Here is a 259,971-nt window from a genome sequence, read left to right on the forward strand (position 1 = left end):
AAAAAAAAGATTTGTATCCTGGCTCTCCCTTTTGGCAGGGTGTATATATGTTTTGTAGTGGCTCTGTCCTCAGTTTCTGCCTCTGTTAAATGAGCACGGTGATAGCACTTACTTTGTAGGGTCAGAACGAGGGTTAAAGAAGATAATCCAAGTCAAGTATTTAGTGTACCGCCTAACACGGTAACTGCTCAGTGCCTGTCAGCTGCTACTATTACCACTAATGCTTTAAAAAAAAGATTTTATTTATTTCACGAGAGACACACAGAGAGAAGCAGAAACATAGGCAGGGGGAGAAGCAGGCTCCTCCCAGGGAGCCTGATGTGGGTGGACTCCATCTCAGATCCTGGGATCAGGCCTTGAGCCAAAGGCAGATGCTCAACCACTGAGCCACCCAGGCGTCCCACTATTAATGCTTTTATTGCCATCCCCTTGTAGCCCTAACCAGCCCATGAATTCTTAGCAGAGAGCATAACCTAATGTCAGGGCTATACTGCCCCCAGGGTTGGGTATCCCGCTATTTCCATATTAGATGAGCAGTAGGAACTACAGAATAAGGGAGCTGATGAGAAATGTTCTGTTGCTGCAGAAAGAAGAAGTGAGGAGGAAGCACATTCGCCTGCACATGGAAAGCGCGCTGACCGCCAGGGACAGGGTCGGGGTGCAGGATTTTGTGCTGTTGGACGCCTACACCAGCGAATCTGCTTTTCTGGACAATCTTCGCAAGCGTTTCAGCGAAAACCTCATCTATGTAACGTAACCCGTTTCTCAACTGTTTTCCTAGACTGGAGGTACCCCCACCCAACCCTGCCTGTTTTCACAGCCTTGATGATAGCAAATACTACCCCCTAGAGGTTAGCCCTTAAAGGGAGATGTGAAGGGACCACTGCCAGATGTGCCCTGATCCTTGTGTTGAGGCCTTTATGGCTGCCAGTGACAGAGACCCAGTTTAAACAGGCCTAACCCCCAAGACGCAATCTATTGACCTATGTCACTTTAGGGATCAGAAATAGATTTAGGGTCTAGGGTGATGAGTCTTGAAGCCTTGAGGATTCTTCTCCATCTGGAGGACCCTTTCCCACTTCTCTGCTCTCTTTGCAATGGTCGTTTTCTAGGGCAGACTCTCTACAAGTTGGCGCCAGCAGGACAAAACTGATGTCAAGATAGACTATTGCAAGTCCTCCCGGACACACACACACACACACACACACACACACACACACACACACCACACTGGTTGGCTCTGATTGGCCCATCTTGGGTCATGTGCCTACCTCTGAACCAATCCCCATAGCTAGAATGAGGACTATTCTAACTCGTCAGGCTATTTACCTAGGCCAAGCCCTGCAGGTGAGGGGTGAGGCCAGTGTGTGCCTTACCTTTAGGATAAGCCTGGAGAAGGTACCTCAAAGGAATCTGCTGGAAGAAAGAGGTCTAGATATCAGAGAGGCAAACATAAGAGTTGTCCACTGCATCCCATGAGTCTTCAAGGGTCAAGGCTGCAGCACTTTACCAGAGCTGTTCTTAGCTTGACCTGGTTGCTTCTAGCGGTGGTCAGTCCCCACCTTGATCTGATTGGTCAGTTTCCAGGTAAATTTCTTTAGGGTAAACTGCACAGTGTCTCAGTGTGTGTGGTGGGGTTTTATTACATTTGATTAACTTTACTGAGATCTTATTAGCTTTTGTTAAGAGTAAATTTAGACAAAAGGAATCTAAAAATATTTGTCTTGCAGCTATATTGTGTTTAATGGTGACTATGAGTTGGTCTGCATGTTGGGACCAAGGTTACTAGGAAAAAGAAGCAAAGGGCTTCTCATGGTATATATTTTTAGTTGTGGAAAGGGATGTTATGCGTAAGCAAAGGAGAAAGAACATGGTTTGGAGAAGTATAAGTGGGATGATAAGATCATCATAATAAATCATTTCCAGTTTGAACAGATAGACTTCAGAAACTATATTCTATTCTGGAAGATTTCTACTGATTGAAGGACTGCAGAATTTTAGTCAAAATAGAATGCTCTTATCTGTTCTAGTTCTCTGCGTGACTTTGTCCTGGAGATTCGAAACATTCATGAGAATGATTTTAGGCGTAATTTAGCATACCCTTGGGAACCTCAATCGAGATGCTGAAATGAAAACCAATTACAAACAGAATCTGAAACCTCCAGATGTATTTTTAAAGGAGCCCAAATATTTATTTTTTTATTTAAGAGGTTAGAGCTTTGTTTATTCATAACTGTATTCCAAGGAGCTTTTACATTAGTGGTTCTACTTCAACCAGAAGCACTTGGAAAACTTGACTCATCATAGAATCCAACATTGAAATCCAGGAAAATAGATACCAACAGTGGGAATGCTTGCCCAGCTGGAGACAGCTGGGATGCATACCCCTTTCACCCAGTGGCCAGAGAGACCTCTGTGAAACATAAATATAAATCAGATTGTAGTGCTCCCTTCTTAAAGCTATCCATTTGACATAACAATTTAAGCCAAGTATTTCATATCAGCAGGGAAAGTGTCTCCACTATGCATTGCAGTTGGAATACATCCCCCATTCTTCATGCCCTGTGTGATCTGAACTTGCTCCATCTCGGACATCGTTTCTTACTATTTCTGTTCTCCCCTCCCCCACTGCCCTCCAGGGCAGTCAGCTTGCCACATTCGTCCCTTCAGCCCTCCCGAGGGCAGTTGGCCCTCTTCTGCTTCCTTTTTTCATGACTGGCTCATCCTCAGTCTCAGCTCAGTCATCTCCTTAAAGAAGATTTCCCCAAGCCCAACAGCTAAGGTGGACTTCCTTGGTCGTTCCCTCTCCCAATGCCCTAGGTACACCTTTCTTACCATTCTAATGGAAGCTGTCTTGATCCCTTGGTCAGTGGTCCCCTGTCCCATGCACCCACATGGAAACTCCATGACAGAAGAGACACCGCTTTATTTATTGTTTTATATCTTGAGCATGGAACGAACACCTGGGGATCATATCATATGATGGTCTTTTGCTGTAGCCATTTGTACCCCAGGGTTCCTCACTGGTGTTTGGTCTGTTCCCCTAGACCTATATTGGGACCCTCCTTGTGTCTGTGAATCCATACCAGGAGCTTGGAATCTACACTGTGAGCCAGATGGAACTTTATCAAGGGGTCAATTTCTTTGAACTGCCACCACATGTGTAAGTAGCATGTATGGAGTTCATCCATACTATTTTCCTATCTCTTTCCTTCTTCTTTATCTATTTTCTCTCCTTCCTTCCTATTCACCTATCCATCCATCCACCTATTCACCCACCCATCTACCCATCCATCTAAATCTTTGATGCATGCTCATTGGATTCAGGACGTCATTAAGCAGCTGTCTTCTTGTGAAACGTCTTTCAGTGCAAAAGAAAACATCAGATCATTGTTGAGTCTCAGCTTAAATATCATGAGAGGTGGAATCTTTTGTAACTGCTGAGAGATCCAAGAGTGTGACACCTGTCTCGGTGTCTTTTCTGTAAAGAGGTTTGCTGTAGTGCCATCTACTGGTGTCTGAGTATCATGGCGGCTAAGGAGCATCCCTGTTGGTAGCAGGACTTCAGATCCTTAGGACAAGCAATTTCGTGTCTGATCTATATGTGATTCAGGCTTTGCTGAATTTCTCAGTTCTCCCTGGTTGACTTCTGGACTAATATTTAGGGCTCTTCCTCCATTTGTCTTGGTGACTCATCTATTTACCTCCTAAGGCATTTATAAACCTTTCTGCACCACTATCACCAACAATTTTCAAAATAGCCAGCTTTCAAACTCAGCCATATGGGAAGATTAGTGTCCTGAGAGATTTTTATGCTTTGGTTTCTGATCTTGAAGATTAAAGCCTTTATAATAGTTTTATCTCTTGTCCTATAGATATCACAGAGCTTTTAAGAAATTTTCGGTTTTCTGTCTCTGTACTCTTAATACACTAGGTTTTGAGGAAACATGAGATCTTGGCGTATCTACTGAGTGTTTAAAATATTTAGACGAGATGTTATTTCCACCTACAGTTAATAGAACATCTCCTGGGGATATAATTTAGTATCTGGCCTATTCTAAGAAATGTTAGATTTTTCAAAATAAATTCGTTACATCAAAAATGTCCATTATTGCTCAAGTTCTCTATTTTAACTCAATCGTTGGAGTTTTGATTTCCGGAACACTTTGTATGTGATCAGTCAATGGATTGCGGTGGGAGTTTGATATCTGAGCTCAGTTTTCTTGTACCACTTGTCTGGATGTGGCTTCCTGGAGACAGGGTACTTTGTCCTTCCACTCTGGTGGTGTCACAGCTGAGGGAAGTAGCATTATAGCCACTTCCCACCCCTTCCATTTCTGCCCCACTCCTTCTCCAGCTATGCCATAGCTGACAACGCTTACCGCATGATGTGTTCTGAGCTAAATAACCACTTCATCCTCATTTCTGGAGAGAGTGGTGCAGGGAAAACAGAGGCCTCCAAGAAGATTCTCCAGTATTTTGCTGTGACCTGCCCAATGACTGAGTCACTACAAATAGCCCGTGACAGACTATTGCTCTCCAACCCAGTGCTGGAGGTAAGTAATCTTTGAGAACCTGTGGGAGGGGAGTACTAGGGAGGTCACTAAGAAGAATTCTCTGCCCCGGCAAGTTGATCAGAATGGGCAGGTCACCATCTGGCCATTAAGCAGCAGGGTCTCAAGGGCAGTATTGTGGTTAAGGGTGTAACTTTGAAGTTCAGCAGGCATGGATGCTAATCCCAGGGCAGCCACACGCCAGCAAGCTTCAGCAAATCACTCCAGATCCCGGATCCTGTTTCCCTATCTGTGGAATGGGTCTATTCATAGTTTCTACCACGTAGGAGATTTTTGAGGATAAAACAAGATGAATGCAATTAAAAAGCACAGGGTAGAATTAATTAGTAAGCTCTAAAGTCATGCTCTATTATTCATATTTTTTTCTTATTTAATTGGAATCATTTGGTAATTCTCCTATTGCCATTGGCTGACTTGCTGGGTGATTTCGAACAAGTTATTTTTTTTCCTGTATTTTTGTTGCCCTTCACGTTAAATATGTTTGTGGTTGAAAGAATCTTCCCACTAGACCTATGAGTTGAATGATTTACCTCTTTGATATGAAAAGGGGTCTGGTAATGGGAGCCATTAACTGTGCCTTCTAGAACAGCAAGGGCCTTGGGTCTTCTATACCTCTCCTTAGTCCTCCCTAGACTGGATGCTAGAGAGAAGCTACTTTTCCATTTTCTGCAACTCCATCCCTAGTATTTGGCATTACATCCTCTGTACGTGGTGGTTCCTTCTTAGAAGATAAAGTATGGCTTTCATCCCTGGCTCCCCTCTCTCCTCCATTCTCATAGTTGTGGTATTTGGGGTTGGGAAGTTGACAAGCACAAAGAGCTTAAATGACCATACATGACAGTTTGGCTCAGCCTGTCCCTGTCTCCCTCACTTTGTATTCCAAGGCTTTTGGAAATGCCAAAACACTCCGGAATGACAACTCCAGCAGATTTGGAAAATACATGGACATACAGTTTGACTATAAGGTATCCTGAAGTTCCTATTACTGGTTCATGGGGATCCCTTAACTGGCCAATGACAGCAACCTGACCCAAGGTACCCTGAGGGAGGAAGGGCTTTATTGGCTCAAATAATTGAAAAATCCAGGGTCAGTACTATTTTGGGAAATGCAAATAAAGACCACAATGAGCTACCATTTCATACTTTCTAGGGGGCCAAAAATTAAGAAGTTTGATGATACCAGCCATTAGTGAATATGTAGCTAACTAGGGACTCTAATACATTGCCAGGGGGAGGTGTACATTGGTGCAATCCATTTGGAAAACAGTATATTATCCTGTGGAAGTTGAAACCACATAATCAATCTAAGGTAGAGTCATTCTGCTCATGGAGATACTCCTATAGATTCACAAGCACACTGGAAACAACCAACACATCTGGAAGATTGAGGGTCCAGTGACAGAATGGCTAAATGGTGGGATGTCCACCCATTGAAGTGTCACATAGCAGTGAGAACAAATGAATGGCAGCTACACATAACACGGTCAAGTCTTAGGAATGTCCTGGGTGTCAGTGTAATGCCATTTCTTACAATGCCGCAGAACAATCCCACGTTAAACAATGTATTGTTTAGGCATACATAATTATACGGCATATGTTGGCAAATGTTTTCAGATAGGGCCAGATAGTCAATATTTTAGACTTTGTAGACCATATGGTTTTGGTCACAATTATTCGGCTCTGCTTCTGTGGCATGGAAGCAACCAGAGACCATACATAATGAAAGAGTATGGTTGTATGTTGCACAAAATTTAAATGGGGCTGATGCAGGTGGGAAGCATTGAGAGAGTTCTCAAGGACACAGAATCCCAGTTGACAAAGTATCACTTAGACTGGAGAACAGTCACTGGCTGAGCATTAAGTGTAGTGATGACAGACTGGCTCAGGGTTTTCTGGAAGCTGGTATATGGACTTCTGGAGAAGCGTGCCTAGACTTTGAAAAAAAAATGAGTAGTTATGTCTGTCTTAAAACTTCTTATTGGGACGCCTGGGTGGCTCAGTGGGTAAGCTTCAGCCTTCGGCTCAGGGCATGATCCTGGGGTCCTGTGATTGAGTCCCACACTGGGATCCCCATGGGGAGCCTGCTTCTCCCTCTGCCTATATCTCTGCCTCTCTGTCTCTCATGAATATATAAATGAAATCTTTAAAGAAATTTTAAAATAAAACTTATTGATATTCAACATACATACTGAAAAGGACACAAGTCATGGGTATGGCTTGATGGATTTTACATCCATGTATCTGCCTGTGATAACCAGCACTCAGATCAAGACATAAACATTTCTAGTGCCTAGAAGATTCTCCTGCCCTTCTCTGATAGTACCTGCCTTCCCAAAGGTTACCAACTCTTCTGACCTCTATAATCAGATTAATTTTGCTGTTCCTTGAGCCTCATGTAAATGGAATTATACAGTATGTTCTATTTTGTGTCTGGCTCCTTTCAGTCAACATTCTATCAGGTTCATTTGTGTCACTTCCTGTAGCAGTTAGCCATTTTTGGCTTATGTGACCTCCTTATGCTTAATCTGTTCTCCTGTTGATGGACATTTGGGTTTTCCAATTTGGGGCTATTGTAAATAGTGCTATGAATGTGCTTGCACATGTCTTTGAGTAGATATTAGCACTCACTTATGTTGGCCGTACACCCAGAAGTGGTGTTGCTGGGTTCTTTCCAACAATGTTAGGACAGTTAATGACAGTCCCAGTTGCCAGCAGGGTTCTCTCCTTGTCAACATTTGGTATCAGTCCTTTTGGTTTGAGACATTCTGGTGGAGTATAGTGGTTTCCCACTGTGATTTGTTTGTATTTCCCTGATTACAAATGAAGTCTTGATAACTGGCCAATTAAAAATTTTGTGTTAAAGCATTTTGCCCTCTTTTAAATAGGTGGTTTTTCTCATTGATTTGCAGGAATTCTATATATGTTCTGGAATGCAAATCCTTTATTGGAATATTCTTAAAAATAAGATGGTATGGGATCTTTAAAAAAAAAAAAAAAAAAAGGGGATCCCTGGGTGGCTCAGCGGTTTGGCGCCTGCCTTTGGCCCCAGGCACGGTCCTGGAGTCCTGGGATCGAGTCCCGCGTCGGGCTCCCTGCATGGAGCCTGCTTCTCCCTCTGCCTGTGTCTCTGCCTCTCTCTCTCTCTCTCTCTCTATCATGAATAAATAAATCTTTAAAAAAAAAAAAAAAAAAGATGGTATGGGGGGCATGGGGGGCTTGGTCAGTGAAGCATCTGCCTTTGGTTTAGGTCATGATCCCACGGTCTTGGGATGGAGCCCTGAGATGTCAGGCTCCTTTCTTAGCAGGGAGTCTGTTTCTCCCTCTTCCTCTGCCACTCCCCTGCCTGTGCTCTCTCTCTCTCTCTCAAATACATAAATAAAATCTTAAAAATAAAACATTGTAATATTGGCACAAGGATATATAGTGGTGCAAGGCCAGTGGACCAGAATGGAGTCTACAAAGGCATCCATGTTTGATATGGTCACCTGGCTTATGACAAAAGCACCACTGTGATTGAATAGATAGGATTGCCTATCTAATAAATGGTGCTATCAAGTGGAAATCCATGTGAATAAAAAGACCTTTGACCCTCTACCTCACTCCATAACAAAATTTTAATTGTGGTCCTAAATGTGAATGGTAAAATAATTACACTTCTAGATAGAAGTATAGGAAATATCTCTCATGACCTCAGGATAGGCAAAAAATAGTTTTGAAAAGAGCCCAGAAAACACTAGGCTTAGAAGAATCATCATTTGAATTCGGAATTTTCGTTCCTCGGAAGACACTAATAAGAGAGTGGCTTACTTATTGTTGTCATAGTGCATTTTTTGTTCTGTTCTGAAGGGCATTCCAGTAGGCGGGCATATCATCAGTTACCTGATAGAAAAGTCTCGAGTCGTCTATCAAAACCAGGGGGAGAGGAACTTCCACATCTTCTACCAGCTGCTGGAGGGTGGCGAAGAGGAGCTCCTTGCTTATCTGGGACTGGAGCGGGACCCCCAGCTGTATAAATACCTCTCACAGGTTGGAAGGACCAGCACCTGGCTTGGGTGACCCTTTGATGGCAGGGAGCAAGGGTTAGTGGGGGCTTCTGTAGGATGGTCAAGAACTCTCTCATTACCATTTTGGTAATCCTATGGACTGGTTTCTTGACACTTATCATAACCTCTCTGTTTATGCCTGGCAGGTAGATCATCTAGATGAGTGGATCTCAGCATTGGCTGAAATTCAAATCACTTGAAGAGGTTTTTCAACACACACACACACACACACACACACACACATGCACACACACCCAACCCTCCAGAGATTCAGATCTAATTGGTCTGGGGTGGGGACTTAGACATCAGGGCTGTGTTAAATACTCCCTTGTGGTTCAGTATAATTAAATGAATCCCTGGTGATTCTAAAGCACAGCAGAAGTGAGAAATGTTGGTCTAGGTGTGAGGGTACCTCATTGTCCATTCATGTCAACAACCTGTGCTGCCTCCTTCTGCTTTCAATACTAGTTAGGAAAAGACTCTCCACCTTCTTGCCTCCCATTCTGAGAATTGTTGGCAAGATGAACATACTTCCTTATGTTCAGGAGTAAGGAAAGAGTTCAGGCCATTCCCACAAACAGTCCTAGGATCCAGTGCTGTAAAATGGACTTTTAGAGTGTAACTCCCCACCATTAGTCTTTCTGCAGCCAGCACTAGGGTTCTGGAAGAGCCAGACTGTATTGCACCTATCAGTATTTGATGTCACTGGCATCTTTTTGCTCCAAGATTTTTTGGACTTTTTTCCTTTTTCCTGGGTCTGGCTTCAAATGGAGGTCACCTGGCAAAGTGCAAGTGAGGACATCATTTGAGAAAGAGAACAAGTTTTTATGAAGTGAATCTTATAAAATAAGGACCAACATATATAGTAAGTCATGGAGGAAAAGTGGGAATGACTGAAATTTATCTTGAAAAATAAAGCTACGTAATAAAAGAATCTCATAACCCCCTTTACAAGCTTTGTACTAATTGTTAGAATGAAGAGTAATTCAAATCTGATTTTTTTTGAAGGACTATTTTTTTTTAACAAATCAAAGTATATGATAGCATCACATACTTTTGTAACATGATCAGAGAGGGTCAATTTATAAAAGTATCTGAGGGGTTCATTCCTTTTCCCAAGGGCTTCAACTAACCCCTTTGATATTCAAATCATTCCCTTTTGGAATGTATCTTGTCTTTATACTTGCAGATTTTTTTCTAGCCTGATTAATTTGGCCAGATCTTCATGCCACAGAGGCTTTGTAAATGTTTCAAGCAATTTGCCAGAATTATTTTGTTCAATTTTGTGTTCTCCCATAACTTTTACAAACCTTGTGGCTTTACTTTGCAGTATATCCACAATGCTTCCAAACCTTTAGGTATCCTCCAAGGACTGACCTAAGCTGGCCCCACCCTGTTGGTGGTGGGAGCAGATGCTGCTGGTTGAAAGGGGAGGGGTATTTGGGAGGTTGAAGATTTAACAACGTCCAGTTGACTGGTGAATATATTCATAGTATGGCACCTCTGGTTTCCCCTTGCAACAAGGAAATCTCTAAGATGACAAATCTTCAAATAGCCAGGAATCCAAGAAAACCCTGTACTACAAAAGCAAAATTTAAAAAACCCTTATCTAGAACATCTTCCCTTTAAATTGTGACATTTGGTGGTGTGTGTCTTATCTAAAGGACAACTTCTAGGGACTCTTGTGTCTGCCTTCAGCTCAGGTCATGATCCCAGGGCCCTGGGATCAAGCCCCACATTGGGCTCCCTGCTCAGTGGGGAGTCTGCTTCTCCCTCTGCCTCTCTCTTTGGCTTGTGTTCTTCTCTCTCTTGCTCACTCTCTCTCTATAAATAAATCTTTTAAAAAAGAATAAAAAACAGACAACTTCTAAAGTAGTGGGAAGTGTCATCACATCTCCACTGTTGATCATGTCTATATAGCCTGCATTTCTCTAAATGCCAAACTTTTATTTTCTTGAGTAAGGGTCTCCTTCCACCTGGTCCTGCACTGCCGTTTCTGTTGGAGGTTGTAAAGCATCAAGATTCCTTTCTGGGGTGCCTGGGTGACTCAGGCGGTTAAGCATCTACCTTCGGCTCAGGTCATGATCTTGGGGTCCAGGGACTGAGTCCCACATTGTGCTCCTTGCTCCATGAGGAGTCTGCTTCTCTCTCTGCCTGTCTCTCCTTGTCTCTTATGAATAAATAAATAAAATCTTTTTAAAAGAAAGATTGCTTTCTCAATTTCAGTGCTGTCCTCTCCCTGCATATTTTAGCAGATGTTTATTGAGACAGACATCTTCAATTTATCTGGCAAATATGACAAGGAAAACTATTTTTAAAAAATACACATTCAAAGAGATAAACCAAAAAAAATAAAAATAAAAAACAAAGAGATAAAACACTAATGTGTACCTTTGAAAGTTTTCCCAGAACAGAGATAAAATTCTAAATGTACTTGCAAAAAGCAGCAGTTTTGAATCATCCTGTGCTAGACAGTCAGTTAAACCTACCTGTTTACAATTCAGAACATTGTAGAACTAGCTCTTACATGCTTATAAAGAAAACCATTTTGATTCAAAACTAGGTATGGGCATGTCTAACGTGTCCTTATAAAAATGACTTAAAGCAACTCAGTTCTCTGTCCACAGGGTCATTGTGCCAAAGAGTCCTCTATCAATGACAAGAACGACTGGAAAACCGTTTCCAGTGCTTTTTCTGTCATCGATTTTACTGAAGGTGACCTCGAGGTATGATCCCTGAGGATGGAACTGCCTGTATGGTCTGGGATTGATGAAACAATCCTGATGTCTTGGTGACCGCTTAGTAGGGTCGCCAGATTCAGCCAATAAAAATATAGGATGCCTAGTTACATTTTAATGGGCATCATTATTTGGGGGCACCATTTAGGACCAAAATTATTCATGGCTTAGCTGAAATTCAGATGCTAACTGTGCATTCTCCCTTTCATCTGGCAACCCTAAGATTTCCCAGTGCTGTGTGCAAGGAGGAGATCATGTTTCTTCTTCCTCTCAAATCCAATCTCAAATATTTAGATGCCCTGGAACTATAGGATTACCATTTATTTACTCTTCTATTTTTGAACGGGAGCAAATTGTAGGATTTATAAACATTGTGTTTTTACGTCCTTTTTTTCATGATTAAAACTATTGCTCTTTCAAAGACGAGAATTAATTTAAAATAGATTTATATATGTGTGTGGGTAGATATCTATATCTATATATCATGTGATCATGATATATAGATCATGGCATTTGCTTATAAAATGGTTTATTGGTGGGAAGGGGGTGGAGAAGATATAAAAAACAAGAGTGTCCAGTGCTGGAGATTAGGGGAGGCATCCTCAGTACCCTGGGCTGAGGTTCTTTATCCTACTTCCCTTAATGTCTGAAGAGGGTAAGAGGCTGATTTCTGGGGAAGGAGGAAATCAAGCTAAAGCTCAGGGCTGGAATGGGGAAGGGGGCAGTTTTCCTTGGGGGATCTTCTGTGATGACATTCGTCAGTTAGGCAGCCCCTCTTCTCTCCTTGTTATTCTTGCCTCTTCCCACATTCCTAGAATCTCTTTGGAATTATTGCCAGTGTCTTACACCTGGGGAACATTTGTTTTGAAGAGAATGACCAAGGCTGTGCCACCATACCAGATATCCACGAGATCAAATGGATCGCCAAGGTGATGTTCCACTTTTGAAGAGCATAGGGAAGACCCGGCCCTTTTCAGAGGTGGAGGGGCAGGAGAGGGGAGGTTGAGGCAGCTGGATGCCCAGGTCCCCAAGTGGGTAACACAGTGTCCTTCTGGTTGATACTGGTTAGGATATTTAAAGAGTGTGGGAGCAGATGAGGGAGTGGGTAAAGGCCAGCTGGTCAGAACAGTGAATGTGATCTGTTTTGGCAAAAATCTAGTCTAATCACTGAATGGCGTTTTGGTTTCCATTTTCTCAGCTTCTGGGGGTCCAACCATCAATCCTTCTGGAAGCTCTCACCCATAGAAAGATTGAAGCCAAAACTGAGGAGGTAAAAATGTCTCTAGGTGGAAATGTACCTGTTCTCCCTGCTACTGCTGCTGCCTGCCTCATGTAAGAGCAGGACGTGGTCCTAGAGGAGGCTGGACCCCAGCCTTCCAGCCCCTTCAGGGATCTCCTGCCTCAACCTCTCCATCCCCAACCATTACACCAAGCTTGCCATGCTTCCCTTTTGCCATGCCTTTCCTCCATGAGGTCTTTGCCCATGCTGTTCCCTCTGTTGGAACACTGTTCCCTGTGCTTCTCTAATTAACACCTTCTCATCCTTCAGTTCCTGGGGTCACATCCTCAAAGAGCCTTCCTGATCATCCCACCCCTGTCCTAAAGCATCATACATATCTCCTCACGTTGTTCTCATCTTGCAACATGACTGCGTGTGATGTGTCAATGTCCTGTCCTCCAACTGTGAGCCTGCAGAGGCTGGAACTGTTTATCTTGGTCATGGCTGTATCTCAGCAGCTCCATGCCTGGCATGTAGTGGGCACTCAAGAAATGGCTACTCCCTGAGCATGTGCAGGTGGGGGTGGCATCTTCTCCCAGCACACATCCTTCAGTGGCCATCATTAAAGTCTAATGTGAAAACTCAGGAGGGGGGTGGGCTTTTTTTTCCTCTTAACCTCTCTAATGATACATCTGTTGTTGTTCTCAGGTAATATGCCCATTGACACTGGAACTCTCTGTCTATGCTAGAGATGCAATGGCAAAGGCCGTTTATGGACGAACATTTACTTGGCTGGTCAACAAAATCAATTCCTCCTTAGTGAACAAGGTTAGTCCACACATTTTTGGATGATGCACTAACGTGGTGATGCTTTATCACTGACACAGTCACTCTAAAGAATTTGTGAGCATCGACTCCTGGCTCCTAAAGAGCAGGGACAGTGTCCTTCCAAGTCTACATTTCTGGCACACAGTAGGCTCACAAAAATGCCCACTGAATGATTTTTGCAGTGTGTCCCAAAGTGTGGGATGCACAGTCTTTGCAGCACACCAGTTGGCTTCTAGTGTAGACATAAACTTTTAACTTCAGTGGTAGTATACTTTAACATGTGTAAGAAAAAAATATGAAACCTTCAAACTCACCCTCAGTGGAATTACTTAAGTAATAAGAGGAGTTTATTCAAAGCTAGAAATTTAGGAAAGGATAAAACTCAAGGTGGGAGTATGTAAAGGACAGATTTGGAAGGCATCGGCTTAGGAGGCCATAGATGTAAATTGTGGCCCTTTCAAAAAAAAAAAGGTCATAATTTCTTTAAATAGCCATACTGTCTGATGCGCTTGGTCCTCTGTTTAAAATGATATTCAAACCACCTGCCCTCTCTCCTGGATAAATATCTTTTCTACTCTCTATAGAGAGTTTTGATGTGGTCTCAGGAGACCAAGAGGGGCTGAATCAAGGGGGTGAATCAGAAGGGGAAGGTCTCACTTCTTGGGTGGTAGACGTGGAAGCTGCCGTGGGATCCTGGCAGGCTTCAGGCCAAACGAGCAGGCTGGGAGATTTGTTTCCACCCTATAAGACTTCTGTGAGCCAGTGTTGGAAAGAGAGAAGGTGTGAGCTTTAGAACCAAGTCCCAGCTTTGGGGCAGCTACCGGGTTATAAGAGTCATTAAGTAAAAGACCTCACTAAGCAATGTGTGTTCTTTGACTAGGATTTCACCGGGAAAACTGTGATCGGATTGCTGGATATCTATGGGTTTGAGGTCTTCGACAAGAATGGGTGAGTTTGTCATTACTTATTGGTCCTCTGTTCTTCTTTAGGATCTGAGTCTGGTTTAAGCCATCTCTAGAGTTATTGGAAGTGGTTTTCCCATCCTCAGAAATTCTCTGGATTTCCATAGCCGGCAAATTCATAGACTGGTCCAGAATCGGAATAACCATAAAAAATCATCTTTTAGCTTGACTCTTCTGATGATGATGAATAAGGACTTTACTTTCTCTGTATTAAAAAAGATCTTTAAAAAATAAGTAAATACAATTTTCAATTGGCCTACTCGTGTAGCTTTAGTTATTTAAATTTTTGCATCTCTAGTTTTGAGCAGTTCTGCATCAATTACTGCAATGAGAAACTCCAGCAACTGTTAATAGAGAGAACTCTAAAAGCGGAACAAGCAGAATATGAAATGGAAGGCATAGAGGTAAAACATTTTAATTTCTTAATTTAGTGAAAGAGACTCACTCGAGCAATAGTATTTCACTGGAGATTTTATCCTCATTAGTACTCAGAATTATTTTTCACTCTTTCATGTTCATCTAAATCCTCCTCGGAGAATTCTTTTCTTTGTCATTCTAGTGGGAACCAATTCAGTATTTCAACAACAAGATCATCTGTGATTTGGTGGAAGAGAGACACAAAGGAATCATTTCCATTCTGGTGAGAAAATTAATGTTGGCTTAGAGTCTTCGAATGGTGTTGCCAACACGCAGAAGACTTTTTCTCCCAGGCTTCAAGAGGGTTGGTTGCTTAGCATGAGCAGAAAGCCAGAAAACATAAAGGAAGGCTTTACAAAGAATGTCAGGTGATCCTGAGTTGAGACTCCTCAGGATGCACCTGTGACTTTATCTTGAACAGTTGCACCTTCTGAGAACATCCATGGCTGCCAATCCACAGTTGTTCCAATTTAAACATCATTTTTTTAAGTCTAAAAGCCAATGAGAAATTATTTATTTGCCTTTTCATTCGCGATCATCTCCCTTCTAACAAAAATTACAAGTCCCTTTTCTCCTCTTGCCTCCTCCTCCATCTAACTGTTGTGTGAACAAGATTCTAAAGCCCAGCAGGACATTAATGGGTGGCGACTATAGTTGCCAGGAACATGGGTACCACCTGGATTCAGATCCCAGCCCCATTCCTTACTAGCTGTGTAAACTTAGGTGGGTGTTCTAATCTCTCTGAGCTCCAATCTCCTTGTCTTTAAATGAGTGCAATGATACTGGCACTTATCTTAAGAGGAAGTGTAAGGATAGGTTGAGATTGTATATGCACAGGGCTCAGAATTATGCTATTGTGTGGTAAGCATGCAGACTCAATTCATTCAACAAATACTTAGCAGTGCTTACTTGGTGCCATGATTGTGCCCTGTGCTTTGGGACACAACAGTGGACAAAATAGATCAAAACCACTACACTCACGAGGCTTTAAATCTTAGCACAGACACTGACAACAAACAGGTTAATGGGCAAAATAAGTAGGTTGTACAATGATGAAAAAAAACCCCAGAAAGGATTAGATGTGCTGGGGAGGATGATTCAATTTTAGGTGTGATGGTCTGGGAAGGATTGTATAGACTTCTGGGGAAGCATGTTCCAGGAAGCACAGACTGGCATAGGTTATTCTATGTGTACTCAATGCTCATATGAATGGCTGGACTAGCATTTTTAAATATTTTAGTAATAAATACTTGCTTCTATGTGGTTTTCCATTAATGGAATCAGGAAACAGAGATGCTACTTCAAGAGGGTTGTCTCACCAACCTGAACCTTGTTTTTTTTTTTTTTTTTTCTTGCTATTTTAATAAATGCTGTAGGGTTGATTCACTTGTTAAGATGGTCAGTTAAATGTTAACATCCTAACAGTGTTAAGGACTTGAGATAGGAAATAGACATAGTTGGAGAAATGTGAAAAATTAGATGCACATGTTTTATAGCTTTCTTTCCATGAGGATTTTGCTCCTAGTAAAAGGGAATATATGTTCTAGGCCATATATGGGCCTAGATGAGTAGAAGAGTTGACTTTTCAAAGAATTTCCAGCCCTTCTGAGACACTAAGCACCTGTAATGGATCATTGCACTCCCACCCCCACTGTTCACCTGAACTTGTGTTAGATGACACAAGTGGTGAAGGCATTTAAACTTAGAATTGATGCCATATGATGCTATGGATTGAGGCTTCTCTTTTTCTCTGGAAGGATGAAGAATGTATCCGTCCTGGTCCTGCTACAGACTTGAGTTTCCTGGAGAAATTGGAAGAGAAAGTAGGCAAACATGCACACTTCCAAACGTATGTATCTCGCTTGACAAGCTGTTGCATGGGGAAGGTCATCATATATCCACTTTCTTGGGTGGGCAGTGGACCTCAAGAGTACAGCCACTCCTTCATATGTTGAAACATGATGCACCATAATGATACACCAACTCATATACATGCATACCTTTTGTTAGTAGCAATACAATTCAAATGAATCTCAGGCAAAATGTTCTAAGACTATTTCATGCATCTATGCATGTATCTATGATTGTTACATTTTGGAAAGGATCACATGCATGAAATAGTCTTCTTTTAAAGTTAGGTTTAAAAATATAATATACATACAGTGATATGTGTATATCTGATGCGTACAGCCAGCAAATCTTCATATTTGTGTATACCCACATCACCACCACCAGGTCAAGATATAGAGCATTTATAGCATCCCAGAAAATCGACTAGAAATTTAACTTAGTCTTTGAGACAAGGAAGAGAATTGAATATCTCATGCTCTGGAGTCCTAAAGCCCTGGTTTTGAATCCTGGATCAGCCCCTTATAAGACATGTGGCTTATTACTATACCTAGTGGGTAGCGCTGTGAATGACTACATCAATCACCTAGTGCAATTTCTAGCCTTGGCAAAGACTCAGTAAATGGTAGTGGCCTTATCAGACTTTTGTTAAATATTGCAATGATAAGTAAATGAATCAATAATGGAAAAATAAATTGTGGTATATTCACAAATGGAATAACATACAGCCATGAGAATGCACAATCTATAACTACGTGCAGTCATGTAGGTAAATCACAGAACATGTTAACAAAAGAAATCAGACACAAAAGAGTATATACTATACAATTCCCTTTCCATAAAGCACAAAATCAGATAAAAACCAATCTGTTATGTTAGATGTCAGGTCATAACTGGAAAGCGCTCAAGGTGGTAGGGGGTTGGTTCTCAGGGAACTGGCAATGTTCTGTTTCTTGACCTGGGTTCTGGTTATGTGGATGTGTTTCTTGTGGCAAATTCACTGAACTGTACACTTAGGATATCTGCACTGTCAGTATATATGTATATACATTTCAGGAAAAGGTTGTTAAAAATTTGGAATTACCAGATCTGAAAAATGATGTTTCATGAGTATTTTAGTCAGTCAATATCACAAAAATGTAGGATAGTAAAATTATTTCTTAGTTATCACCTGAAAAAAATAGAATTTATTTCATTGTATAAGTAAGTGTTTCCGTGGTTCACATGTTTTTTCATTCCTCAGTGCTTAGGAGAAGGATCTAATTTTACTCTTAAGTTTTTATTTCAATTCCAGTTAGTTAACATACAGTATAATATTAGTTTCAGGTGTACAATATAGTGATTCCACACTTCTGTACATCACAAGTGCACTCCTTCATCCCCAACACCTATTTCCCCGATCCCCTTACTAACCTCCCCTCTGGTCACTATCTGTGTGTTCTCTATAGTTAAGAGTCTGTTTCTTGATTTGTCTTTCTGTCTCTTTTTCCCCTTTGTTCATTTATTTCTTAAATTCTACATATGAGTGAAATCATAAGGCATTGTATTTTTCTGACTTCACTTAGTATTATCCTCCTTAATTCCATCCAAATGGCAAATTGCAAATGGTTGTTGCTAATGGCAAATTTTTTATTTTTTATTGCCAAATAATATTCCATTACATATATCTATATCTACATATAGATATATATCTATATCTATATATACATCTACACATATATATATTCTAAAAAGAAGATGTGAGATTTATATAGATATGATAGATGGATATAAAATCTCACAACTTCTTTGTCCATTCATTAATTGATGGACAGTTGGGCTGCTTCCATATCTTGGCTATTGTAGATAATGCTGCTTTAAACATTAGGTTGCATATGTCCCTTTGAATCAGCGTTTTTGTATTCTTTGGGTAAATACCTAGTGGTATGATTGCAGGATCATAGGGTAGCTCTATTTTAACTTTTTGAGGCCCCCTCCATACTGGTTTTCCACAGTGGCTGCACCAGTTTGCATTCCCATCACCAGTGCACGAGGGTTCCCCTTTCTGCACAGGGAAGGATCTAACATGAGGGAGACCTTGGTCTGTAGCCAGATGAACTAGGGCTGCCATGTGTGTTTGGCTTCTAATGCTGGGCTTCCACCCATTGTCATGTTCTTAACCCGCTTGTCAGGACTTCTCTTTTGCTCTTTGCTTTATATATTGGTGCATTTTGTTGCCAGGAACTAGAAAGATTCAGTGCGTGTCTACTTCTGTCTTGCTGCAGCCGGAAGCTGGCAGGGCCCAAGGGCCGGAAGAGGATTGGCTGGATGGAGTTTCGGCTTTTCCACTACGCGGGAGAGGTCACCTACTGCACCAAAGGCGAGTGTCCAGGGTGTGCAGGTCAAGCCATGAGGTGCGCCTGTGTCCAGTGGAGAAATGGCTGCACGTCTATTCCAAACGTTTGCTAGCCCTGCTTGCAAGCATGCCATTTGAAGTTATTTCATTCATGATTTTATTATGCATATCGACTTTATTTCACCCACTTAAAGCACAAAGTACATTAGTTTTACTATATTCATGTGATAGTTATGCAACCATCAACACAGTGCATTTTAAAACACTTCACCCCAAAAAGAAACCCTGTATGCATTAGCAACCACTCTATCTTCCCCAGCCCCATCCCCCACAGCCCTAGGCTATAAACTGATCTATTTTCTGTTTCTGCATATTTGCCTGTTCTGAGTATTTCATGTAGATGGAATCACACAATATATGGTCTTTTGTGTCTGGCTTCTTCCACCTAGCATCATGTTTTCAAGGTTCACCCATGTTGTTATTTGTATCGCTAAATAATATGCCATTCTATGGATAGAATGCATTTTGTTTATTCATTCATCAGTTGATAGGCATTTGGGTTTGTTTACACTTTTGAGCTATTACTAATAATTCTATGTGCATTTTCTTTCAAAACATTTAAAAAATATTTTCGTTGGTTACTTCTGCTTTAGGTTCTAAATTATTTTCGCTTCTTTTTTTAAAAAATATTTTTACTGTTTTTTTCTTTTTAAATAGGCTCTGTGCTCAACTTGGGGCTTGAACTCACAACACTGAAATCAAGAGTCACATGCTCTACCATCTGAGATAGCCAGGCACCCCTGAATTATTTTCCCTTCTAAATAAGTTTATTTCTTTAAGAATCTTTAATACATTTTGTCTCTTAAATTCCCAGTGGTATAAAAATAGAAAACATTTTAAAATAGGATTACTCTCTGTGCAGGTAATCAATTGATTTTTGTTTAAAAAATAATAAACATGTAAGGCTATGCATATTACATGTATAGAAATTGTTGTCCATACAGAAAAGTCCAAAAAAGAAACTAAAAGCCTCCTTTACTCCTAGCTTCTCCCTGAGGTAACCACAAGAACCAATAGTTTCTTGTACCTTTTCAGGAAAATAGAAATATCTTATACAGGGACTCCTGGGTGGCTCAGTGGTTGAGTGCCTGCCTTTGGCTCAGGTCGTAATCCCAGGGTCCTAGGATTGGGCCCCACATGGGGCTCCCTGTGGGGAGCCTGCTTCTTCCTCTGCATATGTCTCTGCTTCTCTCTGTGTGTCTCTCATGAATAAATAGATAAAATCTTTAAAAAAAAACAAATTAGTTTGGACCTCTTTTGGGTGTATACCCAAAAGAATTGAAAGCAGGGACTTGCACAGATATTTGTACACCCACATTCATTACAGCATTATTCACAATAGCCAAAAGGTGGAAACAACCCAAATGTCTATCAATGGATGCATGGATTGACACAATATGCTATACCATAAACAGCAGAGCATTATTCAGTCCTAGAGATCCTCTGATCTCTCATACCACATGGATGAACCTTGAAAACCTTATGCTAAGTGAAAGAAGCCAGTCACACAAAACCTATATGATTCCAATTACAAGGTACCTAGAGTTGTCAAACTTATTGAGACAGAAAAAGTAGAATAGTGGTTATCAGGGGCTGAGGGAGGGGGAATGAGGAAGTAGTGTTTAATGGGGTCAGATTTTCAGTTTGAGAAAATGCATTCTGGAGATGGATGGTGGTGATAGTTGCACAAAAACGCAACCATGCTTAATGCCACTGAACACTTAAAAATAGTTAAAATGCTAAAATTTATGTTATGTATATTTTCCCACAATAAAAATGTTAGTTTTGGTAACTCCAAATAGTTTTCTAAAAAGATTGTATCTTAGATGTTTTTTATCTTAGACATGTTTTTTTTAGCTATTTTGATTTTTTTTTTTTTTAAGTAGGCTCCAAGCCTGACATGGAGCCCAACATGGAGCTTGAACTCACAACCCTGAGATCAAGACCTGAGCTGAAATCAAGAGTCAGACATTAAACCAACTGAGCCAGCCAGGCACCCCTGGTGCCAATTTTATAATGTCATTTAGTTACTAATCTAATTATTAGTAACTGATTAGGTTTTAAGTGGGTGCTTAAAAACTAAGTTAAAATCGGAAATGGCACATCCTCCTCTGTATGAAGATACGGTCGGATACTTCTAGTCCTGGTACTTTCCTCAGTGGTGGGAAAGATTTTCTCACCTGGCTTCACCTGGCCACTCCATTGTTTTTGTTGTTGTTGTTGTTGTTGTTTTAAGATTTTATTTATTTATTCATGAGAGACACAGGGAGAGAGGTAGAGACATAGGCAGAGGGAGAAACAGTATCCCTGCAGGAAGCCCAATCCCAGGACTCCCAGGACTCCCAGGAATCCCAGATCACACCCTGAGCCAAAGGCAGATGCTCAACTGCTGCTGCTCCATTGTTTCAATGTTATTCCTTTTTTTTCCCTCCACATGTTATTTATTTCTTTATTTTAGAAAGAGCGTGTGAGTGGGGAGAGGAGCAGAGAGAGCGGGACAAGCAGACTCTGAGCTGAGCACAGAGCACAACACAGGGCTTGATCCCATGACTCTGAGATCATGATGTGAGCCAAAACGAAGAGTTGGATGCTCAATGGACTTAGTGATCCAGGAGCACCTAGATGTCATTCCTTTTATGCATAACTCATTGCTACTGGACTAGGATATGTGTATAATGTTTAGCATAAAGGCTCTACATTAGTCTGATACTGGTGAGAGTTTAGAGTAGTGTGTGTGTGTGTGTGTGTGTGTGTGTGTGTGTGTGTGTGTGATAAATTCAATTCTGAGAACCTCATTCCCAAACAGCATTGGGATTACTCTTCCAGGAACATCTGGCAATGTCTAGAGACAAACTGGGGAAGGTGCTGCTGGCATCAAGTGGGTAGAAGGCAGGGATGCTGGTAACCATCTTACAATTCATAAGACAGTCTCCACGATAAAGAATTCTCCAGCCCCAATGTCAGTAGTGTCAAGGCCGAGAAACTCTGATCTGAACCTGTAAGATTATTTTCAGGATTTCCCTTTGCAGTCAATTGGGGTAGAACTGCATTTTTAGGCAAAGCCATTGATTCAAAAATTTTTCAATGTTTTATAGGATTCTTAGAAAAAAACAATGATCTCCTCTACAGACATCTGAAAGAAGTAAGTCTAGAACTTAACTACATATTTCTGATGATTATTAGGTATATCACCCATGACACTGGTTTTGGGGTAGATTTGGCCTTCTGGATTTTTCTCTTCAATGCATTATGTTAGAACTCCAGCATGTCATGGCCAGAATATATATTCAAGATCATCTGTATGATGATATGTCCTTGATTCAAGGATATATGTTGGCCCTGCTGTGTGCCAGGAACCATGCTAACTCTGGCCAGTCCTCGTTCTCATGGAGTTTGCCATGGGTCTGGAGAGTGGCCAAGAATAAACATATACAGTTGATCCTTGAGCAACATGACCCTGCTAATCTCCTATGCAGTCAAAAATCCACTTATAACTTTTGACTCTCCTAAAACTTAACTACGAATAGCTTACTGTTGCCAGAAGCCTTACTGATACATAAACAGTCAATTAACACATATTATATATATTATGTACTGTATTCTTACAATGGAAGTAAACTAGAGAAAAGAGAATAGTATTAAGAGTGTCCTAAGGAAGATATATTTACAGTCCTGTACTGTAAAAAAAAAAATCTGCATATAAGTGGATCCACACAGTTCAAGCCCATATTGTTCAAGGGTCAACTGCACATGAATAAGTTATTCATCCATAACAAGTGCTCTGAAGAAAATAAGGAAACATGGTTGAGAGGGACATTTTTTAAAATATTTTATTTATTTATTCATGACAGACACACAGAGGCAGAGACACAGCCAGAGGGAAAAGCAGGCTCCCTGTGGGGAGCCTGATGTGGGACTCAGTCCCAGGACCCCAAGATCACACCCTGAGTCAAAGGCAGATGCTCAACTACTGAGCCACCCAGGTACCCAAGAAGGACATTTTCAATTTAGTTTAAGAGATCAGAGAAAACAGCTCTGTGGAGGTGACTTTGGGCTGAAACCTGAGTGAGAATGCTGTTGGCTGTGGAAAGATCGGGGTTACTCCAGGCTGAGGGGCCAGCATGTACAAAGGCCCTAAGGCTCAGAAGAATTCACTGTGTGTTCAGGGAGTGGTATGATGTTAGGAAAGGGGACTGAGCCCTGCAGGGTGAGGTGTCCAGGCAGGAGCAGAGATTTTGTTGCAGTGGGAATATACCAGGGTAGTATGAATAGAAGACGAGAAAACTGAGACCCAGAGAAGTCTCGACTTGCTCAAGGTCACATCATGAGGTGGAACTGAGATTAGCCTCTGTGGCTGTTGGTACAAGTCCCAGTCTCCTTTCATATACCTCACTGATCAGAAAAACCTTGTGTTTTAAAGCCTTACTTTATATTGAAACAGTTAACTGTTTTATTAAAAACTGAATTTTATTTAATTAGCTTGGTTTACAAAAAAAGCATAAATGTAGGAAGACATTTTCAAGTAAACACACAGACTGTTCATTTCAGGAGTACCTTCTGGCCTTTCTGATCTTTTCTCTGTCACTTCTAGGACCACTTGTTCCAACCTCTGAGGTTCAAGAGAGAGAACTATGCCTAACTTTGGATCTCTGCTCCAGGCGGGTGCTCTCTGAGGTTCAGTGTTAGCCCCACCTCTTCCCAACTGGGGGTGTCTAGCAAATATCCCCATTGGTGGGATGGATCTGGTGGGGCCTCCATCCTTAAGTCGTTGTAAATGACATAGGAGTGAAAGGGACCCAGCTGACACAGGGAACATAGTACTCCTTTCCTGGCTATGCCTCTGCCCGCCATGCCCACACCCTTCTCAAACCCATCCACGGAGTGTGCTTCCCATGGAAAAATCTCAGAGTCCTTCACTTCACCAGCCAGGGCTGAAGGTTCCTGGACTTCCTTCTAACTTCAAGATGCATTCTTTTCTTTTTAAAGATTTTATGAGAGACACAGAGAGAGAGGCAGAGAGAGAAGTAGGCCCCATGGGGAGCCTGATGCTAGGCCTTGATCCCAGGACCCCAGGATCACACTGTGAGCCAAAGGCAGATGCTCAACCACTGAACCACCCAGGTGCCCCAAGATGGGTTATTTCTAATGTGTTCACTCCTATCTTCAAATTGCTTTTTCATGCCATTGTCAGTGCAGAATCAGAGTGGATTAAATAAAAAAAAATTAATTTAAGAATCATTGAATTGAAAAAAAAAGAATCATTGAATTGTGGCAAAATACACATAACATAAAATTTATCATCTCAACCATTTTTAAGGGTGCAGCTTAGTAGCATTAAGCACCATAATATCGTTGCACAGCCAATCTTCAGAATCCTTTCCATCTAGCAGAACTGAAACTCTGCCCTGTTAGAATACTAACTCCCCTGTTCTCCTCCCTCAGCCCCTGTAGCCAGCACTGTACTTCCTGTCTCTCTGAATGTGACTCCTCTAGGAACCTCATGGAAGTGGGAGTCATATAGTATCTGTCCTGTGTCTAATTTTTTCCCCCTTATCATAATGTCCTCAGTTTCATTCATGTTCTCACATGTGTCACAATTTCCTTCTGTTTTAAAGGCCAAATAATAATTCTAATTCATTGTGTGGATACAAGGAAAAGAATTTTAGTGTCAAATTAATTTTTTTTTAATTAAAGCTTTTTGGAGCACCTGTGTGGCTCAGTCGGATGAGCATCTGACTTTTGATTTCGGCTCAGGTTATGATCTCAGGGTTGTGAGATCAGCCCCACATCGGACTCCGTGCTGGGTGTGGAAACTGTTTAAGATTCTTTCTTTCCGGGATCCCTGGGTGGCGCAGCGGTTTGGTGCCTGCCTTTGGTCCAGGGCGCGATCCTGGAGACACGGGATCTAATCCCAAGTCGGGCTCCCAGTGCATGGAGCCTGCTTCTCCCTCTGCCTGTGTCTCTGCCTCTTTCTATCTCTGTGTGTGACTATCATAAATAAATAAAAACTAAAAAAAAAAAAAAAGAAAAGATTCTCTCCTTCTGCTCTCTCCCCCTCCATAATAAATCTTTAAAAAATATAAACAAAATTAGAGATTTTTAATAATACATATTATTTTGAAAATGTGTGCATAAGGGGAAAAATCACACTGTATAAAATCTGGTGTCCTTGACTCCATGTCATTAACTCTCTCTCCTGAGAGCCAACTGTTCTAGCCATTTGACTGTATATTCTTTTGGGATAGTACAACCAAGGGGTGTATGTATCTCCCTCTTTTTCCTTTCTCTTCACACAATAATCCCACACTGTACATGTGGTCCTCGTCTTGCTTTTTTCACTTGACACCATCTTGGAGATGATTCTTAAAGAGCTGGTTCATTCTCTGTAGCGGCTGGACTGGGAACAAGTGATTGCTTTACCATGTCAGAGGAAAAGCATTCAGATAGCCTTACCATGTAGCAAGTGCAGTAGATACAGTATTTAAACATTTCCCTCCATGTTTGTATTTTTTCCCATTTTCTTCAAGCACTCCTAAAGCAAATGGCTCTGGGCTGTCGTGCACACTTATGCAAGCTTTCCTGAAGACTCCTTAGTGACTTCTGAAGTAGTGAATGTGGAGCTCATTTCCTTTACTTGCAGGTGCTATGCAGGTCCAAAAACCGCATCCTAAAGGAATGCTTCCTAGTGGCTGAGTTAGAAAACCGGAGGAGGCCGCCAACGGTGAGTGGGGGAAAAAAATGTCTGTGCAGAATTAGAAGGTTGTAAAAATCAGCCAGAGAGTGCACTTATTCTCAGTTACCTGTACATTTTAAACTGTCCTCCTTTGGGGCTCCTGGGTGACTAAATCGGTTAAGCATCTGCCTTTGGCTCAGGTCATGATCCCAGAGTCCCTGAGTCAGACTCCCTGCTCAGGGGGGCATCTGCTTCTCCCTCTTTCTTTGCTCCTTCCCCTCTTGTATTCTCTCTTTTTCTTTGAAATAAATAAATAAATCTTAAAAAAAAAAACTGTCCTCCATTTTCCTGAAAGCATCACTCTCTAACATGTACTACTAAATATATACTTTCCAAGTGTAGTAGTAACCACTCACTGAGTGCCTACTGTGTGTCAGGCACTGTGTGTGGGGCACGAAATTTAGCAAGAAAAAAAACAAGGTCCCTGTCCTCATAGAGTTTATAATCTAGTGGGAAAGAATAGGAAAAATACCATCAAAAAAAGAAAGAATGTATAGTAGGGCAGGTGTCATAAAGGAAGCTTGATAACAAGGAAATGGGTGGTGTTGGGGATGACTGTCTCAACGGTGATACAGGTTCCTATGAAGCATTCACCACATAAGTGCTAAATGAAGAAAGTATCCAGCCTCTCTACTTAACCAGTCTGAGCTTGGACTTCTCAGGCCAGGACACCCAAAACCTTTCTTAGGGGGCAAGATGGTAACAGGTAGGGCAATCTATCAGGAGCTGGGATCTAAAGAGCTGGATTTTTGTGCCCTGGCTGATCTCTGTATTGACTGAGAGAAGCAATATCTACTTAGTTCATTCTCTCTCTTTCTTTCTCTCTGCAGGTGGGGACTCAGTTTAAAAACAGCCTGAGCAGCCTTCTGGAAATCCTCATCTCTAAGGAACCTTCGTACATCCGTTGCATCAAACCCAATGAGAGGAAAGAACCCAGTGAGTCGTGAATCGTTCTGAACACTGAGCTCAGGAAAATCAATCTGGGAGGAAAGCCAAGATGGCAGTGGGTTAAAATCCTAAAAATCCCTAGAGGCTTGTGCCTTGTCCTTTACACATGAATTCTTTTCATTTTTAAATGACCAGAAGGCAAATGAATAGGGAGGGAGAGGGTTTTTTTTTTTTTTTTTTTTTTTTTTTTTTTTTTTTTTTGCGATCCTGAGTGAGTATTGCTTAGATCCTGACCAGTTTCAGGAACAATACAGCTGAGCCAGACAGATGTCACAGGTGAGGGAAGCAGTGTTGCTTCTCTCTAGCCAGGGAACAGTCTTCCAAAATGGTTTATGACTTAGGTATCTTCCAAGCACCTGCCATGGTCAATAACACAGTTGTACAGAAGGCAGGCGGGAAGAACAAGTGAGTGAAGCAGACTGGTTGTAAAGCAGTAGGGAGTGGAGGGGTTTGTGGAACACTGCAAAGGGCACATGCTATCCAAAAGGGCAGTCCTATTCCCTTCCAACAAGTTATTGCCATGTGGGAGTTTACCCCCAAATGGCTGTATATCATAGTTGTTTTTTTTTTTAAGATTTTATTTATTTATTCATGAGACACACACAGAGAGAGGCAGAGACGCAGGCAGAGCGAGAAGCAGGCTCCATGCAGGGAGCCCGATGTGGGACTCAATCCTGGGACCCCGGGGTCACACCCTGAGCCCAAGGCAGGCGCTCAACTGCTGAGCCACTCAGGCATCCCAGCTGGATACCATAGTTTTTTAAAGAGAAGCCAGAAATCCAGATTTGCCTGTAAAATTCCCCCATTAAAACACACACACACACACACACACACACACACACACACACACACACACAAATTAGGACCTGATAAAATATGTCCGTGGCCAGATCTAGCCCATGGATTGTCAGCTTGCAGCCTGTGGTCTTAGTTGAAACAGAGCCATGGGGCCCTTTACTGTCACTCTCCCTTCTGTGTTTCCAAAGACAAGTTTGATGACTTGCTCGTAAGGCATCAGATCAAGTACCTGGGGCTGATGGAGCATCTGCGGGTGAGACGGGCCGGCTTTGCATACCGGCGGAAATACGAGCATTTCTTGCAAAGGTAAAGTTTGTTTTGTTAATCTGAAGCCAGTACAGTCAAAACCTACTGAATGGGGAGTCTCTGGGTGTGACGATGAATAAAAGGCCATCCCCCCAAGAACTCAGAACTACTTCTACTGTAGCCATAACTATGATTAACGCTAACATTTTGGAGAATAAAAGCTAAGTCAATTTACCTTCTTCCCTTCCTTTCCCTAAGCCTGTGACTTCTTGGGAGTCCAGGAAGCTCAAGGCTGATGCATAGACGTGCCACTAGGGGACAGACATGGGCAGGGTGCCACTTGAGTCTGTTTGTAGTTGGGGAAGCCCCTCCCCAAGGTGACTGTAGGTGCTCCCTTAGTGCCCTCAATCTAAGAGCAATCCTCTTGGCCTCGTGGGCTATCAGGAGAAGCAAGTGAAATGATGGGAACATGGGCATTGGAGTCACACAAAGCTGCGTGGGGATCCCTGTCCTGTCTCTTCTAGTCATGACCTCTTTCCTTATAGGTAACATAGAGATTAAATTGTCTGATCTCTGAGAGTTTATCAGGATTTAACGATAAATTCACCACCACCTAAATCATTTGCGCATCAATACTTCATTGGTGGTGGGCTGTGTGTGAATTTGTGCTACCAAAAAAAAAAAAAATCAACATATTCTCATACTCTCAAGGGAAGCATAATGGTTATTTTTGTAGGTCAACATGGTTGAAGATTGGTAATTTCAAATTGCAACCTGATACTAGGCTTCTTTTGAACTACAACTTTATTAAAGTGTACATGAGCTTATAATTTTTTCCTCTAATTTCTTGTATTTATTTTGCAACTTGTGTCAAGATTCTGCCTTTTGAAAATTGAGCATTTCCTAGCAGCTCTTATTTTTAACCCCTGACTTAATGATCGCAGATCTGTCTCTACCAGGGATCATGCTGCTTTTCCTCCCATGAATCTCATGTCTTGGTAAGTGCTATCTCCTTATATGCACTTACTAAGTAATAATCCATTTCCTCGCTGCTATTTTTATTTAAATTCTAGTTAGTTAACATACAGTGCAATATTGGTTTCCAGAGTAGAGTTCAGTGATTCATCATTCATACACTTACACCCAGTGCTCATCACAAATGCCCTCCTTTATGCCCATCACCCATCTAGCCCATCCCCCACTCACTTTCTTCCATCAACCCTTAGTTCTCTGTCATTAAGAATCTCTTATGGCTTTTTCCCTCCCTCCTTTTTTTCCTTCCCCCCTTCCCATATATTTACCTGTTTAGTTTTTTAAATTCCCCGTAAAAGTGAGATTATGCAGTATTTGTCTGACTTCTTTCACTCTCCATAATACCCTCTAGTTCCAGCCATGTTGTTGCAAATGGCAAGATTTCATGCTTTTTGATGGCCGAGTAATATTCCATTGTATATATACACTCCATCTTCTTTATCCACTCGTTGGTGAGTGGACATGTGGGCTCTTTTCATAGTTTGGCTATTGTTGATAATGGTGCTATACACGTCTTTGAATGTGTATTTCTGTCTCCTTTGGGCAAACACCTAGAAGTGTGATTGCTGGATCATTGGGTAGCTCTATTTTTAACTTTTTGAAGAATCTCCATACTGTTCTCCAGCCTCACTGTTATGTTAGTGATTTATATAGCTGCTGATATCCTTTAGCTATAATCTCCTTATCACCCCAGCCTAAGCAACCACTAACCTGCTTAATTAAGCTAATCTCCTTATTAGCCCCAGCCCTAAGCAACCACTAACCTGCTTCCTGTCTCTATAGATTTCCCTTCTGGACATTTCATACGCATAGAATTATGCAGTAGGTGGCCTTTCATGACTGATTTCTCTCACCTCACACAGTGTTTTCAAGGCTCATCCTTGTCATAGCATCAGTGCTTCATTTCTTTTTAGTGAGGAAACATACTCTATTGTATGGATAGACTGCACTTTACTTATCAGCTGATGGGCATTTGGGTTGTTTCTCGGGTTATTATGAATAATGCTGCAAGGAACATACACGTACAGGTTTTTATGTGGACATGTGTTTTTATTTGGGGGGGGGTGTATACCTACGAGTAGATTACTACGTCATGGTAATCAGTCACTACTGAGTTAATTGGTTGAGGAACTACCAGCCTATTCCCCCCACTTTTAAAAACATATCTCCTTTGTATGCTGTTCTTGCTCATCAGCAACTTGTTCATTCTTTAACTGATTCATCTTTTTCTGAATCTGACTTTGCTGGAGATGGCCAGAATCAGCAGCCACTGCCTGCCCCACCCCACCCCTAAACACACGTGCACTTGATGTTAACATTTTTCTGCAGTTTTTGCTCTTCATACATCTTTTTTCTATCTTGTTGTCATCTGAGGCTCAGTTACTCTGCATAAATACTAGTGAGCACCTGCTGTGCACTGGTGCTGTCCTAAGTGCTGTGTAACAACAGGGGACAGGACAGACCACATACCCCCCCCACCCCTGCATGGGGCTTACTTCCCATTGGGGGAGTCTGCTAGTGATAAAGAGGATATACAAGGTCAGGTGGGGATGTATCTTTGAAGGAAAATGAATCCAGGTAAGGGAAAAAGAGGGTGGAAAGATAGAAGGCCTTACCTCTTTAGGTAAGGTGGTCTGGGAGGGCCTTTGCAAGGGAGGGAGGGAACCATGAGGCTATTTGGGGATAACAATCCAGGCAGGAGAGCCTGGAAGAAATGGGAAGGTTGGAGGACCAGTTGGGAGAGCCAGATGGCTGCAGATCAGTGGCCCTGGGGAGGGGCCGAAGATGCTCAAATATATGTGTACCCTGCCTGGCAACACTTCCCTTGATCAGGAAGCAATTGCATCTCAGAGTTGAAAAAGACTGAAGTTCCTAAGTCCCTCCACTCTGCAGGTGTTTAAGACATCTCCCCATCCCCCACTTTGTCCCATGTTTGGACTGCTTTGATGGCATGTGCTAGTGATGGGCGTGGTTTGGGCAGGTGGGAGCAAGGCCTGAGGCTCAATGGCATTCCCTGGGGTAGTAATGCACCTGCGCCTTTGTGTGTGTGGCTAGATTTAGATAATTGGGGAAGAGCATGTGACACTTAATATTTGTCTTAGTTTGGGCTGCTATCACAAAGTACCATAGACTGGGTGGCTTATAAACAACAGAGAATTACTTCTCATGTTTTGGAGGCTGGAAATCTGAGATCAAGACACCAGCATGGTCATGTTCTGGGGAGAATTTTCTTGGGGTTGCATGCAGAGTGCCATTCTCTTGTGTCCTCTCATGGTAGAAAGAGGGTGAGGGAGCTCTCGGGTCTCCTCTTATAAAGGCACTGATCCCATTGATGATGACCTCATCACCTCCGTGAAGGCCCTCACCTCCTAACACCATCACATTGTGGGTTAGGATTTCAGCCCATGAATTCAAGATGAGGGGACGACATAGACATTCATTCCATGGCAATGCCCTTAATGGGCTTTTTCATAAAGTATAGTTCCAGGAAAATAAATATGTTTTTTTAACAGTTTAATCTGATTTTAAAATAGTACAAACCATATCTCACAATATTAAGAGTAAAGAAGCATAATAGGAACACCATAGCTAACAGTTTTTGAAGTCTTGGACTGTGCCCAATATCTTCCATGGATTATCTCACTTCGACCTTGTGATGCCCCCATGAGGAAGGTCTTGTTAATTGTTCACATTGCAGAGGTGAGGGGGCAAAGTGACTTGTCAGCTCCTGAGCTGGACCTGAACCCAGGCAGTGTGGTCCTGGTCTAGCAGCTCCAGGTCCTGGTCTAGCAGCTCTAAGCTTCTAGCCTTAGTCCATAGGCACTTTGAATTCTGCATTGGCTTATTTCATTATATTACAGACCACATGGTTCTTTTTATAGTGACCACATACTAGAAATGTATGCTGAAATCAGGATCTTAGTCATTACTGGGTCCAAGTCCCACATTACTTACCAGGCATGGTACCTTGTCCTCCTGTGCTGGCCCATGTTTATTCACTCATTCATCACCAGACAGACATTTGGGTGTTTTCTATCTTTTGTCTATGATGAATAATGACAGTATGACATGGTGAACGTTCATGTATGAGCCTGTGTGTGGACCCATATTTTCATGTCTCCATGTATATACTTAGAAGTAGAATGGAGTTTCTTGGGTGGATTATCTGATGATGTCATTGTTTCATGAAGACAGGTCAGACCCATCCTACTGAAAGCTTCTCTCTTTTATCTTTCTTGCCAAGTGTATGTAACGCTTGTTGAATTCAAGGAAGTTTGGTGTGATGAGTCCGCTAGGTTGTGCTGAGTGGCTGGCATGCCACAGCTGAGCAAAGCTGACCTCTGGTGGAGGGTTCGGTGGGTGAGTGTAAAGTCCAATGGCTTTCTGGAAGGGCTGTTCCTCTCCCCAGGTACAAGTCTCTGTGCCCAGACACCTGGCCATACTGGCATGGGCCTCCAGCAGAGGGCGTAGAACGGCTGATCAAGTACATTGGCTACACACCGGAAGAGTACAAGTTAGGGAGGTAAGCGGCCAAGAAATGCCCGTTAGAAAGTTTTCTGCATTGATCCATAAGCATCTAGAGCCTGGAGATGAATTTTTTAAGGAATTTATGTAGAGGTACAAGCAGATACTTCTATCCACTCTATTTCAATGCAGCTCTGTAAAGACAAAACTCCTGTGTGTGTCTGCTCTCAGTACTTGGCTCACACCCAGAACATTCCACAGTACTTCTGAAAGTCGCTGGGGTGTCCTACACTTCAACTCAATGCTGACACTGTCTACCCCGAGTAGTGTCAGATCCCCAAGATAAGGACTCAGTCCTGTAAGACTGTCCACCCCCCACTTCAGATGCCAATTGCAAGTCTCTATGTCACCTGTGCTTCTGACCACCGACTGGATATCTATTGGAGGTTCCTAGGACGCCCTCTTTAGGTTTGATTTGCTAGAGTGGCTCACAGAACTCAGAAAATATTTTACTTCCTGGGTTATTGGCTTACTACAAAAGGATAGAACTCAGGAACAGCCAGATGAAAGAGATGCATAGGGTGGGTTGGGGAAAAAGGATGGAGCTTCCATGCCCTCTCCAGGTGTACCCAGAACATCAAAACCATGTCCTTTTGGGGTTTTATGGAAGCTTCATTACACAGGCATGATTGATAAAATCATTGGCTGTTGGTCATCACTTCAATCCCTACCTAGCCCCTCTCCCCTACCTGGAGGTGGGCTGAGAGTTTTGAGCTTCTCATCTCAAGATTGGTTCCCCCAGCAATGAGCCATCATCTTGAGGTTATCCAGGGGGCTTTGTGAACATCATCTCCTTGGCATAAACTCAGGTGTGGTGTGGCCGGAAGGGATCTGTTATAAACAGCAAGACATCCATTTCACTTTTATCACTTTGAAACCATCTCAGGAACAAAATCCAAATATCATAACAAAAGATGTCCCTTTTGTTCTAATTATAAGGGTTTGGGGAACTATGACCAAATATGTATTTCCTATTACAAATCACAGTATCACAGGTTCCAGGTGGTTGGAAGGGCTCTATTACTGCCTGTTGAGGAGATTAAGTTGGAAACCCTGTGTTCTAAACCTGACTTAGAGCTCCGTGGCACCTCTTTGCCTGCACAATGAGTTTGCATGGACTTTTTATTGTTCAAATGCATGCATGATTTCTCAGAGGAGGCTATTAGGGCTTTCATAATGTGAAAGCTCCTGTGGCATTCCAGAAGGTGGTGTTCTAGAACTCTGAGCACATTGCTATCGTTCTAATTGTCTAGGATCAGTAGAACTTTCATACCCGTTGATAGTATTGAGGCAAACTCAGTGTGGTGAACCAGGAAGATTTTGATCTGTCCTTAGAGTCATTTTGGTCAGGGTTGGTGTGTGGTGGTAAGGAACAGAGCCCAAGGATGTAGATGGGCATTCCCAGGCTGCAGAGAATTTCTGCCTTCGTATCTATCCATGAACTTTGCCTGCCAACCCCCTAGCCCCCTGTGGTCACCCTGGTCCCTCTCCATCCTTATGCTTCTGTCCTGGGCCCTGCTTCAAGACTTCATTACATCTCCAAGCCAGATCCCTGAGGGGAATGGGGCTTAGCCCATCCTGAGTGAGGCAGACCATGGAGGTCACCAGTGGGATCTGTGTGGGATGGGGACCTGGGATCACAGGACATGAGGCACTGCTTCCCCCAGTGGCTGCCCTGGGAAGTTTCCCTCACAAGCTGGGTAGGGCAGGCAGGAAGCAATGATGGACATTGATGATTTATCTTTTTTGGTCAATGGGATCTTCTCTTAAACTTAGACTCCTATTCCTTGTCATCAGTTTTCAAAGCCCAAGAAGTAACTTCTGGTTGAATTGGTGTCGTAGTTTCCTGAGACTGGATAAATGAATGACCACAGACTGGCTGGCTTAAAACAATAGGAAAGTACTCTCTCGCCGTTCTCAAGGCTCAAAGTCCAAAATTAAGGTGTCAGCGGGCTTTGTGAGAGAGACTTCCTTGCTTCTCCCCGCTTCTGGTGGCCCCTGACATTCCTTGGCTCGTGGTCCCATCCCTCCAGTCTCTGTCCGTTTTCACATGGACTTCCCTATCCGTGTGTGTGTGTGTGTGTGTGTGTGTGTATGTGTGTGTCCTCTTCTGTCCCTTATAGGCACACACTCACTGGATTTAGGTCACCCATCATTCTGTATGATCTCCTCTCAATCCCTACTTTGATGATGTCTGCAAAGACCCTATTTCCAGATAAGATCACATTCTGAGGCTCTGGGGGAGACGCTACTATTCAAGCCAGTGCAGACGGTAACTGACCAACTAACCATTACAACCATCTCTCTTTTCACTTCTAGAACCAAAATATTTATTCGTTTTCCCAGAACTCTGTTTGCTACTGAAGATGCCTTTGAATTTAGTAAACATCAATTAGGTAATGTTTCTCTGTCCTGATTTCAGTAGAATGTGAAATGAACCAGCTTAGCTTGGGATACACCTTACACCTGCTGTTTGATATAAGCATCAGAAGCGTTGGCTCTGAAAATTGGGGGTTGTGATAAGACACACATGGATTTATGCCCTAATGTGTGTTCAGAGGGCAGTCATGGATATATATGGAAAGTTAAACACAGGACGCCTGGGTGGCTCTGTGATTGATCATCTGCCTTTGGTTTAGGTCATGATCCTGGGGTCCTGGGATTGAGTCCTGCATTGGGCTCCCTGTGGGAAGCTTGCTTCTCCCTTGGCCTGTGTCTCTGCCTCTCACTCTCTCTCTCTTTCTCTGGCTCTCTCTCTGTCTCTCATGAATAAATAGAATAACATCTTTAAAAAAAAAAAAGGAAAGTTGAACACTGGATTGCTGTCCCAGTTCTAGTTAAGACCCAACTCTTTTTTTTTAAGATTTTATTTATCTATTTGAGAGAGAGAGAGAGCTAGAGAGAGAGAACACAAGCAGTGGGGAGGGGAAGAGGTAGAGGAAGAAGTAGGCTCTCCGCTGAGCATCGGGCTCCGCTGAGCCTGATGTAGAACTCAACCCCAGGACCCCAGGATCATGACTCAAGGTGAAGGCAGATGTTCAACTGACTGAGCCACCCAGGCACCCAGGACCCAAATCTTGTGCTATGCCTAAATCTCAAATGAAGCTTTGAAAACTTCATTCATATCCGTATCTGATGTTGGAAGGTGTCGTTTCAAAGCCTGCGGTCAGGGTGGAGGGGGTTTGTGCATGGTGAATAAGGAAAGTTATGGGGTGGTGGGGGTGGGGGAGAGCAACCAAATTTAAAAACTACTGCAGTGGGATGGGACTTCTTCCTTGAAATCTCAACTGCTCTGTTGAGACGTGCCCTGTGGAGTAATCTGAATGCTTGCTGTGTGCTGGCTGCATATGATATCCTCTGTGCTCAGGACCTCATTGTGTTCTTAGAACAAACCTTTGTGGCCCTCTTATCTCCACTTTATATTCCGGGAACCTGAGCTCTAAGATGTTGGAACTTGCTGAAGGCTGCACAGCCAGTAAGCGACAGAGCTGGGGTTTGAACATGGGTCTCTCTGGCTTCAGGATCTGGGCTTGTAACCACTGTGCTTGCGGATCTCATGTTTTGACCCTGACAGCAGCAAGCACTGATCCCAGGACCTGGTTTCTGGGCAGGTGCTGGCTGCAGGTGGGGCAGGGGTAGGGGTGCTCAGACAGTGTTTCTAATCAGTCCCCAAGGGATGGGCTGCTGCTGGTCTGTGGGGGCATGGGGAGCCCGATGAGCTTGGCCTGTCATGGGAACTCAGTCACCAGGTGGAGAGACGTGGATAGAGAAGTTCCAGGGCGAGCATGCATGTGGTCCCACATGCCTGGGTTCACCCTCCACAGTAGCTGCACTGCTCATACTCAGGTTTCCACCGCCTGAGCCTGCACACCCATTTGTGGCTTGTGCTTGGCACCTGCTTCTAGGGGTGGTGTGAGGATGAAACAGTGCCTTGCTTGGAACCTCACTAGACAGGGTGGGGGTGGGGGGGCTCTTACCACTGAGTCTGTTCTTTACCCTCAGGGAAGGAGAGGGACAGGGGAGCCAGAAGCTTCTGGCAGCCAGGCTTCATGAACCCCACCCCCCTCCCCTCCTGCCCTGCTGCACTGGTCCCTCTGCTCTGTGCTGTACACCCTGAGGCCACTTCCGACCTGCCCTCCAACAGCTACAGGGTTGCACAACCAAAAGCCTTTTCACCAAAACTTTTGTTTTATTTTAAGTTGCGAGGATCCAAGCCACATACAAAGCCTGCCTAGAAAGGAGAGTGTATGTGAAAAAAAGACAAGCAGGTAAGAATTCAACAAAAACTTGCCCGTTTGCAATGAGCAAAAAATTCAACCAGTCAGCCTGTGTATTATTGGTTGTTTATTTTCATAGCTGCACAGGATTGTACTATGTCAGATGTTGGCAGACTTTTTCTTAAAGGCCAGATGGTACTTTAGATTTGTGGGTCATCTGGCCCCTGCCAATAGCTACTCAGCGTTGTAGCACAAAGGTACTGTAGGCGATAAATAAATGGGCATGGTTCTGTTGCAATAAAACTTTATTTACAAAAACAGGTGGCCGGCCCAAGGGCCATAGTTTGCAGACCCCTGTGCTATTCATATAGCACATAATCCATATACCATATACCATAATCTAGCTGTTCTGTTGATGGACGTGTGGCTTGTTGCAGTTATTTGTTTTGTAGCAAACAGTGCTGCTATGAGGAATGAAAGCATTTTTTAAGAGGATTTTATTCATCGATTTATTTGAGACTCAGAAAGAGAGAGAATCCCAAGCAGACTCTTCACTGAGTGCAGAGCCTGACGCAGGGCTTGATCCCACAACCCATGAGATCATGACCTGAGCTGAAACCAAGAGATGGATGCTTAACCAGACTGAGCCACCCAAGTGCCCCAGAAAACATTTTTTAAAAATCTGAATAACTGAACAAAATATGAAAAGCATTTAAAAATTGGGAAGCAAGCCAGGAATCTCTGTGTGTCCCAATTGATGCATCTCAATTCTTAAGTGTAGACAACTACACTTAAGCACGCACTGGATGAGACAAACCAAACGCAGCCCCACAATTAACGTGCCCCCCTCAGGAAGCCCTGGGGAAGCTTGGACCCCTTCCTGTAATTTTGGGACTCTCCTAAAAGCTTCCCACAGCACTGTTGGTGTTCCTGTCGCCCTGGTTCAGTGGTCTGAGCACCCCCAGAGAGGAACTTGCAACACATCAATTTTCCATCTCTGGGGCTGGCTGACAGCTGTGGTGGGCATCCGGATGTTTGGGGAAAGGGGGGGGTGAATGATTCTGAAGAAAGCCCTTTGTATTTAAATGTGATTGTGCTCACCTTCTAATGCCTGCAGTGAACTCTTTCAGCCATCAGACTTGAAGCCCACTGGCGTGGGGCCCTGGCTCGGAAGGTGGCCAAAAGGAGAAAGTGGGCTGTGCGGACCGTGAGAAAGTGAGTTCTCTACAGAAGGTGACCGTGGACTTGGTTGACTTATTTGGCTTTGTGCAGATAGCCAGTCTTTCCTTCAGGATGTCAGGCCTTAGGGATTCAGCTCCATTGCTGTCCTCTGAGCTCCCTGATTTGCCAATCATCATAATTCATGATGTTGATTAGATTCCCTTAGTTCAAAAGTCACAAGGTCAACTGCCTTCCTATGCCATTTGTTGTTAGCAACTAATTCAAACTACTCAACGCAACACAAAACAGAGCATGGTGTGGGTGAAATAGAATATATCTTTGGGGGCAGACTTGACCTACAGGCTACATGAGTGTCACCCTGCATGGCGACTGGAGAGGTTGCTACCATTTTGGCCTTTGAAATCAAACAAGTGGAGAGAGTCTCAGTAAAGAAATGGGCCAGAAAGCTAACGAAACATTTGCCCCTATAGGTTCATAAAGGGATTCATCAACCGCAACAAGCCCCTCTGCCCTGACAATGAGGAGTTTATCGTGTTCGTGCGTAAGAATTACATCTTGAATCTTCGCTACCATGTCCCAAAGAACGTCTTGGACAAGAGCTGGCTGAGGCCTCCTGGCATCTTGGAAAATGTGAGGACTGAACAGGGACACCTGTTGCAAGTGACTTGGGCATTGATGGGGCTCAGTTTCTCTATGTACTTGTACAGCCTCCCTTGGCTCAAAAGGGCTGCCTTAGCGAAGTGCTTCTTGGCAAGGTTGTTACACAAGAAATGGCACTCCTCTAAATTCGTACGCTAAAGCCAACAGAGGTCTGTTTGCACAGAGCATTTATGATTGATTTCTCTTTTTTTTAAGATTTTATTTATTCATGAGAGACACAGAGAGAGAGAGAGAGACAGAGACACAGGCAGAAGGAGAAGCAGGTTCCCCATGGGGAGCCCAATGTTGGCCTCAATCCCAGAACCCTGAGATCACGACCTGAGCCAAAGGCAGATGCTCAACCACTGAGCCACCCAGGTACCCCAAGATTTTTTTAAGATTTGTTTGAGATTGAGAAGGAGTAGAGAAAGGGGCAGAGAGAGAGGGAGAGAAGCAGACTCTGTGCTGAGCCAGGAGCCCAACATGGGGCTGGATCTCATGATAGTCAAGAGTTGGAGGCTCAGTCGACTGCGTCACCCAAGTACCCCCTTCCCAATGGCTTTTAATGACTGTCACCTAGATGTTTCTCAAAAGATGGTCCAAGGGCCCAAGGGCCCAAGGGTCTTAGAGAGCAGTGGGGGTCATGTAAGTAAGATCTTGGGTCCCAGCCTGGGTCTACTGAGCATCTCTAGGAGTCCTTTCTTTTTTCTTTTTTTTTCTTGCTAGTTCTCAGATGACTCAGACATATTCATGTTTAAGAACCAATAGGTTAGGGGTACTTGGGTGGTTGAACATCTGCCTTTGGCTCAGGTCATGATCCCGGGGTCCTGGGATCGAGTCCTGCATTGGGCTCCCTGCAGGGAGCCTACTTCTCCCTCTGCCTATGTCTCTGCCTCTCTCTGTGTCTCTGCCTCTTTCTGTGTGTCTCTCATGGATAAATAAATAAATAAATCTTTAAAAACAAACAAACAAAAAAAGAACCAGTGGTCTAGCAACAGTGAAAAGGTAGTGCAAGATTAGCAAATTTACTGCCTTCTTGGAGTTTAAAATACCAATGCTGTCATTTATATGAGACTGGATTCCACTGTACTTTCGAAGCTTCTGTCTTGTGGCCACCACCCAAGATTCGGTATGAGTGAGGTACATGGAACAGAAATGTCTTCTCCCCACAGGCATCGGACCTGCTCAGGAAAATGTGTATAAGGAACCTGGTCCGGAAGTACTGTCGCGGGATCACGGCCGAGAGGAAAGCACTGGTAGGGACAGGGAACATGGGCAGGTGGCAAGGTGGTGGAGAGGCCAGGACTCGTGGCACTTGCCCGCCGTCTCACCTGGGAGCCAAGGGTCATCCTGGGCCCCTGCCTCATACGTGCGTTGAGGATTAGACACACCCAGGCCACTTAGCACAGAATCCTCGTTCACGGGCAGCTGTTAAGGGGGGGTGCCGCTCACACTGTTGCCATGGGAACACAACCCAGGTGGTCCCTATACTGCACAGAATGCAGGACCCCTTTTCTGCCAGAGGTTTTTGTTCATGCTTATCTGCAGGTCAGCAGACTTTTTATGTAAAGCACTAAAGAGTAATATCTTGGGGTTTGCTGGCCACGTGATTTCTGTTATAATCACTCAGCTTTGCCAGTGGAGCACAAAAACTGCCAGAGACAACATATAAATGGATGGCAGAGCCATGCTGCCAAAACAAACAAAATAACCGCCCCCCCCCCCCAAAAAAAACTTCCAAAAAAGGGGCAGCAGGGTGGATTTGGCCCTCAGGTTGTAGTTTATAGATAGATCTCTGACCCAGAAGAAAAGAAGTGCTCTCTGAAAATTCTGAAAACTCCACTTCTGGGAAGAGCATGCAAGAGACCAGCATTAAGTGTCTGCTCTGGTCTCTGCCAGCATCATTTTTAGGGCACCTTGGCAAAAGCCTAGAACATGTTGTGATTTCTGTGCCAAATCAGGACAAGGCTTCTACAGCTTATCAAGGAAAGTAAACGATCCCATGGACCTAAGGGGCCTCTGTTCCAGGGATCCTCAGGCTACCACTGTTGTACTTCCAATTCTGTTTAACCAGATGCAGCAAAAGGTGGTTACAAGTGAACTCTTCAGGGGAAAGAAAGAAGGTTATGCAGAAGTCTTAAACCAGCCCTTTGCCAACAGTCGGATTGGTGAGTACATTTTTCCATCTGTGCTCTTGCTTCTCCTGTTTTAAAGAGTCAAAAGAAGATGCCTGACTTCGTAGCATTTCCTGACCATAGGTGAAGTCTCTGTCAGAGGGACATAAACCCAGCAGATACCAGTGGCTTTTGCACCAAGATGGTATTTAGTGCTGATTCACTGTGTTCTGGTTCCCTCCCCAGACGAAGGAGACATTAATCCCAAAGTGCTTCAACTCATTAGCAATGAGAAAATCCAGGTAAGGAAATGGGTGTCCTTGGGCCAAACCGGATTCCCTTAACAGGGTCTGTTTTCTGTATGAAGAGCGTCTGGAAGTGCTGTTGACATGCAGGGGGGTGGGAGGGTGGCCTGGGCTCTCGACTGTAATGTTCTGGGTATTAACGAAGACTGTGGGGCCCGTGTGACCACTAGGTACCTGTTGCTGTTATGGTCCTTATCAGTCACCCTAGGAACTAGGTTTGGTTCTCTCTTTTTCTTTTGATTTTATTTATTTATTTGAGAGAGAGCACACATAGGGTAGGGGAAGGGACAGAGGGAGAGGGAAAAGCAGACTCCTTGCTAAGCAGGGAGCCCGATGCGGGGCTCAATCTCTGGACCCTTGGGATCATGACCTGAGCTGAAGGCAGACACCCAACCTACAGAGCCACCCGGGTACCCCATGGGTTTGGTTTTCAATGAAATTGAGCAAAACACAGTCATGAACTTAATCGCTGAATATCCCCTATTCGAAGAAGTGTGGCAGGGTGCCAACGGCTTCGTAACTTAGCTGTACACAATCTGGGCAGGTTCCTCTTGCTACCTCCACCCTTCTGTGAGTGGGGAGGACAGGGGTATTGAGAGGCCCAAGGGGTCATGGGTGGGAAGCGCTGTGTGGCAGGACGTTTGAGCCTCTCTGAGTGCTTAAAGGAACTAGTCTTACCAGAGTCTGGTGTAATAAGGAGTTCTGTACTCCGCCCCCTCCTCCCACGGAGTCACTGTGTTCTCCTTGCAGTACGGCATCCCAGTCATTAAATATGACAGGAAAGGGTTCAAGGCCCGGCAGCGCCAACTCCTCCTTACTCAGAATGCAGCGTATGTGGTGGAGCTTGCCAAAATCAAGCAGAAAATGGAATACTCAACACTCAAAGGTAAGACATGGGCCATCTTCAGACCATTCACTGGGTTGACTTAGGTCCTGGGCAAACATCGGTAAGGAAGACACCCTCCACTGGAAGACAGAAGCGTAGGGTGCCTGTAAAGCCTGGGGCTGCCCGGGCCTGGCCTGTGCCTCTTTTTTTCTGGAGTAAATGTCAGAGGCCACCCCTTCATCCAGGTATCCTGGCCGGACAACAGCTTCTCCGATGACCTGTTTTATTCTGAGCACCGCCCTCCCAGCCTCAGGGCCTGCTGATTGCTGGGGTGTGCCCTTCATCCTCGGGGGCCCAGTGAGGAGGGACAAAGTGTGGGGTGGGGGTGCTCCTAGATACACCACCTCTTTTTTTCTGTATGAATGCCAAATTGTCCGGTTCCTGGTCTCTGACTCTGGATGTGTCTTTACTCCTCAGGTGTCTCTACTAGCAGCCTCAGCGATGGAATCTTAGTCATTCATGTTTCGCCGGAGGACCACAAACAAAAGGTAAGTGATGGCCCCCAGTGTCTGCCAGAGGAGGGAAACCCCGCCACGCTACTGAGCTGCCTGCCTTGCAGCCTCAGTATGGAGAGTGCTTTCCTCTGGAGCCACTGCTACTAGAACTGCTGTGTCCTCTCCTCGTCAGGGGGATGCCATCCTCCAGTGTCAACACATCTTCGAAGCAGTCACGAAGCTCGTCATGCTGGTGAAGAGGGGGAACATTGTAGATGTTGTCCAGGGAAGGTAGGGGTTTTTTCCACCATCACTTGTTCACCAAGGCAGCCAGAGTATTAGGGCCCGGTTCTCAAAGGGAGGGCCTTTCCATTCCTGGGGGTAGTCATCACCAGGTGAAAGGTGGACCTCTGGGCCAGCGCAGGAGCCAGCCACACCTGTCCTGTGGAGGCCTGTTGTCTGGGATGTTTGGCTGAGCACAGTGGCTGCAGCTTTGTAGGCTGCTTACAACTGATGAGAGGACATAGAAATACATGGCACAAGGTGGCTAAGCAGCCAGTCTGGTGTCAGCTGGCTGGTCAGGGACGGTAGGGGGTAGTTTGAGGTCACACTGGATTCTTGTTCTCAGGCTAAAATCAGGTGCTGTGCCCCCTAGCGCCTCCATGCAAGCAGGCTGCCCCCCCCTGCTGCTCCTAATGGGTCTCAAGCCAGTGCAGCCTGAGGAGCAAATTCATACGGGCAAGAGGGAGGGAGAGTGGGGAGTGTTCTGTGGGATCTCTGAGGGGAGACCTGGCCACCCCGTGAGAGTTTCAGCAGGATGCTATGTAGGTGGTTCTTCAGACAGCAGGCTGGCCCCTTGAAGAACTGAACGTGTTAAATTGATTTGGAAATAACCCCAGAAACACGTGGTAAGTTTCCTACTTGTGGCAAGGGTCGTCGTTTGATTACTCAAATACACAATACAACGGTAATAAAATGGGAATTTGCTCTCTAAACTAGTAAAGCTTCGTAAGTGAATTTCTTTTGCAGACAGAAGGTGAAAATTAAGAATGTCAGTAATTGATTACTCTGTGTGTTTTCCAGTTTACAGTTTTATATCAGTCCTGGAAAAGAAGGCACAATAGTTTTCGACACAGGACCAGAAGAACAAATCTATAAAAATAAAAACGGACAGTTAACCGTGGTGAGTGGCTGTGGCAGGAAGTGAGTTTTACATGAGAATATAAAGATTTGACCAATTTCAGCTTCCTATATATAGACTGTTCATTTTCCCCTTTATTCCTGATTCTACATCAAAAGGACAGGAAGGTATTGATGCCAGAGGCATAGATTCACACACTGAATGAAAGGGCTTGAAGAAAGCAAATGGGTTTACCTCCTATTTCTGGTTAGTGAACAGGAAGGTGATGTTAAATCCTCAGTTTTAAATGTCGAAGCCAACTTTCCACTGGATGGCAGAGGCCTTATGCCTTATCCTGTCTCTGACATTGGAAACTCCTGGAGATCTTCGGAAAATGCCCGTGCCTGAGTCTCAGCCCTGGGCGCTGTGATGTAACAGGCAGGGGTGCAGCCTGGGCTTTGGAATGGGCGCGAGCTCGGGGCTAAAGAGCAGAGCTGACTGCTGTCTGGCGGAGTCCAGGCTGGGTGCCCGGTGCTCTGTCCTCCCTGCTGGTCCCACCAGTGCTAGGTCGGGCATCCCAACAGTCCTCACTGGCAAGCAGCTCACAGGGCTTAATTTGATCCCATTTTGCTGGGAAATGACAGATTAAAACAGTGGGCTGAATCTTACAGCTGTATTTTGTAGGTGCACCCAGTATTATTCGATACAAATGAATGAGCAAACGGTTTGTCAATAAAGGTTTGTCAATAAAGTATCTCGTACATACATATTTACATTTGCATCCCCTTAACTAGGAAACTTTTTCTGAGTGTAAGTAGTACCCAACCCAAAAGGCTTTTCTAACATAATTGCCTCTAAACTCCTGGGGGTCAGTTAAAATCTTTTAAGTATCATTTTGAATGTAACACGTCATTTTTTTCAGCTTACAGGCTCTTAGGGGTATAACCTTTAAGAAGGAATTTGTCTTGGGAGTCACACAGCTCGTGGGCTGGACTGGCTCAGGCTGAAAATGCTAAGTGGCTGGTGGGTGGGGCTGGCTTCTAGAAGCTCGTCCACACGGCTGCTGGCTCATAAGGGGTCTCTAACCTAAGTGTGGGCACTCCCCCAAGGTGTCGGTCGGCATGAAGTCCTCCTGACCTCTCCCATGGCCGTCTCTGCTCCAGCTGAGGAAAGCCCCCAGGAAGCGAGAGGCTGTCCAGGTAGCTACACCTTCAAGGGAAGTTCCCAGCAGCTCTAGGAAAAGGAGCACACCTGAAGAAACTGAGTGGCATATGCCACTTCCTGGCTCTTGGCTGCCCTGGAGCACTATATGAGAAGGTCCTGTTCAGGCGCCCAACCTCACGTCACCTGCGGGGATGGGTCTGTGTCCCGACCAGGTCTTTCACTCAATGGGACTTGAATAAGTCATTATAGGCTGGGCAACAGATCCTCTACCTTTGTCAAGCTGGCACCGAAGAACGATTAAGGAGTATATATACAGTCTGAGAGGGAGCCCATACAATTTGATAAAGCTGCAAATTTTGAATTTTGTTTTAATTAAATGGAACTGAGACACTTTGGGTTCTAGAATGGGGAGCTGTAGTGGAAATGTTAAGGTCTTGGGTGTGTTTCCATCTCCCCAGTCCCTGCCTCCCTCCCTCATATTAAGGCGGTAGCAACTCCAGCTGATTCACTCGGCTTTCCAACTAAGATTTCCTTGCAGTGATTAAATCCAAACACTACAGAATAATGACCCCCACCTTCCCCAGCAACATCAAGGCAATGAAGCAGAACAAATGGAGGACAGAGGCCATCCTCTTTGCCATGAACCTCCATCGCACTGGCTGGATTGTGCTAGGTTTCTGAAAAGACCCAGAAAACATTTAAACAGAAGCATTATATGTAACTTTTATTTTACACGTCCACAAATGCTTGTACAACATACAGTGACTACTTCTAACGTTTATAGCATTTTTTTCCATAGCACAAAAAGAAAGGTTAGTGACACACAGGTGTGCTACAGTGATGCTGGGTGGAGCCCTCAGGAGCCCACTTTGCAGAGGGCTGAGTGTTGTTGACATTTGGGTCCTGAGCACCTGCTGGGAGGTGCAGGATCCCACCGAAGCAAAGGGTGGGGTCCCTGCATCTCAGCCAGGCAGCTCATCTGCAACCTATCATAGGGGGGAGGGGACGACGATAGAAGAGGCTACTCCAGGATTGTCTTGGGCACAGGCCCCCAGTCACCACAAACAAGGACCTCTTTGAAAAAACAGCTTGACAAGGGACCAAAAGCTGTTCTCCAACTGTAAGCTCTTACAATGTAATAAAACTTAACTCTTTACCAAATCTTAGGCCAGTGTTTTACTTACATGGCTCTTAAGTACAAATATTGACCTTTGTTTGCCCTTCATGCTATCATAAAATTCAGTTCCTTGTAGAATACATTTGCTAACAGAGCTTGGACCAGCCAACACTGCTGTCAGCTCAAGGCTATGCAGCTAACGGTGTATCATTCACCACGGAATGTTTCAGGAATCTGTTCAGATCCCAGGAAAGCAGAGACTCAAAACTACAAGTGCAAAGTTAAGGAAAAGTGTAAAGACTGCCAGAGACATTAGCTCATATGGTGTGGAAGCCCAAACGAATCCGATTGTTCCACAAACTTACTCTTCACAGAAATATGTTAAAAAACAATTCATATGATGGCTTTTCCATTCCTACAGAAAACATCAGAACTGACATTCACTTTAACTCTCTAAAAAAGTTCAACCCAAACGCCAGGGTTGGTGTTTAAAACTGAAACAGTATATAAAACATTTACGAAACAGTACTTAAGCCCCCCCCCTTTCCTTAGCACTTAATAAAACTCGAATGGCCTAATACGAAAGTTTCCCACACAACAGTTTAAAAGGCATCGACCCCGAAACATGATTTTTTTTTTAAGTTCAGTCAAGATTGTTTTAAAGTTTTATTCTAGGCTTTGCTGCTGGATACAAAATAAAGGCATGCAACTGTCCCAAGAAGGGCAGTGTGTACAAAGCCTAAGCTGTAAAAACCATTTCAAAATATAAACTCGTTTTTTGGAATACACTGTGTCAAAGGCTGCCCATATTAATACCTTTGGTATAAAACAGTAATGTTTCCCTTGAAAAGCAGACAAATCCCATCCATTACCTTACACACGTTCACATCTCCTTGTAACTACTCTACGTAGTCTAGTTGCAACCAGCCACGTCAGTCACCACTCACTTCTGTCCCTTCACAGGCGCAGAGGAGACTGGGAGGTAGGTAACCGAGAACGTCCGTCCTACACGAGCACCATGTGGACAGCCGGGCTCCAGTGCAGGCCCCCTGCGCCCCACAAGCACACATCCCCATCCATAGTCGCACACGTCCCTTAAACATGAACACGAACACTTTATTGGACCCCAAAGGGTCTGCACATCCTCTAACTCTGCTCGCTGTGGCTACTCCATACTGTGTAAAAATCAGAGGCAAAGACAAAAAGGGGATCTCCGGGTGATGGCTGCATCTACAGCAGGGGAGCTACCCTGAGACTGCTGGTGTGAATGGGTTTCCTGCCTGGATGCCAGGCTTGGTGGACAGAGGCCGGGCCACCTCCACTTTCTAAGCAAAAGGCAGGGCTTCTCCTGGAGATAGGAAGCCCAGCCTAACAGGGAAGAAGGCTGAGGAAGAAAGAATAGAGCCCAAGAAGTGACGGTATGCGAGCTCCACTTGTTAAACAGGCCACAAGGCCTTCTAGAAGGGGAGTTGGCCAACAAGAACAGATGCAGGGGGAGCCAGGAACAGAGCCATGCAGTCCCTGCCAGGGCCAGCTCTGCCTTAGCCACGTGAGGTCCTAATAGGCCTGTCCCTCAACAGAGCCGGGCACCCAGAGCTACACTAGAACAATCAGAGGCACGAAGCTCATCAGTCCTATCTTCCGTGCCACAAACTGTAATCATCTACCCACATGAGCTAGAGGTGCAAAGTCCTGGGGCAGAAGGACTTCCGGCAAAGCCCTGGAGCCGGCCCGACCTAGGGCACAGGAACTAGCAGCCAGCATGCTGGGCTGGAGGATTAGGAAATAGCTCAGAGAATCCTCTGGTGGCCACCAACCGCAGGATCCCTCCCGGAGCTGTCAGACTGAACCCCAGGGGCATGCCGCCCCAAAGCCCAAATCATAGTCAACACCCACAAAAATAAATACTGCAAATAAAATTTCTCACATCCACTTCATACCCATTCATACTTTTCTCCGAGAACCAAGAAAGCCTAGCTCCAAAGATTCTCAGATCCCCATGGAAGGGGGAGACCTTGGACATAGCTTGGTCAAGAACGGGGTGCATTCATCTGGGGGAAAGACAGTCACCTGGTCGAGAAATATCAAAATAATCATCTGGCTTGGTACAAAAGTATCTTCAGACTCCAGGGGAAGTGGAAGGTGCCCAAGAGCCTGCAGGAATTGGAGTGAATGACAGGGGAGGAGGGAGGAGGAGGGTGGCTCGCTTGCTTGCTTGCTCACTGGTGGAGGTGGGCCCGGTCATCTGGGCGCTTGATGTGGATCCGCCGCACACGCTCGATCCGCTCTCGCTCCTCGTCTTCATCCAGGTGGTGAGAGCGACCAGCTGCCCCACCCGTGGCTTCCAGGAGCGCGTTGTCAGGTCCTCGGCCGTCCTGGGCCTCGTACAACAAAATATTGAGGGTCTCCTCATAAATACGGGCCTCTGGGAACTCCACCTGCATTCCCACAAAACACAAGGCAGGTAAGTGAGCATCACAAACACATACCCCACTACCTCTACTGCCACCTGGTACTTCCAAGAAGGGCCGCTGGCTCATGCAGGCCCCTGGGATTCCTCTTAACACTGCCATTAGTTTTATAGTAATTTTTGTTTTCAAGAGGCAATACTTACACACAGTGCTTACACAAGAAACAAAAGGGAAACAGTACATCCAAATGTACATTTATACACATGAATATTCACGGACTTTAAAACACACAAAAGGTGGCCCATCACACACTCCTCTGTACCTTTTGTTTTCCCCTAACTTAGGAAATCCTTCCATAGCACAGAATTACAACAATGTAACAATAAAATTAACCAATTAGGTAGTTTCCAACAGGTTTCTATTAATTACAGATCTGCACTCTTGGAGCTGCTCCACACCTTCAGGCAGCCTTTAATGCAGCCCCATGTTTTGAACAGGGACTGGCTGAAAAGGACATGACGCCTCTTGCATGGCAAAGCTGCATGTCTGCTGCTTGCCCTTCGGGGTTTAGGTTCTGTGAATCAGACGGGGCTGTCCAAATGGGCCCTGGGCACTTGACTCACAGGGTGGACACACTCTGCTCTCAAGGCAGGGTTCTGAGGTTCAAAGAGAAACGGAGAGAACACGCTCTACTCTGTCTTTTCTACTGAGGCCACAAAACCAGGAGAAAGAGTGCAGTGGCTGAGGACTGAGACACAGAAATCACAGCAGACAGAGCGGGGGTCAGCGGAGAGGCCAGAGTTTGGAATAATGCCTGGCCAGCAGTGAGTTTACTGCCCAGAGGGAGGTTAACGCAGCCTGCAACGCCGCAATGGTCATCAGCATAGAAGTTCCAGGGGGGCCACCAGAGCCTCCCAACACCTAGAGAGTGTTCCCAGTTTTCCTTTCCTTTTTCTCCATTCTCTTGCACCCGTATCTGTTCCCCCTAAAATCTTGCGGCAGCAACAGCCAGAGCCTGGGGGAGTCCTAACTCTGAAGGGGAACCTTCCTTCCGGATTAGGAGAGCTGTGGTCTCATCAGGATGGAGCAAATTTCTGCTGTTTTTCTCTTGCTTCTTTATGCTGCTTGGCTCCAGGGCCAGATCAGGTCCCAGGCAGTGTGAGGCAGAGTGGGGAACTGCAACCCCACCTTTCCAGCCAGATGACTGAACAAGGGGAGCCCCAGGGAAGCAGGAAGCACTAAAAGATGGTGAAGGAGGGGTGCCTGGGAAAGCAGTGTCTTGAGGTTTTTGCATGAACTCCTGGGATTGAGCCCAGCTGTCCATCTGTCCCTCAACAGCACACCCAGAACTGAGCCATGGGGGAGATCATTGCCCAGGACACAGCCTAGCCCTCGGTGCAGCCCAGGCCTGAAGGCTTTGGAAACAGGGCTGTCACTGGCACTGCAAACCACAGCTGGTTGGAACCTGTGGGCCAAATGCCCACTAAAACAAACAAAATCAATGTGCTTGTTAGAATTTTAAAAAGACCTGGAGCCCTGTAACATTCAGAATACAATTATAAAGTTCCTGGCATAATGAAGAACCAGAAAAATCTCAACTCCTGAGGGAAAACATAATCAACAGATGCCAATGCCAAGTCCAAGCTGACACAAGATGCTGGAATTATCTGACAGAGAGTTGAAAGCAGATATTATAAAAATGTCCCGACAAGGAAGGTCAAACATTTTTTAAATTTAATTTTATTTTTTAAAGATTTTATTTATTTATTCATGAGAAACACAGAGAAAGAGGCAGAGGGAGAAGCAGGCTCCCTGGGGGAGCCTGATATGGGACTTGATCCCAGTACTCTGCGATCAGGCCCTGAGCCGAAGACAGATGCTCAACCACTGAGCCACCCAAGCATCCCAAGGGCAAACTTTCTTAAAGCAAATGCAGACATACGAAGTTTCAGCAAAGAGAACACAGAAGAAAGAAATAAAAATTGTACAATTAAAAAACACAGTAACCAAGATAAACACAAAAACAGAAACCAAAAAAAAAAGCCCCAATTCACCGGCAGTGTGGAGATGACGGAAGAGAGTCTGTGAACTTGAAGACAGAAGAACAAAAGAAGTGATACCATCTGAACAACAGAACAAAACAGACCAACAGAGGGTGGGTTCTGTGCTGTACTACCACTGAGTCCCCAATAAGTCAGAATCCAGAACCAAATGGGATGACGTGTATTACAGATCTACTTAAAGCATACTTTCAGCAAGCCACAGCCTTTCCAGGTGAACCAGAGAAGACATTTAAATAATTAAAAGAAGGGCACCTGGGTGGCTCAGCGGTTGAGCATCTGCCTTTGGCTCAAGGCGTGATCCTGGGATCAAGCCCCATATCAGGCTCCCTGCATGGAGCCTGCTTCTCCCTATGCCTACATCTCTGCCTCTCTCACTGTGTCTCTCAAGAATAAACAAGTAAAATCTTTAAGTAAGTAAGTAAGAAAGTAAGTAAGCAGAGCACCTGAAGGTTGTACCAGGAAAGAAATAGCAATTCAAAAAAACCCCAAAAGAAAAAAACAAAAACAAAAACAAAAAAACCCCAAAAGGAACATCTGCCCAATTACTTGAAACAAGAGAACGTGTATTGGCTCCAAAGTTCAGCTTTGGAGGTATGTGGCAGAAGGAGGCACCCCTATGGGGCAGCCATTCCCCAACATGAACCCCTTAGAAAGCCAGTCACAGGCTTCCCCCAGAGAAAGGAAGAAGCCCTTGGGGACAGGATGGCAGAGCAAAGGGAGCTGTGGCTAGGGGCCCTGGCCTGCCATCCTGGGCCCTGCCTCTAGCCAATTTCAAAAACACAAGCACAGGGCTGCTCTGGAACCTGTTGGCTCATCTACCAAAGGCTCGGATCAGATCGTGTGGTCTCTGAATTCTTTGCTCCCTGTCAAACCGGAAAATGTAAAATCAGTATTTTAAAGTTTAATCAATGCAATGACTATCCTGTTAATATCCAAGGACAAAAGCAGCCCGTGTATATAACAAAACTTAACTGGCAAGAAAGGGAAGTTAGTTACCAGTAGAATTCACAGCCCTATAAAAGTTCACAGGAGAAAAGAGGTGTGGGTGGCTAATGCGGTAAAGAGAAGCAAGCAATTCTGGTCTCCCTGGGATCTTTTGAAAGAAAAAGGAGCCTCGGGATGCCTGGGTGGCCCAGCAGTTGACCGTCTGCCTTCAGCTCAGCATGTCATCCCAGAGTCCCGGGATGGAGTCTACATGGAGCCTGCTTCTCCCTCTGCCTATGTCTCTCATGAATAAATAAAATCTTAAAAAAAAAAAAAAAAAAAAAAAAAAAAAGAGGGAGCCTCAGTGTTTTTCCCTTCCTGGCTCTCTTAAATCAATAAGTATCTTTTGGGATATATTCTAAATACTGATGATACGATGTTTTAAAAGTTTAAAAATGCTTAGAGCTTTGGTGTCTACTTCGTGGTCTCACTCTCTCATTCGTCTTTTCTCCTGAGGCCAGCTCTAGAATCAGAGAACTGTGTACCCCTGGAGCTGCAGTGATGATGGTAGCCTGACAGGGTGGTCTACAGATCTGTGCATGAAAACCTGCCCAGCAGACCCACCGCAAGTCCCTGATCAGGGTTCCCTTAGAAAGGTTCAGAAGAAGTGACAGAGTACACTATAGGATTTTTTTGAAAAAAGAGAAAGAATACCAAGTTGCACAGCCCAAGAAGGGTAAGCAAGCAGAAGACCTGAAGGAGATGAAGTTCAATTCACAGAGGATCAGATCTCCAACAGCACACTGTGGCATGATGTAGCTTTGTAGGATGGCACAGTGACAGAGATCAAGTCCGTCGGTTTGGGAGAGGATGGATGACACAGTGGATCCAGAGTCCAGATCTGTTAGGCAGTTGTGTGCTCAGATGGAAGCCAACAAGCCTGGGAGCTACAGAACGCCCAGCAGGCCTGTGAGGCTGGAGGGCCACTCTAGGTCAGGGGGTCAGAGGACAGACAGACGGCAGTAAGTCGTAGGTCATGACTAGAAGGCCAAGGCCAAGCTCTTAAAGATAGCACGGCTCCTCTGATGATTGAGATGGGAGGGGGCTATGCTGGCGGGAAATGGTGGTACGCGAAGGGTGAGAAACAGCACAGGCAGTGTCCCGTCACTGACAGGAGACCATGCTGGCCTGGTGACAGCGGTAAAAGGATACATCTGAATTGACTTTTTTTAAGGTTTTGTTTTTAAGTAATCCTTATACCCAAAGTAGGGCTCGAACTCACAACCCTGAGATCGAGAGTTGCTTACTCCACCAACTGAGCAGGCCAAGCACCACTCTGAATCCATGTTTATGGCAAAAAGACTGAGCTGCAGTAGGACTGTCCCTGTGTGCCAATTGTCAGAGGAAATACCATTCTGTTTCTCCAAGGCCTGCCTCTGTCCAGGGCCCCAAAAAGCTGAGTATTTTCACAATGAGCAATGATGCGTCAAGGAAAGCCTTTTTAAAATCTCTCCTTAAGTTTTTTTGTTCCGGGGAAAGGGAAACTGTACAAGTAGTATTTCAGACTAGTCACCCAGAGCCACCCCCCTCAGAGCACTTACCTTGGTCTGCTTCTTCTCAGTGGCATAGACAATGGAGGTGCAGCAGACCTCGGCAATCTTGCGGCCCTGCCCATAGAAGGACCAGCAGCAGATCTCATCCCCAATGACGTCCTTTATGAACAGGACCCTTCCATTAAAGCGTAGAGAAAGCTTATCAAAGAGCTCAATGTTTTTCAACATATTGTCGTCAGAATTGCTGCAAGAGAGCATTCGAGAAGGTGAGTGCAGGCTGCTACTAGGTGCAGTTGAGTGTCTCTACATCCCATTCTAAGGTCACCTCTCTGCCGGTACTCTGCTGTAGCCAGGAGGAAATGTGGACAACTTAGGGCCTGTGAGCACAGGCACCAGGTGCAGAGTGTGGAGGCAGCCCCAGGAGTGGCAGAATGCAACTGCTCGAGGAAGGCTCTTCATCTTGGGTCCATTTATGGGTCTTGAGTCACCTCACTAAGCCCTCTGCAGCTGAGACCACATGGTCCCAAGAGCCGTAAGGCATTCTAGAAACTCATGTATGTTGCTAGTGGAAACATAAAATGGTGCAGCTGCTTTGGAAAAACAGTTTGGCAGGTCCCCAAATGACTAACCCTAGAGTTACCGCAGGACCCAGAAATTCCACTCTCAGGTATGCTCAAGAGAAATAAAAACCTTCATGTACACGGAAACGTGTACATGAATGTTTGTAGCAATATTCACGATAGCCCCAAGGTGGAAACCACCCTGATTGTGCACTGATGAATGGATCCACAAAATGCAGTTAATATCCATATGATGGGATATTATTCCACCATAAAAAGGATGAGGTATTGATACACCTGCCACAACAAAGATGAACCTTCGACAATGTGATGCTAAGTGAAAGAAGCCAGCCAGTCACAAAAGGCAATGTACTGTAGGATTCCATTTATATGAAGTGTCCAGTAGACAAATCCACAGAACAGAGAGAAGTGTTTGCCAGGGGGTGGGGTGAAGAGTGACTAGTGGTCTCTTTTAGATGATGAAAATGTTCACAAAGTAGGCACATGGTAATGGCTGAACTCTGTAAATATACTAAAAACCACCAAACTACTATATACTTTAAAAGGGCAGCCTTTATGATATGTGTGAATTCAATCTAGTATCTGTCATCTGCCTCCCCTGGACATCCTTGAGGTACAGAGGGCCACCCTCCCTGGAAGATAACAGGAGGACCTGGGCCTGGCCTGTGTGAGCAGAAACTTTCCTAGCCAATGTGGATAGTTTTTCTCACTGACACCTTACCTGGTATATGAATATTTGTTGTTACTTCTGTTGTAGAGCAGCTTCACGGCTGGCTGAAGGCAGTTATAAAAAAGAAAGAAAAGAGTCACTTGGAGTGGAGGTACTGTGGACTATGGGCTTCCCACAGGGCTGGACCCTACCACCAAGTCAAGGAGGCAGCTAAGCACAGCTGGCAGACTGGGGGATGGTGTGGGAGGGCAGGGAGGGAGACTGTAGGACTCACAATTGGAAGGAGGGGGGAAGACGCGACACAAGATGAACTGCAGGTGCCCATTCTTCATCCCTCCTCAGCCTTGCTCAGGCACGTCTACAGGTTTCTATTTCAAACCTCATTCATGATTTCAATTGCTAAAAAAAAACGGCCACAAGGGTGCCTCCAACATACCTTATTTGAAGTTGCGATAAGTTTCTGCTCTTCCTTGGATGAGGTGATAACAGGAACTTTGCAAAAAGGCTCGTAAGTATCTTTGTTCTGCTGGAACAAAACATGCTTTCAGCCTAGGAGGCCTGCCCAACATCAGATTATTTAGCTGGCCTGCCAGGCAAAGACAGGCTCTGGCAAGGGAAGATGGGACTGCCAGCGCTGGGAAGAAAGGAGTTAGGGTGGGGTACGGCCAAGAGTCGAGTTCTCCAGTAGACGTCTGCTCTTTGGCCAGGGCGCTCAGTAAATCCTAATGATGGTGAGACACATTTACACAGCCCAGGGAGTCACTTAAAAATAAACTCTAAACACAACAGATGAAATATAATATCAGCCATTAAAGCACCCCACTGCAAAACTGTAGAAGAATTTCAACAGTCTAAGCTTATATGGAGAAAAAGATCGGGAGAAGGTAAGTCTGCAGACAAAAGATGTTGAAAATCTGAGGATGGGAAGCAGATGAGGAATACTGAGGGGAAAGAGAAAGCCAAAACGTAAGTTACCAGATGGGAAAGAACCTGAAGTTTTTCAAACAACAGTTCTGACTGCTGGTGGGCAGAGGGCAAGAGCAGGGAATAGCCAGCCCGTCAGCAGAAGCACCAGTGAGACCCCACCACCACCATTACCACCATTGTAGCTGTCGCCGCCGCCAACAGCAAAAGAAATATCTACTCTTCTGGAGTGGTTTGTGGAGATGAGGACAGGGTTGAGTTGCTCTTCTGAAAACAGGGGGGGATTAAGTGAATGGTCCACAAACTAAATGGTGGGCTCCAGCTCCTTCTCCTATTCAGATCTTAAAAGGCAGCCAGTCAGGCTTATACCCAGGCAAGAGAGTGGAACATTCCCCCATGGGGATCTGATCAGTTCAGGGAAAGGCTTACAGGTTCTGACACTGGGAGTCCCTGCTGAAAGAGCCTTATCACCCACCACTAAAGCCCACTGGACAAGAAAGCCCACACACACACATACAGCTTTTCAGAACCTTACTCTTAAATTTTAACAGACCAAAGATCATCAGATTATATGTGGAAAGTCTCTCAATTGTGAGACTGAAACCAAAATAAAGAGGAAGACGGAAGGAGTCATGATGAGGGCAGCAGAAAGAAAACTCCAAGACAGAGGAAAACAGATATGAATCCTATGAAACAAAGTGCAGTGTTCTATATTAAAAAAAGAACACTCAGAGAACATGAAAAGGCTCTTGGAAGTTAGAAATATGAGAACTTTAGAAATGTAAAGTTCAAAAGAAGGGCTGAAAAGATAAAGCTGAAGAAAACCTATGAGAAAGTAGAACAGGAAGATAAAAGCAACAGAAACTGAGAGGGGGTAGTCCTGGAGGTTCCACCTTAGACTAATAGAAAACACAGAAAGGGAACCCAGAGAGCTTGTCTCTAAGACAAAGGAGAACAGATTCACTGGTGTGTCTGAACACACCAATAGGAGACTGACCTTTCTGACCATTTAGGGATGAATCAGGAATATGTACTTAGAAAACCAAGCAGACAAAACAATGAGGCAATCACTAACCCTGGCAAACTGAAAGTTGCATAATAAAGACATTTTTCACTGTATACTCTGAGGCTTAACTGTTAACAATATTTAGAGATCACAAAGTAAACTCTGAATACTGACTTAACCAAAGCTGTGATAAACACTATATTGGGAAAAGAGAAGAAGGAATATGTGTACATAAAAGATTTGTAGTGACTGGGGGTGGTGGTAGTACATGAGCTAAATTTTAATTCTCTGTACACCAGTAGATAATGTTGAAAACTGAAATGAATAGTGTAAGAAATACAAAAGTAAACAGAACTTTTGAAAGAATTAACAGAGGAGGAGCGCCTGGATGGCTCAGTTGACTAAGCGTCCAACTCCTGATTTTGGCTCAGATCATGATCTCAGGGTTGTGAGAATGAGCCCTACATCGGGCTCTGCATTTGGCGTGGAGGCTGCTAGAGATTCTCCGATCCCTTACCTGCCCCCTCAAATAAATAATAAATAAAATCTTCAAAAAAAATTAATGGAGCAAAAAAGTATGATGTGTATACATTTCCTCAACAAACAAAAATGAATTAAAAATACTAACCTAAAGGCTGTAGACTCTCAGGGTAGAGGTGGTATGTGTAAACAATAGCTCCTCAAGGAGGTAGGCAGTATGGGTACTGCTCCAGTGGAGGGCCAGACATGTGGCCTGACATAAGAGCCTCAGGTATACAGATCCAATTCCTATGACAACCTGAAGGGACTCTTCTGATTCTCTGCCATGTTAGAACTTGGCTTGAAATAAATGGCTGCTGGCTATATCCAGAAGCATTTTGGTTTTATAGGGATTTTACTATCATGACTTGATCCCAATGGTCCTTCCCGAGGTCCACCTGAGGAGTGAGGGGTGTCTGAATCTACAGAGATTATATGAGGCTCCCAATGACAACTGGTTGGTTAAGAGCAAGTCCTGAGATGTGTCCAGAAAACTGATTAGGTTTTATACCCCATACTGAAGAGTTTCAATGTACACATGATGGCCCAACATGACAGCGAATGAAAGCCAGAGTGGCCTAAGCATTACAGGGAAGCCTCTAAGGAGTCACTGACCAGAGAAGAGAGAAGTTCCAGGGTTACTTGTGAACTCTTACATCTCAATAAAGTAGGAACTGCCCCCATTTTGTAGAGGACGAAAATGAGGAGAGCAATTGGGCCTGGTACCTCCCAACTCTTACAGGGTAAAAAGGGTGATACCTACTTGTAAGGCTGCCTGGCATTCTTCCACCAGGCCCTGGACCAGGTAGTACTTGGCTTCTGCCAGCAGCTCCTCAATCTCCCGGCGGCTCTCAGGCAAGGGGACCGCCCCGTCACGAAGGTAGTTGAGTATTGTACCAAAGTGTTTCCCACACCGGTCAATAAGGATCCAGCCTGTAGGGGGAGGAGAAAAGGGGGCCTAGTCATATAGGCACTCATCTCTTGGTGCTGAGGACAAATGGGGTGTCTCTTGGCCCCCTCCACCTCCCAGGGAAGAGCAGGATCACAGAGGGGGGAGCAGCACCACCTGCCCAGCCATCAGCAAAAGGCTGACTAAGCCCTGCCTGGGAAGCACTGCAATGGTCTCCAGGCCACAACCACAGACTCGGTTGGTCTCTCAGGCTCTTTTGGATGCCAGAACCTCTGAGGGCCTAAAAGTGTGTTTCTAAAATATCCTCAAAAATCCCTTAGACATCCCAAAAGTACACTACACTTGGATAAAATGGGTCCAAATGACCACACAACTCAATGGTAGGGGAAAAGCTTGAGGTAAAAATATCTACTCTCCCTCTTTCTACAGTGTTTTTTTTAGATTTCCAAATAACAGAGCCACTTCTAAGGAGGCAGAAGACTGCAACCTCTGGCTCCCAAGGGGGATCCCTGACACTCACCAATACCACCCCAGGATGTTCCATCTTTAACTCCCCCAAATAAGTACTTACTGGCTAGTGACAGCCACTGGAGAGAAGATGGTAAACCAGAAAGAACTTGTCCTAGGCAGTTCAGTTTAGCATGGGGAGATGGAATTTGTTTTCATTAACTATAGGAAAATGTGTCAACTGCTGAGCCCTTTAGCTTCTTGATGACCTCTCCATTTGGGGGGTCTGGGCTGCTATACCTCCACTAGGCATCTCCAAGTTTTCACAATTCCTCTTCAGAAATGCCAATATTATAGAGGGGGGTGTGTGTGTGTGTTACTTGTAGGAGGAAATAATACTAGAGCTTGAGAAATGGAGGGACATAAAAGGAGAGGTAGGGATGAGGCAAAGACCTGGTATGTCTTGAGATGACAGGAGGCTTCAGAAAGTAACCAGGTTGTAGAGAAGTACCCCCTCCCCCAGTCCAGTAGGGCAACCCCAGTGAGGGGCTTCCCCAGGTCTCCTGTCCCCTGGGGTCAGGTGAGAGGATACCAAAGCACAGGGCATTTAGGTTTAAACAGGAATCCATAATTTTATTCCCTCTTTCCTTGTCCATTGCTCAGTTTGGGAGAAGGGGCCCACACTTAACACTTTTAACACCATGGTGTTCTGCCCCAAGTCCTCCGCAGAATCCCAGACTCTGGCTCAGACACAAAACCCAAGAGCAGCAAAGACACCTCTTTCATATCCAGAGTCACAAGGCCACCCACTGCCCCCTTCCCCAATCCAGCCTTGACAAGATGTTCTCAGGGTTATAGGGCAATATATTTATTTGGTATTTACAACAATCACTAGGAGTTTTGTGAGGCCATTTCGATACTCCCATCCTACAAAGTCCTCAGCCCATGGCTCCTGGACCGTTGGTTAAAGGTCTGGGCTTGTCTCTCCAGAGGCTTTCGCTTGGTACTTCCACAGTGCTATGGCTTCCTGAGTACAGTGAGAAGAGTAATTCCCAGTGTGGCAAACACAATGCAAATGCGTGGCCTGAAGTCAAACTCTGGTTTCAAGGAAGGAAGAGGCCTTCACAACCATGGTAAATCACACCACCCTGACAGTGACTGCTGGACCTTATCCCACTGCTTTTTTCTACATTTGAGATAATCAAGTATGGATGGAGTATCAGTCATGTAGCTCAGATGCCCAAAGGGGGTCCTGAGCAAGCAACATAAATGAGTGTAGATGGGTCTGGGCCCAGAGGCTGACTAGAGAGAGCACGTGCCCTGCTCCTGGGGGATAGGAGATGGAGAGGCTCTTCTCAATTCAGCCAAGAACTGCTGGGCAGGAATGTGGGCCTAGGGCTGCATGAGATTTTGATATTCTAAAGAGAAGCCAGAAATGCAGATTTCTCCGGGAAACCTCCTGATTTTTAAACAGTGGTAAACCAAGAGGTCATCAATCCATTCTAGGCCAAGGAAAACCCATCTGCAGGCCACCCTGGGCATACAGACCAGCATTTTGCGACCTTTCTGCTACCCTGGATCAAGTACTTTTCTTCCAATGAGTGGACAAGGTGTGGAAGGACCATACTATCTTCCCAACCGTTCTTTTAGAAGGAGGCTCAGTCCCCTGCACCATCCACAGATAACAGAGCCTCAGAGAGGTTCAGGGACATTCCTAAGTTGGAAAGGCAGAACTGAAGCAAGTAAGAAGCAAGTAAGAAATTCACAGGAAAGCTCCTTCCACCCGAACTGAGAAGACAAGTAGAGCCTCAGTCTTCAGAGGAAGGAATGGCAACCTTAATTTAACTCAGCAACCCGGGGAAGAAAATGTCCACGTTCCACCTTTGACGCATGGATAACTTAGCTGCTCAGAAAGAGCAGGAGCCCCTGAAATCAATTATCCAAGTGACAGTCCAGAGTTTCCATAAACGAATAGGCAGACCGTGACATTGGGCTCCAGCTCAAGAATGCTGTCAGGAAATGCTTGCGGTGAAGGAATCATATTTTAGACAAATAAGGGCAAAGGAGCCGGCGGGCTCGCCAGGAGGTTTCAATTAGCATTCTGATTTTAAAATATTTCAGTTGCTTTCAAAGCCGGAATCGACCCCTTTGAAACAGCTCAAACGCCTACCATGTAGGAAAGCAAATGGAAGTTAAGCAGCTCCTTGCTTGTGGAGAGCCTGTCCCACTGCCACGGAGCATGCAGGCTTTTTCAGAAGTCTACACAAGTCAGGGCAGCCTCGTGTCTGGCGGCCCATCCAGCAAGGCTGAAGAGCATAAGAGGCAGGTGCAGCCCTGGAGGCTCTGGAATGGTCTGGGAGGTGCCACACAACCCAGTGGTTAAGAGCAAGGGCCTATATTAGAAATCCAGTTCTGCTGCTTTCTTGCTGGATGACATGGGTGCTGCACCAAATCTCTCTGTCCACCAGTTTCCTCTCCTAAAACTCGTACCCCTGAGGGCTGGCACAAAGGCATGATGAGAGAATGTATGGGACACACAGCATAACTCCTAAGGTTTATTGGCAGCACTCAAATGAGGTCTTTGACATGAGCCCTTCCCGCATCTCTTCATCATCAGTGGAGAACAGAGTGGCGGCAGTGTCCAGAAGGGGCACATTCCAGCCCTCAGGAGAGTCTGAGTGGCTTTCAGGGTACCCCAGAGAAGGCTTCTCTCAGGGACAGGGGATTGGGCCACAAGGCTTGCCCTCTCCCAGCCCCTTTCCCTGCCTCCACTTCCATGGACAGGGCAGCAGGGGCTTCATAGACCTCTCCCTAGCATCCCAAGATTTTTATACTCTATTTCTGTTCGTAAGTCACCAGAGGTGCTTGTTACAAATTCAATTCTAGGAAACTGCCTCATTCTGATTCCAGAGAATCAATCTCTGGGGCAGGGCTTCTCAGCCTCGGCACTACTGACATTTTGAACCAGATCATTCTTTGTTACGTAGGGCCTATCCAGTGCATTGTGTGGTATTTAGCAGCATCCCTGGCCACTACCCACTAGGGGCCTGCAGCATTCCCACCCCCAAACCGTGACAACCAGAAATGTCTCTGGACATTGCCAAACGTCTCCTGGAGGTCAAAATCATCCCTGGTTGAGCACCAATGAGGTAGATCAAAGACCTAAATGTAAAAAATAAACAATGTAAAAACTTTAAGGTATTAAAAAAATACCATTAAAAAAGCTTTAACAAGTCACACTGGGAGAAAATATTTACAACATAAAATCACAAAGAAATGGATCCAGAATATATACTTTTATAAAGCAAGAAGATGATAAAGGAAAACAGGAAAATGTGTAAATAAAATGCAATCACGCAGCTCTATGATGAAACACAAATGACAAGAAGATACTTAACACTAGAAATTAGGAAATGTTAAATAAAACCACAGAGTACTAGATCATAACCATCAGATTGGCAATAATTAGAAAGTTCGACAGTGCCCAGTGTTGGCACAAATTCAGACCATGTGGGGAGCATAAACAGGGACAACAGCTAATACTAACCAAGCCACGGATGTCATCCTGGAATCCTCTCCTGGGAATAAACTCCCGGACAGAGCTCCCAGTGGTAGATAAGAGCTCAATGCTACAGCAACTGAGGTGGCTGGGTCCAGAGCCTGTTCACTTACCAAAATAAAAATATGCCTTCCTGTGTGTGCCATATGTGGCAAAGGTGGGAAGCTCTGCCATAGAGAAGATAGAGAAGCTCATATATCCCGGAGAGTGTTCAAGAAAGGTAATATTCCAAACAGTGAACACTGGAAGCAATCTAAACAACCATCACCAGAATATAGATCCATAAACTACAGTATATTCCCAGAATGGAACACTTAGCAGGAATGTTTGACCTAGATGATTCCATCTCAGAAGCATAATGCTGTGAAAGCAAAGAGATGACAATGTTACATCATTTATACAATGTTGGAAAACACACCAAGGACACATTGTTTAGGGGCAGAAACAGTATAGCAAAAGTAATTCACTGACAGATTCAAATCAGTGGTTTTCATCACTGGTCACACATTAGAGTCTCCTGCAGAGCTCCTGAAAAGTCCTAACGCCCCTTAGAGCTAGCTTTCTGGGAGGTGAGAGTGTTGGGGAGAACCCAGGCATCAATCTTGAAATTCCAGCTGAGTCACTGCACCACAGACGTTGAAATTCACTTAGTGACCCCCAAGGTCAGGCAAGTGGTTAACTTCTGGAAGGGAGAGAGGCAAACAAAGAATGTAAAGAGAGGCGCCATCAGCCCAGGTAGCATTTTATTCCTTGTCTGAGTGGGGGTGATGTGGAGAACAAAGGCAAAAGAAATGCAGAAAAAAATGAAATCTCTTTACAACTTTCAACTCATTGACAAGCTGACCTAAGACAGGCAGTGAACTTCCTCCAGGAACTCAACTGCTTCTCTATTAATACTTTGCTAGGGGCAATAAGCAACTTGACATTAGCCTGACCTCCAGGATCATCTTTAACATATAAAAATCCCTTTGGAAAACTCCTTTATCTCTACCCCTCTCCTTCCTTCCCCCTCCCCCACTATATGTGGGCAGTCATCCTCTAAACATAAGGCCCACTGAAAGATACCTGAAGATCTCATGACTAAGGGTTAAGCACATAGTAGTAGTAAATGACCTTAACAGCAGCTAGCTCCTCAAGGTCCTGGAACTCTTGCTTCCAAATTCCTTAGAGACTTCTGCTACCCCTAACCCCTCCAAACTTGAAAGTAGATAACCAGCCACTCCTCACAACCCTGGAGCAGCTCTTTCTGCCCCTGGGGTCCTGTCCCTGTGGCTTTAATAAAAGTCACCTTTTTTACACCAAAGATGCCCCAAAAATTCCTTATTGACCATTCACTCCCAGCCCCAACATTTCACAACAGGGGCACAAGGGAGTTTGTTTTATTCATCACATTTTAAAAGCTCCCAACGTATTCAGAATTTTACAGAAGAGTGCATTCCGATTTAAGCAGGAAGTATGGAGATCTTGCGGAAACCACCAGGTACTACAGTTTCCCACATACTACACTGACTTCCCCACTGGATTTCAAGGGAATGTGTGCTGATAAGATCAGTGACTCTCTTCTTTAATCTGGTTCACTCATACTCCCTCATTCCAGAAACATTAGCAAGAGACCAGAAACAGAGAGTGGGGGGTGGGAAAGCACTGTACCAAAGAGTAGGGATGAAACAGGCAACTACAGGTGAGTACTGAGGCAAAACTCTTATTAGGGAAGGTACCTCCTCAATCCATGCGACAAGGAATTAGGCAAAAATTCCAGTATTACAGGGACTGCACCTTTCGGGGGGCGGGGGGAGTCCACGAAAGGACTCCCTAGAAAAGTCATCCTTCAGGAGTAAGGTACAAGTGTAGAGCACTCATCCCCAAGGCCAAATGGGCCACTTCTCCCCAAGACACTGCTAAGATCTGCTTGCTTCTCCAGCACCCCCATAGCGCCCCTCCCTCCACCTTGACACTCCACCAGACAGGCTGCAGCAGGAGTGAGCAGTCCCCACAGACTGAAGTCTCCCAAGTCTCCTAACTGCCAGGCACTCCCATTAAGAACAGTGATAAACTGAGCTGTTAGAAATCCCTGAAGGATGCCCGAGAAATCCACTGCTTCTGGGGTGAGGTCTGGGGCCCAGGGTGGGTGGCAGATTCTCTTCTGCTCCATGCCCTCCTGCCTGTTTGCCTTTTGTACTGTGTGTGTCCAATCTGTGAGCAGGGAAGTTGACAGTAAGTGGGTTTGGGGCCCCGGCTCTGGCCCAGGGTAATAGTTACAGCTAAGAGTATGTGGCATTTAATTTAGACTCATTTGTCACTTACTGGTAATGGGACAGGAGCCTTGGTTCTCCAAGAGCTCAGCCCCCACGCCAGGTTCTCCCATTGCTGTATCCGCTTGCCTCGTGGAGGTGCACTTGCTATTCTGGCCTGTTTGTGGCAAACATCACTGCAGAGCACAGTAAAGTCCATGGTGCAGCTGTGACAAGCAGGACATTTACGCTAATTTGTAGACCCGAGGGTGTATGTGAGGGAGCACTCAGGCCACCAGGTCAGGCTGTGCGGCATACTCACCAGGGGCCAATGGGATTGGGCTGCCTGGCACAGTATGGGCTGGAAGACCAGACACAAAGCTGGCGGTTGACCCATAAGGCTGATGCACTCAGGCAACCTGACCTGGGGGCTGAGCCCTTGGAGAACCAAGGCCTGCCCAGAGTAAGAGCCACTCAGCCCTGGGCTCAGTAGCTGCTTCCCCCCATCCCCCACCAGCTTTCAAAAAGGATCTTTCACTTACTGAAAGTTAGCAACAGTAGCACCCCTGGTAGGGTCAAAATGAAGGGTAAAAAACACTCATAAAATGCAGCATGGTGAGCTTTTCATGACAGGCTGGGGCTCTAGCGGAGCCCTGTGAAAACGGCCAAGGTCAGAGTGCCAAAGACAGCCTTTCTTCCCTGGCGGCACCAGGAGTCCAGGGATCCTGGCGGCACCACTGGGAATGGGACAACCTCCAGTAGCTGTTCAGAAGCCCAAGCAGGACCCCTGATACCATCCCTGCGTCCTTCCACTAGGGGATGGAAGAGATTGAGGACCAGCTCTTCCTCGGCATGGCATCAAGCCAGCAAGGGCTTCAAGGAGATGAGGCTCCAACTTTGCTTCCAAAGGGACTCCGCCGCTTTTCCTGAGCCCCACCAGAGACCGGGTAGGGCTGAAGAAAAGCTACAACAATCCTGGGTTCTCAGATAAGGTCTATTTCCTTCTGCAGCTGGAGCACTATTGTCTCCGTCTCTACAAATACTCCTCAGCGATGCTGGGTGTGGCTCTGCAACGGGGATCCTCCCACTCATAAAACACTCTGCTTTCTGGGGAGACACACAGAAGGAAGCGCTGGGGCACAAACCTCATTTATCTGATGTTTGGCCAGAAATCCAAGTTCTCAGGAAGCCCAGGGAAGCAGAACCTCAAGCCCCACAGCCAGGTCTTGTCCAGGACGCCGAGGGAAACACCCTAACTAGTGCACAGCTCACGCTTCAGGTCTGCAATCCCACCTGCTTGTGTCAAAACTCGCCCACCTTTCCAGGAACCAACGTCACATGGAAGGCAGAGGCATTAGCATGACAGTCAACCTCAGAAACAGGTAAGGCAGGGTGCAGCCAGGCTGTGATCTGGCCAGGTCTTAAGCAATCGCAGGCCAAAGAAGAAAGGATGGTGCCATCTTTAAACCTCACATGACCTGCCCTGTCAACCCAGCCAGGCAAGAATGTCCCCCTTGCCAAGTCCTTTCAGATTATTCCAGGTGGGTAGAAAGCAGTTACGGTAAGATCATTTAAAAAAATTCTTTGCCTTTCACAAACGTGACATCCCAGAAGAAAACGGAAAGAAACATGCACTAAATGTACGTGTATTGAATCCCACACCAACAGCCCCACGAGGTGGGTATCCTTGTACCAATCTCACCTCGTTAGGAGCACTGGCTACCACACAGGAAGCTGAGACTTAAGTCCAGCTCTGTGAGCTTTTGTCAGGCCACCATCCCGGGAGGACAAGGGTCCAGAGAAGACATTCATGTCTGTCTGTCTCTGTTTCTCTCTCTTATTTCACTCCAAAGTCACAGAACCATCACTGAGAACTGGCAGGGGACCAACCAGGGCAGCTAGTCCAGCCACCACTTCACAGAGCTGAGGCCCAGTGGAATGGGCAAGTGACTTCCTCAAAGTCCCAGGGCAAATTGACAACTAAATCAAGACTATGAGGGGATCCCTGGGTGGCTCAGCGGTTTAGCGCCTGCCTTTGGCCCAGGGCGTGGTCCTGGAGTCCCAGGATCGAGTCCCATGTCGGGCTCCTGGCATGGAGCCTGCTTCTCCCTCTGCCTGTGTCTCTGCCTCTCTATGTCGATCATAAATAAATAAACAAACAAACAAATAAATAAATAATAAGTCAAGACTATGAGTCCCCACCCAGGTAACTTCAACTCCTCTTCACGTCTCGGCCTTTATGTCACTCTATCAGGGAAACCCTCCTTTACGATATCCCCTCATTTGGATCTGGTATCCCAGTTCCTCACTCTCAAGGCTCCCTGAGAGCACATTTTCTCAGGAAATCTGTACCTATGTGGACAACTGCTCATGTAATGTTGGCCTTCTGGAACTAGAAGAAAGTCCTCAACCACAAACACATCCTCAGAGCCTGGAGGGTAACCTTACCTTCACTGTCAGTGAGTACTTCCATGCGCCCGCTGAACATGGCTTTCAGCATGGTGTCCTGCTTGGTCAGTGTCTGCATGGTGGTGTAGTAGAGGGCCCCGCCCACATTCAGCTTTACGTACTTAGAGCTGGGACTCGTGCCCTTGAAGGAAGTGGTGCGGGTAGCAGCCGCTGGCACCGCTGAGCTCACCACACTTTCTCCTGACATCTCTTCCTGCCAGTAGAGAAGACACAGGGTCACCAGGGTCACAGCACCAGGCCTGCTTTACCTTTTAGCCTGTGGGCTGAATCTGGCCTCCAGATGTGTTTTGCCTGGCACAAGTATATACCGCATTTAAAACTTCTGGATGGCTGCCAAGGTTGACAACACAAGAAGAGTTCACACACACACACACACACACAAAAACCCAAAAAACAAAACAAAAACAAAAACCTAGCTTTTCTGAACATCAGAGGTCAACTGGGCCACCAGGGTGCCCACAACTGGTGGGAACTGGGTATTGGCTGCCCCAAACCCACCCAGATAGCCTCATATGCTGACCTCACCTGCTGACCCTGCAAGAACAAGTTTACCACTAACTCTTGTGCTGTGAGGACTTCCGTTCTGCATGTTCCACACATAAGCGAACACCTGGATGCATCCTAAAGCAGCTTAAAGCACTGCCCGGGTCTCTCTCAGTTTCCTTGTCATGCACCACTCAACAGCTGAATTCCAGATGAAATAAACTTTTATATAAATTGAGTGGGATCCCAACTACCACTCCTAATCCTTCCTGTAGGGGCAGGGGGAGGTTTCTCAGGACTACATGACAGACATTAAAAACCCTTGGAAGCAATTTACTGCAAAATTAGAGACTTCCTGTACTAGTGCCACCCAAAACAGCAAGATCTGAGGACAGTCTCCTTAATGGCACTGCCAGTTATGTGTCCATCACAAAGCAATGGACATATTATCTGACTTAAGAGGCTTTCGAAAGGAGATTGGTAGCTGGTACCTATGTACTCAAAGAGAATGTTTCTTTTATAGGTAAAATTCTATGGCTGGAGATGTCCCAGAAGTGGGCTGATTCTTTACGACTCGGGCACAGCAGAGGTAGCAGCCCCCTGACAGCTAGGGACCTGGCCTGGCACTCTTATCGGGGCTTTATGTTTACCGCTGAACACAGACGATTCATATAGCACGTCACCATCTGCCAAGGCCACTCAGTGCCTGATGGATCAAGACATAAACAGGACTACTCCATAATTATGTCTGAGTACAGACTAAAACAAGAACATTACCCAAACATCACCATATCCTGACCAATCTGACTGACTCACTGTCGCTTCTTTAAGTTAGAGCTTTAGCCCCATTCCATTCTCCCCACTTTCAACATAGGAATTATGAGACCCAATCACGGAATTAACTCTTCTTCCTGACAGCATTCAGTACAGTGCAAAACCTCACTTCCCTGAATCCTCCCCAAAATCATACAAGGCAAGCCCCAATCCCTCTGAGATCCCCCAGGGTTCTCCCTCATTGTCACAAGGAAATAAACCCAACTTTGACTATCAGCATGCTCCTGCGGGTTTTGACAGCACACAACTTTAAAAAACTATACCCTGACCCTGAGAAAGGATTTCTTTTTAAAAGATTTTTTAAAAAATATTTTTAAAAATTTATCTGAGACAGCAAGAGAGCTCATGAGCAAGGGATAGAGCAGAGGGAGAGGGAAAAGCAGGCTCCCCACTGAGCAGGGAGTGCAACATGGGCTCTGGAGGAGCCTAAGGCAGACACCCAATCACCTGAGCCATACAGGCACCCCAAGGATTGTTTTTTAAATTCTCTACGCCTATCTTGTTTGGATCTCCCACAGTTAATATGAATTACATTTATAACGGGTAAACACAAAAGTTATTTTTCAACGGGCAAAGGGACTAATGCTGTCCATCGTTCGGTAATAGAGGCAAGAGCCAACCCTCCTCTTGATCTCCATCCACCCAAAAGAGCCGCCTGGAAATCATCCACTAGGGGACTCATGTCAGGGCCCTGCAGGATGGCACAGGAAGAATGGGCTCCTGGAAAGAAAAGTATTTTCTCAAAACAGTGTTCTTGCTTCATCAAGTGACTATATCCCAAGAAGGTACATTTTTCAAAAGCTTAAGCTTAACTCACCTGGGCTCTCTGTGACCGAATGCCAGAAATAGAAGGGGTAATAAGAAAGCAATGCCCCTCCCTTCCAGTGTTCCTTTGAAATCAGTCCCCAGAAACCCTGCACTAATGATTATCACCAACCATCCCCCCACCCCAGAAATACTCTGTTCATGGGATGATAGAAGTAGCTGGAGAGAAGAAAGAGTTTCTCAAAACTTTAAATACCTAGGGAAGGGGAGGAAGGTGAAGGCTTACAGGTGTGAGGCTTGGGGGTTTTTCAGTTAGGGAAAACTGCTCCAAAATGTAAATACTTTTTAAAGCACCCTTTCAGATCTAAATTTACACAAAAATACGTGTTTTGGGAAATGGTCTAGCATTTTGTAAGGCACCTATGAAACAAAAAAGGCATGAAGTATACTCCAATGTACTTTTACTTTCCAATACCTTTTTAAAGTTAACTTGCATGCAACAGAGTATATGCACAAAGTGCACAATTTGAGGAGTTTTGGACAGTATATGCATCTGTGTAACCACCACTCTAATCAAAATAGAGAACATTTTCATGGTTCCAGAAAGCCCCTGGATGCCCTCTTCACAGAAGGTACCATCATCTCTACCACCACATACAACATTTAAAATCCAAACAATGCTGGAACACCGCCATCGTTATTTCCAGCTTGTAGATTTGTGGGTTTTTTGTTGTTTTTTAAAAGATTTTTATTTACTCATGAGAGACACACACACAGAAAGAGAGAGAGACAGAGAGAGAGAGAGAGAGGCAGAGACACAGAGAGAAGCAGGCTCTATGCAGGAACCCAATGCAGGACTCGATCCCGGGTCTCCAGGATCACACCCTGGGCTGAAGGCAGGTGCCAAACCGCTAAGCTACCCAGGCGTCCCTGGCTTTTAGATTTGGATAGCACATCCCAGAGTTGTTCCCAAAGTGCACTGGCACTGGAGGTGGGTCAGTGACAGAGCAAGGACATGGGCAGGTCCTGTCTGGGCTTGAGCCCATCATTTTCCCAACATTCGTACTTGAGATATACAGAGCTGGAATACATAAATTGAGAAAGGAGTGCCCCATCCCTCCTTCTTCATCAAGTACAAAACAAGCTTTGAAAAGAGATGGGCAGCAATGTGTGGCTAAGAGTTTAGGTTTGCAAGTCAGATGTGAGTTTAAGTACCCAGTCCTGCCATTGACTGACCAGTTGTGGGAGCCTAGGCAAATCATCTGAGTCTAGCCCTGTCTAGCGGAACAACAGCAGTGTCTCCCTCTCAGGACTGTTCTGAGGGATGCCACAGAGTACTCAGCATGGTTTCTGGCTTACAGCAGCAAAGACTCACGTTATGATTATTCAAGAATGCTCTCAGAGTCTCCAATTATCTTTTCTCTGAAGACCATTTCCAACTCTACAGACACCCACCAGAATCGCTAAGAGATAAAGCAGAAACCATCTTGATCTAGCTTGAGACTCCAGAATAGGCAAAGAAAGCTCTGAACCTTTCTGGAGCCCACCCTTCTAAAGGTCAGTCACCTCAATACTGGGAATGGTCTTTGGTTGAAAGATAGTCTGACTGTTCATGTCTCTGAGCCCGTATTGCACTGAGCTAAGGACACAAAGCAGCAGACACTAAGCCTCCCCAGCACATCTCTCTACAGAAGACTCCTCAGCCACTGCTACCAGGATCCTGCTTTTTTTTTTTTCACTTGTTTCAAAGTTTTGATTTCATCATTAATGAGGTTGGGGAGGTGAGGCAGGAGAGAGCAAAACTGGTTACAAAAAACAAAGATAAAATTAATACTTGAGGTATTGGTTATGGATTCTATTCAATCTGAAAATTTTAATCCAGTTAGATCTTCCCCGAGTATCCTATTGCTGACTCTAAACAGTGGCTCTCCCCTTAAAAAAAAAAAAAAAAACACAAAAAAACCTGACATCAGAGTCCTATTCATGTAAATTCTGATGTTAGCTGATCTAGGGGTATGGCCTGAGCAACAGAAATTTTTTTGACTCCCCTAGGTGATTCCAACGTGCAGCCAAAATTGCAGCCCACCACTGTAAATAGTTCTGTACACCTATGCACTTCATCATCTTGAAGAAGCTCCCCCAAACTCCTGTTCTATTGGCCCAGTGAATTCCTGACCACACATAAAAATAAACCAGAGCATCATAAACAAAAGCCAGCCCCTATTTCACAGCCTCAGAGCCACAGACAGGAAGCAACTGTATACATGCTTAAAAAATAAAAATCAGCCCAAGGAAGAAAACTGTTGACTTGAAAAGAGGCAAGTACAATAGGAGAAAAAGGCACCACTCCCCTCACCCTTGGGTGTTTTCCATACAGCTCTCTGTGGAAACTGTCTCCATTGTGTGTTGGGGGAGACGTGCGTATGGAAGGTTGGATCAGAAGTCTGAGAAGCCTAGGCTAGTCTCAGTTCCACCACTTCCTGTGTGAGGTTCAAACAAGTGTTTTGAGTCTCTGTTTCCTACCTTGTGAAACGAAGGTAAAGCCATAATCTTCAAAAGAACCTTCAGGGAATCAATGTTTGAATACTTGGTACCTGGCCCTTAGTGGAGTTTCCCTTCTGTCCCTCAAACTTAAGACCAGAGGTCCCAGCCCTGGCTGTATTACAGTCACCTGGATGCATATAAAAGTACCTATGCCTGGGCTTCACCCCAGGCCAATTAATCAGAATCAGAGGGGGAGGGAGCAGCTCAGTTGTATTTAAGAAGTTCATGGGGCACGTGGGTGGCCCAGTGGCTGAGCATCTGCCTTTGGCTCAGGTTGTGATCCCGGGGTCCTGGGACTGAGTCCCATGTCAGGCTCCCTACATGGAGCCTGCTTCTCCCTCTGCGTGTCTCTCATGAATAGATAAAATCTTTAAAAAAAAAAAAAAAGCAGCAGCTCTTCAGGTGATCTAAGATGTGGTCCCAGCTAAGAGCCACAGAGCTAAGGTGCTCCTTTAACCAGCTTGATCTAAGAGTCACTGCCTTTTAGCTAATTATAAAACTTCCCCAAACTAAGGGCATTTCCACAACTCAGGAAAATCTGCTGTTCCACTTCAACCAAACTGCATTAAATCAGCCACATAACCGTGGCATTATTTTGCATCCAAAATTTGTTTATGGGGCACTACTGCTATTTCCAATTGTTCTGCTAAATTACTTTCCCTCCCTCTGTGTATCATGCAAACTACTGGCCTATTTCTCCCAGAGGATCCAGCGAGGATGACGTCACCAATCCCACTTTTTAGGGGAGAAAAATGAAGAATCAGAACTACAAGGTTTCTCTGACTCAGGCTCCTTTCATTACATAGCCCAAATCAAGAAATCATTAATCTCCCATTAACAGGGCGTGTTAAAACAGATTGAGGGGTCCAACCCCCAGATTGATTCAGTGGTCAGTGATAAGGCTTGAAAAATCTGGTCATTTCTAGGACACGTGGGTGGCTCAGTGGTTGAGCGTCTGCCTGGTTGTGTTGATCTGTGGCTCCCCTACAAGGAGCCAGCTTCTCCCTCTGCCTGTGTCTCTCATGAATAACTGGATGGATGGATGGATGGATGGATGGATGGATGGATGGATGGATGGAAGGAAAGGCAGGCAGGCAGGCAGGCAGGAGATTTGACGGTTTCTAACAAGTTGCCAGGTGATTCTGCAGCTGCTACTGCCAGTCTGGAGGTCAGTTTAAGAACTGCTGGTTCGTGCCTCCTTCCCTGCAGGTGGTCCTTATTTTGCATAAGATGTAGCAAAATCAGATACAGGTTGGCTAAGTCGTCTTCGGCAGTGTTCCAAGAGGCGCAGGAGTAAGAGAGCTAGGCTAGACTCCGGTCATTCCCAGCCGGGCCAAAGAGCCATTTCGGGAACAGACCCTTCAAGGATCACACGCATGCAGAAACCTTCCGACGGCCGGGTGACAGCCGGAGATCCGTTCCGAACTCCCTAGGTGTGGCCGCTTCGGGCTCGGACGGAAGTGACTGGATAGGGACCAAGGCGCGGGCTGAAGGCGCCGGCGTCCGAGGCCAAGGTCCCTGGTGCTCAGGCCCCCGCCATCCCTCCCCTCTCTTTCCTCCCTGCTCTCCCCCAAACACGCCCTCGTGTTCAGAAGCACCTGGAAGCTCCTTCTCCAGTTTCCCCGGAACCGAGAGGCTGCAGCCCAACTTCCAAAGACCCCCCCAAACGCTTCGCCCCAAGGAATCCCACGCCGCTCTCTAAACCTAACCGTTCTCTTGCGCAATGCCCTCCCACCCTCACTTTCCACCCCAGAGTCCATCTTCGACAACCCCTCTTTGTTCTCTCCACATTCACCGACCCAGTGGGTCCTCAAGACTCGAGAGACACCCCCAGCTCACCCACACGTATCTACTCCCCCAAGCCCAGATGCTCTATCCCGATCCCCAACAGCCAGGGGCACCCCCCCCCCCGTCACTCACCACAGCCCTTCCCCCACCCCGGACCCCCCCCCCCCGACCCATCGGCCTCTCCCTTTTCGCGACGGCCCCTCCTCGCGACCCACCCCTCCTTGGCTCCTTCCCTCTCCGCTCTGCTGCTGCCGGGCTCTCGGGGCCGCCCAGAGCCCCCCGCTAGTGGGCACCGCCCTCCCTACCATGAAAAGTCGGAGGACGCAGGAGTCTCCAAACTCGGACTGAGAGGCAGGAAACACCCAGCTCGCGCAGGCGGGGGGCAGAGGCGGGGCCGGGGCGGGAACTTCCGCTGCGCCAGCGCGCTTCCGCCCCGCAGAGCGCGCCTTCTTAAAGGGTCCGTCGTAAACCTACACGTCGGCCGCGTTCCCTCCAGCCTCTGCGGCTGGAGTGGGTGGCATCACCTCTGGGCTGGGTCAGGCATTAGCCTGATGAGAGGTCCATTTCCCCTCCCACCTTCCAGAGAAGAGGGCAAGATGCAAGGAGGTCGTCCTTCCCGAGGGCAGAAGCTCTGCGGAACTGTCGTTTCCCGGAACTGGATAATTGGTTCCCCGCGGAGCTTTGGAGTGGACACCCCGGGGCAAGATGGCGGTCGGGCCTCGGCCGCTGCCCCGGGTCTGGCAGAGCTCGAGGGTATTGGGCTGAGGCGGCGGGAGCTGCGGCCCCGACCCCGAGCGCGGGGGGCCTGGAGCGGGTAAAGGTCTACGGCCTGCGGGTAGCGAGTGGAAACAGGGTCTTGGGGTGTCCGGGTGGAGGTGACGGCGGGGCCCCCGAGGGAAGTGGCCCTTTGGCCGGGTCCCTGCCTCCCCAAGTCGAAGGGCAGGTGCTATAGGGGCTGGCTTTCGGGTCGGCGGGGGCGGGGGCGGGGCTGGGGGGCGGGGGGTGTCCTCTTCGTCGTCTTTCCACCCCTATTCATCTGTGGGGAGAATAGGCTCTTATAGACAGACCGGTGCTGCGTGAAGGTTTGTTATGGTGGTTGTCGACGCCGAGGGGAGATGCTGGGCTCAGGAGCCCCCAGACCGGAGATCGGGCCCCGCTGACTCGCGGTGTGACCTTGGGTGAGCTCCCTCACCTCTCGGAGCCTCGGTTTCTTGCTCTGTGAAATGGAGTGATCAGCTCGTTTCGCATAGGAGTTTGTGTAATGCAAGATTTAGTGCCTGCCACTCGGCGCTCTCAGTAGGCGGCTGGTGTTAATGGTTTCAATAAGAAAAACTTGGTCCTACTCGGACTCTGCTCAGCCCTACAGGCAGCCTTGCCTTCTCAGCTTTTCTTCGCTGCCCTGGCAGTGGCGGAGTCCCTTGGGTCTTACTTGTTTCACTTAACTGATTTGGAGTTAGACGCGGCTTCAAATTCGGGAGACGAGTGACCTCTCCTAAGTCGTGCTCCCTCTACATTTCATTTTCTCCGCGTGAAGGTGGGATCCATAACATGCTCCTAGATGGGCTGTAGCCTTCAGTAAGTGCTGCTGTTATTAATGGTCTAAGTCCTTTTGCCTGTTCTTTATTTTATTTTTTAAACGAATTTTTAAAAGATTTTATGTTTTCATGGCGGGGGGGGGGGGCAGAGACACAGGCAGAGGGAGAAGCAGGCCCCACGCAGGGAGCCCGACCGGGACTCGTGGGACTCGACCCTGGGTCTCCAGGATCAGGCCCTGGGCAGAAGGCGGCGCTAAACCGGGCTGCCCCACCCCCTTGCCTGTTCTTTAAAAATTGGGCCACTGAGGCCTTCAAGAGGAAAGACAGAATGTTAAATTCTGTTGGAAAGACAGAATTGGTTAAATATCTGTGCGGTGTCTGAAACATGATCTGCCCTTAACAGATTGGTGGTGGTACTAAACCTGGCTGCCCAGCTAGTCCATAGGGGGAAAATCCTCTTGGGCTCAGACAGCAGTTGATACTTACGATGCTTCACTGTGGGTGATGCCCTCTAGACTCTTTCATAATTCTGCATGAAGCTGACCTCATCCAGGGAAGACTGATTTTGAGCAGCTACCATGGGACTGTAGACTTAGAAAAGCATCTGAGGCCTGTCTCTTAGTATTAAAATCTTGGCTCTGCTCCTTACTAAATGGTCTAACGTGGACTATGGGATGTAATTAAATGATGTTACAGGGTTGCTGGTCTTACTATGTAGAAGGATGTGACACGTAGTGGATACATAATTTATTTTCCTTTATAAATAATCCTGGTTATCACTGCCCTCTTGTGTTTCTAATTTTTCCACATATATCATTGTTTCCTTAATTGGGTTAATTCCTTAATTTGGGTTTGGTTTTGTTTTTAAAGTCTAGGTACTATATAGCAGAGCTCAGTTACATGCTATCTGCTTTGAGATACTCCTTGTTAATGTTTTCCCACTTAATCGTAATCAAAGTGTCATGATGACTAAGTCAGAATAGAAGTGTAAATGTTTCGATTCTTTTGGCACCCCTAGGAGGTAGGTACTATTATCCTTAATTTATAGATAAAGAAGCTGAAGCCTAGAGAGGATAAGCAATTTGACCAAATGAGGTAGAACCAGAACTAAGAAGAACCAAGGGTACTTTGTCTGATGCAAGGCTTTTTCTACTACATACAGCCTTTTGTTTATGTCAAAGTTTGTGTAATCCTTCATTACAGTTACTTTGGAGACATACTTTAAGACTTCAAAATATGTTTTGTTTGGTAAACTAGTGGATTCTAGGCAGATAGGTGAATAAGAAGGAATTAGAAAAACTGCATAGTATAGGCTATTACACGGTGTAAACAGAAACCAACATACAGCCTCCTGAGGGGATGGTAATCTCAAGGAAGAGATCTTCTCCTGCAAGGCCCCCTGGGAGAAGTGAAAGTTTTGAGATAGTCTTACAGCTACTTTGTCGCGGTTTGCCTATGCAACCTCCTGTTTTTCCATTGAGAAGAGCTCCCTCTCCTCACCCCTCACACACTGCTCCTCCTCTTCCACCACAATGAGGGACTGTCTACATGTTAAGGAACTATCATACCATAGTGCTCACAGCTTGGGCCCTCTCTTTTGCAGCTCTCAGGAGCTTAAAGCTGTTACCCAATCTAAACAGGGTCATAGCCCAAGTGACAGGACTGGTGAATCTTAGCGCACCCAAGGATAGGACAAAATTTAATGGGTGAGGAATGTAACGGTTGCAGCATTATTTCCTACCCAAAGAACCTGAGTGTGCAGATGAGAGCCTCTACTGAAGAGTTTTTAAGAAAGTCTAAAAAATAATTCATTGATTACACTTATTAACTGCAGTCTATCAGCCACCTTGATAGGTATTTGACGTACACCATCTCACTTGGTCCTCCTCAGCCTCTGCCAACGAAGACGTGAACACAGAAAGCCTCTGAGGCATCTCTCTGCAGTACTTGGCAGAGCTGGGGACCTGCTCCAGCTCTGTGTGACTCCACAGCATGTGTGCCTCTTAGTACCATGCTGCCTCACCATGCATGTGCTTTCTGCAGAAAATTTATAAAACAGACCAGTTGAGGGATGCAGAACTTCCCATAATCCCTCCACCTCAAAACAGCTACCCTCAACACCCTTGTTTTTTTCTCCCTGGCTTTGTGTCTCTGTGCACATGCATTTTTCTTCTTAATTGGGATCATATTGGTTCACTGCCAACTCTTTCTTCATTTCTCCAGAATAAACATTTTTCATACATTAAAAAACATCAAACATAATTTTCAGTGGTTTTTTAACATTCCATCCCCTTTGTTGCTTACTATCCTAAAGTGTGTACAGCTTTATTATTATTATTATTTATTATTATTGCATGTACAGCTTTAATTCATCTTCTCTGGGATGGTTTTCAGTCTGTTCCCTTTAAACTGAAGGCCTGGGGAGGTCTGGTGTAACATTTAGATCAGATGTTAACTAAAAAGGACACTAGTGTTTTATTTTTTTTATTAAAATTTTTTTAATATATATTCGACAGAGCACAAGCAGGAGGAGCAGCAGGCAGGCAGAGGGAGGAGAAGGAGCAGGCTCTCCACTGAGTAGAGAGCTAGACATGGGGCTTTATCCTAGGACCCTGGGATCATGACCCTGAGCCAAAGGCAGACACCAGCTGAGACACCCAGGTGCCCCACTAGTGTTGTTTTAAACCAGAGGCACTTTTTGTTACTTTTATTCACTGAGGAAGGTAGAGGATGTCCTACCTATAAAACTTAACCCTGAATCTGATTTTTTTTTTTCCCTTCTGCTTCTGCCAAAGAAGACCAGCGCCTCTGAAGTGAGTAGCTGCCCTGAGCTGTGAGCCCTCTAGAACATCACTAATGATTACCTGGCATTTCTGTGTCACAGGCAGGTCCTCAGGTGAGCTCTATTCTGTTGGGCAGAGCAAGTGATTCAGGAGACTGCTATCTTTTCCCACCCTGTCTTCTTACCCTCCCTCCTGTGATCATGTGGGACTTTGTTCATTTGTTTTGACAATTAACAACAAGAGACCCATGTGTTGGGAAAGCCTTGTTGTTTAACAGATGTGAATCAGTGTTGAAAAGGGAGGGAACACAGACCTCAGTATGTTGACATAGGAGGAGCTCTGAATGAACTTTTTATTCTTTTATTTTTAAAGATTTTATTTATTCATGAGAGACACAGAGAGAGAGAGGCAGAGACATAGGCAGAGGGAGAAGCCTGCTCCCCAGAGAGAGCCAAATGCAGTACTTGAACCCAGGACCCCAGGATCATGCCCTGAGCCAAAGACAGACACTCAACCACTGAGCCACCCAGGTGCCTTTTTATTTTTTGATGGTGTTTTCACATGGGCACTGCTTTGAGGGAGGTAACACAGTAAAGAGATTGTTTTCCAGAAAACTGGATTTCTGAGTAATCAATTTCAGTAATTTTGTGAGCTGGGCTGATTATATATTTGGGACAGAATGACAGTTTTCAAGCATCCAAAGAAATCATCTCAGGGTGGGAGGCTCCATGGACCAGTGTTGTGTGCTCTAGGCTGATAGCCAAAGCCACCTCTTTGGGAAAAGACAGTTACTAGTGATTTAGGTAAAAATGTATGTAATGGATAATTTAGAACCTCTGTCCAAAATATGCCAGTCAGTGAGTGGTTGGCAGAATTCTGCTCCAAACTCCTCATTGGCCTTTGGCAGGATGGGATCAGTAAGGATGGCAGAGTAAGTTATACATAAAACCAGTCAATTTAACAGATTGTCTTGCATTCTGGAATCACACACGTTTGGATTTTTTAGTGTTAAAATGGCCCTTTTTCAAAAAAAAAAAATTAAGGGTTTCTTTTATGCTGAGCACGAAGTAGGTGCCAGTAAATATTTGTCAAGTGAATGGCTGAAATAATGATGACAATAAATAATTATGGTTGATTATTTTTCCCTTCAAGTCTTGACTTGGCAAAATAAATGTGACTGCTTATTGTTAGACTGTTCCAGAAAATTCAGATATCTAGGAACCTTTGACCTGGAGGATGCCTGGTTTGCATTAGAGCTTTAGGGATGGAATCAGTTCATGCTTTGTTCATCTGTTTAAGGATTAAAGAGCCCATATCCTATGGCAGATGCTGTGTTCTTTCTCTTAAGATGTAATTATCTAATACAGGAAGGAGCATTGCTGCTCTGGATGAGTTGCATAAAAGGAGCCAATTGGAAGTTGGGACTTGTGCCAGGAGAGCTATTAGTCCTTTTGGAAGGTACAGAAGGGCCCTGAGTAGCTCTCTGCTGCCCAAGTGCCTGCCCACCCTTGGCTCCTGAGCCCCTTCCTGTGTGTGTTTTTCCTGTAACAACCTACAGAGGCCACTTGCCACTTTCCCTACAGGGTTCGTGCAAGTTTGCAAACATGTTCACCGTTTCTCAGACCTCGAGAGCATGGTTCATCGATAGGGCCCGTCAAGCTCGAGAGGAAAGGCTTGTGCAGAAGGAGCGGGAGCGGGCAGCTGTCGAGATTCAGGCCCACGTTCGGAGTTTCCTGTGTCGGAGTCAGCTGCAAAGAGAAATCAGGTGGGCACCAGGGACTCAGCACATGTTCCTTTACTCCCAATTAATAGCAAGGAAATATGGTGTTTTCTTCTACAGTTCTTAAAAAGCCTTCCAGCTGCTGTGAGCTCCTAATTTAAAATATCTTTTTTTTTTTCCTTGCCCTGCCCTACCCAGGAGAGAGATCGATGAGTTTTTTAAAGCAGATGATGCTGAGGCCAGTAAAAGAAGTGCACTTTGTATTTTTAAGATTGCCAGGAAACTGCTGTTCCTGTTCAGAATTAAAGAGGATAATGAGGTAAAATATTGGTGAACACTCTGCTTCCCATTGGCCAGGTCTTTTTAAAGTATCTTATAAATACTAATTCACACAGTGAATTGTAGGCTCACAGTGAGCCTACAAGATAGACTCTGTAACTGCGACATCCTGCCCTTTTTTTTTCTTGGGATGTGTTTTGTAGGCATTATGCTTCTGAGATATCATCATGGTTCTTTTTACATAGACTATGATAAACACTTGGACTCAGATGCAAACAGGAGCCAGACAGATTAGGCAAATAAGTAAAAGAAGTCATTTATAGTGCAAAACATAAGAGAAATCATAATGAGCAGTAACGCGATGGGAGGTGGTTGTGATGGAGGATGATGAGGACATCAGAGGGAGTGATGGAGTCTGTGGCAGGCCCACTCAGGGTAGGCAGCCACTCTTGGGCTCTAGCCGGTGGTGGACTGCAACTCTGATGTTTAAAGGAAGTGCTGGAGATCCTGTGCGCATTTGTAAAAATTGGTAGCTAATTTGAAATTTATTTCAAATCCTGTAAACCAAAGAAGACATGCTGGTTGCACATTTGGGATTAGAACGATCAGCCTAGAAATAATTCCAGGGAAACAGTGAGTTGGCTGAAATAGTACCATTGAGGAGTGCCTCTGTGTCCCAGAGGTTAGGCATTCGATACTGCTAAGCATCCCATTGTGCCAAACCCTCCTCTAGGCACTGGGGCCTCAGAAGGAAACAAGATGGGCAAGGTCTCTAGCCCTGTGGAGCCTGTAGCCCAGAAAGGCAGAACTACACTGTTGGTGGACACACAGTCATGTAGATGAGGATAGGCAGGTACAGTGAGGTGATCCCTGTTGGAAACTATAGCTTAGAAAAATGAGTTGGCTGCCTGGGGCTATAGCACTTTTGAGGGTGGATCCAGAGTTGGTGTAGCCAGTGTGACTTGGTTTCTAGTTTCCACTTTCTTTCCTTTTTCATTTCAAGAGAAAAGTGATGATATGATAGTTTGTGAGGCAAAAGTCTGTGTTGGTGGTCCTTAGGGAATGGCCAACAGGAGAACACAATTCAGGGGACACCTGCTGTCCTGCAGGAGTGCAGGCCCAGATTGCCAGATTAATTTCATTTTTCCAAAGGAGCCCCTGTCCAAAACACACATGTAGAGCTCATCCAGCCCATGGGCCACCAGTTCAAGAGCCTTTCATTAGCCTCTCTGATTCTCAGTTTCTGTATCTATGAGAGAGAATTAAATACGATCACATATGTGAGTCATCTGGCATCATCTGAGTCCCTGCAGGTGCCAGGTGCCCAGAGGACACTTGCTTCTTTCCTGTTTCAACATTGGTTGTGGGAATTTATAACCACCACTCTGCCTCTTTGCAGAGATTTGAGAAGTTGTGTCGCTGTATCCTGAGCAGCATGGATGCTGAGAATGAACCCAAGGTAAGTGGGGTGGGGGCTGGGAAGTTTCCCACAAGCTCTCAGGTCAGTGTCTGGAACTCTGAAAGTCCCTGCTGAACATTATGATTTTGTTCAGTATGACTCTGCATATGTACACCCCCTCTTCCGTGTGTAAGTAATGGATCAAAACATTAACAAAGTACAACTGATTTTGTTAGTTTCTTCATTATCCAAGAGTTACAGTCTGCTCCTACCTCTTAGGAAGATAAATTCCCTTAGTAGGCTATTTTATCTCTGGGTTTAGCCTTAAAATAAATCCTACTCGCTGCTTATTCACTTCTTCATCTCCATGGCCTTCTCTGGCACTGGGCCTAGTGAATTGGTCCTGTTCCAGGAGCTATAACATATGTGATTTGGTCCCTGTACCTGCCCATTACGTTTCTCTTTTTCCTGCTTATAGGTGTGGTATGTGTCCCTGGCTCTTTCCAAGGATCTCACTCTCCTGTGGATTAAACAGATCAAACATGTTCTTTGGTATTGCTGTGAGTTTCTTGAGCAGCTCAAGGTAAAACAAGACACCCATAAATATATCCTTCTCATTGGAGGCATTTAGAGTATATTTTGAGAGTCTTCATGATTCCTTCATAGGTTATTCCTTTGGAAGTTTGCCACAGTCTAGCAAGAAATTATTAGAGCCCCATTCTAAGAGAGCAAGTTAGATACTGTTATCAGAATGAGCCCTTCTTTCACATATGATATTTTTAACGTTGGCCTATATTTATTATAGTCTCGATGCCTGTGAATCTGTTGATTTTCTTTCCATTTCTTTGATATAATTTATTATTTATATTATTATGCTAGTCAGGCCTCTTGTTAAAAGTACCGAAACCCAGCATGAGTGCAGCTAATAATACATACAAGTTAAGCAAGAAAGAGATTATCTTTCATAGAATAGTCTCTGTAACATGGCAGCCAGGGATTACCAGAGCCAGGAACTTCTAGGATTTTACTTCTTGTCCTTTTCTCTCATCCCTTCTCCCTTTTGGAATGACCTTGTTCTCTCCTGCGAAATCATAGTAGCCAGTAGTTCTGGCCTCACATCCTTACCCTATTTTGACCAAAGAGAAAAGAGAGGCCTCCCCAACTAGTTTAGAAATCTGGGAGGACTCATAAAGGCCCAGTGGGATCCTGGTCTCAACCTTGAGCTGCTCACAGTGGCAAGAGGACACTGCCACTGGCCTTTCCTAATCCTGTGTTCACTCTTGTGTTAAGAGAAGGTGGGCAGGGGTGTGAGTCATTTTCATTTTGCATGATGTGGGGAGAGGTTTCAGGAGCAGAGGCTTGGCAATGACTTGGGTAGTAGCTGAGTGATGGAGCAAATGTCCCCAGAGACCCCAATGATCTATTCCTAGTCCTCTCCCTTAAGGCACTTATGAATGACTCACTTGGACTTGACCTGGCAGCAATCATGAATTATGATTATGATATTAGCCAGTATTACATAGAGTTATCTACGTGCCACGCACTGTTCTTAGTGCTTTATATACATTAACCCATTCATTTCTAACAACAAGCCTATGAAGAAAGCAATGATCCTACCTCTAGTCAACAGCTGAGGAAATGGGCACAGAGGCTAAGCAATTTGCCCTAAATCACACAGCTAGGAAGTGGTAAAGCCAGGAGTCTAAGCTCAGAGTCCCTGTTATGTTCAATTGCATTTCTACTAAGATGCTTCAGTGAACATGCATGCATACCCCCCCGCCCACACACACACACAGAGCAAGATAGCTCCAGTCAGCTTGCTTTCCAAGAATTCTCAATTCTCAAGAGCGTTTCAGATTCCATGCTTGAGCACTAGTGTGCCAAAATTGCTGTTCTTTTACTCCCAAAGTGGTCATCCCCTAAGAGAAAAAGAATAAACCCCAACAGTCCTGACTCACCTACCAGAAGCCAGTTGCATCCAAGCATGTTGTAAATGGATGCTTCACTGTTGGAGACTGCAGGGCATATGTCTTACTCTTAGTCTCTTTATTGTTTCCAGCCTGAAATTTTACAGGATTCCAGACTTATCACGCTGTACCTCACGATGCTTGTCACCTTCACAGACACTTCAACGTGGAAAATTCTCCGTGGGAAAGGTCTGTGGGACTTGCTTCTAAACCTTTCCCAAGGGCAGCCCCGGTGGCGCAGCGGTTTAGTGCTGCTTGCAGGCTGGGGTGTGATCCTGGAGACCCAGGATCGAGTCCCACATCGGGCTCCTTGCATGGAGCCTGCTTCTCCCTCTGCCTGTGTCTCTGCCTCTGTGTGTGTGTGTGTCTCTCATGAATAAATAAATAAAATATTAAAAAAAAAAAACCTTTCCCAAGTTTGCATAGGGAGCTTGGAGACCTTTTCACCTTTTTAAGAAGCATATTTGCCACCATAAGCCTCAGGGAGGGACCTGAAGCCATACAAATGAAGATGCACTTACTTCCATCAGATAGCATATGTAGTATCTAGGATATGTTCAGTCTTGTGTGTTCTAATTTCTCTTTGCATTTATGTTTAAAGGCACAGTCCCTCTGATCTAATTTTTTTAAACTCCCATAGCACCTCAGCCTCCAAGCGATAATATTCCCTCAAGCCTTGTCATTCTTGTCAGAATCATTGAGCAGCAAATAATTCTATTTTGCTCATAAAATTTGTATTGTGAAGCTGCCTCCTTCCCCAGATAGTACACTGAGCATTATGTGTTTCATCTGTTCACTTTCTCCATCTGCTCAGCAAATAGCCTTCTCCATGCCAGATACTGTGCAGGGGCTGGAGATACAGAGGTCACTGCCCTGAAGGGGCTTTGGGTGCTGGACAACTGCTCTGTGCCCGCCCTTCCTTAGAGAACCGGGGAGTCCAGTGAGGGAGACAGCCACTAAAGGGAAGTCCTGTTTCTGTGGCTGTGTATGAATATATGCAAATTGTACACACAAACACATACATGTCATGACAGCAGTGTGGCAAATGTGTGCTCGGGAGGAGGCGTACAAGAGAAATGAGAGTGTTGAGTGGCTAAAAGAGGACCTGCATCACTGTGTTGGGGGCTCAGGCTGTCCTGCAGAAGCGATATCTGAGCTAAGGGCCTGAGGGACAGTTGGCATTTACAGAGCCAAGAAGAGGGACAACACTTTGAGAGCAGAGGCAACTATCTGTGCAAAGGCTTCCGGCCAGGGAGGAGAAGGTGATTTTAAGGCCTGGATGTTGGGGGGTAGTTTAAAACTTGGTGAATTCTGGCCTTGAGTTCCAGGGAGCTTGTATTCCAATGGGAAGAGGAGGCAGCCACAGAAAGCTGGAAGTACAAGGCCCTCACAGGGAATTAGGAAAGGTGCTGTGGGCGCTCAGAGGCTGAGACAATAACTTCTGGCTTGGGAAGTGATAGGACCCATCACCTAAAAGGTGACACTTGGGCTGGACCTTCTGGGAGAGAGAATTCTGGAGATCAGCCTCTCCCTGTGTCTGGTACCAAACCAAAGGGGAGTAGAAAGGCAAGCCAGAGAAAATCTACTTTTTTTTTTATGGATTTGAGCCTGGGGCTTGATGTGCTGTCCCACGTATAAATAGTTCACAGTCAGACCAGAGCCTTTTTTTCTTCATTTAGGGGAGAGTCTTCGACCAGCCATGAACCACATTTGTGCAAACATCATGGGACATCTCAACCAACATGGATTTTATTCTGTGCTGCAGGTTTGTGACCCCATCCCCTAATGTGGGACCTCATTCTTCCTTACCTGAACTTGGATTTTTACAGCTGAGTTTGGCACATCTGATGCACTCCCCACAGAAACCTTTTTGCAGGAGGAGTTTATCCTGTCCTTTTCCCTACCTGAGTCACTTGTGGTTTGCGTCAAGGGAGGACAGTGGCGCTGGGATCCCTTTATCTTTGGCTACAGGAAAAACCCTGTCACTTGACATTTAAAGTCAGGAAGGAGGCCTCAGGGCCTGGCTCCCTCGGGTTCCTTCTTGGATGGTATCTGGAATTACTTTTCTTGCTCTGTCCTCAAACACCTTCTGTCCACACAGCCCCTCATTGTGCCAGCTCACACATCCTGGGCACTGTCAAGAACCCTAATCGTTGTATAAAAGCACTTTGGAATTCTTGAGCTTAACAAGTAGCATTGATTTAGCCCTTCCTACTGCCTGGGACTGAGATGGGCCCCTTCCTGATCAGGTTTCCTTTTCTCCTCACACAAACCCTGTGAGGTGGCATGATGGCCAACAGTAGTGGAATCAGCTGTTCCTTTCAGTGAGGAAGCTTGTTGGATACCAGAATACAGGGAGAACACATACATCTGAAATTTTAAGTCTGGTATCCTTTTCACTGGCTGTAAACTTTTTAAGCTATTTCTTACTTTAAATTTAAATATGATATTGAGAGACAGAGTAGCATAATGAAGGAGATAACCCTTACTTTGCTCTCCTTTTTTCTGAAATCCATTCCAATATAGTTTTTTATCTGAAGCCTTCATTTTACTTCCATGCTGCTGCTTTACGTCCAAGTGAATATAAAGTCAGCACTATCTGCTGACCAGTTAAAATGTTCTTTTTCAGGGGCATCTAGGTGGCTCAGTGGTTGAGTGTCTACCATCGGCTCAGGTCATGATGCCGGGGTCCTGGGATCAAGTCCCATATCAGGGACTCCCCTGCAGGGAGCCTGCTTCTCCCTCTGCCTGTGTGTCTGCTTCTCTCTGTTTGTCATTCATGAATAAATAAGATATTTTTTAAAAATAAAAATAAAACATTGTTTTTCAGATATTGTTAACCCGTGGCCTGGCAAGACCCCGGCCTTGTTTGTCCAAAGGCACTTTAACTGCAACCTTTTCTCTAGCGTTGCGGTAAGTAGTAAACTCCAGATGAGGGGTTGTCGTGCTTCGAGAGGCTTCCTCTTCTCACTCTTCTTTCCTCCTGTTCCTTATGTTATGTTCTTATGTTCCTTATGTGTGGGCTTGCCCACTTAGTTGGAATTCACAGGAAGTGTTCTTCCAATCATCATGCATCTCTTGGCGTGGCAGCTCTTCTATCTGTGCCCCTGAATTTTTTGCATCATGATTTGAAGGGAGCTTTTCAAAGTGAATTGCTTTCATTGTACCAAGGGCCCAAGATACAAGCATCTTCCTTTTTGAGCTTTTAATCGATATAGAGAACCTGAGAGCTGGAGGAGGCCCAGTGGTGGCCATGGTAGAGCATTTAGGGAGTAGTGTTGTGAACACAGGTTTAAAATGTTCAAATCTGGAGGCTCAGAGAAGATATGCTATTTGCCTTCACTTAGGCAATACAAAATACATAAGAAGCTAAATATTTCTATATGGAAATTATGCCTACAATTCTGAGAATCACCAGATACACAAAGCTGTGTCTGTTAACTGATCCAGAATATTCTTAAACTGTTGACAGGAGCACTAACTTGGGAGAGATGTTAATAAGGTAACTGGATAATCTTAATCCCCAAGATAATAATAACTTGGGACAGAGAGAGTATTGTGGTCCAGTCAGATTGGTGGAGCTCCCTGCTCTGCCCCCTTTGCTAATCCACAGGGCACCTTACTTCAGGGAGCTCTTGACAAGTCCCGTGGTATAGGAACCTTTGGGCTTGTTTAATCTGATTGTTGGCTTGAACATATCTGAATGCGAAATACCCTTGCCTAATTTTCAGTGGTGGAGCATGTCTACTAATGCCCCATGGAGTCATTTTCTTTGGAATACTATTTTGGAACATGATGATCTAGAGTATTGGACAACTTTTTCTGTAAGGGGCCAGCTAATACATATTCTCAGTGCTGTGGGCCACACATTGTCTCTTACAACTACCCTGCTATCCTAGCACAAAGCAGCCATAAACAATACATACATAAGCAAGAAAGGCTGTGTTTCAATAAAACTGTATTTAGAAAAACAGGCCATGGGCAGAATTGGCCTGTGAGTCATATTTTGCTACTCCTGGTCTGGATGGTGCTTTCTACTAAAGACTTAGCCCCATGGGGCTGTTTAAATAGAAATACATCAAAATTAAGAATTCAGTCTCTCAGTTATGTTAGCCATGTTTCAGTTGCTTTGGGGCCATGTATGCCTGAGCAGTGATGACCTTACTAGACCACACAAATAGATATTTCTGTCATCACAGAAAACTGTATTGGACAAGGCTGGTCTAGAGCATCCCTGTCTAATAGAAATACAATGAGAACATTAAAAAAGCCCAAAGGAGGAGTGCCTGTGTGGCTCAATCAGTGAAGCATCTGTCTTCAGCTCAGGTCATGATCCTGGAGTCCCAAGATCGAGCTCCACATTGGGCTCCCTGCTCAGCAGGGAGTCTGCTTCTCCCTCTGCCCCTCACCCCACTCATGCTTTCTCTCTCTCTCTCAAATAAATGAAATCTTAAAAAAAAGTCCAAAGAAAGGGGAAGTTAAGTTTAATGATCTATTTTATTTAAACCAGTGTATCTAAAATATAATCATTTGTACATGAAGTCAGTATTTTTTTTTAATTTATTTATTTATGATAGTCACAGAGAGAGAGAGAGAGAGAGAGGCAGAGACACAGGCAGAGGGAGAAGCAGGCTCCATGCACCGGGAGCCCGATATGGGATTCGATCCCGGGTCTCCAGGATCACGCCCTGGGCCAAAGGCAGGCGCCAAACCGCTGCGCCACCCAGGGATCCCCGAAGTCAGTATTTTTAAATCACTTCTTGTAGTTAATAATTTTTTTCTTTTCATACTGAGTCTTAAAAACCTGGGGTGTATTTTATACTTAAAGCTGCCACTTAACTAACCATATTTTAAGTGCTTGGGAGCCACACATGGCCAGTGGCTATTGCGTTGGACAGCAAGTTTCTAGAAGCAAGATCCTTAAGACAAAGGGGCAGGAATCAACCAATGATGCTATAATTAGTTTCAGAAGTAGACCAGGTTATCTAGTAAACAACGATACCTTCCTTGCAGACCTTGAGAGGAGTTGTATTTAATGAATCATGAGATGTAGGTACAAACAGGTTTTCCAGCAGGAGGTTTCCGGCAACTTCTTTTCCTGATCACCTTCTGGGATGGCTCATTCCAGCATTGCCCACCCTCTCCTCTGGCAGGGGCAGCAAAGAGTTGGTACACAGATGCCTGAGCTCAGGGGCACAGCAACAGCTCTGCCTCCTTCTCTGCTGAGAATACAAATCTTTCCTTCTGTTCCAGTGTCCGTCCTCTGCCCTGGGACAGTTGTCAGAGTGTGATTCACCAAGAGGGTCACATCTGGCCATTCCAGCACATTCTTCTCCATTAAGAATATGGAAGCATCCATCATTTTAGACTTTTTCACTCTGTGTTCAAGTCCATTGGCTCACTTGTGAAGGCTGGGCTGCTCTAAAGTCTTTTTCTTAAATAGTGTACTTTCCCCCCCCTGAATATCTGTATGTAATTGAAAATGGCCAGGGCCTTTTAAAACAAGGTGTCTAGTGGTTTTGTCATACTGGGATATGGTACTGAAAGTCTGTAAAATTATAGATCATATGTTTAGACATGATCACCACATCTTATGCAAACAGCTAATGTTCATGGGCCATACAATTGTTTTAAGATTCCTACCCTCATGAATTGACTCCTTACCACACTCTTTAATCTTAGTTTTATAGAGGAAGAAGGTAAGGCCCAGAGAGGTTAAGCCATGTAACCCTGGTCTCAATTAAACCCAGGCTGTCTGACTTCAGAGCCCATACTCTTTACTCCTCATTCTGTACACTTGCCTCATGTATTGGACACAGTTTTATATTCCAGGAACAATATATATTGAACTTGTGGCATGTGGAAACATTCTCAAATTCTCCCTGTTCCATTTATGAACCAGGCCCCTGGTTTGCCCAGGATCAGTTTCTGTTTTTCCTATGTGCCCATCCACCTCCTTGGTTGCAGTGTGAACTCTCTGTTGACGGGGACTGTGCGGTGAACCTCTCTTTTTCCAGCTCAGCTCAGTGAGTTTAGCTTGGTTGGTCAGCCTTCTATAGACGGGTGGTTTATATAGACACTAATATTTTGATCATTTCAGCCTTATGCAGCTTTCTTTTCCCAAAAATGGTACCCTTGAAAGTGGTAAAGTTAATAATACAGGTTCTGATAGTCTAAATACTGGTAACACACTTGGTCATTGCCACTGGAGTATATTAGCTAGAAGATATCAATCTCCTCCTGTAAGTTCGACTTTTCTTTTTCCTGCATGACCTCTGGTGTTTATTTTTTTAAAAAAATAACTTTATTGTTGAACTATAATTCACATATCCTACCTTTGACTCATTTGAAGTAAACTCAGTTCACTGGTGGCTAGTACATTCACAGAGTCGTGTAACCATCACCACTGTCTGATTCTAGAATGTGTCAGTTACTCCAGAAATAAATCCCATACCCATCAGTAGTCACCATTACCACCCCCAATCACCCAACCAGTGCTTCCAGCAACAACTAGTCTGCATTCTCTCCCTTGGGATTTGCCTGTTCTGGATATTTCACATGAATGGAATCCTGCAGTGTATGGCTTCTGTGCTTGGCTTCTTTCACTTTGCGTAGTGAGTTCAACCAAGTTGTAGAATGTATCAGGTCTTGGTTCTTTTTCATGGCTGAGTAATATTCTGTGGTATGACTGTGCCACATTTGGGTTGTTTCTATAAGGGCCCATAAATGGTACTACCATTAACATTTGTAAGTTGTTAGTGTGGGCGTATTTTTCATTTCTCTTGCATATGTTCCTAGGAGTGGAATTGCTGGACCACGTGGTAACTCGGTGCTTAACTTTTTGAGGAACTGCCACACTTTTCCAAAGTAGCCTCAGCATCTTACATTTTCACTAGTAATGAATGAGTTACAGTTTCTCCATGTTCCTGCCAACCCTTGTTATCTTATTTATCATAGTTCTCTTCATGGATGTGAGGTGATCCCTCCCTGTTGTTTTGATATGCAGTTCCCTGACAGCCAGTGATCTTAACCATCTTCTCATGTGTTTACTAACCATATGTATCTCTTTCTTTGGAGAAATGTCGATTTTGATCCTTTGCCTGTTGATTAATTAGGTTATTTGTCCTTTGTTGTTGAGTTGTAGGAGTACTTTATATGTCCCAAATAAAAGTCCTCTTATCAGGAGATAATTTGCAAATTTTTCTTTCCTTTCCGTAAGTTGTCTGCTTTCTTGATGGTGTCCTTTGAAGCACAAAGTTTTAAATTTTGTGATTTTTTTGTCCTATCTAAGAAATCTTTGTCAAACCCAAGGCTACAAAGATTTACTCCTATGTTTTTTCTAAGAGTTTTATAATTTTGGTTATAAAACTAGCATTTAGGCATATAATCCATTTTGAGTTAATTTTTATATTCGGTGTAAGGTAGGTAGGGGTCATTATCTTATTTTAATAACAGTTATCTTTTTTTCTGATTATGGAAGATTGTGTGCTTATTGTAGAAAGCCTGGGTGAAACAAAAAAGCATAAGGAAGAAAAAATGTCCCTCATGATTCTACAACCCAGATATACATTGTTAACATTCTTTTTAAATCTGTCCTTCTTGGTTTTTTTCACTTATATATACTTACGAGCTTATCTATATGTAAACATATCAAAGTATTATTGTCATAATGCATACTTAGAATAAATTGCTTAATTGAAGTGTGAATTGTTGGTGAGTTATCACATAGTAAACATGGCTGCATAAGTACCACTCCCCTTGAGAAATAGAACAATGCCAGCATTCCAGAAGCTCTTTTCTTTCCTCTCAGCCACTACCTCCTCTCTCACCTCCCTTAGACATAGTTTCTTATTCTGTTTTCTTTAAAAGTTTATTACAACGTGAATATTCTCTCATGTCAGTAAAACTTCAAAATGGATTTCTCATAGTTGCATCCTGCAGCTGTACTTTCACTGACTCAGCCATTCACCTTGGGGTGTCCCCATTTTCAGCCTTTAGTTTTCCTAGAAGTCCTGTGAAGCATAATTCCAGGGGAGTTGGGGGCGTTGGCAGAGTGGCTCTTTGGCTCCGGGGTGACGCGCAAACCTGTGTGAATAAGGTGATCTGTCTGTGTCTAGCCCTGTGATTGCCGCACAATTTTCAGACAATCTGATTCGGCCATTCCTCATCCACATCATGTCTGTGCCTGCTCTTGTGACTCATCTCAGCACAGTGACCCCTGAGGTAAGTGGCTCTGTGATTCTCCCCTTAGTCCGTTTTTCCCTTTCTTCTTAGAAATTAGTAAGATATTTTCTCTGTTAATTTCCACTTCTTCTCCTGATAGTTCTTCTAAGCAAGGTAACCACCATAGGCACACTCATGTTAGCAGGCCAGAGAGCCAGGTTCTCATCTTTGCTCATTTTTTTCTGGCCATTGAGAGCACGTTTGGCATCCAAGTGTTGATCTGCAAGCCATCAAGTTCATGCTCTGGTGGGAAATTCTTCCTGTCAGCTCCCACCCTAACAGTCTGCAATTGTTTGCAGCGCCTCACTGTTTTAGAATCTCATGACATGCTTCGTAAATTCATCACATTTTTAAGAAATGAAGATCGATGCCGTGATGTATGTGAAAGCTTAGAAGGATGCCATACACTCTGTCTGATGGGTGAGTATCTATGTCTGGAATTTGTGTTCTGGGTGTCAGGAAAAAGCCCAAGTTTTTTTGTTTTTGTTTTTTTGTTTTGTTTTGTTTTTTGCTGTTCTGGAAATCATGAGTTGTTTTTGGTAACCCTTAGAAGTACTTAAAAGACATGTAATCAGATAGAAAATAAACATGCAAAATTGAAAACCAATGGAAAATCTATCAACCTGGCAACCTAGTTGAGTGAGTGTATATGAATGTTAAATTTCTGCCCTCAGCTTCCTGACAGCCAAGGGAAAAATGAAGATACAAGGAATTGCCTGGATAATTCTCATCTCCAGAGAGAAGGGCAGGTGTGGTTGGATGGTGTTTTTATGAGTGGGGTCTGCATCATCTGTTTTATGGTTTTTTGTACATGAATAAAAGACAGGAGCAAATAGAAGCATTTGAAATTAGCAGTGGTATGTAATTCTCATCACTTGGAAATTTATATAGAAAAAGGTTCTAGGGGCAAAATCTTAGGAGAGGTAATGGTGAGAGTCCTCACCAAGGCATATTAAATAACTTGGGTGAACATTGAACAACAATGATTTCGCAGAATGTTCAGATGTCCTTCCAAAGGTTGTTCTTATATTGACTCTTGATTTTCAAATATCAGTGTACTATTAAAGTGTTGTGCACTTCTCCCTTTGGCTTTAACCAGGGGGAGAGGCCAGCAGGCAGGCCGCCCTCACCCAGCCTGGCACGTGCAGAGACCCCAACCACTCTGTGTGGGCAGGGTGCTGTCAAGACCAGACCTCTGGGGGTGGGGGTGGTGGCAGCGGGGGTGGGGGGAACTCTTGGAAGGGAAGAAATATCACTTCTTTCTCAAGGGGAGTGTTTATACCTTGCTGTAACATTTGAACTTTCACAAGAGATGTAATAATTTTGATAATAAAATTCTTAACCATAATAATCAATCAATAAATAAAATACAGTGTTGTGCTCACTAAAGATCACACACCTCTGCCTGTCTGACATTATATGTTACTTCATTATAACCCTCACATCAAGAGTGGGGATCCTTATTGCCATCTTTATAACAAAATGGTGAGGTGAGTCGAGGGGCACACAGTTCCTCTGTGGCCAGGATTTGAAGCCAGGTATATAATAACATTGCAGCCCCGGGACTGCCAGGTGCCTCTCCACAAGGACTTTCTTCCTGCTTGTGGACATGGCTGTGGGAGGCCAAGGCGGCAGTGTTGTGACAGTGACACAGCAGGCCACCTGGGCCCATTGCACTCAGCTTCCTCTCTTTGTAGGCAACCTCCTACACTTGGGCTCCCTCAGCCCCAAAGTGTTAGAGGAGGAGACAGACGGGTTCGTGAGTTTACTCACCCAGATGCTGTGCTACTGTCAGAAGTACGTGTCCCAGAAGAAATCCAACCTGACACACTGGCACCCTGTCCTTGGCTGGTTCTCCCAATCTGTGGACTATGGGTAAGTCCTAGAGGCAAATGGCCATCTGTTTTGTCCCCTGCCTGTCTCTCATCCTTCCTTCTTTCTTCTTTCTTTCTTCCTTCCAGCCTGTGTTTCATTTGTTACAAGAGTAATGTATTTTCGCTGAATAAAATCTGGATAAGACCAAAAGAAAATAAAAACGCATTAAGCTACTACCCAGAGACAACCTGCATGAATATCTCTTCAGTTTCTTTTTTTTCCCCTGTAAATAGCAATTTTTTAAGTCCTTTTACTTTGAATTTCATTCCGTAGTATATTATGAACCTTATCTAGCACTATTATTTTTTTTCTTTCTCAATATCGCTTTTCCTGACTCCCTAAACTGCCATATTTTGAAGATCCTAAAATGAGACACGGGCAGCCCCAGTGGCTCAGCGGTTTAGTGCCACCTTTAGCCTGGGGTATGATCCTAGAGACCCAGGATCGAGTCCCATGTCAGGCTCCCTGCATGGAGCCTGCTTCTCCCTCTGCCTGTGTCCCTGCCTCTTTCTCTCTCTGTGTCTGTCATAAATAAATAAAATCTTTAAAAAAAATAAAATGAGAAAAATCTCATTTTCAAATAAGATTGAAAAGAGATAAAAGTAACCTCATCCTTTTCAAGAGATGGAATATTAATTTAAAATTTTTTAGTTACAAAACTCAAACATTAAAAATCCTGGACAAGGGGATCCCTGGGTGGCTCAGTGGTTTAGCGCCTGCCTTTGGCCCAGGGCGCAATCCTGGAGCCCTGGGATCGAGTCCCACGTCGGGCTCCTGGCATGGAGCCTGTCTCTCCCTCTGCCTGTGTCTCTGCCTCTCTCTCTATGTCTATCATAAATAAATAAAATCTTAAAAAAAAAAAATCCTAGGCAAGAAGAGAGAAATTAAGTAAGGCGGCATTGCATCACAAGTTTGAAAATGAAACCTATACTCTTGACTGAGATGTCTCAGGTCTCAGGAGCAAAGGCGGCTGTGGCTCCCAGCTGTTTTCCTATTAGATATTTGTGTCCCTGGCAGCTACCCTTGAGGCAAAGAATGTGGGCCAGGAAAAGAAATCCCCAGATTGTCTCCCTTTTCCTCATCATACTTGAGTGTCATCAGTTGAAAAGACAAATTGCCAGCTGACAGCAGGCCCCTGTGTGACACCCTAGCCTGAAAAGGATGGAGCATGTGTGATTGGGACTCAGGAGAGATGTTGTGGGAGGCAGGAGGGGCAGGGGGACATAGCATTGTGCAGCCTGATCTGCTCTGGGGGGCTCTGGACAAGCCATTTTACCCTGCTTTCCTGTCCTGAAACACAGGGACGATTTCCCCCATCCCTCAGATAGTGTTGTTTCAGAAGATCGAATGAGTTAAAGTATGTCAAGGGCCTGCCTCTAGGCCTGCCCCATGGTTGTGGGTGGTAGCTGTTTCTACTGTGATGCTGGGAGCTTTTACAGGATATAGAGCAAGGAGGTGATGAAGGCAGATTTTAAGAGTGAGTCTGATGCTTCGAGTGCCATGTGCAGTGGGGAATGGAGCACTTGAAGGCACGGAGACTATTAGAAGGTTAGGGGTCATGGAAACTTGCAGGCAGCCTAGTGTGAAGAAGAGGACAGTAAGCAGGTATCATTTAGCTTTTGTCGCCTGAGTGGTAAATGGGGTGGAGTCAGGATGAAGAACAGAGACAGGAGAGGACTGTGCACCCGGGAGGACTGTGACATGGAAGCCTGGGGCCCTGGGGTGGGTAGGAATGCTGTAGAGAAGACAATGAGGTCATTACTCTGTGCACCTAGGCCCTCAGTGGTATTTGTGGATCCCACTTTCTCTTTTTTGCCCTCTTATCTGCCATGTTGAGTGGCAGGCCCTTGCCACCTCTCCAAGTGGAAGGCCTAGTGGGGAGCTGAGTGGGCTCTCCATGGCCAGCGTCAGGTGGGACTGACCCACTGGGTCTCCTGCTCTCTCCTAGCCTTAACGAGTCAATGCCCTTGATCACTAAGCAGCTGCAGTTCCTGTGGGGGGTGCCTCTGATCCGGATCTTCTTCAGTGACATCCTGAGCAAGAAGCTGCTGGAGAACCAGGAGCCAGCCCATGTGCAGCCAGCATCTCCCCAGAATGTGCTTCCCGTAAAGAGTGAGTGGCTGGGGCAGGCTGAGCCTGGGGCTCTGCCTGGCTCAAGTGCAGTTCCTGCTGTCCCTGTGTGCCCGCTCCCCTCCATTTCTGGGACACTCGGACTTCTCCCACAAAGGTTTTAAGATTGCTTCAACCAAGTTCACATTTAGCAGATCAACAGAAAACCCTTAGGGGATAGAAAACAAGGACCAGGGAAACAAATAAGTGAATAAGACCAAGGTCAGGTGTAGAGAAAAGTGTCCACAGTTAGGGGATATTCCACAAGGAGTACGGTGGGGATCTCTGAACTTCCATTTGGCTCTGAATTTCTAGTAGTAGCTAGAATGAAAAGGGGTTTGTGGGTCTTCTCTTACTCATTAACAAGAAGAAGGAAGGCCCATTTCTTAGGGGAAGTAGAGCCTTTCTGAGCCCCTAATCATAAAGGTCCTTTGCATTTGGACCTGTGTGGGTCACTGACTGGGCCACCCCCATATTGTCTCTTTGGCTTAGTCATAGGTTCTATGGGAAGGTTTCTTGGTGCCCTCTCTGAGGAAAGTTCAGGAAATGCCACTAACACAGAATTCAGTGGAGTCACCTGCCCGTGGCAGATTTCCAGGTTCAGGGTGACTTTTCTTCTGCCATCCAGTGTGGCTCAGACAGTCTCCATCATGTGGCTGTCCGTGGGGAGGGGCTCAGTCTCCCTTCAGCAGGATGTAAATGTAAATGGGAAAGTTTAAAACTAAAGTCAAGTATCAATCAGTACCCAAACCGAGTATCAGTACTCAAGGTTGATTCTGCTTCCCTCTTAAAGCACAGAGAACCATGAGTCACCCAGGCCCTCCGCCTTCACCCATCTTTCCCTAATATAGTCTGCTGGATTTTTACCTGTAGGTTCCCATGGCCCAGTAAAAGAATCCCCTGTAGCAGTCGAATATGTCTGGCTTGGTCTGAGATATTTTCTGATGTTATGAAGAGGTCTCCGGGTGCCACCTAAAAGCCTATTGTGAATGCTTTTCTAATCTATCCCAAAGAGATGACTTGAGTCAAGGCAGCTGCCCCACTGTCCAGACCTGGTTGTAAACCGGGCACTTTACTGAGATGCTCTTTATGGAGTGAAAGCTGGCAGATGGCTGAACGTCTGCTCACATATTCCTTCCCTCCGTGCCAGATCTCCTGAAGCGTGCATTTCAGAAGTCTGCATCCGTTCGGAATATCCTCAGGCCTGTTGGGGGTAAGCGTGTGGACTCTGTGGAGGTCCAGAAGGTCTGCAACATCTGTGTCCTCTACCAGACCTCACTGACGACTCTGACCCAGATCCGACTGCAGATACTCACAGGTTTGGAGGTCCTGAGGTGCCTTCTTCCATCTCCAACATTTGGCAAAGGATTTTTCTTAGAAAAAGTTGAATTTCTTCTGGCTTCATTGGCTCAGGAGATAGGTTTTGAAGGAGGGTATTTTTGAGCTGTTCTTATAGATTGCTGCGCCTCAGTTAAATGGCTCACACTGACCTCAGTCCCAGTGCTGCCAGTTCATTTCTGAGACCTGGCTTTTTTTTTCATTATGGAGTGCAATTTGCTTTCAAAAGTTACTATTTTTTTTTTGACAAGAAAATTAGAAAAGAAAAAAGAAAAGCAAAGCCATATTTAATCCGATAGTCCAAGGATAACCACCTGTACCACAGATGTATATGATGTTTAAATTGAATTAACGTAGTTTTACCCTTCCCTTTGCATTCATCACTTTTTTTTTTCTTTGGTCTATGGCCATACCACCCTGAACATGCCCGATCTCGTATGATCTCAGAAACTATTTTTTAGGATTGTATTTATTTGATACGAGCAACAAACGGGAAACAGTGGACAGAGGGAGAGGGAGAAGCAGGCTTCCCACTGACCAGGTAGCCTGATGTGGGGCTGGACCCCAAGATCATGACCTCAGCTGAAGAGCAGACACTTAACCGACTGAGCCACCCAGACACCTCCATTCATCACTTTAGAAGCATTTTATCACTGTCAACAGTTCTTCCAAAATTTCATTTTTATTGGCTGCATAGTATCTCATCACGTGGATATGCCTGATGTTTTCCTTCTTAGCCAAGCAAAGAAGAAAATCGTGTCCATGTGCCCCCTTCCCCCATTCTCCCATGAACACAGTTTGGGCAGTGGGGGCTTTCTACTGCCATGCAGGACTTGTTCATATGAATTAGTATTATGAGGACCGAAAGTCTATAAGCCATGAAACTATTGACTACATAAGGGGTCAAGAACTTTTCTGTTTCATTTTACATTTTTTTAAAATTTTAATTCAATTTGCCAACATATACTGTGACACCGAGTGCCTGTCACATCACGTTTACATTTTTTTTAAATCCTGAATTACCATTGCTTCTCTCTTTCACACTTACTTTATTCATCTTCAGGCATTAGTAGAACATCTGTGTGCCGGGCACTGAGGGTGAAAAGGTGACTAAGATAGCCAAGGGTCCCTTTCCCAAGAGGATTCTAAGAGTGAGGAGACAAGCAGTAGGCAAGGGAGAAAAGTATTTACTGTCCTAATGGGTACTGTGACCGCAGAAGAAATGAGACAGTACGGGCTTGGACTGAAGCAGGCTTTCCCAGCCTCAGCACTGCTAACATCTCAGGCCCTATAGTTCCTTTTGTGGAAGCCGTCTTGTCTGTTGTAGGATGTTTAGCAGCCCCTGGCCCCTTCCCATAGATACCAGTAGTACTTCTTCCTCTCCAGACCCTTCATGTCTCCAGGCACTGCCCGATGCTGCCTAAGGGGCAGCATGGTCCCTGATTGAACAGCATGGGACTGGTGTGACAACAGGGTTGGAGGCAGGGGCCTTTGGATAGGTTTTAGAGGTCGTGTCTACAGGTCTAATAGGTACATTGGATTTGGAAGAGTGAAGGCCAAAGGCTTCAAAGGTGAGGCCAGATTGTTGGCCCAAGCAGCCTATGTGGATGGTGGTATCATTTGCTGAGTTGGGGACAACCAGCGAGGGATGGGGCTTGTGGGGAATGAAGAGTTCTATTTGGGGTGTGACAAGTGTGAGGTACCAAGCAGGCACATGAGTATACTGTGGGGAAACAAGGAGAGGAGTGTTCTGTAAAGCCTTAGGCCCAGGGTAGGCTCCATTAAGAAAGCTCAAAAGAGGATGAAGAGGGACCTGGATCAAGCCTGGCACCCCAGCACCCAGTGTGAGGGTTTGAGAAGCATTGTAAGTGACATGATTTTGAGGTCCTGGTCAGTGCTCAAGCTTTTTAAAGTGACCACAAATTCAGGCATCCCCTGTTGTCTCAGTGAGAGAACCCAGAAAGAAGTTTTCTTGGCTAACTTGAAAATAGTTCCTTTGAAGAATGAGATAAACTAGCCTGAAGTGTTTGTTGAATGTTCGGTCTGTTGAGCTACATGCAAAGTAGATAGTAGAAGATAATATGCTTCTTTGCTCATGCTCCTCACGTGCACTGGGTGGCCCAGAGCCCCATACTGCCCTCTGGCATAGCTCTCCAGAGCGCCGCATCTTCATTTCTCTCCAAGATGCTCCAGAGGCAGCCCCAGTTGAATCCGTGTCTGAGGCTGGAAATGGGTATTTTTGTCCACACCATGAGGACTATTCACATAACATGAGAGTAGTTGCTCTTCCTGATTGTCCTGTGGGAGTATATTTGTGGTCTAACAGTTTAACTACTCACTCTGTTTCTCTTGTTAAGCTATTTTTAAATTGTGAAAGTTACACATTCTTCTTTCCTTTTTTGGTTTCTGCATTCTCTAACCACATTCTGCTACCTTGAAAATGTGAGCTCAAACCTTTAGGGATAATAACTAAATGGGCCTCTGTTTCTTTCCTCTTCAACAGTCCCTTCAGGCCACTCTAGTCTAAGCATTTCTAGCAGTATTGATTGAGTCTGTCATTCTGCCCCTGCTCCAGGCAAATATATCTTCCGCAAGCAGTTCTTTGTTCAAAATTAAGTAATTTAAAGTGCCCTGTAAAATGAGAGGTATTATAAGGACTCAAATATAAAGTGAAATATGAAGAATAATTTGAGGCACACAACTTGCTGTATGTTCAGAGACACATGGAACTTCAGAGCCAGGTTCTCTGAATCAATAGCTGTATTAATAGACTTAAAATGTAGCAGTGATGTAGCTTATGTGTCTGAGGCCTTGTGGCCATCAGAAAATAGACCTAAAATGTCTTCTGCTTCATCCAAGTTTAAATGTTTGTGTGACACTTCACAGGATCTCTGCTACAATCATTCATTGCTTTCCCATTTTTAGCAGAGATAGAATAGTAGAAGTAGAGGAGAGGAAAGCTTTGCCAAATGTAGGTGAGCCTGAAAGGTGGTTGAAAGCAGGGATCATCGAACTACAACCTGTGAGCCAAATGCCGCCCACCATTTGGTTTTGTAAATAAAGTTTTTATTGGAATACAGTGCCATCCACTCATTTACATGTAGTCTATGGCTGCTTTTGTACTACAATAGTGTGACAGGGTCCTTCTGGGCCAGGCCCACACAGCCTGAAAATACTTAGGCTCTAGCTCTTTCCAGGAAAAGTTAGCTGATCCCTGATTTAAAATATACACAGTCAAACAGATGTGGGTTCTCTTCTTAGCTCTGATACTTATTGGCGGGTGATTTGAGGCTAATTACTTTGATTTTTTTTCCTCTTATAAAATGGAGGTAACATTAGGTTTCACAAGATGGGAAATAACGCATGCAGAGTACTTAGATCGACATCTGAAACAGAAAGCATTCGTGAAATGTTAGCAGTTACTGTGATCATTACTCTCGTGGTCATAATGATTTTCTTAGTGATTGCACCTTCTTTTCATACACATTAAATGTCCACAAAGAAGTATAAGCATTTTGTTCCCCCAGTGGGTAGGAGAAACCGTGGACCAGATGGAACCCCCACCTGAAGCTTGGGTTTCTCTATTCTTTTCCAGGTCTCACTTACCTTGATGACCTGCTCCCCAAACTGTGGGCGTTTATCTGTGAGCTCGGGCCCCACGGAGGGTTAAAGCTCTTCTTGGAATGCCTCAACAATGACACTGAAGAGTCCAAGCAGCTCTTGGCCATGCTGATGCTGTTCTGTGACTGCTCCCGGCACCTCATCACGTAGGTTGACCTCTGTGAGGCTCCATTCCTTTCCTAGAATATGGAGAAGCCAAGTCACAGTGTCCATAAGGAAGCCATTGCTGATGTGATTACCACCACTGTTCAGACCGGTGTGGCAGGGTCATTAGGAAAATCAGAAAACATTTACGGTACAAGGTGGGTGGCGTGTAGTCAGGGCTCGGCAATTCTTAGTTCCCATTCTTCTGGGAAGCTGGGTCAGTACCCTTGAGTGTGGGCTTTGGGGTCTCCCAGAGCTGGGTTCAAATCCCACCTCCACCATTTACTCACTGGGTTAGTTACCCGGAAGATTCCAGAGCTGAGGAGTGGGAGGCAAATCCTGGGTTGGCCACTTCCTGAGGCACCCTGGACAGGGAGGCCTTGCCTCTCTGAACCTCTCTCTTCTCATCTGTAGATGGGAATCACAGTAGCACACACCTCTTGGCCCTGTGGTAAGGATTGAAGGAGGTAATGCAGAAAAAAGGGAATGGGGAATTAGCAAATGTGAGTCCCATTCAGTTCTTTTGTTTTTTAAGCTTATGTGTCTAGTTGTAGTTTTGATATTTTTTTTAATTCCACATTTTTCCAAAGTTGGTAAAGAATTATAAGAGAGAGGGACAAACAGTTATGTTTGGGATAGATGACATTGGTAGGAGGGAGTAAGGAACACATAGGTGGTGACTGGGTAGGAATCATGGAGAGAGGGGTCTGAGGAGCAGTTAGAGGCAAGAGCCGGGGGTCTGTGGCCATTGGTGAAGACAGTGAATGGCTGGGTTTGGGGTGACCTGAGAGCGAGTTGCGCCCTAAAGCGAATGGAGCAATCTTAGGAAATTTTCATATAAAGCTGTATCTTCAATGGAATATTACTCAGCCATTAGAAACGACAAATACCCACCATTTGCTTCAACGTGGATGGAACTGGAGGGTATTATGCTGAGTGAAGTAAGTCAATCGGAGAAGGACAAACAGTGTATGTTCTCATTCATTTGGGGAATATGAATAATAGTGAAGGGGAATATAAGGGAAGGGAGAAGAAATGTGTGGGAGATATCAGAAAGGGACACAGAACATAAAGACTCCTAACTCTGGGAAACGAACTAGGGGTGGTAGAAGGGGAGGAGGGCGGGGGTGGGGGTGAATGGGTGACGGGCACGGAGGGGGACACTTGACGGGATGAGCACTGGGTGTTATTCTGTATGTTGGTAAATTGAACACCAATAAAAATTAATTTATAAAAAAAAAAAAATAAAGCTGTATCTTAAATGATTCATTTACTCGCACATTCTTTCAGGCATGTGTTCATTCCCACATAAATATTTCACAGGTACCTACCAAGCACCACTAGTGGCTGTCGTAGTGGCAGAGGAAGATTCCGTGGCTCTCCTCAGTGGACACAGACTCTCAGTCAAGATTCCTTGATAGTCAGGCATGAGTTCAGGCAGGAAGTAAGAGCATCACAGTCAGATCCTTATGAATAAGAAAAATACACAGGGCAGCTTCTTATTTTTTTCTTCTCTCAGTTGTAGTTTTATTTTTTTTATTTTTTATTTTTATTTTTTCAGTTGTAGTTTTAACCTTGTTACCATGGACAATTTCAAATAAATAGAAAGTGGGGAGAATAGTACAAGGAATCCCCACATGCCCGCCAGCAACTTCCGTAGTGGTCAGGATGCAGCCACCTCTGCTTTACTTCGACCCCCACAAGCTCTCCCTTCCAGGTTATCCTGAAGCAGATCCTGTACATCATATTGTGTTAGCTGTAAATTTTTATCTGAAAGATGAAGCTTGTTTCTTGAGCTTGTTTTGTCTCGTAAGAGGTATAGATCTCCCTATTTTTCCTGCTTTTCTCAGTGGGAAATTGTGACTGATTTTCTATCTGATTTAGGATCCTTGACGACATTGAAGTATATGAAGAACAAATTTCATTCAAACTGGAAGAACTGGTTACTATCTCCTCTTTCCTGAACTCCTTTGTGTTTAAGATGATCTGGGATGGAATCGTAGGTAAGGTGAAGATGCTAGCTGTCAATTAATTGATTAATTAATTAGATTTTATTTATTTATTTACTCATGAGAGACAGACACAGAGAGAGGCAGAGACATAGGCAGAGGGAGAAACCAGCTCCCTGTGGGGAGCCTGATGTGAGACTTGATCCCAGAACCCCAGGATCATGCCCTGAGCCAAAGGCAGAGGCTCAACCACTGAGACACCCAGGCGTCCTGCCAGCCGTCAATTTATTGATGCTACACAGGGAGGCCACGGTCTGTAACACCAGCTAATTCTTAGCTTTATTGCTCATCATGGCTAATTGGAAGGGCACATTTATTCACATAATTGGAAGTTGTACTTCTTCGCTATATACACAGCCTCTCAAGGTAGTAGTGTGGTTATGGAAGTCTTAGCCTTTCCTTCAGGATGTACACATACATGTGAACGATTATTAATGATGATGATTTTGCCCTGAAACTCCTTTCACTCCTTTGAGTTGATTTCCATGAAAAGAAAACATGTCAGGGCACACTTCAAATCCGAGCTCACCTCCTGAAGCAGTTGTACAAAACTCCTTAAATTAAAAAGGTCTTTTGGGTCACCTGCTTTGGGAGGCAGCTGGAGCGATTGTGTCTGAGACACCCAGGTCCTGCCAATGCTTAGAACATACCCAGGGAGTCTTTTAATTCTGTTGGTTCTGCATAAAATCCAGAGTGAGGGGGACTAAGGATGTTGGTGGGGCCTGGTGACAGGCAGAGACAAGGAGCTATCCTCCTGGCTCCCTGCCAGCTCTGACCATTTCTGTGTGTGCGGCTCTCCTATTTGTGTGCCCCACAGAGAACGCCAAGGGTGAGACGTTAGAGCTGTTCCAGTCTGTCCATGGGTGGCTGATGGTGCTGTATGAGCGGGACTGCCGGCGGCGCTTTGCCCCTGAAGACCACTGGCTGCGAAAGTGAGGAGTGGGGTGGGGAAAGGGGGTCTCCTCCATCATGCTCTGCACTCACACTCTGAAGCCAAGAGGTGTTCATCCCTCCTTTGTCCCCTGTCCTCCTGGGAGGACAGACCGCCAGGCAGTTGGCAATTTGTGAAGATGTGTGGACACAGAGAGTAATTAGAGCTCATTAATGGTGACAGAGCCAGGTCACATTTAGCAAATGGGAAGCAAGTTCTTCTAGCTGGACTGAGCAGCAGGTTATGATAGTTCAGTTGTGGTTTTTTCAGCAGAATGGGCAGGACAGAAACTACAGCTAGGTTTTTCAGGGGTGGGGTGGGGAAATCCTCTTGCAACAACTAAACATAAGAGGTCTGTGATTTTTTTTACCAGTGACATGTCAGCTCTTAGGTTGTGGCACTAGAGTGGGGTCTGACGGACACTTTCAGTAAAGGGCCAGACAGCAAATATTTTAGGCTTTGCAGACCAGACGATATCTTTTGCAAGTATCCCACTGTGCTGTGCTGTTGTAATGTGAAAGCAGCCTGAGACAGTATGTAGTGATTGTGTTCCATGGAAATTTATATACAGAAATGGCAGCAGGCTGCAGTTGGCCACCCCTGCAACTAGAGAACGGTTTTACTGTTCTAATAACCCAAACCCATGCTTTTCTTCTTCTGAAGGGATCTCAAACCTAGCGTGCTCTTCCAAGAACTGGACAAGGACAGGAAGCGGGCCCAGCTGATCCTGCAGTACATCCCTCATGTCATCCCTCACAAAAACGTGAGTTGCTCTCAGAACTGGGCTCCTGTGCATCTTTCTCTTCTACCACATGGTACCTGCCTTGCCCTTTTAGCTGTAGCAGTTGGAAAGAAAGAAATGAGCTCACTCTCTCAACAGATGCAAATGGTGATTGGATCTCACTCCGTGGCAGGTATTAAGCCAAGTAGAGAGATGGAAGACAGTGTGAACGGGCAGTTCTGGCAGGTGAGGTGCATGTTACAGGGATGGATGTTGTAGGATCCCAGACCAGGGGACCTGACCCAGCTGAGAACAGGGGGAATGGAGTCAGGAAAAGCTTCCATTGGCAGAAGGGAACAGTAGTTAAAGGAAGGGAAGAGTAGTTAAAGGCCTGGGGTGATTGAGAGCGTGGTGCTCCTAGATGGCTAGATGTTCACTTCTGGCTGTGGAGAATATAAAGGGGAGCCAGGAAGCTGAGAAGGTTTGTAGGAGTTGGAGCCAGAAGGGCCTTTTGTACCAGGGCCAGGAGTGTGAACTTCCTGGAGCCATTGGAGTGTTTGCAGCTTCAAGGGCCCCTGGTCAGAGCTGTGCTTTAGAGAGATCCTTCTGGCCATGGGTTAGAAGACTGGCTAGAGGCAGAGATGTTATGAGCGTAGAAAGAGGGTAATGAAATCATAAGAACAAAGATGTTCAGAAGAGAAGGAAAGATGGATTTCAGGTAGTGGGCATGTTTCTGGCTCAGATTCCTAGATGCTTGCAGGAGTCATTCCTAGGGTAGGAGCCAGAGGCAAGAGCAGCTCTGGGAAGTGCTGGTAAGATCAGCTTTGAGCAGGCAACAGGTGAAGTGTCCGTGACCCCTCGAGGCCATTGAACAGCAGGGCTGGAGAGAGACTGTACATGTGGACACCCCCCAAATCTGGCTGCACCCATTGCCATGGACAAGGAGTAAGACAACAAGGGACCTGTCCTTTAGAGGGCTGGTGCGAGGAGAGGGCTAATCAGAGCAAGGAAACCATCAACTGAGGGACGTGAGAGACTTGGGAAAGATCGGGTACTGTGGTGAGAGTGTCAGGAAGCGCAGGAAGGCACTACCACATCCCATTGCTTCACAGGAGGCAATGTCTGTGGTGGGCGCTCCAGGAATGTCTGCTGGGAGCCACAGCAACATCGGGCTCCTTCAGAAGAGGCTCTAACGGGTCTTTGTGTGCCTTTCTTTCCTTTCCTCCTTTTTTTGACAAAAGATATTTTTAGAAAAGAGCACAAGTCACATTTTTGTAAATTGAACCTTATTTTTCAGAGATAAGCACCCCTCATTGCTCTCTGATATTGCTGTGACCTTGACGTTAATACTCACGATTGCCATTCTTCACCTTCAAGTAGTGGATATGGCTGTTTAAATTCTTACTGCACTTGACAGCAGTGCCTCTCAGAAATGAAGGGACCTCAGGAGATGACTTACTGAAACATGCCCCTGCCCTGGAGGGAGCCCCTCCAACAATATCCCTTACCTTACCTCACATAGAGGACCTGCAACCTGGCAAAGCCAGCCATTCTATTGCTTTACTCTGCCCGATGATGGAACATTCTTCCTCACCCAAAGCTAAATTAATTCTCTGTAACTTCCACCCTTTGGTCCTTGAATAACCACTGAAAGTGGAATCTAAATCTTCTGAGATGTGCAGACAGTTCTTATCTGCCTTATGGGCCTTCTGTATTCCAAGGGGGGCATCTTTCCCTTCTGCAACCGCTCCGCGTGGAAGTGGCTTCCAGGCCTTCATCTCCAGGGCCTTGTCCAGGGTGGTGCAGTCTGACTGCAAACCAAGCACCGCACCCTGGACCCATGTGTTTGTGAAGTCAGCCCTGGACCATAGCATTCCCGTATCATGCAGCCTGGGATCTCCACTCCAGGTATCTGCAGTTCACACCTGGCATGCCTTGGTGGCTCTGGGTTGTCACAGGATATTTTAAGTTTTTCAGAGGAGCACAGTGAAATCTGTTGGACACTGTGAAGTACTAGCTCAAGCTTACAATGTCAGCATTCCTGTCGAGGATGTCCTATTTGCTAAGCTGGGTTTTAAAAATGAAACTGAATTATTTTTTATTTCAATGTACGTGCATTTTTAAAATACAGCCATTAAGCCTTTAGCATATAAATACTAAGTAGTTTAGGATACTAGCCATCTCATAAATGGTACTGTATTACTTTTGACCTAGGAGTGCTGTGAAAGTCACCAGTGAGGCGTTAGGGATGCTGCGAACAAGAAGTCTGGAAACCTCTGAGATTAGTTGGCATGACTTGGGGGCTGTGGTATAATCCCTGGTGTGTTTTTCTTTGGGGCATTTTGCTGAAGATTGTCATCAAGGCTTTTTGTGCATAGTTAATGAACTTGCTCTTTGCTGTGTCTTGAGGACCCTTCCTCGTCTCCTGACCCCTGCTCTGATCTTGTGATGGCCCTGGCAGTTCCAAGAGGGCATCTAAGCTCAGTGTATTGGGGTTATGAGGGCTGTGTCCCCTGCTGACACATCCTGCTGGAATGCACAGGGAGCTAATAGGGTCTCTGCAATCCTGTCTGCTCCCCTGTGTCTGTCACATATGGCATAAATGCCAGAACTCTCCCTGTTCTTGACTCACTCAAGTGAGTGACTCACAACACCATTCTTCCTTTACTAGGAAGAAGGCCTCAACTCTGCCTGGTTCACACACACACTCCTCCTCTGTGCTGTTTTACGTTGCTTTTATACATCTATCTGAGATACATCTCCTAACTGGGACTTGAGGACTTTCTCTCTCGTTTGGGTGTGGAAGGCCTAGTGCCCCATGGGGAGGGCAGGGGCTCTATGGTGTGGTGGTCTGTGCATGGGTCCTGGGTTTGAATGTGACCCCTCTGTCCACCAGCTGTGTGACCTTGGGTAAGTCACTTTCTTCATCTGCAAAGTAGAGACAAGGATCCTTTCCCAGATATTTGCTGTAGTTGCTGAGGTCTCTCAGCCTCGTGCAGGGTGCTTACAGTTGTCCCAAACCTTCCTCCTTGCCCCATGGAAATCAGGGCCTCATCCTGGGAATCTTGGGAGGCAGGTGTTCTCTCAGCCGCCTCTGTGCTTCTGCTTCTGTGTATGTGGTCTCTGCCCCATACAGGATTTACCCCCATGGAAGGCTCTTCTGCCTCATGTCCATGCTAAAGATTTGAGGGCAGAGGAAGCGGTTGTGCCCCACAGCCCACACAAGTTAAATTGGAAGTCTGTAGGTCCCCCCGCCCCACCTGTACAGACCTGTTAGGCGATGGTGCCCTTCACCCCACCCCCCCATCACCAACAGCCTCACTGTTGCTTGGTCTGTTCTTCCCTTCCATGTTCTCCTTAAACCCCCAGAGCTTCTGATACTACTCAGGGCACTTTAGTCCTTGTTTCTAGATTCGCAGACCAGCCACATCAAGCTGTTCTGCTGAGAAGAAACCCTTCTGCCAAATACATTCCTCCTCCTTGGGAGGCCGTAGGCAATCACTTTTCCCGCTACAGCATATTTACTTCATAGCCAATTAAACGATCAAATGTAAACACACTAGCCTCCCCTGTGTATACTTAACTCTTATTACCATTGTTGTTATCCTTCTGACCTTGTTTGTATGTGACAAAGCTTTTGACTTAGGAGGAGATTGCCACTTAAAAAACAAAACAAAACAAAAAAAAAAACCAGTGGTGTTTGGATTTATTTCTTCATCAGCTGACATTATCTGAGTGCTTTATAGCAGTGATTCTTAAACCCAGGATGGAGTGAAGGGTTGTGTTCTCGTAAAGAAGCTCCTCAGAATCTTGACCATGGCAGGAGAGAGGTTTCTTCTCTAACAGTAATTGGGAAATGTTACTTCGGATGGGTGGTTATGATGTACTTGAGGACACAGAAGAGGTAGATAAAAGGTCAGGGACCTTTATTCTGTGGGATCATTTTTTAAAAATTTCTGACAGTGAAAAAAATTATCTTTGAAATGTTTGTTTTTTAATTCATAACACTGATTTTCTTTAAAGCAGGCACTGCTATATAAAGCAACCTCTATAACCGGTCCTGCTGCCAGGTTTTTATAGTAGCCTACCGATTGAAGAAAAACGATTTTCTCCGAGACCATCCTTTTTTTTTTTTTTTTAATATTTATTTATTTATTCATGAGAGACACAGAGAGGCAGAGACACAGGCAGAGGGATAAACAAGCTCCCCACAGGCCCAGTGCAGGACTCGATCCCGGATCCCAGGATCATGGCCTGGGCCGAAGGCAGACGCTCAAACGCTGAGCCAGCCAGGCGTCCCTCTCCGGGACCATCCTTAACGGGACTCTGGCTACTCTTTCTGGAGGTCCCTCTCTTTCTGGAACCTTTCATCCTTGGCATGTACTCAGCTGTGTTTATAAGTCCTGAGGTTGTTTTGGGGAATGTTTACTATTCTCCCAAGACACTTAGAGGCTGTAGCATATATCAGAGTGTCCTGTTCTGCTCCCTGCTTGCCTCTCACGTGACTCACTTCATTAATCTTGTATGGTGTGTCTTCAGGAATCATTGGTTGTTGACCCAGTTTCTGGTCTCACCTTTGCTCATTTCAGAGAGTTCTCCTGTTCCGAAACATGGTCACCAAGGAGAAGGAGAAACTGGGGCTTGTGGAGACCAGCTCAGCCTCTCCCCACGTCACTCATATCACCATCCGACGGTCCCGGATGCTTGAGGTGAGAAGCCCATCACAAAGATGTGTACTCCATGAAGTGCTGGGCTTTTAGTGGGTGATACGTTGCCTCCAGACGTCTCTTGTCATTCCTTGATCTAATGGCACTGAAATCAAGGCTTGGGTGGGAATGGGGCCGTTCATCCTGTCGTGTGCTTCAGAGAACTGCTTGATTAAACATGACCTCAGCGCTGGGGACCCATAGTGCAATATTTCCCTATCTCTTCCCTACCAGAGCCTCAGGGCTGGAACATCAGACACTTTGTGTGCTTTGCAGTGAGGACAGAAGTGCCACATGCAGCCATTTTTATGTCTGTGCAAACTCCCTTTGCCTGGGTAGACATTTTGCTCAGACTCCCAAGTGTGAGTCTGGAGGCTGGAGTGTAGGTAGTAAGTTTACCTAGCCATATTGGGAAGTGTATTTATTACAGAGCTAGAGGTTCTTCCTAACAGGAACTTACAAGAAACCATGAAGTGGCCCACCTCAGCCAAACTCAGTGTCCAGGGTAACTGCTCTGTGGCAGCTTCATGTGAACTAGAAATAGGTACCTGTCCTCAGGACACTTTACCTCTGTGTGTCAGAAAATTATAATAACATTGATATTATTGGAAAAACACTACCATCTCCTGGAAGGTTGTTACAGGAAATGTACGTGCCTGTGAGTTCACTGTGTGTATGTGTCCCGTGCCCTCCCCCAAGGTTGTGCAGTGTGGAGCCTGACCAAATGTGCTGAGCCTACCAGTGGTCAAATTGGTGACTGAGCCCCCAAGTCCACATTCCCAGGCGAGGCTAGGCTGGATGTAGTTGCCCTGCTTGCTCTTTAGACCTTCTATCTGGCTCCAGCCACAGCCCCTCATTAGCACGTTCTGTGGCATATGGCCCATCATGGGATTCCAGGACAACACATGGCCACGTAGCCAGCCACCAGCAAATGGCACTGGCAGCAGCCCTTTCTCTCCACACACCACCCCCCACCCCACCCCCGCCCTACTTTTTCATTTTTCCCCTTGGGACATTTACTCTCCTTCCTGGAGAGCTGCTTTTAGTTCCCCTGAACACTGGCAATTGACATGGGGGTCTCCTGGGGAGAGGCAGCATGTGGTAACCAGATGATGTTTTTGACATTCTTAAAAGTAGAGATAAGAAACTTAAGTGCCTACAGGGACCCTGCTGGTCATGGGAATGGGTCAAGCTGGTTGAGTGCATCTGTGTAGGAGCATCTCGTTTGCACGCTAAACAATAGGAATATTCTTCACTTCCACTGCTCCCTCCTACTCTTCTTGAAACACAGCCCTCAGTTTAGATAACTACTGAAGAGAAAGAGTCTCACTTGTGAGTGGACAGATAACACCTGACGTCCAGCCTCAGGGCTGGCAAGCAGTAGAGAGGGGTGGGCAGGTAGGGAATATGTGCCTCCATCAAAGAGACCACCTTGCACGTCCCACCTGACTACTTCTGTGAGGAGATTCAGGCTCCGTTATGCTCTGGGGTTTTTTTAAGAGAAGGCCACAATGCAGAATTTTGCATCAGATCCCCAGAGCTTTTATGTTGTGAATGAATAGAATTTTGTAAAGCATCTGGAAGGTTAGATAATGCAGCGAATCTACCCGTGGGCCACCAGTCTGCAAGCTTTGCTTTGACTCAAAGAGGAAAAAGCCCAATTGTGTTTGGAAACTCCCTTCTCCTGTACCTTCCTCCTCAGACCTGGATGCTCCCCTGTTGCTTACTGTCCTCAGTCCCTCTCAAGACATGGCCAGTACCAATAGGAAGGCTGCAGTGGTAGAGACTGGTGTGTGTCCTGAGTGACTGAATCCCCGGCTCTTTCTAGTGTCATTGCTTATGGAAGATGTACCAGAGGGGCCTGTTTTCTCAAACACAGCTCTCAGGGGTGGCACGGGAGGGGTGTCTGTCTCAGGTTTTAGGCCAAGTCCACTTTCCTTTTTATGTTCCGTTGGAGTTTTCTCGTCATGATACATACTGTTGTTCATTTTGCGTTAGGGAAGAGAGGTCACTCTTCCCTTACCTTAGTTCTGATTATCTGCTGGTTTGGTTGTTAGAGTAGGAAAGCCCAGTAGTATTTGCTTGCTTTGGACACAAGGGGGCATCAAAAAGCTGGTATTAGCCACTCATGTGCTATCCTGGTCTTTTATTCAGTCTCCTTTTCTGTGGGTTTATTGAAAGTGGCGCTTCAGTATTTCACATGCATGTGTTAGTCTGAAGTCTTGTGGGAAGGCTTCCGCTAGCATCTCAGAGTCGGGAGGAACCATAAGACCTCTCTGCCGAGCCCTGTCTCCTCACTCTGAGGTGGAGCTAAGGCCAGAGAAGTTAAGATTCATAGTCACGTTCACTCAGGTCTCAGGGGGACAGCTGGGTGTGGGAGCCAGCTCTCATCCCCAGGTCAGGGTCCTCTGCATCTGCTCTTTGAGATGCAGGAGGGAAGAGGAATGGCATCCTCCCACTTACCTTCCACAAGAAAGGACACAGATCAAGTTCTTTTTTTTTTTTTATTATAAATTAATTTTTATTGGTGTTCAATTTACCAACATACAGAATAACACCCAGTGCTCATCCCGTCAAGTGTCCCCCTCCGTGCCCGTCACCCATTCACCCCCACCCCCCGCCCTCCTCCCCTTCCACCACCCCTAGTTCATTTCCCAGAGTTAGAAGTCTTTATGTTCTGTGTCCCTTTCTGATATCTCCCACACATTTCTTCTCAAGTTCTTATATAATGATGCCTGTGCCCAGAGGGCGCAACAGGCAATTAAGTCAGAGGAGGCAACTGGCAGATTCCTTTCTACAGCTCTTCAAAGAAAAGGCCGATGTGGGGCTGATAGAAAGTGAGATTCGACTCCAGCAAACATTCCTTAAGTACCTGCCATGTGTGTGGTTGCATGCTAAGTACCTGCACATAACACCATCTCATTTAATCTGTGTGATCCTTGCACCCCTACCAATGTGAAGTCGGCTTAGGGAGGTATCATTTCAAAGCAGAATGGAGGAAATCCTGCAGGCAAGCAAGAGGGTGCTAAGAATTCTCCACCCGTCCCTGACTCTGTGCCAAGATAATTACTGTAAATACAGGTAGAATGGTTTAACCATTCTGCTGCAGCTGCATGCTGACTTCCTGTGTTCCCCTTCTTCCATCTCCTCGGTGTTCTCAAACTTCCACCTGCTTAAAGAGCACTTCTCAGGCCCACACGCCCAAAATCATGGTCCTCTGCCTTCCAGAGATCATTACTAGCTCACTAACTTGGGAGCTTAACCCCAGAATGAAGTTAGGAGCCACTGGGGGACAGTCCTTGGCATCACTAGGGTAGTGTGATCAGCAAGAAGATGGTCAAGAGTTTCTCCAAAGCAGATTTTGCCATGCTGGCCCCGTGTGCTTTGTGAGAAAGCAGCCACCTGCCTGCCCTGGAGATGGTCTGTCTCGTGTTAGTGGAATGTCTGACGGTACCACTGTTGTGACTAGGAGGCAGACCTGCAGGCGGCCTTAGTAGGATATTGCAGTTGATTTGCAACTTACATGACAGCATCTAAGGAGCTAGGTTGCCCCTGCCATGATGGGGCCTTTCCTGTTGGACCAGAAGATCCCTCCCTGGCAGCTGTCTTGTTTAGCCCTGCTTCTTACAGTCACTCCTCAAAAACCTGGGATGCCTGAGTGGCTCAGCAGTTGGGCATCTGCCTTCGGCTCAGGGTGTGATCCTGGAGTCCCGGAATCAAGTCCCACATCGGGCTCCCTGCATGGAGCCTGCTTCTCCCTCTGCCTGTGTCTCTGCCTCTCTCTCTCTGTGTCTCTCATGAATAGATGAATAAAATCTTTAAAAACAAAAACCTGAGCAGCTTTCTTATCAGCATCCACATGCCAGGAACATGTTAGGTAACAGAGACAGGCGCCTGAAGACCTCAACAGATTAGAATCGAGAGGCAGACTAAACAAGATGATTGAGTATAAGAACTCTTAAAGTCACGTCCTCCAGTTCTGCATGGGGGGAGCGACGACTGGGGGAGGTGCTAGATGGTTGTGTACCTCGAAGTTTGGCTGCCGGCTGCTAGCTGGGGACAGGGGATGTGCTGGGCTTCTCCCCACTGCCCCTGCCTCGTGCAAGCCCATCATCACTCCTGCACCCTTGTCCCTGCCATCCATTTGCTCTGCTGCCAACAAAGATCTTTCTGAGAGCCAGTCAGGTCTCTCCCTATCTGGACTCTTCTGTGGTTCCCTACTGCCCTCAGGTTGGACCCTAAATTCCTTAGCCTGACTCACCCAGGCCTTTTGTGATCTGGGGAAAGATACCAGGAGTTGAGAGGTGAGGGGTACTTTTATTTTTCATCTCCCAGTGGTCTGATTTTTACCATGAGCTAAATAAGCTATTCTTTGCATTAAAGCAGAGAGGGTGGGGTCTTGTCCCAGTTACTTCCATCCTTTGTCTAATGACCAAGAGCTAGTCACAACACATCTTATCTGGTTTCCCTGTCTCAGTGCTCTGCATCGTCTCGAGGGCAGCCTCCCCTTGCAGCAGAGCAGTGGAGTCACATCCCCAAAATGAGTTCTCCTTTTAACAGGCTCATTTAAAAGCAAGTGAAAACTGCCCATCCCTGCGCCCCACATCCTGACTTGCGTGTTTAGTAATTATGCCAGGAAGGCTTCACAGGGGAGCTGGAGCCTTGGAGAGGCAGCTGTGAGTTTTGCAGAAGGCCTCCTGCTCCTAACGGGCTGCCATTCTGCCCTCGACAGGATGGCTATGAGCAACTTCGGCAGCTCTCCCAGCATGCCATGAAGGGCGTGATCCGAGTGAAGTTCGTCAACGACCTTGGGGTGGACGAGGCAGGCATTGACCAGGATGGTGTTTTCAAGGAGTTCTTGGAGGAAATCATCAAGAGGGTATTCGACCCAGCGCTCAATCTGTTCAAGGTATTTACGGGAAGCAGGAGTAGGGCTGACTGCAGCCAAGTTCTCAGTGACAAATGAGAAGCAAAGGGCTGGGCTTGCTCGTTATAAGACATTTAACTTCCCCACCTCTGTCCATTCTTCCTTGCAGACAACCAGCGGGGACGAGAGGCTCTACCCCTCGCCCACATCCTACATTCACGAGAACTACCTGCAGCTCTTCGAATTTGTGGGCAAGATGCTGGGAAAGGCCGTGTATGAGGTAGGCATGTTCAAGCGTCACCCTGGAAGGGAAAACAAGGTGTTAGAAATCCCAGTTACTTCGTGCATGTTGTCATGGCCAGGCCCAGCCATGTAGAAGACCTATTATTAGGATGGAGCCCAAGAGAGAGACCAGTACCCAAGATTACTGGACAGAAATACTGGGGGCTTCCCATGTGGTATGTCATCTCATCCTCTTGCCAGTCCTGTGGCCTGGCTGCAGTCCCATTTACCTATGTATAACAGAACTGAGGCTTCAAGTGAGGTCACTTGGCCAGAGCCTCAGTGCTAGTGAAGCAGTAGACCCCACCTTCAAACCTGGGCCATCGTGGTCCAGTTGTAGGAGGACAGCATTTTGTGGGGTGCAATAGTTGTTAGAAATGTTTTTAAATCTTTTGTTATTGGTATGAGTGCCTCAGAGCAAGCCACGGTGTCGGGGCGTTACCTACGAGCCAGAACAGGACAGCAGGACAGAGCCCCCAGCTCCTGGTCGAGACTGGTCTTTCTCGGCTAGCTGTGTGACTGTGCACTCAGGTTGCTTTTATTTCTGTAGGCCCTTGTTCTCCTCAGAGAAATTAGGGATCATAAAAGCTACATTATTACGTTGCTCTAGATAGTGAGTGAGCTAATACTGGTAAGACACCTCCTGTGGTGTGTCTTGTGGTCAGACCTCCTGACCTCAGTCTCACGCGGTCAGGGTGGCATGGACTTGTGTAGGCTCCGGGTAATGCCCACACAGCTCTTGGTCCATATCCACTACAAGCCGAGCTGATGGAACTCCCACCTGGTAGCACTTGGTCCCTGCTCTAAAGGTCCTGCTTCCCAGGCAAGAAGTAAAGCTGCAGCAGGAGCTTGGGACCTTCACAGCTCCAGAACTGCCTGAGCAGCACTCACCTCCCACCTATCACAAACTCTGGGGAAGGCAGGCAGAGGCAGGGGTTGGGGGGCAAATGGAGGGAGGGAAGGAGACAGGGAGAGAGGCCATGTGGGGCAAGCATACTCATTCTCTCTGAATAAACATCCTCTAACCATGGCCTCAGACCCTGGCCAGGGTGCAGTCAGGTCCCCCATCTGTATCCCTGCCCAGGCTCTCTCAGGCTGCCTCCTGCCCTGGACTGGTTGGGGGTCCTGGACTCCTTTGCTGTGCTTTTCTTTCCATCTGCAAAATGGAAACCATTTCTCAGTTGATTCCCACTTTAAAAAAAAAATTCCCATGAGTATCTACCTGGCCATATGCCATATTTCTCTTTTAAACATGTTGCTGTGATATACCCAGAAGAGTTGGGCCAGCAGGGAAGCCTGACTTCATGGCTTCTGTGAATGTGCTCCACATTTCCTGGACCTGGTGTCTGTCTCCTCCCTCTCCAGCAGTAACAGCACAGAGAGAAATTAGGACATGCTGGGCCCAGAGTGAAGAGGAGCATGCATTAATTCATGTAACCCTTGTGATCCTCTGAGACAGGCCGTCATCGAGCCTGAGCTCCTGTCCCTTCTAAATCTCTCTGACTTGCATACTTGTCCCCACCTAGAACAATCTGTCCATTCTCCCCAGTGTTACGCAGTGGTTTCTTGCTGTATTTCTGCTTCCTGTCTTTCTTCTCCAGTCCATTCTCCATGTCAAATACAAACCTGGCATTTCCCTGCCTAGAGCCCTCTTAGGGCTCTCCACTGCCCTCCGGATACAGTTCAGACTCTAGGAGGCTCAGGAGGCCCCTCCTGATCTGGCCCTACCTGACTCTTTGGCTTCATTCCTTGCACACTGTGCTGTGGCTAGAAAGCTCTGTGTTCCCTCCCTGGGGCATGCCCATGGACCTTGTACGAGAGAGCTTGTACTCCTTACGTCTAGCTTAGATCGGTCTTTCTCCTGGAGGCTTCCTCCTGCTCTGTCTTCATGTGAGATCCTATGCTTTGTGTTCCTCTCCATCCTGCTCATTAAATCCTTAAAACTGGATAGCCGTGCTGGTCCCCATTTGCAGAGGAGAGAGCCCACATCCTGCAGCCAGGCAGCAATGCTCTGGGATTTGATCTCTGAGCTGTGCAACTCCAAAGCCTGTGCCCTTAACTGCTGTGCTGTGGTGTGCTGTGGAGGTACTTGATGGTGTTTAAGTGGCGGGAGGTCCTGGTCTCCACATGGAAAGTTTAGGAAGCCCCTAGAGATGTGTCATTGGTGCCCTCGGATCCCCTCTGCAGCCTAAGCCACACCGACGAGGACACTGAGATGGGGTCCTGCGTGGCAGACAGCAAGCTTCTGTGTCTCCTCTCACAGGGAATTGTGGTAGACGTGCCCTTCGCATCCTTCTTCCTGAGCCAGCTGCTCGGGCACCACCACAGTATCTTCTACAGCTCTGTGGATGAGCTTCCTTCACTGGACTCCGAGTTCTATAAAAACCTCACGTCCATTAAGGTCAGTGTGGCATGGCAGAGGGCTTAGCTGCAGGTTGGCGTAAATTCAGTGAAGTGAAGGCCTCAGGGTTCTTACGTTCTAGAAGGTGATCTCCTGCTATGGCACAGGGGCTGCTCTGTAGCCACTGTAGGCCCCTATGTCCCCTTCTGGGCATTCCTACTTCTTCATGGTGACAAGTGGCCTTTCCCTTTGCTTCAGGCTGGGTGGCAGCCATAGCGGTCCTGCCCATGCAGCACTGTGTAGGACAGGAAGTGTTAAAGCTTTCAAGGATATGGCCTTCCTGGGTCCCAACACTTGCCTCTTCTCTGTTGCATTAGCGGTACGACGGGGACATCGCTGACCTGGGCCTGACTCTGTCATATGACGAGGACGTTATGGGTCAGGTAGGTTGGCATCTATGGCAGACCAATTTTTTGCTGCCCTCCACTGGCTTCCTGGTACCTGCCCCACTCTTGGTGTTTTCCCCAGAAGGTCTGCAAACCGAGGCTGGCGGTCCTTTTGTGTCTGACTCCCTCGTCCATCCCCCTACTCCTACCTCCCCAGCAAGGGGGGCGGGGGGCGTTCCCCCTTCTGTTCCCAGTTGACCTGGCCTTTGCCTGCTTGGCCCTTGGAGAGCTCCCCACAGAGACCCTGCTTTGCTTAGATCGCACTTTAGGTCATTCCTGATGGAAGCTCTAATTCCCCATTTGTAACATTGCTTTTCGTTGCCATGGTGAGGATTAGCTGTCACACACCAAGGCTTGTGACTTGGAGAGGGGAAGAAGCCACCCGACAAGTGCCTCGAACAGAAACCAGTCCTTGCTCTTGCTTATCATAAAGAGCGGGGCAGGAAGAAAAGATCCTGGACACTGTGGTAGCAGAGGAGTCTCCTCCCAGAGTTTTTGTCTTGGCTTTTCCCCAAAGTGCCCTCAGCACCCTCCAGTTATGTCCCAGCAAACACCTGCCTGAGCCTCCGTGCTTCTGTAGCCTGAAGACTGGGAGAAACCCAGCCTGGAGCTTCGTAGTGCAGAACTGGCTTCTTGGAGCCAAGCCTGCATCACTTCTGAGAGGTCACTCAGTCTCCCCGAGCCCCAATTCTCTTGTTTCACAAATGTACCTTGTGTGACTGGTACAAAAGTACCAGTGTGGCTCTATGAATGCCTGCAGGCCCCACTCTCCAGAGAGCCCCTAGCACACCGGTGTGTGAGCACTCTGAGGAGGAGCCTGTGAGGGAAGAATGTAGTGTAACTGTGCTGACCTCCACCTTCCCCCAGTACACTTCTCCAAGTAATAGGACATGGACAAGGCACTCCCGGGAGCCCTTTGCAGGAAACACCAAGTAGGGGGCTTGCCAAATGCCCTTCCAGCTTTAAAATCCTCCAGTTGCAAAAAAAAAAAAAAAAAAAAAAAAAAAATCCTCCAGTTGCCCCAAGGTGTTGCCAGCGGTGGGACTAGAGGCCATGATCACTCCTTTATTCATCATTAGAGACCCAGGATATTCTATTAATAGAATTTCTGTTAAAATAAGCTTTAAAATTTTGCATTCTTTGATTTTTAGGTGACCCCCAGAAAGTCCTGAAGTTGAGGGAAAATGCTTGATTCTATGGTTTTCAAATCTTTAATCAGGTTTTGAGCCTTCCTCCTGATAATTTTCTCTTTTGACAATAAAAATGTAAACTGCTAAATAACCACAGATTCAGTTATAAGATGAGCACAGAGATGAAGAAACCCATTTCAGTGGCAGTGCCCGGAGAGCACCACTGTTAATGTGTGGTTTGTTTTTCTTCACACTTTTCTCCCTGGGCTTGTATATAATTTTTTTTTCCAGAAATCATATCATACCATTAATGTTATTATATAATCTTTTTTTCCTCACCTTCTCAGGAAATACACATTTTCATCATATTTTTGTAAAAGCTGTACAACATTCCAGGGTACGATTGTACCATTTATTTAACCGTCATACTGTGCTCATAAATGCTAATATGGTCCCTTCCACAGCATCTTGAAGCCTCAGTACAAATGTCTCAATGAGGATCAAATGAGAAAAAAACCTTCCATATTGATTGTGCTAGGTCTGCTTGTTGATATTTAAGCCCTGGCTTCTTGTGAAAATGATTATTCCCAAGCATGTTCCGTCTTCATTCTGTAGTTATTATGGACGTTGGCATCAGGCCCTTTCATCTTCGGGAAGCCTTATTTCCCCATTAGAATTCTCTCGAGTAATTGGTCCCCGTCTTCTCCCCCAGCTTGTTTGCCATGAACTGATTCCTGGAGGGAAGACCATTCCTGTTACGAATGAAAATAAGTGAGTATAGCAATTAGATTTTTAAGGTCAGCACTTGAAAAGACTTCATTCTGGTTCTCTGGTCTTACTTTGAGAATTTATTAAGATAGATTGAAGTAGAAAGAGGCCATAAATATCATAATAGAATTTACTGGTTACAGTTCATAGGCCAAAATTGTATTAAATTCGATTTGCAAAATAAAAATTGACAATTTATTTTTTTGCAGCAGCACATCTAAGGTCAGAGGCACCCAGGCCACGGTGTTCCTAGGGATTTAATGACGGTTCGAGATGCAGACAAATGGATTCTGAGCCGCTCAAGCACGTAGTCCTGAACCCAGAGGGCACAGAGGCGGAAAGATACCTTGGAGGGGCAGATCATTCTGGAATGATAGCATGTGGCAGTTGTATAAAACACTGTTCTTGAGAAGACACAGTGATGAATTCAAATGCCACAGACAGGTCCTTAGACGTGGGGAGACTCTGAGGCCTGGCAGCCATTGTCACAGATAACAGGCTTTTAGAAATCTATCATAAATGTCAACCTCTTTGGTCCCAAGAAGCAAAACTCCTCAATGCACTGTCTCCACCTGCACTATTCTCACCTAATTAAAACAGTAGAACCTGGCATGAGGAGTAGATCTTGGCCCTTTTGTCAATCTATCAATCTTCTCCTGCCGCCAGGCTCAGCTGAGCATCTGAACTGTTAATCTGAGCATCACTCTCCCAGTGACAAGTGAGTGCTCAGTCCCACCTGGTGAGTCATTTGGATCAGATGCACGTTGCAGCCTGGTGTTCCTGAACATCCTGCCCCTCTCGGCTCAGGTGGTTGGGTCAGCCTGCATGCTTGTGGAGCTTTTATTTAGACTGTCACTGTGGTCCAAAGAATAGGCCAGATTCTCCTCTTGGATGAAAGACACCAGTTTTGACTCCTGACTACAGGGCATTAGTTGGACAACTGAGAAAAGAGCCGGGAGCTCAGGTTGGGAGGTGCTGCCTGGGGGTGTCAGAGGAGGGGTGTATCCTGTTGCTGCCTGCCGTGTGCCTAGAACCATCCCTTCGGAGAGCTTCTATAAGGTCTTGCATGTAAAATTCCTTTCAGGATGTCTGGCCCAAAGAAGGGGGTATTTTTTTTTTAATTTTTATTTATTTATGATAGTCACAGAGAGAGAGAGGGAGAGAGGCAGAGACATAGGCAGAGGGAGAAGCTGGCTCCATGCACCGGGAGCCCGACGTGGGATTCGATCCCGGGTCTCCAGGATCACGCCCTGGCCCAAAGGCAGGCGCTAAACCGCTGCGCCACCCAGGGATCCCAGAAGGGGGTATTAATAGATGAGAACAGTGAACGTCACCAATGTCAGATATGTGACATGTCACATAGAGCCTTCCACCCCCAGATCGGCTGTGTTTTTGCTAGTCATGATGGCCTGAGGGTGATAGTAGAAGTGGTAAAGATCACAGCCAGAGGCAGCAGGTCATTGCAGCCTGTGCTGGAGTGACTCCTGTCCTGCCTGGAGACCTGTCTGGAAAGCTGCTTCACAAACTCTTAAACATTCTCAACAAAAAGCTTAGCATAAGAACAAGGGGATTCAGTTGGACAAATGGACTTAAAAGGCCTTGAAATGTCAGTTCTGTCCTCTTTAGGGGTGATATATATATATTTTTAAAGATTTTATTTAGTTATTCATGAGAGAAACAGAGAGAATGAGAGAGAAAAGCAGAGACACAGGCAGAGGGAGAAGCAGGCTCCATGCAGGGAGCCCGACGTGGGACTCGATCCCGGGTCTCCAGGATCACGCCCTAGGCTGAAGGCAGCACTAACCTGCTGAGCCACCCAGGCTGCCCTAGGGGTGATATTTGATCTGCGCTTTCTGGGGGCCATTAAGTGGGGAAGGTTTTGATAAAATGGAACGGTATCAGCAACCTGCTTCAAAGCGTACATGACAGGAGTAGCAATAATGGAGAGAGAATCCTATTTAAGCATTTCAGTGTGCGAGTCTGCTGCTGAATCATTTTTTTAAATAGGCACATTTTCAAGGTCAGTAACTCAGATCTGAATATAGTGGGGTAAAATTTTTATTTGGACTCTGCTAATTTGAGATTTGGGGAATTATACCTGGGCTGGGCTCAGGTTCTTTGCTAAGAAATCAGCAATGCTAGCAACCCTGGCTTTAACGTGTTTGAAAGGTTTGCATTGTATTCTACAGTTGTAGATGAGGTTTTGGTGCTCAGGAAAGGAGGCCCAGTAGATCATCTGCTCAGAACCAGTGTTAGGACTCTTGACTTCCCCATTGAACCTAAATGTAAGCCAGCTGCATTTGGTCACAACTTCCAGCAGGCTTTTCATGTCTTGGTATCTTGGTCCATATTAGCAAGGCTTTGATTGAGGTTTCATCATGAAATCAGTTTTTCTCCACTTTAAAACTTATTGGAGGACTGAATTCTCTCTTAATCAGATGAAATTAAATAAAAGTCCAAAAAGCACCCTTTGTACTGAAGAAGTACCTTCTCTTTACCTGGAGAATATCTCACTTGGGTTCTTGGTACAGTAGAGTATTCCCTGATGTCTGACCCACCGGTTTTAGGGGAAGAGTGAATGAAGTAATGCCGTTGAATGCATGGTGCATACCACAGTGGCACCCAGCATGCCATTCAGAAAGGTTAGCTAGCATCACCATCATCATCAGCATCATAGCTCTGGTGAAACACCCTAGTACCACTTGTGTTTTTGTGAAGTGGTCCAGAAATGACTGGACTCCTCTTTCAGCCCGCTGGTAACAGCCCAGCCTGACCTGTTAATTCCCATTGTTTTCTCCTGTCGGCAACAGGATTAGCTACATCCATCTGATGGCACATTTTCGGATGCACACTCAAATAAAAAACCAGACAGCTGCCCTCATTAGTGGATTCCGCTCCATTATCAAGCCCGAGTGGACTCGGATGTTCTCAACCCCTGAGCTACAGCGTCTCATCTCCGGTGACAATGCTGAGATTGATCTGGAAGATTTAAAGTAAGAAGCCAGTGAGGTGGGAGGTGGGGAGGTGAAATCTTGAGTCTCCTGGAAATCAAGCTGCTCCCTTGCTCGGCTCCTTTTGTTTCAGGAGCCCACCCCCAAGTGTATTCCTCCCTGATCACCAGGTGAATTGCTCTGGAATAAAAACTCAACCACTTGTTTCCTGAGAGACATAGAAGTAGAGACTAAGCAGGTCTCAAGGACTGCTGGGCTCTCCAGAGTTCCGGGAAATGGCAGCGTAGGAGCTCCTGTTGGCTCCTACTTGGGAATAGCAGGGTCAGTTCTTGAGCTCCCCACTCACGTAGCTTCCAGGGACGTGGGTTATGAAGGCATGACCTTCTGCCTTTAAGAGAAGTCAGAAATCACCCTTGCCTGCCAGGGTTCGCTGTGCCACTTGTCTCAATTCCGTTGCTGCCTGGTTCTGTGAGCGCTCATTGGAATGTGTGACTGAGCCCCTTGTCTGCACTGTTTTCAGGAAGCACACGGTGTACTACGGTGGATTTCATGGAAGTCACAGAGTCATCATCTGGCTCTGGGATATTCTGGCCTCCGACTTCACACCTGATGAGAGAGCAATGTTTCTGAAGGTATTATATGTTACCTATATGTGTGTTCATAGATGTTCTCCTAAACCTAGAGGCCACTTGATGTAAGCATTTACATTGGGGGGAAAAACAAAATGATCAAGAGGACCTCATATCATCAGCATATACTTTCCCAGAGGCCACCCTACCTGGTAGGTCACGCAGCAACCAGACAGGCTCGAGGTGCAGCAGGAGGCTGCTCTGTAGCCCTCTGCAGAAACTAGCCTGCATGGGCCTGAGTCCATTGAGCTCAGCACTCTGCTTTCCCCTTCACTGATGCCAGCCTTGCTCATATCCCATTTTTTCCTTCCTGACAGAAGTAAATGGTGTTCATTACCTCGAAACACAGACAAGCAGAATTTTTTTAAGGGTTTTTTTTTTTGTTGTTTTGTTTTTTAAGTAATCTCTACACCTAACATGGGGCTCAAACTTATAACCCCAAGATCAGGAGTCACGTGCTCCACTGACTGAGCCAGCCAGGCGCCCCCAGACAAGCAAACTTTTGCACAGTCTCCATTCCTACCTTCCAGGGACTGCCTCTGTGTACCCCTTTCCTCAGTAGTGTGAAACATGAACACATACAATGTGCCAAGAAAACATGCATGATTGAATAGGCTGATAGCAATGTGTATTTTTGCAGAGTGCAGCCACTCTGTTAACCAGTTAACCAGTTCCTTCATACCAGTGTCTTTAAGGTTGTGAAAGTTCAAAACATTTCACCAATGCCACTGTGTTGGTGCCCATGCCTGACATTGACAAAGCATCTTACAGGACCCTGGATGACATATATACTTGTCTGTGTATGTGTTACATACCTGTGTATTTTTATAAAGATGGAATCATCACTTGGCCACCTGCTCTTCTATTTGGTATTTTATCATGAATGTGTCACCATATTCTGGGAGTAAATTTAAGTGCCTTGAAATATTTTCCTTTGGACATTTGAGTTTCTAGAATGATCTTCAGTGCCCTTGGTTGTTAAAACAACACAAACAATATCACCACCAGTTGAAATGGCAGTAGGTTTTGTTTCTCTTTGGATTTTCATTCTGAGGAGAGGTCATTCCCATCAAGGAGGCCCCCCACTCACAGATGCAGCAATTCCTGGGTCATCCCTACAGGTTTTAAAGGACTTGGGGTAGGCAGGTGGACGTAATTCCAGAAATTGATTCTTAAGAGAATCAATTCCATTTTTCCAGCAGTGCCTCTTGTATAGGCAAAACCCTCCCTGCAGCCTGTAAAACTGCACTCACCCTGCCCCTCCTAGAAAGAAGAGAGAGCCAATGTCTCCTGTGTACCGTCTTTCCCACACAGCAGGCATGTTTGTGTCTCTGGATAGCTGGTGGCCAGACCTGCGGTTCCTTCAGACAGGCCCCAGAGTCAGGTGGAAGACACAAGTTTTATACAGGAGTGGACCTGACTATGCATTCTTTAGATGTAACAATAGCAGATGGCAGCTTCCTATGCCCTCTGTTCTTCCTGTCCCAGGAGAGTGAAAGCTCTACTCCTTCCATTGACCAGCTGTGGCTTGTGGCATGCAGTAGGTCTGAGCAGCCTCAGTTGGGATAGGCACTGGCTCTGCTGGCTCTGTCATCCTTAAAATAGAGCGTACCGGGCAGCCCGGGTGGCTCAATGGTTTAGCGCTGTCTTCAGCCTGGAGCTCAGCTCCAGGTTGTGATCCTGGAGACCGGAGATCGAGTCCCACGTCAGGCTCCCTGCATGGAGCCTGCTTCTCCCTCTGCCTGTGTTTCTGCCTCTCTGTCTCTGTGTGTCTCTCATGAATAAATAAATAAAATCTTAAAAAAAAAAAAAAAAACTAATCACACGCTTCCCTGGAGTAATTAGATGAGGCCAGGTCCCAGAACACTCAGCACAGTGCTCAGCCCTGCCTTCTTAATAGGAGCTGCTGCTGTGCTTTGGCTGGTGGGAGATAAAACGTACTAGATAGTAACATCAATACTTTGTATAAAAGTGGTTTTTGAAACCTGTTAAAATGCGTTTTGAAACCTATTTGGATGCCCTCAGGATTCTCACTGCCATTTGGAACACAGTTTAAATGGTAGTATTTATGTTAAGACCCAAACACTCAGCTTGCCGTGGAATTTTGAAGCACAGCCTAGTGTGAGTAGTGGGTCCATGCATCCCCTGGAAAAGGGACAGCATTTTTCAGCTGATGTTCAGTTCTAAAAAGTAAATGGTTTATCACTTGGATTTCTAAATTGGTCCGATTCCTCCATGCAGACATGAGCTATCATGTGTGAGGAAATAACAGATGCTGCCATCTGAAAGGTGCAAGGCATCCCAAGAGTCTAGCAAGGGAGCATGGCTGGCTGCCCACAGGCCCTATTCCGGGTGCTGGGTGTGTTGGTGTGCCCCTCAGCCTTGCAGGCGCTGGAGACGGGGTTGTTGTCCGCATGCTGAGGACAGATTCATCTGTCAGAGGGGGCCCCAGAAGCCAGGCTCACAGAAACTGCTCTGTGAAGCTGGCAGACCAGGTCAGGGGAATGCACCTGCACACCCTCTCTCCTGTGCCAAGTCTCCCTCCCCCCAGTGCTTGCGTGCATGGCATCTCTCTAAGCAGGGACCTGCATGCCAGTCCCACAGGAGATCAGTTCCCTGGACCTCTTCAGCTGCACCTTCTCCATCAGCCCCTGGGCTGACACACACCAGTGACTGGTCACATCCACTGGTGGGGTTTTCATGGGTTTTAACCTTCAAGAGCCATGCCCTTAAGAGAGACGTGAGATGTGTACCAGTTGTCACCCTCCTGTCATACTGTGACTGGAGAAAGCAAAAGAAAATGTGGCTCGCCTGCAAGGAGCCTGTTGCTGAGGGAACGAGACCCCCACTCTGTCCCCCCACCTGCTTTGCATTGCAGTTTGTGACCAGCTGCTCCAGGCCCCCGCTCCTGGGATTTGCCTACCTCAAGCCTCCTTTCTCCATCCGCTGTGTCGAAGTGTCAGATGATCAGGTACTGCCGCTACTGGGGGACATCAGCCGCTCTCGGGGCTGGTTTGCTGTGCCCCCTCGCTGGAGCCTTCACCCAGTCTGTGTCCACAGGGCAGGGTGGGGCACCTTCTAGGCGAGAAGGTTCCACAGCCCTCCAGCCAGGGGAGCAGTTGGTCCCGTAGAGGATGACCCAGGCTGCTCGGGGGCCTCAGTCCTCTCAGAAGGCCCTTTCTCTTGACTCCCTCAGGAAAGGTACCTGGGGTGGTTTTAGTAGCTGATGGGCTGGCCTGGGCTCCAGGTCTGAGAGGCCGTGTGGGAGAGTGATACGGACACTGGCTCAGGAGTGGGGCAGGTGCAAAGCTTGAGTGCCAGCCCCCCACCTGCTGCTCCTTCATGTCTGGCCAGCCACTTCATTTCCTCACCTGTAAGGGAGAACAAATGGCTCGGGTTATCATACGTTGTGGAAGGGGTGCTCGAATAGTAGCCATTGTTAAAAATGTCTCAGCCCCTCTCCCCCTCCTGCAAAAACCCAGCAGCCTCTGAGCCTAGCTGCCTTTCAGGATGCTGCAGCCTGGGCTCCGGGTCCCTGATGTGACTCTAGATAACCCTCAGCCCCCTTACTTAAGGAAGGCTGCCCCATATTATAGTCTGCTGTGTGCTACAGCACTTGCAAGAGGCAATGGGAGGCTGCATATAGATGTGTTTTTGTACCTAAAGTATGTTTGCAGTAGTCTGGCTCTGAAAATTGGTTAACCAATAACTGGCAGTTATCCAGAAGGCCCCCTTTCTGAGCACTTAGCTAACACAGCAGTCCCCTATGCAGGCCTGGGCCGCTGGGGCTGCTTCTGTGCACTCACCACTCAAGACCAGTTGTCTTCCCTTTGTGGGCTGGCCTCAGGCAGCTAGGGGCACACTCACCGGCCCAGTGTTCTGCTCAGCCCCGAGGGCTAGCCAGGTCCTCCCCTGGGTCGCCCGCTTTGGCACCCACCCAGGCTCCCAAGCCAGGTGCCTCCCAACCAAGGCCATGGTGTATGCTTACAGGACACTGGGGACACCCTGGGCAGTGTCCTCCGGGGCTTCTTCACCATCCGCAAGCGGGAGCCAGGTGGCCGGCTGCCCACCTCCTCCACCTGCTTCAACCTGCTCAAGCTGCCCAACTACAGCAAGAAGAGCGTTCTCCGGGAGAAGTTGAGGTACGCCATCAGCATGAACACGGGCTTCGAGCTCTCCTAGCCCTCACTCCCATCACCTTCCCTGGCTGGCTCCTGGGAGCCCAGGAACCTTCAGCTCCAGGGGGACAGCGTCGCCCTGGGAGTGGGTGACCGACAAGCCAGGTGACCTCTTACTCTCTATAGCCATGAGACTCCCCTGTGGCCTCAACAACTTGGGACGCACGTGACGACTACATAGCATTCTCCAGGTGACACTGATGGGAAGGGTGTTGAGAATAAACCTCCAGGTTTCACCAGCGCTGGTCCTTTTCTCCTGCTTTCTGGGGCCTAAAGCCCAGGCCAGTGACCACAGAGAGCCTTCTCTTGATAGTTTGGTTTTCTGGTGAGTCTTTTCTTTCCTTAACTTTCTGAATGAGCTGTGCGTGAACAAGTCCCAGGAACTCCAAGGGTCCAGAGCAGTTTTCATGATTCGGTCCTAAATGCACAAAGCCCACTACGGGTGAGATGCTCTCCTTCCGTCTCTGAAAACTCTTTACTCAGGTAAGGGCTGGCCAAGCCCCTATGCACTCGACAAAGTCTCTGCCTCTGTCCTGTCTGCAGCGGCCTCTCTCCACACAGTCAGGCTCACCTGCTCCCCAGGGAAGCAGAGGTGCCTGCCAGGAAGCCTGTGGAGCCCAGGAAGTTTGGGGCACTGCCCCCACCGTGAAACCACGCATTCCACACTCAGCAGTGTCTCCTCCCGTCTCACCTCAGAAGCTCTGAGTCCTCAGCAGGCTGAGCTGCCAGGAGGCCTCCACTGGCTTGATCCCATCTCATCTGTTCACATTAGCACCCTGGCTTTGGGGGGAAAAAAAAAAAAGAAACCCACTGGCCCTTAAAAGCAGGTCCGTTTCCAGTGGGTGCTGGCTCTTCCCTAAAGCCTGCTGATTCCTAAGGGGGCAGCTGCCTTCCTCCCCTGCTTGTTTGCCCTGCTCATTGTCTAGTAAGGAACAAACACTAGCCGAGTCACCCAGCCCGGCCGGGCATTGGCTTTCCTCTGTTGATGGGAAAATCCTGAGAAACTTGGGTCTTGCCACTCATTTTTCCTCAGCATGGGGCACCAGGAGCCCTTCATACTTACAGAAGCTCAAAGGGCCGAGGAGATTCTGGGTTAGGTTTTTGGGGTTTTGGTTTTTTTAACTCATTTTCTCTTCCAACCCATTGTGCTCCTTTGCCCTCGTTTTTCCCCCTTATCATGAGAACATTATCCTAGATCCAGGGAATTGAGACAGAGGCCGTGTCTGTGGTCTGTGTTGACAGCCATCCCCCCCTCGCTGTCCCATCAAGTTCCTCCTGCATCCCCAAGATCAAAGCCAGGAGTGCCTGGTCCCTCCTCTGTTCTGTGGAGCCGGCTGGGGGTGTGTGCAGCTTTCTACCGAGCAGCAAAGCGCCCTCCGGCAAAAATCTTCATGTTGGTGGCAAAGTGGGTGAAACTGATCTCCATGGCTTCCCATCAGAGGGTTGCAGCTGGGTGCCATGTCCTGCCCAGGTCGCAGCCTGGCTCCAGTAGGGTCCCCAGGCTTCTGGAAAACAGAGTTTATGTTTTACTTTGATGGAAAGATGACATGGAATTTAAAGACACACAGGAATTTGTTATTATTTAAAATTTGTCAGCAACCTCTGATTCTATGAATTTGCCACTTTAAATACTCGACTCCTTTGAAGACCTCCTCTGAGCATGTGTGTGTGCTCATGCACGCACTGAGCAGGTTTGTACATTTGTGCTGGGGCCCAGATGACTGTCAGCCTGCACAAAGACATTTGCTTCTGTCTTGACTCTGATGACCTAAGGGATCCGCCAGTGTGGGGCTATGGAGAGAGTGGTTGCTAAGTTCTGACATCAACTTTATTTGTTCTTTCAACAAGGAGAGGTGTGGTTTGTAATTTCATTTAAATTTTTCTCTTCAGCTGGAAATATTGCACTAAAATACTGAATCTGTACTTTATGGTTGGTATTCATTGACAACTTGATGGCTCTAAAAAGTTGTGGGGTGGTTTTTGTTTTGTTTTTGTTCATAGATAACCTAGGGATTAAAACGTGATCAACGGCTTTATTAAATTTGTACTTCACATGATGGCTGTGTTTTGCTTTTTATCCGGAGAAGGAGCGCTTTACGACCATGTGCCTGGGTTGCTCATGAGGGGCCACCTGCTTGGAGCTCATGGGGCATGTAGGCTTCCAAGGTGGAAAGAAGATGCAAAGGATAACATAGCAGATACCGGAGTCTCGCCAGTGAAGCAGAGTTAGTAACTGTCGACAATGTTCTGTTTGCTTCCAATTCTGCTTTGAGAGGTAACACGTTTCAGATAAAGCTAAGGTCCTCTCCAGCACCACCCAGGCCCTTGTCCTTCTCACCTCCTTCCCAGCGGCAGCCATCACCCCAGATTTCGTGTTTTACAGTCATGGATACAGCCAATAGATGTGTGTTCATTGAAAACCATCCACGACTCAAGCAGACGAAGGCAGATTTTACAGCCACTTCGGAGTCTCCTGGGCTTTGCTTCATCACTGTGGATCATAGCCCTGTGTCATTCTCTGCAGCCCACACTTATGCTCAGTAGAAAACCCATCTCAAACTGGATTGTTTTTCCAGCTTTATCTCAGGTAGCTTTTCCCCTCATCCTCCTGTGAGTTCTCACCCCTGCCTCCTCTTCCTCTGGCTTGGAGTCCCCGGAGGGTTGGAGAAGGAGAAGGCTGGCCTACTGAAATCCTGGGACTCGGCAAAGAAGTCTTAAAAACCTGACAGCCCTTTTATAGGAGTCAAAATGCCTGGGCATCTGGGGAATTCGTGGGTGCTGGGTCTTCCCACATGGAGCGTTTATACCACCAAAGGGGAAGAATACTGTCAACCTCCCCCAAATATTTTGGTAGTGTCCGGTGAGACACTCCCACCTATAAAATCTAAAGCCTCTTTCTGTGACATTTTGGCCTTTACAAGTTATCACAGCAAAGAGAAAGTATTTATAACCAGGGAAAACAAATGGGTTTTTAAAAATTATTTAAATGAAGACAATTTTAGTACACTGACAGAACTAGCAAGTGCCTAGGAATATTGAGGTGGATCACAGTTGGAGGAAGACTGGTCTCCACCATGTCTCTGACTGCAGCCAAGTTACCAGCCCATCTGTAATGTCACGCTGCTAAAAGTGTGTGGCAGGGTTATGGGCAGATGGGTTATCTCTAAGGTTAGCTAACCTGCAGTAGAGCCAGGACTCCTTAGGCCTTAGATTTATTTCCTGGATCCATAAGAATAGTTAAAGACCTGAAAAGTGGTTTGTTTGTTTGGTGCACTTTTTCAAGAAGCCTAGTGAGAGCTCAGGACCACAGGGACACACCCAAACCCTCACTTTCTGGCTCAGTCCCGGGGTCGGCCTCTGCATGTGCCTCCTGAGAATCTCAGTGCCCACTTAAGGGGGTGCGGGGATTAAGTGGAACGATGTGTGACATGCACCCTACTCAGTTCCTGGCACCAAGTCAGTCCTTTTCCCACATCTGCTCACCCTGCACTAGAAGAAGACGGAGCTGACCGTGGCCCATCAATCAGGCCCTGACCTGGGGCAGCCCTGGTGGCACAGCGGTTTGGTGCCGCCTGCAGCCCGGGGTGTCATCCTGGAGACCCAGGATCGGGTCCCACATCGAGCTCCCTGCATGGAGCCTGCTTCTCCCTCTGCCTGTGTCTCGTCTCCTCTCTTCTCTCTCCCTCTCTCTCTCTCTCTCTCCCTCTGTGTCTCATGAATAAATAAAATCTTTTAAAAAATAAAAAATAAATTTTAAAGTTAAAAAAAAAAATCAGGCCCTGGCCTAACCTCCAGTAGCTTCTGCCACCCACAGTCCCAGCAGGGCGGTGAGAAATCCCATGGAGAAGTCTCTCCAAGATCTCCCTCTGGAACTTCTGCAGGATGGCGGAAAGGCACACTCCCTCCTCCACGCTGCCAGTGGGGAATTGGCCGGGACATTTCCAGGCTCACGTGCCCTCCAGCCACCTCACACACACACACTCACGAGCCCTAGATGGGATCCTTGGGCCTCTCTTATCTTCAGAGTCAGAGTGAAGTCGCTTGCTCGTTATGATCGTGAGAGCTAACATTTGTTGCAAGCTCATGCTCTCATGGCAACTGGTTCTGGAGCCTAAGCCCTCAGGGCTTTGAGGGCACGGAACAGTGCAGACATGGAGCCTCTGGAACTGGGTTCGTGCCCCAGCACTGCCGCTCACTTGCCATGAGGCCGGCAATAAGGCCCTTGGCATCTCTGAGCTGTCCTTTTCTCTTCTGTACATTAGGAGTAGCAGTTGCCACGATGCAGCGTGGCCTGGAGCACCCCAGCCTTTGCCGGGCCCTCTGTGGACAGTCAGTGATTCGTGGCTGGTGTAACTGTTGCCATATTTTATTCTGGAGACCTAGCCAATGTCCTCTCTGGAATTTTTTTTGTTTTTCAGAGTCCTTGCAAGGAGGCATCCATAGGTGTTAGCAGGACATCCTGAAGGCCGCCTGCTGGGCTTCACCCTCTGCCCTGGGTTGTTGGCTCCCTCGCCTGGGTCCTCGCCATGTCCTGAGCTCCCATCACACTTTGCCCAGTCTCTCCCTGCACCCGGGACCAGCACCCACATGCCTTTTGTGGTTTTCCCAGCACTTGGCAGTTAGGTGATCTCTGAGCCATAGGGAGACTCAAAGACTTGGGTGGACCGGGATGGGACCTGTGTTGTCTTACAGACCCTCCGCCAAGAGAGCACGACAGAAAACCCAGTGACAGCAGGAGGAATCCCACAAGATGCGCCCTGCTTTTCTGACCCTAAGGAGGCCTGCAGAGGAAATAAAAATCCAAGCTTCCCAAACATCCACATGCCCACGAGTCACCAGGAAGATCCTGATTCAGCAGGTCCAGGGGTGCCCAGGGCCCTGCATCTCTGACAGCTTTGCACTAAAACAGAGACCGCACTTAGGAGCAAAGGTTGGAGCACATCGTCTGCCAGGGCCTGGTGTTCAGCAGGTAGGGTAAGACCCTGAGCCTGGCATCAAAAACTGGTTCGAGTCAGCTGAGTGACTCTAGGCAAGTTTCCAACTCCTGGAGCCTTCTTTCCTCATCAGTGAAAATACTCCCAGTATTCATGACCCTCCTGATTACCTCACAGACAGCTTGGGGCTGTGCGGTCACACGGACCTGGGCACCAAGCCTAGCCCTGCCTCCCACTGGCCGAGGAGGCTTCAACCCTCCCAGCCTCGCTGTCATCTGAAAACTGGGCGTAAGTCACACCCTAAAAAGCCTCTCTGGTAATGGGACAAGCATTACTTTGGGGTCATAAGAGGGACCATCCATGTTTAGGGGGAGGGGGCCATAAGAATGTGTTCCTTTATTTTCACCTGGAAAAAGGGTTTGCACTTCCGAGATGGCAGGGAGGCATCTGGGACGGAAGAGGCAGCCAGGCGTAGGGTGAGGTGCTAAGCAGTGGGAGTCCCATCACATCGCCCACTAAGGACAGGAATGAGGCTGTCCCATTGGCGTAGCTGCTCACTGGCCACAAGCAGAGCACGGCGCTCAGCCTTCCACACCACTGAGCCTGAAGGTGATGGGGGTGGGGACTGGCACGTGACAGAGTGACACTTTGTCCTATTGATATGGTGCCCGCTCTGGGCACCTGTACCAGATATTGGGCTCCATGACCCTCTCCCCACAGAGGCTGGCCCCCAACCTTGTGTCCCCCCAGCAACTCTGCCAGGAAGGAAGCGTCACCCAGGGTGGGGCGGTTGTCACCGGCACACGTGACCCCCGATGGGCCTGGGAGTTGGTGGATGTTGCACCAGGAGCCAGCCCAGGTAGCCAGGTTGTCAGGGTGTTCAGGCCTGCCTCTGTCCACCCACAAGTAGACCCACAGGCTGTGCCGGGTGCTGGAGGCCTAGCCGGGAAGAATGCGGACCCCGCTGCCCTACAGAGCTCACGATCCGGCTGGGGGAAGAGGCATATCTAAACCAAGGAAGAGATACCTGAGCATGTACTGTGATGGCTCCACTCCCGCGGTGCAGCACTGTTAGGATGCCCACTTCACAGCTGGACAAACAGATTCGGCGACAACGAGACTTGTCCTAGGCCCTAGAGGCTGTAAGTGGCAGACCCAAGATTCAAACCCTGGTTTGCCGCACTCCAAAGCGCTTAAGCAAAGCGTAAGCAGACAGAAGAGGAGTGGGAGAGCCTTCTACACAACGGGCTCGAGATTGAGCAAAGCCCCCGGGGCCGTTCTGTCCCGCCTGCATCTGATGCTCATCCCTGTCCCATCTACCCTTGAGGGCACTGCTGAAAACAGAATTGCACCCCTTTGCAGATAAGGCCCTATAACATCTTTAAGGACTCGCTGAGGATCCCAGAGCTCTAGTCTCCCTGCGTCCTGGCAAAACTGGGACAGGTGAGTCTGCAGAACAGCACTGTCCCCAGCTACATAGGTAAAAAGCTGAGTTGGGTTGAGAATATACCTGGGCAAAAGGTGACCTGCTCTGGGGGCAGACTGTGGGAGTTTCAGGACCCCCACCACTTCCTTAGTTCATTGCTCCTCTCCCAACAAGCTGGGCCCCTGTCCTCACCAGTTGGGCCAGAGACCCGGGAGGATGTGGTCAGTGCCCTTCCATTTGGGACTGGGGTGTCTTCTCTATGAAGGCCTTGCCCCTCAGCCCTCAAACCAGCTTAATAAGGACAGTGAGCTTGCCACTGCTTCCGCAGCAATGGCCAGAGTTCCTTGGTCTTCCTTCTGGGTTGGCTGTAACCATGGCCCCTGCTGAACAAGCTCGGTGGCTTGTCCCACAGATTCACACCGTGACACTGGGGAGTTGGGAACTGCCCACCTCCAGCTGCCATCAGGAGCTTTCCTATCAGTGAGGGTTGTTGAGCTGCAGGCAACAGAAGCCAGGCTCTGCCTTATGTAGACTGAGAAGGGATTTACTGGCAGGTTTTGAGGATGGAAGAACCAGAGCTGAGCCAGAGCGGGAGCCAGGGCAGTTCTGAGTCAGAGAGAGCAGACCTCAGCTGAGCCTCTTCGGGACGCACGGCAGGAATGGCTCAGCCCCAGTCAGGAGCCCATCCTTGCTCCAATCATGCCAGCATTCTTCAGGGAAAGTGCAGGGAAAGACAAAAGATTGAGCAAGGCGCAGATGTCATTCTTTCATGTACTCATTCCGTAAATGTTGTCAGGCACCTGCTGTGTGCCAAGTACTAACTAAGCACTAGGATACGGTCGGCTTTGGGAGAGACAGGCACTAATAGGAAACCCATCAGATCATTTCCAGTGTGTTGAAAACAAGACAGCGACCCCCGTGGAGATTGTATCCCACTGGGAAAAGTAAACCCCAAAGGGAATTGAGGCACGGCTATGAAGAGAAGAGACCGGATGAGGGGTCCCCAAACATAGCGAATATCCACAAGATGGTTCCTGCCATTTTTAGGACTTCAAAAGCCTGCTCAGGTACCCAGGGCAGTGGCAAGGACTCAGGGTCTGGAAGTAGACTAGACTTCGTATCTGGTCCCAGCTACTTCCTTACCATGACCCCTATGGGGCAAGTCACCTAACTTTTGCAAGCTTGCAAAGCAATGATAATTCTTCCCATGTCGGGTTGCTGTGAGGTCAAATGAACTCAGGCATGTCCCACACCTGGCATATAATGAATACTCCATTCACTTCCCAGACCAAATACTCAGTCATGCCCTGGGTATGGAGTATGGGGATGTGAGTGTGCGAGGTGGGTGGCCAAGCCAGGTCCTTGAGGTTGGGGGCTATGCCTGCTGAGCCTCCGACATATCCAACACAGCTTTTTTTTTTTTTTAAGATTTGTTTATTTATTTGAGAGAGGAAGAGAGAGCATGTAAGCAGGGGGAGGGGCAGAGAGAGAGAGAGAGAGAGAGAATCTCAAGCAGACTTCCCACTGAGCAGGGAGCCCAGAAGGGGGCTCAATCACATGACCCTGAGATCAGGACCTGAGCCGAAATCAAGAGTCGGACTAAGCCACCCAGGCAACCCCAACTTTATTATTTTTAATTTTTTTTTTTAATTTACTTATGATAGTCACAGAGAGAGAGAGGCAGAGACACAGGCAGAGGGAGAAGCAGGCTCCATGCACCGGGAACCCGGTGTGGGATTCGATCCCCGGTCTCCAGGATCGCGCCCTGGGCCAAAGGCAGGCACCAAACCGCTGCGCCACCCAGGGATCCCCTATTATTTTTTAAGGTAGATTGTTGAGTTTAGATTTTTTTCTTTTCAGTAATTGCTACACCCAAGTGGATTTTGAACCTATAACCCTGAGATCAAATCACGAGTCACATGCTCTACCAACTAAGCCCAGCCATTACAGCTTTAACATGATTTATTCCTTCCTCCTTCTAGATAAGATTTATTAAGGTACCTAACTGCCTGAGAACTGCCCCTGCTTCCTTGAACCACCCCCCAAAGCACCCAATACAAGCTAAAGAAATCCTCCTCTAGGGGTATCTGGTTGAGCATCCGCCTTTGGCTCAGGGCGTGATCCCGGGGTCCTGAAATCGAGTCCTGCATCAGGCTCCCTACAGGGAGCCTGCTTCTCCCTCTGCCTGTGTCTCTGCCTCTCTCTCTGTGTCTCTCATGAATAAATAAATAAGATCTTTAAAAAAAGAAAAAGAAATCTCCTCTGAAACACCCCCACATTTCCCTGGGTGTGTGTGCTCTCTCCTTGCAACAACAGTCTGACATTGTTCAACTATGGGTGCGTTCTTAGCGGTCTTTGGTGGGAGGGCATCGTAAACCATAAACTCAAAATGTTGCCCTAAATGAAGTGTTTGCTTCCACCAAATGCAGCAGTGCAGGAGAACTGGACCTGGTACCTAGCACAGCAGGAAGGAAGCACCGCCAGAGAGGACTGAGAGAAGATGTGGCTTCTAGAATGACAGCCCCTGGCCGTAGGACAGCTGCCTGCTGGCAGGAGGAGGTGGGAGGACGATAGTGCCAGAGGCTGGGGTGGGCTGGAAATGAGAGGTGTCACACTATTTCTCTCCAGCTTTAATCTGAACTTTGCGTGCTTTAATGTGAAATGTAATTACAGGTTCTGAATTATGGTGGCGAGCTCATCAGGGCTGACTCATCAATTAGTCAGATTTATAAGTATTTGGTTCTCAAAGATCTATGACACTGATGCGTCACCTCAAAGCTCTGGGAAATCTGTCCTGCCAGTTGGCCCTCTTGGGGGGACCGTGGGGTTGAGAGAGCCACTTTTAGAGCCGGCTTGGAGGGACGGTCTGACCACGCTCAGATAGCTTGGAGACTAAATACCTGCCTCTAGAGTCCCTACTCTTTGAAATCTGTGAGGGCCTTGGCCCAGGAATCCCAAAATGTCCATTACACACCCTTTGTTCCACTACTTCCATTGGAAACCATGCTAGGTATCACTAATGGATTACCAACACCCTCTGCTGGATCTGGACCCAGCCTCCGGCTCCTCCCAGGCAGCCCCTTCCAATCACCCAGCATTGGTGCTTCTCTCCCTGGGATAAGCCCTCCCACTGTCCCTGCAGAACATAGTGGGGAAAGGAAGCTGGACTTCGAGACAGAAGGCCTGGGCTAAGTGCTGGTTTTGCCACCTGCTGACCGTGGCACGCTGGACTCCATCACTCTACCAGATAGGGTGCCAGTCTGTCCCAGTGAAGGTGGGGTGATAATCCGTGGTGAAGATCCATATAACAAAATAGATGTGAATGTCCTCTATTCTCAAACCCCATACAAGTTAAAGATGCAGCAACCAACAGAGGAGAAAGAAGGACACCGGCATCCCGAGCATCCTGTGAAAAGCTGGCATGACTATCTCCCCCCACCCCCCGGACCCAATCCTCAGTGGGGCCAGGGTCAGTTTTCTTCCCTCCTCTCTTGCCCTAGAACGGAAGCCAAGCATCCACGTTCAGGCTGCACAGGAGCTGCACTCCAGATAGCCATCTGGCTCAGACAACAACCAGGGGCATGTCCTGCAGGCTTATAGACTTTGGAGGGGCCCCATGGCTCTGGCTACTGGAGGGCAGCCTCCCCTGGCTCCAAACATCCCAAGAGAGGTAGATGATTTATGACAGGCCTGGCAAGCAATTGTCAGTTTCTCTTCTCTTTTGCACTCATGTTTATTACACAAGTAAGCCTCTGTCAAATCCAACCCAAATATGTTGTCAAAAAAAAAAAATTCCAAATGAAAGTGAAAGTTAAAGTCACCCATAATCCCATGATTTAGAGGGTTTTTTTTTTTTAAAGATTTTATTTATTTATTCATGAGAGGCACACAGAGAGAGGCAGAGACACAGGCAGAGGGAGAAGCAGACTGTCTGTGGGGAGCTTGATGTGGGACTTGAACCCGGGACCCCAGGATCACGCCCTGAGCCAAAGGCAGATGCTCAACCAGGTGCCCCTAGAGGTATTTTTAACACATGGAACAGATCCTTGCATATTTTTTCCCATGGTGTATATACACCACACATTTCTTTTTCAGGAATTAGGTCATTCTATACTATACCATTTTATAACTTTTTTTTCACTTAAAAGATGTTGAACAGTTTTCCATAGTCATAAATATACAGACACCATCAATTTCAGTAGTTTTGTGTTTCTTACAGCCCCTTGTTGTTAAACATTTTCCTTATTTGACAATTTACTCCCTATTGTTGGACACCTTTTCCAGTTTTTCATGGTAATGAGCAGCACTGGTGTGAAAAAATCCTGCTGGTTCCACTGATGTATCTGTTGCCTTTGGAAAAATTCTCGGACACGGACTGGCCGGGCCATGATGATGCACATTTCTAGGGCTTTGTAGGCGCTGCCCTATTGCTCTCCTGAAAGGTCGTACCTGTCTCTGATCCCCCAGCGGTGGAGAGACCGTGTCTCTCTCTCCCCGCTGAAGCCTGCAGGTGGAGAGAGTCACAGGCTGGGAAATCTCTCCAGCTGCCAGGCCCTGCAGCCGGACGGAGGGTCCTCAGGATCAAGCCCTTCCTCTCCCCCTAGGAACTCGGAGCACCGGAGACAGGCCGTGGCCAGGAGAGGGCAGGGTCCTGGTGCCACCTGGCGCAGCCATCGCAGACCCTGACCCCCTCCTTCCCACGTATGTGCCCGGATGCCTTTTCTGGAGGCGGGCTGCCCACACCTTGTGACGGGACAGCGAGCTTTTGAGCTATCATCCACCTTATTTCCCTCTACAGCTCCTACGGAGTTAACAGATGTACGCACGTCTGAGGCAGTCATGCGGCAAGAGACTTTGGGTCCAATCCTTCCCGTTCTGACAGTGTGTAATCGAGGTGAAGCCATAAATTTTATAAACAAGAATAAACGACCCTTAGCAACATATGTCTGCTCGACCCTTCCAAGGTGATCGTAAATAAAGGCCCCTGCTTGCGGGGGGAGGGACGTGGGTGCTGCAGATGGCCAGTGATGAGGGCTGAAGGATCTGTGCCTTGGGAGCATCTGGTGGGGGACAGGTCACCCCGTCACCCCTAGGTCCTGAGGCAGCTGGACGCCTTTCTGCCATTTATTCAATCATTTCTCTAGGCCACTTTTGCCCCTCTGCCCCCTGAACCGGTGCCTGCTTCTCACCCTTCCCCAGAGAGGTAGCTTGCAGCAGGGCCAGTAGGGTCCCCTCCCCTGAGGTTTAGGGTACCCTCTCTCATCTCCACCCCTACTTCACTGTCAATCACGCCCCCCCCCCTACAGGAACTCGGAGACTGGGGCTCTTGTCTCAGCTCTGCTGCTATCCACAGGCAGACCCCCAGGTAGCGTGAGTCACTGTGTAGAGGTAAGAACATGCTGGAGGCAGATCCAAGTTCAAATCTGAGTTTGCCCTCTTGTTTGCTTCAGGACACTGGCCAAAGGGCTCTCTCCCTGTGCCTCAGTTTCTGTGTCTGCACCTGAAACAAAGCTACTAGTATCTACCCAAGGGGCCCATTGAGGGGGAGGAGTAGTACGTGCTTAGTGCACACGGAAGTTTCTCTCCTATTGCTCAATAGAGTATTCCTCCCATCACATCGGCCCAGCAGATCCTGTGTCATTCTGAGCAAGTGACCCCACCTCTCTGAGCCTCACTGTCCTTACCTGAGAAACGGAGAATATGTGCACAGACTTCAGTGGGTTCTGAGAAGTCAGACGCGTTAACTATGGCATCGGGGTACACCTGAGCATGTGGCCGAGTGCTGAGTAAATGTTAGTCGTGGTGTTGAGGGTGTAGAGTCCTGATTCTAAGCCCAGCTCCACCTCCTAGAGCCGTGTGACCTTGAGAAAGCCATTTCTCTGCTCCGGGCTTTTCACCTGTAATTCAGAGACAACAGAGATGTTACTAGGACCACTTTAATGGGCTGTTAGAAGAATTAAATGGGGACGCCTGAGTGGCTCAGTGGTTGAGTGCCTGCCTTTGGCTCAGGGTGTGATCCCAGAGACCCGGGATGGAGTCCCACTTCGGGCTCCCTACATGGAGCCTGCTTCTCCCTCTGCCTGTGTCTCTGCCTCTCTCTCTCTCTCTCTCTCTCTCTCTGTGTGTGTCTCAAGAATAAATAAATGAAATCTTAAAAAAAAAAGAAGAATTAAATGAACTATTGCATGTAAGGTGCTTAGCAAGATGACTGGACACAATTACTACTCAATTTGTGGTCATTATTAATGTTTACTTACTAAATTCTCTCTTGGCCTTAATTTTCCCATCTGTAAAATGGAGCACTGATCTCTGAGATCCCTTCTGGTTCTCGTTGCTCTGTCACTGAGTATTGAGGTATGGTGTCCCTGGAGCCAGGGCCCCTGGTCTGACTGGGCTCCCACCCCCTCACCATGCCCCCCACCTGTCTCAGCCTCAGCAGTTCCAAACCTCTGCACCTCACCCAGGCCTGAGCTACTTGAAAGTTCCTTTGTAAAAGAGAAGACACAACTCAACAATATCTACTTTTTTTTTTTTTTTGAGTTGCTACCGGGTGCCAAACCGAGCTTATTCCCCAAACACCTGGAAGCTGAATCATCCCCAGTCATAAAAGATGAAGACAAAGGCTGAGTGAAGTCAAATAATTGACTGAGGTGGCTCAGCCAGCAAGCGGCAGAGCTGGAACTTGAATTCAAATTGTAACAGCTATAAAAACAGCTAACTTGCTGAGAGGATGTGCTAAGCCCCCCACCCCCTTATTTTAGGATTTATTTGAAAGAGAGAATGGAGGGAGGAGCAGAGGGAGGAGAGGATCTCCAGCAGAGCCTGAGCTCAGCATGGACCCCAATGAGGGGCTCGATCCCACAACCCTGAGATCACAATCTGAGCCAAGTTGAACACTTAACTGGCTGTGCCTCCTGGGGGCCCCAACTCCTTTTATTTTATTTTTTTTATTATTTATTTATGATAGTCATAGAGAGAGAGAGAGAGAGAGAGAGGCAGAGACACAGGCAGAGGGAGAAGCAGGCTCCATGCACCGGGAGCCCGATGTGGGATTCGATCCCGGGTCTCCAGGATCGCGCCCTGGGCCAAAGGCAGGCGCCAAACCGCTGCGCCACCCAGGGATCCCCCCAACTCCTTTTAAATACTGCTTTATTGAGCTTGGTGGCCTCTGTGGGGTAGGTATTCTTGTCACTCCCATTTCACAGATGAAGAAGCAAATCTGAGAAAGACGGAACAACCCGCCCAGAATCATGAAGCTGAGGTTTCAGAGCTGGTCTTAGACCGAGTCTGCCCAGGCTGATGTCCAGCTGTACATCTGACTGGTGTTCGCTGCCCTCCAGTCTCACAAGCATCGGAGGCCACTGGGCGGCCTCCCCGGCCAGCCCCAAGTGCAGCTGCTCGTACCGGACGCGGGAGCTCCGCAAACCCCAGAAAAGGCTGCAGGAGCAGGCAGCCTGAGAATCGGGTGGGCTCCTGCACAGCGGGCAGCACTGGTTATTTTAAAGCAAGGCTTCCGAGGAACTCCTCAAGTTGTATGCACACTGTGAACATGTGTGCACGTGTCTCGGGAGAGTGTGCACGTACCTTCCATCAGAAGTGTCTGATTCAGGGGCGGTTGAGCATCTGCCTTCGGTTCAGGTCGTGATCCCAGGGTCCCCACAGGGAGCTGGCTTCTCCCTCTGCCTGTGTCTCTGCTTCTCTCTCTCATGAATAAATAAAATCTTTAAAAAAAAGTGTGATTCTGTGGCATGCGAGGGAACACAAGGACTATCCCCAAGGCCTCAGATGTCTCCAACCTGGCTGTTCCCAGCCTCAGGCCCAAGCCTGGCCTTCCACAAGGGACTCTCAGAGAGGGGGACTACACGTCCAGTGGGCTGCAGAGGTGAGTCCTCTCAAATAAGCAAGACTGGGCCAGCTCAGGTCCAGCATCACCGGAGAGGCTCGTGAGCCCACGGGGAAGGAAGGGAGGGATGAGCCATGAATGGTTCTAGGTACTGATGTATGTAGCGTGCGTGCGGAATTTATTATACAATGAATTTTATTCAATTAAACTTGAAGTGCGTCTGGATTCTTAAAGGTTCAGTAGTGATGACTGGGACAGAGCGATCATAAAACTGGATGGGCTGTCGGAAGAAGGTGTCGGGGAGGAGGCAAGGGTGACATTGCAGCTGACGGGGGATTCAGATCCGGGACGTTTGTCACAGGGATGTGTTACAAGTTCGGGCTGAGAAAATTACTCGGTGAAAAATGCACATTAACAATAGCCAGGAGATATCAGTTAAGGGAAACTAGGTTGAGAAATGAGACAGCAGAATCTATTAACGTGTGACATTGTTCTCGGCGGCCCAGGTTGTGATTAAAACGGCTGTCAAGGGGCGGTGGAGGGGGAGTCGCGGGGCCCCCCATCCTGGACCCACACCTTGGTGCAGACTCCTTGAGACAAGAGGCTTCCCCTCCTCGAGCCGGTTTTATCCCCCGCAGGGTGTGCCTGTTCCGGGGCTGCTGTGAGGTCTGGAGGAGCATGAAGTCTGTGGTGCCCCCAGACTGTGGCCCAGCACAGGGCAGGCCGTCCCCACTGGTGGCCGGCATGATGATTACGTGCGGTTCTCTCTGACACACCGCCCAACCACCAGCTGCTCTCTGCAAGGGTACTAAACACGTCCCCGAGAACCCAGCCTGGGCTAGGGGTAGGCAGGCGAGGCACTTTACTGGGTGCCAGTGTCGGCGAGTGCCCAAACCCCCGGGGAATCAAGGTAAATACAATTTTCATGCAGTATTTTTTAAAAATCAAAATTATGCAAAAGACTTAGGATCAATGAGGAATCACCAATTTTTTTTTAAGTCATCTCTATGCCCAACATGGGGCTTGAACTTACAACCCCATGATCAAAAGTCACAGGCTCCTCCGACTGAGCCAGCCACGTGCCCTGAGGCATCACAATTTTACGTAAAAGCAGCTGTTTCTTTCCCAACCCTGCACTTGTGTGCAAGGGGGACTATCCCTTGTGAGCGTAGACAGATTGGGCAACACGGGCTTTGTACTTAGTTGTGTGTTTTTACTGTGGAGCTTGGTGTTAATGTTTCAGGCACGGGAGGGTATTCTGGTGAGCGCACACAGGGTGTGCATCTTCCTTTTGCTCCTGGCTCCACGGCGGCTTTGTACGGCACTGCAGAGCAGCGAACGTTTCACACCAGTCCGTCCCTGGGTGCCCAGAGTAGGCCGCTTCTGTGTTTCCCGGGCTGGCCACACAGGAGGCCCCTCCAGAGCTGCGACGCCTGCCCTGCACCTGGCCCGTTTCTGGGGGCAGGTCTGCCCGCCAAAGCGAGGAGGCTGAGGCAGGGCCTGGGAACTTGGAGTGAACTTCAGGCCCACCCCAGCCCGTCCCAGCAAGGGCTTGTGGAGCCAGGATTTGGCAACAGGCCAGCTGCTTTGTTTCGAACCCTCACTTGATGCTTCTCTGGTCCTTTGTAGGGTGTCTGACCGTGGCTAGGAAGGAGGGTGGAGTTGTCGTTTCAGCATATACGTCTTGCTCCTTCCAGGAAGATCTGGAGGAGGAGGGGCTGAACGGAATGGAGTGGGCGCCTGTAAGCTCCTGAGCAAGCTGCCCCCTGGCCCAGCCTGCATGTCGGCAGGGCAGCTCGTCACCTCAGTCTCTCCTGAAGTGTAGGTGCTTTCAACGCTTTGGCCCTGCTCACCAGCCCTGAGCACCTGCTGTGTACCTGAGCTGGCGCTGACCGCTGGGCGGGGCTGGGGAGGCCCCGGAGGGACCTCACCTTCGCCCACACTCGGCTTGGGAAACCCCGGGGACCCAGCAGGATCAGTCAGGGGCACCTGTTCCTGCAGCAAAACTAACAGACACGGTGGTAAGAATGAGAGCCACAGCAGGCCCACGCCTGATTGCTTTACCGTCCACGGACAGGCTGGCAAGGTGGCAGCCAGAGTGACACGGCTTCCCGGGCTGAGCAGGGGCTCGCTGAGGGAATGACCGCTGAACTGAGTTCACCAGGCGGCTCGGCCCCAGCACTTCGCAAGAGCCTGCCCTTTTGGAGTCATTTCCTGCAATTAGCAGCGTGCAGCCTTCACATTCTCTGGGCCGCCTCCTTGCCCTGCATAAATATCCCCTTCCCAAGGACACAGCTGGCACTGGCAGTGTCGTTTTTGTGGTTGGGGGGGGCGGGGAGTGGTGACAAGAGAAATAAAATACAGCAGAGGCACGGATCTGAGAGGCCTAAACCAGCAGACAGAAGTCCTCCTCTGAGCGATGCTGTCCCTCTCACCAGGGTCTCTGTCCCTCTTCCCTCAGCACCCCTAGGGAGGGAGGCTCCCCTCCAGGAGGGGGCTCTCTGGGCTGCACTCCCGCCACGCACCCCAGCTGTCCATCCCCTACAGAGGTGGGGCTGGTGGCTCCAAGTGGCCCAAACCTCCAAATCCTGTCTCCCTTCCCCTTTATAAATGTGACATTTAAATCCCCTTTGGCACAGCTAAATCACAATTACGTGTCCAAGGGCCTCTGGCACCGTTCCAAATCCTCATGGCACCTGAGCTGGTAGCAGCAGGGCTCTCTCAACACACGCACACGCATGCACGCACGTGTGCACACAGCTCAAGCTCTTCCCACTTTTATTTTTTTCTACGTGGCTCTTCCTTGCAGCAGTCACTTTACCTTCTTTTTCTGCAGTACTGAACTCATTCATTCCCACCCAGGAGAGCCTAGGGGAGTGGGCAGGAGTCTCGTCCAGCGCCCCTGGCGGAGATCTGCAGGGATCAGGACAAGAAGGACAAAGTCTTCACCTCCGAGGGGGCTGCACATCTCCCCTTCTGCACTACTTCCAAGTGCCGCAGGCTCAGGCCGACGGGTCATTTTTCTTGTATATTTTTTCCTGATTCCCCTCTTTCATGGCCACGTATCTGGCTAATGTGAAGAGATAGTCGCTGAGTCTGGAAGGGCAGAGAGAAGCAAACGGGAGGATTTGAAATGAGAGGTCAATGCTAACCAGGTCCTTCCCATATTAGCCTTCAAGGAGGAAATATAAATCACCAGCTCTAGGAGCATCAGGCAGGATGGCGGGTGCTCAGCCAACTTGGCCTTGATGGATGGCCCTCCAGGCCAGCTTCTGTGACTCTAGTGCCAGGGCTGGGGTGGTTCCTGCCAGTCAGGCCCCTCCCCAGGCTGGTTTCTGCACCTTCCAGGGACCAGGATGGAGACATCCAGCCTGTCCTTAGGGAGCCTGCAGTGAGTTCAGGAAGCTACCCACCTCTCAACTGTCCCCCACTTTTCCTTGTCACCACCCTCCTCCACCTCTCCTGGCCCCAATCCTATTCTGAGGCCAGTGCCATGCCCGGTCTGGCTGGAACCTTCCCTGACCCACACCCTCCCAGGGATCGAGCCCCCCCCCAGCAATGCCTGGCTGTCTCTCCCAGGGATCGAGCCCCCCAGCAATGCCTGGCAGGGGTTGGAGGGAGCAGTACAAGAGATTCTGCTCTTGGTGTCTCTCGCTCCTGGGGGTGGTGGTGGTGACATACTTGTTTCTCATCTGCTCAGTGAGGCCTTCCTTGCTGAGGAAATGAACTGGTTCAACCCACACAACACTCAGAGACCATAATGTTCCCCAAAGGTCACTGCTGTGATGATGATTGGAAGCTTCCTCGCTCCTCTGGGGCCCACCCACCTCCCAGGAAGAACGGAGCTGGTCAGGTCACATCCCAGTGGGAGGAGCAACCACAGTGAGGGGCCAGACCCTGACTGTGAAGTCTCTGGACACCCAGGACAGCTCTCAGGGGCCTGGGTTCTCAGCCTGCCCTTGGGCCCTGACCTGGCCTACACTGGAACTGCATGAGCCAAGGCTGGAACAGAATCCACTGAAGCCCTCCCTGGGCCAGTCCAGCTCAGAGGGCCCTGAACTGGCTTGGCCTGGCCATTTCTTCTCAGTTCACATAGCCCCGGGGCTTTGCAGGGAAGGGCTGAGAGATTCCTGCCTGAGCTCCCTGGTCCTGAAAGTGGGGCCCCTAGCTATACACTGTCCCTTTGTTCTGTTTTGTGTTGTTGGTTTTTATAGTAGGTCTCCCAGTGAGACCTTTACCTCCCCAGGGACAGAGATGGTACCTGCCTTGTTCTCAGCAGCATCTCTGTAGCCAGCAAAGCAGCTGGGACATCACAGGTCCTCAGAGGATATGAGGAATGAAGAAGTGTGTGGGGCCCCAGGCCTTTGGTTACTTCCCACAGGGGCCTCATTTTTCAAAGGTGTGAGACCCTCTGAACCCCAGCTAAGTACCTGTTTAAGAACTTGGCCACATTAGCGTCGGTCTCACCCATCTGGACAAGAGGCACCACACTGGAAGAAGAAACAATGTAGGTCTCTCGTACGTTATGGGATTGATGTCCCGGGGCCCCCCCGGGCTGCTTTCGCAGCAGCACCTCCAGAGCTCGCAGCAGCCTCCCCAGTGTCCTCGCCAATCTGGGTGCAGACATCCCACACGGTGGCCTACTTTCTGTTGAGCACCAGCGATGTGGTGGGTCCTTCCTAGGGCCCTCACACCTACCACGTGTGTCACCTCTGCCACAGAACTCTGGCGAGGAGGTACCCTCCCCCAAACCAGAGCTCTGGGCTCGTGGCCCCTGCCACAGGGTTTTTTTCATCCCACAGGCACACCTCCATCTCCCTGCTTGGGGTACTCAGGACCCTTCCTCCACTCGACTAACCCCCACTGCTGGGCCTTTGGGTTTTTTGCTATGATGAGCATTGCTGAGGCGGATGGTTTTGTACAAATGACTGTTTCTTCTTTTGAGGCTGGAGCTCTGTTACCCATGATCCATTTGGTGACCATAGGGGCCCAAGAGCGTTTCATGAGAGGTGAGACCTTCATGATGTGGGGCTGTGGACAGAGCTCAGGTTTGGACCAGATGGACCCGGGCTCAAATCTGGACTCTGCTCAGGACCAGCTGGGGGACCGCCCTGGCCATGATGTCACCTCTCTGCGCTCCAATATCCTGACTCCTGTGTCCTGTTACCAACTCTCTGCCAAGGTTATTGTGAGGACTCGATGAAATGATGCACAGAAGTGCCAGCATAGCCCTGCCTACTGTGTCAGGGTGGTGCTTTACTTCCATTTCTCTGTAAAGCTGGGTGCCAGCTGGCCTAGGAGTGGTACGAATGGACACTTTGCAGGGAGCTCTTTTAAAGTTTCTCTGAAAAGCCCGTCAGTAGCTTTTGGGGGCCTCTCCTCTCCCTGACTAAGTCAAGGGTGTGGGCACAACGCTGGGCTGCTCTGTTCACAGCTTACCCCCCTGGGCCCCCCAGAGCCATGTGGGCTCCTCTGGGCCCTTCTCTACTCTATGGCCTAAAACCCATCAATGGCTTCCTGTCGCTCTCAGGGGATGGCGCAGACCCCTCTGCACCTACGAGGCTCTGCTGGGCCTCTGGCCTCATCGTGCCCCACATCCCCTCTCACTCTGGATCCCGACATCCAGCCTCCTCTATGTCTATTCAGTGCGGATGTTGCCTCTGCCCCTGCTGTGCCCTCGCCCTGCACACCATCCCCCCCTACCCCCCCTCCTTCCACTCCTGGCTGACAGTGTGCCTGGGAGAGGCCCTCCCTGTGCCCACTGCACCACCCCTGGTGTGGGGTTCTCCCCTCACCTCAGCCCGGCTGCCACTGCCCCACTTACATTAACCCCCAGGAACAAGGAGTCTTACCCGGATTCTCTTGACTTTCATACCACACGAGTATAGAATTATAAATAACCAGCTAAACCCACCAAGGCCCCCTCCTCTCCTCCTACCCTGTTCACCTGTAACCTCTTGTTTCTCCGGAAGCTCAGATCTTGATGTGGTGACATCATCTGTCACCCATCTGCCCCTGGATCACTGACTCCCTTCCATTCTGCAGGACTCTGAGGACAGAGCCTGGTACAGTGACGGTGGCAGCTGAAGGTCCGTCAGTGGACAGCTGGATGGCACAGAGCTGACCCCCCAGGCCTGCCTGCTACTGACCCGGCCCCCCCACCCCGCCCTCACCCTCTCCCTCGGCCCCCTTACCGTCTCTCTGCTCGGCGGCACACAGCCCGACAGAAGTGCAGTGCACAGCTGCTCTTGCCCCCTGACTGTAGAAAGTGGGTATTGGCTGGAGTGGGGTGGGGGGAAGGAGGGAAGCGTGGGGGTGCAGGTGTGTCCAGGGCAGACAGGGAGCCCCTTGGACAGCTGGACCAACAGATACATAGGGCCCTGCCCCCCGCCCCCCAAATGGGCAGCTTTATGCTTTGAGGGAGCCCTGCACACCCGCTGTGTGACCCCCCCCGAAGCCAAAGCAAGCAGGGGTGGGGAAAGGCTGGTGAGGGTCTGGAGGGCACTTGGGAGGCTGGTGGACACCTCCTATCGCTGGCAAAAATTAAAAAGGGGACTTATTCAATGCCTGTGTGTTTCTGTGAATACACTTGGCCTATAGCCACCCCCTGGTTGAGACCACTTGGTACCTACCGGCAGAATAAAAGCCGTGAGTGGTGGGAGCTGGTTGGAATATTTGTCAATCCACTGCTCCAGCTCCAGGATGGGCCCTGCCTCAAATGTAGCATGTTCTGAGGAGTTGAGAAGCAGAAGGACACAGCCATGAGGTCCATCGTCCGCCAGACCAAGGAAACCACCCTATGTCTTTTGCCCAGATGCTCTGCAAACCACTCCCACTGGCTCAGGAAGTCCTTCCTTCTTGAGGTCTAAGGGCCAGGCTGCCAGGGGTCCCAGGTGACACCCAGGACAGAGCCCCACCCCCTCAGGCCGAGGCCCCTCCAGGGCCCTCTAACACACGCCATAGGTTCAGAGAGAAGATTACTTAAGTGAGCCTCCCTGGCCGAAGAGTGCGGTGTCGCCAGGGCAGAGCCGACGTCCTGCAGCGAGCACTGGATCTGGGGAAGCAAGAGAGGGTGAGAATGAAGATCCATTCCCAGCGGGCCAAGCAGAGATGACCTGACTGCATATGCAGAGGTGCCGCCTGACACCAGCAAGACTAGCAGGGGCTGACCTGATGGGGATTATCTGAACCTTCCATTAGCCAGCATTTGAAGGCTAACGAATTTTAAAAAGTCCTTCCGAACCTTCTGCATCCGAACCTTGGATGCTGGTTCTGAGCATCCGTAGGTCCCTTGGGAACACCTGGGGTACACAATGAGCAACAATGGGCCCACTGACGGCCCAGTGATGAGTATCTTCACTCTGTCCTCGTCTCCCTTCTGCCTGGACCCTGTGACCCCTTTTCTCCCAACTGATGGCTTTGGTTTGTCTGACCTGTAACAGCTGGGCCAAGTCACCAAATGTGACAGTGCTTTCTGAACTATAAAGGACAAGTATCTGAGAATGTGGTCAGCCCCCGTGTGACTAATGGCCCACAGGAACCTGTGCCAGGGACACCTTCAAACACTGCCCCTGACTTTGTGCCTTGCCAAAGTCCACTTGAGCTGTATGGGGGGCTGTGGGGTGGGCAGAGGTCCGTGACACCTGCTAAGACCGCCCCTATGACAGCAGGCCAGGAGCGGGACATAGGGGATGAGATCAGACACTGCCTGCCCGCAGTGGACTGGAACCCTCCTTGGGCTGCCACTTGGGTGAGTTTCTTGAGCACCTGGTGTCTCTGGGGCTTCCGGTGAGAGGCAGAACAACAATACTTACTACCCCACTGGTTGGCCAACTGCAGCGTTTACCCCCAGGACAGGAGGGAGCTGGCACCAGTTTGGGAATCGGATCGCAGTTTTGCTGATTCCCGGCCGGGGAGCCTGGGGCAAGTGGCCCTTTCAGAGTCTCTGTGTTGCCCACGCAATGTGGACGTTAACCTCCAGCTCACAGGCTTCTGCGGGGAGAGCAGTGTGTGGGCTGCCCGGCACTCTTCCATAGGCCCTGCAAGCAGGCCCTGGTGGGACTCCCAGGTGAAGAAGCCACAGTCTGCACCCTCAGGGGGCCCAGGTCAGTGGGGAGACAGATGGATCAGACATGTGACACCCTCTGTGGTGCCTGCTGTCAGATACGGAAGGGCAGGAGCTGTGGAGACCAGCAGGGGTGCCTAACCCAGCTAGAGGCCGGGTGGCCAGCCAAGGCCCCGGAGCAGGTGATGTTGAAGCTGTGACCCAGAGTACAGAGGCCTAAAGCACAGGTAGGTTTGTCACATCACTGCCAGCCTTTTCCCTCTGCAAACTCTGCTCAGAGCTGACCACGACGTCTAGAAACAACCACGGTGGATGTGAACAATTCTCCATCATGAGGCTGCAAACCAGCCTCCAGTGCACAGGTGCCTCATTCACAGAACGTTCCAGCAACTGAAGCCTCCTGTCCTTCTGCACCCCCCTCATGGCCCTCTGTCTGCTCCTGTGCATTCTAGGGCGGTGTGCCTGCCTCCACTGTTGAAGTGCTGTCCATGGCTTGGAGCCTCCATGCTTCCTAAGGAGCAGAACACGGAGACTAACAGCCATAAATTCCCCTGGCTGAGGGCTAGCTGACACTGGCCTTCCCAGCTTTCTCCACCTCCGGGCTGCCTATGTCTGGGACCAAGGCATTCTCTGCCGTAGGGGCACCCCTATGCCTGCCAGGAAGTTAGCTGCCCCCCTGGCCTCTACCAACTAGATGCCAGTGACACCCCACCTCCACTTAAACACCAGACACTGCCGAGCGTCCCCTGGGTGATAGAATCGCCCTGGATCAAATCCACTGCTTTACACGTCCCCCTCCAGGTGCTGTCCTCAGCACTCCCGGTGCTGTCCTCAGCACTGGGAGGAGGATGATCTGCATCCCGATTTCACAGGTGGAGAAACTGAGGCTCCCAGAGAAAGAGTGATGAGCCCCAGGTGGCAGACAGAGAAAGAGATGGTCAGATGGCAGACCCAGGCATGGCCACCTGGCCGCACAGATGAATATCCCAACGTGGGGCGACACATTGCTACTCACTTTCTGAAGCTCTTCAGCAAAGGGGTGGCCTTTTTCTGTGATGAATTCCAAAGCAAATCTATGAGGAAAAAGAAAAGAATGTGCCTCTACTATAACGTCCCTGGACCCTGCCTTACATAAGGCAGCAAGTTCTCAGGTGGTAGGTCCCTAGCTAACATAGCTCTAACACACACACTGTTATCTTTCCTGCTGACAGGAAGAACGTCATAAACTTTCATTTGGGTGGGGGATGTTTGTTGCTCAAATGCCTTTTTCTATACTCGTTACTCGTCCAATGAACACTTCCCTTTTCAGGGCCTACTCTGGCCTGATCTAGGCAACCCAGTGTGAGCGCATGTAACACAGGCTCTGTTTAGCAGGAGATGGAGATGTGCACCGGGTATCACAGGACTCAATGTGAAGTTGCAAACTATGCTTAGTGCTCCGGAGGGAAGGGCCGGAGTCCTAGTCCTGGGAACCTCGGCCTTGGCTGGGGTTCAGGGAGGGCTTTCTGGAGGAAGCAGTGTTGGAGGTGGGACTTTGAAGGCTGAGTAGGAGTTCCCTGGGAAGGCAGGTGGGACGAGAAACGCTAAGCATCCCAGGCACAGAAGGACCCCAGCTTCTGCCTCTCTCCAAACTCTGCTCCCTCTCTCTGTACCATTCAGGGCCTGGCAGGTGCATTCGCAGGGTTCCTTGAGGAAAGGCCGGGGAAGGGACTATGAACAGGGTGTGGGAAGTTATGGAAACTGACAACAGATGGCGAAGATAAGCAAAAACAGGGGTTTGAAGAGGCAAGGGAGGGTCAACGGCGCTACCGACCCAGGAGAGCTAGATTCTCAGCGGAGCCACCGCCAGGAGCCATGCAGCTGGCTGCGTGAGAGTCACTGGGGAATGGGGGACAGAATACTCCCACACCTGTCCCCATCACTGTCCCATCTCCTGCTGGTGCCTCCCACTGGCTGGACCCACCTGGAAGCCAGAGGGAGAGGGGACTGGTGTGGGTGGTGTGTGTGTGTGTCAAAGGGTGACCACGTGATGCAGGTCACCTCCTGGGCACACCAGCAAAGACAAGGGAGAATGGCCTCAAAGGGCCAATGAAGAACTCCCAGTGCACCTTCTTAGCCCATCCTACAGTCAGGACCAAAAAGACAAATGTGTCTGTCATCTAGTGTGGGTCTCCCCCTTCAGACGGCAGGGAACGAGTCTGCAGGCCAGACAGTTTGCCTTGAGCACAGCAGTATCCTCCTGCCTGGCACAAAGCAGGCGCTCAGGGGCAACCTCACTGAGGGCATCCACATGATGTGGGCCACGTGTGGGCCCCCACCACCTGTAGGAGCCCCTCTGGGGTCTGTCTGCCCCCCAACTGCAGCCCCCTTGGACTGTGCACTCTGCGAAGCCTGTGCACTCTGTGGGCTGAGGTGCTCTGCTTAGTGGTGCCAGGCACACGGAGATGTTCGCTCACTATCTGACAAAGAGTCCACAGCTTGGTGTCCCCGATCTCCTGCCCACAAAGATGGGGGGGGTAGCTTGCCGATGGGCTAATTCTAAACAGCTAATGCTAGAATGCACCTTCATTTCCCCCTGCCCACTTTACCTTGTTCTGCCCCCGACCCCCACCTTCACAAACACACCCACAAGTCGGCCTTCTCTACTCTTCTGCCAGGACCTCTGCACCTGTCATTCATTATCTGCCCTGAGTATCTCACCTAGTCAGATGTGGCATTGAGAAGCTGCGGCCATGCACGCACACCTGAAGGGTGGGGGAGCCAGGGATGGAGGGGTGAGGCAGCTTCGCGTGGCGTGGGACAGATGCCAGGCAGGAGCAGGCGGTGCTGGGAGGCAAAGGTGCCTGCAGCCCGGGAGCCTTGTGGCACTGACCCCATGTGCCTGTGCTGCCAGGCCGAGGCACGCTCATCGAGGGTTGGCAGCCCCCCGGGGACCAGCCAGCACTCTCAAGAGCTCCACGTGAATTACACTGATGCCAATTCAAACCCAACCTCGAGGCCAATGCTGTCTGCCTTACCCAATAGCTGAACTTAATTCATCTGTAGTTCCCACGGCTTCAAACACTTGGTCATCTTTAGGTCTCCTTTCTCCAGTGAAAGTGCTAGAAAACCCTGTGAAAAAATGTTTAGCCACCCAAATTAAGATTTTTTGGTGGTCCTGATATGCTCTTTTTAAAAAACTTTCCACCTGACATATAACAGGAAAGTGCTCAAACCATAAACATACAAGTTGGGGGCGCTTGGTGGCTCAGTCACTTAAGTGTCTGCCTTCGGCTCAGGTCATGATGTCCAGGGATTGAGCCCTGCGTGGGGCTCCCTGCTCAGCGGGGAGCCTGCTTCTCCCTCTCCCTCTCTCCCTACTCATGCTCTTTCTCTCTCTAATAAATAAATAAAATCTTAAAAAAAAATAAATGTACAAGTTGATGAATTGCTACTACCTGAACACACCTCTGTGACCAGCACCCAGATCAAGAAATAGAATATGCTCAGCACCCCTGAAGCCCCCACACAACCCCCTTCAGTTGCAATCCTAAGGGTAACCACTACCTCACGTCTCTCCCGGTATCTTTGGCATCTTTTAAATATCACACTCCAGGGGATCCCTGGGTGGCGCAGCGGTTTGGCGCCTGCCTTTGGCCCAGGGTGATCTGGACCGGATCAATCCCACATCGGGCTCCCAGTGCATGGAGCCTGCTTCTGTCTCTGCCTCTCTCTCTCTCTCTCCTCTCTCTCTCTCTCTCTCTGTGACTATCATAAATAAATAAAAAAAAATTAAAAAAAATAATAAATATCACACCCCATTTGATGATATTTAGTGAGATCCATTACATAATTTTTAATGATTGAAACGATTTCGCAGAACTTTAAAATAGCGTTAACCACCTTTTTTTTTTTGCATGTTTCACCTGCCCCCTACCTTTGTCTCCTGTTTTGGTGTATATCTTGGGGATCCTGGGTGTCTTTGAGGAAGACTGTGGCCTGATGAGAAACAGACATCAAGATGTGGTGAGTGGGGATGGCTTGCCCAGGGCGACACCTCCCTCAGTGGGTCACAGCTGGCTGCTTATGGCCTGAGGTGGCACTTACCCCTCCTCTGCTTGGATCTCTGTTGACATCATTCCCCTCCTTTCTTTCTAGCTAAGTCCTTTGTGGACAAGCTCTGTGTCTTGCCCGTATATGTATCTGCAGAGTAGCTCATGCTTAATAAACATGGAAAGAGTTTATTGATCCCTTTCCATAACCTCTGCACTGTTCTAACTGGATTGCTGGCATTCATCTCCTGGAATCATCTCTGGGATCTTCCCACAGCCCCAGAAGGTGGGAACTACCTACGACATTCATTTTTCTGTTGAGAAAACTGGAGCTCATGGGATGACTTGCCTCCCCAGGTCACCCAGGAAGGAAGCCATAAGGTTGGGATTCATGCCCAAGACTACCTTACTTCACCCAAACTCTCTTACTTCCACCCTGACTTGTACCCGCCCAAACTCTTAGCCTCTAGTCCGCCGCGCCAGGGCTTCTTGCAGAGAAGGCAATCTGGGCCACTTCCATCCTATGAAGCTCCAAGTAGGCCCGGGAATGAAGAACTGCCACAACAGGGTCGAGTTCCGGCCTTTCCAAGTAGCACGGGAACACCTTGAATACAGGCTCCAACACTAAAACGTGGCATCACAAGCTCATCGGAAACGTTCTATCACTGGATCTATGACATACACTGACCCAGGTATTCATTCATGGTGCTCTGCAGGTCCTGAGGCCCAGGAATGGGGGTGCAAGCTTCAAGGTCTAGGATACCGGCCGTCTCCGGATCGTGTTGGCGCACCTCTGCGTCTTGAGGTATAAGGTGCCTTGGAGGCAGGTCAAACTCTGAATTGAGACCCCACCTGAGCGTGAGGCCGGGCAAGGAGGCCTAACTGGCCCCCGTGGATATGCCTGCCCTGCCTGATGATGAGGGCCGAGGTTCCTTCTCATTATTTGTACAAAGAAACCTCGGGGTCGGGATCCCTGGGTGGCGCAGCGGTTTGGCGCCTGCCTTTGGCCCAGGGCGCGATCCTGGAGACCCGGGATCGAGTCCCACGTCGGGCTCCCGTGCATGGAGCCTGCTTCTCCCTCTGCCTGTGTCTCTGCCTCTCTCTCTCTCTCTCTCTCTCACTGTGTGACTATCATAAATAAATAAAAATTAAAAAAAAATCTTTAAAAAAAAAAAAGAAACCTCGGGGTCTGGCCTCCACGGTGCCCACGTGCCGCGGTGACGTCACGACCAAGAGCGGCTCTCACAGCGGTGTGACGTCACCACGGCGACGACACCGCAATCCACGGCAGGTGTCCAGGTACCCTCCCAGCCAGGCACTCACCCGTCCCCGTCTTCCACGCCCTGGGAGCGGCGCCTCTGGAAACGGGGACACAGTAGCCCACGGGCGCCGACGCCCCCGCGCAGGCCCAGGCGGCCTCCCAGGCCCCACACAGCCATGCGCGCGGCTGCTCGTCGGGGGCTGACCCAGCCAGGCTCCCGTCCAGGCACCGCGGGCGACTCCACCTACCTCTGGCCGCGCCACCGTTCAGCCGCCGTTTTCTATTGGCTTGCGGCTCTCGACCCGGGGCGGGACACTCCCAGGGGCTTGCTTCCCATTGGCTTGCGGAAGGGGCGGGGAACCCGTGACAGCTTGGTTGACCATCTATTGGCCAATGGTCAAGCCAATCGCTTAACGGCTCGAGCGCTCTGATTGGCGGAGAGATAGGACGATTTCCCCGGACAGGGGCGGTGCTCGGGGACTAAATCCAGAGCCGTTCGGGCTTGGGGTCCCAGGACCACCTGAGGCCAGGTGAGGACGTGGGCTCGCGCGGCCGGCGGCGCGAGGTTGGAGGCTGAGCCCCAGCGCGACCTCGGGCCGCGCTTTTGGCTCCTCTGGCTCAGTTTCCCCGACTCTGGGAGTCCGCCCCGAGCGCCGGGCGAGCTCGAATCCGAAGTGATCCGGAGCTTCGGGCAAGCAAGTGGATGGATTTCCTGGCGCCTTGCCTCAGTTTCCCCCGCTAAGAAACGGGGGAATCACGGTAGTACTCGGCTCACAGTGCGGCTCGGGCCTTACCGTATTAAGGTAGTGCACGTGAGGCCTTAAACGGATGGTGATTCTGCCTGATGTGTAAAAATCTACAACACTTGTGGACCGAGCGAGTCACTTTCTAGGACTCTGTGATGCCCAGATGCTGGCGTGGGCGCGCAGGAGGGGGCTCGACAGCTGTTTGTGCAGCCCATGGTAAAGCATCGTGAGGCATGGGAAACAGCCTAAAAGTCCAGGGAGGCGTTCCTTCGGGCCCCTGATTGCACTTAACTCTCCACCTTCAGCAGTAGCGATAATAAAAGCTGGAACCAAGAACAGAGCCAGCAATAAATAGCTATCCGTAGTGGAATGATCATATGCCAGACGCTGCCAGGTGTTCCGCTTGCTTTGTTTAATGTAACCTTTCCAAACCCCATCGAGGTAAGTACAGTTCTCGTTCTCCTGTAACCTGAGGAAACCAAGTTGCCTAGCCGTTTGAGTGAGTTGGTGAAGAAGACCTCACTGGGGAGGGGAAGAGCTGGGGTTTGAACCTGAGTCTTCCTGATGTGTTTAATGTGCTGCTGCACTGCACAGTCTTTGGGGCGCATGGCATGTGCTGAATGGTAGCTGCCTTTTTTGTTAGATGATAAGTTTGAACGGGCATCTCTAATATCTCTAAGATCTGGGTCCTTTCATCCCCCTCTGGCTCTGTCTTTCAGGGTTCTCGGGAGCCATGCTGTCAGAAGTCCTGCTGGTGTCCGCCCCAGGGAAAGTCATCCTTCATGGAGAGCATGCCGTGGTCCATGGCAAGGTAAAGCCCCCCCCCCCCCCCCGAGCCTCTGAGAACTGGGCACCCTTTCTCTCTGACCCTAAGCTAAAAGGAAGCCTGAAGGCATCGCCTGGGAATACATGAGAGAGAAGACCAGTTTCTCTGCAACACAGCAGGGAAGAGACGGGTCTTACACCCACCAAAGTGCTTCTCTGGTCTCACCCAGTAAGAGCACAAAGCTGAAATGTAAAGCTGTGTCAGGGATCCCTGGGTGGCTCAGCGGTTTAGCGTCTGCCTTTGGCCCAGGGCGTGATCCTGGAGTCCCGGGATCGAGTCCCACGTCGGGCTCCCGGCATGGGCCTGCTTCTCCCTCTGCCTGTGTCTCTGCCTCTCTCTCTCTCTCTCTCTCTCTCTCTATGTCTATCATATATAAATAAATCTTTAAAAATAAATAAATAAAATCTTTAAAAAAATGATTTATGAATTTAAAAAAAAAAAAGCTGTGTCAGTGGGATGAGTCAACCTGGAAGGTGGGCTTCAATGGGAGCACTGAGCTCTAGGGCACCCCAACATTCAGAAATGGAGAAGATGGGTAAGATCCAGCAAAGGAATCTGAGATATGCATTATCTCATTTAACTCTTAAGAGGGCCCCCGAAGTTAAACTTTGATTATCCCATTTTGCACATGTGGAAGCAGAGGCTTAGGAGAGGATTGGTAGCTTGACCAGGGTCCTCTGCACCTTGGCAGAACTGGGAATGAACCTGAGTCTGAACACATTGCTCATGCTTTTTCCGCTCCTCTGCTCTGTCATGCTTTATGTTCTTAACTTATATTTATCCTTGCTAACATGGTGATTGTGGGGAAGCCATTCCTTGGTTTTGAGGACCTCTGAGGTTTTGCATGGGTCGGGCAAGTATAAGATGTTAACTATCCTAACTGATAGGTAGCATCTGTGCCACATAGGAGGAGGGCATGCCAAGGTTGATCAGAGGCATCTGCCAAGGGCATAGGTGGGCATGCCCTGTATACCAGTATGTGGTCTCTCTCCTCAGCACATTGACATTAACCCCTGTTTTTAAGACTGGAGCCAAAGTCTTTGCAACCCCACCCCTACCCCATGCTCATTGCTTTTGCCATTTATTCTACAGATAGCCCTGGCTGTGGCCTTGAACTTGAGAACATTCCTCCGGCTTCAGCCCCACAGCAATGGGAAAATGTGCCTCAACTTGCCGAACATTGGCGTCAAGCGGGCCTGGGATGTGGCCATGCTTCAGCTGCAGGACACAAGCTTTCTGGGTAAGTGCAGTGAGAAGGAACCAGGTGTTCAAGAGCCTGGGCTCTGACCAGACGGGGAAGGGGACAGCTGGGTAGTTATCCTCAGCCATCCCTGAGGGGGCTGGAGACCAGCCACTCCAGGAGTGTTTTCTCTCTTGATCCTGTAAAGTTACCTTTACTTACCTTTTTTTTAAAATGAGTGTCACATGATGCACTAGGTCTCTGTGGGCTGTGGTGGACTGATCCTCAAGGCCCATTGTTGGGTGAAAAGCCACAAGATGCAAATAGTGTGTATCTGAGGAAAGGCCCAGCTTTAGTATCAGTACATATGTACACACGGTGGTGATTAGTTACCTCTGAGAGGGTCCTAAGCTCTGAGTGGACAAAGGGAGCCTTCCTTATGGAAGATGGTTTTGACGAGAAGAAGATATTGATTGGTGTTGGGTATCATTCAAAATCATTAAAAATAAAAGTAACATACTTGTTAATTGTTAATCTCTAAAAAACAAACAAACAAACAAACAAAAAAAAACCAGCCCGGATGGCTCAGCAGTTTAGCACTGCTTTCAGCCCAGGGCGTGATCCTGGAGACCCAGGATTGAGTCCCACTCCAGGCTCCCTGCATGGAGCCTGCTTCTCCCTCTGCCTGTGTTTGTGCCTCTCTTTCTGTGTCTCTTATGAATAAATAAATAAAATCTTAAAAAAAATAATAAAATTAAGTTAAAAATATAAATAAATAAACAAACAAACAAATAAATAAATAAAAGAATGGGGATTGTGGTGAAAGCGGACCAGATAGGTGTATTTTTTTTTTTAAGATTATTTGTTCATGAGAGACAGAGACAGAGAGAGGCAGAGACACAGGTAGAGGGAGAAGCAGGCTCCCCGTGGAACTGATGTGGAACTCGATCCCAGGACCCTGAGATCACACCCTGAGCCGAAGGCTCAACCACTGAGCCAACCACTGAGCCACCCAGGCACCCCCAGGCAGGTGTATTTTGAAAGAAGTTCCCTGGGTGATTCCAGGAATATCCTCCATGAAGAGCCCGTAGTGCTTTGGAGCAGGCCTCAGAAAATGGCCATCCAGAGCAATCCAGACCTTGCTTTCCCTGGTGCACAGGGCCTCCCCTCGAGGCTGGCTGCTGCTTTCGTGTGTCAGTAGCACTGGTGGGAGCAGGCAGGTGGCGTGGGCACATGTCCCAGACCCCTCCGCCTGCATGTGTGAGCTTGGACGGATCACTAACCCCCCTGAGCCTCCTTGAGCAGAGTCCTGTTGCCTGGGAGGGTTGCTGTGAGGACCCCGCCGGATGCAAGGTGGGCCGGCCTGGCAGAGTGCGGGACATGAGTGAGGGCTTGGGAGTGATTTCCCCAAGGGGAAAAGGAGTATGGAACATGAGCCTTTCAGAGACATGTTTTCTACTAGATTGCCAGGCTCTTCCATCTTTTTCTTTCAGTGTTGTTTGGTTGCCTCCTAATAGTTACAACCACCATGAATGTCTCATTGGGCATCTTTATGTGTGCCAGACACTGGACTAGTGTCTCATGTACATTGGCATTCTCAGAATTCTCCAGCCCGCCTTGGACATAGATGGTGGTAGCTATCCCTGTTGTTGCTTTTTTAAAAAAAAAAAAAAAAGATTATTTATTTACTTATTTGACAGAAAGCACAAGCAAGTGGAGGGACAGAGGGAAAGGGAGAAGCAGACTCTCCACTGTGCAGGGAGCCTGATGCGGAGCTCTATCCCAGGACCCTGGGATCATGACCTGAGCCAAAGGCAGGCGCTTAACTGACTGAGCCACCCAGGCACCCCCCATCCCCATTTTATGGATGAGAAAATCGAGGTTCAGGGGTGAAGCGGCTCAGGTCACACAGCATTGTCAGTGATGCAGAAAGGATTCAGAACCAGGTCTTTCTAAACTCTCCAGAGTCTCAATGAGTCATTCTATTTCCCCTGTAGGGCCCTGAAATGTCTGCTAACTGGCTTGGCCACTTTTAGTGTGTCCTAATTTCAGGGAACACCTAGCGTTTCATGTGTCCCCACCCTAGTGTTTCCCAGCATGAGTACAGCAAGCCCAGTGTTCTGTCCCCTTAACAGCTGGACCCAGGACTCAGGGAGCTATTTGTAAAGATGAGCTGGTCAGGCTTGCTTGGCCTCGTCAGGCTCTTGGGAGACAGTGGCCCAGCTTCCTCTGTGCACTGGAAGAGAAACTGCTCCCGGGCTTCTCCCCGAGGTCCAAGCAAATCTCAGCACTTCCTGTTCTCTGGTTGTGAGTGTCCCATCCTCACGAATAGTTTTGAAAAGAGGGACACATTTGGGGAATAATTTTATATTTTTAAAGATTGTATTTATTCATTGATGAGAGACACAGGCAGAAAGGCAGAGACACAGGCAGAGGGAGAAACAGGCTCCCTGTGAGGAGCACAGTGTGGGACTTGATCCCAGGACCCCAGGATCACCACCTGAGCCACAGGCAGATGCTCAACCACTGAGCCACCCAGGTGCCCAGGGAATAATTTAATGCTTCCTTTCATTTTGGTTTTGTACTGTAGGTGTCAAATGCAGACCTTTGGGTAGTCGAGCTAGCATTCGCTTTGTGTGCATCTGTGTTTCAAGACTACCGTTAATTGAGCATGTATTACACACTAGGAGGTACACCGAGGGTCTTGCATCCTTTATTTCAGTTTATCTTAGAGGAGGTATTCCTGCTTACCAATGAGGGAAACTGGGTTCAGAGAGGGTAAGGCATGTGCTCAAGGCCAGAGCACCCATAGATGGGACAGTTGGGACCCACACCCAAGTCTGTGTGCCTGCAAAGCCGGAAGACCAACAGCAGATGCGGTCCTGGTGCTCAGGCCATGAATCCATGTCCATCAGATTCTGATTCTCACTACTGCTCGGTTTTCTGTGAAAGCGCCTGAACCCCTCTCACCCAGCCTCACATGTTGTTTGTGACAGAGCCAGGGAACACCACGGGGGACGCCGCAGCGCCCACCTCAGAGCAAGTGGAGAAGCTGAAGGAGGTGGCAGGCTTCCCCAAGGATGGCACCGACCCCGAGTGTCTGGCTGTGCTGGCTTTCCTTTACCTGTACCTGTCCATCTGCCGGAAGCAGAGGTGTGTGTGTGGCCTAGACCCAAAGCCAGATTCCTGAATCTACCACACGGCTTTTCCCATGCCGTGTCCACAGAGGCAGCCCTGTTCCATGGCCTGTGGGCTCCAGGGAAACCCTGTAATTCGCCAAGTGAAGCATGCGTCCACTCCACCCCTTAAGATAGGATCTGGGCTGTCTGCCCTCAGGGAGGCCAGCTCCCAGAGGATGGCAGTGCCGTTGAGGCAGCGTCACATGGTGATGGAGAGTTGGGTCAGGTTGGGTCAGACTCCACAACGGCTGCCTACCACCTTCCTTGAGGGTTTTACCCTTCCTGGGCCTCAGTCTCCTCATCTGTAAAATGGGGATGGTAGGCTCTTAGGCTTCTTGTGAGGGTTAGTGAGTTAATTTATCTAAAGTGCTGTGTCTGGCACACTGCCTGAGAAATACGAGATATTGTTAGGTTATTTTCATCAGAAAACTATTGGAGGATTAGAAATATTATATATAAAATGGGCCTAGCTCTATAACTAGCCCATAGGGATTTTTCACTGTGATTTTTTTTTTTTTTTTGGTCCCAGACCCAAAGGGAAAACCTCAGGAGGCACCCCTTTACTCAGACAGCAGTTGCATTGAGCAGGCCCTGGGCCAGGCACAGCGCAGAGGACACATAAATGTCTCAACTGTTGCTGTCCACCAGGAGATTTTCTTTCTTTCTTTTTTTTTTTTAAGATTTTATTTATTAATTTATGGGAGACACAGAGAGAGACAGAGAGAGGCAGAGACACAGACAGAGGGAGAAGCAGGCACCATGCAGGGAGCCCTATGTGGGACTCCATCCCAGGACTCCAGGATCACGCCCTGGGCCGAAGGCAGCGCTAAACCACTGAGCCACCCGGGCTGCCCCACCAGAGGATTTCAACTTGAGTGGGGCATGTCGCCTTCTGGGAAGGAATGCACCTTTCAGAACCTCCTGATCTGAGTGGGGCGGGTGGTTGCAGTTTGAAAAGCAGATTAGGCATTATCATTTTACATTTTGGAAGACAGCAGCATTGCTTAATAGAAAATACAGAACACGAAGTTTGACAGTCCTTGCTTGGGAGAAATACATGCAAGATGCCGTGATTCTGAACTTTCTAGTGATAGAAAGGAGGCCTGATAGAACGCATCGCCTAGATACGGCAGCAATAGAGAAAGGGGGTCGTCAAGGGTTGCTAGGCATGGCTCCTGTAGGTGGCCAGGGGAAGCTTCACAGTGGAAGGAGCATTTGAGAAGCGTTTTGCAGGATGGGAAGGAATTTGCCTGGGGGAAAAAGCGGTACAGAGCTTTCCCAGGCGGGGATACAGACAGAGCAGGGCCACAGAAGAGCCTCACTCTTGCAGGGAACAGGATGGGGTTTAGAGAAATGATTGGTGGTTCACAAGGGAACATCATGCTTTAGATGATTCTGGTATCAAAAATTTAAAAAATAATAATAATAAGTGATTCTGGTACCTGTTTCCAAGCTGATTCACCATGACTTCCTGCTATCCCATAGGGCCACTTTTGGGGTCGACAAGTGTCCCCAAGTTCAGATACCTAGGGCAAAGGCTTGGGGTCAGACCCTGCCAATGTCCAGTCCTGGACCATGGCTGCCAGTTTGACGCTGGCACCTCGCCACCCTTCAAGGGAGCCATGCTCTGTGCCCCACTGTGTTTCAGGACCCTGCCCAGCCTGGATATCACGGTGTGGTCAGAGCTGCCCACGGGGGCTGGCCTGGGCTCCAGCGCCGCCTACTCTGTGTGTCTGGCAGCTGCTCTCCTGACCGCGTGTGAGGCGATTCCAAACCCGCAGAACAATGGCGAGTCCGCTACCAGGTAATCACTGCCTTTGTCTTGGTCATAGTCCTCCCTGGGTGCCACGACCCAAGCATGTGTTCCCTCGCTGAGGACTCCCTGCCACCCTGTGAGGTGAGAGGTGTCACGTGGCCATTGTACAGATGAGGAAGCCAAGGCAGAGTGTGGGCCCGGGCTATGTAGCTAGTGATGGCAGGACAAGACTTGCCACCCAGGTGGCCTGGACCCAGAGCCCGACCCCTTTGCCCCTTTGCTAAGCCACTTCTCCCTGACTCCTCACCCTACCTTGCCTCTTTTGGGTTCAGGTATCTGTGGTGTGGCAGAAAGAACCTGAGCCCAGACGTAGGAAGCCATGGGGCCTACTTCTCCCATCAACTCCCTGTGGGACCTTGGCCATGCCGCTGTACCTCCTGGGACCCCAGTGTCCTTCTCTGTAACAGGTCCTACCAGACAGTTATGCAAAAAAGAAGAAGGAGAAAAAGTAAAGTGTGCCAAGAAATCACCACAGGGTATTTATTAGATTAAGGGATCTCCCTTCGTAGGAGTTCTCAGCCTCACTCCGGGAGGGGGTATCGCCTCTGCCATCCCCACCAGGAGTCAGTGAGGCTCACTGGGACAGTGTTGTCGGCACCCATTTCTGTGGCTTGGGGAACGCACCTCGAGAAGCCACCCCAGGATTGGAGGTTATGCAGTTTGTCCCGGGCCCCGCCCCGAGTCCAAAATCCAGCCTGGCAGCTTCTCGGTGAGGCCTGTTCCTGGGCCCTGCTAGGGCTAAGGGGAGCCCTCCCACTGGGGAGCTGTCAGTAGCCACTGCATGCTGCATCAGGAGGGGGGCGCTGCTGGCCTCGTCCACCTCCCTGTGTAGCCAGCAAAGGAGAAAGCCACTCAGGCAGTGCTGGGTGCCAGGTTGGATGTGGCTGAGTGTTTCCTCCCAGAGCCCTCCACGCCCGAGACGGGCACCCACTGAGACAAGATCCAAAGGACATGTTGCACAAGCTGTAGCTCGTGACCTCATTCCTCTTTCCAAACTTGCTTTTGAATTGAGGTTTCCCTCCTCTGCCCTGAAAGTGCTGTGGTTTTCAGATAGCCCAGGCCCTTCTGGGCACCCTGTCAGGACCAATGATTTCTCTTCTGAGACACGGAGGTTAAAATACAGTTGAATTCAGACTAAGCCTGAAGGTCCCTTTAATCCTTGTGGCCACAGCGGATCTGGGGGCTCTCAGTGTGATGCGTCTGTCAGCATTCCTCAGGCTCGCTTTGGATAGTTTCTGTGCACGAGGGAAGCAGCAGGGGTGAGGGTAGAGGCGGCTTCTGTCAGGGCAAGAATCCAGAAGGTAATGAGTGACGCACCTGCAGCTAGTGCAAGGTGACAGTTTTCAGGAATTTCAGTGGGGTTTGTCTGTTAACTCGCTGTAAGCCACTGGGCCACCCCTTTGTCTCTCTGGGCTCTGTTTCCTCATCTGGAAACGAGGGACTGCACCTGATGGTCCTTTGGGGGGCCCTCCAACCTTGACATTTAGTGATCCCGAGAGACAACGATGCTTGTTAATGTGTGCGGATCACTGATTGTAACCTACATCGGTGAAGGCCTGCATGCCTGGGGTCCCCCAAATAGACTTGTGTATATGGGCCAGCAGACTGTGCCATTCAGAAGATGCAAGTGACTTGTGCACGTGTGTGTGCACTTTCCCCCCGCTGCTTCCTTATAACCAGTTCCTCGCCTCCCCTGAAGGCCCAGTCATTCCTTCCCCTGACCTTTGATGGGAGCAGGCCCCAGCCCCTGCCCTGGCCCCAGCATTTCCAAATCATACAGAATTGGAATCTGGTCTCCCGTGAAGACAGGGTTAGAAATCTGAGCCTCCGAAGGATGAACAGTATACAGAAGGGGAGGGAGACTCTCCTTGGAGAAGGCCAGGTCCCCAGCTGCCCCTTTGCCCTGCTGCTCATTCACTTTTCAGTTCCCAGTGAAGGTCAGCTCCTGTCCAGTTCCAGATGCTATACCGCCTCAGTCTAGAGTGCTCCCTCACATGTCTTGCCTTGCTGACCACCCCCTTTTGTCCCTCAGGCTGTCCGCAATCCAGATGGGGTGCACTCCATCCACCCTGCATTGCACCCATCTCCTGGAGGTTGGTCGTTAAGTGCTGATTGCTTCTAGGCATCCACTCTCTATAAGACACCAAGCCTCAAGCTATTGGGGGCCATATCTGGTTCCTTCCCTGCTGTGAGCTTAGTCACAGGCATGTAGTAGATGCTCAGTAAATAGTGGACAATTGAGGGAGTCTCATTGGTACCATAAAGCTCAGTGGTTGAGAGCTTGGGCTCCGGCCTACAGATGTGGTCCTAATGTAGCAGTCAATAGCACTAGGATCTGCTTTACTCACCTGAGCCTCAGTTTCCTCTTCTGTAGGAGAGGGAGAGTAACCGTACCTTCCCTGTAGGGTTTTTTGCAGATTACGGAGACAGGCCATTTGAGAAAAGCACAGTGCTTGGCACCTGGTGATGGTGTTTAGCCTCTCAGCCACCACGTGAGTGGCGAGGCCATCAAATTCTCTTTTGCCCAGTGAGGAAAGAGGCTCAGAGGGGGTGATGTGTGCCCTTGTGTGCCCAAGACCTCACAGCAAATGAGCATTGGACTGGGCTTGGGATGAATCCTGGAGCTGCAATTCCAGGTGGCCTTCTTCTAGAGCCCATACTGTTTCCCCGGCGTTTTACAAAACACTTGGTGTGTTACTATCTCAGACATCCTCAATGAGGGAGACATGATTACCCATGTTTTACAGATCAGAAAATGGGGTCGGATGTGACGCCGTTGCTCAGAAATGCCCAGAGAGTCAGGGGCAGGCTGGGTCCCTGCTTGCTGCATAGCTCTGCCCTGGGGCCTGGCATTCTTGGGACCACAGCACCCTGTTTCCTGGGGGCAAGCGGTCCTCAGAAAGGAAATGAAAGCTGAGAGACAGGGACAGGGGAGGGGCTGACCATGTATCCTTGTTCGATACTCATGGGCTTGGGGTCTGCTCACTCAAGCTGTCCTCTCCCGAGGAAGGCAGCATGGCCATGTGCTCAGGAAAGATCCAGAGGTGGTCAGTGCACACTTGACCCATCAACAGTGTCTGGGGCACCTGGAATTCACGTTCCTAACAGTCGGGCTTTGGGAAAAGTCACGCTTCTGCTCACTCTTCCTCATAGGAGGCTACGTTCCAGAACAGGAGCTTATGTAGGGGTCTGTTACAGTAGTAACACTGCCCACTGCTTGCGGACCACCTCGCTGGCCCTGGATACACTTGGAACTAGGCTTCGACAGGTGTGACCATTCTACAGATGAGGACAATGGGGCTTAGTTTAGGTAATGGGCCCAGAGTCCCTCAGCTGCTAGGACTGTGAGCATCCAAAGCCTGGTCTCTTTCCACTGTGCCGGGTGGGAGGGTTTCAGAGGGAAGGGAAGGTCTAGCACATTCGGTAGTGGAGAGATTCTGGTGTTTTTCTGTTTCTGAGTTCAAGGGCCCAAGCCCCTTTGACTTTTTTGATCTCCACCTGTGGATCCTTCCCCCTGCTACCACCAGCGGCCCTGGCCCCTTACTCTCCACCAAGGTCCGGATGAACTTCTGTGTCTTCTTTAGGTGGACCATGGAGGATTTGGAATTAATTAACAAGTGGGCCTTCCAAGGGGAGAGAATGATTCATGGGAACCCCTCTGGAGTGGACAACACCATCAGCACTTGGGGTAGGGGCTGCCTCAGGCTTGTTTTCTTTATTTTTATTATTTTAGAAATTCTTAGGATCATTGTAGATGCTCAGGCTGTTGGTTTGGGTGAATGAAATCAGCAAATTCTGAAGAACATAATATTTTCCTTTTTGGGGTGGATGAGGGGTGGGAGAAATTACAGGGCCCTGCCTCACCCCTCCTGACCCCGAATTTCTGGGGGGTTGGGGTGGGGTCTGGGAAGCCACAGTTTCAGGGACCTTACAAGGATCCCTGGGATAAAGTTGCAGAGCCACTCATTGCTGGAGTGTTTGGTAGCCACACAAGCCGGGCCGCCCTCCAGTAAGGACACTGGCTTAGGGGACCTGGCCACAGTTCCGGGCTCACCCTCCCCACATGGCCTGTGGATGAGGCTGGACAGCCTGGGGGGAGGGCAGGCTCCCTGGCAGAGCATGGAGTTCCTTTGTACCTTCCTGGATCTTGTTGTAACTGAAACTGGGATGACTGGTGGTGGGGTTCAGTCTGTTCACTGGATGGGCCAACACCTTCACCCCACCTCCAGCCTGGTTTCTCCATCAGGAGGCAAAGTTACATAGCTTTTTCTACAGCCCCAACCCACTGCCTTTTCTCTTTAGGAGGAGCACTCCGATACCAACAAGGAAAGATCTCATTCATAAAGAGGTAATTATGGGGTGGCGCAGCACCTCCTGGCTCCTGGCTGCATCAACACGTCCATTGGGCGGGGGGCTGTACCTCTTGGGGAGGGAATGTGTGGGCCTGGTGTCCCCAGGCTTTCCATCCTCTCCCCCATGAGGCCCTCACAGACCATGGGCCAGGAGGGCACCCTGTTCTTAACTTCTGTGTATGGCCCTTAAATTGCCAAGAGCTTAGAGGGAGAGGTCATGCGTGGCCATGCCGTTCACCTTCTAGAGCATGACTATCCCCACCAGACCCCTGGTTTCTCATTCATTTAATTCATTTGATCATGTAGTCATTTAGCAAACAAGAACTGATGTCTTCCTGTGTTCCTAACAACACTGTCTTAGGGTCTACAGCTATAAAAATGAGTCTCAGCCACAGTTTCGGCAGGGTGGGACGTGGAAGTAGGGGTGGAGTAGGGGAAGGCCAACAGACACTCCCACAGAGCCCCTGTGGGGAAACATGAGAGTTGCCACAGTGAGACCCTCAGGGCAGAGCCTGGGCTCCAGAGCTTGTGAGAAGCCTCAAGCGGGGGCGACCTGTGATGACTTCTCAGCCCGTTTCACATGTTCCTTGACCCCCTCCCTCCAGAGGAATCGCACTTACAAACGTGCATGTTAAAATAGAACATTTCTCTTTGAACTCGGAGTGCAAATGCCGGCTGTGGGGAATGAAGCATGTTCATGTGCTTCTGCAAGCAGGAGCAGGTGTTTTTTTAAGATTTTATTTATTCATGAAAGACGCACAGAGAGAGGCAGAGACACAGGCAGAGGGAGAAGCAGGCTCCCTACGGGGAGCCTGGTGTGGGACTCAATTCCAGGACCCCGGGATCACGACCTGAGCCAAAGGCAGATGCTCAACCGCTGAGCCACCCAGGGATCCTAGGAGTGGGTGTTTTTTGGTAGTTCCTTGAGCCCTCGATCAAGTTGAGTGGTGGTGTTTGTCCCAGGGCACTTTGCCCCACCCTGGTGGCCTTTCCATGGTGATGAGAGTCCTCTTCACTGTGGATGGGCTTCTAGCCTGCTGCCCTCACCAACTGGGCTGCTCTGTCAGTGGCTCTATGAGCTGGCGTGACATAGTGGTGCTGTACTCTTGCTTCCACCTGCACCTCTGAGATCTTCCTGCCTTAGCTCTGTTGGCATCCATGAGCCAAGCCTGCCTTTCTGAGCCTCTGCATTAGGGTTTTTTTTTTTTCTTAACCTTGGTACCATTGACATCGTGAACTGGATAGTTCCTTGTGATGGGCAGCTGCCTTATGCAGCTTGTCTAGGATATTTAGAAGCATCCCTGAGCTCTACCCACAAGATGCCAGTAGCACCTCCCCCATCTCCCAGTTGTGGCAACCAGAATTGTCTCCAGACATTGCCACATGTCTCCTAAAGGGCCAAGATCTCCCCTGGATGACAACCTCCACTCTGCACAGAGGAGGAAGCAGAGCTGTCGGGGAGAGTAGAACCAGCTTGCTCTGGCTGCTGTGCATGCAGGGCAGTGGAGCCCGGGGGCCCAGGGGGCCACCTCTGCCGAGTAGACTGATGCCCCATGCAGTGACATTAGGAGTCAAGGTCAGGACTTAGATGTCAGACCTGGGCTTGCCCACGGGGCTCACAGTCCATCCAAGAAGGCAGTCACTCATCCTCAGAGCAAAGCCATCCAGGGAGTACTGAAGCTGCTGTGGATGGCAGTGAGAGGTGTCAGAAGTTCAGCAACAGATGTGGGGGTCCTTCATGGGGGCAGTGGCATCTCGTTTAGTGTTTCCTGAGAGGTAGTTGTATCCTGAGCACTGCACTAGGCCCCAGGGATAGAAGACCAGCTAAAACATGGTGTGGGCACATAGGTACATTCTACTGGAGGGGAATTGAGAGAGATGAGTGATACAGGCTTTTCCAGATGGTGGGAGGCAGGAGGAGAGGCCCCAAGGCCAGCTGGTGGTGGTGTGGTAGACGGAGGCTCTGGGGTCTGTTGGCCTTGTTTTGAGCCCAGCTCTGCCACTCATGAGCTAGGTGTTCTTGAATAAGTTACTTTTCCTGAGGCAGATGTCTCCTGGTTTATATTATGAGAATCCTGAGCATGAAATCAGAAACAGTATCTGTAGGGTGCTCTGCCCTTTGCTGACCATATTTAATTCCACAAATACCGCATCCTTGGTGCTGGGGCCTGAGCAGGGAAGAGTAAGTCCTGCCTTCATGAAACTCATATTTTGTGGGAGGAGGCAGCCAACAAATGGCTCTGTAAGAGCCTGTCAGGCAGTCAAATGGATGACCAGGGGACCCTCTGATGAAATGACATCTGAGCAGGGACCTGGATGAAACCCTAGAGTGAGTCCTGGAGCTGTTGAGGATGGTGCTGGGTCCCTGGCAGAGGAAATGCAAGTGCAAAGGCCCTGAGGCAGGGGCGTCCCTGGCATGTTGAACAGCAAATAGGAGGCCAGGATGGCCAGAGTGAACACCGGGGAGGGCAGAAATGACCTAAAATGGGAGAGTTAGCCAGGCCTAGCAGGCACAAGCACTTAACAGGGCATAGCCTGGGTGGTGATCTCTAGATGCCCTAGGAGCCATGGGGGTTTGTGGGACCGGTGGGGCTGGCAGCAAGCCTGCTTGCAGAGGACTTATCTAAGGAAGATGAAGACCCAATACTCCAACTCCTCCCGCCCGGATGAATGGGAACACAGAGCAGACCGACCTTCAGTGCTGGCTGCAGGGCGCCACGGCGAGCAGATGGCGGATTCTCTGAGAAGCCGGGAGGCCAGACTCCACATTAATCCCACCAATGGCTTCAAGAGGAACCCTTCCCCCCCCCGCCCCCCCCCCAACGACGACGTATGGTGCTTCTCCATTAAAAAAAATGCATTGTTTGCGAAGTGGATCAAGATGCGGCCTCCCAGAACGCTGCCCTTTTGAAGAACGGCTTGTCTTTAAGGGGAAAAGAAAAGCCAAATAGAATGTTCATCTTTTGTAAAGTTAAAAAAAAAAAAAAGAAAGCCAGCCTCCAAGGCTGAGAATCGATATTAATTTCATGGGCTTATGGGCGGTGAGATCAAGCAGGTTTCTGGCAGCCTTTCTCAGCCCTATTGGATTTTACAGTCTTGGGTTGTGAAAAGAAAAACGGATAAAGGTATCAGGGGGTCTGCTGTCTCCAGCTGTCTCAGGCCAGAGCTCGTCCAGATGCTCCAGCCTCCATCCCCGGCCCACAGCGCTCTGACAGGCAGCTTGGGGATGACCAGAAATGGTGCCCCGAGCCTCCAAAGGCCGCTAGCCATGGGACAATTGGGATTGTGACCTTAGGAGGTATCCGAAAGCTCAGAGGGCTGGTGAGGGCAGCGGGGTCGTGCCGCAGAGCCAGCTTACCTGGGGCAGCTGAGCAGGGACGACCGACTCTCTCTGACCACATCTGGCTGTGCCAGGGCAGCTGGTCTGGGCAGGGCATGATGGGCTCCATGTGCTGGGATCCCGACGCCTGCACGAGCCCGCCCTCCCCGGTACCCGCTAACGCGGTACCCTCCCTCCCTGCACACACCCCCTCTGCCAGATTCTGCCCCACATCCCACTCACTTTTCTTCCTAAATCCCTGGAACCTTCCACTCCAGCATGCCAAGGTGGTCCATGTGATGGAGCCTCCACCCCTTCTTATACTCTTGGCTGTCGTGCCTTTGAACTCCTTTGACGCCAACTCCAACCCCGTGAACCTGGCGTCTTCTGGCAGCTCCAGGCTAAGCCAGGCCCCCCTTGCGTGTCCCCGGCGCATAGTAGGTGCCCAACTGCAATCAGGTGGGTGGGTGGCGAGCCAGAAAACAGTGTCCATCTGCCTGAGGGCTGGAGCGGAGATGCAGCTACAATTGGCAGCAGGAGCCCCCTGCTCCCCTCGCTATCCCTCTGGCCCCCGATGTCCTTTCCCTGGGCCTCCGCTCTCTCCTCGGTGTCGGGGGGGGGGTGGTGACACTTGGGATCGAGCCTCCGCCCTGAGCGCACCGTGGCCCCGCTTTGCCCTGTAGGCTGCCGGCTCTGAAGATCCTGCTGACCAACACCAAAGTCCCTCGCAGCACCAAGGCTCTCGTGGCCAGCGTCAGGAGCAGGCTACTTAAGGTACATCCCGTGCCACCACTGGCGGGGTTCTCACCGGGCCAGGCCAGCCAGGTCTGGGGGCTCAAGCTCTCCCTCTGCCCCAGGGCTTCATGGGGGGGGGCGAGATAGGTGATGGGGACCGGGGGAGGGGAGGTGGTTTTGGCAGGCAGGGAGGTGCTGTGTGCCCCCCACCCCTTGGCTTGGCGATGAGAATCCCCCACTTATGTCAGGGGGCCAGGCGAGGCAGATACCCAGAGGGTAGGGGAGGCGGTTTCCTCAGAGTGGGGGCCTGGGGGGACACCTCTCTCCTCCTGGTGCCCGGCAGCTGTCTGGTGTCTGCCCAAGCCCAGGCCTCACTGGCCATTGCTTCCTCTCCCTCCAGTTCCCTGAGATCGTGGCCCCCCTGCTGACCTCTATAAATGCTATTTCCCTGGAATGCGAGCGGACACTGGAGGAGATGGCTTCGGCCCCAGCCCCAGAGCACTACCTCGTGCTGGAAGTAAGAGCCCTTCTGCAGGATGCAGGGTCTCGCCCACACCACTGTCTGGGACGGGGGCTCATCTGACCTTGGGATCCCCCGAGCTGAAGCACAGAGGCCGGGCCTAGGCCTGGGCTCCTGTACACACAAAGGCCAGCAGCCTGCCTCCTTCTTAGGCCTTTTCATAGATGTTTCAAAGCCATTGAGCCAGGACATGCAAAGCACCGAGGGCAGGGCCTGGTGCGTGCTAGGGGCCAGGTTTGGGTTCATGCTTGTAAGGAGCACCGGGCTAGTGCTGACACCATCTTCTGTTGGCCCAGGGGCAATTTCTTGCATGGCCACCTCTTTTCCTGCTGTCTTTGCTGACTGCATTTGTCCCTTTTTTTTTTTTTAATATTTTATGTATTTATCTTAGGAGTGGGGAAGGTGCAGAGGAAGGGGGACATGCACACTCTGCACTGAGCACAGAGCCTGACATGAGGTTTGATCCCATGACCCTGGGATCATGACCTGAGCCAAAATCACGAGTCGGGACATTTCACCAACGGAGCCACCCAGGCACCGCAGCTCAGATATACTCTAACACAATTCTTTCCTGATTGTTCCCTGAGCCACCACTCTTTGCATAATTCTCGTATAGAGGCTGAGACCTTGGGTTTAGATCAGGTCACGATCTGATCCCAGGCTCACTCCTGCTGGTCTCACTGGAGCGTCTTAACACAGCAAGGCCTGGGAGGTGACGTGCAGCCATCATTCCTGATGAACCACCAGCACAGTAAGCCAGAGGGCGCAGGCTTATCCCCACAGTCCTGGTGGCTGGCAAACACAGGTCGACGTTAAAGAGCAGCTCCTAGGCTAAGCCTTCTTACAAGTGATTTCTCTCTTAATCTCTATAATTCTCTCCCTGGGAAGTAGGTATGCTGTCCCCATTTTACAGATATAAAAACTGAGGCCTAAGGAGCAACTTTCTCCAAGGTTCACCAACTAGTAGGTTGACATGCCAGGCATCAAACTGAATGACTTGCTTGTCTCTTAGGCCAACAGATCTTTAATGAGCACCCACCCACCCGGGCCAGGGCAGTGACCCTCTCTCGTTTCTGTGCTTTACCTCCCCATTTCCATAGCTGTCTGCCTCCAGTCCCCCAGCATTTGCATGGCTGGCTTCAATTCCTTTCATGTACAAAGGAGGGAACACAGTACTCCTGAGTAGGAAATTAATAATGATAGAGTACTGCCTAAAATATACCCTGTTGAGCCCCTAGAGAATGCCACAGAACAGCACGTTGATTATACATTGTGTATATTTTTGGCTGTGGCAGCCGCTGAAATGTGCAGCTCGGCTCCTGGACAGCTTTGTGCTCAAACCAGCGAGCTGTTCTCCTATGTCACAACCTGTCATCTGATCCTTGACAGATTTTGGATCAGAATGTGACAGGTGTCTGAAACCTGCCTCGGCAACGTGACACCTGGCGCTCAGGCATAGAGAGCAGCCCCCAGAAGTTTTCCCTCCCATCCAGCCCTTGGGGCTGGGGAAAGGCACCCAGGGCTGCCACCAGGCCATCACGCCTGTCTGCTCATTTGTCAGAAGTGCTGGGGTGTGTGAGGCAGGCTGCAGGGGAGGGCTGACCCGAGCCTGCCCGACAGCCTGGGGCAGGAGAACCAGGTGGGCCTCAGCAGACAGCTCGGTGATTGGCAACCCTCGCGGCACGCAGGCACTCCTTGTTCCCTAGAGCAGAGCTGTGTGCTGTCAAGCCACACACCGTGAGAAGTAGGTGGCAGCCGGAATGCCAAGGGCGCTCCTGGAGGCAGGGTAAACATGAGCTTTGCATCGGGCAGACCCAGCTGCCAGTGCTGGCTCAGGACCTTACCAGCTCAGCGACCTTAGGCAAGTCACTTTCCTCCTTGAGCCTTAGCGTCCCCTAAAATGGGGATGATGGTGATGTGACCATAAGAGTACTGATAGCAGCAGACTTTCCAGGGGCCCTAATCTCAGGCCAGGCATCATGCGAAAACTCACCTTGTTTCATCCCCACAGTGATGAGACAGAGCGTCTTATAATGCCAGTTTTATAGGTGGGGAAACTGAGGCACAGCATGGAAGACCTCGCCCCAGGACCAAGAAGTCACAGAGCTGGGACTCAAACCCAGGCCCCCCCCAACTCCAGATCCCATATTCTTAACTTGCCTGGCAGGGACTATAGCTGGATGCTCTTCTTAGAGCCCCAGCATCTAGCACAGTGTTTGGCAAACACTGGTATAATAAATGTAGTCGGGGGCACCTGGGCTGTGTTAGCTGTCAGTTTTGGTATTTCATCAACCTGCATCTTGTTTGAGCCTCAGAAGAACAGGAATTTTATGCAGGATCAAAGAAACCTGAAAAACAGCTCTTTCTCCTACTTTGTGACCCTGTTAGAACCAAAAACCAGTTCTTATTCTGAAAATGGGCACCTGAGGCAGCTGTAGGATGGCATATTACTTCAGATTCCTGCAGATGATAGAAATCCATTAACATCAGGTGTTAGCAGAAAAGGAATTTATGGGCTCAAAACTATGAAGACTGGCAAGAACAACTTCAGGCATAGCTGGATCCAGGGACCAAACAACTCAGTCCGAAGTCTCCATCTTGCATATGATCTCTGACCATGTGCAGGGCAGATAAGTCTGGCAGCTTACCTCTGAAGTCAACCAATTTTAGCAGCTCCAGGGCAGAGGCAGAGAAAACCCTGGGAGGACTATGGTCACAGGCCCATCCCTGACCAATCACCATGGTCAGAGGCTTCTTTGGCCAGGCCTGGAACATGTATTTACCACCAGCTCCATCCCAGTCCCACAGGAGTCCTGCAGGAAGGAGAGGTTCTTTCATCAGTGGAGAGGGACACAGTGCTGGCTTGCGTAAGCCATTCGCTGTCCCGAACCAGCGGCTGTCACATGGATGGGGTGGGCACAAGACCTTGGTTTCAGGCATGTCAAGTGGGAACAGATTGAACCTTCTCCTCCAGGAGCTCATCGACATCAACCAGCACCATCTGAATGCCCTTGGTGTGGGCCATGCCTCGCTGGACCAGCTGTGCCAGGTGACCATGGCCCATGGACTGCACAGCAAGCTCACTGGTGCGGGCGGCGGTGGCTGTGGCATTACGCTCCTCAGGCCAGGTACTTGGGGGGCGGGGCACAGTCACCACCACAGGCTCATGCAGAGGTCCTACCTGGGCAGTTTCCTTGGGAGGAAGAAGAAGCTGGAGGACAGTCTCCCTTCTGCTGTGTGTCCTTGGTCAAGTTAATTAACCTCTCTGGGCCTCTGTTGCTGCAGTGGTAAAATGAGGATGCCGACCTCTCTTTAGGGGATTGCTGTCTGGATTCCAGGAGAAAAATACATTTAGAAAGCCTGGCACAGGGCTGGGCTGTGGTGGCTCATATTGTGGTGGCTGTCCCTACCACCTCCTTACCGGCCAAGTCTCCCACGAGCTTGAGAAATAACCAGGACTTTGTCATCTTTCGTGTCAGCCTCACCCCTTCTCCCCTGCTGTCACCTCTTGATGTGGTCAGGACAGGGACTGACCTTGCTACAAAACAAAGGGCTTTCTCTCCCCTTCTTTACCTTTGCCTCCTTCATCTTCCCATTCGCTGTGGCTTTGCAGTGAGCCCACTGTGGCCTCAGCCCCTTCCACGGCTCTCTGTGCACTCCCAGGTGTCAAGAGGTCGGCCACAGCCAGCGGCCGACCTTGACCGTGGGCTCCTAGTTCATGGCCACTGACGGTGATGAGAGAGAAGGCTCCTGGGGCGTGTCCGCTGTGCCAGGCGGCTTGCCTGCATTCTCCCGCGTGAGCCTCACAGGGACCTGTGAGGGGTACAGATTCTTAGCCTCATTCCCAGATGAGGAGACTGAGGCTCAGAGAAGGGAAGTCACTTGTCTGAGGCCCCAGGACTGATCCATGACAAGGCCAGGTCCATGTGACTCGTGATTTTAACGGTTGCTCTGTACCCAACACCCCAGTGCCCCCCACCACCAAGAGGGTGCAGAGCTCGACATTCCCACAGGAAGACCTGGTTGGTTGGTCCCAGGCCTCTTCCTGGCTGAACAGTCTCTAAGGGCACAGATGATTGTGGGGTGACCTGCTGCTTTCCACTTTCCCTCTGCCCAGATCTGGAGCAGCCAGAGGTAGAGGCCATGAAGCAGGCTCTGACCAGCTGCGGGTTTGACTGCTGGGAGACCAGCATCGGGGCCCCTGGTGTCTCCATCCACTCGGCTGCCTCCCTGGACGCCCAGGTGCAGCGAGCCCTGGATGGCCTCTGAGATGAGCCCGCCCGCTGCACAAGAAACCCCACCTGGAGTATTCCGGGTGCCAGAGTCCACCTCTGCTGGCCAGCGGGCCGCAGCCCTGCGTGACGGCCTTCCCAGCGGCCGCACCCCTCCAGGCCCAGCAGTGCAACATGGAACCTACAGTGGGCTGGGGTGCCCTGGAAGACCCCGTCTGTGATCTGCCTTCTCTTGAGCCACCGGGCAGTGGGACCATGTGGGGTCCTGTGAGATGTGAGGAGCTTCCTATCCTCCCCAAAGCTCTCACACACCCATCTGCTTTGGGCTTCTGTTGCCTTCTCACACCCTCTCCCCACTGGGCTGGCGGCTCCGATGCAGTTGTCTGGCCTCTGGAGCAGTGTGCCTTCTCCCTCCCACGCCTCTGCTCTTTACCTGTCTTGAGGGCCTGGCCCCTCCCACCTCCTCCAGGAAGCTTTCCCTGACCCCTGGCAGGGAGGTGACCTTAGTCCCACCTTCCTCCGGTACAGACCCTTCCTTCCTGTACAGGAGGAAGGTGGGACTAAGGTCACCTCCTGTCTGTTTGAACCGTTCAGCACTTTGTGTGGTCTGCTCTCCGGCAAGACTGTGGGCTCCCTAGGGGTGGTCTGGGTGGTGGTCTCTGCCTTCCGCCCTCCCGTTTGAGAGCTGGCCAAAGGCATGGTGGATGTACCCTGTTTCTTCCAGTCTGTACCCATGGGATTTGCAGAAAACACAGCAGAGAGGAAATAAAAAGCTCTTGAGTAAACCAGTGCTTTACTCAGTGTCTAGAAAGAAGGATGACCATCTGGTACCGTCTCCTTCACGTCCGTGCCTGCCTCCTCTGTCCTTGTCCCTTCTCTGGTCATTGTCTCCATGGAGCTCTTAAGGAGTTGAAGGAAAGAAGGGCTTTGGGTGGGGTGGCCCTGATGGCTTAGCAGTTTAGTGCTGCCTTCAGCCCAGGGCATGATCCTGGAGGTCCGTGATCAAGTCCCACGTCAGACTCCCTGCATGGAGCCTGTTTCTCCCTCTGCCTGTGTCTCTGCCTCTCTCTCTGTTTCTAATAAATAAAATATTAAAAAAAAAAAAGAAGAAGAAGGGCTTTGGGCCACTCTGTTGTGTGTCTTGGGGCCATCAGCCCTCTGGCACAATTCTGTCTGCTTTTCCAGGAAGGGGAGTTTTAAGTTTCCTGGCCCCTGGAGTCGTGAGCACTCACAAATTCACAGACTTGGGGATCCCTGGGTGGCTCAGCAGTTTAGCGCCTGCCTTCTGCTCAGGGCATGATCCTGGATGCCTGGATCAAATCCCGCATCAGGCTCCCTGCATGAAGCCTGGTCTCCCTCTGCCTGTCTCTGCCTCTCTCTGCTGCCTCTCATGAATAAATAAATAAAATCTTCAAAAAAAAAAAAAAACAAATTCACAGACTTGAAAACAAAAACCTGTAGGCTCTGGAATCTTTTTTTTTTTTTTTCCTGAAATTGCCTGGGTGGGAAAAAATATTCAAGTGCTTGTCGCCCAGTGCCTGGCACCTACCTGGCCCTATTTGAACTTGATATTACTACTCAAAGCTCCTTCTGAAACCGGAATCCATCAAAAAGCCCTCCCGTGGGGAGCTCCAGCCACCCTGCGCCTCCGTGAGGCACACAAGGAGGTGGGGGCTGGGCAGGGAGTTCAGGACGTGCTGAAAATGGCCCTGCGCTGCTGCCCTTGGCCACTAGGGGGCAGCGGGTGCCTTTCCCAGGGAGGGTGAATGGGAGCCGGCCTGCCGAGCCGGGTCTGAGCTCTAAGCCCCACCACCCCACCACCCCACCACCCTCCCCGCCATGCCAGGCCTCCTGGGCTGTGCCTGGGCTCCCTGCCAGGGACCATGAGGGCAATACGGAGGTTGCCTGTCCTGGCATCACTGATGGGGGTTGCCTGGTTCCCTTTGAAACACAAATAATGCATAAAACAATAATGTTAATACTGAACACTTAACCATGTGCAGGATGCTGTTCTAAGCACTGTAGATACATCATCTCTTTTCATCTACCTCAGGCTTGGAGCATAATTGCTAGTCTCAGCCCCATTTTACAGATCGGGGAAACGGAAGTTCAGAGACGTTGAGTAATTCAGCCAAGGCCACACAGCTAATCCACATCAGAGGTAGGATTCCCGCCCAGGTAGCTTGACTACAGCACCTGTCCTCAACCCCTGCGTGCTTCCGCCTGGACACAGGTTGGTGCGATTCTTGCTGCTTTCCACACTTGGGCTCCTTATTTCTTCTGGATTCTGTTGTACTTGGTCAGAGTGGGCCCAGGGTCTGGGTATTTTCATCAGAGATGCCCGTACCAGGTGTCCAGAGAGGCTGAGGCCCCCAGAATCTACTTCCTCCTTGAGACCCTCCCTCTTCCTCACTCCCTGGGGACCCTGTGTCTCTCCAGGAGCAGAGGCCAACCCATTACTCATGCCTGAGCAAAGCAGCACCTGCATGCCTTGGCCAGTACCGCCTCACCCCAGCCATCACCCCCAGCCTCAGTGGTGCCTACTCCTGGCCACTGATCTCTTCCATTGCATTTGTAGATAGTTTGCATTTGCAGGGAGCACCCCCTTTCTTGCCTGGGGTTCTCACTCCCAGCTGCACATCAAAACTACCCTGGAATGCCTGCCTCACCCCCAGTGTTCTGATATAACTAATCTCACCAAGATTCAGCCCTGGATAGTTTTCAGAAGCTCCCAGGTGATTCTTCTAATGCAGAGTCAAGGCTGAGGACACTGAGTTAGATGACCCCAGAGGTCAACTAAGCTCGGCCTGGGCTTCCATTCACCTCTACCACCCACTGGCTACATGACCTCAGGCAAGCCCATCCACTTCGGGGAGGCACAGACTCCTCTTCTGGAAGGTGGAAAAACTAGTAATACCCCCCTGAGAGAGGTTTTGTGAAGAGTGCGTGAGAAAGTGCACGCGAAGCCTATGGCACCGTGCCTGGCACACAGGAGGTGCTCACAGATGCTCATCACCGTAACTGTCCTGTGCTGAGAGACTGAGTGTCTCTCAGAGCTCAGGAATTTCAGAGCGGTGCAGAGTTGGCTAGAAGCACCCAGCCCTGGTTGTCCAAACCCCCTAGGTTGAGACCCCGGGGATCACTGCTGGAGAGAAACAGCCAAGGCCCGCTGCCTTTCCAACCTCCCTCCTGGCTCCCTCCCCGAAGAGGTGGTCACATAACCAGTGCCCACTTTGCCAACTGGAGAAGAACAATCTCTCAAGTCAGCATTTGGAGCCGCTCCCAGCCTCTGCAGCCTATGGTAGATTTAACACCCACCCTCACAGCCTCAAGCTCACAGTTCCTCCAGGCTGGCAGAGGTCTCACGTCGGGAGACAGGCAGCAAATATTGTGACTCACGGCAGACAGTAGCTGCTGTGATTTGCACCCGTGCTCTCTCTGTCGGGAACGGTTTGCTCCCCCCACGGACTGGCAGCTGGCAGCCTGTGGAGTTAGGGGAGCTGGCTGCAGGTCAGCACGCAAGGTCTGGCCCGCCCTGCCATCCCGGTATGCTTGGGCCAGTGCCTTTGCCCCACCGTGTGCCAGGCAGTAAGGCTGAGGGGTTAAGCAACATGCCTAGAATATGTTTGCCCCTTAATTCCCAGGCCACAGTTACATCTCTGCCTAGTTGTCCCCCCAAAACCCAGAATCCTGTCCAGGACCACACATCTGGCTGTTACAGCCCTAAGTTCTCTTTTAGTCCACACAGCAGCCCTACACGTGCTTGCACACCTTATTTCTCCATGACACAGCTTACCCAAGAGACCTGGCCAGTTAGCTTGCAGAACGTCCCATCAGCTGCATTCATCGTTCAGAGTCCAGCCCCTCCTGGTGGCTTTGTCAGCCCCCGAGTTGCTCACAGCCGACCCTCCTGAACACCTGTGCACACCCTGCATGCCGCCTACTGCTCTGTATGCCTCACCCTGTGAATCCACTCAGTTCAATGAGATAGGTGTCCTCCTTCTCCCCATTCTGTTGATGAGTAAACCGAGGCCAGGGAAGGGAAGTGACTTGCCCCTAGGTCACAAGGCAAGCAAGCGGCAGAGTGGAATTTGAACCCAGGTGTGTGTGACTTCACAGCCTTGTTCTTGGCCACTCTTCTGCACTGTTCTCCAGGAGATGACCAGGGACCTCCCAAAGCCCCCTCTCCAATCCCTGCCTAATCATCATGACCGAAATGTTGCTTCCACCCCAGAGGCACCAGCTCAGCTCACCTCTTCCGCCCCCTCGGCCATCCTTGCCACCCACACCCCCTGTAGTCCTGCCAACACAGTGACAGGCCAACTGCCCAAGCTGCTGAAGCACACAGTGGGTTCTCCTCTCTCAGCACCACCCCATTTAAACCCAGGTGGTGGGTTGAACAAGCGCCACACCCCGTGACTTGTCAAAACAGAGGCAGACAAGGGCCCCAGGTACACTGGCTCAAGCTAGTAAATCAGATCAGAGGGGATCCCTGGGTGGCTCAGTGGTTTAGTGCCTGCCTTCGGCCCAGGGCATGATCCTGGAGACCTGGGATCGAGTCCCACATCAGGCTCCCTGCATGGAGTCTGCTTTTCCCTCTGCCTGTGTCTCTGCCTCTCTCTCTCTGTGTCTCTCATGAATAAATAAATAAAATCTTTAAAAAAAAAAAAACAGATCAGAGTCAATCAATTTTACTTTTTTCCATGTAAAGTTTGTAATGTGACAAACCCGGCTGCAGGAAAACGGGCCAGCGTGGGGCTTGGCGGGGCGGGGGTCTGCTCCTTCCTATAAACCGAGGTGGGGCAGGAATTGGGGAGCCACAGCCCGAAGGAGAGAGAAAGGCCCTTCCTGTCCTCCTGGGCCATCCCCACCCCCTCCCAGCAGTGGGGAGAGTCAGGGGAGGCCCGAATGCCCCCGTGCTCACCACCCTCGTGGGCTAATAGAGCGGGGAGCAGCCTAATTACACAGGGGAAGAGACGGGAATTGGACTTTTTTTTTTTTTTTTTTTTTTTTTTTTTTTACAGGCTCTCCTGCCAAACCCCTCCCTGGCTCAGGAGATTAACTGAGTCTGTTCTCATACAATGTTTTAAATCTGATAACGAAAACATCCATTTCGAGGCATTTGCATAATGTACTGGCTGAGGCCGTGGTATCACCTGAATGCTGATGGGGGCACCTGGCTTGAACCTGGCCTCTCGGGCCCCCTGGGCATCCTCCCTGCCCTCCGCCCCACGGGTCGGAGCTCCTGGACGCTCTCAATCAGCAAATACTAAATGTGTACCTACTGTATGCCAGGAACTGGGCAGAGCTTTGGGGAAGCCAGGCTGCTGGTGGGGCAGCCTAGGGGACCCCTGGGTGCGCCGGCCTGGGGCTCTGGGTGCCTTCACACCCACACCCTCCACCTGTACCCACAGCATGCCTGTGAGGAAAGTGGGGGTTTTACAGGAACCTGAGGCTGGGGTTGGGAGAGGGCTCCTGCTCCAAGCCAGGAAGTCAGCAGGGTCAGAAGCTATGCCTGATGGGTCTCTGGGTTCCAAACACAGTGCTCTTCCTCTGACCCCCCGGCTGTGAGGAGAAAACCGAAAGGCGGCTTGCTGTGGGATCTTATGCCGGTATCTCGCCCTCTCTGGGCCTCGGTTTCCCTGTCCATTGAGATAATAGTGCCCTCCTGCGTCAGGAGCTTTGACCTCATGTCCCTGTTTCCTCTTGCCAGGGATCACTATTTGGTGGCTCTGGGGTCAGGCAGGTCTGGCCTTGTTCTGCGGCCGATCACCTGGAGCTGAGGGACTGGGGCTGGCCACATCCCCTCTCTGAGCCTCGGGTTCCTTGTCCGCAGAGCGGAAATGCCGGCAGCATTGCACATCACACACAGCCTGGAGCTGGTGTGTGGTGTGGGCTTCCAGCAAGTGGGAGATGCTCTTATCATCTGAGATTGGGGAAACTGAGCCTCAGAGTTGTGACATGACCGCCCGGAGGTGGCCAAGCGGGAACTGGAGCCCAGTAGCATCTGGCTGCGAAGCCCAGGCTCCCCGCACTGTCCTTGTTGGGCAAGGCTAGGTTTTCTGGACTCGTCCTGCTTCCGGAGGGAGAAGGTTGGCGGGACTCCAGGTGAGGAGGTGGGTTTGGTGGAGCTGCCCCACAGCTGGGGTCGCCAAGACCAGTGAGCATCGTGGGTCTGGGAGTTGGGTATGTGACTCTGAGGGAAGAGGCTCCCCTCAGACTGAGCACCTGCCTTCTGTTACCAAGATAGCAGCCCGTCTGCTCTGCACGCCCTTTGACTTTCATGGGGGGTGGGGGCTCCTCGCCACAGCCAGGCTGGGGGAGGGGAGCACATGTAATGACCCTCTCAGGCCCACACTGGCACCGTTGTGCATGTGGGTGGCCTTGTGGGTGGGCATCAACTGGAAGGGCTCTCACCCCCAGGTTCCCAGGTCCTACCACCTGCCCCAGAGAGGCAGATCCACCATTTGAGACGGGATGTCCTTCCAACAAGAGCATTCCCTGATAGAGCTGAAGGACCTATAAACCCTGTAGATGGGGAAACGGAGACACAGAAGAACCGTGACCCACCCATGGTCACGCAGTGTGTTTGTGGCAGAGCTGGGATCTGAACCCAGGCCGCATGACCATCTCAGGGCTCTAGGTTGAGATGGGGCATTCCAGTGGCCAGGGCTGCAATGTGTCCCTGCTTGCCCTGGGAGACACTGGCACCCCTGCTAGTGGAGCCTGCTCCCGGGAGGGCTGGCAGTGCATGCACAGATACGGGAGTCCTACCAGGCTTTGATGAGGAGCAAGGAGTGAGGCATGGTGGGCCAGGGTCAGGACCGCCTCTCCCCCATCTGCCTCATGTGGTTGAGGAACACACTGTCCATAAGTTGGGAGATTTTTTTTTCTAAGATTTTATTTATCTACTCATGAGAGACACAGAGAGAGGCAGAGACATGGGCAGAAGGACAAGCAGGCTCCCTGCGGGGAGCCCAATGTGAGACTCGATCCCAGGACCCCGGGATCACAACCCGAGCTGAGGGCAGATGCTCATCCACTGAGCCACCCAGGCATCCCTAAGTTGGGAGATGTCTGAAATGCTGTGTGATGACAAATGGCTTCCCCTGTCTGGGCCTTGGTTCCTATCATCCCTGAAGATATTTCCAGCCCCAAGAAAAGTGCCCTGAAGGTTTCCACCTCCCCCCCACCACCACTCTGAGGGACAACCCCCCACCCCCACCCGACTCTGCAAACCTCCAGGGGCTGGGCAGGTGACACAGTCGGTGGGATCAGGCTGGGGGAAGGATGTCGTGCCCCCACCCCAAGCTCCAGCCATGTGTTGTCTATGGGTGGTGGACCCACGGTCGTCCAACCTTCCTATCCAGTTTTCAAAGAGAATTCAGAATCTAGATTTGGGGATGAAATAACCCTGTTTTTAAAATACTGCCAACCAATTAAAAGAAAAGCTCAAATGGCCAAATCAGGCTCTTGCGCAGACGGAAAACCACCCGGGGTTGAGACCTCTTTCAGAGCCCATCTCCCCCTGGCTTTGGAGAGTGAGCGGGGAGTGCGGGCACCACCTGTGGGAGGGCACCCTGCCTCCGGTGGAATCTGATTACCCCTTGGCGCCCCGTGAAATGGCAGGCGGGCGGGGGGCGGGGGCGGGCGGGGGCGCCAGAGGTTGGGTGGAGAGCTCTTCCCCGGGAGGCACAGATGGTATTTTTTTTTTTTTATCAGAGTCAGCATTGGCTTCTTTCTGCTCTGATGAATAGATTCTAAAGAGGCAGTGACATTATTCGAGATAACAGAGGGAACAGAGAAAGGGTCAGAAATGCAGAGAAGATGGCAGAGCCAGCAGATAAAGGGGAGGCCGGAGGGGGCGGAGTGCCCTGGCTGGGGACCCCCCCCCCCCGCGCCCCCCTCCCTGCAGTGGGGGCTGGAGTCCCGCCGACAGAGCCCGGGAGGCCCGGCCAGCTGCGCTCCCGCTCGGCCGCATCCCATCCCGCCTCCTGGCCCCGCTGCCCATTCCGCCTTTTCAATTCGATTCAATTAGGCCTCCCCGCTCGGAAGCTTGTCTCCTCTGATATCCAGTTTAACTGACAGGGGATTAGAGCTGTTTGTATTACACACTCACTCTCGGGCCCTAAACCTCCGGCAGGGCCCAGGGACCTGGGTTATTTATGGAGCCCGCCGGACCATCCCTCTTAGACCTGCTTCCTTTCAAGGGGAGGTGGCTGGGGGCCCTGCTGTCTGCTGCACAGCCCGCCCCCCCCAGCCTTGCCCTTCCCCCCCCCCACCCCCACCACACACCCTAGGCCTGGGCAGTGGAGAGAAAGAGCCCAGAGAGAACTGGGTCTGAATCCACTCTGTCACTTGCTGGCTGCGTGGCCTTGGGCACACACCCTTCTCTGGGCTGCGGTGTCTTCACCAGACAACCAGCTCATCTGCTGATTTGTGGGGATTAAACCGGGTAGCAGGTGTAGGGCCCTTAGCACAGGGTGTGCCTGTTCACTCTGCATTCACTCAACAAACGGGATTGAGTGACAACCCTGTGCCGTGCGCCGGTCTGAGTCACCAGGGAAGCCGTACTGGGCCAAGCGGACCCCGTGCCTACCCTCAGGAAGCTTAGATTCCAGTGTAGGAGATGGGAAATAAGGAGATTCACGGGGCTACATGAGTTCACGGGGGAGTGCCGGGCAGATGACAGCAGAGGTGGCTACGACAACAACGATGATGATGGCAGATTTAAATGCCACCCCAGGGCCTTTGCCCCTGCTGTTTACTCTGTGTGGAATGCCCCTGTCCCCTCCCATCTCTGCCTTTGATTTATTTCCTAACTGTGCAGTTATTTGTTGGTACCTCACCTGGCACCCCGGTAAACAGCCAGCTCCCTGGCGGCAGATATCACGGCTTCTAGCTCACTGCCGTCTCACTGAGTCTAGCACAGTGCCTGGCACATGAGAGCTTGAGGTCTTATGAGTGAACGAATGAAGGAGGAGAAGGAAAGTAGACGGGAATGGGCCCTCTTGCCTGCAGGATGGGTGGATACCTTCCTCGGCTCAGGGGACCTGGCTGGCCTGGCTTCCAAAGGGGTTTGCTGGATTTGGGAGTGGGTGGGGGTTGGGATCTTGGTGGGAGAGGGTTAGGGCACTTCCTTTCTTATCTTTTCTTCCCTCAGAGGGCCAAAAGGGCCTCCACAGACCCTCCCTCTCCCGCTGGGGCACTGGTGAGACAAAAAGCATTTCTAAAGTCCTTTGAAGTGCTGGGCTGGATGGGCCCCAGGCGTAGGAGATGTCCTCATTGTTGGGGAAGGGCGTGATGCTGCCAGCACTATCTACACCCCCTTCCTCACTCTGTTTACCAGATTCTGGGGGCCCCTGGCCCTAGAGCAGCACAGGTATGACCTTTTATCAAATGTGGGGCAATAGGGGCACCTGGGTGACTTGGTGGTTGAGCATCTGCCTTTGACTCTGGGTGAGATCCCGGAGTCCCGGGATTGAGTCCTGCGTCTGCTTCTCCCTCTGCCTGTGTGTCTGCCTCTCTCTCTCTCTCTGTGTCTCTCATGAATAAATAAATTTTTTAAAATGCATGGCAATACAATAACAGCCACCGCTTCCTGCACATGGTCTCCATGTCAGGTTTGACATGCACAACTGCTTTTCATTCTCAACACGGTTCTCTGGGGTGGGCATTGTCCCCATTCTCCAGAGCAGAACACTGAGGTTCCGAGTTGTGTTGGGGTATGTCCCGCAACCCAGCTGGGAAGGATGGGAGCTGGGGTGGAGTCCAAGACCGAGGCCGGACACCTGCTCGTCCATCTAGCATCTGCAGTGTACCGGGCACCTTCGTGTACATTGACTCCTGATGTACTGAAGAGTGGGTATTCTATCCCCCATTCTGCAAAAGGGAGAACTAAGGCTCAGAGAGGTGAAAAGACTGGTCCTCGGCCGCACAGCCTGTTCCAGGCAGAACCAGGTGGAAACAGGTCCACCTGACCCCAAATCCAGTTTGTAGTCTCTGCCCTGCACTTTCCTCCTCAGATCAGGTGCTCAGATTGTTTCAGATTTGTATTAGGCCCTGAGTGGGCAATGAGGGTTTCAAATCAATGGAGCAGCAGTTGCTGAGTCATTCAAGAGCCTCTGAAGTATGGCACAGTCCATGCTGGTAAGGAAGATGCCATCCAGTTGGGAAGGCAACATATTCATATGTAAAGAATTAAAAAGAATTAAATGAAAAATAGAAACTTTGGATACTCTCATAATGGTGCATGTATGATTCACAATTCTGAGGAATTGGTCAGGAAAGCTCATCCTGAAGGGCAAATGGATTTTGGAAATGGAAGTCCACATGACATCTAAGAATGACAATGAATCAACCATCATTATAAGGACAATAACCATTAATAATCACAATTAGGCCCCAAGTTATAGGTCTTACTGTTCCCATTTCACAGATAAAGATGCTGAGGCTCGGGCAGCCCCGGTGGCGCAGCGGTTTGGTGCCGCCTGCAGCCTGGGGTGTGATCCTGGAGACCCGGGATCGAGTCCCACATCGGGCTCCCTGCATGGAGCCTGCTTCTCCCTCTGTCTGTGTCTCTGCCTCTCTCTCTGTGTGTCTATGAATAAATAAATAAAATCTTTAAAAAAAAAAAAAAAGATGCTGAGGCTCAGAGAGATGAAGCGATGTGTCCAGCCAGCCTGCCCAGATCCTCTGACCCCAAAGCCACTTTCTTTCCCTCAACCCTGGGCAATCTCACAGGATGTCACAGGCAGGAGGCCACCTGGCCCAGGTCTAAATGGCTGGGCCAGTGTTGCTTCCCAGAGTGAGCTTCTTGGTCAAGGAAGCCCGTGGACATCCTACTTAACCTCAAACTATGTGCTGGGCCCTGGGGTCCCAGGGGTGAATGAGACCCATCCCTGCCTTCCAGGGCACACAGGGCAGAACCAGATAAGCAAACTGGCAATGATAGTAAAGAAGAGCAGGTTCTGAGTTATCATGGGAGCCCAGGAAGGGGGGGTACACATCCCACCTGGTGTGTGGGAAGGGGATCAGGGAAAGCTTCCTAGAGGAGGAGATGCCTGGGCAGAATTTTGGCTGAGCTGGAAGGTGAGGGAGGGTGTTCCTGGCAGCAAAGACACTGAGTTGAGCGGTGCTGGAGCATGCAGAGAAGCCACAGGTGGTTTGGCATTCAGATGGCGCCAGGGCCAACATGAGGCAAGGTTTACCTTAGGACCCTGGGGAGCCAGGGTGGGAATTAGGCTTAGGAGGGCAGGTCACAGCTGTACTTTAGAAAGTCCTCTGGCTGTGGCATGATGTATGGAGAAGGGCAGTGGGGAGTGAGAGACAGCAGCAATGTCTAGAAGGGGCAGGTGGCATTAGGGACAAGTGGAGAGGAGGTGATTAATGGGAAGATAACCAAGGTGGAGCCTTGGTTTGGGGGTCCAATTTCTCTCCTCTGTTCAGGGAGGAGGTACACTCCTTTTTTGATGGTTTCCTGCCAGGGGTAGGGCCTCAGCTGATTCCCTAGTTGCAGGGGTGCCTTTTATCTTAGTGCCCTGGGGTTGTCACAACAAAGTGCCGCAGACTGGGAGGCTGGAAACAACACAAATGTATTCTTGCATGGTTCTGGAGGCCAGAAGTCTGAGAGCAAGGTGTCCGTAGGGCCAGGCTCCCTCCAAGACTCTGGGGGGAATCCTTCCTTGGCTCTTCCAGCTCTGGTGGTGGCCTCGTTCCTTGGCATCCCTCGGCTCTCTGCCTCTGTAGCCCCATGGTGGCTTCTCCATGTGGCTTCTTCTGTGTCTTTGTCTCATGTGGCCTTTCCCCTTCTATTTTATTTTATTTTATTTTATTTTATTTTATTTTATTTTATTTTATTTTATTTTATTTATTTATTCATGACAGACACAGAGAGAGAAAGGCAGAGACACAGGCAGAGGGAGAAGTAGGCTCCATGCAGGGAGCCTGACATGGGACTCGATCCCGGGTCTCCAGGGCTGAAGGCGGCACTAAACCGCTGGGCCACTGGGGCTGCCTGCCTTTCTCCTTCTTATCAGGACACCAGTAACTTGGGATTAGGGCCCACCCTATTGGCCTCGACTCGATGACATCTACTAAGATCCTATTTCCATGTAAGGTCACATCCACAGGTACTAGGGTTTAGGGCTTCACAGTGTCTTTTGGGGGGAAACACAACAGAATTCATAATACTCTTAAGGGCAGGAATTCTGCTTCTCTTCGTCTCTGGCCAGCCCCAGCACAGAGCCTGGTGCATGTCAGCGCTCTAAGGGGGGTCATGGGATAAACAATGAGCTGATGGAGTCAGGGCGTCCAGCCGCTCCTCCATGCTGACCCCCGCTCTCTGACAACTGCAGCAGCCCCGGCCCAGCCGGCGTCTGGGTGAGACAGGTCTCTGGGGCCGCCTTTCCCGTGGGTTGTTCTCCGAAAGAAGTGGTGTTGATGTCAGCAGATGCCTGTCACTTTCCTTCCCCAGCAAAATCTCAACTGTCAGAGTAAGTGAAATAGTCATTGCCTATCCCTGCGTTTGAGATTTTATTGACAGTTTCATTGTCACCCAAAAAAACCTCCTTTTCTCCGTTGGCATTTTCATCAGGTGATTCTGGGGGCAGGAGGAGGACATGGGGCTGACTCCTGAAAACAGGTTTTGGCAGGTGGTGGGCGCTGGTTCCCCTGGCCTGGGATCGGCAGGGGCAGAAGACCCCATGGTGGGCACCACCTTGCTTTGGCTCCAACCAAAGACTGCTTGTACCCCCTCTGGGGGGCAGGAAGGAGATGAGAGCCTGGGGGCCCCCAGAAGTAGCCACGGTGGCCAGATGGGACAGCCCAGACCTCATGGTGGGTCTTTTTTTGTTTTGTTTTATTTTTTTATTTGAGAAAGAGGAGAGAGAGAGAGCAAGTGTGAGCAGAGGAGGAGGGGCAGAGGTAGAAGCAGATTCCCCTTGGAGCAGGGAGCCCAATGTGGGGCTCCATCCCAGGACCCGGAGATCAGACCTGAGCTGAAGGCAGATGCTCAACTGACTGAGCCACCCAGGCACCCCCCATCTTTAGGCCCCTCTCCTACCCTGGTGGGTAATAGGGAGGCATCCGCATGCTGGGGTTAGAGCGTGCAGGATCAGACCACCTGGGTGCCGTTCTCAGCTCAACGATAGGTACTTTAGGGCCAGTACTTCACCCTACAGATCCTCAGTGGCCCTGCCTGTTAAACGGGGATAGTAACAGGTAGCTTCCATTGGCTGAGGCTTCATCTGCACCAAGTACCCAATATCTGGTTCGGGTCCTCACCAGAACCCAGAGAGCTGGGTGCCATCAGGATCCTCACTTTAATGATGCAGAGGCGAGACACCCTGCCCAATGGCCATCCCAGCTGGGAAGTGGCAAGAGCGGTTTGAACCCAGGCTTTGAGATGCCCAGCTCAGCTGTGATCCCACCTCGTAGGATTTGTGGGAGAATACAGACAGCAAAGTGACACGCCGCGAGCACACCCGAAAAAGCTGTCTGCCATTCCTACCGTTGTTGTTGGCGTTAGTATGGGTGGCATTGGCCCCTTGGCAGCCACTCTGTCCCTGGGACTCCAGACATCACTGGGTGGTGCTGGCCCAGGAGGGGGCATGGAGAGAGCTCAGGAGTTGCACTGGGGCTGAGGACCCATCCAGGAGTTGTACCCCACTGCATGCCAGGACCCCCTCTGCGTACCCCTTCCTCGGCCCTCAGCAGAGCTGCAGGTGGGACAGTCGGCTACCGAGGGGGCAGCTGGCTACGGCGTCAGACGCGGGCCTGGCAAAGCTGCTCCACCATATCTGAGCCACACAGATGGGCAGCGAGGCTCAGAGAGCCGCCCCTGCTCGGGGCCGCCAGACCAGGCAGGTGAATCCAGTAGTTAAAACAATGGATACTGGAGCCAACTGGAGCTGAGTTGTGGCATGGTCGCTGCTGTCCAGCCACGAGTCACTGAGCCTCAGCTCCATGCCCTGTGCGCTGAGATAACAGAAGCGCCCCTCGGAGGGGCAAGGCCTGGATGATGCACAGCACCCCTTAGTGCAAGGTCTGGCACACGGCAGAAAGGAGACCCAGTCTTAGCTCATGGAGACTCCTTCTGGATCTCAGGCTCCGAGCCGGTCCGGGGCACAGGAGGGCACTGAGCCACCCTGCAGAGCTGGGGCTTGCTTCTGGACCTCCAGACTCCTGTCCACCTCCCCCCCCAGCGCCCCCCGGCTTCTCAGCGGAGCCCCTCCCGGCCCTGGCCTGCCCTCCTCCCCAGGTCCCGGGCTCCTGCTGCTTCCAGAGCCCGAGCCGCGGGGCCCGCAGCCAGGAGTGCCAAAATCCCTCTCCCCGGCACACTGAAGGTTTTGAAAGTTAAAGTATTACTGTCGGCTTTGTTGTTGCCTAACTACGACAGACAAATTGAGAACCAGTTGTCAAAATGTCAGTGCACAACAAATCAACATGCAGAACGAGTCACAGCGCTCTGTGGTGTATAATTAAACAAAAAATCCCTTTTAGAAATTTCAGCGAGCGTTGGTTCCACTTTATATTTGTCTGTGTGATTAATAAAGGCAGCTAATTTTCAGACTTTAAAAACAGCTAGAAAATAGCTCCTAATTACATATTAGGCTCCTAGCGGCCCCCGCTGAGCTCTGCCGGCATTGGTGGGCCGGAGAATTTAGCAAAGCCTTAATTGCATTCTGAGCATCATCTAATTTTAGTTAAATGTAATGTAATCAGCAGCAGATGTCTGAAATAAAATATGAATTATGAATATGATGAAATTTCATTCTTGAATAAAAAAGTAATTTGCTATTTAGTTCATTAAAGTCTTAGAGGTTTATTAGGAACAGGTATATACAGCCCAGTGAGGTGAGGTAGTCAATGATATTTGGGAGAAAGAGAGAAACCCCAAAGGGATAGGGAACTTTATCCAGGGGTCCGCTTTAGACCAAGGACCATGGGGCAAGGGGGAGGGCCCTGTGTCTACCCCTGCCCACTGATGACTCCCTGGGGCCCTTCGAGGTGGGCTCAGGGTTTGGGGGCGTGGAGGCTTGGAATAGGAAACCGTGGGCGCCTCTGAGGCCTGTGCCACCCTTGGCATCCCACCCCATCTCCTTCCTACCCGGGGCTGGTATCCCCTGGCATTGGAGATGATGTGGAGGGCTTGTTCGTGGCGACACGTCTCCATGCCTGGCACTCTTCTGGGCTTAGTGACACCGAATAAGGCAGAGATTGGCATCCCAGGTACTGAGCAGGATCTCAGTCTTGGCCTCTCACTGTCTGAGCAACTTTAGGGCCTCAGTCTCCCTTTCTATAAAACGGGGATGATGACAGCACCTGTCAGACACTCTGAACACTGCTTGGAATGTGGCAAAGCCTTTGGTCAGCATTGGCTGTTGCTGGTCAGGGTTGCTATTGGTTGTAGAAGTCATAGTAGATCAGTATTAAAAGGCCTTCTTTTGTTTTGTCTTTAGAAGCAGCCGGGGATGCAGAAATGATACATTCTTTTTTGCTTTTCAGCGGAGGCTCAGAGACGTCAAAGAACTCGTCAAAGGTTGCACAGCCAGTCATTGTGGAGCTGGGATTCGAACCTAGGACCATCTCTGCTCCCAGAGTTTTCCCCTGCATCCCAGAGCAGTGCTGGGAGAGCTGGCCTAGGGGTCATGGGCTGAAGATTCTAGAAGGTGGCTGGGCGGGAGGCAGGAGGGAACAGGGCTCACTGCCCCAGATTCGAGGCAGGGAAAGGCTGAGTGGGGGTGGGAGACAGGGCAGAAGGTTCAGGCCAGTGTCCTGGGCTCTGCCAGAAGCCACTCTGGGCAGGTTGGGGGTACAGCGGCTGCCTCTCTACTCCCGCTTCACACGAACCAATAATTTTCTGCAATTATCTGGAAAAGATTAATTAGCAAAGTGTACCATATTGACGCGAGGCTGTCCTGGCGATCGATAAGCTCGGGAGAGTCTCCCAGGTGCCTGGAGAGAGGACCAGGGCTTGAAAGTGGGGAGGGAAGCCTGGCTTTGACAGGTCTGAGCCTTGTTTTCCAGCCCTGGGGAAGGCTGCTCAGCTTCCTGGGTCGGGGCCTGGCTCTGTGTTGACATCCTGTTGGTTTTGAGCAATTAAGTCCCTTTGCCTCTCTGAGCCTCAGTTTCTCCATGTGTAAAATGGGTGCTGGGTTGCCCTGAGCCAAGGATCTCCTTTTTTTCTTTTTCTTTTTTTTTTTTTTTTTTGGTTAAGATTCTATTTATTTATTCATGAGAGACACACAGAGAGAGAGGCAGAGACACAGGCAGAGGGAGAAGCAGATTCCATGCAGGGAGCCTGATGTGGGACTCGATCCTGGGACCCCAGGATCACACCCTGGGCCAAAGGCAGATGCTCAACCGCTGAGCCACCCAGGTGCCCCAAGGATCTTCCTTCTGTTCCCGTAGATTCTGGGAAGGGGGGGCCCTTCTTCTCTTGGGCTCCACTTCTCTTTGTTGACATGGCAGCCCACTGGGGGCCAAGGAAGCAGAAAGGATCCACCATGGCTGCCTTTCGAAGGGGACAGAGAACATCTGGTCTTTCTGAAGAACCATCAGGGTACAGTTCCATGGAGCTGTCTGCCGGTTCCAGTTTCTGGTTGGGGTGAAACTGAGCATGTGCTGCATTGGGGTTAGGAGAGCAGGATTGGAGTCAGGGGGACTCCTTTCAGATCCTGACTGCCCCCCTCCCCATTCAGGGCCCCTCACAGACTCCTGGCCTCTCTGGGCCTTGGAAGTTTCCTCGGAGATCCAGTGGTTGAGAGTTTCCAGTGAGCCAGTGGATGCCCAGCCCAGCCCAGTGCCCGGCCCAGAGCAGGTGTGGGATGAACGCAAGCTCCTGGGACACAGGACCAAATTTTCACGCCTCCCGCATCTGTGAGCATCCAGGCAGGACGTGACGAGTCACTCGGAGGACACAGGTGAAGAGACTGCAGTAAAGTGAGGTCTGTGTAGTAAAGGTGCAGACCCTCACGGCTTGGGAACAGCAGGGACCCCTAGACCTGAAGGGACAGAAATGGAGCTATGGGAGCCCAGTAGCTGAGGTGCCTCTGCAAGTAGGAGGCAGGAGCTCCAAGGGACACAGCCTCCGCCAACGAGTGCCACACTACCAAGCAGGGCCCCTAGCATCCTTTCCCGCTTCTCCCAGCCTCCCATGGGGTGATCCCTCCTGGAAGCTGGAGTCGGGGGGAAGCCCGTGGAGGTCAGCCTCCCAGGGCACGGAGAAGAAAGTGGCAGACAGGTGGAAGGTAGACAAGTGGGAAAGGAAAAACCTGCCACAGCCCTCATCCCAGGAATTTGGAAGAGTTTTGGAGGCTTCCATTTGGGAGTGGGGACAAGGGAGTCCTAAGCGGGCATGGTCTGATGGCCCCATGGTGCTGATACTGAGTCCCACATGCCCTTTCCCCAGGACCCTCCCTCCTCTCCACAGGGCCTCACCCTGCCCGTAAGAATCTCACTTCACATCTAGTGAAGTGCTCCCAAAACAGTGCTCCTAGAGAGTTGGAGAGGATGGCCAGACAGGCCCGGGTTCACCAGTTCCCAACTGACTCGTGTCCTGGCCTTAGCAGCTTCGCCTCTCTGAGGTTGAAGAGGCCCCGTCGGCAGAGTCCAAGCACAAAGCACAGTGCTCGACGCGTAGTGGGTGCTCCGTAGCCCATCTGCTTCGCCGCCCCCCCCGCCCCCCTCCTTCCAATAAGCCTCTGTGGCGTCACGGGTTCGTGTAACAGCGCCCGGGCTCCTGCCACGTGCCAGCCTCCGCCAGGCCCCGACCCGGGCTGCAGAGAACCTGAGAATCATTTGTCCTGCAATGAAAACTGACAGAGCATCTCCTACGCGCTCGGCTCTGGGGACGCAGCGGTGACAAGACAGCGCTGGACTCTGTTCCTGTGAGTTCCGCGAGGTCTCAGGGAGGCAGACCCCCACGCTGGAGTTTCTGGAGTCCGGGTGCTGTGTCGGGGCGGCCCAGAGGGCTGCGGGGTGGGGGCCCTGGCATGGGTCCGCAGTACACACCTAGGAAAGAGCCCCCACCCCGTGAGCTGGGGAGCTGTCCCTGGATGGTGGGCACAGTGAGCAAAGCCCCAGGGGGTGGCCGGGCATGGAGGCCCCCCCGCCCCCGCCGAAGGCTGCATGGCTCACTCAGGTGCCTGCCCCCCCCCCCCCCGCCCGCCCCCTCTGCCTCACCTCCTTCCGCCCCAAGGCCGCCTGCCCGCCGACCCGGCCACTCCCTGGTCCAGGTCAGCCGCCTGTCCCTGCTCTATTCATCAAGGGCATGACAGCTAAAATTCATTTGAAGATGAAGAAAGTGCCCGCTAATCCGTTCTGCAAGACATTGATAGACTAGCATCTCAGGGAGAATCGCACAGCAGTAATGAAATTAGGCTAAAACTGCTGGCGGATTGCAGATAATTGCCCTTGTCTGTCACTCGGAATAACATCTCCCAAATCCAGCACAGGGATTGTTCAACTTGCAGGAATTCCTTTTCTTTCTTTCTTTCTTTCCTTCTCTCTCTTTCTCTGTCTTTTTAAGAGAGGCAGGAGAGACGAAGCCAGTCCGGGGCTTTGTCTCACCGCCGCCCAGGGCAGGTAGAGCAGGTGTCCCGGACGACTGCCTCCCCGCCCCTGGAGGCCCCGAAGCCCTGGCCTCGGCCTCAGCGGAAGGACAAGGGGGCGGAGCCGCAGTCCCAGGGGACCTCTCACCTCCCCCTGGGGGTCCGGCCTTGAGCCTTGATCGCTGCTTGATGCCCTCCCACCCCTCCCAGCATGTTCCAGTTGGCAAAACCCTGGGTGGAGAGGGAGAAGCAGGGAAATCTTGCAGAACCGGGGCTACGGTTTTGACGGCTTTGGATTTTTTTGGGGTGGACCCAGGTCCTGTGTTAAAGTTGCATTTGCCTTATGCTGAGACCACCTCTGTCCTTCAGATAAGAGAGTGGTGGGGTTCTGGGGGACAGGGACAGGTAAAGTCTTCGGAAGCCACCGTCTGGTTCTGGCATGGGGATCTAGCTTCCTGGAGAGAAAAGTTCTGAGAAGGGACAGTTTATGGGGTCCAGGGCTGTCGGCATGACCGGTATACAGCTGGCACTCAATCCTGCTGTTGTAGAGCATAGGATGTTAGGGTAATGGGCCTTTTCACATGCTAGTGTTAGAGACCATTTGATGTCAATAGCATTGGATGATGTTACAGAACACCTAAATGTTAATATCATGCTATGTTTGAACGTCAGTGGCCCAGAAATCTTGAATGTTTCTCTCCTTCAAAGTTGAAGTATTGGGGCGCCTGGGTGGCTCAGCGGTCAAGCATCTGCCTTTGGCTCAGGTTGTGATACCAGGATCTGGGATCAAGTCCCACATCGGGCTCCCTGCAAGGAGCCTGCTTCTCCCTCTGCCTGTGTCTCTGCCTCTCTCTCTCTCTCTCTCTCTCTCTGTCTGTCTGTCTCTGTCTCTCATGAATAAATAAATAAATCTTTAAACAACAACAAAAACAAAGTTGAAGTATTGACATCATGGACTGTTAGTCCATGAATATCATTGACCTATAAAATTTGGGAGCTCTAAGGAGTCTTAGGAGCTCCTCATCTGATAGATGAGCAAAATGAGGTCCAGAGAGGTTAAGTGGTTTGCCAAAGGTCACACAGCAAGAAGCACCCTAAATGTAATTTTCGTTAAGGTCACAGTTTTGTCTAGGCTGGTCATCAGAGAACATATAACCCCTTCCTCTTCTCTAGGCCGTACCCGTCCTGGTTCCCCCAGGGTGTTGGTCGCTGGTGCTCAGCTCTTGGGGGTATGCCTGTGTTCGGGGGTTCATAGCAGGATCTCCCAGAATCCTCTGGCTTGCTAACCCCTGTTTGCCAGAGTCACTAATGGGCTGCGGCAGAGCCCTACCTTCCAGCTCATTCCTTTGGATTGACCTGGGTCTGTCAAGGACTGACTATGTCTGAGACAAAATTCAGGGAACAAAGTGAGGCTGGGGGGTAGATATTGAGTGGACATTCAGGGATGTTCAGAGGAGGAACACATGATCCTTGCCGAGGGCTTATATTCAGGAAGACGTTAGGAAGACCTTGACTTAGAGGAGGGTTTTGAAAGAGCAATGGGTTTTCTGTTTTCTTTTCTTTTTTTTTTTTAAGATTTTATTTATTTGAGAGAGAGAGAGAGAGAGAGCACAAGCAGGGTGACCAGCAGAGGGAGAGGGAGAAGAAGACTCCCCACTGGGCAGGGAGCCTGACATGGGGCTCAGTCCCAGGTCGCTGGGATCATGACCTGAGTCGAAGGCAGCTGCCCAACGGATTGAGCCACCCAGGCACCTCACCAATGGGTTTTCACTAGCAGCCTCGGAATTGGGACTAAGGGAGGAGGAGCTGGGCATGGGGTTGGGGGCACCTGCCTCAGAATGGGGAGGTGGCCCCAGAGGGTGCGCAGGAAGGGTGGTACCCGACGAGGTAGGGCATTTCATTAAGGTCTTTTCAGCCACATCTTCCAGCACCGTTGGCAGCCCTGGGGCTGACCACCCCGAATCAGTGCTCCTCAAAGTGTGCTCCACAGACCTCTGGGAGTCCCCAAGACCCTCTCAGAGTGAGAGGATCTTGATCGTGAGATCAAGACTATGTTTGTAATAATACTAAGACATTATTAGCCATTTTCACTGTGTTAGCATTTGCACTAATGCCATAAAAATAATGGGTGGATAAACTGCTGGCCTCAAAGCATGAATCATGGCCTTGGCACCAAATATAAAACTATAATAGAGATCGTTGCATGCTTTATCCCCAGTCTTTCAGTTAAAAACTGAAAAACCCGTTTCACTTAAGCATGCTCCTGAGGAAAAGTAAAAGTTATTATTATTATTATTTATTATTTATTTTTTTTTTTTACAAAATCTCAACCTTCGAGTATACATCTTTTAAATATCCAATGTGACAGAAAAGGAAGCACTCCCATCGAGGCCCTCCGCCATACTATTAGTTGCTCCAGAAAAGCACCATGAGATGAGTCTCATACTGCCCCGGCCACTTTTGTCACGGAACACCAATGTCACGTGAAACAATGACCGACTGACAAAGCGAGGGCCTTTCCGGCTTGGCTCTTTGGCAGTTATTTTCTCAAAAATGAACAAAGTTGCCTGTCAACTGATTTGTTGCCAAGGATAAAATTTGACTTTCAAGCAAAAATTAGACTTTTTGGAGAACTTGTATCTGCCGCTGCAAGTTTGACAGTTTCCTACTTAAAGTCTTTCCTGGAGAGAATGCGACTTTTCTTTTCTTTCTTTCTTTTTTTTATTGTATAATGAAATATGTCAACATTTGGAAAAGCTGCGTAAGTCAGGAAACCACGATTTTCCCAGTGGCCAACACGTGATGTTATGAGATGAGCAAAAGATCCGTTCAAAGCTCAAAAGAGACCAAGGGGTTCTAATTTTACAGAGGGTGAAGGTTCACGGAGGCGCTTTCAGGCACTGTGTCCCACCTAACCCTCAGCAGACTACCTCATGTGGAGTTGTGTTTTCGTACCAAAGAATATCCTTCATTATCTGAGATCGATTTTGAGCCTACATATCCGTGTGAGGCCTCATGTTCTGCATATACGTCAACCAGAACACCATGTTGCAACAGATTGAATGCAGAAGCAGATGTGAGAATCCAGCTGTTTTCTGTTAAAGCCAGACTTTAAAGACATTTGCAAATACATGAAGGAGAAAAAAAAAAAAAAAACTACACACAACGAATGGATCCCCATTTTACAGACGCAGAAACTGAGTTCAGAAGGCCTTGAACCGAATCCCTTCCCCTGTCTGGGCCTGGATCCCCCATTCTGGTGGGCAGCTGCGGAGAATCTGTTGGGCGTGGGTCTTCCTAGGGCTCCTGGCCCGGCATCGCCCCCGCTTCTCATCCTGCAGCCCAGGGTGGGCGGGAACCAGGCCTGGGCAGCTGGCAGCTGGCCCCACGTCCCTGGGGCCCGGGAGGAGGTGACCAGGGCCGTTTGCGGTAATGGATTGCGGGCGGGTGGCGGCGGGGTGAAGGAGTGCGCCGGCCACGGCCCTTAATGCCTCACTAGCCAGCGCTGGCACGGGTAATTTACTGCTGCCGACAATAACATATTTCACTTCCCGTCGCCCCGATGAAGATTAGTTGTGTTTGAAAGTGGCTGAGTACACAGTCAATTCCGCTTAAACGTTTACAGTCAACTGAGCACAGATAATGCCCCCTCCGAACATGTGTCTGGGCCTCCTGTGGCTTGGGAGGGGCTCCGAGTGGGGGCTGGGGGTCCCCCCACCCCAGGCAGGGGCTGCAGCTGTGCAGAGGGAGGGATTCAGGGGCTGGGGGCTGGGGGCCGGGGGCTGGGTGGAGATCTATGGCTTCCTTCTGTCCCACTTTTCAGATTGTCTTTCAAAATCATTCATTCAACACACACTTCCCCGGGACTGGCCAAGGACGTCTGTGCAGGCTTTGGGGACAGAGAGAAGTCAAAGTCATGATTACATTTGATCCCAACAATATCCCTGGGAGGCAGGTTGTATCTCCGGTTTACCGATAGATTGGAAACTCAGAGAGGTTCATTTTAGATTTCTGGATGCTGCACACCCAGTACCGAATGGAGTCAGGATTTGAACCCAGTCCTGCCAGAATTTCTGAGTCTTGAGGCACCTGGGTGGCTCAGTCGGTTAAGTGTCTGCCTTTGGCTAAGGTCATGATCCCAGGGTCCTGGGATGGAGCCCCTTGTAGGGCTCCCTGCTCAGCGGGAAGTCTGCTTTTCCTTTTCCCTCTGCCCTTCCCTGACTCCAGCTTGTGCACACACTCTCTCTCCCCCAAATAAATAAATAAAATACATAAATATATATTTTTTTAAAAAAAGAATTTGAGTCTCATATTGTTGTTCCTGGGGAGCCCAATCCTGTGAACTTGAGCCTCGGGCTGGGTGGCATCATCTACTCAATGCGGCAATGGCACAGGGCTCCTGGACACATCCTCTGTGTACCCATGTTTGGGTTGGCCAGCAGGCTCCAGGGCTCTGGCTCAGAATCCCTAGTCATTGGGGTGGGGGTGGGGGATCCCATGGCAGGACTGGGATGCCATGAGCCTAATGGGATTTGAGGTTGGATAGAGTTCCACGCCCAGATGTCACTTGTTGGGTGCAGGAGGTTGCACCCAACAAGCAAGCTGCTTGCTGTCTTTGAGAGACGGAGTGCTTGAGAGCTGCCATGTCCAGTCCTGGGGCCAGCTCCCCACCAGGCCTGCCTGTGACACTCACTGAGGTCTGGATAAGTGTGCAAGTGGGGCCCCAGCACCAGCTTCCCCGCCTTCTCTTCCCAATGTGGGCTGCATCCAGAGCTGGAAGGGCCGCACTCACACACATATAGACACCAGCAGGCTGTGTCCACGCTGACCGCCTAAAATGGCCATACCCAGGCCACGCTTTGGGCCTGAGGGTGCCCACATTGGTGGTAGGTTTGTCTTGGGAGTGTGGACCTCAGATGAGCAGTGAGAAGAGGCCCTCGGGGGGGTCCTAGCCTCCTGAGTGTGGTCAGCAGGGGCATAAGCTCCCGGTGGGGACGTCCCCTTGGCCCATAGATGCGTCACCCTGGGGGAGGAGGGGTGGTCGGCCCCTCTAAGAGCGTGATCCCATCCAAGGTGGTGCTGCCATCAGCCAGCCTTGCTCATGGTGGGGGAGGGGGTGGACTGGGGCCCTCTCTCTGTGCCCCTCCTCCTTCTGAGGCCAGTCCCTGAAATCCTGAGGGGCTCCCATCCCGCAGAGACGATGGAAGCACTGCACATCTGTGGCCTGCTGCAGAGAACCAGAGAACCATGGCTCGCACACCTCCTCTGAGGCTAGGCCTTCCACAGCCCTCATCACACGGGAAGTACAGACCTTTATTGAGCACCTGCTGTATGCCAGCCCTCTGCCAGACCCTGTGCACACTTTATTTTTTCCCTCAAGCTTCAGGGTAACTTGGTGGGTAGTGTTCTCTCTCCCTTTTCCAGAGGAGGAGATAGAGACCCAGACTGGGATGGAGGCACACCAAGGGAGGGACAGGGCCAGGATTAAACCCTGCATTCCTCCGCATTCCTCTGGGGAAGTCCTGGCCTCCCGGCTCTGGACACACGGTGTGACTATGTGCATGTGGTTGTGGCTGCACATGTTCTCGTGTGACGAATGGGGTATGACCCGCGCTGTGTATGCTACTGTGTCTGCGCATCACGCCAGTGGAGGTCATGGGCGCTGTGTCGACAGGGATGACATGGTTGCAGTTACACCGTTTATCCGTGCCTCTAGGACATGGCTGCGTGACACCCTCTATCTGTGTCTGGTGACATGGGGGTGAGCTTGTTGTGTCCAGGCAGGGCTGTCCCCCGGGAGGGGGGCTGTGACTATGCATTCTCAGACTTGAGAATGTGTGTTGGGCACTGGGTGCTGGCAGAGCTGGGGGACTGCTCGACCCACGTCTGTGGCCCCGGCCACCCTGCCCAGCTGCCCAGCTGCCCAGCTGTGCCCAGACCTGAGCCCCGGCGTGAGGCAAGATGCCACGGACGCCACGGTCCTTGCCCATGCAGAACAGAGCTGGGCTGACTCCAGGTCACTTTGTCATGCCTCCACACAGGGGGACGTGTCTCCCCAACACCTCCTCATCCTCAGGGGCAGCAGGGTCCTGCATCCTGGGCTGGACCCCAGCCCAACTATTTCTTTTCTTTTCTTTAAAGATTTTATTTCTTTATTCATGAGAGACACAGAGAGACAGAGACATAGGCAGAGGGAGACTGATGCAGGACTCAATCCCAGGACCCCAGAATCATGACCCGAGCCAAAGGCAGAGGCTCAACCCCTAAGCCACCCAGGCACCCTGTGCCTAGCTATTTCTAGTGCCTCTGTGGGGCTCCTGGGACCCTCCATCCATCCATCCCCTGTTCCAGGCCTCAGGGGACTCAACCAGATGAGGCCAGGGAGACACCTGTCAGGCCATCCTTGGCTGCAGAACCCTACAGCCCTGGCCCCCACCCCACAGCATGGCTCAGGCTTCCTGTACTGGGGGAGAAGGAACTCGGGACAGGACCTGTGAGCCAGACTGATGCTGGATGACCTCTCGCTGTGTGACGTTAAATATATCACTTAACTTCTCTGTGCTGAGACATGAGATAGCCTAAGAGAGGGCTTGACAGTTTGGAAGTGGGGCAGAAACAGCAGAATGCCCTGCGTGGCACAGAGCTCTGCAGGGACTGAGGGCTGCCGCTGCCACCACTGGTGACAACGGTGGGGATGGCAGCTTCTGCCTCAGCCCTGGCCAGCAGTTGCAGGCTGCGTCTCACAGGAGTGGGCACTCTTTGTTCACACTAAGGTCCTCTCGGTTCTCCCTTTGCTGACATGGAAATAGGCTCAGAGAGGGCAAATGGCTTGCCCAAGGCCACACAGCAAGAGCTTAACAGAGTTGGACCAAATCTGAGCGCAGACCAGCCCCTCCATCCCCTACCATTGTCTCCCATATGAATGAGGCGTGGCAGGAATGACTCTCTCTCTTACAGATGGGGGAAACTGAGTCTCAGAGAGGGGATGTCACATTCTGGGGTCTCTGGACTCCCAGGCTCTGTTCTCCCCTACCCCTCCCCAGTCTCTCTCTATCTCCCGGGTGCACATTGCCGTGGCTGGGGTGGGGGGGCGTTGGGCAGGCAAAGAGAGACATTGTGTCAGAGACAAAGGGCCGCTGTGGCTGCACAATGGTGACAATCAAAGCCAAATGATGGACGCTGGGCTTCAGGAGCAGCTTGGAACCCACCTGCAGCTTCCTCCAGACAATGGGGAGCCTGTGCTCCCGGGAGGGGTACAATGGGCACCCTGTGTTTGGGGCCCTGCACCACTCTGGGGATGAGAGACGGCCCTAGCAGCCAGCGCCCCACCCAGGAGCAAGGGGAGAGAGGCAGAGCGGCACCCACGCGGTGGTGCTGGGAGAGAGGAGCCGGGCAGCCCACCCACCTGCTGGGACTTGGCAGGCCTCTCTTTCCTGGACCAAACACCCCACTGTAAGTGGCTGGTCATCACGCTTAAAAGAAGATAACCAGCTCTCCATTCCCTTGCCTTCGGACAAGCAACATAAACATCTCAGAGCCTTGGTTTCTCCATTTCACCTGTAAAATGAAGATGATGGACTTTATTTGGCAGAGGCGCTGTGAGAATCAGATGAGGGAGACATATTGGGTGATACATAGTGGGAGCTTGAGAGGTGCCTGTTGCTTTTCATCGTGGATATATGGTGGGTGGAAGGAGGGAGGGGGAGTGGGTAGGTACACGGGTAAATAACTGGGTGGGTAGATAGATGGGTGGGTGGATGGAAGGAAGGATGGACAGATGGATGGATGGAAGGAAGGAACAATAGATAAGTGGAAAGATGGATGGGTGGATGAGTGGATAGGTGAGTAGATGAGTGTGAAAGGGTGGGGGCGTGGATGTCAGGGTTAATGGATGGATGGAGGAGAGAATAGATGATTGCAAGGATGGATGAGATGGGTGGGAGAATAGTTGAGTGGAAGGATGGATGGCAGTGGCAGGGAGGTGAATGAATGTGAGGTTCAGGTCTGAGTACCAGAGGAAGGAGGAATGGTACCTGAGGTAGTCAGGGAAGTCTTCCAGGAGGAGGCAAACTACATATAAGCAGAAGGGAGGGTGCTGCATGCCCCTCAAGGACAGGCAATGTTCATCTCTCAGCTCCGAATCCCAGCTCCTGGCCTTTATTGAATTAATGCATGATCCTTTATTGAATTAATGCGTGCTATGCCACCGGCAATCCAAGGTAGGGCCCTTCTCCCTGGAACCCAGATCTGTGCTGATCCAGGCCCTGGGGTGTTCCATCCCTCACCCAGCCCTCCCTGTCCTCCTCAGAGGAGGCATCAAAGCTAGGGGACTTGGAGCCAGGTGGCCCTGGGGCTGAGTTCCCGCCCCATCATGTCCTGGCTGTGTGACTTTAGGCCTGTTCCTTCTTCTCTCTGAGACTCAGTTTCCTCCACTCTCCAACAAGGCCTCTGCATTCTGACCTGCGCTGCAGTGTGGGGAGGGAGAGGGGCGATGGGGAGGGAAGCGCCCAGTGGCGTGGAGCCGCACAGGGAGAGTCCTAGTGCCTTGGGGGTGGGGGAGAAGCGGCTGGCGGTGAGGGGCTGAGGGGCTGGGGGTGGGGTGCCCAGAGCCTCCTGAATCCTGACACTCCCCTAACCCTGCTGCCCCAGCCCCTGAAACTGGAAGGAGCCTTCGGGACATTTTATAATTTAAAGAGAAGGAGCAGGGGAACTCTCCAACCACTGCTGCCTCTTAATGGAATTACTGAAAAGGGCTTTTTAATTAAAAACAAGAAGTTGGGGACAGGTTGGTATCCATAATTCAGGGCCCTGGTGCTGTGGCCGCCCAAGGTTCCTTCCTCTGGGTCTCTCTCTCAGCGTGATCTATATTGTTAAAATCCTGCATGAAAGATGGGCCTGGCTTTTCAGGTGGAGCCATAAATATTTACCTTGCCTAAAGTGGGTCCCCCACCCCCACCCCCGGCCCCCGTGGAGGGAAGCTTAGGGGCTTTTAAATGCAGCTTAAGACATCCCAGAGATGTCTTATTAAAATTTAGTTTCACTCTTCTGTCTGCTGTGATTAACACTCACAGGGCACTGGAGCAGCGGCTGGGAGGGGCCCCTGGAGGCGGTGCAGGCGGTCAGGGGGGCCCTGGCTAAGTGGGTCAGACACCCTCCCTTGGAGGGTCGCAGGTGCCCTGGCCCAAGTAGGGCCCAGAGGGCAGGGAGCTGGCTGTAGCCCTGGGAAGGGAATCTGTAGATCCTGGGGAGTCGGGCCTCTCATCTCAGCCAGGGGTCCTCCTGAGTCCCTCCCTCCATCCCTCCCTTTCTGAACATGCCACACTCTCTGGGAGCCTCTAGGCTTTCACACCTGCTGTTCCCTCTGCCTGGAATACTTCTCCACTCCTGAGTTCTCTTCGCTCCTTTGGGTCTCTGTCTATAAGTTGGTTCCTCGGGAGACTGTCCTGGGCCGGGGCTGAGTTAGGCGGGGGGCCTCTCTTCTCTGTTCTTGCCCCAAGTATGGCAATGTCACACTGGGCTGTCACTTCTGCCTCCTGGTCAGCACCCCCCCACCACCACTGCCCATCTGTGAGTCTATCCCCAGGCTTCTTGGAGGCAGGGCACGTCCCTCGCTCCCCACTGAGTCCCCAGCCTCAGTACAGGACCTGGAACATCGAGTGGGTTTTGGATAGTGGACCAGGTTCAGGACTGACCTCCGGCGGTAGATCCCCTGGCTGACTTCCTGGGCTGTGCTAGGTGGGCTCTCCCCTGAGCACAGTGCAGCCAGTGAATCTTAGAGACCAGCCAGGGATCCACTCGCTAATGCATACTGGTTTTTGGTTTTTGCAGCAACTTTAGTGAGATATAATTCACACACATTTGTTTTTTTTTTAATTTTATTTATTTATGATAGTCACACACAGAAAGAGAGAGAGAGAGGCAGAGACATAGGCAGAGGGAGAAGCAGGCTCCGTGCACCGGGAGCCTGACGCGGGACTCGATCCTGGGTCTCCAGGATCGCGCCCTGGGCCAAAGGCAGGCACCAAACCGCTGCGCCATCCAGGGATCCCCAATTCACACACATTTGAAATGTATCTGAGTTTTGTAACCAGCACCACAATTTTAGAACATTTCACTATTTCTCCTAAAAGGAAAACTTCTGGGATGCCTGGGTGGCTCAGCAGTTGAGCATCTGCCTTCGGCTCAGGTCGTGATCCTGGGGTCTGGGATCAAGTCCCACATCGGGCTCCCTGAGGGGAGCCTGCTCCTCCCTCTGCCTGTCTCTGCCTCTCTCTGTGTGTCTCTCATGAATAAATGGATAAAATCTTTTTTTATATATAAAATATTTTAAAGTAAATAAATAAATAAAAGGAAAACTCTCATTAGCATCCACACACACACAAACACACACACACACACACACACACACACACACACACACCCAGAGCTCCTGGCAACCACTAATCTTTCTGTTTCGTGGACTTGCCTATTCCAGGCATAGGAACGTAAATCATACACTAAGTAGCCTTTCGTGTCTGGTTTCTTTCACTTGGCATAATGTTTTCAGGCTTCATCCATGTTGTAGCACGTACTCAAGCTACATTCCTTTTGGGGGCTGCATAATATTCCACCGTACAGATGTGTTATCTGTTCCTCGGGCGGGATGTTTAGGTTGACTCTTCTGGGGCTGTTATGAATAATGCAGCTATGAATATTCATGTACAAGTTTTGGCAGGGACATATGCTTTCACTTCTCAGGGTAGATACAGAGGAGGGGACTTACTGGGTTTGCTGATGGCTTTTTGGCAGCTCTCCTGGGTGGTGGGAGAGAGGAGCCTGGGCTGAGAGTGGTGAGGACGGCTGGCGGGGTGGCGGTGGAGAGCTGAGCATGTGAGTATGTCAGTAGAGCATGTCAGTAAAGCATGTGACTCTTGATCATAGATTCTGGGCTATCTGCCATGGCCTCCGGGCAAGTCACTCCATCTCGGAGGCTTGGCCTCCCCATCTGCCAAACAGGACGATTGCGGCATCTCCCAGGGCTGGCGGAGGCCACGTGAAATGGCAAGGCTGGAGTGGGAAGCCTCGCTGGGAGCCATTCTCTTTTGCTGGGTGTAGGAAGGGTCCTGGAAATGCTGTGTCAGCTGTAAATGCTGGTGCTTCTGCCAGCAGGGGCTGGAGTGGGACAGGCCCTGACTATATTGCCCTGGGTGGGGGAGGTGTCATTATGGTGCCCATTTTGCAGATGGGGAACTGAGGCCTTGGGAAGCGAAATCACTTGCTGAAGTCACAGAGCCAGGCTGCAGTCTGCTAGATTAAGTCCCTTCCCTCAACCTGTTCTCAACCTGGTCCTGCCTCCTCCTGGTTGCATGTGAAAGGCAACCAGAAGCCGAGTCCCATTTGTGGGTATTATGAGTTCCCTGAGGGCTGGCGTTCCGCCTGTCTTGTCCCCTGATGGGGCCCCATGTCCAGGCACAAAGCAGGCACTGGGTAATTTTGTCAAAAGGATGCATGACTTAGTGACTTAGTTTCCTCCTCTGCGAAATGGGAATGACATCTGGCCACCCCTGGCTTGTGAGGCACAGGGCACATGGCCTGAGCTTTGCAGATGGAGTTCTTGCCTCTTCCTAAACCTCCACAGGGATGGTGTGGGGCGTGCATGGGACACCAGTCCCCACCTGAGGCTGGGACTTCTGGGAGAAGACAGAAGTATGGTCACCATCAAGGGTGGGTCCTGCCCTAGCAGAGCTTGTGAGGGCACCTGGCACATCTCCTTCTGCCCTGTCTCCTGTCCCAGCATGGGTGCTGTCAATCAGCTCCTGCATACCTACCTGGGGTCTTGGCCTCACAGGTCCGCCTGTCCTGGGGGTGCTGAATGAGTGTCTCTTCTGCACAGAAGTGTCCTTGCCAATTTTCCAGGAGATGGGGCCAGTTAGTGGTGTCAGCAGGTCCTCTCACCTGTGATTCCATTATGACGGTCAGATTTGTTTTTTTAAGTAATCTATGTGCTTGAAGAGATCAAGAGTCACATGCTCTACTGACTGAGCCAGCCAGGTGCCCCGACAGCTAGATTTTACAAGTCTGGATTATCAGGTGCCCAGAACCACCCCTCACTCACCCAGAAAGGGTAGCAGAGGGAGGGGTGTCCACAGGGTGGGCAAGGTCGGAGGCCTGCCTTAGAGGGGACCATGGCTTCTCTCTGCCCATCCCTGCTAGGGAATCAGCCCCCTGGCCTCTGTGGGCTGTGAGCTGGTGGGGACAGGAGGAGGCACCAGGTCTCCCGGGTCCAGACTTCCTGTCCCTGCAGCAGCTCACATAATCTTCATAAAGGCAGCATAGTCGACTGTGGAGCTGAAATCCCCTGGGGCTGAAGACTCTGAGCCCATGCTTTGTCAACCTCAATGACAGGTCGTTGCTGTTATTGTGTTATTATTATTGTCAACATCCTCCACAGATGCACTTTGCAAAATGCTGCCTGGCAGAGAGAAAGTCCTAGACTGGGAGTGAGGTCCTGGCCCCTATCTGCCAAGAGTAGCCCGAATGACCTTGACAAATCCCAGCACCACCACCACCACCACCACCATCACCACCACCCTGAGCCTTGAGTCACCATCTGTATGGTGGCCGTGTCCTGCAGCGGCCAAGGCTCAGGCTGGGAGCCCTTCACAGGCCAGTGACCTGGCGCAGTTGGCTTCGACACGAGAGCCTCCATTACCTCTGTAAAATGGGGGCATAGTCGTCCCCACCACCTGGGTCGTGGTGAAGATCTGTCAGGGTTCCAGGTGCAATGCCTAGCTTAGGGGAGGACTAGTAGGTCTCAGCAAATGATAGTGGTGGTAATGAGGGGTGGTCCTTGTGGTGGTGATGGTGGTGGTGGCAGTGGTGATAGTGTTCATGATGATGGTGGTGGGAGTCATGATGGTGATGATGATGGTGGTGGTGGAGGTGGCAAGTGACAGGTGGAGGACTGTTTGGGGGGAAGTGATGGGTGGAGGGATGTTTGGGGGGTTGCTCTACTGGACTGAAGCCGGGGTAGCAGAAATGAAAGTGCAGGCTAACCTCTGGCCAGGCCACGGATGGCAAGGCGGGTTGGTGGGGTGGGGGCGGGGGCATCGCTGGCACTCCTGGGCCTCAGGACCCCTGGCCTGCGGTGACTACACAGGTAGACATGTGAGAGGGGCGGTCTGTACGTGTCACACCGGGGCTGCCTGCACGTGTCACACCGGGGCTGCCACCATTTGTGTCATCTTCCAATCTGCCACCGGAATCAAAGGCTCTGACGGGCCTGTTAGCGCCCATTCTCCAGGGATCACTCCGGCGATTTCCGCAGAGCTCCGTGACAATGGGCCATAATTAAGGTGTCAGCATATCATTTAGCCCTTTCAATGTGAAGCCCAGAGACAGGCTGGGCAATCTGCAGCCTCTTTCAAGAGAGATGTGCTCCGGAAGCAGGAGGGTGGGAGGCAGAGAGGTATGTGTGTGCCAGATGGGGGGGCACGTCCCCCAGAAGCCTTCGCTGGCCCTAGGGGATGGCCATCCAGGAGGCAGGTGGGTGTCAGGGCGGCCTCAGGAGTTGGGGCCTGAGAGGTGAGTGGGAGACGGGACGGCCTGGGCAGAGAAGCGGGGCACAGGGTGCCCGGGACAGGCTGGCTCACCAAATGTGCCTACAGACTCCTGAGCCCCCAGAAAGCCCTGGTGAGGGTTTGCTCAGTGGCTCATGAGGCCTCACTCCCTATGGTGATGATGAACTCCTTGAAGACTGGGCCCAGGCCTGTCACCTCTGTCTCTGCAGCTCTCCGGCATAGAGCCTGGGAGAGAGCGAAGCTCAGTAAATGCTTGAGGGGAAGAAGGAATGAAATAAGGAAGAGAAGAGGGACATACAGACAGGAAAGAGATAACCAGAAAGGCAGATATTTGATAGCACATGGGGTGGGGTCTGAAGATGATAGAAGCCTGACAGGTGAAAAGAAGTGTGTGTGTGTGTGTGTGTGTGTGTGTGTGTGTGTGTTGGGTCAAAGTGTGTCTTCCAAAAAGATATGTGAAGCCCTAACCCCCAGTATCTGTGAATAGATCTTTGCCAATGTCATCAAGTTAAGGTGAGGATGTTAGGGTGACCCTCATCCAACGTGTCTTAAGAAGAGGAGAAAAGACACAGAGACACATGGGAAAAACACCATGTGGTGACAGAGGTAGAGTCAGGAGGGATGCTGTGGATTGATGGCCGCCCCCAGAAGCTAGCAAGAGGCAAGGAAGGATTCCACCCAGCATCTCAGAGGGAGCATGGTTCTGCTGACATCTTGATTTTTGTACTTCTGATCCCCAGAACTGCAAGAGAATACCTTCCATTGTTTTAGGCACCCAGTGCGGAGTACTCTGTTACGGCAGCCCTAGCAAGTGAATACAGCACGTGTGCACAAGTGTGTGTGAGAAAGAAAGACAAGAGAGAGGAGAGGTGGACGTGCAAAAACACAGTATAGAGCCCCAGGAAATCAGAAGCTTTGGCATAGCCTGGCCTAGCATACTTCCTGTGCTGAGAAATCTCTTAGCAGCAGCAGCGCTGTCCCCATCAACACTACCACCATCACTATCATAACCGTCATGACCACTATCACCACTGCCACCACCACCACCACCATCATCATCACCATCATGACCACCACCACCACCATAATGACCACCCCTCATTACCACCACTATCCTCGCCATCACAATCACCACCTTCACCACCATCACTACCACCACGTGTGAAAGGAAAAAGAAAAGAGGGAGTAGGACAGAGCCCTGAGGAATACCTGCATGCAGAGGAGGAGGCCACACCTACAGAAAACGGAGCAGACAGGAGGGAAGCAAGGGAGAGGCCACCCTGGATTCGAAGGAAAGGGAGAGTTGCAAGGAAGGGGTTAGAACAGCATCTGATGCCCCAGAGAGCCCTCTGAGGTGTTGCCTGGTGCATGTCTAGGATTGAGGGGAGCACTTGCAGGGGATGGGAGCCAGAGCAGATGGTTGGGGAGTGGGTGGAAGGTAGAAGCAGAGGGAAGACCCCGGGTTGTGAGTTGGAAAGATGCCCTGGGGGAAGAGCGGATGGAGGGGACGAGCCTGAGTCAGGGAGACTCGGGGTGCCCATGCAGTGCTCCAGGTGGGGGTTGGTGACCGCCCCACACAGGGCAGAGGCTTGGGAGCCCCCGAGGAGGAAGCCTTGGCCGGGCTGGCCGGTGACACAGCTCCCCTCATTCCCGCTGGGTTAGCTCGCTAGCGCTGTCGCAACAGAGCCTCACAAACCACATACCTTCTGACAACAGAAGGGCGATCGCTTGCGGATCTGGAGGCCAGAGTCTGAAATCAAGCTAACAGCAGAGTGGATTCCGTCTGGAGGCGCTGAGGCCAAAACCGTTCCCTACCTTCCTCCTAGCTTCTGGCGGTTGCGCTCGTCCTCCATGTCACTTGGCTTGTAGATGTGTCACCCCAGGCTCTGCCTCCGCCATCACTTGGCTTTCTCTACTCTGTGTCCAAAGCTCCCTCAGCTTACAAGGACACCAGTCATTGGGGTTAGGGGTTAGGGCCCACCCTCATCCAGCATGACCTCAAATTAACTTCTTGACATCTGCAAAGATCCTTCCTCCAAAAATGGTCCCAGTCACACATACTGGGGGCTCAGACCTCAACATATCTTTTGTGGAGGATCCAATTCTTCCCACTACAGCCACTGGCACACCGTCTGTCACCCCATTACTGGAGGCACTTGCTAAGGACCTCCTTGACCCCGAGTGGCCCGGGCACGCGGCTTCTGATCTCACGGAGCTCACAGCCCATGACCTAACCCGTGCAGAAGCTTCGGGGAGCAGGGCTGGGCTCCGTAGGGCAGGTGACAGCCCCTCCCCGGGGGTGGGGGCACTCGTTGGAATGCTGTCCTCTGAGCAGGACCAGGAAAGAGGAGGCATGCAGGGGAGGGGGCTGCAGCCTCGGCCCCCAGCCCTTCCCTCCTTCCCTGGCATTTGGATAAACCCACAGAGGAGCCCGTGACATCTGGAGCCTGTGTAAACGGAGCATAAATTAGCTCTAACAACCACATCTGCAGCCGCCACACTGCAGTCTGTTTCCTGCCGAACCCTGGGTGGGCCTGGGGCGGCGGGTGGGCAGGAGCTGGTCCCATCCACACCTGAAAGCCCCACTGAGCTTCACTCTGTTGAGAAGCTTCTGCTAGGGACGCCTGGGTGGCTCAGTGGTGGAGCGCCTGCCTTTGGCTCAGGTCGTGATCCCCGGACCCAGGATCGAGTCCTGCATCGGGCTCCCTGCGAGGAGCCTGCTTCTCCCTCTGCCTGTGTCTCTGCCTCTCTCTCTCTCAGTTTGTGTCTCTCGTGAATAAATAAATAAATCTTTTTAAAAAAAATAGAAGCTTCTGTAAAGTGCATTTGTGCTCGTGACGCATGGGACACAGGATTCTCTTCCTGTGTTGTGGAATCAAGGTAGGGACAGATGTGGGCTTAGAAGGGACAGGCCCTGTAAGGTGAAAGAGTAGGCAGGGGACACCTCCTGGGGATGAAGGACAGCATCAGCTGACCACGTGGCTAAGAGGACCACGTGGGGAGGGGCACAGGCAAGAGCCGGAGCCACAGTCACCATCACACCCTTCTCCACACTTCTTCTGTCCCCCACGGCAAGTTGGGAGCCCCGGAGCCAGCAGGGGAGTGAGGAGCAAGGAGCCACCATGGAGCGGGCCAGACTCTTACATAAATCAACCCCTGTCACTTTACCTAATCTTGACCATGTCCTTGTGAGGGGCATTTGTGCCATCCCCATTTCACAGATGAAAAAACTGAGACCTCCTGTTAAGAGGTATATGAGCCAGGACCCAAACCAAGAGCTTCGACTCTTCCTCTGCCTCGTTGTCTCACCTCGCACCTGACCAAGAAAGGGCGTCACCTGTGTATGTGCTTGTGCGTGTGTGAGCATATGTGTATATGGATAAGTGTATAAGGGCACACGCACGTGTGTGTGACATTGTGTGAGTGCTTGTGTGACTATGTGTGGGCTCGGCCTCTCTCCCTGACCCCAGGTCAGAGTTAGGAACCAGGACCTCCTCTTCCCCTCCTGACCCAAGCAGCAGGGCCACCATGGATGGGTGGCACCCCATATTAAGCACCTACTGTATATAGGACCAGCACCTCACCCTCGCAGTCACACACCCACTCAATTTCACAGGCCCTGCACCAGGCGCTGGGGACTCTGGACGAGTGGGACACAACCCCTGACACCGAGGTGTTCATCCTCTGGTGGGGGAGGCGGCCGTGGAGCAGCTGAACTCAGCGGCAGACTGCAGGTAGGCATCCTGAGATTAAGGGGGTAGGTTTCTGGGAGGTGACATTTGGGAATTTGCTCCCTGGGCACGGGGATCATGTCTGTCTGGTTCATGCTGAACCCCAGCCCCCAACACAGGGCCAAGCATACCACCGTTGTGCCATACACGTTTGTTGAATGACGACTGTTTTTTTTTTAAGATTTTATTTATTTATTCACAAGAGATACAGAGAGAGAGAGAGAGAGAGAGAGGCAGAGACACAGGCAGAGGGAGAAGCAGGCTCCATGCAGGGAGCCTGACGTGGGACTCGATCCCGGGTCTCCAGGATCACGCCCTGGGCCGAAGGCGGCGCCAAACCGCTGAGCCACCCAGGCTGCCCGAATGACGATTTTCTAATCAAAGTAGACACACCATACCACACTAGCTTCAGGTGCACACTAGAATGATTCGATGTTTGTATGTGTTAGGAAAGGCTCACCCCAAGTGTAGTCACCATCTGTCACTACACAAAGTTATTACGATATTATTGACTATATTCCCCATGCGGTACTTTTCATCTCTGTGACTTATCTTACAACTGAGGTTTGTACCTCTTCAGCCCCATCACCTATTTATTTTGCCCATTCCCCCCTACACCCTCCCCTCGGACAACCACCAGTTAGTTCCCTGTATTTCTGAGTCCTGTTTCTGATTTGTTTTGTTTGTTTGGTCTGGTTTTTAGATTCCACATATGAGTGAGATCTTATAGCATTTGTCTTTCTCTGTCTGACTTATTTCACTTAGCATAATACCCTCCAGGTCCATCCATGCTGTTGCAAATGGCAAGGTTTCCTTTCTTTTTAAGGCTGAATAATATTCCATTGATACAGGGGCACCTGGGTGGCTCAGTCAGTTGAGTGTCTGCTATTGGCTCAGGCCATAATTCCAGGGTCTTGAGATCAAGCCCCACATCAGACTCCTTGCTTCTCCCTCTCCCTCTGCCCCTCCCCCTGCTTGTGTGCAGTCTCTCTCTCTCTCTCTCTCTCTCTCTCAAATAAATAAACAAAATCTAAAAAAATATATATTCCATTGATATATACCAAATCTTCTTTATCTGTTCATCTATGGGCAGACACCTAGGTTGCTTACATATCTTCCATTGTAAATAACTCAGTGATGATCAGAGGAATGCATATATCTTTTTGAGTTAGTGCTTTCATTTCCTTTGGATGAATACCCAGAAGTGGAATGGCTGGATTGTATGATACTTCTGTTTTTAATTTTTCAGGAGCCTCCATACTGTTTTCCATAGTGACTGCACCAGTTTATATTCCCACCAATAGTACAGAAGAGTTCCTTGGCTCCACATCCTCACCAATACTTGTTATTTCTTGTCTTTTTCACACTAGCCATGTTGAATGACTATTGATTGAAATATGGGCAAGTTCTCAACATGCAGAGTTGGCTATGAGGATGATCATCCCAGCTGAGGACCCAGGGACACAGAGGTAGAGGAAGCCCTGAATATTTGGAGGAAGAGCTTTACGGGAAGGTTCGGCCAGGAGAAAAAGCATATCCCTGAGTATCAGACAGGCCTGGAGAATCCTGGGCTAGCACTTAAGTGCTCGCTGGGTAAATCTAGGTGGATCCCCTAACCTCTCTCATCCTCGGTGTTTCCTACTCTAAAGTAGAGGCTCGAGTAACCTGTAGGAATTTTTGTTTGTTTTGAGAAACCTTTCCTTTATATTATGGAAACTTTTTATTTATTGGAGAGAGCGCACACAGAACGAGGAGCAGAGGGAGAGGGAGAAAATTTCAAGCAGATTCCTTGTTGAGAGCAGAGCCTGACGTGGGGCTCGATCTCACAACCCTGAGATCATGACCTGAGCCAAAATTAAGAGTCAGACAGTAACCAACTGAGCTACCCAGGCGCCCTGGAAACTTGTTGTGGGTTTTTTTCAGATTTTATTTTCTTTCAGAAATCTCTACCCCCAACGTGGGGCTTGAACTCACAAACCCGACATCAAGAGTCACATGCTGTTCCATCTGAGTCAGCCAGGTGCCCCATGGAAACCTTCAAACACATGAAAAAGTGTAAATAGAATGATGAACTCTATTTCAGTTTACTTACCAACACTTACCAACATTTTGCTATTCTGGTTTGAAGATCCCTAAAATGGTGATCATATGATCGTGTACATGAGTGAAGATGACAGGAATAGTTCTGACCAAGTTAGGACCCACAGGTATGAACAGCTCCACTGTAAGTGCCACCTGCTGGCTCGTGGGGAGGAGGCAGGTGCCACCACCGCTGCTACGAGACGCATCCTGATGTCAGAGATTGTCACATGTGAAGAAATGCCTGTCCTGGAATTGATGAAATGTAGCAACGGTGAGGCCAGGCTGCATTTTACTTGGGAGACATGTGGTTGGTACCTAAAAGGGAGTCAGGATTTTCCATTCTCAGGGCTGTGGAAGTTTTTCTGTGTATATTTTTCCTTTTCAGCCTCTCCCCAAAACCAAAACATAACCAGAGCAGAACCCCTTCCCGGGTTATTAGGATCAAAGTGACAATGGGGTGTAGGGAGACAGCTGCTTCAGGTGCAGCAAGGGAAGGCTCTGGGAGGATGTGACCATGGGTTAAAATCTAATTGATGCTTCCAGAACATTCCAGGAAGAGGGATGGGCCAAAGCTGACCTGGGATCTGGATAAAGGTCAGTGGGGTGTTGCCTGCATGGCAATGGGGATGTGGGGAGAAGCAAGAAATGGGCCTGAGGCAGCAGGGAAAACCACTCTGGAGATCACATGAGAGGCTTCAGTGTCATCCTGAGAGCAACAGAAGTCCTTGGAGGGTTCTAAGCAGAAGAATGGCGTGGGGGGAACATGGCCCCCCAAAGATGTCCATGTTGCAATACCCCAAACTTGTGATGGTGTTATGTTACATGGCAAACGGGACTTTACAGGTGGGATTAAGTTCAGGGCCTTGGGCAGCCCTGGTGGCACAGCGGTTTAGCGCTGCCTACAGCCTGGGGTGTGATCCTGGAGACCTGGGATCGAGTCCCATGTCGGGTTCCTAGCGTGGAGCCTGCTTCTCCCTCTGCCTGTGTCTCTGCCTCTCTCTCTCTCTTTGTCTCTCATGAATAAATAAATAAAATCTTTTAAAAAAAAAAAAGTCCAGGGCCTTGAGATGGGGAGATTATCCTGGATTATCCGGTTGGACCCAATGTCATCACAAGGGTCCCTAAAAGAGACAGTGTCAGAGAAAGGTGTTAACAACAGATGCAGTGGTCAGAGTGACTGGGGGCCACAAGCCAAGGAAAGCAGGTGGCTTCTAGAAACTGGAACAGGCACAGAAGTAGATGGTTCCCTAGAGCAACCAAGAAGAACACAGTTCTGCACCTTGATTATTGCCCCATAAAACCCATTTTGGGCTTCCGGCCTCCAGAACTATAAGATAACAAACCTGTGTTGTTCCAAGTCACTAAGTTTGTGGTCACTCGTTACAGCAGCAACAGGAAACTCATACACATGGCACCTTCACATTTTCACTTATATTTATTTATTTATTTATTTATTTATTTATTTATTTATTTATTTATTTATTTTTGAGAGAGAGAGAGAGGGTACATGCATGTGGAGAGGAACAGGGCAGAGGGAGACAGAGAATCCTAAGCGGACTCTCTGCCCAGTGCAGAGTCAACGTGGGGCTTGATCTCATGACCCTGAGATCATGACCTGAGCTGAAACCAAGAGTTGGCTGCTCCACTGACTGAGCTACCCAGGTGCCTCTCAGATTTTCATTTTTAAAAGTGCCAGGGTTCCCCCTTTCTAGAGATACAGAGATGACATGTCACCTGCTATGTACAGAAGACCCTGGGCTGGGCTCTTGCTCTCTCCATCCCTCTCTCTGCCTTGATGGGTCCCTGGCATCTCATCCTGTTTCATGTTTTAACCACCATCTTTGTGCTTGGTGCCTGTCACCCCCAAGCTCCAGGACCATGTGTCCAGCTGCTCTCTCTGCCTCTCCTGTGGCATTGCAGACTTATTGCATTCCCAGCTGAGCTCTGGATGCCTTGAAGCCCTGCTCTGCTCCCTCCATGGTTTTCTGCCTGTCAGTGGCAGTTCCATCCTTCCCAGAAGCAGCCATCCTCTGAGGCCCAAACCTCAGTGTCAGCCTTGACTCCCCTCTTTATCTCACACTGCATAGCCAATCCACCTGTAAACCCTGCCCCTTTTTCACCTGGTCACTGGCCTTCCTGCTCCCACCTGCCCCCCTTACTCTACTGTCAGCACACTTGCCAGATGGAGCCTTGCCAGAGATGGGGGAGCATGCCATTCTTCTGCTCAAAACCCACCTTGGCTCCCATCTCCCTCAATAAAGCTGGAGTCCATCCAGTGGCCCTAAGAGCCTCCGGCCCTGGCCACATCCACCTCTGGCCTTGCTCACTGTCCCTTAGATTCTGGCTTCCCCCTTCCTAATCTGTGACTTTAAGCATTTTTTAAAATTGAGATATAATTGGGGCACCTGGGTGACTCAGGGGTTGAGCAGGCTTCCTTTGGCTCAGGTTGTGATCCTGGGGTCCTGGGATCGAGTCCCACATCAGGCTCCGCGCAGGGAGTCTGCTTCTCCTCTGCCTATGTCTCTGCTTCTCTCTGTGTCTCCCATGAATAAGTTAATAAAATCTTTAAAAATAAATAAATAAATTCTCTTCATCCTATACCACTTTTTGGACCATGTTAGGGTCCTGGCCCAGCTATATTAGATTCATGGGGGAACCAGTTTGAAAAGGAAGAATGCCAGGCGTCACCCTGGACATTCCATTTCAGTGTATCCAGGCCAGGACCCAGGACCCTGCCTTTTTAGCCAGCTCCCAGGGCAATTCTGACACCCTGAGTGAATCTGAGACCCACTGTCTATACCCTGCTGCCTGCAAGGATGTGAGACACGCAGCTGAGGATCCAAAAGTTTAAAAGCAAAAGTGACCAGGTCTCTGCCTCCCTGCAAGCTGCTGGTTCCCGCCTCCAGGTCCCCGGGAGCCCTGCTTGATGGGGACTCCGGCTTCTCTGCCTCTGCCCGCCTCCCTCCACGGGGGCTGCTGCCAGCGCCTACGGCTCTGCTGGTAAAGTCTTTATCGGGAATGTCGCCTAATGCATTCATATCAAACAATAGCGCCTCATACATCATCCCTGCCAGAGGCCACCTCCGCTAGGACAAGCACAGTCCATTACCCTGACGGGCGCAGGCCGTGCACAAAACAGATAACAGTCCCGACTGTGCGGGGGTGGGGGGAGGACACGGGGCAAGGAGTTGTCACTGGCCCAGTGAGCACCAAGGGGGCCCTGAGCAGCTGCCACCCCGGGGAAGTTGGGACACGGGGCGTCTGAGGTCCTAACCTTGCACGGCAGTAGATAGAGTGTTGGTTGAGAACCTCGCTCTGCATCGTCAGGAACGTGATAGCTTCTCTGAGCCTCATTTTCTCCATCTGTAAAAGGGGGCTAAGAGTAGAATCTGCACCATGTGGAGCTGACCGGTGGGTCCGGAGGCTGGTTAGAGTACTAGGCACCATGCCTGGGGAGGAGGAGACAGTGCTATGAATGGTGGCTCCGACTGTTGCTTTATGGCCCGGACCCCGTTTGCTCTGCCTGCCACTTTCCAAGGACTGTCCTCAACAGCTCTCACTATCTCCAAGCTCCTGGGGCCCGGGGGGTGGGATAAATCATCCACTCTGACTGCTGATTCCCCAGACCTCGAGACAAGGGTGTGACTGCAAGTCTGTTTTGGAGATGAAGCTTACCCAGGATTTCTTCCTGGGGAGGAGAGGCAGGGGAGCAGGCTGCCAGGAAAGGGTGCATGATGCCCCCCTGGGGACTCTGGAGCTCAGCATGGGCTCCCAAAGCTGTGAGTGTGTTCAAGGAGCTCAGACTCAGAGCGGGCGTATAGTTTACAGATATTTGTAAATCGACCCGCATCACCACCGGGGTGACCCTGAGAGCACGAATTCCCCAGCACTTCCAGCTTGGCTTACAGGTGACAACGTAGGCTTCAGAGAAAGCCTTTGGGTGGAGAATTGTAGGTGCTGCTAGCTAGAGGCTGGACCAATGGGCACCCCATTGACAAGGGTGAGAGGACATGAGTGGGCCACCAATAGGGGCTGAACTGTGTCCCACCCCACCTGCCCCCTGCCCAAATTCATATGTTCAAGCCCTAAGGCCCAGGACCTCAATATGTGACTCTATTTGGAGATACACCCTTCTCATGGGTAACTAAGGCAAAATGAGGTCATGTGGGCTGGACCTGCTCCAACATGACTGGTGTCCTTATAAGAAGTGACTAGGACACAGACACACACCGGGGAATCCACGTGAAGACACGGGGAGGAGAAGCAGGCCATCTCTACAGGCAAAGGAGAAAGGTTCCAAAAAACCAAACCTGCTGACACCTGGGGCTTCTAGTCTCCAGGATTGCAAGAGAATACATTTGTGTTGTGTAAGCCCCTCAGCATGTGGTTCTTTTGTTACAGCAGCTGAGCTGACTGCTATAGGCCCCGTGAATTAGGCCACACCAGCCACCCCCTCATCGAATGGCTGGCTGTTCACCCTCTTTTCTGGCCAAGAGTCCAGGGTCAGTCCAAAGGACAACAGGTAGGGACGCCTGGGTGGCTCAGTGGTTGGGCATTTGCCTTTGGCTCAGGGTGTGATTCCCTGGATCTTGGGATCAAGTTCTGCATCGGGCTCCCTGCAGGGAGCCTGCTTCTCCCTCTGCCTGTGTCTCTGCCTTTCTCTGTCTCTGTGTCTCTCATGAATAAATAAATAAAACCTTAAAACAAAACAAAAAACAAAAGGACAATGAGTGATGCGTGTCCCTTGCTCTTGATTCAGACCCTGAGCCCTCTCTTGATTCCCCAGGCATCTTTAGTTCCATCCCACCTCTAGATCATTGCCTTTGCTGTTCCCCCCACCTGCAATGCTGAGCCCCCAGATCTTCCCAGGGCTGGCTTCCCATCCTCATGTCTCAGCCCCTGGCCTGCTCTTGCAGCCACCCTCCCTGACCACTTGACCACTCTCTGTCCCGTCCCCTGTTTTATTTTCTTCCTGCACTGCACTGGCGCCTCTCTATTTGCTTGTGTGCTGTCTTCTCCCTCCACAGAAGGCATGAACCTTGTCTGTCTTGTTCTCTGCTATAGCTTCGGTGCCCACAATTGTGCCATATTCATATGGTGGGAACGGGGGGTTCTGCAAGTTTCCAGTGAGGCAGCAGGAGTCCAGGAATGGAACCTAGCCACCCAGTTCCCCATATGAAAGTTGTGTCCTCAACACATGGTGCTGTGGGCCAAATTGTGCCCCCCATGCATCATCCCCAAATTCCTATGCTGAAGCCCCACTTCCCAATTGGATGGTATTTGGAGGTGGCTTCCTTGGGAGGAAGGTTTAAGCTGAGGTCATCAGGGTAAGGCACTTGTGGTGGGATTAGTGCTCTTTTTGTTTGTTTGTTTGTTTGTTTGTTTTTAAAGATTTCATTTATTTATTCATGAGAGACAGAGAGACAGAGGCAGAGACACAGGCAGAGGGTGAAGCAGGCTCCTTGTGTGGAGCCCGATGCGGACCTTGATCCCTGGACCCCAGGATCACGCCCTGAGCCAAAGGCAGATGCTCAGCTACTGAGCCACCCAGGTGCCCCGGAATTAGTGCTCTTCTAAGAAGACACACCAGAACTTGTGTGTTCTCTTTCTCTCTCTTTCTCCGCCGTGTGAGGACACAGCAAGAAGGCAGCCGTCTCTCACCAGAAGCCGGCCATGCTGGCACTTTGATCTGGACTTCTAGCCTCCATAATCATGAGAAAATGAATATCTGTTGTCTAACCCACCCCCCAGTCTATGGCATTTGGTTATGGCAGCCTGCACTGATGAAGACTCATGGTCAGCTCGCTCCTGGGAGCCCCCGGACTGTTTGCATTCCCTCCTTCCCTGCCGCAATGTACAGGCACACAGTAGGTGCTCAATACACCATTTACAAAAAAGAACATCTAGGAGGGCATTTGTCTTTACCTACCCGCTTGCCCGGTATACTGGTGCCCAGAGCAGGAGAGTGGGCGGAGGGACCTCTGCACCTGCTAGTTCTCACTGGGTCTTTCCTCTAGCTCTGGAAGGCAGCCTGGGTTGGCAGCCAAAGCAGGGACTCTGGAGCCCCACCTCCGGGACTCAAATCCCGGTCCTGTAATCTACTGGCTGTGTGTCTTTGGGCAGGTTTGTGAAACTCTCTGGGCCTCCATCTACCTCATTTGTGAAATGGGGTAACGGCAACCATTTCAGGTGGTAGTTTTGGGGACCAAATGTAAAAGCTCATGGTATGAGTGTGAATAGCCTCGGATCTGTACCCCCAAGTCTTCCTTTTGGTGGGCTCTGGGCATTTGGTTAGCACCGCATGTGACTTTGCACTGTAGGCAATTGAATACTTTAGCCCCACATTTCAATATTATGGCAGCGGTTTTGCTGCATATAAAACATTTGCCCAGAACTCTGGAAGTGCTAGCTGTTATTATCACTAATCCCACTTGAAAGATGACAAACCTGCTGGCAGCTAGCAGAAGTCCAAGGGCAGGAGAGAGCATTTAGGTGCCCCCTGAAATATGAGGACCGGTGGCTTCAGATACCTCAGCCCTCCCCAGGGGCTGCTGGCAGGGCCCAAGGGGCAGCGGCTTCATTACATGCCCTGATCTCCCCACGTCAGCTGAGTTGACCGAAGGGATAGATGATCATAAACCAGAGTTTCATTAGCTGCCCTACTGGGGGCTGGGTCTCCTCCTGGGGCCAGAAGCTGAGAGTCCGACCAATAGCCACTACTCACACAGCCCCCTGAGCCCCAGAATAATCCAGGAGGGCATACCTAGAGCAGACAGGAACAGAGGCTGGCTTTGGGGTTGCACAGCCGCCCAAAGAGTAGGGGAGTGGGCCAGGCTCTTAACAGCGTGTGATTAAAGACCCCAGTAATTGCGTCTGACGGGAGACTCATCCCCAGGGCTGAACAGGAGGGGGACCCCGAAGCCCAGATGTGGCCCTGGGTCATAGGCTGACAGGGGTGGGGGAACACTCCCTCGGAGCCCCTGAGCAGTGAGTCCTGTGGTTCTAGAAGATGGTGCCATACATCACACGACACGCCTTTCCGTGGGACCGGCCTGGCTGACAGCAGCCATTTATCTGACTGTCATTGGCAGTAAACTGGTGCAGGGGAGGGCGGTGAGGAAGGAGAGGTACAAGGGGGGAGTAAGGGGCTCCTTGGGAATTTCCTAGAGGCCAGTCCATGGCCCCAGCCTGCCTAGGGGAGGGGGGATAGTTATAAGGCAGGGGTGTGGGGTGAGGGGTGTGACCCCCTCCTGAGGTACTGAACCCTGTCTGGCTCACTTCTCACTGGTGATACTGGGGGTGAGGGGGAGAGAGGCCAGCGAACTTAGCATTTCCTTGGATCCAGGGGCAGCTCCAAGGGTGAGACACTCTGGCAGGAGAGGGAAGTGAAAGTCATATACCCTTGTGGTTATGGGCATGGAATTCAGAGCCATAATCCTGGTGAGTTCATGCATTTAAAGCATATTTATTTGTCAAAAGCAGGTCCCCCAGGGCAGAGTCCCTGTAGACGTCAAATAGTCACACAGCATAAGGTAAAAATTTCAACACTGGCTGTGTGACCTTGAGCAAGTTACTTAACCTCTGTGCCTCCATGGCCTCATCTGTAAAATGAGGACAATATCACAGCCACTTCAGAGGGTGAGATAATGTGATCCAACTGCTTAGAACAGTGCCTGGCTTGTGGAAAGTGCTCAGTAAGTCTTAGCTTTACTGTCATTTTTTTTTAAGATTTTATTTATTTATTCACGAGAGACACAGAGAGAGGCAGAGACACAGGCAGAGGGAGAAGCAGGCTCCAGGCAGGGAGCCCGACGTTGTACTCACTCCCAGGACTCTGGGATCACGACCTGAGCTGAAGGCAGACACCCAACACTGAGCCACCCAGGCGTCCCTACTGTCATTCTTAATACTACAAAATATACAGGAAACCCTAAGAGATAATAAGGTGGAGCCAGACTTTGTTCAGAGAGACAGGAAGACCTGAAGGATGATAAATGCTTCGTGCAGGGTGGCGGGGGAGGGGGGGAAGGGCAGCATGAGCAAAGGCCCTGAAGTACAAGAGGGCAGGACACATCAAACAGCTAAAAGGAAGGCAGAGGTGCGGGGGCTGTGGAGGGTGGTGGAAGAGCCTCAGTTTCCTGATCTGTTAAACCTCTTGCAGAGCCATGAGGATGAAATGAGATGGTATTTCAAGGTTGCCAGCGCGGAGCACGACCACTGGCTCAGTGTGGGTGGCTAGATTCCTGGTTCCCACCCCAGGGAGCCCAAATTCCAATCACCATACCTCCCATTAAAGCTAGAAAGGAGGGGGATCCCTGGTGGCTCAGAAGTTTAGTGCCAGGGCGTAGTCCTGGAGTCCCGGAGTCCAGGAGTCCCGGAGTCCCGGGATCGAGTCCCACATTGGGCTCCCCACATGGAGCCTGCTTCTCCCTCTGCCTATGTCTCTGCCTCTCTCTCTGCATGTCTCTCATAAATAAATAAATAAATAAATAAATAAATAAATAAATAAATAAATAAAAAATAAATATCTTAAAAAAAAAAAGCTAGAAAGGATGTGCCAGGCCATTCATTTGACCCGAGGGCACCAAGGATTAGGGACCTGGGGTGCAAAGGGAGCTGCTGGGGCTGCCTGTACTCGCCTCGCTGGTTGGAGGAGAGTGGGGCGCCATGGAAGCAGGAGGGATTTGGGGGGCCGAGGGCTGGGGTCAAATCCTGCCCCCAGTGCTTACCTGTTGTGAGATCTGGTGTGTTGGGTATAACCTGGAGGCACTCTGTTTCTTCATCTATAAAATGAGAATAATAACACCCCCCTCCAGAAGGTATTCATGGTTATTAGAGGGGGTGAGCACTCAGGGTGCCCACGGGGGCCAGGCAGGTGATGTAAGGGAGACGAAAGAGCTGGGTGGGAACTGGCAGCGGGTGGGGGGAGGGTGGGACCAGGGAAAGCCAAACTATACCTAAACACCCAGCAATCTTGTGGGGGAAGGGCTCAGCAGTGCCCGATGGTCTGACTACCCTACAGAAACCTAAATCCTGATTTTATGTAGGATTTCCCTATTTGTAAGTGCCAGGAAAAAAAAAATGAATTCGAGCTTTTTAAAAGCACAGCGTGAGCTAGAGAAACCACATCTGTGGCCTGAATTTGATGGGTGGACCCTTAGTTTGCAGCCTCTGGTGGAAAGTAATGCACTTAGTAGGTGCTCCATTAATGCGGACCTTTCACCTGCAGGGGAGCTCCCCGCCTCCAGTCCCGAGCGCCTGTCAATCTAGGATGCTACTGCCTGCTGGGAGCCCAGACCTTCCAAGGCCAGGCTGGGGCTTGGAACCCTAGGCCCAGAGCCCTGGAATTGGCGAAGGGATGAACCCCACCCAGATCTCAGCCTCTCCCTGCTTCACCCCACCTCTGTCCCCATCCTGGGAGCTCCTGTCTTGTTAGGAAGGTGCTGCCTGCCAGGAGACCCAGGATCATGGAGTGCGCAGGTGGCTGGTGTGGGAGGCGCACGTCACAGCCCTGTCACCACCACGGCTGCTCCCTCCTCTTGGTGGCGTCAGGAAAGCCTGGGAACCAGGTGACACAATTCCCCAGGGTCTGCACCTGCCTCAGGGGGTGGCGACCATGGCTTAGATGCCAATGGATGCACTGGTAAAACAGGCACAGACAGTGACACGAGGTTAGAGCTGCGTGGAGCCTTGGAGGGTAGCCCAAAAATGTTCAGGGGAGAAACTGAGGCCCGGAGCCATAGTCACACAGCAAGGTGGTGGGGGTCCGCATCCACTGACTTGTGATCAAATGCTCTCTCTTGACACCTTCCTGCCAGACCAAGACCAGAGCAGGGACACTGGAGCTGGGACAGGACCACACTCCCTGGCCTTCGTCTCCCCCGGGGTCATGGGAGGAGGTGGTGCTGGGGGCTGCACACTCTGTTCCTGTCCTAGTTCTGCCACGTACCGTGTGTCCTTGGGCAAGTCTTATAGCCTCTCTGGGCCTCGGTTTCATCATCTGTGAAGTGGCAATAAACCCCTCGCCAAGGTTAAATGAGAACATGTGTAAAGTCCACACTTCACGATGGATGCTTAAAAGCCTTTCTTAAAAAGTGCTTATAGCTGGCCTCATTTCCAAAAGGCTCAGAAGTGGTTTGCAAACATACACCGCCATGCGCAAACAGGAGAGGCCTAGATGAGCGGACCAGGGTGGCGACAGGATGGGGTAAGTTCCTGTATGGTTGAGTGGCGAGCCTCAGTTTCCTGGCAGCCCAAGCAAAGAGAAAAATGGGACCACTATGTGACTCAGTGTCCATAAGCTGAGAAGCTACCGGGTGCTTAGGGGAAAACCTGGCTTTGGTGAGTAATGAGAAGCGAAACATTTCTCATGTGATTCTCCAGAAAAGGGCCCTGGCGGGGAAGCAGCATTCACTCTCTCTTCTTTCCACTCCCTCCAGCCCTTCGCTGCCTATTCCTTGGGGTCACCCCGCACCCGACCACCATAGCTGATAGCGTAATGGTTAAGAGGCCACGTCCTGAAGACAAAGCCAGTCTCTACCATTGTCCAGCCTTGGGCGAGAGACCTCCCCTCTCTGAGCCTCAGTGTCTTGTTATACAAACTGCCTCACTAGCTTGTCCTGAAGACAGAGGGATCTTCTGTACAGAACTAGTGGTGGGGGCGCCTGGGTGGCTCAGTCCTTTAAGCATCTGCCTTCAGCCCAGGTCAGGATCTCAGGGTCCTGGGATCAAGCCCCATGTATGTGGTTGTATGGTCAGGCTTTCTGCTGGGCAGGGAGCCTGCTTCTCCAGCTCCTTCTGCCTGGGGCTCCTACTGCTCTTGCTCTCTCTCTCTCTCTCACTCTCTCTCTTTCTCTGTCAAATAAATAAAAAATATATTTTAAAAAAGACCTAGTGTGCCTGGCACACAGTAAGTGCTCAATAAGTGGTGAAGTGGTGGCAGCTCTTCTTACAGCAGGAGCTCAATAAATGCTCCGTGGATGAAGATGCCAGGGCAGCAAAAGCATTTTGTCTCCCAAACCATTCCTCAAGTGCTTCTCGGCAGCAGGCTTTCTCCCCAAACCAAACTGAAACTGTGTGTGTGTGTGTGTGTGTGTTTTAATCAATGCCATGGTTTGTGGGAGCCAAAAAGCCCAGGTTAATGGAAGCCGGCTGAATCCCCCGTGAATTTCAAGCCCTCCTTGAAAGGCCTTTGCTTTTTCCTGCTCAGCCACTGGGAAGCCGCTGCCTCCACTCCGGGAGGAGAAATTGAATAATTGATGCAATTTGAATAACACTAGGATTTGTAATGATATTGAAATGTAAAGATAAAAAAGGGGCGTGAACGGGTGCTGATAGCGGAAGCGAGACGTTGTTAATAGGCACTTAGGGCCTCGTGTGGGGGAAGCTCCACTGGAGGAGCGCGCGCTGGAAAGGCATTTAAGAGAGGGGGTGCTGGGAGGGGGTGGCTGGGAAATCTCCACCCGATGAGGGGGAAAAACCATATTCATAAATAAGATGCGGAAATTTCTTCCGACTCAGCAGCACTAACAGTTAGAGAGTGGATAATTATTTAAATGCCAAATCATTCCGTTCATTAGAATCCCAAATCATATCTGAAGAACCTGATTGCCCAGGGCAGGCCTGGGAGGGGGCGGGGGAGGGGGAAGGTGGTGCTCCTGGTCCAGGAGAAGGGAAGGTGGGGCAGAAAGGGGGGGTGGGAGGGCTTGCTGGGGAGAATCAGACCCCGGGGCAAGTGCAGGATCTGATAACTCCCTGCCTGTGGGCCTTGGGCATGTGACTGACCTTACCTCTCTGAGCCTCAGTTTGCCCAGCTGAAAAATGGGGGTAATGCCAAGATGTACTTCACAGGCAGTGAGCATTAGCTGCTGTGGGAGCCTGGGAGGCAGGGTTGGGGAGGGAAGTGAGCCAGAGCTGGCAGAGATGGGAGAAGAGCCTCGAATGAGCCCCAGACTCGGGCACAGACACAGGAGCTGACTTGAGGGACAGAGACAGCCCCAGAGAGGGTAAGGGACTTGGCCAAGGTGGCACAGCAGGGACCCCACATACTCAAGTGTCCTATAATCCCCACAGGCCCCCTAACTCCTGGCCTGACGGATCCACCCTCCAGGGTGCCAGGAGGTCTCTGAGGGGGGAGCCGGTTCAGGCCCTGGGAGCGTTATCCTGGATGTGGGCCAGAGTCACCAGGGCATGTCGGTAACAATTCAATTATGCCGAGTGATTCTGGGCTGGCTGGCGCCCCCTCCCATGGCGGGTGACCATGCCGCCCTCAGACACAAGCGAATGGGAATCCTGGAGCAGGGAGAGCCACGTGGAGCATGGACTGGGCTCAGCTGGGACAGGAAAACCTGAACCAGGCATGCAACAGGGGCCTTTAGCTCCCAATATCACAGTGGGAACAGTAGTACGAAGACAACCACACACCTGTCAGCACCATAGTGTCTGTGCTAAGGACGGGCCCTATGCTAAGCATTTTATATCATGGAATAGTCATAAGGACCCTGTGAGTAGGGACGATGGGGAAACTGAGGCCTGGCCAAGCGAGGTGCCTCGTTCACAGAGCTGAGGTTTGAACCTGTTTGCCTGAAACCGCAGCCTCACAGAGTAACTCTGGGCTGCACTCAAGTCCTAGTGCACAGCCAGTACCTTGTTCTGTCCTCACCACGGCCTTGGGAGGCCCCTTAGATGCCTGGTTTCTAGGTGACACCCTGCCCAGCCCCACAGAGAGTTGGAGAGGGAGCTGGGATTCAGACACAGGTTGCTCTAATTTCAATCTCTCACAGCCTGGAGCACCTGGGTGGCTCAGTCAGTTAAGCGTCTGCCTTTGGCTTAGGTTATGATCTCGGGGTCCTGGGATCAAGCCCCTCATCTGGCTCCCTGCTTAGCGGGGAGTTTGCTTGTACCTCTCCCTCTGAGCCCTACGTACCTCCTCCTCCCCGCTCATTCTCTCTCTCTCTCTCAAATAAATAAGATCTTGGTGGGGGAAAGAATCTCTTGCAGCCTTCTGGAGCCTTTTGTCTTCCCCTCTCCAGAGCCTCAGAGCCATGTTCCAGCCCACCTTGCTGGCCACCCTCCTTCCCATCCCACCCCACCATACCCCGGCCTCCTGGTTAATGTAGAGAGCTATCCAGCTGTCACTTCCTCCATCGCATCAAACAGGACTTCATGCAACTACTTGTTGCCCAGTCCAAGAAGCCTGTGGAACCAGCCGCTTCTTGAACCACAAGAACCACTTCTTGTTCAAAGTCCCCCTGGTACTCACATTCAACTGAGGTTAGGGACCAGGCCTGCCAAGGTGCTCCAAGTAAGTGTCCCAAGTAGTAATTGGAACAGCCTTATTAATATTTCAGTGGCCCAGTTCTGGCAAGTGATTCCTCCAGCTGCAAGCCGGGTCCTCTCTCTTCCCAGGGGGCGAGCTGGAGACCGCTGGGAAGCCCTGAGGCCAGGAGCAGTCAGAGGATCTGGGTTGGAGCCTGCCTGCCTCACTGTGTGGCTTTGATCAAGTTCCTTTCCCTCTCTGGGCCCTGTCTGTCAAACGGAGGCATCCATCCTAACTGCCTAAGTGTTACTGGGATTAGCCTGGGGCCCGGCCTATAGCAGGTGCTCAGTAAGCATTTGACAGTATTTAAGAGACCAGTGTTTTCCAAGGTGAGATACTTAATCTACCCACTCCTGAATCACATGGGGCTCTTGTTACAAACACAGACTCCAGAGCCCTACTCCAGGGGGTACTGGGGCCCTGGAGTCTGCATTTGTGACAGGCACCCCAGTGACTCCTGTCTGGCACTGCCCAGCACCCCTGATTCCCATTGGGTAGGAGGAGTCGAGGTTCCAGGGCAGGCAGCTGGGCCTGGATTTCCTTGCATGGAAATTGGGTTCCTTGTGTGGAAATGGGAACAGAGACATTCACCTCTTGAGGCTTCTGGGAAGAACGAATGAGATACAGAGCCTGGCACATAATAGGTCTTCAATACAAGACATTCATCCTCCCAGCACCTGTAACCTTTTGGTAGAGGAGTGGGCATCAGCTCCCTAGAGAGACGAGGGGGTGTCCTGCCCCTCGGGAGCCTCGTCAGCAGGGCCTGTTCCAAATCGATCTCCCTACACACACACACACACACACACACACACACCCCACCCCGTTTTCGAACACGGTGTCAGCATCTCTTGGGGCGGGCGAAGAAAATGCCAACATCAGCACACCACGTGCCCCAGCCAGACACCGCTGCTCTTTATTAATTAACCGCCAGATGTTAGTTTTGCATCTTTTATCAGAGGGAGGTTTATCACTGGGACCCTATATGTCAGGCCATTAGGGAGAGGCAAGAAAACATCCCTGGGGGCGGGGGGGCTGGAGTTGGGAGGGCACCAGGCGTCCAGCCCCCTCCCCTCTGGGGCACGCAGCCCCAGCCCAGAGCACCCCTCTGCTCTCTGGTCACATCCACAGTCCTTGAAAGGGCGTCCGCGAAGCAGCTGCTCCGGTGATGCGCCAGATCAGGACCACCGTGGTGGGCAAAGCAGATACAAGCCCGCTCTCCAAGCAGATACAAGCCCGCTCTCCAAAGCTCACAGACTGCCAGAGATGCAGCCAGAATCCAGTAAACCCAAATAAATAGCATTAGGACAAATTGTGATCAGTGTCATGAAGAAAACTGACAAGATTCTGAGAGAGGACGAATAGCTGGCAGGGGACCTAATTTAGATGGAGCGGCTTCCCTGGGGAGGTGACATTTCAGAAGCATCGTGGAAAAGGAGCCAGGGGCAGAAGGTTCCAGGCAAAGGGCACAGCAAGGACAAAGGCCCTGGGGCAGGAACCACTTGGCATGTTTAAGGACCTGAATAAAGATCTGAGAAGCTGAAGCCTGGTGAAGGAGGCAGTCACCAGGCTGCTGAGGTCTGGGCCTGGGCTCCTCATGGGGCACGCGGGGGGCAGTGTGGATTTCTTTGTCTTGAGAGCACTGAGAAGCCATAGCAGGCTTTTGAGCAGGAGAGTATGTGATGGTGGGATTTTCACATTAGAAAGAGCCCTGTCGGGGTGCCTGGGTGGCTCGGTCAGTTAAGTGTCTGCCTTTGGCTCAGGTCATAACCCCAGGGTCCTGGGATCGAGGCCCAACTCGGGCTCCTAGCTCAGGGGGCACCTGCTTCTCCCTTTCCCTCTGCCCCTGACCCTACTTGTGCTCTCTTTCACTCTCTCTCTGAGATAAAAATCTTAAAAGAAAAGAAAGACCCCTCTGTGCTCCAGAGGGTGAGGAACGGTTGGAGAGGACAGAGAAAAGACAGTGAAGCCCACAAGATGGCCATCTGCAAGACATGATGAGACCTGAATAATAGCAGAACAAGGACAGCATTTGCCAGGCTCTTCCAGGGGCCAGGCAGTGCTCACATGCAGGAAGCAGTTAGGAAGCAGAAATGGGAAGTGAGGGCAGCCCCAGTGGCCCAGAGGTTTAGCGTCGCCTTCAGCCCAGGATGTGATCCTGGAGACCCGGGATCGAGTCCCATGTCGGGTGCTCTGCATGGATCCTGCTTCTCCCTCTGCCTGTGTCTCTGCCTCTCTCTCTCTCTGTGTCTGCCATCAATAAATAAATAAAATCTTTTAAAAAAGAAATGGGAAGTGAGTTAGAGAGAAAGATCTAGAGTGACCTCAAGTGCCTCACTCCAGACACGCCTGCACCTTCTCATGCTCCCAACACCCTACAAGACTGGAAGTATGATCATCATCATTTAACAGTTGAAGAAATGGAGACCAGAGAGTGCAGCAGCGTGCTCAAGGTCACATATCGAGGAGCAGCAGACAGACCTTGCATGTGAACCAGGTCAGCCTTTCCTGCAGGTCCAAGGTCTTTCCTGCAAACAGCTGTCCAAGCTCAGACATCAGGTCCTCACTCTGGTGCTTCCTGGATACAAACGCCACTGGGCGGACCTGACCAGGTAGGGGGACACTGGGTCTCAGGGCCAGCCCTTGACTTGTCCAGAGCACGGCAAATCCAGACCTAGGTCTGTGTAATCTTCTGACAAATAGATACAGCACCATTATCCCAGCTTATTTTCCACCCCATCCGCACGCCATCTGATAAACAGGTGATTACTTCTCCTCCCAGTTCAGTTTCTGATTTGCATACAATAAATATCATTCCCAGGAAGTGTGTATGTGTGTGTGCTCGTGTGTGTGTTGGGGGATGGAAAACAGGGCTCATGTCTTATTTATGAGAAATAAACAGGAGCGCAGGCTCGCATAATCAACACATATTTAATCTGGCCCCTACTCGCCCTTTTGACTCTAATCAGGCCAGGGATGTGAGTAGTTGTGGTGTATGTGGGTGGGGGGGGGCACGCTCATGGGCTGCAGAGGGATGCCCTGGCCAAGATCCTCATTCCATCCTGATCGGGGCTGGATGGTCGGCGCCGAGGCTGCCCCAGGCTGTACCAGCCCACTCTGTCTCTGTGCTTCTCAGGGAGTAGTTTGGGAATCCAGGCTCCAGGCAAGGAAGGCATCGTTTGCTCCCCACCAACAACTTCGCAGAAGGAAAAAAAAGTTTAATATTGCCGAAACATGTTCTAACCATCAAGAGTACCAGCAATATAAACTGTGCAGGGCGAGCCACAGTTCCGTTTGCAATGACATCTAACATCACGTATTGTTCATTAACATAGAAAAGCAAAACTGAAAAGAAAAAAAAAGCCAAGCATTGCATGGGGAACCAAGGTCATGTGCTCACAGATGCCACAGCCAAGGCTTAAACTTGGGACCTTGACTCCACAGCCCAAGTTATACTTGCTATGACATTGCCTTCCAGATACGGTGGCTAAGAGATTGGGGGAAACCAGCAGTGTGATCACACACTGCCATCTGACTCCTGCTCCAGTGATAGAGAAAGTGAGACCAGAAAAGTAAAGGGACTTTACTGATCATACACAAACCACGTGAGTGTGTGTGTGCTCACACGTGTGTGTGAACAACTTTTTGTGTATGTTGATCAAGGCAGGGCACAGTAGGACAGCTTATATCTGCTCACTGATGACTGGTCCTAATTTGGGGTCTTTGAATGACTAGAAATGTGTCTGGGGTCTCGGTTCTGGCTGTCCAATGAGTTCCTTTGTTCTCCAAGTTGCATATGCTGGGGCTGAGATGTCTGTCCAAGATGGTCTTTCAGTCCCATACCTGCTGCCTGGGCCTGATGGCTGGGCCACCGGAGCTAGCAGGGCATCTCCCTTTTCTCTGTGCAGCCTGTCCACCTAACTAGCTTGGGCTTCTTCGCAGCATGATGGTCTCTGAGAAGTCAGACTTCTTCCGTAGAGGTGCCTGGCTGGCACCAAGGTGAGCATTCTGAAATGTCGGCTTGTTATACTGATACGCTTGTTTGTTTTTACAAATACATTGTTTTTATATAAACATATGTGGTGTACAAATTCAAACAATATGGAAAAGTACAAAGACTGAGGAAGAAAATCACTCACATTTCCACTACCCAAAAATTAACATATGGTGAACCTTAATCAAGGGATCTTCCTACTACAGAAAAGAAACAGAAGGATGGATGGATGGATGGATGGATGGATGGATGGACAGATAGGTGAGTGGTGGGTGGATAAATGGATGGATGGATAGACAGATGGATGAGTGGATAGATGGATGGGTGGATGGATGAGTGATGGATGGACAGAGGGATGGGTAGATGGATAGATAAACAGATGGATAGATGGGTGAGTGATGAATGCATGGGCGAGAGATGGGTGGATAGATGGATGGATGGATGGATGGATGCATGAGTGATGGATGGATGGATGGTTGGTTGGTTGGATAAATGAGTGGATGGATGAACGGACGGAGAGATAGATGAGTGATGGGTAGGAGATGAGTAGATGGAGAAAACAAAAGATAGAAGAAAATAATTCAGGATCCCTGGGTGGCTCAGCAGTTTAGCACCTGCCTTTGTCCCAAGGTGTGATCCTGGAGTCCCAGGATCAAGTCCCACATCAGGCTCCTGGCATGGAGCGTGCTTCTCCCTCTGCCTGTGTCTCTGCCTCTCTCTCTCTGTGTGTGTCTATAATGAATAAATAAAATCTTTAAAAATATACTTAAAAAAAGAAGAAAATAATTCTGACTGTTGAGGGTTCTAAGAGAGAGAAAATTAAGGTTCCAGATGCTGGAAAAATGGCATTGACAAGGCCTGTGTCTCCAGACCCTTACTCCATCCATACAGCAGCCATGACTGAATCTGAGTAATTGCAAAGTGTAGTTGCTGATGGTGTGGTGGGATATTCTGGAAATGGACCACTTCACTCAAGTGAATTATCTAAGAGGAGATGGTCAGGAACAGGGACCCAGCACCTCACAGGGCTAGGACAGGCTAGCTCAGCCCTACCTCCACACTAGTCATCTTTCTGAGTCTTCTGGAACTTAAACTGTCATCCTTTCCCCCCTTTAGTGGCCTCCTCTGTCTACAAGGTGAGTCTGAACTACTACTGCTATTACTACCACCATTACTACTACTATTGCCACTATTGCTACTAGTACTATCACCACTGCTACTAGTACTACCACAGTTGCTACTAGTACTGCCACTATTGCTACTTTTGTTACCACTAATACTACTATTGCTGCCACCATTACTACTGTCACTAGCACTGTTCCCACTACAGCTGCTATTGCTATTACCACCATTACTAACGCTACGACTATCACCACCACTGCTAGCAATACTATTTCTGCTATTACTATTACCACCACCACTGTTTACTATTACTATTACTACCATCACTATTACTCCCACTATTACTACTTTTCCTTCCATTATTGCTACTATTACTATTACCACTGCCACTATTCCTTCCACGATTCCTGTTTCTGCCACCATTATTATTACCGGTGCTACCACTATCACTATCATTCTTCCTTTTTTTCCTTCTACAGAATTTTTATTGTTATTTAAAAATTCTTATTATAAAGGTAACACAGATTCACTATGGAGAAATTAAGAAATTTGAGGCAGTTTCGAGGGGAAATTAAAACTCACCCCCAAATACCGCCATCAGAGATGTCAGCCCTCACCTGGGTCTGCAGGACCCTCGGTGGCGGGCCACTGGTCACCTTCCCATCCCATCTGCTCTCTGTGCATGTGTGCTTCAGTCAGATCAAACCTCTAGTGCTCCCAGGTCCACCTGACCTCCCTCCTCTCGCCTCTGGGCCTTTGTATATGCTATTCCTTCTACTCAACAAGAATTTCCTCCTATACTCCGTCTGATTCACCCTCATGCTCTCTGAGCTCTGAGCACAGACACAGGCCCTGTAGGGAGCCTCCGCTGAGCACCCTACACCTTAGGCAGGGATAGGGGCCTCCTCTGGCCCCCACAGTCCTGAGTGTTCCCTACAGAAGCACATGTCACCCTGTCCCTGTGGTGGGTTCCTGTTTACCTGCCTGGCTTCATCATGCAGAAAGCAGGAAATATGTTGAGCCTCTGGGCTCAACACCTCTGTGTGCCCAGCACAGGACTGCCACATAGCAGGAGCCTCCGTGTGTGTTTGGTGAGTGAATGAGTAAAGGGTTTTCTAGAAGACGTGGCATTTGAGCCATGGTCTCATGGTAATATTGGGGAAGAAAGTAGTAAGACTGTGGGGCAAATGATGCATTTTCTTCATTGACTGTTGACCTGAGCTGTCACTCGGGTCCAGGAGCCCCACGCCTGCAAATGTCCCAGCCTCCCTCTAGTGTGTTTGAGGAGGCCAGGCAGCTCCTGCCCTGTCCACACCACTAAATAGACCAGCTCAGATGCGACAGGCAGGGTTCCTCTGTGTACTATTGATTTTTCATAACCGCCTGCCAACAGACAAGGTGAACAGTTCACTTTTATGGATCCTTGTTAACAGTGTGTCCAGAGATATTTCACTTTAAGTGCCCCCTTTTTGCTGAAAAAGAAAAATAACAGAAAATGTAAATTATCTCATCATAGAGACATTGAGAGCTCTGAGCCGAACCTTCAGAGGAGACAGAGCAGAGACTGGCTAGAACACGAGGAGGGCCCCCCCACCCAGGATCCTCCAAGCACAGGTTGGTGGGGATGCCAAACCTGGCACAGGGAGTGTGGCCATGTAGCTGAGGGCTAGGTAGCAGGTGGTTACAGCCTAGAAGCAGACTCTGTGCAACCAAACAGGCAAAGAGAAAATATAGGGATATTCATGTCGATCTTAAACAAACTAGCAACCAAAGCATAAAACTGGAAACAACCTAAGTGTCCATTGATAGAGGACTGGTTAAATGTAAATTATAGTGCAGTCATTTACGTGGAGTACTATGCAGCTAGGGAAAAGAATGAGCTAGTTCTGTGTGGACCAGTAGAGGAGGAAGTATACGAGCTATTACTGAGTGAAAAAAAAACCCAAATTTCCAGTGTGCTACTATTTACCTAAAGGAAAGCACACATGGGTTTAATGTGCATGAAAAATATATGGAAAGAGCTAAGCAAGTATCTATTCACAGTGATTCTCTCTAAAAAGTGAGACCAAAGGATGTGGGATGGAGACAGCTTTTGGGTCTCATTTCATATATTTATGTGCTAGTTTAATTTACTTTGTACTGTGTGCAGTATGACTCTTACAATTTTGAAAGTTTAAAATCCTTTAAAATGTTCTATGTAAGGAGGTAGGGTTTTTTTTTAAGATTTTATTTATTGGGGATCCCTGGGTGGCGCAGCGGTTTGGCGCCTGCCTTTGGCGCAGGGTGCAATCTTGGAGACCTGGGATCGAATCCCATGTCGGGCTCCCTGCATGGAGCCTGCTTCTCCCTCTGTGACTATCATAAATAAATAAAATCTTTAAAAAAAAGATTTTATTTATTTATTCATGAGAGACACAGAGACAGAGAAGTAGAGACACAGGCAGAGGGAGAAGCAGGCTCCCTGTAGGGAGTCCTATGTGGGACTCGGTCCCAGGACCCCGGGATCACGACCTGAGCCAAAGGCAGATGCTCAACCACTGAGCCACTCAGGTGTCCCTAAGGGGGTAGTTTTAATGTTTTCCTTTATATCTCTCCCTATTGTTTGAATTGGTTTTTTATTTTCCTGCAACAACCAACCATTACATCTCTACATACAAAACTATTCATTTTTAAACCAAGAACATATTGGCTTTGATGTCAGGCAGACTTGGCTTTTGTTCTCAACCTTCCCTTTACCAGCTAAGCGATATTAGGCAAGTCACTCAGCCTCTCTGAGTGTCACCTTCCTGCAGCAGTATTGGGTATGAATAGTATGTACAGAGCAAGTACGCAGAGAACGGCAACGTTATCATGCTATTGTTATTATCCTAGGGAGAAATGGCAAACCTCGCATGCCATCCCAGTTGGTGAATTAATGCCCATCCTTGTTACAAACCCTATGAAACTATTTAAAATGTTATAGGCCAGTGGTCCTTCAAACAGTCTTTAGGTATGTAATTCATTGGCAAATAAAATCTTAAAAGGAAACGCAGTCTGTATTAAACAGGAACTACAACATTTTAGTGGCATTCCAGATGTGACGTTTATACCCAGTGGATGTTTGTAGCGTCCTATCTCCTTCCTTTGGTGACAATACTCCAATCTTCCTTTGGGGGGGGATTGTTTTATCCCCCCTCTTGGGGACAAAACCTCCACACCAGAGGTGGGCATGGATGCCCAAGGCATCTATCTCTCTGCCACAGGGAAGGATTCAGGTATCAGACTGTGACTAGTGTGGGCCAGTCAGGCTTGTGACTTCCATGCAGACTGGAGAGGGAAAAAAGGTCTTTTTGCTTCTGGTATTGAGCCTGGGATGGGGGTAAGGTAAGTCTAGAGCCACCAGAGCTCACTGTCAGTCTCAGAACAAAGCCAATACTGTGAAAGGCTGAGATATGGCAAAAAGTTGAGCCCCCGAATCATACTGTGCCTGAAGCCAGCCCCACCTCTGGCGGCTCTTGTTACCCGACCCGTTAAGCTCCAGCTAGTGGGATTTTCTGTCACAACCAAAAGTGGGCTAAATGACATATATTTATTCATAAAGCCAGTTAGGAAGAACAACGAAGCTGCTTTGACAGACATAAACATTTGAAATCCGGAGTTAGGTATGACAACCGCTGTCTTGTCTCAGCCCCCCATCCAATTTATTTCTGCATCTGGTTTGGGTTGTCCAGTATCAAGAGAGTCCTGATTCACAAGCAAATATGGCTGGGGGACGCCTGGGTGGCTCAGTGGTCGAGCATCTGCCCTCAGCTTAGGTTGTGATTCCAGGGTCCCAGGATCAAGTCCTGCATCGGGCTCTGCTCATGGAGCCTGCTTCTCCCTCTGCCTGTGTCTCTGCCTCCCTCTCCGTGTCTCTCATGAATAAATAAAACAAAATCTTAAAAAAAAAAAAAAGTAAATACGACTGGAGTTTTGTATAAGGCTTAGGTGCCCCGACTCTGAAGCAAGATACTCTGGTTCAGATCCCTGCCCTGATCACCCTGCAGCTGTGGGATCTCGGGCAAGTCGCTTGACCTCTCTGAGTCTCGGTTTCCTAGCACCTACCTCCCCAGGGGGCTGGAAGCAGTAGATGTGCAAGCATTTAAATAGTACCTGGCACCTGGCTCGGATGAGTTCCTGTTACAATTGTGTCACCTTCCCACTCACAGGAGCACCTGTGTGTTGCGTTGGGCTGACAGCTTCACCAGAATAAAAACTTCACCTGCTATGTCGGTTTCATTGATAAACATCCTGACATGGCAGGGCAAGCTTTTACAAAACTTATTGGCAACTGCTTATCCGTGATTTAGGATTTTTGACCTCGGAGCCCTGCTGCAGGAGCAAGACGATCCCTAGAGAAGCTTTGGAGAAGTGAGTTTGAGCTCAACATATGCAATATGTTTTAATGCCTGGAGTTGTCTAGAGACAGACCAGGCTGCCCTCTAGGCAGTGAGCTTCGCGTGTCAGGAAAAAGGGTTTGCAGTGAGGCTGGACTCCCGTATAGTGAACATCCCAAGAGTGATGCCAGTGCCAAAGTTTAGGTTTCATTCACTCGTGCATTCATTCATCAAATATTTACCACGACCCTGGCTCTAGGATGACTGTCCTCCACTAACTCTCAGATTAGGTCCTTTCATAAATGATTTCTTGCTAAAGGTAGAAGGGATTCCCTCAGGCAGCCTTCTGGGGGCTGTTTTCATTTATAAAAAAAAGTTAAAAAAAAATAAAAGATCAAGCATCAATGCGAATGCCAAGGAATGGGTTCTTAATGGTGGACTCTGAAGCCTTGGCAGCTCACCTGGATGTAGAGATGGACGGTGGCCCCACTCACCTTGCCTCGCATCTTACCTGGACAAGGTGGGTGGAGGAAGGGAGAGGGACACACCCCACACCTCCCAGGTGGGGTTTCAGACCATAATGACATTAACATATGTGATATCTCATTTCATCTCAGCTGCGCTGGGCGGTTGTGGGGTTCCCCAGGCTGGCAGCTTGACCTCAGACAGTCCTCCCTTTCACCCCCATCCCCACCTGCCAGAAGTCCTCCATCTCCTCCAGTCTTAAGGGAGCAAACAGGCTGGCTGGAGAGCGGACAGTGATGGAGACAGGGTGAAGCATGGTCTCCAAGTGGTGGGAAGAGATGGTGGAGGAAAGACCGGGTGGTGGAGCCCAGAAGGCCCTGGAGAGTCCTAGCTCCCTGGTATTTAAGTGCCAACCATGCAGCACACCCAGCCGAGACCTCGTAGCGCCTCTGTGAGCTGACACTCTTACCTGACCATTTTCAGAGGGGGCTGAAAACCAAGAGGTCGTGTCCAAGGAGCTGGCCTGCCTGGCTTCAGAGCTCCTGCCCCACCCACTGTACTACCTCGCTTCTACTGCTCGCTTAATCCTCTCAAACCTCCATGGGTTTTTTTTTTTTTTAAGATTTTATTTATATATTCATGAAAGACACAGAGAGAGGCAGAGACATAGACAGAGGGAGAAGCAGGCTCCCTGCAGGGAGCCCAATGGCGGGGTGGGGGGGGGGCCCGACTCCATCCTGGAACTCCAGAACCACGCCCTGAGCCAAAGGCAGATGCTCAACTGCTGAGCCCCTCAGGTGTCCCACCTCCATGGGTTTTATGTCCGTTTCACAGGTGCAGAAATAGAGGCCCAAAGGGTCAAACCAATTGCCTGAAGTCTCAGGTGAGCTGAGCCAACCTTCTGCCCAGTTCCATCAGACCTCCGATCCTGGGGTTCCCTTCTCCTTGTGGTCTCTGTGAGCAAGAGCCTGAAGGAGACAGAGTGGGGTATACCAGCCCATTTCTGGCTCAGGGGACAGTGTGTCCAGCGGGGTGGAGCTCCAGGACGGTGGTGAGAAACCATGAGCCCTCCTCTTCCTCTGCAGCCTAGAGACTCTCTCACCCCCGACAGAGGCTGCTAGTGTAGCTAATAAATCTTTATGTTTCTCTCTCTAAATGTAAATGACAGGTGAGTGGGATGTTATGGGTTTTGGAAAAAAGAAAAAGCAACAGAAAAGTAATTTGCATTAGATATGTGTGCAGCTCTTGACACAATCTCAGGAGACAAGGATTCCCCAGCTCTAGGTTAAATTCAGGGCCCCCACCTCGCAGGGTGGTGAGGGAGCATTCTGTAGAGGAATGATGGGCCTCACTTCCCACCACTTGGAAGGCCCCCCTTCCCCTCTCTGTCTGTCCCTCTCCCTCCCTCACCTCTCCTCCCTTCCCCAGCTCCCTGCTTTTCTCTCTCCCCAACCCCCAAGAACCCCGCTGGTGCGCTCCACTGAGAGGCAATTTATAAAGCAGATGTTTATTGCAAGGTTTCACGCGAGCTTGGTGCCTCGCCAAACGTTATAGTAATTGGAGGCTGTGTTTAATTACTGATCAATGTAAAGTTGGGACGAGACAGGCCTGGAAACTGCTTTCGGTCTAGACTCTCCTCTCAGCTTCACAGAAGGCAGGAGCTCCCAGCCTTCCGTGGCAAAGCCTGGGCAGTGGCAAGGAAGGGGGATATGGGTACAAGTAGCCCGCTGGTCTCTAGGAAACGGCTCTGCAGAGAGGTTACCAGATTCTGCTGCAGTCCTTTTCTCGCCATCCTGTCATTTGTTGGTTCCTAGTCTTGTGTCAGGCACTGTGCCGGGCACTGAGGTCACAGGGATTAATGAATTTCTCCCAGTACCCAGGCTGAGAGCTTTGCATACACTATCATTCAATCCAACACAAGGCAGGTGTGGTAGCCAAGCTCCAAGTTAGCCCAAGTGATCCCTGCATCCGGGTATCCACCTGCTGTGCAGTCCTCTCCCACATGGAGGGACTAGGACCTGTGTGACCAACACTGCAGACATGAAGCTCGTGACTTACGAGGGTCAAGTCATTAAAGACATTACAACCTCTGCTTTGCTCTCTTACCTCTCTTGCTCTAGGGGCAGCCAGTTGCCATGTCATCAGGACACTCAAGCAGCCCCACAGGAAGATCCACACAGGGAGGGATTAAGGAGCCACTTTGGGGAGTAGGATCTCCAGTCCAATCAAGGCTTCAGATGAGACTGCGACCTTGGCCGACATCATGGCTGCAACTTCTTGAGAGACCCTGAACCAGAACCATGTTAGGCCACTCCCGTCCCACAGAAACTATGAGATTCTAAACAGTTATTATGGTAAGCCACTACATTTTGGAATAATGGATGACTAATACAACAGCCATGGTAAAGAAGGAAACATAAGGAAGACTAATAAAATAGGGAACATGAACAAATGTGGCAAGAAAGAAGTCTGCCATAAAACATGTAATTGTATAATCACTAAATATAGATACAGATTTTTTGATGTATTGATATATACTTTATATGTGATATTATAATCACAATAAATGTGAATGAGTTAAATTTACCAATGAAAAGAAAAATCTTATTTTATTCTTTCCTCAAAATAATCTTATGCGATACGCACCCTTATACCCACTTTACAGGTAAAGGAACTGAGGTTCAAAGTAGGGAAGAAACTTGCCCAAGATCTCCCAGCTCAAGAGCAACAGGATGGGATTGAAACCGGATCCTTCTAACTGCAAAGTCCTAAACTGTATTTTCTTGTTTTATACTGTTAGCTCTTGTATTGTTAGCTTCTTTGGATAGAAGAGGATATTGAGACTCAGAAAGGGTGAGTGACTTGCCCACTCAAACAACAAGTTATTTCAGAACAAGGAGCCACCTTGGGGAGTAGGACATCTACTCATTGAGGCAGGCATCTGACTCATTGTCTAATGTCTGCCCCATGAACTTTGGAGCTCGGTCATCAAAGCCCAAGAATCCCAGGGGTTTTCTATTTTCATACCTGCTTAGGACAACTAGAGAGAGATGTTTTGACTGTGACCAGAGAGACCCTCTGGGGTCAGGTGGATGAGCCTCCTCAGTGGGGAGACCACCAGCACAAAGGAACGTGCTGGGACACAGGGTGGGGTGGCTCAATGCAGCGAGCTGAACTCCAGTAATTACATCAAGGCCAGCAGCGTAATTTGTATCTGGGTGATGAATGTCTGTGTTTTCGGGCCTGATTGCCCTATTTACATTTGGAATTTGCTGATCTATTATTAATGTCTCCTGGAGGCCAGTACAACGGGCGTGAGCAGCTAGGTGGATTCCCTCCCCCGCTGATGCAGGGAGCACTAGCTTTAGGCTCTAACTACCCAAAGCCCCCCCAACCTCAAGCCCCCTTTGTGTGACCCCAGTTTTCATGGGGCTATTGGACTAATAGGCAGAAAGGCTGACCTGGGATGAAGTTCCCCAGCCTCTTAGAGATCCATGTACATACGCTCAGATGTACACATGTGCAGGCTTGGCAAGCGCCTACATGCACACACTCACACATGAATATACATCTACATCCTTCTATACCCACAGGTACTTTCATATGAACATGCACATGGAAATGCAAACACATTCATGTGTGCATGCATCTTCATGCATGTACGTGTGCACATGTGTACAGCATACATACTGTGATAGACTGTTCGTGGCTCTCCCACCCCACTCCATATGTTGAAGCTCTAACCCCAAATATGATGGTATTTGGAGATGGTGCCTTGGGGAGGCATTAAGGGCTAACTGTGGTCATGACAGTGTGGCCATCATGAAGAGATTATGCCCTTATTAGAAGAGACACCAGAGATAGAGCTCTGTCTCTCTCCATGCATGCAAACCATGAAAAGACCACGGGAGTCCACAGCAAGAAGGCAGTTGTCTATAAGCCAGGAAGACAGGTCTCACCAGAAACTGACAGCTAGGAGCGCCTGGGTGGCTCCGTCAGTTAAGGGTCTGCTTCTGGCTTAGGTCATGATCCCGGGGTCCTGGGATGGAGCCCCGCGTTGGGCTCCCTGCTCAGCAGGGAGCCTGCGTCTCTCTCTCTCCTTCCCTCCCTCTCTCAAATAAATAAAATCTTTAAAAAAAAAAAAAAAGAGGGATCCCTGGTGGCTCAGTGGTTTAGCGCCTGCCTTTGGCCCAGGGCCTGATCCTGGAGTCCCAGGATCGAGTCCCACATCGGGCTCCCTACATGGAGCCTGCTTCTCCCTCTGCTTGTGTCTCTGCCCCTCTCTCTCTCCCTCTCTGTGTCTCTCATGAATAAATAAATAAAATCTTTAAAAAAAAAGAGAGAGAAACTGAATCAGCTAGCACCTCAAACTTGAACTTCTTGGACTCTAAACCATCAGAAAAGAAATTTCTGCTCTTTAAGCCACCCAGTCTATGGTATTTTATTGTGGCAGCCCCAGCCAAGGCACGCCCCTACACCATCACATGTCCTATCGTGCTAGGAGCAGCAGTTTGAGAGTGGTATGGCTGGATCCATGAACCGTGGACCTGAATGGCTTGGGTTTGAATCCCAGCTCTGCCATTTACTGGCTGTGTGACCTCGAGCAAGTTACTTCACCTCTCTGTGCTTCTGTTTCCCCATATGTAAAGGGGAACGATAAGGTTCCCATCTCCCAGGGTTGTCATGAGGATTAAATACATTAATAGAACTCACCAGCCTGGTGCACGATGCACACTGGCTATGTGTTTGTTATGCCATTTATTATTATTGTTGTTTATGAACCTGTCACATAAGAGGCTGAGTCATTTTGTTGACAGATGATTAAACACACCCTTCTACAACCATACACTCGTAACACACACGAACAAAGGGATACTTCCAGGGTTCTGTGGTTTCTCCTTGAAGCCCCTCCCGATGGCTCACTCCTCCATGTCCACCTCAAGGCTGCAGGCAGGGTTGAGAAAAGACCTCTGGATGTGGCTTCTCTGACCAAGCATCAGACCCTGCTTTGCCACTTGCTGGCAGCATGACCTTGGCCCAGAAATCCTAAACCTCAGTTCCGTGATCTACACAGTGGAGGGTATGATAGAAACCAGCTCGTAGAAACCGCGCCTTGGATGGATGGCTGACGATGGAGTTTACAGGCAGTGTAGGATCCTGCACACGTTTTCCCAGCCCAGGCTGGGCCCTGCTGAGGGGTGGGGGGGACTGCCCTGGCATGCAAATAAGTATGCAAATGAAATGCATTCCCTTAGACCATGGGAAGCCAGGCACGCCCCAAGCTGAAAGGCTCCATTTCCAGCCAGCTCTTTGTTGAATGGCACAGGGTCAGAGGAAAGAGCACTGGACAGGGAGTCAGGACAGGTGTTCCAAAAATGGCATGCACAGGCACGACGTGTGCGCGCAAGGGGCATGCCCATCTCCTTATATCGGCACATCCACGCAAACACGCACGGACGTGGGAAGATGCACCTGGTGGTGCTGTGTGGCCTTCCCTGAGTCTCTTTTCTTCCCTGGGTCTCTGTGTTCCTCCTTTATAAATGAAGTCAGTCACACCTGGCCCACATCTGGTTGTGGTGAGCAATGAATGAGACAAATGGAGGGCAAGCTATGACCGGGGCGCCTGGTATACAGTAAGCACTTCATATATGGCGATCATGTTTTGAGCGTCCTCCTCTGTGAAGCGTGAGGCTGGAGAGGTGCTCTCAGCTGCCGGTCCGCTCGAAGGTCCTGTGTTTCCATGAGTGGCACCCATTTGCCACTCAGAGCCTGTCAGCCCAGCCTAGGCTGGGGGGCCTTATGTAGTTTCCAGAAGTTGGCCCCCAAAAGATGATTCTGGCATTCCTCGATTATGCTGGAACGTCTGGCCCATGGCAACTAGGAGTACCATGCTGGCAGGCCCTGTGATGAATAAGAAAACCGAAGGAGGGGTGGGAGTCCCCAAGGCCCGCTCGGAGTGGGAGGTGGGACCAATGCTGGAATCAGGCTCTTGATTGCTCAGGGCTGGGCTCATGCACCAGCGGTTTCTGTAGCTTCCTGTGCTCACAGAGAAGCAGGGCCTGGTGGCCAAATCTGGGTGTCCTTCTACTTTAAGATGTGGCCCATTCCAGGGTCACCAGGCCCCAAGCAGGACCTCCAAAAGACAAATCCGTAAATCAAATTGGATGTGAAAACCCCAGAGCAGCAATAACCACTAGCCAATATTGAGTATTTACTACACGCAGAACACTTGCAGATGTTTTACCTCCTCCGGGAGAGAGACAGAGACAGAGAAGCACGCATGCTCAAGATCACATAGCTCAGGGATCCCTGGGTGGCGCAGCGGTTTAGCGCCTGCCTTTGGCCCAGGGCACCATCCTGGAGACCCAGGATCGAATCCCACGTCGGGCTCCCGGTGCATGGAGCCTGCTTCTCGCTCTGCCTGTGTCTCTGCCTCTCTCTCTCTCTCTCTATCATAAATAAATAAAAATTAAAAAAAAAAGATCACATAGCTCAAAAGTAGCAGACTTGGACTTGAACCAGGGTCTTTCTAACTCCAGAGGCTCTGCCGTTAGCTCACACTCCGGCACCTCCCAGAAGTAGCCAAGCAGAGAAAAATGGGTTTGTAAATTGCAACAGGCCAGAGGCCACGATTGCTCCTGCGGGTGACAGGAGAGGACATGAGGCCCCACAGCTATGACAGCAAGAGTGTCCCACAGCACCTTTCAGGAAGGCCCCCCTACCCGCACACCAGTTTCCCTGCCATCCCCGGGAAGGTCAGCAGCAAGCACATGAAATAAGGACATAAATTTGTCATGAAGGCCTGGAAATGAACGAGGCTTATCATTTATGGATGGAATAATTAAGCCACTGTGCTCAGCAGTTCACTGAGGCCGGAGCCCAGGGACCAGTTTGGGGACTTTGCTGTCACCATCCCCACCCCTCGGCATCTCAAACTGGCGTGTGCAGACTCCACTAGAGGCCAGGGCTGCTGCCTCACAATACATCATGGTGATAGCCCCACCCTCGTGATGTCATAACATCCCTGGCTAATCCCAGGGAGACTTCTCCCAAAGTTTCATCTATGGGGTACCCAGCCCCTTAGATGGAGGTGGCGGAGGCTTCTCCTTGGGATGTAAAGTAGCTTCTTCGTATGGTAGAAAGTGTAAGAACTTTAGACTGACTTGGATTCATATCCTGACTCACTCCAGCTGTATGCATCTGGGCTAATCATCCCACCTCCCTGGGCCTTTGGTTTCTCCTCTCAAAAATGGGAAAAATTGAAGCACCTGGCTGGCTGGTACAGCATGTGACACTTGATCTCAGGGTTGTAGGTTCAAGCCCCACACTGGGTACAGAGATTACTTAAAAATAAAAAATATTTTGGGTGCCTGAGTGGCTCAGATGGTTAAGTGTCTGCCTTCAGCTCAGGTCATGATCCCGGGGTCCAGGGATTGAGCCCTACTACTCTGTGGGGAGCCTACTTCTCCCTTTCCCTCTGCCTGCTGCTCCCTCTGTTTGTGCTCTCTCTCTCTCTGTGTCAAAAAAATAAATAAATAAAAATCTTTAAAAAAATAAAACATGTTTTTAAAAAATGAACAAAATAATTATTTTATGGGTTATGTGCAGAATCAAATTAATTAATAGTTACAAATTACTAAGTGAGGGTCTGCCACATACTGAAGGTGTCGCAAATCCAGCATTTTATTCCTTACTCCCAACAGAAGAGGCAGCCAGGCAGGATTCAGGAAGCTCAGAGACACAAAGAGACTTGACCAAGGATGCACAGCAGATGAGCAAAAAGTGGGCACCTACTATCTTCACCTAGAGTTCCTGTCACCTGTCACATGTGGGAGGGCTCAGCCCTTTCCCCAACAAAAGATTGAGGTCCCTGGCCCTTCTCTGCCCCCAGCTACCCCAGGTCAGCAGAAAAAAAGAGGTGTTTATAAAGGTGACCATAAGCACTAACAGTTACAGAATTCTTGCAGGGGCCAGGCATTGTCCTACAGGCTCTGCAGTTATTTTTATGTATTTATTTATTTATTCATGACAGAGAGAGAGAGAGAGAGGGGCAGAGACACAGGTAGAGGGAGAGGCAGGCTCCATGCAGGGAGCCTGACGTGGGACTCGATCCTGGGCCTCCAGGATCCGGCCCTGAGCTGAAGGCGGCGCTAAACCGCTGAGCCACCAGGGCTGCCCCAGGCTCTGCAGTTATGATCTCACTTCATTCTCCAGACAGCCCTTGGAAGTAGGAACCATTGTTCTCTCCATTTCATAGGTGAGGAAGTGGGGGCTCATGCTCAGACTCTTGACTTTGAGCCACTCAGCCAAGAAGTGGGATTTGCATATGGTTTCCTGGGTCCCAGCAATGCCAGGCTTGGGAGGAGGGGGGCAAATTAAAGACTATTTGGAGTCTGAAAGACACGTCATGTGACTAGACCAGCATGTTCCAGAATTCCAGCTTTGTTATTCCATGTTCTTGAATGGGTTCGAGACCTCATGTTACAGATGGGAAGACTGAGGCCCAGCCACCAGAGGCAGAACCCTGGGGCTTGCTCACCAGTTCTCCTGGGCCTGTCGCATGGGTCGTGGACACCAAGGCTGGCACCATTAAAGAGGTCTCTGGCACCTGCCTTGGGGAGGAGTCCGGACCCGTCCTCTCCTCCCTACCCCACCCACCCTCTGTCACCATGGCAACCATGCAGGTGAGCCTCATCACTGCTAATCCTCTAATTACCAGCCACCTCTTCAATCGGCTGTAATTACTTTGGGGACACAGTTAACCTCTCATTAGGAACGCACGGCCGCTTTCTCCAAAAGCACAGCGGTGACATGCCTAGTAATTTACCGCCCCGGCTCGCGGGGCCGCTTTGTGTTTAACTCCGGCGCCATCGCATCCCTGTCATTACTCCAGCCCGGTTGTCATGACGATTAATCATTCAATCCCTCATCAGCAACTTTTGCCAAATGTCACCCCGCTCTTGATCAAAATCCATCCTGCAGCCCGACACTGGGGGACTAATGACTTGGAAATAGGCTTCTCCATTCCCGAGAGCTTTTCCCCAAGACTCCTTCTCAGCTTCCTCCAGAAAGGAAGAGGAGGGTCTGAGCTCAGCATGGCTGTGGTGGTGGCGGTGGGGTGATGAGAGCAGAAGAACTGGCATGCGTTGGGCGCTTATCCTGTGCGAGGCACCTGAAGGGCCTTGATTGTAACTCGGACCTGTCTGACTCCAAAGCTGAGGTCTTTTTACCAAACCTCAAGGAAAATGCACATCACCTACCACCAAGATCCTGGAATGTCAGAGTTTGGGGCAGCATTATAGAAATTAGCTGTCCCATTAAATTCAAGGCAGAAAGCCTTAAGAGACAACTCTGGGCACTTTATGATAAGGAGCCCAATCTAGAGTGAGCAACTAACTGTCATGAACACCTATGTCTCAAACAACAGGCAGCAGCATCCAGCAGATAGGGACCTCACAACCCAGATGGAGAGACAGGCTGAAATATATCTGTAGTGGGTCCATGAATTGATCTAGAACTGAGCTTCTTGGCCTGCGGTCATTGGCACTTTATAATGAGCTTCAGTGGCCAGTGAGCTCCCCGAAAATGCAGGATACAATGGGATTGGATGTGATTATGTGCATTTTTCTAGGGAGATGCACAACACGTGTTAAGAATTACGTTTGTCTTTCGCCACATCCTTATTTTATGGAAGACACTACTGAGGCCCAGAGAGGAACCAAGACTTGGCCAAAGTTCCATAGCAATTCTGGGTGGAAACCACTGGTCCAAGCCAGGGTGAACTCTTTCTCAGGTGCCCAGGATAGCCAAGTAGGTCTGTGCGAGGGGAGGAATTCCTCTTCCTTCAGAGAGGCTTCCAACCCCCTAGCCCCCAGCCTCCTGAAAAAGCCCAACCCCCCATCCTGCTAAAGGAATCTTTCCGAGGCCCCTCCCAGGGAATGTTCCTGCTGGCTGGGCCGCCAGCATGTGTGAGACATAATTACAGCACGTTGTAAATGGCATTAACAGACTGTCACAGCAGCCACATGGTATTAGCAAACGGCTCTGTCTTCATCATGCAGTCCCCGCAGCCTCCGGGCTGGAGCACCTCCCAAGGGGTCTTCCAGGTCCAAGTTGCAGAAGTCTCCTGGCAGGGGACTGGGGGTGGGGGCAGTGATTCGGCTCACAGAGGCCTGGAGATTCCCCCAAGACTTTCTGAGGTCTCAGCAAGGAGCTGAGTAGAAAGTTAGGAAATCTGATTTATAAACCTGGTTGAGCCTGGAAGAACTAGCCTTTATCAGGTGGCTACTTATGAGCCACGCACTGTGGAATGTAATCTCATTTACACCTTATAACCACCACCTAAAAGATCGTGTTCTTCATTCTGCTCTATAGATCAGTTTAACTGAGGATCAGAGGGGAAAGGTGACTGGCCCGAGTCCCTTCAGCTAACAAGCAGCAGCTGTAGGATTCAAATCAAGCTCTGATGCCTCTGGCACTTCTGCTTCTCTGTACATCACGGTGTCTCCTTGCAAAAGCCTCTGATCAGTTTTCTGCCAACTGATACTATAGCCTTAAAGGTGATTCCCTAAAGCTACCAGCCCACGGGAAACTTTACCAGCCCCTAAGCTCTCACCTGGGTTTCACCAGAGCAGCATAGTATCAACATGGTAGCAATCAGAATTACAACAAATACTGTGTTTCCATACAGTTTCTTCTGTGTTCTTTGGAGCAAATCCCCGAGGGAAAGATTGCTTCTTATTTGAGAGAGTTGAGAACTAAGGCCCAGAGGGGGGAAGTGACTTGCCCAAGGCTCCACAGCATGGGTTGTGGCGGAGCTAGAATGAACGCCCCTAGTCTCCTGATCCCCCCCCCCCATCCTGGTTCTTTTCCAAGCCACTGAGAAAGTATTCATAGACCTGCGGCCAGGGGACTGAGCAGGGGGTATTTACTCTTCGGGTCCCACCTGCCCTGCGGGCGGCGTGATTTATGCATTTTCCTGGAGGCCTCCAGGCTGCAGGCAGCCGGATGGGCTGCCTCCCGACTGGTAAGCAAATCCCCTGCTGAGCAGGTCATATTTTATCCGGGCCGCCACCTGCCAGCTCATTTGCTTACAGATCCAGGTGCTTCATCAGGGAGGAATTAAGCGATTACTTAGCCCAGAGACCCTGGCAGACTGAAGGGCAAGTCTTGGCCATAGATAGGGTAGGAAGTCAGGAGCCTATCTGTGAGGTCTCTATCTCCTCCCAGGCCCCTTAGCCTTGCTCTGGAACCAAAGGGCAGGAGTTAGGATGGAGGAAAAGACCTCTCTGCTTTGAGGGGAACTGATCTTCCACTCCCAACCCTATTTCTATTTTACCAGTTCTCCAAGGGTTGGGTGCCAATATTCCCACTCCCTGCAGCCTTCCCAGGTCCTCCACTCACCTACCAAAAATAACAAGCTAGTATATTTAACAGTCCCACAATGTTTCTTGGTGCTTGGCACTCTATATGCATTGCCTCATTTAATCCAAATCAACTGATAGGCGGCATTTTAAATTCTCCATTTTACAGATGAAGAAACCAGTTCAGAAAGATTAGGCAGGTTGCTCAAGGTCACACAGTAGGTGAGCTGTAGAACTCAGGCTCCTCTGATTGCAGATCTCTTCTCCCAACCACGAATATTGTCTTCCCCACCATTCCCCAAACCCTGTGCTTCGCTTGTTCAATTTTATTTACTTGTTTCTCTATTTACTTATTTTTAAAATAATTTTTAAAGGATTTTATTTATTTATTTTAGAGAGAGAGCCCCCAGGAAGAGGGCCAGAGGGGGAGGGAGAGGGACAAGCAGACTCCACATTCAGCCCCAAGCCTGATGCGGGGCTCGATCCCATGACCCTGAGATCACGACCTGAGCCGAAACCAGAGTCTGCCACCCAACCTACTGAGCCACCAGGCGCCTCAAAAATAATTTTTAATCTCAGAACAATCTGAGACTTACAGAAAAATTACACAGATAATATAAAGATTTCGCATATTGGGGATCCCTGGGTGGCGCAGCGGTTTGGCGCCTGCCTTTGGCCCAGGGCGCGATCCTGGAGACCCGGGATCGAATCCCACATCGGACTCCCGGTGCATGGAGCCTGCTTCTCCCTCCGCCTGTGTCTCTGCCTCTCTCTCTCTCTCTCTGTGACTATCATAAGTAAATTAAAAAAAAATAAAAAAAAAAGATTTTGCATATGCCCTACACCCAGTTTCTCTTATTATTATCTTACGTCTCACAATTAATGAGCTGATATTGATACATTATTATTAACTAAAGTCCATTCTTTATTCTGATTTCTTTAGTTTCTACTTAGTGTCCTGTTTCTGTTTCAGGATCCCACCCAAGGTACCACAGTGCATTCAGTTGTCACTTCTTAGAGTCCTCTTGGCTGCAACAGTTTCTTGGATCTTTCCTTGTTTTTGATGACTTGGACAATGCAGAGGATTGCTGTTCAGGTATTTTGTAAAATGTACCGCAGCTAGGATTTGTCTGATGTTTTTCTCATAATTAGACTGAGGTTATGTGTTTTAGGAAGACCACAGAGGTAAAGTGCCACTATCATCACATCAAGGGTACATAGCAATAGCATAGCAATTCGAGATATTGCTATTGATCTTAATCATGATCATGTGGCTGGAGTAGCATTTGTCTGGCTTCTTCACTTCTTTTGTGCGTACTGTATGTACTGTTTTTTGACTTAAGGACCCGGGAGTTACACTCCCACTCCTTGAGAGCAGAGTATCTACATAAATTATTTGGAACTCTTCTACACAGGGGATTTGTATATTCTCCCTTTTGTTCATTGATTCAGTCATTTATTTATATCGGTATGGACTCGTGGATATTTATTTTATATTTTGGGTTATAATCCAATACTACTCTGTAGTTTTTAAGTGACACTTGGTTCTTTCTTCCTTGGTTTATCAGCATTTTCCAAAATCTATTCTGAGACAATCTCATTCCACGGGATTTTTAACAGGCAATCCTCTTAAAATAGGTTCTAGAGACAAGTCATTTGGGGTAATAGTGGTTGAAAAGGGTTGAAAAGAGTTCTTGACTGTAGGACTTGTCAGATCTTTTAATGTGCTAATAATGTGAGTAGTGAATCACCCAGAGGGGGATCTAATAGGCAACATTTCCCACATTTCTTTTCCTGACACCCTAGGGTAGGGCGGGGAAGACGCATATGAGAAAATAATCTATGTATCTCATCTTCCCCTGGAGACCCAGAAGTTCTTAAAAGCAAAGATGATGCTTTCTTTTATCTTTATCTCTGGAAATTCACATTGAGGAGGTGCTAAGGGAACATAGTCGGATAATGGAAGGATGAATGATGAATAGATGGATATACGGATGGATGGATGGATGGATGGATGGATGGATGGATGATACCGATACACAGAAAGATGAACAAAGAATTTGTAGTTGGTAGATGGATGGATGAGCAGGTTGGTAGGTGGATGGGTGGGTGGGTGGATGGATAGATGGATGGAGATGGATGGGTGCCTAGGTGAGATGGATAAATGGATAGATGAACAGACAGAAAGAACAGAAAAACCAGGCCTTTGACTCCCTTCTTTCTCCTTACAAAGGCATAACCAAGGCATTTGCCTGTCAGGAAAAAGCCTTCAGCTTGACTAGAACAGCTCTGAAATCAAACAACGAAGATGCAAGTCGTGGTCCTGTCACCAGCTGTGTGAGCTTGCACAAGTCTCTTCCACTCTTTGAGACAGGTTCTTCATCTGTCATAAGGGACTAGTTACTATAACTCAGGGTTCACTGACAACCTTAGATGTGCTAATACATGTAAAGTCAGCTCATTAGATAAAAATTTCCTTTCTTCCATCTCCTCTTCTTGCCCTGGGGAAGAATCCAGTGCCCTGATGGCCCCTCTGGAGAGAGGTGGAGAAGAACCTGCTGCTTATAGGGTGGGAGTTCTTTGGGATCCATGAATAGGTCTTACTGTGTTCATGAGCCCCTGGAATACTAAGCAAAACTGTGTGTGCGCAGATGCATTTTTCTGACTGGAGAGTCTATAGCTTCTATCAAATGTCCAATGGGGGGCAGCCCTAGTGGTGCAGTGGTTTAGCGCTGCCTGCAGCCTGGGGTGTGATCCTGGAGACCCGGGATCAAGTCCCACGTCAGGCTTCCTGCATGGAGCCTGCTTCTCCCTCTGCCTGTGTCTCTGCCCCTCTCTCCCTCTGTCTCTATGAATAATAAAATCTTTAAAACAAACAAACAAATGTCCAATGGGAGGCAGCCCCGGTGGCTCAGCGGTTTGGCGCCACCTGCAGCCCAGGGTGTGATCCTGGAGACCCTGGATCAAGTCCCACATGGGGCTCCCTGCATGAAGCCTGCTTCTCCCTCTGCCTGTGTCTCTGCCTCTCTCTCTCTCTCCTATGTATTCTCATGTATAAATAAATAAAGTCTTTAAAATGTCCAAAGGGGCCCATGACCCCCCAAAACCCAAGGACTCTGAAGGTCTGGTCCAGACTCTTGTCACATGCTATCCTGCCCCAGACTCCAGGCTCAGTCCTTGGTCCATCTACCAGCCTCATTAGTCATCAGACCCCAGCCCCGTTCTTCCCCTGCCACAGGGAGAGAGACAGGCAGACGTGGTTCTCAGGAGGGTGCAGGCCAGGATCTGGGCTGATACCAGGGAATTCAGGCCCAAATATGTATGGAACACTCCTGAGGGGCCTCACATGTCCTCCCCTTCAATCATCCCCAACCCTTGGGATGGAAGAGCTGTTACCATCCCCGTTTTAAAGATGAGGACATGGAGGTCGGGCGAGAGGAGTGGGAGGACACACACAGTAGAGGCAGTACTGGGATTCGGACCCAGTGCTAGTTGATTCTGTAGCCCATGCTCTTTCCATGGTGTTGCAGGGGACTGAGGCCGTCCCCGGCGGCCCAAAGGTGGGAACAGGGCTGCAGGACACACTTGTTCAGTTGTACTATACCCAGAGGCACTTGGTTGAGGCAGTGGGATTGGAGGTGAAATGTATCTCAAATTCAGCTGAGGCTTGTACCACGAGCCTTCAAGAGCCTAGAGAAAATGCAGCCTTTTGGTAATTATTGTACCCAGAAGGGTGATTTTTCCTAATCGGTCTGCCCAGACAGGATGCTTTTTCCTAACTCCAACAAAGCCCCTACATGGGCTCCCTGAACTCCTGATGGAAACACATTTTAAAAGGCAAGTACATTCTCCTAGGGAAGTTGGGGCCAACGGGGGGGGGGGGGATGGGACTTTGTCCGTTCTGCTCAACTGCCGGAGAACATCCCCTCCTACCCCAATGACCCCCTATCATCCACCCCCTCTACCCTCTAAAGTCCAGGCATGGAAGGCAGGGCTCCATCTGTGGCCATTTCCTGAACCACCTGGACCTAAAAACCAGTACCATCTTTCTAGGGAAGGGTGGGCAGGTCCTCCTGACCCCCTAGAATATCCCTCTCGCCCAGCATCTCCCAGGAGCTGTGGCTGCTCCTCCCCAGACAGCCCAATGGACATGTAAGGAATGATCACCCAGGTCCTCCAGCATTCAGCATCCATGGCCACCTTTCCCCTCTCCTCCCCTCCCCATCCTCCCCTTTCCTGCCACCACCTCCAGCCTGATTAATTCCCCCAAGTCCGCCATGCCACAGGGACTCATCAGGCTCGTGGCACACTCATTGGCACTCAGAGATCTGACAAATGGCTCTGTTTGTGGGTTTCCCAGGCTGGGCTGGGTTCACGTCATGCACCCAAACCCCTCCAGGTTTGCCTCTGAAATGTGAGCTGGAGCCTCAGGCAGGAGGGGAAGCAGAGGACCCAGGACAGAGGGAGGGCCCCACTATAACCCTCATATTAACCCAGCTTGCCACTTCCTAGCTGTGTGACTTAGACTAGGTTGTCTCCCTCTCTGAATCTCCCATTCAGGCTCCTGCACTATCTGAACTGGACCTCGTCTATACAGCCTCCACTCCTCAGGCATGCTGGCCCTTCCACTCCATCCAGCCTGCCAGATCACAGCTTAGTCCCACTTCTCCAGGGGGAAAAAGTATCTACATGATAGATGTGTGTGTGTGTGTGTGTGTGTATGAATATAACTTCTACTGATATATATGATATTGATATGTGTGGCACACAATTTTAAAATAATAGCAAAATATACAATTGTCTTTATTTTTTAAAAGATTTTATTTATTTATTCATGAGAGACACACAGAGAGAGGGAGGCAGAGATACAGGAAGAGGGAGGAGAAACAAGCTCCATGCAGGGGGCCCGATGTGGGACCCAATCCCAGGACCCCAGGATCACGACCTGAGTCAAAGGCAGATGCTCAACCACTGAGCCACCCAGGCACCCCTTTATTTATTTATTTATTTTAAGATTTATTTATTTATTCAGAGAGAGAGAGAGAGGCAGAGACACAGGCAGAGGGAGAAGCAGGCTCCATGCAGGGAGCCCGACGTGGGACTCGATCCGGGGTCTCCAGGATCACACCCCAGACTGCAGATGGAGCTAAACCACTGAGCCACTGGGGCTGCCCTACAATTGTCTTTATTGTAAATTCCTAGAACCGATTGATTCTCATAAAACACTTTCGTTAATTTTTGCCAAACTCTCGTGTCAATTGCCAGCCTATGGTGGGAAGTGATAAACAAGTGTAGCTCAGACTTGAATCTGGGTTGATATTTTTCATTTGAGTGTTAATGGGCAGGTTGATAGTGGAATGGTGAAAGTGGATGTCAAAGCTTCACTCGTGTCGGTGATGTAAGCAACTCCTTTGCTAAACTGCATAATGATTTTTGAATACTGGAAGAATATTTCCTATGCTTCTTGTGCTATTCCCAGGTAATGGCTATAAACACAACACACTTTGAGGTTTCATCTGTGTTAACATCTTCTCCATTGCTAACTGTAGACGATCAATGCAGAGTAAGTTAAGCCCAGATTCATAACACTTGCCAATTACCAATTATCAGTCGTCAGATGCTCTGATTTCAAACCTACTAACATGTTGGTGAATGTGGGCTTGGAGAGAGATGCATAGATTCCACTGTGTAGGGGCACCTGGGTGGCTCAGTGGTTGAGTGTCTGCCTTTGGCTCAGGGCATGATCCTGGGGTCCTGGGATCGAGTCCCACATCGGGCTCCCTGTGAGGAGCCTGCTTCTCTCTCTGCCTATGTTTCTGCCTCTCTCTATGTGTCTCTCATGAATAAATAAATAAAATCATTAAAAAAAAAGATTTCGCTGTGTAATATTTCCACCATAGAGATGCAATAGGTAAAAATAACTTCAAGCGCATAGATAGTAACAAAATGTAATAAAATAGTAAGAGGGATCCATGGCTGGCTCAGTGGTTTAGCGCCTGCCTTTGGCCCAGGGCATGATCCTGGCGTTCCAAGATCAAGTCCCACATAGAGAGATTGCTCGCATGGGATCTCTTCCTGCATGGAGCCTGCTTTTCCCTCCACCTGTGTCTCTGCCTCTCTCTCTTTCTCTCTCATGAATAAATAAATAAATAAATAAATAAATAAATAAATAAATAAATTTTTTTTTTTAAAAAGAAGACATTAAGAAATGATGAGTTTTGAGTATTTACTACTGTTTGTAAAATGATTGATTTAGCTGGAAGTGTATGTAATTTAAATGTCAATAATCACTGTGTGTTGTGTAAAAATGTGGCTGGCCTTTGTCCCTGGTGCCTGGAAGAAGACTAAATTTTTAGGCTTTCTGAAGTGATAGGAGCGTCTGTATTCAGGAGCCCTTTGGATCACCTCTGAGTTTATGCTAAGTGATGGGGTGACTCAGGATGGGACGGGTCAACAGAAAGACCATGTGATCAGGAGATTGAGGCTTTCAGGGCCCCCTCCCCAATTAGTGGGGAGGCCTGGAGATTGAGTTCAATGATGTGGCCAAGGATTCAACCAAACATGCCTAGGTAATGGAAAGCCAATAAAAATGCCGGACCTCAAAGCTCTGTACTGCTTCCTGGTTGGTGAACGCACTGATGGGCTGGGAAGGTGATGAGCCCACATTCCACGGGGAGAGGGCACGGAAGTTCTGAGTTTGGGAACCCTCACCCTTCATTTGACTGGTCCTGATTTGATCCTTTATAATAAAACTGTAATCTCAAGTGTAGTGCTTTCTTGAGTTCTACAATCTGTTCCAGCAATCAAACGCAAAGGCGGTTCTGGGGATTCCCCTGGATTTCCCCCATTTGGTTAGGAGTGTAGGGACCCCCAAACTTGCAGTCTTGTTGGGATACATGGCCCTTCACCGGTGGAGTCTGAGGCTAATTCCAGGTGGTGAAGCATCAGAACTGGACTGAATTACGGTGTGCCAGTTGAGAAATCCTGTGTTTCACAACCAGATCACAGTTCCTAACAATGTCACAATTGGTTCTCATTGGACTGATACAAGCACCACTGTCTGCTTCCACTTCTGAGCCTTCACTTACGCTGTTACTTTTCTGCCGGAAGGTGCTCCCTACACCATGTTTACTTTTTTATGCACTTGCTTATTGACCAAGTCTCTCTTGAGTGCATGCTCTTTGCCAAGCTATACTAGGTGCTTGAGATGGTGAAGAAAATAGACATCACCTCAATGGGTACAATTAATGCCTGGCTCACATCCCCTGGGGCCCTTTGGCCATCTCTGTGTGCCTCTCTACCAGCTTCCCGTACTTTTCTCCCATTTGCCTACTACATTTATGACTCCTTTAAAGAACTATCTTCTTGCTGTTGGAGCCACTTTGCTGGCCTGTGTAGAGAGCCAGGGGGTGGACACCCCCTCGTCTCCATGCTGAGGTAGTTTTTATTTTTTTTAAGATTTTATTTATTTATTCATGAGAGACACAGAGAGAGAGGCAGAGATATAGGAGAGGGAGAAGCAGGCTCCATGTGGGGAGCCTGATGTGGGACTTGATCCCAGGACCCCAGATCATGACCTGAACTGAAGGCAAATGGTCAACCACTGAGACACCCAGGTGTGCTGGGGCAGTTCTTAATCAATGGCTGGCAGTGGGCAAAAGTCCATTTCTCTTGCATCAGGTCAAGATAACTGTGTGGTGTCACTCATGCTCCCAAGCTCTTGAATGAGATCAGGAGAAGCCACCTTCCATGGGGCTTTGCCTAAAATTGCACCCTACTTGGCTTCCTCCTGTTCCCTCTCCTACTTCCCCCACTCCCTTATTCATTTCCCATGGGATCACTTCTTTAAACAATCGCTTGCATGCTGAGGTCCAACCCAAGACCTGCTCTGCGAGGCTCATAGCCTAGTGGGGAGAGAGGCATTGTTCACAGGGTCTTAGAAAAACAATTTTCTTTTTTTTTTAAGATTTATTTATTTATTTTAGAGAGATAGAGGGTAGGCAGGGTAGAGGCAGAGGGAAAGGGAGAGAGAATCTCAAGCAGATCCCCTCAGTGCTGAGCAGAGGTAGGGCTCCATCTCACGATCCTGAGATCGTGACTTGAGCTGAAATCACCCAGGCACCCCCAAAACAAATTTCTTTATAAATGATTACCAGTCCTTTAAAGGGAAGCAGAGTCAGGAACAGAGTCTCTGAGAGCTGTAACATAGACATGGCCTGTCAGAGCACGCAGGAAGGCTCCCTAGACAAAGTGATGTTTCCTTCCTGTAGGATGAAGTCCGAAGGATAAGGGGGAGTTTAGCAGGTGAAGGGGACAGGAGGCAGGGAGGAAGCTTTGCAGGCAGATGGCATAGCAGGTGCAAAGACCCTGTGGTGGGAGAGATCGGCATGGCCAGAGCAGAGTGAGATGAAGCTGGAGGAGCCGATAGGGGCATGAGTGGGGATTTGGGTTCATTTTCTAAGGGTAGTGGAAACACACCTAAATGCCAAGTAGAGGGCTGACATGAGATTTAAATTTTGAATTTTTTCAAGTTTTGAAATGTAAAGATTCTTTGACCTCCAGGAGTTTGCCTTGTGAATAAGGCCACCTTCTTGTACAAGGATGTTCACTGCAGTGCTGTATATGATAAAAAATGGAATGCAGAGGCACCTGGGTGGATCAGTCAGTTAAGCATCTGCCTTTGGCTCAGGTCATGATCCCACAGTCCTGAGTTGGAGCCCCACATTGGGGCTCAGCAGGGAACTTCTTCTCCCTCTCCCTCTGCTGCTCCCCCTGCATGCTCTCTGTCAAATAAATAAATAAAAATCTTTTTTTAAAAGGGGGACAGGTTTAATAAATTTGGTTCAACCATTCAGTGGACCCACAAACAGCCTTTTAAAAGCAAAGGGGAAAAAAAAAATAAAAGCAAAGGGAGGGCAGCCCAGTGGCTCAGCGGTTTAGCGCCACCTTCAGCCCAGGGCCTGATCCTGGAGACCCGGGATCGAGTCCCACGTCAGGCTCCCTGCATGGAGCCTGCTTCTCCCTCTGCCTGTGTCTCTGCCTCTCTCTCTCTCTCTCTCTCTCTCTCTCTCTCTGTGTGTGTGTGTGTGTGTGTCTATGAATAAATAAATAAAATCTTTAAAAAAATAAATAAAAACAAAGGGAGATGTAAATATGTTCACACAGAACTCTCTCTAGGTTGGGATGCCTGGATGGCTCAGCGATTGAGCTTCTGCCTTTGGTTCAAGTTGTGATCCTGGGGTCCTGGGATAGAGTCCCACATCGGGTTCCTTACAGGGATCTCCTTGCATCGGGCTCCTGCTTCTCCCTCTGCCTTTGTCTCTGCCTCTCTGTGTCTCTCATGAATAAATAATTAAAATCTTAAAAAAAAAAACTATCCCTAGGCTGGGCTTTGGATGAGTAAAATGGGCAAAATAGGCTGTTGTCTGTTCACATTCACCTAAAAGCAAAGTGTACCCAAAAAGTGTTTCCAGAAAGACACACACACACACACATACATACAATTATTGAGAGTGACTACAGCGGTGCTTTACACATAGTAGATAGTCACACAAGAGTTTGACTATTAAGTGACTATTAATTGAGTGACTTAATAAATGAATGCATTGTCGTTTCTGGGGAGAAGAGTTGAAGGTAGGAGAGAGTTTTACTTGTTTACTTTTTGATCCTATATTCTTCTGTGACTAGTAGTGTTCTATTTGCTTGTGGTTTTTTCTACTTTAATCATTTAGCTTTAGCAAAGTGTGATTTACACGCAACCAAATTCACTGATGGTAAGCAAGAAACTAGATGGATATATGAATGTATACGAAGGCATACAGCTTGTATACAAATGAATACAGTCATGTAAACAATCCCATAATCAAGGTATAGAACATTTCCATCACCTTCCCTGTTGCCCCTCTGTCATCTATTCCCATCCCTACACTTTGCCCCTGCCCCCTTTTTGCACCCCACCCCCACCCCCAGTCATCCTCCATCTGCTTTTTGTCTTTTTCTGGAATTTCATACACATGAAATCACATAGTACATAGTCTTTTGAGTCTGGCTCTGAAGGTTGAGGGGGAGTTTAGCCCCGTGAAAGGGAATGAGGTGGGTCGATGGGTCAGGGAAGCAGCTTTGCAGGCAGCTAGCTTAGCAGGTGCAAACATACTGTGGTTTGGTTTGATTTTGTTTTTTGAGATTTAGGCATATTACTGCCTATCTCAGGAGTTCATTCCTTTGCATCTCTGAGTAGCGTTTCAGGTATCAGAGGATCACAATTTGACTATTCAATCACCACTTCATTCTCCTCACCTATCTGTTCACACATCTGCTCACATGGCCTCACCTCCAGCACCCTGCACACACCAGCTGCAATGTTGTTGCCTTTCCCCCATGTAGGGAGGGACTACATTGCTCTTCCGTGATCTTTAACAGCAATTAGGTAAAGGTGGTGGCAGATGAGGCCAGTTGGATGGTCATGGCAGCTGCCTCCTCCACCAGCTGAGGCCAGGCCTTGAGTTTGGGAGACACCTGGGCAGAGAGCCAGACAGAGGGCCTTGGCTGAGGATTCTCTTGGTTGAGACTCCACCATCGCCTACTCTGGGTCTGGAGAAAGAAGCCAGGACTGGATCCTTCCAGGGCTGCCAAGCATTCCCCATGCTCCTGGGAATGACCTAGTTTAATCCCTATACCACCTTGCATGGTATGAGACTCCTCAGTTTGGAAATAGGGAAAGGGCAGCTTAGAGAGGGCAAGGGCTTGCTGGAGATCACACAGCTCAGAGCGAGGACAGGCTGGAATTTTACCTCCTCACCTGCTCGCTACCGAGGTGCTTGGAGGCCCCTCAAGATCGGGGCGGGGGGGTGGGGAGTGGAAATAAGTCCTAGACACACTCAGGCCATTGGGAATGTTGGAATGGACCTGGGCTGGGTCATCCTGTTCCTCCCTCCAGGATCCTCTGTGATCCAAGTAGGGGGCGGGGAACACTGCTTCTCTAGACTGGCTACTTGGTTCCCTCTCTCTACCAGCCCCCTACCACAAAGTAGCCCAAACCACTCCAGCTGTCACCTCACTGAGAGAAGGGGAGAAACTAATGAGGGGTCCCTCTCTACCAGGCAGGAGAGAAGGTTAGACCCCAGGGCTAAGGAGGAAGGGGATAGTCACTTGCCTCACCTAGAGCTGTTCTTTCTACCCTACCTGCCTATTTACATTCCCTCCCCCTCTCCCTCCTAATAAGCCAGTAATAATAATAATCCATTTAAAAAACCCCCACAGTCCTGACTTCTGGGCTCAGGGATGTGAGATAGCAGCCTCTGGCTGTCCATAAACGTGACAGACAGATGTTGCCAACATCTGGAGATCAGGAAGGCTCAGTCCTGACTGGAACTGGGAACAGTGCCCAGCTGGGTGGAGTGCTCCAGGGTAGGGGGGGAAGGGGACCCCTACCTGTCAGTTATCTGGACAGGGGCTACTTCCACCCTAAAGGAGGGCCTCCAGGCCCTGGCCAGGGCTCCCAGGCTTAGAGGCTCCTTGGGAGTGGAAGCTGGGCGGGTGCTGCCTGCAGGGAGGGGACTTCAAAGGCTCCCTAATCCCTGGTGACAGTTTCAGACACAGGGGTTTGCTTTTTTATGCTGCGGATCAAAGCCCAGAGCTTTATAAATAACCCTCATAAAAGCCAAGGAGCTTGTAAAGTTAAACAATAAGTCACAAACAGGGTGAGCATTCAGGGGCAGGATGGAGGCTGGGGGAGTCGGGCCTCTACCCCTGCTCTGCCACCGGATGGCCACCCACCTCTACCCCTTGGGAGGTCTGGGGCTGGGGGTGAGTGGGTGTTGGGTTGGACTTGGAGTTTCCTCTCCAGCCTCTGCCAGCCCCTTAGTCTGTCGGCATCCTAGAGCTGGTCATTCATTCCTTAAATCATTCCTTCCTTCCTTCAGTCACTCACCCAGTCAATCTACAATCACTTTCTGAACAAGGCCCCTGGCCAAGGAGCATAAGCTTGGACATTACCGGGATCCAAATCCCAGTGCTACCCCTTCCAATCTGGGTGCCTTCCAAAAAACCACCTCACCTTCCTGAGCCTCAGTTTCCTTATCTGTAAAATGAAGCTACATTTTGAACCTGTCCTAAGGCAGATGTGTGGGCATGCCCCATGAGCAGGGCTCAAAACCTTTCCTGGGTGATTATTACTGTTCATCAGACACAATAATCATAATCAGTGGTCTCTACAGGGGCCTGCTTTGCTTCGGCTCCCACTCTCCTCAGATAACTTCCCCTTCTGCCCTCATGCCGCAGGGCCCCAGTTGGGAGGGGTGTTTTGATCTATGTTTTCTGTGAAGTCAGAGGGGCCACAGAGCCATCACTCAAAGCGAAGCTGTTTTCAGAGGTGGGGTGGGGAGGATGGGAGTTCAAGTCCTGGAGCTCTGTTCTCCCTCTCTGGGTCTCAATTTCCTTATCTGTAAAATGGGGGGCAGTGGGAAGGATCCCATGAGGGCAGGAACAGCCAGTGCCTGGTACGTAGTAGGTGCTCAGCAAATGATCATGGATACTTTCAGCTCTTCTCTCAGTGGGGGTTTCCATAGGGAGAACTGAGCATCTGTGAAAAAGGGGAGGGAGGAACAGGATCGACAGGATGAGGGTCCCCCAAACCAGCACACAGGGAGCTGATGCCTGGGCCCTCCCTTGGGTGAGGAGGCACCCAAGATGTGGGACAGACTATGCCTGCATGTATCCTCCTGCCCCGTACTTCGGATCTTCCTGCAGTACACACGGCAGCTTCAGGGTGACAAGTCCATTTCCCAGATGAGGAAATTTCAGCCCAGGGCAGTGAAGGCATTTGCCTGTGGTCCCCCAACTCAGTTGAACCGAGACTGGAATTCAAACACAGGCCCTGCACGATTCCAGCCTTTTCTGCCACTCGCATAGGTGCCAAAGGGAAACAGCCCACAGCCGGCTTCTCCCCAGAGCCTCTACCTGGCCTGGCCATTCTGGAGAAACCAGTGAGCCCCCGGAGCCGAAAGAGAACCTGGCTTTACATCAGTGCGCCTCCTGCGATGGGGATTTGGGTTGAGCTGTTGCCACTCCAGCTGCCAGCTTCTGGGTTCTCTGCAGAGGTTGACCCGGGGCGGGCGGGGGCAGGTGTTTTACTCTGGGCTGCTATTAACAAAATGCCAGAGCTTTGTGGGCTTATAAACCACAGAGAATTGTTTCTCATAGTTTTGGGGGCTTGATGTCTGTTGTCGGGACCAGCATGGTCAGGCAAGGACCCTTTTTTGGGATACAGACTTCTCACTGTGTCCTCACATGGCTGAAGGGGCGAGGGGGCTCTTGGGGCCTCTTTTATAAGGGCACAGAACTCATTCCCAAGGGATCTGCCCTCAGGACCTTGTCACCTCCCAAAGGCCCCCCCTCCCACCACCATGACCTGGGTCATTAGGCTTTCAACACATGAATTTTAGGGAGACACACATTCAGACCATAGAAGCATGCCAGTGAATTCTATTAATCGGTTCCATCATCCACTCATTTAGTGAGTGAGTCAGCCATTGAACAAATGTTTATTACCACCTACCATGTGCCAGGCCGCATGCCGGACACCACAGCTGCAGTGTAAAACCAGATCGTCTGGGTCCCTGCCCCCGTAGAACTGACTGCGAGAAAGCAGGTGACACAGTCCGGTGTGATCAAGGAGAGGCAAGGAAGAGCAGAAGTGAAACTCAATCCATATGTGGAGGAGGGGCAGTGAGACTGCATCCTGGTGGAGGTGACAGTTGAGCTGGGACCCGAACCATGAGAAGTTAGCCTGGAATGGGGGCTGGGAAGGGAATTTCAGGCAGAGGGAACAACCTGGGGAAAGTGAGAAGGG

At 49.3% G+C, this 259,971-nt stretch overlaps 5 protein-coding genes across 12 annotated transcripts; 3 read left to right on the plus strand and 2 right to left on the minus strand.

Moving 5' to 3' along the window:
- Nucleotides 1–622: 622 nt before the first annotated feature.
- On the plus strand, nucleotides 623–43,432 carry MYO1H (myosin IH). Its single transcript, XM_055322733.1, has 30 exons — nucleotides 623–748; nucleotides 3,048–3,163; nucleotides 4,358–4,556; nucleotides 5,459–5,539; nucleotides 8,421–8,600; nucleotides 11,245–11,343; nucleotides 12,171–12,284; nucleotides 12,554–12,625; nucleotides 13,283–13,402; nucleotides 14,283–14,350; nucleotides 14,663–14,768; nucleotides 14,924–15,004; nucleotides 16,539–16,630; nucleotides 18,894–18,988; nucleotides 22,120–22,166; nucleotides 25,665–25,745; nucleotides 26,588–26,693; nucleotides 27,692–27,809; nucleotides 32,191–32,304; nucleotides 34,626–34,702; nucleotides 36,506–36,574; nucleotides 37,654–37,738; nucleotides 38,176–38,335; nucleotides 39,517–39,600; nucleotides 40,419–40,512; nucleotides 40,705–40,760; nucleotides 41,514–41,649; nucleotides 42,067–42,137; nucleotides 42,277–42,374; nucleotides 43,167–43,432. The coding sequence occupies exons 1-30, from the start codon at nucleotides 623–625 to the stop codon at nucleotides 43,288–43,290; spliced, it is 3,069 nt and encodes a 1,022-aa protein (XP_055178708.1). The 3' UTR covers nucleotides 43,291–43,432.
- A 1,644-nt stretch (nucleotides 43,433–45,076) lies between these two features.
- On the minus strand, nucleotides 45,077–72,531 carry KCTD10 (potassium channel tetramerization domain containing 10). 3 transcript variants are annotated; one of them, XM_055322736.1, is made up of 7 exons: nucleotides 72,471–72,531; nucleotides 65,731–65,944; nucleotides 56,899–57,068; nucleotides 54,123–54,212; nucleotides 53,738–53,790; nucleotides 52,484–52,679; nucleotides 45,077–47,922 (listed from the first exon to the last, which is right to left on the minus strand). In XM_055322736.1, the coding sequence occupies exons 1-7, from the start codon at nucleotides 72,471–72,473 to the stop codon at nucleotides 47,704–47,706; spliced, it is 945 nt and encodes a 314-aa protein (XP_055178711.1). In that variant the 5' UTR covers nucleotides 72,474–72,531; the 3' UTR covers nucleotides 45,077–47,703. The 3 variants fall into 3 exon arrangements, with proteins under 3 accessions (XP_055178711.1, XP_055178710.1, XP_055178709.1); XM_055322735.1 differs by having other exon boundaries at nucleotides 54,123–54,209; nucleotides 72,381–72,494; XM_055322734.1 differs by having other exon boundaries at nucleotides 72,381–72,494.
- Nucleotides 72,532–72,796: 265 nt separating this feature from the next.
- Nucleotides 72,797–127,174, plus strand: UBE3B (ubiquitin protein ligase E3B). 5 transcript variants are annotated; one of them, XM_055322227.1, is made up of 29 exons: nucleotides 72,797–72,979; nucleotides 76,499–76,596; nucleotides 77,851–77,941; nucleotides 78,067–78,248; nucleotides 78,402–78,522; nucleotides 79,882–79,941; nucleotides 80,360–80,464; nucleotides 81,941–82,037; nucleotides 83,528–83,613; nucleotides 84,679–84,761; nucleotides 89,966–90,071; nucleotides 90,371–90,491; nucleotides 91,769–91,946; nucleotides 93,895–94,058; nucleotides 95,206–95,373; nucleotides 98,989–99,160; nucleotides 101,043–101,161; nucleotides 101,985–102,099; nucleotides 102,762–102,861; nucleotides 107,409–107,528; nucleotides 112,258–112,434; nucleotides 112,562–112,672; nucleotides 114,938–115,075; nucleotides 115,393–115,458; nucleotides 117,304–117,362; nucleotides 120,170–120,352; nucleotides 120,831–120,942; nucleotides 123,818–123,910; nucleotides 124,930–127,174. In XM_055322227.1, exons 4-29 carry the CDS (start codon nucleotides 78,088–78,090, stop codon nucleotides 125,119–125,121), a joined length of 3,207 nt encoding a protein of 1,068 aa, XP_055178202.1. In that variant the 5' UTR covers nucleotides 72,797–72,979; nucleotides 76,499–76,596; nucleotides 77,851–77,941; nucleotides 78,067–78,087; the 3' UTR covers nucleotides 125,122–127,174. The 5 variants fall into 5 exon arrangements, with proteins under 5 accessions (XP_055178202.1, XP_055178201.1, XP_055178199.1 ...); XM_055322226.1 differs by lacking the exon at nucleotides 77,851–77,941 and having other exon boundaries at nucleotides 72,798–72,979; nucleotides 76,496–76,596; XM_055322224.1 differs by lacking the exon at nucleotides 77,851–77,941 and having other exon boundaries at nucleotides 72,798–72,979.
- A 14,907-nt stretch (nucleotides 127,175–142,081) lies between these two features.
- Nucleotides 142,082–152,906, minus strand: MMAB (metabolism of cobalamin associated B). 2 transcript variants are annotated; one of them, XM_055323330.1, is made up of 9 exons: nucleotides 152,740–152,906; nucleotides 151,302–151,363; nucleotides 150,403–150,496; nucleotides 148,401–148,458; nucleotides 146,302–146,374; nucleotides 145,953–146,050; nucleotides 145,515–145,579; nucleotides 143,751–143,810; nucleotides 142,082–142,416 (listed from the first exon to the last, which is right to left on the minus strand). In XM_055323330.1, exons 1-9 carry the CDS (start codon nucleotides 152,853–152,855, stop codon nucleotides 142,323–142,325), a joined length of 720 nt encoding a protein of 239 aa, XP_055179305.1. In that variant the 5' UTR covers nucleotides 152,856–152,906; the 3' UTR covers nucleotides 142,082–142,322. The 2 variants fall into 2 exon arrangements, with proteins under 2 accessions (XP_055179305.1, XP_055179306.1); XM_055323331.1 differs by having other exon boundaries at nucleotides 145,515–145,599.
- Nucleotides 152,907–153,118: 212 nt separating this feature from the next.
- Nucleotides 153,119–174,367, plus strand: MVK (mevalonate kinase). The gene is given in 12 exon segments (XM_055322481.1): nucleotides 153,119–153,207; nucleotides 154,143–154,234; nucleotides 155,342–155,489; nucleotides 158,426–158,582; nucleotides 160,257–160,412; nucleotides 164,009–164,112; nucleotides 164,727–164,772; nucleotides 168,779–168,869; nucleotides 169,231–169,347; nucleotides 172,325–172,478; nucleotides 173,468–173,565; nucleotides 173,567–174,367. Coding segments are annotated over 11 exon segments (1,386 nt in total). The 5' UTR covers nucleotides 153,119–153,207; nucleotides 154,143–154,156; the 3' UTR covers nucleotides 173,804–174,367.
- The last annotated feature ends 85,604 nt before the right edge of the window (nucleotides 174,368–259,971 follow it).

This window comes from Nyctereutes procyonoides, unplaced genomic scaffold (genome assembly GCF_905146905.1).
Source record: "Nyctereutes procyonoides isolate TBG_1078 unplaced genomic scaffold, NYPRO_anot_genome, whole genome shotgun sequence".
NCBI lineage: Eukaryota > Metazoa > Chordata > Mammalia > Carnivora > Canidae > Nyctereutes > Nyctereutes procyonoides.

What these genes read in the sequence shown, in the direction of transcription:
- KCTD10 (XM_055322734.1), bottom strand. Translation starts at nt 72,473, where the DNA reads ATGGTAGGGAGGGCGGTGCCCACTAGCGGGGGGCTCTGGGCGGCCCCG. An exon ending in TTATCGCAACTTCAAATAAG is followed by an intron (nt 53,791 to 54,122) that starts GTATGTTGGAGG and finishes AACTGCCTTCAG; the next exon opens with CCAGCCGTGAAGCTGCTCTA. An exon ending in AACAAATATTCATATACCAG is followed by an intron (nt 52,680 to 53,737) that starts GTAAGGTGTCAG and finishes GCTCTCTTGCAG; the next exon opens with CAATTCTGACGACAATATGT.
- MMAB (XM_055323330.1), bottom strand. Translation starts at nt 152,855, where the DNA reads ATGGCTGTGTGGGGCCTGGGAGGCCGCCTGGGCCTGCGCGGGGGCGTC. An exon ending in GAATTAAGTTCAGCTATTGG is followed by an intron (nt 148,459 to 150,402) that starts GTAAGGCAGACA and finishes TTTTCCTCATAG; the next exon opens with ATTTGCTTTGGAATTCATCA. An exon ending in GTGGCCAAGTTCTTAAACAG is followed by an intron (nt 142,417 to 143,750) that starts GTACTTAGCTGG and finishes CTGCCCTTCCAG; the next exon opens with ACTCAGCGACTATCTCTTCA.
- UBE3B (XM_055322227.1), top strand. Translation starts at nt 78,088, where the DNA reads ATGTTCACCGTTTCTCAGACCTCGAGAGCATGGTTCATCGATAGGGCC. An exon ending in GAATGTGCTTCCCGTAAAGA is followed by an intron (nt 94,059 to 95,205) that starts GTGAGTGGCTGG and finishes CCTCCGTGCCAG; the next exon opens with ATCTCCTGAAGCGTGCATTT. An exon ending in AAAACCTCACGTCCATTAAG is followed by an intron (nt 115,076 to 115,392) that starts GTCAGTGTGGCA and finishes CTGTTGCATTAG; the next exon opens with CGGTACGACGGGGACATCGC.
- MYO1H (XM_055322733.1), top strand. Translation starts at nt 623, where the DNA reads ATGGAAAGCGCGCTGACCGCCAGGGACAGGGTCGGGGTGCAGGATTTT. An exon ending in AAGGAATCATTTCCATTCTG is followed by an intron (nt 15,005 to 16,538) that starts GTGAGAAAATTA and finishes TTTCTCTGGAAG; the next exon opens with GATGAAGAATGTATCCGTCC. An exon ending in TCTACAGACATCTGAAAGAA is followed by an intron (nt 22,167 to 25,664) that starts GTAAGTCTAGAA and finishes CTTTACTTGCAG; the next exon opens with GTGCTATGCAGGTCCAAAAA.